At 43.9% G+C, this 256289-nt stretch overlaps 16 protein-coding genes and 1 long non-coding RNA gene across 20 annotated transcripts; 13 read left to right on the top strand and 4 right to left on the bottom strand.

Annotated features, from left to right (window-relative positions):
* The first annotated feature begins 11360 nt into the window (after window positions 1-11360).
* Window positions 11361-20235, top strand: atp1b1b (ATPase Na+/K+ transporting subunit beta 1b). The gene is made up of 6 exons (XM_061032951.1): window positions 11361-11603; window positions 14583-14711; window positions 16992-17147; window positions 17260-17444; window positions 18405-18488; window positions 18579-20235. Exons 1-6 carry the CDS (start codon window positions 11513-11515, stop codon window positions 18837-18839), a joined length of 906 nt encoding a protein of 301 aa, XP_060888934.1. The 5' UTR covers window positions 11361-11512; the 3' UTR covers window positions 18840-20235.
* Window positions 20236-29519: 9284 nt separating this feature from the next.
* LOC132959832 (cyclic nucleotide-gated channel cone photoreceptor subunit alpha-like) lies at window positions 29520-39816 on the top strand. Its single transcript, XM_061033059.1, has 8 exons — window positions 29520-29835; window positions 34036-34089; window positions 34224-34307; window positions 36977-37033; window positions 37401-37619; window positions 37910-38011; window positions 38100-38206; window positions 38289-39816. The coding sequence occupies exons 2-8, from the start codon at window positions 34040-34042 to the stop codon at window positions 39647-39649; spliced, it is 1980 nt and encodes a 659-aa protein (XP_060889042.1). The 5' UTR covers window positions 29520-29835; window positions 34036-34039; the 3' UTR covers window positions 39650-39816.
* An 835-nt stretch (window positions 39817-40651) lies between these two features.
* On the bottom strand, window positions 40652-52696 carry LOC132959831 (ubiquitin-protein ligase E3A-like). Its single transcript, XM_061033057.1, has 11 exons — window positions 52387-52696; window positions 51705-51749; window positions 49593-49900; window positions 47579-48831; window positions 47344-47488; window positions 46169-46374; window positions 45920-46084; window positions 45630-45785; window positions 45456-45529; window positions 45140-45283; window positions 40652-44916 (listed from the first exon to the last, which is right to left on the bottom strand). Exons 1-11 carry the CDS (start codon window positions 52461-52463, stop codon window positions 44796-44798), a joined length of 2694 nt encoding a protein of 897 aa, XP_060889040.1. The 5' UTR covers window positions 52464-52696; the 3' UTR covers window positions 40652-44795.
* Window positions 52697-54928: 2232 nt separating this feature from the next.
* LOC132959687 (uncharacterized) lies at window positions 54929-56982 on the top strand. The gene is made up of 5 exons (XR_009667067.1): window positions 54929-55056; window positions 55886-55917; window positions 56017-56065; window positions 56815-56847; window positions 56926-56982. It is a non-coding gene; the product is annotated as an uncharacterized LOC132959687 (long non-coding RNA).
* Window positions 56983-57218: 236 nt separating this feature from the next.
* On the top strand, window positions 57219-61589 carry ddx4 (DEAD (Asp-Glu-Ala-Asp) box polypeptide 4). The gene is made up of 19 exons (XM_061033133.1): window positions 57219-57228; window positions 57379-57432; window positions 57520-57582; window positions 57700-57744; window positions 57919-57945; window positions 58042-58104; window positions 58239-58280; window positions 58361-58396; window positions 58478-58520; window positions 58613-58748; window positions 59079-59231; window positions 59315-59469; window positions 59610-59739; window positions 59813-59979; window positions 60059-60204; window positions 60431-60530; window positions 60613-60883; window positions 60988-61083; window positions 61162-61589. Exons 1-19 carry the CDS (start codon window positions 57219-57221, stop codon window positions 61246-61248), a joined length of 1824 nt encoding a protein of 607 aa, XP_060889116.1. The 3' UTR covers window positions 61249-61589.
* Window positions 61590-62414: 825 nt separating this feature from the next.
* Window positions 62415-66160, top strand: ccdc14 (coiled-coil domain containing 14). The gene is made up of 11 exons (XM_061032869.1): window positions 62415-62549; window positions 63037-63092; window positions 63176-63251; window positions 63515-63587; window positions 63756-63860; window positions 63950-64426; window positions 64691-64835; window positions 64938-65023; window positions 65110-65253; window positions 65360-65462; window positions 65589-66160. Exons 1-11 carry the CDS (start codon window positions 62526-62528, stop codon window positions 66046-66048), a joined length of 1749 nt encoding a protein of 582 aa, XP_060888852.1. The 5' UTR covers window positions 62415-62525; the 3' UTR covers window positions 66049-66160.
* A 1078-nt stretch (window positions 66161-67238) lies between these two features.
* Window positions 67239-70922, top strand: LOC132959271 (DDRGK domain-containing protein 1-like). Its single transcript, XM_061032156.1, has 7 exons — window positions 67239-67590; window positions 68440-68678; window positions 68790-68891; window positions 69404-69526; window positions 69614-69652; window positions 69788-69893; window positions 70502-70922. Exons 1-7 carry the CDS (start codon window positions 67503-67505, stop codon window positions 70660-70662), a joined length of 858 nt encoding a protein of 285 aa, XP_060888139.1. The 5' UTR covers window positions 67239-67502; the 3' UTR covers window positions 70663-70922.
* A 2968-nt stretch (window positions 70923-73890) lies between these two features.
* LOC132959270 (DDRGK domain-containing protein 1-like) lies at window positions 73891-77860 on the top strand. Its single transcript, XM_061032155.1, has 8 exons — window positions 73891-74084; window positions 74934-75083; window positions 75188-75312; window positions 75424-75525; window positions 76346-76468; window positions 76556-76594; window positions 76710-76815; window positions 77440-77860. The coding sequence occupies exons 1-8, from the start codon at window positions 73997-73999 to the stop codon at window positions 77598-77600; spliced, it is 894 nt and encodes a 297-aa protein (XP_060888138.1). The 5' UTR covers window positions 73891-73996; the 3' UTR covers window positions 77601-77860.
* Window positions 77722-83335, bottom strand: cars2 (cysteinyl-tRNA synthetase 2, mitochondrial). Its single transcript, XM_061032157.1, has 15 exons — window positions 82988-83335; window positions 82255-82305; window positions 82009-82126; window positions 81856-81927; window positions 81661-81766; window positions 80975-81055; window positions 80346-80475; window positions 80054-80187; window positions 79830-79897; window positions 79306-79372; window positions 79078-79216; window positions 78875-78998; window positions 78682-78780; window positions 78369-78584; window positions 77722-78292 (listed from the first exon to the last, which is right to left on the bottom strand). The coding sequence occupies exons 1-15, from the start codon at window positions 83203-83205 to the stop codon at window positions 78215-78217; spliced, it is 1701 nt and encodes a 566-aa protein (XP_060888140.1). The 5' UTR covers window positions 83206-83335; the 3' UTR covers window positions 77722-78214.
* A 261-nt stretch (window positions 83336-83596) lies between these two features.
* On the top strand, window positions 83597-90981 carry atg3 (autophagy related 3). The gene is made up of 12 exons (XM_061032154.1): window positions 83597-83791; window positions 85069-85110; window positions 85697-85746; window positions 86015-86085; window positions 86197-86304; window positions 86547-86599; window positions 86717-86804; window positions 86892-86926; window positions 87009-87161; window positions 87572-87699; window positions 88483-88551; window positions 88909-90981. The coding sequence occupies exons 1-12, from the start codon at window positions 83720-83722 to the stop codon at window positions 88988-88990; spliced, it is 951 nt and encodes a 316-aa protein (XP_060888137.1). The 5' UTR covers window positions 83597-83719; the 3' UTR covers window positions 88991-90981.
* A 959-nt stretch (window positions 90982-91940) lies between these two features.
* slc19a2 (solute carrier family 19 member 2) lies at window positions 91941-96929 on the top strand. Its single transcript, XM_061032690.1, has 6 exons — window positions 91941-92155; window positions 93377-93934; window positions 94063-94309; window positions 94420-94612; window positions 94756-94897; window positions 94987-96929. Exons 1-6 carry the CDS (start codon window positions 92033-92035, stop codon window positions 95140-95142), a joined length of 1419 nt encoding a protein of 472 aa, XP_060888673.1. The 5' UTR covers window positions 91941-92032; the 3' UTR covers window positions 95143-96929.
* Window positions 96930-97584: 655 nt separating this feature from the next.
* arl6ip6 (ADP-ribosylation factor-like 6 interacting protein 6) lies at window positions 97585-99858 on the bottom strand. Its single transcript, XM_061032904.1, has 4 exons — window positions 99443-99858; window positions 98162-98215; window positions 97886-98018; window positions 97585-97749 (listed from the first exon to the last, which is right to left on the bottom strand). The coding sequence occupies exons 1-4, from the start codon at window positions 99672-99674 to the stop codon at window positions 97656-97658; spliced, it is 513 nt and encodes a 170-aa protein (XP_060888887.1). The 5' UTR covers window positions 99675-99858; the 3' UTR covers window positions 97585-97655.
* Window positions 99859-101551: 1693 nt separating this feature from the next.
* arhgap1 (Rho GTPase activating protein 1) lies at window positions 101552-116753 on the top strand. Of its 2 annotated transcripts, none has more exons than XM_061032147.1 (13): window positions 101552-101652; window positions 107181-107386; window positions 108421-108519; window positions 108803-108890; window positions 109010-109141; window positions 109874-109960; window positions 110687-110785; window positions 111315-111422; window positions 111798-111874; window positions 111974-112051; window positions 112377-112505; window positions 112646-112749; window positions 112878-116753. In XM_061032147.1, the coding sequence occupies exons 2-13, from the start codon at window positions 107263-107265 to the stop codon at window positions 113043-113045; spliced, it is 1293 nt and encodes a 430-aa protein (XP_060888130.1). In that variant the 5' UTR covers window positions 101552-101652; window positions 107181-107262; the 3' UTR covers window positions 113046-116753. The 2 variants fall into 2 exon arrangements, with proteins under 2 accessions (XP_060888130.1, XP_060888129.1); XM_061032146.1 differs by having other exon boundaries at window positions 107198-107386.
* Window positions 116754-124283: 7530 nt separating this feature from the next.
* Window positions 124284-140463, top strand: anos1a (anosmin 1a). The gene is made up of 14 exons (XM_061032145.1): window positions 124284-124776; window positions 127316-127363; window positions 134303-134368; window positions 134733-134955; window positions 136130-136314; window positions 136483-136612; window positions 136856-137061; window positions 137703-137829; window positions 138113-138220; window positions 138351-138439; window positions 138523-138694; window positions 138803-139041; window positions 139812-139953; window positions 140107-140463. The coding sequence occupies exons 1-14, from the start codon at window positions 124594-124596 to the stop codon at window positions 140157-140159; spliced, it is 1971 nt and encodes a 656-aa protein (XP_060888128.1). The 5' UTR covers window positions 124284-124593; the 3' UTR covers window positions 140160-140463.
* A 14458-nt stretch (window positions 140464-154921) lies between these two features.
* Window positions 154922-161176, top strand: sts (steroid sulfatase (microsomal), isozyme S). 2 transcript variants are annotated; one of them, XM_061032752.1, is made up of 11 exons: window positions 154934-155044; window positions 156032-156069; window positions 156223-156410; window positions 156649-156770; window positions 156993-157115; window positions 157190-157601; window positions 157681-157817; window positions 158723-158860; window positions 159071-159230; window positions 159463-159584; window positions 160211-161176. In XM_061032752.1, exons 3-11 carry the CDS (start codon window positions 156241-156243, stop codon window positions 160960-160962), a joined length of 2136 nt encoding a protein of 711 aa, XP_060888735.1. In that variant the 5' UTR covers window positions 154934-155044; window positions 156032-156069; window positions 156223-156240; the 3' UTR covers window positions 160963-161176. The 2 variants fall into 2 exon arrangements, with proteins under 2 accessions (XP_060888736.1, XP_060888735.1); XM_061032753.1 differs by lacking the exon at window positions 156032-156069 and having other exon boundaries at window positions 154922-155044.
* A 2100-nt stretch (window positions 161177-163276) lies between these two features.
* Window positions 163277-166117, bottom strand: pnpla4 (patatin-like phospholipase domain containing 4). Its single transcript, XM_061032870.1, has 6 exons — window positions 165904-166117; window positions 165241-165335; window positions 164747-164882; window positions 164024-164089; window positions 163768-163920; window positions 163277-163507 (listed from the first exon to the last, which is right to left on the bottom strand). The coding sequence occupies exons 1-6, from the start codon at window positions 166114-166116 to the stop codon at window positions 163376-163378; spliced, it is 795 nt and encodes a 264-aa protein (XP_060888853.1). The 5' UTR covers window position 166117; the 3' UTR covers window positions 163277-163375.
* A 34719-nt stretch (window positions 166118-200836) lies between these two features.
* On the top strand, window positions 200837-227895 carry pudp (pseudouridine 5'-phosphatase). Of its 2 annotated transcripts, none has more exons than XM_061032789.1 (4): window positions 200837-200938; window positions 209633-209851; window positions 210513-210742; window positions 227564-227895. In XM_061032789.1, the coding sequence occupies exons 1-4, from the start codon at window positions 200866-200868 to the stop codon at window positions 227738-227740; spliced, it is 699 nt and encodes a 232-aa protein (XP_060888772.1). In that variant the 5' UTR covers window positions 200837-200865; the 3' UTR covers window positions 227741-227895. The 2 variants fall into 2 exon arrangements, with proteins under 2 accessions (XP_060888772.1, XP_060888773.1); XM_061032790.1 differs by lacking the exon at window positions 200837-200938 and adding an exon at window positions 208712-208810.
* Window positions 227896-256289: the final 28394 nt, after the last annotated feature.

Below are 256289 nucleotides of genomic sequence, written 5' to 3' on the forward strand. Positions count from 1 at the left end.
ACAGTTTGAGACTTTGTTTTCGCATCTGCACTCCTGAATATATCGAGATAATTTCAGGGGGATTCAGGGGGATTCTGCTGATGCTGTTGTTCACACATGCACCTCACTGGGGGAGACTTTCCCTGTTAGACTGGAGGGGGGGCGGAGGGTCTCCTGAGGTAAGGTGGAGCAACAGAGTCCGCTATAATGAGAATATCTCTCTTTAAATCAATGCTACGTGTAGTTCAACAGAATTACAATCTGAACTCAAGAGTGGAGAAGAACACACTGGAGAACAGAAAACATGACTACGGGTAAAGAACGGGTGGGTGGGGTCCAACAAATTTCCCAACAAGATGTCACAACTCAAAATGTGTGCTCAAAGAGAAAACACAGCGACAGGATTGGGAAACAGCAGAGGTCAAACCCAGCAACAACAACAGGAGGAGGACGACCTTTTTGAAGATATAGGTCATCAAATAGCTCGCATGCTAACTGCGGCTGAATCAACTCCCGTGGAGGAACAGTTTCACTTTAAAACACAGGAGATTTAACGGTTTCATAACATCTTTAGCGAGTCGCTGAAACGCTAAATTGCTCCGGTTCAAAGAGCCGTCGTCTAATTCTGCAAAGCGGGTTATCTATGTGGTTCAAATATTAACCATCACATGAATTATTGGACGGAATGACAGCTAAACTTTGTACTGGGTTAAGCAGCGGCTAAATATGAGTGAGATGGGGATTAATTTGTAACTAGCGTGAAGTTTCGCAAGACGCTGACGCTGTCTGCAGAGAGGTGAGACAGGTATGGAGCGCAGAGAGAAGGAAAACAATGAAAGTTTAATAGGCAGAGTGTTAATGACACGGCAGCTCAGGGAGAGGAAATAAAAATATCTACACTAAAACCTTTCTTCAAAACGTTCTTTGAGGCTCATTTCAAATTCAATAATCACAAAAAGAAAACGTCCTGGGCACGCACTTCCTTGTATTCTTCTACATTCGTTTCCAAATATGCGTATCAATCTGAGTAAAGGAGCCATGAAATGTAAGCAGCCCTATCAGTTTCCCGCTTTCGCTCCGTGGTGACATCATGTCCCGCCCCCGGGGGGATTGGGTAACCGAGTCCTGCAGAGAAAAAACATTCATTCATTCTGAGTGGATCTGAAAACAGAGCGACAAATAAAAAGCAGGAAAACAACAAACACAGACAGAGGTCACTCTTTGAGGAAAGCTCAAAAGCACCAATCAGCACAGTCATGGTTAGTATGAGGAGTAGATGTTGTGGATTTTGCTGCAGTGTTGTTTTCTGTGTAGAGATGGAAAACGTACAGAGACGATTTTAAGGATTAATCTGGGGTTAGAAACAGGAGAGAGAAGACGCTCTGACTCCTGATGGTTGATCTGTAAAGGCAGATTACATAATAAATAAATAAAGGTGCTATCGGCTGATACATGATGGACATGCTGCGTTACCTGAAGAAGAATCTACCACAGCTAGTTTGTTTGTGCTCATAAACAATGGAGCTCTATGGCACACGGTGGGGTTAAATTAGTAGATTTATTCAGCGACAGTTTGGCTCAGTACGTCCAACTAGGATCGACGGCCGGCGATCTCCTTGGTGTGTCAGGGCCTTAACATAGGATTAAGTTGCAGCCATTATCGCCTGTTTCACAGCTGCAGGTTGAATAAATCTACTGGAGATTTTTCCAAATATTTGTTTTCCCTTTCAAGCAGTCATTCTGGGCGACCCGATATTTTGTAAAACTTGATCAAAGGTGCAAAAGCTGGACAAAGCCGAGATGAGCTAAGTCCATAAACACATTAGAGGTCTGTCATCTAAGATGTAAAACATACAGGGAGCTACACATTTGCACTTTGACCTCTGTTATCTCCGATTCTCTCGCTGCTGAGATTTCTCTGTTTTCTTTCAACGGTCACAAATTGCTTCTTCCATTTTTCTTCGCTTCACTTTTTGAGTTTCAAGGTTCGAGCAGTCGGGGAGGCGAGTTGAACCAGTTAAAAGTCACCACAGATTCTTTTCCCAGCTCTTACACATTAACCCGTGCCTGTGAGAGAGAGAGGACATTTAAACTTTCCATAATGATCTCTGTCAATTATTGACCTCGGGGGCTTTATGGTGCGGCCTTGGGTTGTGACAGACAAAAGGACTTCAGACATTTTATACGACGAAGTAGAAGAGATTCTGTCGACATGTTCCTGTGTTTATCTTAAAACCAGCAGTGGAAATATCACTACTGTTTCACTCCTGTATGTGTGTGTGTGTGTGTGTGTGTGTGTGTGTGTGTGTGTGTGTGTATGTGTGTGTGTGTGTGTGTGAGTGTGTGTGAGTGTGTGTGTGTGTGTGAGTGTGTGTGTGTGTGTGTGCCCTCGGTCTGAACTCACACTTCACACACAAAAGACACAAATAGAGTACACAGTTACAGAAGTTTGACTTTTCTGTTAAACCTTTACAACCCCATCCCCCCCCCTAAGTGTGTCACAAAAAGACAGGCCACAAAACCCCTCCAGACACTGACACACACACACACACACACACACACACACACACACACACACACACACACACACACACACACACACACACACACACACAATTAGATGGACTTCTTCATTTCCTGCCTGTCAGAGGTCAAAGCATGTAAAGGCTGAGAAGCGAGCCGTGGCCTTGTCTGTGTTGATGAAGATGATTAAGTCTTCATGACCGATGAGCCTGTTTCAATCTGTGCACATTTTAAATTTACATTGCAATATTCGCTGTGCACATGCAAAAACAAAATGCTGTTTGGACGCCCCTTTAAAAGATAAAACTTCATTGAGTGACCTCCAGAGTAGAACATTTCAAGGGCCCTCTAGGTTGCCATTCAAACGGTTTTAAAAAGGAGCTAATGGAAGATGCACTTTCAGTTTAGTTTAAACGTTTAATTAGGATTAGGATTCCCCCCCCCGAGTGGAGAAAACACAATGAACGTAGAATTTTTTAACGTAGAATGAATGTAGGATGCATCTAGGAGGCGTTTAGGGACACTAAGAAACACGATGAACTAAGTTTTCATCACACAGGTATAACAATGTTTTTATCCTGTCTTGGAATTTGATCATAGGAAAGATATAATAATTTAAGAAAAAAAGGTGCAGGGTAGTCTACATGTACATCTTCCAAATTTGCTGTTTCATATGTAACATCAAATACGGCATCTAGCCGACTTTTTCTGTGTTGTATGTCAGCTAAAAACAAACCACGATCAGGAAATCTTTCTCCATCCCTGAGCTCCACACGCTGCCTTTAACGCCGTGCACCGATATCCTGCAACAAAAAATGACATTCCTGTGAGTGTTTCAGGTGTAAACAGCAGCATAGTACACCTTCAGGGTCCATGATATGGGCAAGGTCAAAACTTAGTCTGCTGGCGCGGGTACAGGAATAAGCCTGAAACATGATTCTGTCTATGTTGTAAATTACGGCTGTCTAGTTGTTAGTTTTTACTACTTATAGTGTTCAATAGACAAGCATGCACATCGAGTTTTATAATCCACAGCTCTTGAATTAATTAGTTATTAACCTCTTCGACCCTGAAGATAAAGCTACAGGGTTGTTTTTTACAACCTGCTTTGAAGAGGACGACTCCTGCTCAAGCCAAACTATTTCTCATTTAAGAAGAGGTGGAAAAGTTTGAACATGGAGGTGGAAAATTCCAGGATTAAATGCACAGAATTGATGCGTGAAACATGTGAGATATTGCCACATGACTGATGTAACCGTGAAGCCAAAGAACTCGACACACGCAGCCAGAGTATGGTGGGCAAAAATGAAGATGAATTCAACCACTCTGGTCGAAAAATGTCCGTCGGATCCAGAGTTGATTCCATTTATGAGAAAGCAATAATGGTAGAATCCGCCACACTTAATTAGGATTATCTCCTTCTTTTTGTGCTCGGGGCAAAGGCCATCATAAAGCATTATGGGTTGGGTCTGCTTATCAGGTCTACAGAAGCTTCAGCAAAGACATCTGTCCTCCTTTACTGTCGACTCCGCCAGCAACAAGCTTTCACTTTACATTATCGTCCTTTTTTTTCTGAGCATTTTCCCTGAATTTGAATGTAGAAACCAAAACATACTGATGATTTTGTTCTCTTTAGTTATTTAACCAGAACGTACTCAATCGGCCTCTGGTGTTGAAAAAAAGAAGCCTATGCTGAAGTGCAAAAATCCTGCAGTTCCTCGAGTGACCACTAGAGGCTGGCTGCAGAAGCACAGGAAGTCACATACACACCCATTCTAAAAAGCCTGTTTTTACAGCAGAGATTGGAACAACACACAACACCCCCCTCTTAGTGTCTCGCGATCCCCCAGGGGATCCCGACCCCCACTTTGGGAACCACTGCTCTAGAAAACACCACTAAAAACGAATTTGTTCAAAACTGCAGGTTAAGACTAAACACGGGCAAAGCCAATGACATTCCCAACAACTTCAGCTTTTCTTTGCGTTTACAGCTAAAAGGAAATCAAGAAGAGCACGCTAATATTGCAAAGATTGTCTTCAACATTCATTTAAATCTGTGTCAGCAGGTTTGTCTTGAGCATGTTGGAAAAATGAGTCGCCTACTGGGAAAATTCACACAAACAACAACTTTGAGAAGCGTCGATTTGTCGGTACAAGGTTTACCGATTTTACATGATTTTTTTATTATTATTAAACAAAAACTATGTTTGACTGTCAGACTTTTGAAGTTGGTTGAAAAAGTTATTTTTTTCAGAATCAACTGTGACGCAGCTGAGGTAGAGAAATATTTGAGTGGTTTTAGGGAGTCTCTGGTTCAGCTAAATGTCAGGGGAAAAAACATGATTACTGCAAACAGCTGTTAGAGTGTTGCTTAAACATTATGAGCAATAAAATACAACACATGCTTTGTAATCCGTGTTGTTTCTAAATTGCAACATACAGCTCATGAACACTCAAGAACTTGCTAAAAAGATCTCTGCATTAGAGAAGCGGCAGCGTCCAAGGATGATGTAGACTTCTTTACGAAGTCATACTATGTAGACGTCAGGAGAAAGGGGGGTCGTTGTTCTTTGTTCTTCATAGACAAAAGTCTTGAAAGGGAACTCGGTTTCATCAAACCAACGTCCGTTACAAAGACCACTAAAGACCAGAGTGGGTGAAAATGTTGGTGAAAGCTGCTTGAGAAACTTGCTTTTGTGTAAACGTTAGCGTTCGACCTGTGCAGGCCTCACTTTCACCTTGAGTCCACCCTCCCCCACACACCTTTACAGTACACATGTTTATTGTGTAAATAAGCTAACAAAAGGCAGCACTTGTCTAGGCGTGGTCGCTGTCAGACAGAAGGCTGTATCATTTGGAAAAACGACAGGCTTTATCTCACCGGCTGGTCCGCTAAAAACCATGCCTCTGTGATGGTTACCTGCTCATTAGCTCAATCGTATAAACACAGGAAATGAGCATTGTAGTCGTGCAAATTATGACCAATCCGAGATCAGGATAAGTACAAGGTATCAGCGCGGTTCTCAGCTATTGTTGGAGCTTGTCTCATCATGTTTAGGAGGAAGATTGTAGGGACTTACCATTTTGACTTTGACTGCTGGAAACAGTGAGAAAGTACAAAAAAACCCAGCAAATTTCTCGAAATCTTTTGTAGCTACTTTAGGGAGATTTGATCCTTGTCGCATTAACTCAGAATTCTTGAACACATTTTTCTTCTAATTGCACCTGAGAAACATTTGCACAGAATTCTAGCAAGTGTAAAGTTTTGCACTTCCATCCATCCACTCTGCTTTTTCAGGGGTTGGATTTTCGTTCAAGCAGGTTAAGCGAGTTAAGTCCAGACGTCCCTCACCCCAGCTTCGTTTTTCCAGCTCCTCCTGGAGAAGCCCAATGTTCTCCCCAGGTCAGATTAGATGTTTATTCACACCGTTGAGTTCTGGTTTCTACCTTGGAGTCTTCATCCAGTTGGCGACTTCATCCAAAGAGCGGCACAAAAGAAGATCAGATGCTGAAAAAACCTCAACTGGATGCAAATGAGCATCAGCTTTAGTCTGAGATCCCTCCAGTTGTCTGAGCTCCTTAAAGATAGATTCTTGGATTAGACAAGACATCTGAAGAGAGAGTGGTGTAAACATGCACCAAATGGTCGCAGATTGGGAGCCGTACCAGAGACAAGTGCGTCGAGGGGATTGTAGCCCCTGTACATGGGACGTCTGCTCAATTTACTGAGCTACACTTGTGCACAAGCTTCTTCATTTTTAGATGCGATTTCGTCTTTGTTCAGATTCCTTTCCTTATATGCACATATTGCTTTGATAATAACAGGCGTAAGTAGCTTGACGTGACTTTCCTACACAGAACCGTTTTGCACAATCAAGTCGTGGTGCACATTTCTTTCATTGCCCGACACGATCCTGCTCAGCCTCTTTTGTGCACTTCTGTCACTCTGGATTAAATGCAGTCCTTGTGTTTTGCAAAACGCAATCTGACTTGCATGTAAACCATCTTCAGATGTAGTTTGCATCCAGTTTTGATCCAGTTTATTTGCTGTCCAAATCTGGAAACCATCTGTATATGACAAACACAGATTCCAGCGAGCACTGGCAGTTTGAAAACGTCCTTGATTGCTCATAAGCCCTTTTTTTTAAATCACAATGAGGTCTTTCAGGTGTTGAATTTCTTCTCCAAAGTGCTGACTCAGTCTTACTTGAAGGCTAATTTTTCTGGAAGTTCAACCACGTTCAGGGAGTTTCCTCTGGGATTCTTGAGTCTATTTAAAGTCTGAGCAGGTTTTTCATCATCTGCAGTGCCCCGCTGACCTGCTCCACCTCCTCCTCTGTGATCTCCTCTTCACCGAGTGCTCTGTGTAGTGGAGTCTTTTGTCATCTTCGATGTCTGTGTGATTTGCTTTCTCGTACGTCATGCTGCCTCTCGATAAAACACAGTAGTCTAGTCAGCATCCTGTTTCTTCTTCTTCTTCACGTGTTGGTTGGTGTCATCGATACCCTGAAACTGTCCATGCTGCTGCGTTTGGGTCAAAGCGTTTGGTCACTCACATGAAGCAGCACCACGTGTCAGAAATTCAGTGTAGAAGTTTGCAAAAAGAAAGATTGCCGCTCCTTCATGTCCTTTAAAAAAATCCTTAAAACTGGGAGTTCAAGGACAAATGTTGTGATACTCATTTGATGTCAAGGTGCTATTTCAAGGTCAAAAATGTGGCACTAATTGGCCAAAGCGGTCAGGTCGCCCACGCCATGAAGGCTGCAGTCCTCAAACCGAGCGGCGAGGGTTGGACTCGCGGCACCTTTCCTGCTACTCTCCTCCTGATTTCCTTCTCTATCAACTGTTCTGTCTCTAAAATAAAGGCATAAGAAGCCCCAAAATACATCTTTAAGTTTTAAAGTTCAGAAGGATTTGTCTTCGGTTCCTTTACTTAACAAAAGAAACGTTTGGTAACAGCTCATGTTCGTGGGTCAAAAAGTGTCAATACCAGGGATTTGCCCCCTCATGTCCTTGAGGTGACACTTTAAGGTCAAAACCCTGCATGTGTGTAACCCCTAGCAACGGACCGCACCTACACACTGGTGTTTACATTCAAACAGACTTACGCAGCTCATGGAGCCCACATGGCAGCACATTGCTGAGCAATTTCACACATGCATGCATGAACACACACATTACACACGGCTCGGACAAGAATGTGAAAGGTTGAAGGATGCACACACGTGGTCTGCGTAGTGTGTAGAGGTGTGTACTGGGGCAAGTTGGTTATAGATTTTAACGTGTATTTAAAGAGGGATTATGGTACTTCTTGAAACTCCTTTGACAGAGGTGACAGGAGTTGTTGGTCTATCTCTGTGTGTCATGCCTCCTACATGGCCATGTGATTTTTGCAATCTTTTAAGTTTATTACATTTGCACGACACAAATCTCATCATGTTGGTACGACATGCATGCAAAGTGTGCGGCGAGGTATCCTGTGAATCGTAGGCTGCACGCAGCGTCATTAAGAGTCATCAGTGTGCCTCAACCTGATCGAGCTGAAGTCGCCATGGCGGTCAGCAGAAAGCGAGCTCTTTCCACAGTGCAAAGAAAAAAAACAAAAAAGGATAGAAATACTTGGACACGGCCGTGTGGAAGTGTTGCAAAGAGAGCTTTAGACAAGTCACTTTAGCGCTATCGGTAGCTCTGGCGGCTGTCTGGTCGGGCTGATTAATGCGTCGTTTCATGCTGCATTTCTATTGGTTGTTCTTTGATGTATATCCTAGAAGCAATTATTCGGTAGTTCATCCTGAATTCTCAGATATTTGTCTGAGGCTGTCGGTCATCTTTGATCCTCTGCGATGTAGCAGCGCCGATTTGGTAGTCCCGATTGATCGTCTTTCATCCTTGACCACTCAAAACTGTGCAGTCTGTTCTTCAGGGAGTTGCTGGTATTGTGGGATCTTGGTGATTCAAAGTGTAAAGTCCTGTTGCTGGTGTATCACTGGAGTTTCTCGCTGCGACATGCATCTTCCTCTTTAACAAAAAGGCTTCTCTCTGTAGGGATCCTTTCTTATGCTGGTCGGATACTTTGAATAACAATCGGAGCTTTTCGGTGACAAAAATAACTTTTAGAGGACAAACATTTGTTGGGTGCGTTCGCCCCAAAGGAGACATTACAGCTGTTTTTCTTTCTCTGCTAAACAAATTTAATGCAGCGACTTTGGCGTTTTAACGTAAATAACACGAGGAATGTGTTCAAATACGTCCCAGATATTAAAATGCAGGTATAAAAAATATCTGGCCCCTGCATGCACTGACAGCAGGAATGCCTTTGGAGCTTTAGAGAGGAATTAAAGGATGTAGATTGGAGGATATATATACAGGTTTCAACTATGTGTATACTTGGCAAAGCTGTGTAACGAGAGCTTTTTATCCCCTGTGGTGTGAGGGGGGTCGCTTTTAAGGAGGGGTCCGCTGCACACAACAACGCAGGACACCCACTGAGTTTAACAGACAGCCAACAGGCTTCAGCTCCGCTCTGTCCGCGAAGCAGAGATGATCGTATTGTTTGTGTCGTAATGAGTGTTTTAGAGCGCCCGACGTTATTCAGAAATTACAGGTTGCTGCACTGTAATCTGGGCCTTGTTGTTGCTGTGGGCATGAAGTGACTTCAACTGAAGTGTCATGCTGAATTACAAGGCTTTTGAGCTACACATGGACGTCCATTAGGAGCCCGTTTGTGATTTATTTGTTGCTCCTCGATGCTCCGTCGAGCCAAACGAGGAGTAATTGATCACGTTTAAAGGCTGTTAACCTGGACGTTAATTTGTTTTTCTCTATAATTCAACTCATGAATCACAGCGACAGTGGCATCAGGGAAATTGGACATAAAGTTAAAGTGAATATTCCAAACTAAGCTAATCAGATTGTTGAGCACATTTTTTTTGTTTGTATGAAACCGTTATGGTTCAGGCGTCACAAGTGTTACAAGTTTGTGTGTCACAAGTTTAAGTGGAGATAAAAGGCGATCACACGTAGCTAACGAAGAGGAAAAAGTAGACACAACAACACACACAAAGTAGAAGTAGCATGTCAGCTGTGTTTGGATTTAGAAACCGTTGATTGAGCCCAGAGCTGCAGTGCAGAGTTAGGCGTAACTTGTGTGTCGTGTCGTGTGGTTTTAAAGTCGAGTCCTTACTGTTTCTCATCATGAAGATCATGAATGGTTGTTCTTAAAGGAACATGGGGTCTGGTTAATCGCCCCTGTCACGGTCTGTGACACTTTGCAAACCCATGAGATGGATGCATGTCCTGGAATATCTCCGGCCGGTGTTATTGTAGTCGACCGTGCTCTGTAGTCATGACAGGCGGCTGATGGATCACTCAGGTGGGGTCGCTGTTGGAGGAGAAGGGTAAAGAGGTGGTGAGAAAGAATTTAAAGGCCCAAACCGGATACATATTTATTATATATATTATATAAGTTTTTTAGCGTTTTTAGTTTTTAAGACGCCCCTCGGTTTGCCAGATATGAGAGCAGTTATCAGGTCAACAGGTGTTGCAGCGATGGAAGCGGTCAAGAGAAGTGGTTCAGATAGAAGTGATTGTACCCGACCTAAAAAGCCTCTGCATGTTTCTAATAAGCTCCACGAGCAGAAACGTGCTCAAACTAGGATCAATATTGGAGATGCTTTTGAAAAATGGAGAGAGGTTAGAACACAGAAAGGTTTACAGACCCATGCAGAGCTGGATAAACACTGAAGCTTCAGAGTCCACCACATGGTGACCTGTGTGAGCATGGACTCTAGAGAGGAGGGGGGGGGGAGAGACAGCTCTCTATGATGTTTAGAATACAGACTGCAGTACCCATTTTAAACACTAGGTCTCTGAGTCACACACTGCTCCTTTAAAATAATGACCAGTCAAATTAGTGCTGTCAGCATGAACTAGTTAATCAACATTAATCTCCTGCTATTTTGTCCCTTCAGGCTCTCCGTAGATAGTGGTCCTCAGTGTCTCCCTGTAGTCTCAGTGATGTAAAAGAAGGACACTGCTGCATCTTTGAATGTCTCATTTCACTTTAACAAACTCTCAGACAGCTCAGCGGACGAGTCCAAAGTAATATCCACCTTATGACATCACACATTGACCCTTTGTTACCGTTCCTTTGAGCTGTTTGACGTCACTTTGGGATCCCTAACCACTTTACTTCATGTCCTAACCTTCCCTCTACCAGAAGGGCCTCACTTTATTTCAAAATAAAAGTACACAGCAAGTAAAGAACTCTCAAAATAAAAGCCCAACAATTTTTATTTGTAAATGCGAAATAAAGGAATTTCAAACATGCAATTAAAATGCAATTAATATCGATTACCTACTTAAATTTTCTGATTAATCGCGATTCAAATGATCATCTAACAGCCCTATAAACTAAACCTGTTTCTTAATGTTGTCGCCTGGCTTCTTTACGTTTGATTTATATAATTTATGTACCTTTTTGTACATGCATTTAAATTGTAATTGTTTTAATATGTGTACATTTCTACCTTTAAATATAAGATAACTGAGAAATGCTAAATGTGTTGCAGCTGTGAAGTTTTTACAAACTGAATAAAAACTTTGTGTGACACACTGAGAAACACTTTGTTTTAGTGATGATGATTCTGACATAAGTTTGTATTCCTGGAGAGAATTAAAAACTCTCTACCTGCGCAGACATTTCTGCAGCGCGCAGCCGGTACATGTGTTTCTCTATAGGTCTGCAGGACGTCAGATTTACGCACAGAGTCTCCTCTACCTGATTGGCCGGCACTGCTCCGCCCTCCCGCTAGGTAACGGAGCGGAGAGTTTCGGGCGGAGTCGGAGAAGGAGGAACAGTTTATATTGGGGAGCCCTTGCAGCACACGGACCTGGGTTTCTCTGCCACGGGTCCGGCACTTGTTTGGTTTAAACACGGAGAGAGGGAGTCCGCCTAACCTGAACGGAAACACCTTTACCGGGAAATAAATAAACAAACAAAGAAGCAAACATGCCTTCTAACAAAGAAGACGGTGGATGGAAGCAGTTTGTGTGGAACTCGGAGAAAGGAGAGCTGCTTGGTCGTACTGGGAGCAGTTGGTGTGAGTATGGTTGCCCGGGGGTTCGTGGAGAAATGGTGTGCGCGCCTCGTGTTTCTTGCCACCTGTTTGATTTGCTGCATTCAGAGACAAATTGCAACATAGTCGCGGCATAAATCCAACACACTTCCAGCTGTTTTCTGGCTCTCTTATGTTGTGATCGTGTTTTACGCACAGTCCCGCTAATTGATTGTTTAAAATGCCGGTTTGAAAGAAATCATGTGCGGGGGTTGTAGGTCTGATTGTACATTCAAAGTGCGTGGACATTGCGGCACAAAGCCTGCCAATGATTGGACCCTCTGTCTCTTTGTTGTTAGGACGTCAACTTTTTTTTTTTTGTTGTTTGGCAGCGTTGCAAAGGGCGCTCTGAAAGGGTTAAAAATGCATCATGGTCCAAGGTGAGTCAAGGTGATAAGGCCTGCTCGGAAACGGAGGGCGAGGACTATCGATCCGTGTCGGGCTCCTGTGATCAGATGTCACTGTAATCTAACGAACAATACAACTGATTAACTCGCTCGACCTTTCTTCTCCCGTTTCACCGGCAGCTGCGTGCACTGCGCATGTCCTTGTTCCTCCTCCTCTCAATGTCACACACACATTCTCTCTCTCTCTCACACACACACACACACTCACAGCTTCTCTTCAGTGCAGTCCAGACTCTGACACCTGGGTAAAAATAATGTTTCACTGACATGATGTCTGCTGCAGGAGCCCCAGCTCATGTGTGTGTGTGAAACAGAGAGAGAGGGAGTGTGTGTTCTCATATTTGTCCTTCTGAGGTCATCTGAAAACGCTGATGCATTGGGAAAAGTTGCCATGCGCAGAGCTGTGATGAAGGTTGTGATGAAGAGGACATCCATCTTGATGTGGAACCACCTTCAACTTAAGTTTGCATGATCAGACACGCATGTTAACACTTCTGGAACATGAGTGGATTATTTCTCCTCGTGCCGCAGCTGAGGCTGAAAACTCCCAGAAAAAGTGTCTCCTTGTGTCTCCGTCGGTTGTGACCTTTTGTCATTGACTCATGCAGCAGAAACTCAGCCTGCATGAATATTTTGCCTGTTAGCGTTGCTTTTCAGTGCAGAGTTGAAACGGCATCTCGTGTGACTTGTGCACAGGCTTCACACTTGACTTCTTGTAAGTCTCTGCAGACAAAGCATGTCACTGTCTTATTGTTTGATTCATAAAGAATGCAGCCTTTGTGGCTCCTTGCATCCTCGTTGAGCTCCTCGCATGTCGCTGTCAGACGGACTGATGTTGGAGCGGCCTGAGAAAAGAGACGACGTCATGACTTTGGCTTTTTCTTTCAGGATGTGTTTGAGGTCAAAAAAGTTTCTCATCTTTGCGTCCTCCACCCCCGCTGAGGCTTTCAATCTGATAACATACACACGCTTAAAAAGGAATGTGTAGTTTTTGTCACAAGCAAAACTTTCTTCTAAACTTTTGATTAATTTGAATGTTCTCATCACCAGGATGAGATGAGTTACAGGAAACGAGGAGACACACAGCTGCACAATCCATGCAGAGAACATTAAGGTTGAACTTTTATAGTAGACAAGGTTCATTACTGTAAAATACAAGTTCCTTTAGTTTCATTTGGTTGTGGATGAATCCCCCTAAAAGGTTAATTTAATTCATGAGAGGCCGTGTTTGCAGCAGTTATAACCTTGAGTCTGTATCGGCCCGTGCTCGTCCTGCACGCTGCAGTTTGTCCTCCATTTTTCTGCAGGACTGTCCAACCTCAGTCCGGACTCTTTATCGGTCTTTGTGGGACATTTTGAAACTGTAAAACCCCCGAGTCAGCGACATCTCGCAGAAGGAATATAGAACATCTTAAGCCTTATTTAATCGAAGATAAGAATGTTTTATGAAGAGAATCATTCTCTGCTGTTAAGTTGCCTGAAAGTTTGACCTGCAGTATCGAACGTTTTCCTGCATTTTGGACTTGATAAGTTGTATTCTTCCTCCCTGAGCTGGACTTTGGTCGCCCCTGGAGTAACTTTACGGTTGAATCATTCCCTGTGTAGCAAGGCTTTGCTTACTTTCAGCCGCCTGGAGCTTTGTTCTTTTGCTGCATTTTTACCGTGTTTCTGACCCTCTGTCTTCGATTTCTGTCCCCCTTCCACCATGTCATGCTGGGGGTGTTGTGTGTCTCCTGATGTGTACAATAAATCAATTAAAGCTGCGCTCAGTGGCTAAAAAAAAAAGCTAGATTAAATTATTTATGGTCCCATGAGAGCGAGGGCTCCTGCACGCCTGCTGTCTGTCATGTGAGTGTGTTTGTGTACAGCAGCAGCAGCTCTCTGTCTGTGAGCAGCTGTGAGGGTGACATGACCAAGTTACACTTACTGTACACACACACACACACACACGCCCTTCAGCTGCTCGGCGTGTCAGTGTGCACACACATCTGGTGTTTCCTCTTAAACACACACACACTGTGAGGAGGACGGTTTTGTTAAATAAACAAAATGTTTTTGCAGAATCATGAAGTCATCCGTCACACCTTCATTACACACGGGTCACCTCCGGAAATATCTCACTGCACCATGCGTATTATACATGGGAGGTTAATCTGCTCCGATTTCAAAGCGAAATAAATGAACCCCAGCTATCTTAATGATCCATTAATCGGCTTAAGTTTGAGGACAAAGAGGTCAAAATTATCCAAAATCCCGCCGCCGCATTGTGAAGATTTTATTCACATCAACAAACTAAACAAACGAGATGCTTCAGGATCTCATCTTTGCTGAAAACTAAACATTAGTCCAGTAAACACCCGATGGATTAATTGGCATGAATAAAGTCTGAGGTGTTTTTGTGTTTGACTTAATTTGGAAAACATAATTATTTAGAGAATTTTAGACGATTTGAAGCTGATGTCTGCGGAGTTTCCTCGATCTTCTAACATAACGTCTGACTTTCTTTCTGTCTCTTCCCTAACATCCGTTCTGACATGTTCCTCCTCCTCCTCTGCAGTCAAGATCACCCTGTTCTACGTCATCTTTTACGGCTGCCTGGCGGGCGTCTTCATCGGAACCATCCAAGCCATGCTGCTCACGCTGAGCAACTACAAGCCCACCTGGCAGGACCGAGTCGCACCCCCAGGTAAGAAGAGTCACACACACACACGCACACACACACAGACACTCGCACACACCCTCACACACTCGTCTGAGTCTAAGCGTAGAGGTTGCCTGTATCAGTAACACACAAAGCGAACAGAGTCATTTTATGCCGAGTCATGAAACAAAAACACCAACATGTTCTGTTGAGGATGACTCGGTGTTATTTCAGACGGCGTTTTGTTCACTCGGTGGATCAGTCGCTGCGCCTCGCCGACCTCAGGCTGTTTCTTAATGACATTCTGAGGATGAACGCATTCTGTTTCGGCGAGTGTGAATTATGATGTTCAACCTTCAGCTCCTAACGAGATTAGAAAAACGATTGAGTAGCCCGAGAACAAAGAGGCTGTTATGCAGCTCACTCAGGTTTTAAAGCGGGAGCTGCAACTCTTAATTTAATTACAAAATCATTTATTATTCATTTAAAGGTAATCAAGAAGTCGACGTTCTTGGATTTGAATATTTTCTGGAACAAGATGTTTAATCTGAAGTCTGTTTTGGGGCTTTTAGAATCACTGACCGACATTTGTAAGAACATTTAGAGACGGGACAGAGGAGAGAGTCAGAAATCGTGGCGTGAGAGAGAGTGGGGAACATATTGGAAAAGGAGTCCAGACTCAAAGCGGGACCGCCCGCCTGGAGGACTACAGCCCCCCCACATGAGGCTCTCGCACTAACCACCAGGTTAGGTGGAAACATGAAGGAAACATTTCTTCTAACTCCAGTTTTGTTTTTGTTCACGCTTCATGTCCCTGGTCGATTTTATGATTTTTAACTTGAGCTGAACTCAAACAGGATTGTGCAAACGTAGATCTCCAGTAGCCCCTTAATCATTGAGGTCATATCTTAAAAAAATTCTACAAAGTCATGATGACATTGCTTATCATGCTCGTATTTCTTGTCTGCAGAGACGCTTATCAGAAGCACACATAGGATGTTTGCAAGTCTCGGTGCCACTGATTATTTGATAGCTCATGTGCAGATTTTCCAAAAACATAAACAGTGAATCAGATAAAAACATCAGCAACCAAAGCCTCACTGACACGCTTCCTTCAACAAACACAATCACAGCAAGCATGGCGGTGTAACGTTTTAGGACTGAATACATCGTCCCGTCATGGTTCCAGTGCAGCACCTGCCCCTCCTGTGTGTACATACACACACACACACACACACACACATCGCGGATTGGTTTCCATAGCAAGGCAGGACAGCTGAGGGTGCACTGAGCATGTGCAGGACAGTCTGTGCAGCGACTGTAGAGAGTACAGGATGAAGCTGCTGTTTGTTTGTTTCCACGGTGAAGGTTAATCGGGAGGCGTATCAGTGAGCAGCGTGTTCACTTGAGGTCATCCAAACAACGTTGTGTCAGAGCGAAATGTGCGATAGGCGTCCGGATCCACGGTCAGCTGATTAGGAGTGACACGGTGTTCAAAACTTGCAGCACAGACCAGTTAAAGCGACGTCGATCAGGAGTTAAAGTAACTAACCTCCATGTTCGCTGGAACCGGCTGCCATTTAAAGAAAATCGAGTCACATGAGGTCGATCAGTTTCAAGTCAGGACGTCTTTCTGCTAATTCAGCTCCTGTTAGCCGAGGAGGAAACTTAATCTGCGTGCAGACAGACAGACAGACGGACGGACGTGACACTCGATATCGAGCATCTTGCCTGACTGTAGGAAAATAAAAGTTTTTGATAAATTCTGCAGCTTCAGAGTTCCTGAAGGCATCACAGAAACTCGGAGACATCAAACCTCAAATTTCCAAAGTGTCCGGTCAAAGACGGCTGACAGGTTGTTACTCTAAGTGTGTGACATCATCACAGAAAGGATCCCTGCAGAGAGAGAACTTTTTGTTACAGAGGGAGATGATCTTTACGACCACAAGCAGACGTTACATCACGCTCTTCAAACAAACCACACTTCTCTCTGCAGATGCCTCCATCATTTGTGTTTTGTTATGTTGGATGACTTTGCTGCTTTTGATCGGGGTCATATTTGGGATGCAAAAAAACGTAACTGATCCAGGCGGAGAGAGAGAGAAGCATGGAGGGTTAAAAATGCAGGATTCATCCTTTAAACACAGGTTTACGTCCTACGTTTGGATCCATTTCCCAGAAAATAATTATGTTGCAGCGAATAAATCTGACTCAAGATCGCCGGGCTGACGCAATCCCAGAAACCGAACATATTTAGATATAGCTCCCAGGTTTAAAAACACTAGATGTTAGAGAACTGATTGTGCTGTTCTTGCCCCCCTGCAGGCCTTTCACACACCCCACGCTCAGAGAAATCTGAAGTGTCCTTTAGCCTCAACGACCCGGGGACCTACTTGCCTTACACCAAGGCCTTGAGGGACTTCTTAGCCAAGTATAATGATGAAACCCAGAATGACCAGATGAAGTTTGAAGAATGTGGCGGTACGTCCTGCAGATATTCCAGATTACCTGAGCTTTTATTTTATGGTGTCGTATTTGCGGCACATTCGGGATCTCTAAATCTGTGATCTTAACCCTTCACTCTCCCCGACAGATGAGCCTGCAGAGTACAAGAACCGCGGCGACCTGGAGAGCGACATGGGCACCAGGAGGGCCTGTCGCTTCCCCAGGTCCGTGCTGGGGCCCTGCTCCGGCATGGAGGACACAGACTTTGGCTTCAAAGAAGGAAAGCCATGCATAGTCGTGAAGCTCAACAGGATCGTTAACTTCCGTCCAAAGGTGATTTTAAATGATCTAAGCTGCACTGAGTTTGTGTTTTAGATTATGATCGACCAATCGCGTATTAGCAGAAGGAGCATTGGTCAACGTGGCCAAAGTGCAGCCCTCCATCCCAACTACCTGGGCGTACAAGTCGACCTCTCCCTTCAACTTTATTCCCGTTTCTCAGATTCATAATCCCACCACACCGTAAATAACCCGGACATCTGTTATCGGCTTAACCGAACCAGAAGATAAAATTCTTACCTCATTTAAAGGGAAACGTCCGAGACCACAAATGTAGACGTTTCTTCTTCTTCTTCTTCTTCTCCCGTCTGCAGGGTTGAAAATCTGATCCAAAAGTGCTGACACTGTGTGGAAATGGATCACAGTTGCACGCATTAAAATCAAAATAGATGCATATTTTTAAAAACAAGGAAGTCTTATTTGTGCATCATCAGCAAATTGTCATATTTTACATAAAGTGTCAGGAGTCTGCCTGCACACCGCCTGAATATGTCAGCCACATGTTGTGCAATTTAGACGGCGCTCTCTCTCTGATACTTTTGGAGAAGCTTTTAGCTAAAAACACGTCTTAAGATCTGGATTCTTCTCTAAAGCGTCACTGCTTCTTGACACAATCAACATTAAATAAAGGAGATTGTATCGTTCTGAAACATGTGGGATAGAAACATTTTAAATAATAGAACAAGTCGTTCCCTTTCTCATCACAGTAGCTCTACTCAGACCACCATATTTACACCCCTGTAATGTGTCTCCTTTAATCTGAATGTCTCTGAAGTGATCCCCCCCCCCCCCACTCGGTCCCGCCTTCAGAGGTAGTAACAGAGGAGAGACGGGATCAGCTGAGCCAGCGGATGTGTAGCTCACGCTTGACTGAGTGCAACGCGTCAAGTAGAAATGAGTCTGTGTTGAGTATAAATCTCTAAAGTCCTCCTGCTAACTTGTCGTCCTGTTCAGCCTCCTTCCTCCAACGAAAGCATCCCCGAAGAAGCCCAGCCCAAAGTGCAGCCCAACATCATCCCCATCTACTGCACCAACAAGGTAACGCGCTTATTCCTCCCCGTGTGTGCACATTTAAAAGATCCGCTACGTTATGAATTGAGACCATTTTTTAATGCATTTCTCTTGCAGAGAGAGGAGGACGCTGGTAAAATCGGTGACATCAAGTACTACGGCATCGGAGGCGGCTTCCCCCTGCAGTACTACCCGTACTACGGCAAGCTGCTGCACCCCCAGTACCTGCAGCCGCTGGTGGCGCTGCATTTCACCAACCTGACCCTGAACACTGAACTGCGCATCGAGTGCAAAGTGTACGGAGACAACATCCACTACAGCGACAAGGACCGCTACCAGGGACGCTTTGACATCAAGCTCCAGGTTAACAGTTTATGACCGACGCCAGGACCGTAGCACTTTTCTCCCCGACCGCCCCTCCCCCACACCGCCCCCTTTGTTCTTAATCTAACGTAGGAGATCATAATAATACGTGAGGGGGCAGGCTGTAGCGGTTAAGTCAATCACAACTAGTCTTGAACGAATAAATGAAAGAAAAAAAAAAACCCTGCTAGGGGACCGACGTGTAATCTGTCCGCTCTCATCACTAGCTTCCACACCTCCGTGTAGCGTTAGCGTGTATTTTAGAGGAAAAGTAGCGATAGGCCTAATAAAAAATATATTTATTCTGCTGTAAATGAGACTTTTCCACAAGCCATGGGACATTGTTCATCATCGATGACTGTAAAGCTGAATTATCTCGAGCCGTGTTCGTCCCCTCTGCTCATCGCTGCCTCGTGTGGTCACAGTAGGTACTTCTTGTCGCAAAACCCGGTCTTCCAAAACCACGTTCCCCCCCTCCCCCGTGAGCCAGCTTTAGCAGTTCTCCGCTCTCTCTGTCTTTGTCTGTGTGTGTGTGTGTCTGTGTGTGTGCGTGCGTGTGTCCGCCATGAACACACGCGCCCTCTTACTTAATGATTGAAATCGTTTGACATGGTACACTCTTCTGATCTGTGTAAGGAAAAGGCTGCACTCCAGGGAACTTCTTTCCTTTTTATTTGTCTTTTACATCTGATCACTTTTGACTTTATTCTCTTTTTGTTGCTCTGTTGAATCATTTAAATGTGTGGAGGGGTTTTATTACTTGGTTTCATGCCTTTTACTATTTGATTTTTTTGCCTTGAATGTAGAGTTGTGTGTCCAGCCTGTTAGACACTTCGGCCTGCTGCTGCGATGGCGACGGTGCTAACTCAACTTTTAACCAAGATTCTTTTTTTTTTTGTCTTATTTTTTTTGCTGGATCCATCACGTCATGGTGGTGTAACTCTCTCTGAATGTTTTAGCCATTAAACATGGTGGAAGAATTGTATATTTATGCAGTTGTACATTTTGTTTCTTTGCGGAATATTGTAATGCATAAATGAAAAAACCAAAGTTGGCGAGAGAGTCTTGATCAGAAGCAATGAAGTACTTTGTTTTGAGGATCTCATCGTGTGCTAAAGTCAATGTCTTGCCTTGCAAACCTCTCAGTGGTTACCTCTTGATTTGTGTCCTGGCCCTGATTGTAGTGTAGGTGTAAGCGAACAGGTGAGACGCCGCCTGACGTTCATGCATTCAAAAAAAAAGAAAGAAAAAAGATCTGAGTTCTTAAGAAGCTCCGTGGCTTTAGATTTTAACGATGTTGGCTTTTAAAAATCATCAAATCTCATGTTGATGTTCGACTTGAACTTCTCCATCAGTTCATCCACCTTTTGTCATTTAATCAACGATAGAAACAAATAAAATCATAATGGGACCTTTTGCTCTTGTGTTTTATTTCTCCTCCATATTGTCTGAAGCCTTCTCCCAGCATGCACTGGGCCCTCAGACTGACTACTTTATTAACTGCACAGTGCAAAGAAGTGGCCTTCATTTAGAATCAGAAGATATGAATCCCCAGGCATAAACAGCTGCAGGAATATAATAAGAAATGAAGGAGCAAACACAGCGTATTAAAGGAATGACGTGTGAAGTTTAAGAAATAAAGCGAGGTGTTTGAAATCGCAGTAGTTATAAGAAAAGAAAAGCAGGAGCGGCTGCTATCTATTTTTGTCTATTCGATTTATTTTGGAGCGAGCCTGCACATTTTTAGTTTAAGATAAAGGATATATAAAACAAGTAAGAGGAGAGGGCGCTTAGTGCACGCGTCATGTGTGGAGGTTTGAATCCGACCTTTCCTGCATGTCATTCCCCACTCTCTCTCCCTCCCCGATTACTGATTATCCACTATCCTGTCTCTTTAATAAAGGAATAAAAAGCCTGAGAATAAACCTTTAAAAAAAAAAAGAGTCAAACTTTGACACCATGGGGCAATCGACAGTGGGTGGATTACACTTCTCCACCGACATGACGGGTTAAAGAGAAGACGAAAACGTAAGTAAAAAGCATCCAGGGTTTGATAGATACAAACATAAATATGCTTTATTGATCCTAAACTGGGAGTTTCTGGTGTTATAGCTGCAGGTTATTCAGCAAATAAAGCACAAGAGGAATGCAGTGTGTCTAGCTCCAACTTTTAGGGTCTGATCGGTACGCTGAGCACCACAACAGAAGGGCAGCAAAAAGTAGGATGGTTTAGGTCGGTTATTTTGGTACCCTTTCCAACTTTTGACGGTGGAAATGTTTTTAAAGGCGTACCAAACTGAGCCGGACCGCTGAGTGGAAACTTGGTTTAAAGGGTTTGAATGAAAAAAGTCTGAAGCTGCTTAAAAAGAGGGTTGTTTTTAAATACAATACAGAGGAACTGCAAAAGTAGAGTTTTAAAAGGACAGCTGTAGAAATGTATCGAACTGAGGATCTGCGGGTCAATAAGAATACTGTATTCTCACAGGTAAAGGTGGAAACTCGCAGCAGAAAACATCACAGTACTTTCAGTAAATCAGAATATTTCTGGGTCCTGTGTGTGTTAAACTAGTTTGACTCTGAATGAATGAAGTGTTGTTTATCTGAGGAGAGGGAGGAGGGGGGGTGGGGGGGATCTGTTACCTCTCTGTCACCGAGCTCTCTGGGTGCAGGCTGAGCAGGCGGGTCGCTTTCAGGCGCACGTTTCTGTAATTACAGGAGGAGGCCGAGTGTGTGCGGGCGAACAGATGAGATGTTGTTTCAAGAACCAGAAGAGAGACGTATCGAGTCGCCAAACCTGCAGAAACCCGAGGAAGCCAAGGGAAGAAAATCAGCAGCTGCTTACAAAAAACATCTTTCTGTTTTATACGCCTGAGAACTTTCCTGCAGTTTTTTTTAGTCTTCTTTAAGTTTAAACAAACAAGAATAAACTGAGTTACACTTTTTTATGACCCAGATTAATAACAAGTATACCAGAGGTGATCTAATTTTATCTCATTAGCTCTAATTTTAGCTTTAAGTGCTTTACTAAATTTGTTTTTGAAAAGTTCAACTTAAAGGTCACATATTCTCCTCCTCTTCAAAAAGTGTAAATAAGTCGCAGAGCTCCCCTAAACATGTGTGTGAAGTTTCTTGTTCTTAATCCACTCGGATACTTCATGTCAGAACACAGAGTCTAAAGTAGAAACACTCTCAATCTGCAGAACATGTTTGTTGTTATGACATCAGTCAACACGGGGAATTGAATTAAAATAGATAATCTTTGTTTTCCCTGCAGCAGACTGAGATAAACTTTATCAGCGTGTTAAACCAGACGTCAGTGAGCAGAGACGCTGCTTTGTCAACAGGCGAGGCAGACAGCAGCTTGGGGCCAGCACAAGGCCCCTGAGTGGTTGACAAACTTTAAACCACAGCAGGGGCTGACAGTAGCATAAACCTCCCTAAGGGGGGCCCCATCTGACAGCACTCGCCCTCAAAGCGCTGATTAAGCCCAGTTTCCACCAAGCGGTCCGGTTCAGATCGGTACAGAATGCATTTATCTGCGTTTCCACTGTCAAAAGTTGGGAATGGTACCAAAATAACCGATCTGTCCGTCCTATTTTCCTGCTTTTTAACTCTTGTTAGTCCCTCAATTTAAGAAAACCGCTGGTTAGTTTTGATGTGTTTCTACTAAATGCTAACAGGTGATTTAGTCTTTCTTTGGCAAAACGTGAAGACCTCCCACACTCTGGGACTTTTATTATTCTTTCTAATAACTCGTCTTCTCACCTGTGGTCATGAGTTTGATACAAGCGGCCAAAATGAGGAGCTCAGACATTCGGGTGGAGCTCGGAGTAGAGCCGCTACTCCTTCAGATCGAATGGAGGTAGTTGAGGTGCTTCGGGCGTCTGTTAAGGATGCCACCTGGACGCCTCTCTTTGGAGGTTTTAAGGGCAAGCCCAACTGGGAGGACACCCCGGGATAGCTGGAAAACATTGCTGGGGAGAGGGAAGTCTGAGTTGACTTACTGCACCTGCTGCCAACTCGACGCGACCTCGACCAAGAGGAAGAAAATGGACAGATGGATGGATGGAACTCGTCTTCTTCTGCAGCAGATGTGTTGAGACTTCTGGCCCCCAAACTTTGCTGAGTCATGACTCAGAATGTGTTTGTATGAGAAGCAATGCTAGATGATGGGAAGCTGCAATATAGACATATATTGGATATGTGCAAGTGTCTGGTGTGCATATTACTGCATGTCATTATCAGTAAATCTTAGTTACTGGGGATCGGATTACCTCGGGATCGTTGGTGGGGACCGGCCTGCTGCTATGGACCCCCCCTCCTCTGTTTGTCCCTATCCTTCTTCCTGCACCTCCCTCTACCCTCTATCATTTCTCCAGCCCGGCCCAGATGGCTGTGCATCATGAGTCTGGTTCTGCTCGAGGTTGCTGCCTCTTGAAAGAAAGTTTTGTGTTGCCACGGTAACTTTGCTAAACGTGGCTTAGTGCTCGTGATGCATTAACCTCAAGTCTTTTACCTGCTCTTGGTAAAGTGTCTTGAGTTGGTGCTTAACAAATAAAGATTGATTGATTGATGAGTGTGTGCAAGTGTGAGCAGAGTATGTCTATAATCTAGCATTGCTTCTCATACAAACACATCCTGAGCCATGAGTCAGCGATGTTCGGGGGCCAGAAGTCTCAACACATCTGCTGCGGAAGAAGACAAGTTATTAGAAATAAAGATGTGCATATTTTTAGAAAGTGAATGTACTGAGCTGCTGTATCAGGAGATTAAACCCGCTCGACCTGAAACGGCGACGACGACGTCTTCTGGAAAAACAGAACACTTAGCCCCAAGAGAATCCTGTTTCTTCCATCCTTATCTTAAGCCACACAAAGAGACAGAAACACATTTAAATCTCTTATTCCATCCCAGAAGCATTATGTTTACCTTCACTGTAAAGCCTAATCCAACTCCCTTTTCCTCATTAATCCCATCAGAGTCGGAGTCTGAGTGCTTTAAACGAGGACGTTCATCTTTGTTTCTGTGATGTCTTCTGACTCCTTTGCTCTGTTTCATCCTTAAAGACAGACAGACACAGAGATAAGAGCAGTGAGGTTTCCTGCAGCTACAACAGAATATAAACCAGCTGCACACACACGAGATAGACCTGAGAGTCATGGTGCATGTCTACGTTTCCTGATATATTTTCTATAAGTCATTTGAAATCAAAAAGACTCTTTCTGTGTCACCAGCATTCACAAATATTTACAGAAAATTATTAAAAATAAGGAAATTAAAACACCCTCACACCAAACCTGTCTCTGCAGTTTGTTCTTAAATATTGTGTCAGGGATCCAGGATCTCGTGCATGATTCATCTTTTCTTTTCCAGGTTTCAGGTGAAGCAGGTTAGTGGTGTTTCTGCTGGAATTGAATCCTTCCTGAACAAAGGGACAGGAAGTGAAGAATTTCAGTGACTTTAATTCAACGTCAAACAAACGTCTCTTTGTTTTATTGCAAAGTGTCCAACACAAGTACGGCAGCAACCAAACAAGACCCAATGTTTCACTTTAGCGACGTCGTCAAATTCCTTTTTTTCTTCCAAATAAGAAGCACAACTCTTTATTTATTGACCTGTGTTGCTTTTCATTCCATAAGTTATCAAACAATCAAGATTTGGGACAGAAGGTGGAATGAGCCAAATGTGAAACTGCAGTGATTAATCTTGTGGAAATTAAACTATTTTGCAGCCATGCATATTTATTGAAGCCTTAAGGGGACAATCATCCATTCATATTTGGGCCTTTTGCCTTCATTAGATAGGACAGCTGGGAGGAGAGAGAGAGGGAGGACATGTAGCAAAGGTGATTGTGCTCTTCGGGCTTCTGTACTTATTAGAGCAAAAAGAGTCAATACAGGTTTTTAGTCCACACCTGAACCACGGAACTTCAGCTTCACCTGCACACTTTACCTCACACCTGTGCAGTAAACAACAAAATCGCCATGACAACAAGCCAGATCCACTAAAGGTGTTACCGCAGAAAATCATATGATGAAGCGCTGATTACAACTTAAATCAGACGATTATAAATAAGAAATAAAGTCAGGATCAGGAGGGAGGAGAAAATGTATATGATCTCACACTCTGGTGACCAGCACAAGGTCATCTTTATGATTACACCTGGTCATGTGACACGCACACAGTGCTGTGGGGGAGGGACAAGGGACGAGGGGGAGGAAATGTTCCTGAGTCATGGGCAGCCTCTTTCCTGTCAGACTCTGATTTCTGCACACGCTGCAGAAGAACTCTGTCCCCCTGTTTGTAACACTGAAAAGCTTCTTATTATTATTTTATGAACTTTTAAAGCAGCAGTGACACGCAGCCCTACGATTATCAAATAAACGTCCCTCACTCCATCTTAATTCAATTAGAAACATGCAGCCTTCAGTCATTATTAGTTAATTCAGCTGCTTTGTTTGCAGAAATTATAAACCTTATTCTTTTAATTTGGACAGACTAAGAGTACAAAATACACAATATTAATATTTATATATCACATACTTTAATTTATAATGTTGGAAGATAAGAAACAGAAAAATAATGTCTATTAAACATTTTAAAGCATGCTTTAAATTATTTATAAATAGCATAAATTAATGTTTTTTTGTTACTATTATTTTCCCTTAAAGTTGTTATTCCTCCTTACTTCATGTGATTTTTTATTTGTCCTATCTTGCAGGTTTATTGCTCTAAAATACATAAGTTCTTAACTCAATTGTTTTTGTCTTTTATTTTGAAACAGTCTCTTCCTGTCCTTTAAACGTCTTCTCTACATTATAAGACTTTTATGAGTGTGATGTTTCACTGACATCTAGTGGTGAGGACACGAACTGCAATTAACAAGTGGAGGGGAAAACGGTTTTTACTATACCAGTTTTTCTTCTTTAATTAATGTCATAATAATAATAATATTACATTAGACTAATACTGTGTTTTTTTAATACTGAAAGAAAACAAGGAATGTGGAAAGTGGATGCGATTGTGTCGCGTCTGAACACACCTGACCACCAGGGGGCAGCAGAGATTCATGAGTGTGATGTCAGTTTCTTCCTCTCAGGCTCTTGAGGATTTTCAAACCTGCGGAGAAAAGGACCTATCAGTAAATGTGACATCATGTCTGTTTACTGATAGGATAGATGCCATTTTATTATTATTATCTCAGGAATCACGTTTACAACTGTGCAGTAACTTTTACCATCATGAAATAATAAGCCCCAGAATCAGAGACATTAAATCCACCTCTACATTTTTTTGGTGAAATATATTTACCATTTCTTTAATAGTTTCAGACCTATATATATTTATATTTAAAAGTTTGGGAACCCATTTCACATTAGAGAGGAAAGTGACAGATTAAAAGAAGGCCTGCAATTATGACATCTACACTAATTTCAAAGTGTATTGATTTTGTTCAAAGGTATATATTTTTATTGTGACTTCAAATACTCTCTCATGTCTCCTCAATAATGAAGATTTTTCTACTCAATACACCCTTAATCTTCTGTGTCTGCAGACTCCCTTCTTTAAGTGGAACTTCTTTATGCTATGATAGGGTTTGAAGAAACATCCTGGTATACGTTCTGACACATAATCAGTGATGTATCCTGAGTTCATCGGGTGTTTAGGGTCTCACATCATCAGGCACCCTCCCTCAGGTGACCCAGCCAGGGTTGATCAGGCTTTTGCTCGTGTCCCAGCAGCTTTGGCCCACAGGTCGGACCTCTTCATCCTAACCACCCTATCTGCAGCCTCAATGGTGGTCTTGATGGCTCTCCTTTTTGCAGCTCCTTTGATGCCAAGCAGTGCCTCTGCATCCCACCTGGACGGGCTCGCGGCGACCGGCACTTCCCAGGGGACCGTCAGCTCTATTAGGAGCACCTGCTTGGAAGAGACAGATGTAAGCACCATGTCTGCCCTCAATGAAGGAGAGGTAACATAGTCTGGGAACTTGATCTGCCTGCCCAGGTCAACTCGTAGCTCCCAGTCAGAAGATATTTTTATTCTAATGTGTATTATCACACAGACTCCTTCATGTCTACTCTCTTATAATTCATATCTGCTGCATTTTGTCTCAAGAGATCAAATCTGAATGCATGATCGAAGGAAACTGGTCTGCAGATTCTTTCATCCCTTTTTTAATTAGAGTTAATTAGAGTTCAACTCCAGCTTCATAAACAGAAAATCAAAGTCAGTGCACACAGGCTGAATGTAGATTCAACTTCAACTTGTTGACAAGTGCAAACAGGAGAGAAATCCAAGAGTGTACTAAGAGTGCCATGCATTTAATTTACATGCTGATTAGGAGCACCTGAACGCACCATCAGGATGTGAACTGAGCATCCATCTGAGGAGGAGGTGTGGGATGCAGGAGTCTCCATGACACGGAGCTCCTGTGGGGGGTCGGGACGGATCACCGCTGAGGCTGTGATGAGTTTAATTAATTTAATTGGACGAGAGCGTCCTGTCAGCAGCTCGTTAACACGTCAGCAGCTCAGGGAGTTTTCACACGCTGAGTCAGTTTGATTTACTGACACAAACGTCCAGACAGTCCTGAAAGAAACACAGAAGACAAGAGAGACACGTGTACATTTCTAATCGAATATGGAAAAGGAGAATATCTTGAAACATCAGAGAGGGAAATGTGGAGAGGAGATGAGGTTCAGGGGAAACGATGTTCAGAGCATCCTTACGTCACCATGAACTCAGGGAGACTCTGGAGACAACAAGCTGAACACACAGATTAGAAACGCTCTGGAGACCACAGATTATCTGCAGGACACCTCCAGCGTCATGACAGGTAACAGAAATGATCTGCAAGGGAGCAAATGAGACCAAATTAATACATGCTGAGTTTTTTCTCTTGATAACAGCCTCAGTCCTCGAAACCCGAAAACACACTAAAAGGACCAACCAGTAAAATGTGTAGTGACTGAAATGATAAAGTGACCTTACTATATGATCAGTTTGCCAGATATAAGAGCAGTTATCAGGTCAACAGGTGTTGCAGCGATGGAAGCGGGTCAAGAGAAGTGGTTCAGATAGAAGTGATTGTACCCGACCTAAAAAGCCTCTGCATGTTTCTAATAATATTTAGGAGATTTAAATAAACGTTGTCAGAATAAAACAGTCTGTGACAGGATCCTTCTGATCTTCACTGTTCTCCGTCTGCTGAACAAGAAGCATCAGCAGATTAACTTTAATCTCATTAACACCTGATAATCTGACTCTGCTGCTGTGATGCTGCTCCTTCGCCTCACCTGCACATGTAAAAAAAACAACACAAACATACGAAGAATCTGAACGTGTTTCAGGTTTGTCTGTGAGAACGCTTCAATTTAAACACGTTCTGATTATTTCGGGGAACAAATGTCCTTAAATCAGGTAAATATACGACTGAATGTGTCATTTATGTCCGTGAACATTTCAACATGTAAGAAAAATAACATTTTAAGAAGCGTCAGCTCTCACAGCAGTGAGGTTTTACTATGAGCTGTCTCTGAGGTGGACATGCGAGTGTGCAGCTGTCTGAGGACATGAGGAGACAAGAAGATGGAGGAGGAGACTAGGAGAAGGAGGAGACATAGATGAGGAGAAGACAAGGAGCAGGAGGGGGGCGATGCTCGTTAACAGGCAAAGCAGGAAAGGGCTTGGGAGCCCAGACCAGTAGGGGGCCCTGTAGGGCTGACAAACTTCAAACCAAAGCAGCAGGCCAAAATGTGCAATTTTTTTAGCAGGGGGCTCCATCTGACAGCCCTCACTCTTATTGCCACGCTGATAGCTGGTTGGAGGGCCCCGCCGACAGACTCTAGGATAGGCACAGGGGCTGGAGGAGGAGGAGTCTGATGTCTCACTTTAGCTCCACTCTCTAAGAGGATCAGCTCAGAGGAGAAGAGATAAAAATAAAGAGAGAGAGAGAGAGAGCTCGGATCAGACATGTTTACCATCACAGAAATGTTCAAAACAATGACAATCAAATCAATCGGGTTTGATGAGGAAATAAAAACACCTTAAAAAACGAAAGTTATTCAAAAGTAATCATCAAAGGTCGAGGAGTCTGCTGTTCACGCCTCCCCAGTAAGGTGTTTGAAGCCCATTTCTCCCTCGTAAAAAACAGCACCTCACACAATTTCACAGTTACCTTGAATCATGCATGCACCCTGCTGTTAGAAAATCACTCACTAGCTAAAAGGACTCTATAAAAACATCCCAGAGGAAGCTTTCTTCAGAAATCTCCTCGTTGTGTTGCTCAAAGGAAGCAAATCATGTTTGCTAGAATTTTTTGGACCACAGAAACATTTTTATATAGTTCAAGGCACTGTTGGAACCCCTCTCCCTTTTTTTTTATTGATGCTGCACTGCAGGAAGTAAGAACTATTTTAGTTCCTAGAACCGCGTTGCGATGAACCTCTATGCATTCCCTATGGCCCACAGTAACCTGTGTTCACTATATTTTAATCTACAATATAATTATTATAAAGATCAATAAATGCAAATTTCAGGCGACCCCACGTGGAGTCGGGACCCGGCGGTTAGGAAAAAGAAGCTCAGAAATCACAAACATAAACAACACGGCAAAGAATAAGTGTGTGAAAACATAATCAGGGATATACACCTCGGTTTGTGTCATCACGTTTGTCTGAGATCTGTTTCCTCGAGTCTGCTCTGTTAGCTGATTCTAGAAACACTCCCCCCTTCCTCCTCCCGTTTCCTCCTCCTCCATCCTCTGTGGGAGGTGCTGCAGAGAGTAAGAACACAGAGAGTCAGAGTCTCGTCCGCGGTAAAACATGAGTGATGTGTGCACCTCTTTAAGAAGACTTTAACTTCTCTTCAGCTGGATCTTAACGTCTGATGAAGCTCGGGTCCGTCTGTTTTTGCTGTGGGGAAACAAGAACAAACAGATGAGTGAAATGGGATTCATTCAGACTCTTCCTCACTGACTTACCTCCTCATCTTCATAGCTCACATTCAGGTAAACTCAAACAGCAGACAGAAGATAAATATTTAAAGTATAGTGTGAACTTTACTCTGATATTCTGAGTTTTAAGAGTCACGGCGACGAGCAGGAAGTCTAATTTGAGCCTCTTTAATCTGCAGAGGATTTGAGTTAACGCTGCTGAGGAGAAACGTGCAGAGCTAATAGGACTGTTATAACTGTGTGTGTGCACAGTGTCCATGTACTGTATGTGAACCGGCCCGAGTCTCTCAAAGGGAATCAAAGATCAGAAAGAGTTATAACTAAAAACTTTACAAAAGAGCATATGGGATAATATGCAGGAAGGATTTCTTCTTTGGATTTCTCGCGTTCCTATTGTCCACACTACCTTTCTGCTGAGATGGACGCCGAAGCAGGCAATGCATGAATATGGACAACAGTGGTTGTGGGGTTGACACAATCAGATGGTGGTGGCTTTGCATCAGGCGGTGGTTGTGACACAGTCCGATGGTGGAGGCTGGGAAAAAGTTGCTGAGTGAGGGACGACACAGTCCAATGGTGGTGTCTAGGTGACAGTCGGTGGTGGTCAGGATGAAATGGTCCGATAATAGTGGATGGGTGTTGTTTTATTGTGAAGCACTTTGTGACGTCTGCTCTCGAAAGGTGCTATATAAATAAACTTTTACTTACTTTGTCGGATGGTGGTTGTGGGACGCCACAGTCGGATGGTGTTGGCTAGGCGTCGGGTGGTGGTTGTGGGACGAAACAGTCCAATGGTGGTTGCTGGGCGTCAGATGGCGGCGGTTGGGATGAAATGGTCTGATAGTGGTGGCTGGGCGTCAGGGGGTGGTTGTGGGAAGACACAGTCGGATGGTGGTGGCTGGGCGTCAGATGGCGGCGGTTGGGATGAAATGGTCCGATGGTGGTGGCTGGGCGTCAGATGGTTGTGGGAAGACACAGTCCAATGATAGTGGATGGGTGTCAGACGGCGGTGGTTGGGACGGTGATTAAGTGATGCGCTTTGTGACGTCTGCTCTCAAAAGGTGCTATATAAATAAACTTACTTCGTCGGATGGTGGTTGTGAAACGCCACAGTCAGATGGTGTTGTCTGGGCGTCGGGTGGAGGTTGTGGGATGACACAGTCCAATGGTGGTGGCTGGGCTTCAGACGGCGGTGGTTGGGATGAAATGATCCGATGCTGGTGGCTGGGCGTCAGACGGCGGTGGTTGGGATGAAATGGTCCGATGCTGGTGGCTGGGCGTCAGATGGTTGTGGGAAGACACAGTCCAATGGTGGTTGCTGGGCGTCAGATGGCGGAGGTTGGGATGAAATGGTCCGATGCTGGTGGCTGGCTTTCAGGGGGTGATTGTTGGAAGACACAGTCGGATGGTGGTGGCTGGGCGTCAGATGGCGGTGGTTGGGATGAAATGGTCCGATGGTGGTTGCTGGGCTTCAGACGGCGGTGGTTGGGATGAAATGGTCCGATGGTGGTTGATGGGCGTCAGACAGTGGTGGTTGGGATGGTGATTGTTATATCGTGATGCGCTTTGTGACGTCTGCTCTCAAAAGGTGCTACATAAATAAACTTACTTTGTCGGATGGTGGTTGTGAGACGCCACAGTCAGATGGTGGAGGCTGGACGTCAGATGGTTGTGGGAAGACACAGTCGGATGGTGGTTGCTGGGTGTCAGATGGCGGTGGTTGGGATGAAATGGTCCGATAGTGGTGGCTGGGCGTCAGGGGGTGGTTGTGGGACAACACAGTCCAATGGTGGCTGCTGGGCGTCAGATGGCGGCAGTTGGGATGAAATGGTCCGATAGTGGTGGCTGGGCGTCAGGGGGTGGTTGTGGGAAGACACAGTCAGATGGCGGTGGTTGGGATGAAATGGTCCGATGGTGGTGGCTGGGCGTCAGATGGTTTTGGGAAGACACAGTCGGATGGCGGTGGTTGGGATGAAATGGTCCGATGGTGGTTGCTGGGCGTCAGATGGAGGTGGTTGGGATGAAATGGTCCGATTGTGGTGGATAAGCATCAGGTGGTGGTTGTGGGAAGACACAGTCGGATGGTGGTTGCTGGGCGTCAGACAGCGGTGGTTGGGATGAAATGGTCCAATGCTGGTGGCTGGGCGTCAGGGGGTGATTGTGGGAAGACGCAGTCGGATGGTGGTGGCTTGGCATCAGATGGCGGTGGTTGGGATGAAATGGTCCGATGCTGGTGGCTGGGCGTCAGATGGTTGTGGGAAGACGCAGTCGGATGGTGGCTGCTGGGCGTCAGATGGCGGAGGTTGGGATGAAATGGTCCGATGCTGGTGGCTGGGCTTCAGACGGCGGTGGTTGGGACGGTGATTGTTATATCGTGATGCGCTTTGTGACGTCTGCTCTCAAAAGGTGCTATATAAATAAACTTACTTTGTCGGATGGTGGTTGTGAGACGCCACAGTCAGATGGTGGAGGCTGGGCGTCAGATGGATGTGGGAAGACACAGTCGGATGGTGGTTGCTGGGTGTCAGATGGCGGCAGTTAGGATGAAATGGTCCGATTGTGGTGGATAAGCGTCAGGTGGTGGTTGTGGGAAGACACAGTCGGATGGTGGTTGCTGGGCGTCAGACGGCGGTGGTTGGGATGAAATGGTCCGATTGTGGTGGATAAGCGTCAGGTGGTGGTTGTGGGACGAAACAGTCCAATGGTGACTGCTGGGCGTCAGATGGCGGCGGTTGGGATGAAATGGTCCGATGCTGGTGGCTGGCTTTCAGGGGGTGATTGTTGGAAGACACAGTCGGATGGTGGTGGCTTGGCATCAGATGGCGGTTGTTGCGATGAAATGGTCCGATAGTGGTGGCTGGGCGTCAGGGGGTGGTTGTGGGACGAAACAGTCCAATGGTGGTGGCTGGGCGTCAGATGGTTGTGGGAAGACACAGTCCAATGATAGTGGATGGGTGTCAGACGGCGGTGGTTGGGACGGTGATTGTTATATCGTGATGCGCTTTTTGACGTCTGCTCTCAAAAGGTGCTATATAAATAAACTTACTTCGTCGGATGGTGGTTGTGAGACGCCACAGTCAGATGATGTTGGCTGGGCGTCGGGTGGAGGTCGTGGGATGACACAGTCCAATGGTGGTGGCTAGGCTTCAGATGGCGGTGGTTGGGATGAAATGGTCCGATGGTGGTGGCTGGACGTCAGATGGTTGTGGGAAGACGCAGTCGGATGGTGGTGGCTGGACGTCAGATGGCGGCGGTTGGGATGAAATGGTCCGATTGTGGTGGATAAGCGTCAGGTGGTGGTTGTGGGACGACACAGTCCAATGGTGGCTGCTGGGCGTCAGATGGCGGCGGTTGGGATGAAATGGTCCGATGCTGGTGGCTGGGCGTCAGGGGGTGATTGTTGGAAGACGCAGTCGGATGGTGGTGGCTTGGCATCAGATGGCGGTTATTGCGATGAAATGGTCCGATAGTGGTGGCTGGGCGTCAGATGGTTTTGGGAAGACACAGTCAGACGGCGGTGGTTGGGATGAAATTGTCCGATGGTGGTGGCTGGGCGTCAGATGGTTTTGGGAAGACAGTCAGACGGCGGTGGTTGGGATGAAATGGTCGGATGGTGGTGGCTGGGCGTCAGATGGCGGTGGTTGTTATATTGCAAAGCGCTTTGTGACGTCTGCTCTCGAAAGGTGCTATATAAATAAACTTACTTCGTCGGATGGTGGTTGTGAGACGCCAGTCAGATGATGTTGGCTGGGCGTCGGGTGGAGGTTGTGGGATGACACAGTCCAATGGTGGTGGCTAGGCTTCAGATGGCGGTGGTTGGGATGAAATGGTCCGATGATAGTGGATGGGTGTCAGACGGCGGTGGTTGGGATGGTGATTGTTATATCGTGATGCGCTTTGTGACGTCTGCTCTCAAAAGGTGCTATATAAATAAACTTTTACTTACTTCGTCGGATGGTGGTTGTGAGACGACACGGTCATGGTGGAGGCTGGGCAGATCACTTCTTACTTTAGAGACAAAGAGAAAACTTACCTAGAAGAGTGAAAAATTAAAGATTTAAAGAAAAGAAGTCCAGAGATTCTCATCATAATCAGACGAATTTGATAAGATACGATACAATGCATGTGATGCGATACGATGTCATGTGATGCAACGCAATTATAGTGTTAAAAAGTGAACATCCTTCTTTTAATAATTCAACCACAGACCCAAACATAATGTTTTACTTATCAAGCTTGTCTCCACATCTGCAGGCTGATGGAGAGTCAGGATCAAACATCTTCTGTGGGGTCCGGTCTGCGCTCCAGGTGAGTCTGGATGAATGTATAGTCACATCATGACAGCAGATCCATCCTACAGGTGTTACACGTGTTCATCTTAACCTCCCCTCCCCATTTCACGTATATGCTGTAAAAGGTTGCTGTGATCTTTTTTTTCTCAGGCTGTCAAACATGATGACGTTTGGGAGGAGCAGCGTCGCTCCTGCTGGGTCTGAAAACGAGCAGACAACGAGGAACATGAGCAGGTGAGCTGCACACCTGCTGCAACCACATCATCACACCTCAGAGGAGAACGTTACTGCAGGACGTTATGATGCACGTCTGAAAGATGAAGGCTGTAAAACAAGCAATAAAAGCAATAAAAGCACATGCAACTAGACAGGAAATTAAATCTCCCTCAAATGTCAGGCATTCACAGCTATGAGTCAGTATTTGGTTACGGAGGGACATGCTAAATGATAAAACCTCAGTGTATGAGCAAGTTTAGAAGTAGCCTATAATTTGCAGGAAATATTATTGATTAATATTGACAATTAACAAATATAAACATGATTTAAACTCTTAAATAGTGATCACGGAGGCACTGAGAGACAGTGGCAGAGAGGTGAAAGTCTGTAAGTGAGTCGGGGTAAATTCAGCTGAACAGAGTGAAGCAGTAAACTTCTCTGTTTTTATTTAATTTTATCTATTTATGAGATTAAAAACCTAAAGGGATCAAAGGTGTTAATGGCTGTTTGAATCTCCAGAATGTGAGAATTGGCAAACACACAAGTGTTGCCATAATACACCTGGTAGTAATAAACCTGAAATCCCTGTATTACAGCTCAGCATGGGAGATGAGCTGGTAAGAGGTCGACTAAAATCTTGGAATTGAATGTAAAAAGTAATTAACTATTTAAATCTGATTAAGGTGCAGAGAGACCAAGTTAGCTTACTTAAACTCCATTGCATTTAGTTATAAACATAATGTAACCCGATATTCACATGAAAACCTTACCGTGCCACAGAGTTCAACATTTGTAACAAACAACTCATTTATTCACGAGAAAGGCATGGAAGGCGCAGTGGTGCAGTGGTGCAGTGGTTAGTGCGCACGGCCCGGGTTCACTTCCCACCTGTGGCTTCTTTCCCGCATGTCATTCCCCACTCTCTCTCCCTAATTTCCGGCTCTGTCCTATCTATCCATTAAAGGCACAAAAAGCCCAAAAATAAATCTTAAAAAAAAAAAAAAAAAAAGAAAGGCATGGGAAAGAAAACCTGTGATTTTATAAACTCAGTTTATTTGGTAAAAAAATAAAAATAAATAAATAAATAATAATAAATAAAATAAAATAAAATAAATAATAATAATAATAATAAATATAATAAATAAATAAAAAATGTTTTATTTGGTAAAACAATTTTTTATTTGGTAAAAAATAAAATAAATAATAAATAATAATAATAAAGAAATACATAAAGAAATAAAGAAATAAAAAATGTTTTATTTGGTAAAAAAATGTTGGCGCGCTAGTTGGAGTTCATAATAATCCTAATTTTAATGTTCGTCATTATCTTAATATTTACAGTCTAAGGTCAGTACTCACGGTTCCTTTGACCCATCTTTGTATTGCGTGGTGAGAAACCAGTCGGTCGTCCTCAGCAGTTCCGAGTCCTTCGGCTAAGGCTAAGACGAATGAACTTCTGCATATAAAAAAATAATAATAATAAATAAATAAACTCACACACTGTCCATACTTACTCAGAAACTCTGCGCTGAAAAATATTTTCTCCCGTAGACTACACACAATATTCTCCTAATTAGCTCACTCGACTGCGTTATTTAATTAGCATTATCTTGTAAATTGGTCACAGCTTACCATTACTTAGTGACTTTACCGACAGAAATTAATAGAAAACAGCTCAATTTTCAATAAAGTAAAAACATTTTTTGTCAAAAGACTTCAAAAACAACAAACTGTAACATACTGTACTGTATCTTCCTTTGTCCCTCCCCTCTCATTTCTCCCGCCTCACGTCTTCACACCTGATTGGTCAGAAAAACCGGCTCGCACCTAATGAGTGACAGCTGTCTAACCCAGTAAATAACTGTCAACAGTGCATGATGGGTTCAAGGACATCTCGGAATTTACATGTTTTACAATTATGATGTGGTAAAATCTCCAAACATATTTGAGCACACATTTTCTGAAAGGTGGAGCAGGCGAACAACTATGGAGGACTAAAAGTGCCAAAATGAAATATGTAATAAATATATAATTAATTAAATCATTAAATGTGTCATCAATTATTTAATATTGGAAATAAATCTACAAATATATAAATAAATATATAATTATTTAATTAATTAAATGCATGTGTTATTAAATCATTAAATATTTATTTAAATGTGTAATAAATTATTTAAAATTGGTAATATATAAATAAATAATTAAATAATTTATGAAATACATAAATAATTAAATAAATGTTTAAATCATTATTTAAAATGTTCATTCATTCTAGGTAAAAACACATCTATTTATTCCACTATTTATTTAATTATTTCATGTTTTCTGCTCCAGCAGTGCATCATGAAATAATTTTATCTGTCATCCTCTCCCATCAAACTCAGTGGGCGGGATTAACACTGATCGAGTCACAAACCATTGTTTTGGTCTGCAGGGTTGCCAGACTAGCCGCCAAACAAACAAACAAACAAACAAACACGGCAGCAATCACAGAGGATCATTATTGGGGGGTTTGTAGACAGGCTAGTCACATATTAGTGTCAGAAACATGGTAAAGTGGATTTAGCATAATAGGTGACCTTTAAAAAGCTATTATGTTTTACTTATATACGTACACTTAAATGCAAAATATGAAAAAATAAACAGAATGCGTATTTATTGTTTATATTTTTTTCCTCCTCCAGGGATGTCCAGTTGTCTCAGGCTGCACAAAACATGAACAACAGCAACAATAATGACGGGTGAGATGTGGATCCTCTCTGTCCTGAATCACACAACTTACATACATTTAAATATAGTGCAACACTTATATACTATATGTACATGATTATGAGTACTGTGTCCAATCACTTCCAGTCATTTTATACAGTTAACACTTATATAAGTATTTAATAAGTATTTTAAGGAATAAAATACATGTGCAATTTTGTATCTTACTTGTTTTATTTGGTTTGTTGTCAATTCACTTAATCTAAAAGCTGTAAAGTGATGATGCAGATACTTTGTTGTGTCACAGTGCCCCCTTCAGGCTGCATGGCATTACTGCATGACATCACAAGTAGATAAAACTTCAAGTATTCGTCTTGTGTTTTTTGGGGATGTTTATAGAAAGAAAGACGAGAAGAAGGATGAGAAGAAGGATGAGAAGAAAGATGAGAAGAAAGATGAGAAGAAGGATGAGAAGAAAGATGAGAAGAAAGATGAGAAGAAGGATGAGAAGAAGGATGAGAAAAAGGATGAGAAGAAAGATGAGAAGAAAGATGAGAAGAAGGATGAGAAGAAGGATGACAAAAAAGATGCCAAGAAGGATGATAAAAAGGAAGAACCGTGAGTACCACATAATGTTTTCCAAGTCATAAAATGTAAAACATTTATATTTTTGCATCATAAATTTAAACACACACACTCCAAATTCATGTTTCATGTTTTTATAAAAAACGGGGAGCATCAGGAATTAATATTTTCTAAAATAGAAGGTTGTTACGATTTGATTTGGACAAGCGCTGTTGCCAGTGTTGTACTTCCGTCCCATAGCTTGAACCAAAAACCTTCGTCAGGACCTTTTTATGTTTAGTGCCGACACGATTCTTACAAAAACAATTAATTTTCTCATTCAGAAAAGAAGTGTGGATCTTGGACCCCGCCACAGATACGTACTACTACTGGCTGTGCGTCATTTCCGTCCCGGTCTTCTACAACATGATGTTACTTGTAGCCAGGTGTGTTCCTCTATCATTTTGTCATGTCCTTTTTTTTTTATTTCAAGGTATTTTCAGATGTTTGTAACTTGTTATTTCGCCCCTGCAGGTCGTGTTTTAATGAACTGCAGTACAAAAACACACAAACATGGATGGCTTTGGACTACACAGCAGATTTCCTCTACTGCGTTGACACCTTTGTGAGATTGAGGACAGGTGAGTGACCGGACGTTCCTTTAAATCTCTGATTATATGTGTTCGTATGTGAATTCTGATCATATTTGTTGTGTCTTCACAGGTTTTCTTGAGCAAGGACTTCTTGTGAGAGATGAGAAAACCCTGAAAGAGAGATACATGAAGACACGTCAGTTTAAATTTGACGTCATATCAATAATTCCCACAGATATTATCTACCTCCAAATCGGAATTGACAACGCAGAGTGGAGGTTCAACCGTCTCTTCAGGTCCGCCCGTCTCTTTGAGTTCTTTGACCGGACTGAAACCAGAACCAATTTCCCCAACATCTTCCGAATTGGCAACCTCGTCCTGTACATCATCATCATCATCCACTGGAACGGTTGCCTCTACTTTGCCATCTCCAAGGTGCTCGGCTTCGGGACGGACACCTGGGTTTACCCGAGCATGAATAATCCTGACTATGCTCGCTTGGCGCGGCAGTACATCTACTGCTTCTACTGGTCCACTCTTACCCTGACCACTATCGGAGAAACGCCTCCCCCGGTCCGAGACGTCGAGTACTTCTTCGTGGTGGCAGACTTCCTCACTGGAGTTCTGATCTTTGCCACGATTGTCGGAAACGTCGGTGCCATGATTTCCAACATGGGCGCCGCACGTGTGGAGTTCCAGGCGAAGATCGACTCCATCAAGCAGTACATGCAGTTTCGAAAGGTCACCAAAGACCTGGAGGTGAGGGTGGTCAAGTGGTTCGACTACCTGTGGACGGAGGAGAAAACCTGCGACGAGAAGCTGGTGCTGAAGAATCTGCCGGACAAGCTAAAGGCTGAGATAGCCATTAACGTCCATCTGGAGACCCTGAGCAAAGTGCGGATCTTTCAGGACTGTGAGGCGGGTCTGCTTGTTGAGTTGGTCCTGAAGCTTCAGCCGCAGGTGTTCAGTCCTGGCGACTACATCTGTAAGAAAGGGGACATCGGGAGGGAAATGTACATCATCAAAGCAGGAAAGCTTGCTGTAGTTGCAGATGACGGGGTCACCCAGTTTGTGGTCCTTAGCGACGGCGCGTACTTTGGAGAAATCAGCATCCTAGGTATCAAGGGCAGCAAAGCGGGAAACCGGAGAACAGCAAACATCCGAAGCGTGGGCTACTCCGATCTGTTCGCCCTCTCCAAGGATGATCTCATGGAGGCACTCACCGAGTATCCAGACGCCAAAACGCTCCTGGAGGAGAAGGGAAAGGCCATCCTGATGAAAGACAACCTCATCGATATGTCGCTGGCCGCTCTAACGGACGCCAAAGACTTGGAGAACAAAGTCAACCAGATCGAAGCCAGTATGGACATCATGACGACCAAATTTAGAAAGATGTCGGAGCAGTACGAGTCCCACCAGCGTAAACTGAAGCAACGACTCAAAAACATGTCCAATGAGGTCCAAACCCTCAGATTTGATGAAGAGACCTGAATAGAGCTCACCGCAAAGTTTAGGGACGATTCAGCTTCATGAGTTTTATTCTTGGACAAACCTTGCTGGACAAATGCCGTCTCCTGAAAGTTGATCATTTGAATGTGGGACGTCTTAACACAAATATCAAAACTGTCTGATACACCAATAGGGTACAATAACTACAATTTAATCTTGTTTACTTGTTCTTGGATTTATACCGGTGATTTCACTATTTTGCACTGATATTTTTAGATGTGTGAAAATGTTAGCACTGGGAAAAAAGAGTCAGAAGGAAGGAAATCTTTTGTGGTAAATCGTGAATGCTTCATTTATTAAAAATAAAATCCTGGAGATGTTAGGTAAAGTTTGCCTAGAATTCTTTGTAAAATGAATCCCACTTATCATACCAGCCAGAAATAAATACTTCCATATGTGATCGTAAACAGAAGTATAATACTTTTGGACTTTCTTTCATGATATCTGAAGTATCTACCTTGGGAGTTTTTGTAATCTTTCTTAAGAGAGCCTTTACACCAAAGCATTAGCTCGTCTTTGGACTGCAGGATTCTTATCATTGTGGACAAAAAGTCATCTTAGCGTTAAGGTTTTGCATGAAGTTTCTAAGAGCTGGCTGAATCCTCAAAATGCTACAGCCAGAGGTGCTTTTATTTTAAATCGTGCATCTTGTTCAGCGTAGAAAACCTTTGACCTTTAAGGAAGGGAAACAAGTCTCTCCATTGACTTCTACTTCTTTATGTTAGTGGTTGGTTAAAGTTGGGTTTTTATCTTTAGCTCAGTCCTTTTAAATTCTGATCTCATGATGTGACCAAGTCAGGGCGAGGGAGAGTGCTGACGGAAAGACAAGGGTCATTTAACCTGAGTCCAGAATCGATGAGGTCAAAGGGCTCCAGCAACACGTAGTATGAAAAACATCTTTAACAAATAAGATCGACGAGAAAAAACATGACCAAAAAGGAACCTGCAGACAAAAAAAAAATCAGGACAATCAGGCAACACAAGTTGGAAAAAAGCAGTCATCTTTATTTAGCATGTTTCACAACACTGAGTACTTTAGCCGTTCATCAGTTTGTATCTTTGAGAATGTAACCGCGGAGTCAAACAAATCGATGAAAACTGCTTCCCTTTCCAAATCAGGTCGTTCACCGTTTACCTTCACTGGGCTCGGGAGCCCGTTCACATGTCCAGGTGAGCAGCAGCATCTTCAGCATTACAAAACACAGGTACAGAGAAAACAGCTGAAACCAGACCTCGGCTCAATAACAGTTGTCGGCGGTCCTTCGACTTTTGTTTCAACCTTCACAGAGTTCCCCAACAGTCCTTTGTTAGTCTGAATTTTCAGGCACTCTTTGCACTGTCCAAAGTGACCCCAATGGAGGCTAAAACAAGCAGCAAAAGGGGGTTCTCCAACATCATTTTGCCCAGGTCTGGCTGAAACCATGAAGATGAGAAAGTAAGGGTGATGGAACAGAAATAAAAACGGCTCAGGGTTGCTGTGTTACCGGGGGTCTGAGCACCGTCGTTATCATTAGTGGCATTTTTCAGACACCAACGGCCAAGCAGATTTTCCTCTTTTGACGCACCACTCGCTTAAACTCCCCTACAAGGATATATTCTGTGTCTGAGGGTCTTTGTTTAAGGAAACTGTTTTCTTTGATAATATATGTACTCGATTACTTCAACTGAATACCACATCTCTTGTTTTTATGTAGCAGCAGATTAAGTTTAAAAGCTGTTATCACATAACCATAAAGAAACGGACATCGCCTCCATGGATGCCAACGCAGGAGAGCCTGCATTCTTACTAATGGCCAGCAGGGGGACGGCTTAACTAGATTCGAATAGGAGTCAGATTGGATAGAAGTCTTTTAGAAAATGAGCCTGACGGAGGGTTGTGTTTAAAGTTACTCTACGGTTCATCTTGTTTCCTGATTTTTGCAGAATTTCACATCCTAGCAGTAAATTAGGGATGCATCATGCAAACCGAGATAGTGCTAGCCAATGACTTTGCATTTTTCTAAACCCCTACCTAATCCTCTAGTCCAAATTTGGTCTCTTTTGGCGCGAAAAAAACAATACGGCGATGGCCAGAAGCAAGCTGAAGGCGTTGACACTAAGCCAAAACCAATCGTTGACTTGATGGTTGCTACGGCATGTGATAACAGATAGTGTTCAAAGATGGTCTTTTGGTGTCAGATATGATTTGCACCTCCATATTCCAGGAGCGTCTATTTCTCCGTCCGCCCCCCCCCCCCTCCAGTTTTAAATAAGTGGTTAAAATAGTTTGGTCTGGTTTTAGGACCGATCAGGATGTTGGATGATTTCTGCTGCTCGCCCTAACGCGCTCAGTTGTCGGTGTAGACGTTTGAAGCAGCTGAGTTGGAAAATGAAAAAGAAATCATGGCTGAAACAAAAACAAAGAAGACCCAGGTAGGTTGTTTGAAATTTAAAAAAAAATCCTTTAAACCAGTGAATTGATTCTGTGCAAGAACGTCATGCAGATATCACTCCAGTCCTTTACAAGTACAGACGATTCTACTGAACAAAAAAAAAAAAATCGAAGAAAAAAAACCAAAAACATCTGCCTGTTCTGTGGAGACGCGATTTCACAGCCGATATTCAAATGTAAGTTGTTTAACAAAAAAAGTGCTATTAAACGCTAAAGTCAGACTTTTCCGTAGACAGTGGTTCCACCCGTTACAATTCAACGAACGAGACAGATTTAAGAATCTGCTCACAGTGATGATGTGTCCACAGTGTCCTCTCGCCCCCCACAGGATTATTGATCTCTGATACGATACGAGTAGTCCAGGAAGTTATTATCTTACCTGAGAGACGAGGCAGAGGGACACATCTTGAAAACCGCATTTTTATTTTATTTTTTTTTTTACACATTTTAGGGTCTAAATGTTGATTTCTTCCACCTGCAGCAGCGAAACAGGCTGTGATTGGCTGCAACACAATCCTGCAGCCAATCAAAGTGCATCCATCAGAAGTCGTTGTTTTTGTCCTTAACAGGCTCAGGTTGTTATTCTACGTGTGTGACATCATTACAGGAAGGAGCCCTGCAGAGAGAGACCAAACTCCATTGACAAAAACAGTAATTTTACTTTGCAGAACACAAGAGTTGCAGGTGCATCGCTGCCTCGATTAGCTCGATTATTAATGTTGAGTTTGATCCAATGTTACTCTTTAAATCATCAAAGTCACGAAATACAATTAAGTCAGATGTTAAGAAAGAGACAGAGCGTAAACTTTTGCGTTCTGCAAGATAAAATCAGCGTTTTCGTCAATGGAGTCTGGTGTCAGAAACATCTGTTACATCATTCTCTTCAAAGACTTGAAGTTTAACTTGCAAAGCTTTAGAGCTGCTGGTCTACATTGGTTTCAATCTGCTGGTTTGATTGTGCTAATGTGCGAAACAACAACAACATGTGAAGGTTGGTGAAGACCAGCACGTTAAATGACTGTTTTTGTCAACGGAGTCTGGAGGCTTTGAAGCGAAAACTGCAAATAGTTTCTTGTAGAATATCTTAAATAAAAGGTCTTATCTCTGCAGGGATCACGCATGTCATGTCGTCAACAATCAGGGCCTGTCAAGGACAAAAAGAAGAACATTAAGGATTGCATCTCAGATATAAATCGTGCATTTTGCAGCTGCAGACTGGAGCAAATGCAAAAGCACACATTTTCTGAAATGTGGAGCAGGGAAAAGACGGAGAGGATGGACTTTTCTCATCATTGGGGGGGTTTGTAGATAAACTAGAGACACATGTTAGCGTCAGGGTAAAATGGCAGAAGATGTGACCTTTAATCATTCAGATCCTAAAACGTGTAAACTATGACCCAGGTTGAAAAACGACCCTGAATAATGACGGGTGTAACAAAAAGCCAGATCAGGAATCTTTGTCAGCGGAAAAGAGTTAACGTTTGAGGAAACTTTCTTTTGGGCGTTCTCGATCTGTTCCATATAAACGACACTCTGCAGACAACACAAAGTGCTAACTCGGAGGGGGGGGGGGTTTCTCCTATCGACTGACAGTATTCGTTGGCACAAGAAGAGCTGTAAGTCTGTATCTGAGAACATCAGCAGTGACTGGTCTACCACTAGAGTACATCCTTTCGAAAAACGTTGCGCAACCCGGCGCCGCAGCTCCGACCGCACTGGTTATATAAATACTGTTTTTATTTGATAGAATCGTCAACACAGGAAGACATGGAAATAAAAAGGTTGCAAACAATCATGGCAAACCTGCGGCCAAAAAAACAAACATTCTGAAAATGTCTAAGTGCACTTACACAGCTCTGACATGGATTTGAGTCTAACCTGCAATGTGTGTGTGTGTGTGTGTGTGTGTGTGCGTGTGTCTCCTCCCAAAAGGAAAAAAGGCCTGAAGACAAAATAACCGTTCTTTGATAAAGGACCAAACGAGAGTTATTTCTGAATGCTTACCTTGATCATTAACAGTGGGGACATTAAGCGACGACTGTGAGTGGAATGGAGCTCTTTCTCTTTAGCGCGGGGGAGGGGGGGGGGGGGATTAAAAACGACTACTCTACGACTAGATTTTCTCCGTGAATAGTCAGTGATCGAGCGTTCAGGGCTACTTTAACACGTTATTGTTCAATAAACGGGATTATATCGACTTCTTCAATTCAGCTTCGTCCCAAATTTACAGTTTAATATCAACCCTCCCCCTTTTCCCCCTTAAGCGGGGAAGCTATCACAACAGGCAGGCATGAAAAATAACCCATTTTAACCTTACAATAAATAATAAGGAAAATGATCCTCTCTATACATAGAAGAACAAAAAGAAGACGGGGAGGCTGCGGCACATTCACGTTAAGTGGATGTGGGGGGTTTGATCAGGAGGTCTCTGTGCTTACACTGACTGATGCGGGATGATGCAGGCACAGTAGAAGAACTACTCGAGCGCTCTATTGGAAACTTTTCTCCTCTTTCCTCCTCTTTATTGAACTTTTTTTTTCCTGGAAACATACTCTGCTTTGTCACCTGTTAAGATTGTGTCTGATAAAGGAGGGGCGGCAGGGCGGGGCGGGGCAGGGGAGGGGGAGGGGGGTGGGTTCATGGGCTTTCTGAGAAGAAGGAGTCCGTTTGCTGTGTGTTCGGAGCGCTCAGTAGGGCTCAGAGCATGCCAAACCCTTTGGCATAGGTGATGGCTTTCAGCAGTCTCTCCCTCAGCTTCTCCTTGGTGCTGTACTCGGGCAGCAGCAGCACGTTAAAGCAGGTGTGAGACGTCGGTAACCTGCGGAGGAGAGAGACAGCACACACCTTTCACACACACGAGCATCAAACAGGAGGAACATGTTTTTGTTGACGTTCCTGTGAGAAACTGTGTGTGGATTTTGGCGCCCCCCTGTGGACATAATCGTGCCTCCTTTGCTTTTGGAGCTCATAAAAAGGCATCAGACTTAAACCAGAGAGCCAGTCTGCTTTAAGGTCACATGGAGAGTCTGTAGGCGTCTCACCTGTCTGTGTCAGGGCCGTTCTTGGCAATGATCATCTTCAGCTTGCCCAGCCCCCCCACAGGTGCTCGGTCAGTGCCAGTGGTGAACTGCAGGAAGAGCCGCTTCTGCTCCTCCCCGAACGAGTGCAACGTCTCCCAGAACTCCCTGCGAGGCGAGCACACGTCCACAAAAAAAAAACAGTTTAAAATACAAAAGATTCAGAACGATCAAAACAGTTTACACCTCTCTACATTATTCCAACCTGCGTCCTGAGTAAACCTGCAAGAAACAACAGTTTAACAGACGGAATAAATAAGTAAAAACCGTTCTCTCTTACTTGATAATTCGAGAGTCTCTGTTGTAACCTCCGTCGTATTCTGTCGTTTCTTCAAGTGCTAAAAAGTCCAAGTTCTGCAGGATGCGACAGAGACAGAGCATGCGTTTAAGATAAGATTGAAGCACAATGAAATGAATTATAAACATATTAAAATGTGCAGAAAAGAGGTCTGACCCTGCTCCCACAGATGAGGAGCTCGATCTCCTCCGGTCTGAAGAGATATTTGAGCGGCGACTCGTTGGTGACCATGTGGAAACCTCTCCTGAACGCTTTGAACTGTTTCTCCACACTTTTGTTCAGCATGTACTCCGCGTACTGGGCCACAAACTCCTGCACACACACACACACACACACATTTTGCAGAGAATCAGGAAAGTGCAGTAAGAAAGAGTGGAAACGGTTGAAGTCCCGCTAATGTGACATGAAAATGAGAGATAGGAACGTTTTAACGCCCTTTTTCTCACCTTTCTGTTCTCGTTTGTGACGGGAATCTTGTCCCCGTTTTCCCTTAAATCGTACATGAGAGGGTTCCCGAACAGATCCGTCTGTGAGATCTGAAACGTGATCATCATGTCCTCCTCCACGCTTCCCTCGTAGTCCATCAGCTCGTTCAGACTCTGGTGCAAAACCTTCCGGACACAGCGAGAAGTTAAAAATCATTCATTGCTCCCCTGTTGTTATGCAAACAGATAATAAAGTGTTTTCTCTCTCACCGGGTTAGCGTCAGCGAGGTCCCTGAAGGTTCCTTTCTTGCCCATGAGCTTCCTGTAGACGACCATGGGGAAGTGGACGTCCAGGATGCAGTTGTTGTAGATCGCCAGGCCGAGCACGATGCCGATCAGAGTGTACTGACCCTCGTTTTCAAACGATGACGCGTTGAACCAGAAGAGTTTGGTGCGCTCGTCGTATGTGAACATGCCTGCAGGAGGAAAATCAGGACAAAAAAGAAAGATTTTCATCAGGCTTTAGAAGGTTAACCCACCCGTTACATATGGCGAGCTCATTCTTCCGAGCGGTTTTCAAAGCGCTATTTCTGAGCAGCACTTAAAAATATGGATTCATAAAATGTCTTCGAGTGCTGAAACTGTGAGCGCTCAACGTCATACATTCATCTCAAACTGAAAGTGTATGTTCAAGGTTAGCATCCCCCGCCTGTAATCTATTAACTCCAGTTATAGACACACACACACACGCACGCATGCACGCACGCACGCACGCACGCACACACACACAGTAAAGACGCTTTTCATTAAAGCGGCCTTCAGTGCCACACACGTTCCGCTGAATAGAAAAAGTGTCCTCCCTGCCCCCGCGTCTCAGTAAATAAGCCGGTCGGTGAAACATTTTCATACCAACCACAAGTAAAAAACCATCCTGCAGATTCTTTGCAGCCCCGGTGATGTGGGATACAGGTATGTATGCTTTAAAACATCTGCAGCACGAGCGACGGTCGCTCACTGAGAAATACTTTCAGAAATCAATTTTACATAAAAAAATCTGTGGTGACTGAAGAGAAGCAGCCAGCAGACGTGTGTGTGTCCCACACTGACATAGTTAAAGGTAAAAGTGAGGATAATAGATCTCCTTTAAATAGCAGAGACACATACTGTTTGTTTGGCACTGACTCAACTTAGGGGCTAAAAACGAGCTGACAAACTCGACAAAAGAGTGAAATCTAAAGATGATGTTGGGCAGCTGTTGACACACCCCGACCCCGATTTTTTTCCTGCATCATCTCTCCTCAGATGCTAAATTTGGTTCTAAATGAGGAGGCAATGTGGAGACGCTGATAGTAACAACGTTATTCAGTCAGTATCATAAAAGTATGAAAGTCGATAATTCTTCTCAGACGAGTGGCAGCTGAAGATGCATGTGTGTGTTTTCTTACCGATATCCGGGTTGAAGATTTCCTCCACCACCAGCTGAAAGAACTCTTTGGAAACGCCTCCTTCATCGACACCTTGTTCTCCTTCAAACTCCACGTACAGCTGCTTCTTCAAGTCTGCAGGATTCTCCATCGCGATCATTTCCAGCTGGAGAGACGCACGACACAAACTCATCAGCGCCACAAACCAAACGCGTTCAAAAAAAGGGGGATCGAACAGCTGAAGGCAAACACTTACCCTGACCAGGGCGTCGTCGATGATGTGGTCTCGCCGCACTTTGAGCCTCAGGTACGGGTTGAGCTGCTGACCCTGCACCAGGCTGTAGAGCACGGTGATCCGCCGCTCGCTGTACATGCGGATGCGGTTGTCGTAGTACAGACCGAGGTTCTTTGTGACGGCGTTGAGGATAAAGGGGCAGGTCATGAAGGAGAACTTGTTTTCAGTCTCCACCTTAAAGAAAGTGTAGTCCTTGTCCATCTCCAGCACGTCGTTCAGCGGCTCGTTCACAAACTCCTCGAAGGGAATGAGCGGCCGCCGGCAGTCGTTGGTGCGGATCCCTAACTCCGTCTCCAGCGGGTCGACTCGGGGGCCCTTCTTGTTCCGCCGCTCCTCCCCCAGCAGCTCCTGTAGTGTGAGCTCGCTGGACTCCGGGATCGGCTCCTCGTCCTCTTCCTCGTTGTGCTCGACATCGAGGTCGCCGCCCAGCACGTTTGCATAGTAGACGATCTTCAAGCACTTCGTGGCCGCTACCACCGCGTCGTCGTCGTTGACCAGGTTGCGGCTGTTGAACTCGTTGCTGATGACCTTGTACGTGATGAGCTGCTGGAACGTCTCCACCATCCGCCGGATCTGCTCGGCGCCGTAGTGCGACCACAGGCGTGCCAGCTTGGCCAGAGCCGGCAGCGGGAGTTTGCTCATGGCCTTGCAGAACTGCGGCAGAGCGATCTCCAGGTACTCGGGGCTGTGCAGGTTGTTGTTCTCCATGACGATAACAAACAGGTTCAGGTAGTTCTGGTCTCGTGAATACACGTTGTGGTACGTCAGGTCGCACTCTACGTTAGGCGAGAGGTAGACCAGTGCATTCAGGAAGGCCGCTTCTATCTTCTCATTGGACAGCAGGCGCTCGTAGACCCGCCGCACGGCTTCGATGTCCACCGACACCTCGTCAGGAGCCAGCTTTTGGACATCGTTTTCCCCCGAGGAGCCCTCGCCGAGCCGTGACGATGAAGAGGAAGCGGGGGAGTCCTCCTCCATCGCTGTGGCTGAGCAGGCGGCGGCCTCCTTCTCGTCCTCGTCCTTGTCCTCGTCTTTACCCTGAAGGGACTTGAGCTCCTCCTTGGTGTGCGGTTTGGGCCTCCTGAAGCTCTGAACAAGACCCTCGGCGCTCGAGAACACCCGGCCGATCACCCGGATCAGAGGAGAGTAGTCCTCCTTCTCTCCGCAGATGTCCAGAATCTCGTACACTTTTTCCTCCGTCAGGTAATTCACATCTAAAAACACGATCAAACATCAAACTGTTAAGAATGTCAACACTGGATCCTGACAACATTAAAGTTCACAAAGAGGATAAATTTAAATGTATACATCAAACAGCCTTTCACACGGCAGATTTAGAAACCACAGCGAGTTTGTCTGCAGATTTTTTTTGCCCTTTGCTGCATGTCACCCCCCGCTCTCTCCTCAAATTTCATGTCTCTTTGGTGTCTTCATTATAGAGACAGGGTAGTAGACAGAGTAGGAAATCAGGGGGAGAGAGAGAGTAGGGGAGGAGCCACAGGTCGGATTTAAACACTTGAAGCACATGCTTATAAACTTTAATCTAAAGTGAAACTAAAAAAATAACAAATTCAAAAAACTTTATTTGTCCCTGGTGGGTCAATTCAAAGTCACACAGAGCAGTAAATTAACAACAGTGCAAGTAAGAAACATTTTAACCTAAATATAAAGTGTCAATTTAAATACAACTTAAAGCTTAAACTTAACTTAAAAATACTAAATTTAAAAGAGTAGATATAAGTGGACAGTGATCGGACTAACAGATGTAAACAGATGTAACCAGAACTATGTGCAGTAAACGAGAAATAAATATATATATACAGAGCTGTGTGCAAGTAGGCTAAATACTAAATGATAAGTTAATAAGGAATGGTGAATAATGGAACAACAGAACTAATATAAACAATATAACTGTAAAGGTAAAAATGAGATAAACATCTGCAGTAAAGATATTTGTATTGTTATAAACTCTCACCTTTAAAGTTGTCCCGTACAGAGTGGACGTCTTTATGGTTCATCTTACTGTTGCTGCAGGCGGAGTTACTGTGAGCGCCGCTGCTCTCCAGGTACGCCGAGGCGGTGCCTTTCTTTGACGGGTGGGGGTCGCATAGCTTAGCGTTCCCCTTGTACAGCTCCAGGGCTTTGACCGCCGCCGCATTGTTATCCATGCGGTTGAAGCCGACTGACGAGGCACACCAGGAGTTGGAGCATGACTCGGTCCCACAGCCCTCCGTTAACTGGTGGTAGTAGCGCTCTATCAGATGTTTGGCAGCTGCTCGCTTCCTGCGGTAAGAAGTAGATATATAGATACTTTATTGATCCCGAGGGGAATTCAAAGCATCCAGTAGCAGGTTACAAAGACGTACATGACATGAAACATTTGTTACAAATTAAGCCGCAAAAAAAGCAGCAAAACCGACGCCCCCCCTCCCATACATATATATTACCCGAAAAAAGATTTAAAGAATCCCTCTAGATGAAACAAACTTAAACTGTGCAATTAAAAATAGATTTATACAAGAAATGTACATAACCCGTGCAGGGATAAAAAATATATGTGAGATTTAAAGCAAAGAAAGTGAGACATGACAAGTTAGAGGTATGTTAGAATCCCATTTGATCATCATTCACAGCAGCTGGAGCACAACGGGATTAGCAGGGGTGATCAGATTGATTACCATGTTTACAATTTAGGAATTATTGAGCAGTTAATTCAGTGAAAACCAAACACTGCAGTGTTCATATTTAAGGGGATTTAAAATATTCGGCACTGAGAACATTGAGGTCGTAGCCATGTTGGTGCGAGAAAAACTATAAAAAAAGAACGAGGGAGAGAGCACCGTCTAAAATACGATGTCAAATAAGCAAATTGAAATGAATGTATGCATGTGTCTCTGATTGTGTGGCGTCTTCTTGGTTATGCCCATCTTTTCTAGAGCGCTTTAAGACTGCAGGTCACACCTACACACTCACACACTGATGGGAGAGGCTGCTGTATGCCGCCGACGAAGCAGCAGGAGCAACTTGGGGATAAGTGTCTTGCCCAAGGACACATCGACATGTAGCTTGGGATCGAACCCCGACCTTCCGGTCCCCAACTCTACCAACTGAGCCACAGCCGCTCATATGCTACTGCATGTTCCTTTATACCCAATAAAGAGGACTCATCATAATACCATTTATTATATTGCAATCGCAAATGGTCCACCAAATCGTGCAGCACTAGTTTCTACATATTTTGATCTTTATTATGACTTGTATCATTTCAAAGTTTAAAATTATTGTGTTGGGACGATCCTACTTCAAGAGAAATGAAATCCATGAGGCAGGAACAAAAGTAAAAGCAGACTAAAGTAGAAGTTGATAACGACGCTGTTCATGTCCTTACACTGGCTCCCAGTTACAGCTCGCATCAAATCTAAAACTCTGCTGCTCGCTTACAAAACAGAGACAGAAACGTCTCCTTACTTTAACTCTCTGATCCAGGTCTACACTCCCTCCCCCCCACTACGCTCTGCCAATGAAAGGCGTCTGATCCAACCTTCACAACAGGGTCCTAAGACGCTGACTAGACTCTTCTCCTCTGTCGCCCCCCGGTGGTGGAATGAACTTCCAAACTCCATTCGATCTGCAGAGTCCCTCTGCACCTTTAAGAAAAAGCTAAAGACCCAGCTCTTTCATGAATACCTACTAACTTAATGATGATGGTCTCCATATTATTGATGATGATGATGGTAATGACAATGGTTTTTGTTTGATAACGACAACTTATAAGATGGTTTCTATACTGATTAGAGCTCTCAAGAACTGCCCTCAATGTTGTGCTTTGCCTCTGGTCACTTCCTGTCAGCACCTGTGTGTCCAATCAGACTCAAAGCTGATCGTTTGCTCTTACTGACATTGTTCCCTTTTTTCTAGATCCTTGCTTGTGTTGTTCTTACTCTCTGATGTACGTCGCTTTGGATAAAAGCGTCTGCTAAGTGAATTGTAGAAGTGACCTGAGCGACTGCGGTAAAGGGTTAGTCATAAATACAAACTCACAGATTCTCACACGTGTGTCATAAAATAAAAAAAGAGTTTGACTTACATTCGGCTTGCTTCTGGGTTTTCTATTTCAGGCTCCTCGTATTCTCTAATTCAACAACAAAAACAGCAATTAGAAACACATCAGAGGTCACAATGTGCTGCACTGACAGGTGCATCACAACTATCCCACTGACTCTCTGTTGGTTGCATTTGGGGAATTTAAGCAGAAATTGCACATTTTTTTAAATTGCATTTTGACACAAGGAGGATAAAGATGACATGCTGCAGAAAAAGCAACATTACAATAAATTTCTTGCAGCAGTCAGATGAGCTTTGCAGAGATTGGGGTCACAGTCAGGTTATGTTATCTTCCTAAATGTGCAGTCATGTTTATTAAAAATACATTGCAAAGGATTGGAAATACAAAATCTAATAAAAGTCCATAATTACAGGGGGGGAAAGAGGAGGAGAAATGTCAGAGCTGCACAATCTGACGCTGACTTAGCAAGCTAATATAGCAAGTGCTATCTTACTAGCCTTGGCCTTCATATTTATACAAATATTTATTTATTAAATGACGTTTACAGAGTGATAACAATCTTAAATATATTATCTGATCATTTAAGCGTTCGTTTTGCCTAGAAATATTTTAAAAACAGCGAATCGGTGGAAGCCACACAGTTAGCATTCACAGCTAGTTAGCTCTGGTAGCATCCCCGGTTCTTTCCTGATGCCGTGCCCACCTTTGTGATGCTTCCGCGGGGCTGCTCTCGGCCTGTGGTGGCGCACACTCACGGTCCTCCTTCTCGTCGGGATTCATACGAGACTTTATCCTCAGTTTGTTTGTAATCCTGTTGCTGTTTGTGAACGTATCGAGTCCTCCGCGGGTTGATAATAACTCGAACAGCTGGATGATTTAAGTGTAGACGAGCGGCGATGAAGGATTTATTAAACCGAACTTCATTCACGGCCTTCCCGCTGCGGGCTCTCTCCTCTGCCGGAGTTTCTCTGCCATCTTGACTTCACCATTAGCCCAGACATCCCACAATGCATTGCGACCTGGCTACATGAGCTGCTGGAGTGGATCATCACCAAACGCTCCGAGGAGCCGGACTCATCATTTTCAGCATTAGAATAGAATAGATGTTTATTTCCATTTACACAGGTATATACAGGACAGTACAGGTACATTGGAATTCTTGTGCGTTTCTCCCTGAGTCAGCTTCTACAAAAAAAGTTAAAATTATATATAAAATAGAATAGCATTATAAGAAAAAAAGAGTAGAAAAGTACAAAATAAAAGTAAAAGTAAAAATAAATAAGTTGTAGTAACAGCTAAGTGATTTAAAATAAACTGTACAGAAGTTATACACTGTATTAAAGCAAATATATAATACAAAAAAAATAACAAGTGGAACACTGTACAATGAAATTAAAATATAAATACGTTTTCTTATTGCACTTATTATCTCTTATTGCACCTGAGGTTATTGCACACATATTTTTCACATTATATAATTGCACTGTTTTTTGTTTTTAAGGTTAATATTGCACACTTGTATTGCACTGTGAGGTGGTCAACTGTCCATTTAGTCTGTGAGGTGTGGGGTGAAGTACTTCCTTCCCATCTTAATGTCCTGTGCTACAAGTCTCATGGCAGCAGGGAAAAAGCTGTTGTGGTAGCGGGCCTTGTGGGTGGAGATGCTCTCTGGCCTGTGATGTCGCATTACACCAAAGCTTAGTGATTAAAAAATAATAATAATTATATTGATTATGTGGACATCTGAATTTCATGCATATTAATGCATTTTAATGTACAGTTGATGTACGTTTGTCTCCGTCCCACGGTGCAATACAACCAAAATAAGGTAAAATAAGATAAAATAAAATAAGATAAAATGGCTAAAATAAAATAAGGTAAAATAAGATAAATAATATTAATATTTAAATAATATTTACAGTAATAAAGTAATTCATAATTCATCATATTTGGTTTATTGATCTTTTCTACGGAGCCCTTGTATATGGAGGACGAGATCTGACAGAAGTATAAATAAATAAATAAATAAATGTATAAATAAATACTGGAATAAATAAATAAAAGAATGAATAAATAAATAATTAAATGCATAAATAAATAAATAAAAACTGGTAAATAAATGGGACATAAATAATTAAATGTCTTAAATTTATTTCTACATTTATTTATTTATTTATACTTCTGTCAGATCTCGTCCTCCATACCTGAAGACCCAAAAGTTAAAAATAAATACAATTCTGTACGCACTTGTGCACACAAGATATCATATTGTGTGCATAAGATAAAAAAAAAAAATAAAGATTGATTGATTGTTCTGAGCTATGGTAATCTGCAGTAAGCATATTTTACATTTCAAAGATGAACTATTAATTGTGAAATTAACTGGCAGAATTATCGATTATCTTTTTTGCAGCCCTTATTTGGAACAAAATAATAATAATAATAATAATAATAATAACTTTATTTATAGAGCACCTTTTAAAAACACAGGTTTACAGTGCTTCGACAAACAAGACAAACTAAAAAAAACAAAAAACTAAACCAAACACAGAAGAACATAAACAACAGCAAGAACATAACAAATGCAAAATACTAAAAATAATTAAATACAATTCAACAGAAAAGAACCCATAGTGCACGATACCCAACAGACATATATAACCGCGACCATCACAAGAACCATCACAAGAACCATCATAAGAACCCAACAACACAAGAACCCAACAACAGGAGCTGAGACCAAGAGGAACCAAAGATTTAAAAAGATGCAAGAAACTAAAAGAGATAAAAGTAAATAAAAAGATAACAGCAATAAGAAGGTAAGAGCAGAAAAAGAAATATAAACAAGTGGTTAAAGGATAAAAAAAAACTATAATACTAATAAAAATAAAAAGTAAATATAAAAAATAAATAGACAAAGTAAGTAAGATAAGAAATTACCAAATTAAAACATAAGATAAGTTAAGATAAGAGCATAAATAAAAGAACAGTAAGAAGTAAAAGAAGATAAAAATAGTAAAACCCCCCGAAAATACTAAATTAAAAATTACATTTTAATAATATTTTCACAATAATACGAATCAATTGATTGAGGTTTATTACATACGTAATAAAATAACTGAAAAGTTGATTTCAGAAGGCATAAACTTAATCTTTACACACCTAATCTTTATTCACATTAATTTTAATTTAGAAATATTTTAAAAGTAGCCGTGTTGGGCGGGAAAGTCGCTGAACGGGCTGAACTGGCAACCCGTGCTAGCTGTACGACGCATGCGCAGTGCAGAGTGCGCACTAGCCCTTGACCACGAGCAGCGGAGGGAGAGCAGCAGCGTCAAGAGGAAGAAAACTAGCAACTTCTACGTTTACTAAAGTATGTTTTTATCGTGTTAGTTAGTAGATTTGAGCAACTGTATAATTTCTTTAACCACTTTGAGAAAATAGTAACTATATCAAGCTGTTATTTCACGTTTTATCCTTAAGCTAATTTATGCTAGTTAGCATTTGCATCGTGGGCTGCCTCTAGAATGAACAGGTGTCATTTATCGTTTCAAAAAATCTTTTTTAACTTCCTTTTTTAATGTAGTTACAAATGAATCAACTGTTTAAGTTTGTGTTGCAAATTGGGGGCAATTAAAATAAGAGTAAAATCTATTTTATCGGTTTTTTAGACTTCACTGGTTTAGCCGGTTTCTGTGTGGTCCGTAAGTACCGAATATCGCAGGTCTACGCATGCGCAGCGCCGCTTCTACACGGGTAGCAGTTTTTGTTAGAACACCTGCCAGAGCGTTAAGTAGCCACGGCATGGTCCAAAAATCGATATTCGCAAAAAGAAAATTACCTTAAGAATACTTTTAAACTGTCGCATCTTTTTAAATCGATGTAGTAATTGTTACGTCTTGTATTAGGTTGGATTTGGAGCGTTTTTTGGTTGCTTTTTGTAAAGCTTTACCCGGAGGTTAGCTCGTTTGGTAAAAGAACACGAGGTCACATGTCCGTCTGAAAACCAGCTTTGCCAATTTATTTTTGAGGGTAAACTTATTTTTTATTTGGCAAAAGAAAGAAAATGGACATAATTCAACAAAGACGCAGCTTTTTACACACATTTGTACTTTAATTTGCATTTTAGACGTGTGGAGACATTTAGTTAATGCAGCTTTTACACATTTATTAATTCAATTCTCTAAATGTTTTTCTTTTAGACTGAGCAAAAATGGACGACTGGCATGAAGAGGTAAGCTGGTTTGATTGCAAAGCATCGACATAATTTATTTTTTGTAATTACATTCTTGTATTAGAGTTTAATGATTAACACCTGATATTAATTTTACAGGGACCTTCCACTAGCACTGCTGTACAGTCCAGCCACACTTCAAGTGAAGGTATAATCTGCTTCCACATGTAAAGTTTTAAAGCACAAAATTGCAGATTACATGTTTGTGATATCCAATTTCATGCACGATATCTGTTTAGATTTAAGGCTCATATAGTGTTTCCCATATAATGATTATAATATGGGGGTTAACCTTTGTTTCCAATCCAACTTTAAAACAACCAAAGTGCTGTACAGAAGAATAAATAAAATAACAGCTCACGAGATAAAATAAAACTACATGTGAAATACAGAATCAAGTTAAAAGACATGAAACATAAGTAAAATGAATAGGCAAGCAAAAAAAAAATTAAATAAGTCAATGTCTTAGTTTTACTACTTTAAGTTAAATTGTAATATTAGGTTTTTATATCTATTAATTGTGCTTTATTCTCTGTAACTTAATCTGCTCATGCTGCTTCTGTACTCTTCCGTTATCTTAAAACTTGAATTAATTGCCTAGGCTTTTATTATTATTATCTTTAGTCTAATGTCTAACTGCCTTTATTTGGGACTGATGTCAATAAATCACTTTAAAACAAAACGTGTGCACATCAAACATGGGAAGGACTATTAAACTGTAAATCGTCTATGTGTGGGAAACGCTGTCCAGAGATGTTTGCAATGTAAACTTGATCATCCTGCCTCTTCATCATCCACTTCCTGTAGCCGAGGACACAAAGAGTTGTGGTGGTAAGAATTAGTGGACGAATGTGTCAGTAATGTTGATGCATAATGAGTTGAACACTTTGCTTTTAGGCACACAAGGAAGCTCCTGGAACTCAGGTGGAGGTAATTATAGAAAATTATGAGTAATTTTGCTCTTTGACCCGAGAGGACATTCATGAAGCATCGTTTTGTTTTCTCCAGGTTTCGGAGGACGAGGCCGCGGCAGAGGGGGAGGATTTAAAAGCTTCTCCTCAGGTGCCTGTTCATGTTGTAAAATCAAGTTAAAGTGACAGAACATTTAGAAAGTGTATCATTTTAGAATATGGACTTGTATTAACTTGGGTTATGCTGCAAAATTGAATTGATTAGTCGTTTAATCTTGAATGGATGAAGTTTAATTTATAATATTTTGAGGAATGTGTAAAGTCATTCTCTGATTTCAGCGTCTTGTCTGTGAATATTTCCATCCTCACGTTAAACATTTGAACCAGACTATGGGATCAAGTGTGCTCAGATCCGGGTCACAAGTGTTTAACCACCCTTACTTTTACTAACTGAACTTCAACACTGAAGAATCAGTCTCGTTTCCAGCCGATTAAAACAAGCTCAGTTGCGTTCGGTCCAAAGAAGTTAATTGTGGTTTGATTTGTGAAGAAGGAATCTTAATATTTGTGTTTTGTTTCATAGGTGGTGAGGAGAACGGACATGGTAAGCATTGGTAATATTCAGTGAACGTGGGTCTTATTGAATAATGAATTCCTCGTCAAATGAACTCAAACATTTTGTTCTTTACAGATGGAGACAGCTGGAAAAACTCATGTGGAGACAGAGGAGGATTCAGAGGTAGAGGAGGCAGAGGTGAGACTTTAAGGATCCTGAGTAAGACGGGAGAGCAGCTCATTACTTTGAGATGTTTAAAACAAATAATGTTAATGTGGCTGTTCATGAGATCTAAAAGGATGCTTGCTCTCTCAGGGCACGGCAGAGGATTCAGTGGAACAGAACGCAATGACTTCAACGGTAATATTTAAATACACAAAGTGCACTACACCACTGCCTCTCCGGCTCTCCATAGGAAGTGAATAGAAAGAGTTAAGACGCTATCAGATGTCGGAACCAGTGGAGCCGTACTCTTAAGAGTGTTAAACCACCCAAATGCATTTAAATGATCTTTGCATGAATTATACTTTGCAGGAGACGATGAAGAAGCGCGTGAAAACGGTGAGTGTATGCTTTCTGCTACAAATGCAAAACAAACCAAATTAGGAAACACGATTATCCTGCTGTACGTGAATGTTTGTATTTTTTTCTGAGCAGGGTTTAGAGGAGGAAGCCGAGGAGGAAGAGGTGGCAGAGGAGGGAGAGGAGGATTCAGACAAGGTACTCACCCGTCATACTGACGCAGGAAAGCTCAATGCCTTAATTGTGTTCTCAAATATGTTTAAAACTTAAGTCATCCATTCTGGATTTAAAATATGAAGAGCAGGTTATTAATAAGCGATGTTGTGTTGAAGATGGAGAATCGGGAGGCAGAGGAGGCTTTGGAGGAGGAGGAGGTAAACTAAACATAATTTCACCTTTTTGGAAAAGGAATTACTTCAATTTATCAAACTTCGAATGATATTTGTCTTTGCAGGTTACCGCGGCAGAGACGAGGAGACCTTCGATAAAGGTCGTCATATTTTCTAATTTTTTCTCTGAATGATTTGAAATGTTTGACTGATAGTTGTTTTTTTATTCCCATCGTGAACAGGGGATGACAAAGAGAATAAAGATGGCAACGAAGAAGAACGCAAGTTAAACAAACAAAATTAGACTTTGTGTATTAATCCAGCAGCTTGATCAGGCTGAGTCCTCTCACTTTGTTCTTCTGACGTGCAGGGCCAAGGGTGACATATGTTCCCCCAACGCTACCTGATGATGAAGACTCAATTTTCGCCCACTACGAGAAGGGCATTAACTTTGACAAGTACGATGACATCATGGTGGACGTCAGTGGGTCAAACCCACCTCAGGCGATCATGGTAAGGGGAACACGACATAATCTGTGTTGTTTTAACGATTGATGGTATCGAGGCGTACCGGAGCTTTAAAAAACTAGATGCTCAGTCTGCTGAAAAACGTTCTGTGTGACAGGTGCGTCGGAGGAGGGTAACATTCCATGACGAGGAGACCTTTTCGATGTCCATGAAACTGTTTTATACAATTTACTGCTTCAAAATAATGTTAGAAGGATTAGACTTCTAAAGTTCTCCTCCAGGCTGCAGGATCGACAGGTCTTCTCCAACGGAAAAATGCTTTTCTTCGTTGTGTGAATGTTTATTCTAGTATTTGAACAATTTTTCCTCTCTTAGACTTTTGAGGAGGCAGCGCTGTGCGAGTCCCTGAAAAATAATGTCAACAAATCTGGGTATGTGAAGCCGACTCCAGTGCAGAAACACGGCATCCCGATCATCTCTGCAGGCAGAGACCTCATGGCCTGTGCTCAGACTGGATCCGGCAAAACGGTAAGGCGACAGGGGGGAGAATAACAAACTCTGACGTGAATGTTTTGCGTAATGGCAGGGTTTAATTTGTATCTTCCCTCCAGGCGGCGTTCTTGCTCCCAATTCTGCAGCATCTGATGGCAGACGGCGTTGCAGCGAGTCAGTTCAGTGAGGTTCAGGAGCCCGAGGCCATCATCGTGGCCCCGACGAGGGAGCTCATCAACCAGATTTACCTGGAGGCCAGGAAGTTTGCTCATGGGTATGTTCAGACTCAAGCTGCAACCTCTGGTGTTAGAAAATATGAAGATGAAAGTTAGAGATGTGATACGCCTTTGTTCTTCCCTGCAAAGTTGCGCATCCTCTTGGCTTTTAATGCACGTCTCCTCTGTCTGTTTTCAGGACGTGTGTGCGCCCAGTTGTGGTTTATGGTGGCGTCAGCACCGGACATCAAATCCGAGATATCTGCAGGGGATGCAACGTGCTTTGCGGAACCCCGGGGAGACTTCTGGACGTGATCGGAAGAGGAAAGGTGATCTGAGAATCAGTCCTTAAAAGGTTAACGTTTTTTAAATACAGGAAACTTAATGTTTTACTACCTTCAGATTGGGTTGAGCAAGCTGCGGTACCTGGTGCTGGATGAGGCCGACCGCATGTTGGATATGGGCTTTGAGCCTGACATGCGCCGCCTGGTAGGCTCTCCTGGGATGGTGGACAAAGAGAGTCGTCAGACCCTGATGTTCAGCGCCACCTACCCCGAGGACATCCAGAGGTCTGCTCATCCATCAAACACTTCTTACTCCTCCTGGACGTGAGCTTCGCATGTGTGAATTTTATTTTTTTAATTACAGGATGGCGGCTGATTTCCTAAGGACGGACTATCTGTTCCTGGCTGTTGGCGTAGTGGGCGGAGCCTGCAGCGATGTGGAGCAGACGTTTGTTCAAGTCACCAAGTTCTCCAAGAGGGAGCAGCTCCTTGACATCCTGAAGACGACAGGTAAGCTGAAGTGTTGATCAAAAATGTAGTTTATCAGGCCATCTGAAGTAGTTCACGGTTTGATCCAGCAGAGGGCGCTGTTGGCTTAACTTGACCATTGCCTGCAATCTTGACCTAATGTGGCAAATGCAACAGGGAGATGCAAACCCTAACCCACAGTGCTCTTCTCTCTTCAGGACTGGATTAAAGCTCTGAATAATTAATTTCACTGGCTGATTCTTTGCAGGAACGGAGCGCACCATGGTGTTTGTAGAGACCAAGAGACAAGCAGATTTTATCGCCACTTACCTGTGCCAGGAGAAGGTTGCGACCACCAGCATTCACGGGTGAGTGACCTGTCCATGAATCTGTTGACTCCTTCTTTCTTTTTTTAAACATGGATTTATAAAATGTGGTGTTTCCTCTCAGTGATCGGGAGCAGCGGGAGCGAGAGCTGGCTCTGTCGGACTTCCGCTCCGGTAAATGCCCGGTCTTAGTGGCGACCTCAGTAGCCGCCCGTGGTTTGGATATTCCAGATGTGCAGCATGTGGTGAATTTTGACCTCCCCAACAACATCGATGAGTACGTCCACCGCATCGGCAGAACTGGCCGCTGCGGTAACACTGGGAAGGCGGTGTCTTTCTTTGACACGGATAAAGACGGCCAATTGGCTCGCTCGCTGGTCACAATCCTGTCCAAGGTAAGAGCTTCTTTTTTTTTAACCACCCAAAGGCTCAGACTGTTATTCTTAAGCCCAATACATCAGGATGAATCTTTATTTCTTCGCATATCTTTGATTGACAGGCTCAGCAGGAAGTCCCCTCATGGTTGGAGGAGTCTGCATTCAGCGGCGGAGGTCCCGCTGGTTTCAAGAACTTTAGCTCCACGGACTCCAGGAAGGTAACCTCATTATTTCTAGTTTTTAACGTATGATATTGTTTTTTATACGTCTTCACTGTGTCCTCACTTCGTCCTCAGGGTCAACATGGAGGATCTTTCCAGGACAACAACATGCAGAGTCAATCCGCCGTTCCTGCTGCTGCTGACGATGAAGAATGGGAATAATGAGAATATTGTATTAACACACCCACACAGCACTGTTCTGAGTTATTTTTTATTTTCTGATAGATGTTCAGCTTGTTTTAGTTGTGTCAGTGTTTTTGTTTGACTGTTTTAATTTTGTCTTGAGACAAAATAATGCTTAACAAGTGTGACAATCCTGTCTGACTGCACATATTGGAAGTTTGTTTTATTTTTTAATCACCTCTTTGATTAAAAAAGAAAAAAAAGGTTACTAAGGAAAACAAAGTGTCTGACCATAAAGTCAAATTTGAGAATGTCATATTCCAAATATAATTTGTTTCCTCCTCGGATAAAGAGAACTAATAAATTAATATTTGTTCAAAGCAGTCTACTTTTATTTTGAAGTGTTTGGACAGCTCTATGTATAACAATTCATTTAAATAGAGTGAAATTTCTTTAATTTTTATGGATAAAAATTCAACATGCATTATGAATTCTGTTAAGATAATTTAATAAAAGTGGTAATATTTGGTTTGAATTCTTAAGGTGAATAAACTGGTAAAAACAGTTTCAAAATAATATTGAAGATGGGAAAATGTTACTGAAAGACCTTTATAAATTTCAAACAATAATTAACAAATGCGAATCTGGGCTTTAAAATAGTTAAAAATTACCGTTTTACTTAAAACTACATATTTTCTCGCCCCTGAAGTATCTGTCTGCGTCACCATGGCAACAGTCAGTGGGAAAAGAGTTACGTTAGACGTAAAAAAAAACCTAAAGAAACGTAACTACTTGATTAAGGTGAATTATTATAAGCAGTTCTCGTGTTAATATAACTTTTTATTAACTTTAAATAAAATAAATTATTAAATATACAAATGGAGCTTCCTGTTTTGTTGACTTGGTTTCCGTGCTGATTGTCGATATAAACGTAAAATATAATTACTGGAACTTGAATGAATTAAGCTGTATGTTTGATAATTAATAAACTTAAACTTTAATTTAATTTTAAAAAAGTGAAGAAGCTCCAACGTAGTTTTGAGCTGCCAAACTCGATCAGTGATTGGTTAATAGCCGTTTCTCGTTGGTTTGGATTTAGCATTCGGAGGCCGACGCGCATTGCCTTGATAAGCCAATCAAAGGCAGAGGAGGGCGGGTCATGCCTTCTATTCGCCATTTGATTGGTCAGTTACATGTTTCCTGTTTCAAACTTGTGTTCAAACCGTAGCATGCAGCCGTAGACTCTAATAACTAAACACTGAAGTGGAAAAAGTCGTCTAAATATGCCAGATGTGTGATTAAAGCTGTTGTCAACCATGAAAGGAACGGCTAAAAGCAAGGTAAGACGAACACCAGTCATATATGAAACAATATTTAACTGTGATTAGATGTTTTCAGCAATAACAAAGTGTTTTGAGTGTGTTTACTGTTTACCTGCACAACTCCTAACACTTATATTGAATGCTTGATCTCACCTGACTCACTATGAATGTTACACTTGGTTTAAGAATATATTAAATTTGTTTATTGGCTGTCTAAGAAGGCAGGAAGCTCCCTAATTACCCCAATTAATCATCATACAAGCACAACAAACAAGTTGACAACAACTTTGAATTTAAATCATAGAAAGGGGGTAGAGGAAAGGAAGTACCAAGATCTTCACAATGTATATTCAGTCTGTTGGTAAGGTCTGTAAGGAGGTTAAATATGTTAGGAACAAGGACGTAAAAGCTCAAATCTGCCTGCAGCAGCCCAGAAATTCTGCAATTTTCTTGAAGTTCTGTGCATGCATGTACATAATGTTCTTGTAACTGTGATGTGCGTCAGGTGGTGACATCAGGGAGGCTGACGGGACGAGTCAAAGTGCAGCCGACGAGGAGACGGTGAAAATAGCCACTTTAATTCATCCTTCTTGTGCACGTAAATCTGCTGCACACCCCTGACCTTCCTCTGATTTTTTTTTTAGAGTTTCTCAAAGTCAAGCGCTGGCTTCACGCCCCGAGCCGGCCTTCTCTCTGTACTCCACAGACTCTGAAGACCAGGTAATGAGTGTAACTAAAGGGTTGTCTTGATTGCAGCAGTTCTCATAAAGAAAGAAAGCAACGTGTGAATCAAATGTGTCGTCATTTTTGATGTTGTGCTGCAGGTCGTGATGTGATTCTGAAAGCTCAGCCCTGATTTTAAAAGTGCAGGAAACTTTATTCACGATGTCTTACCCTCGTCTCATATTCGTTGAACACATGTGGATGTGATTAAAGTGTTGTGTTGTTGTCGCGATGCTCACAGCTGTTTCCTTTCCTCTCAGGTCACGACTCTCCACAACGGCCTGGACCGATGTGCTGCCTTGCTCAGTGGCATCCTTCAGGCTGATCAAACAGGTCATAAAACATCAGAGTTACAATCAGACCAGCAGGGAGTTTAAGCAACTGTTCCATCTTAAAACAGTTTCCAACAGGGAGAGTACCGCCTGCTTACAGCGCTCGGATGAAGCTGAGAAGAGAGAAAGAGAGAGAGTAAGTTGTGCTTGTTTGTGTTTATATTTCTAGAAGCCTCGCCAGATGTTCCCCAAGCGCTCAAAGCAGGAGCAGCCAAATCAAAACCATCGCCTTCACAGGGGAAGAAGACCATAAAGAAAGTCGCTCCACAGACAGGTAGGTGTGTGTTAATGTGTGTGTGGCAACACACTCCTCTGTCACACCTGTCTAATGTCACCACTCCTTCTCTTCGTCTCCACCTGCAGATCAGAGGATCTGTCGGTCGGTCCAGCGCGCAGCAGGCGGCAAAACTCCCAAAACGCCACATCTGTCTCCAGCTGCACACTCAGGAGTGAAGCTGCAGAAACATCCTCGCACACAAAACTACGCGCTGCAGCACCTCTCCTCTTCAACTCCTCACACCGCCACCCCTCCTCCCTCTAACCGTCCTCCCACGCCCAAGACCGACTGCTGCCCTGCTGCTGAAGCTCCAAACTCTCCCTGTAAGGATGGAGGCGAGGACGAGTTTGTCCCCGTGAGAGACGTCGATCCCCAAAGCTCCAGCACACACACAGCTGTCACAAACACACACACCTGCACCTTAAAGACACCCGACATGCAACTGGAGCGTGCACAGGGTGAAGGAGCCCCCCTGCAGGACTCGCACAGAAAACAGACGGAAGAGAAAGTGAGGACGGCTCAGGGTCTGCTGGGAGAACTCCGAGCTGTGATCGCAGGACAAGGTAAACTGCTCCCACTCAGAGAAGAAGAGTTTGCACTGATTACTGCTGTGTTTGTTTGTTGTTTCTTCTTAAATCCCAAAGTCAGCCATGGTAGTTTGTTGCCTGACACTTATGATGAGCAGACTTTGGAGCTGTGAGCGTCAGAGATGCTGAAAAACTTTCTTTTTGTGGTGGAAAATTTCTCATCTTCTTTGAATACAATGAATATATTATACTGTTTGTTTGTGTGTGTGTGTGTGTGTGTGTGTGTGTGTGTGTGTGCAGGCAGTGCTGCAGAGATCCTGCTCAGTCACCTGGAGCAGACTGTGTCCTCCTCCTCCTTGTCGTCACTGATGAAAGCTGCAGGTTCAGACGTTGAGACTGAGCCTGAGCTTTCATCTCTGCAGAGCCAGAACACACAGCTACGCAGGTAACACACACACACACATACACTTAAACACACACCAGAGGGGTCCACTATTAAAAATCATTCGTCATAGATGGATCTTGTATTGCTTGTTTGTCTTTGCAGGCGCGTGAGGACTCTGCAGCAGCAGTTGAAGCAGAGAGAAGAAGCGGAGAAGCGTCCGAGCGTGGAGACTCTGTGTACCTCAGAAGGTAACGACTGCTCATGTGTCCGTTCCTCTCTGTGAATCACTCAGGACTGAATGATCTGAACAGTTTGTTGTTGTTGTTCTGCAAAGTTTTGATTCTGCAGGACGAGCTCACGGTCGCTCAGTCTCAGCTGCAGGAACTCCAGAGTGACCTCACAGAAGTACGGGAAGCCCTGCAGGACACACAGAGCCGGCTGAGAGAGAGCGAGGCAAAGAATCAACTCGGTCTGACGGGTATGGAATCATTAACCGATCTTATAAACTTCACTGGGGGATTGTAACCCCTGTAACATTTTGCATATTGTATTGCACTGTCTGTAAGTGTGTTTGTGTTTTTAAGACTTGGAGGCCACGAGGAGCAGGCTGTTGGAGAGCGAGCGAGAGAAGAGCGAGTTGGCTTCAGTCGCTCAGAAAAGACAGGAGGAGATAGACAACCTGAACCGGTGTGTGTTTGTGTTCTTTTGCTTTAAGAGAGAGTCAAAGATTTGATGAGAGGAATTTAATAAAAGCTCCTGCACTTTGAAAACACTCATTAGAGACACACTATGAGCACGCTTTCTCTCTTTCAGGATTCTGCAGAGTCGTGATTCTTCAGTGTGTCCCCCAGTCGTCGACACTCAGACAACAAATCAACATTTTAACCAACTGCAGCTGAGACAGAACCCGGCAGCGCCCCCGTCAGACCGGATCACACAATACCTTCTGTCTATGGATCAGCTGGAGCGCACACACACCGAGCAGGAGCAGGTGTGTGTGTCTGCAGACAGAGACCTCGCATCCCGTCCTGACATCACACCCGCAGACTCCTCAGTCCGCTCCGACGTGCTGCAGCTGGAGATGCATCGACGACAACTGTTTAGCGGCGCCCCCTCCCTGTGTGACAGGGAATCGCTGAGCTCTGATTGGAGCGTGCGTTCAGGCTCGTCCTTTAACACCAGAGACGAGGTTGCGTTCAGAGACGGTCTGGCCGCTCTGGATGCGAGCATCGCCAGTCTGCAGAAGACGATTCAGCTGGACATTAGGAGATGATCAGCTCCGCTTTACAGCTTTGATTTCAAATATAACAACATCTGTATTTTATTTTGTATTTTAACCTGTTTAATAATTTATCAGATTTATGAATAAAGCTTTTTAAATTATGTTTCTTGCAGTCTGTTTGTCTGTTTGTCAGTTTGTCAGTTTGGTTTTATTTTCGGACTAATTTCAGTAAGAAAATCTATTTAGTAAAAACAGCAAATTGTTTCCCCTGAATTTAATCTCTTCCACTCTTATAGAGTTCACTATTAGGATGTCGTTATCGTTATATTATGTTATATTATTCTCCATCAAATAGGATGGTGTGTGTGTATTACAGCTATTCACTGTTCCTAAATTAAGTGAAAGTCTATATTCTTATTTTGGGGATACATTTGAATGTTAGATTATGTTCGGGGTATTTTGATTGTTATTGTTTACATTCATATGAGTTATTTCCATTTGTTTATTTTGCTACTTGGGGCGTAAGGGTGGAGTCTGTACATTTGTGTGTCTATATAGCCAGGTGAGACTCAGGTAGGCACCTAATGGGTTAATGGTTTTTTACCAGGAAGCCAGGACGCAATGGCAGGATGACAGGGCAAGAGAGACAGCAGCCTTTTTTGTTGTTTGTTGCCTGCTTGATGTCTCTGGATAAAATAAACCACCCTAAAACCTTCAATCATCATCTGGACAATGGACTTATTAAAATATTCTGCGTAAGATTCGCCCTCTAGGTGCCTCGGTGGCTTTATTATGAGTTTGTGTTAAGTTTTTAATTTGGAATTTTTGTTGTTTATAGACTATAGATATTGCCACTACAGTGTGCAAGAGAAGGAAGCTGGTGATACCAATAATCTATGGAGGACGAGATCTGAGAAATCTCCGAGAAATAAATAAATGTATAAATAAGTAAATATGGAAATAAATACATGTGGAAATAAATAAATGTGGAAATAAATAAATGTATAAATAAATATGGAAATAAATAAATGTAGAAATAAATACATGTATAAATAAATATGGAAATAAATAAATGTAGAAATAAATAAATGTAGAAATAAATAAATATGGAAATAAATACATGTATAAATAAATACATGTATAAATAAATAAATGTGGAAATAAATACATGTAGAAATAAATTTAAGACATTTAATTATTTCTGTCCCATTTATTTACCAGTTTTTATTTATTTATTCACGCATTTAATTATTTATTTATTCCAGTATTTATTTATACATTTATTTATTTATACTTTTGTCAGATCTCGTCCTCCATAATAACCAGGGTTTATTGGTTTATTGGTTTATTTATAAATGTTGTGGCGATGTATCCTCCGAAACAGCAGGTGGCGCTAAACACAGGCGAACAATAAACACACGAAGAAGAGAGACCTGTGTTGGAAATGAGCTAACACTGACGTGTCCAACAGGTTTCTTGTTTAAAGTGATATTTTCAGGACAGCTATGGACATCGCGCTGTATCTGATCGCTGCTGCGGTTCTCATCGTCCTCATCTTGTTCGCTGTGAAGATCCGGAGCAGAACACAGGAAGGTAAACACGTCATCAGGAGCTAATGCTAAGCTAACGGCTAACTGTTTGCAGAGCGTTTATCAGGATGTTGATGCTTTAAAATAAGATCGGGAACTTACTTTTGGAAAGAAAGGGTTTAAGTAACGTTATAAAAGCTAAACTGAATGGGTTTAAATGTTTGAGTTACGCGGATTTTAGGGAAATGTTGGTTAACAGCTGTCAATCACTTGTAACTACGGAAGCGGCCGAGGGACATTTCGCGTTAAAGCGAAAATACTGAAACGCAACTTCATATAAATCTCTAAATTTCAAGTTTAAAGTGTCATAAAGCTTTAATTTTAAACTCTAAACTTAGTTATGATCGTAGGTGGGGTTTCTCAAGCTGGTAAAATAATTAAATTTATATATTTTTTATATTTATATTGCTCTTGAAAGATGGTTTAGTGATGTAAGGATGGTTATTTAGACCAGGGGCCCCACATGCGGCCCTCGTCAACCATCAATGTGGCCCTCAGGTCAATCTTTATATATCAAAACATGACAAAATCTGCCATGAAATCATGAAAACCAGAAATATGTGCATAATAATATTTGATCACTGGTATATGTTGAGTTAAATTTGAGACTGTTATTGTTTTTGGATCCTACAATTTGGCCCCCTGGCGGTCAGAATTAAATGAATGTGGCCCCTTGCTGTTGCCCATCCCTGATTTAGCAAAATAAAACAAAGAGCATTAATAGAAGTCTGTTTCGTAACCAACCAAAAGCTCCTCAAAGTGGCTTTTGAGTTTCTTATATAATCGTTTTTGCAGTGATTACAAAGGTAATGTGAAGGACATATACAGTGTTGTGTTCCCTGTTATCTCTCAGCCGATGAGGAGCAACAGAGGGATGTTATCCGGGCGGCGGGGCCTCCTCAGCAGGCAGCGGGGCCTCCTCAGCAGACAGCGGGGGAGCGAGGAGCCGGGATGCCGCGCAGGAGGAGAAACCTCGCTGCAGTCATGGCGTACAGAGAGAAGGAGGGGGAAGAGATGGAGCAGCTGAAGAAAGTGGGCGCCAAGAAGCAGATGAAGCTGGAGGAGAAACAGGCCAAGAAAGCCCAGAGAGAGGTGAGAGGTTCGCCCTGTCAACTCAGGCTGCGAATGACCACCATTATTTATCCCAGTGAGTGTTTAGTTGTCTTTTCTGTCTGTTAATGTGTTTTTGTTTTCTCATTTCAGGCGGAGATGGAGGAGAGGGAGGAGAGGAAGAGGATGCAGGAGCTCAGAGAGCAGGAGAGGCAGCAGGAGGATGAGAGAGAACGACTGATGGAGCGGAAACAGGTCACTAATACACACACACACACACACACACACACACACACACTTCAGAGTCGAACACTGTCCCAAGGTATTTAATAGTGGACTCATAGAAATACCTTGGGACAGTGATCGACTCTGAATTTAAGTTCTCTGAAAACACAGAGTGAATCGTGAAAAGAGGCCAACAGAGAATTCATCTGACGCGGAGGCTGCACTCTTTTAGTGTTTCACAAAGCATCTTATGTAGCTTTTATCATTCTTTTATCAACATTTTCTTTTATCTGTCGGTTCAATGGGTTGACTGTGGAGGACAGGAACAGTTTGAACCACATCGTAAACGTCTGCTCTGAGATTATTGGAGTCCAGCTGAAAGACTTGAGCTCCCTGTGGAAGGAGCGTGAAGGAACCTGAACATGTTGTCTCATCTGAGTTTTCTTTGATGCCCTCTGGACGGCGCTCTCCTCAGCGGCGGCAGCTTCCTCCCTAAGCTTTAAACGAGGACGTGCTGAGACTCTGCGCTTGTGTTTATTCAGGAGGAGGAAGAGCGTCGTGCTGCAGAGGAGCAGGAGAGACGCGAGGAGGAGGAGTACTTAAAACTGAAAGCCTCCTTCGTCGTAGAGGAGCAGGGAGAGGAGGAGCAGCTCACCGAGGACCAGGTGCGATCTCTGCTCAAATCTCAGGTTTTACTCTTAACTGATGAGAAAATCTGTAATAATCAGAGTTTGTGTTGTTTTCCTCTGCAGTCACGTAACCTGCTGCAGGAGTTCATCCAGCACATCGAGGTGAGCACACACACACACACACACACACACACACACACACACACACACACACACACACACACACACACACACACACACACACACACACACACACAGGCAGCTTCTGATGAGTTGAGTCTCCTCTCTGTCCTGCAGAGCTCTAAGGTGGTTCTCCTCGAGGATTTGGCGTCTCACTTCGGGATGAGGACTCAGGACGCCATCAACAGACTGCAGGACCTGTTGGCTGAAGGATCCCTCAAAGGTCTGAGATCTGTGTTAAAACATTTTTACTGCCAAGACTTCTGTTAGAAACACTTGATTGAGGGGCGCTGGTGGAGCAGTGGTTAGTGCGCTCGCCCCCTGTACGGAGGCTGTGGTCTCAAGTGGACGGCCCGGGTTCACATCCCACCTGTGGTCTCCTTCCCGCATGTCGTTCCCCACTCTCTCTCTCTCTCCCTGATTTACGACTCTGTCCACTGTCCTATCGCTCCATTAAAGGCACAAAAATAAATCTTAAAAAAAAAAAAAAAAGAAACGATTGATTGTTTTTGATTGATTAAATTTATTTCAGACATCTCAAATAAAAAAATACAAAACAAAATGAAAAGCACTTCAAATTATTTCACAAAAAAAGAAAAAGCAAATTACATATATTCAATTGATATGCCTGAAGGAAGAAGTATAAAACCTATTTAATCCTACCCCTTTTCCACAGCTCAATAATTAATATTTATTAAATTAAATGAACTTCCTGTGTTCCTTATAATCTCTCTATAAATACAATCTGTCTATATTACTATATTTATGATACTATATTTGATATTTACAACCCACTTCTACATTTATGTGACACTCTTGTGCATTCTGCAGGAGTGATTGACGACAGAGGGAAGTTTATCTCCATCACCCCGGAGGAGCTGGACTCTGTGGCTCGTTTCATCAGACAGAGAGGACGCGTGTCCATCACGGAGCTCGCTCAGGCCAGCAACTCTCTGATCAACCTGCAGCCCGAGAGCCGCAGCAGCGCCTAGACACGACAACCCGATGGGACTGTTCACCTCTGCTGCACATCTGGACGACTCCAACCTGTGTGAAGATTTAAACTGGACTCTCTGTCTGCTGTTAGCTGGTGTTTGCTATCAGCAGAGGACATAAAGGCGCTGTGCTATTTATTCAGACTCCATTCTTGATTGAGCTGCAGCCCCTTAATGAAAACACCAAACCCATCAACACGACTAGCAGCAGCTCCGCTCTCCTGTGGGGAGGAAATAAATGAACTTCTGTGAAATGACACGATTTTAGAGTCTTTCTTTTTGTCGCATCTTTTCAATACCAAGTGCACACAGCTACGCAGGTAACACACACACACACACTTAAACACACACCAGAGGGGTCCACTATTTAAAATCATTCGTCATAGATGGATCTTGTATTGCTTGTTTGTCTTTGCAGGCGCGTGAGGACTCTGCAGCAGCAGTTGAAGCAGAGAGAAGAAGCGGAGAAGCGTCCGAGCGTGGAGACTCTGTGTACCTCAGAAGGTAACGACTGCTCATGTGTCCGTTCCTCTCTGTGAATCACTCAGGACTGAATGATCTGAACAGTTTGTTGTTGTTGTTCTGCAAAGTTTTGATTCTGCAGGACGAGCTCACGGTCGCTCAGTCTCAGCTGCAGGAACTCCAGAGTGACCTCACAGAAGTACGGGAAGCCCTGCAGGACACACAGAGCCGGCTGAGAGAGAGCGAGGCAAAGAATCAACTCGTTCTGACAGGTATGGAATCATTAACCGATCTTATAAACTTCACTGGGGGATTGTAACCCCTGTAACAGTTTGCATATTGTATTGCACTGTCTGTAAGTGTGTTTGTGTTTTTAAGACTTGGAGGCCACGAGGAGCAGGCTGTTGGAGAGCGAGAGAAGAGCGAGTTGGCTTCAGTCGCTCAGAAAAGACAGGAGGAGATAGACAACCTGAACCGGTGTGTGTTTGTGTTCTTTTGCTTTAAGAGAGTGTCAAAGATTTGATGAGAGGAATTTAATAAAAGCTCCTGCACTTTGAAAACACTCATTAGAGACACACTATGAGCACGCTTTCTCTCTTTCAGGATTCTGCAGAGTCGTGATTCTTCAGTGTGTCCCCCAGTCGTCGACACTCAGACAACAAATCAACATTTTAACCAACTGCAGCTGAGACAGAACCCGGCAGCGCCCCCGTCAGACCGGATCACACAATACCTTCTGTCTATGGATCAGCTGGAGCGCACACACACCGAGCAGGAGCAGGTGTGTGTGTCTGCAGACAGAGACCTCGCATCCCGTCCTGACATCACACCCGCAGACTCCTCAGTCCGCTCCGACGTGCTGCAGCTGGAGATGCATCGAAGACAGCTGTTTAGCGGCGCCCCCTCCCTGCGTGACAGGGAATCGCTGAGCTCTGATTGGAGCGTGCGTTCAGGCTCGTCCTTTAACACCAGAGACGAGGTTGCGTTCAGAGACGGTCTGGCCGCTCTGGATGCGAGCATCGCCAGTCTGCAGAAGACGATTCAGCTGGACATTAGGAGATGATCAGCTCCGCTTTACAGCTTTGATTTCAAATATAACAACATCTGTATTTTATTTTGTATTTTAACCTGTTTAATAATTTATCAGATTTATGAATAAAGCTTTTTAAATTATGTTTCTTGCAGTCTGTTTGTCTGTTTGTCAGTTTGTCAGTTTGGTTTTTATACAAGTTTTATTTTCGGACTAATTTCAGTAAGAAAATCTATTTAGTAAAAACAGCAAATTGTTTCCCCTGAATTTAATCTCTTCCACTCTTATAGAGTTCACTATTAGGATGTCGTTATCGTTATATTATGTTATATTATTCTTCATCAAATAGGATGGTGTGTGTGTATTACAGCTATTCACTGTTCCTAAATTAAGTGAAAGTCTATATTCTTATTTTGGGGATACATTTGAATGTTAGATTATGTTCGGGGTATTTTGATTGTTATTGTTTACATTCATATGAGTTATTTCCATTTGTTTATTTTGCTACTTGGGGCGTAAGGGTGGAGTCTGTACATTTGTGTGTCTATATAGCCAGGTGAGACTCAGGTAGGCACCTAATGGGTTAATGGTTTTTTACCAGGAAGCCAGGACGCAATGGCAGGATGACAGGGCAAGAGAGACAGCAGCCTTTTTTGTTGTTTGTTGCCTGCTTGATGTCTCTGGATAAAATAAACCACCCTAAAACCTTCAATCATCATCTGGACAATGGACTTATTAAAATATTCTGCGGAAGATTCGCCCTCTAGGTGCCTCGGTGGCTTTATTATGAGTTTGTGTTAAGTTTTTAATTTGGAATTTTTGTTGTTTATAGACTATAGATATTGCCACTACAGTGTGCAAGAGAAGGAAGCTGGTGATACCAATAATCTATGGAGGACGAGATCTGAGAAATCTCCGATAAATAAATAAATGTATAAATAAGTAAATATGGAAATAAATACATGTGGAAATAAATAAATGTGGAAATAAATAAATGTATAAATAAATATGGAAATAAATAAATGTAGAAATAAATACATGTGGAAATAAATACATGTATAAATAAATATGGAAATAAATAAATGTAGAAATAAATAAATGTAGAAATAAATAAATTTAGAAATAAATAAATATGGAAATAAATAAATGTAGAAATAAATAAATGTGGAAATAAATACATGTATAAATAAATATGGAAATAAATACATGTAGAAATAAGTAAATATGGAATTAAATACATGTAGAAATAAATAAATGTGGAAATAAATAAATGTAGAAATAAATAAATGTAGAACTGAATGAATGTGGAAATAAATACATGTGGAAATAAATAAATGTGGAAATAAATAAATGTATAAATAAATATGGAAATAAATAAATGTAGAAATAAATAAATGTATAAATAAATAAATGTGGAAATAAATACATGTATAAATAAATATGGAAATAAATAAATGTAGAAATAAATAAATGTATAAATAAATAAATGTGGAAATAAATACATGTATAAATAAATTTAAGACATTTAATTCTTTCTGTCCCATTTATTGACCAGTTTTTATCTATTTATTCACGCATTTAATTATTTATTTATTCCAGTATTTATTTATACATTTATTTATTTATACTTTTGTCAGATCTCGTCCTCCATAATAACCAGGGTTTATTGGTTTATTGGTTTATTTATAAATGTTGTGGCGATGTATCCTCCGAAACAGCAGGTGGCGCTAAACACAGGCGAACAATAAACACACGAAGAAGAGAGACCTGTGTTGGAAATGAGCTAACACTGACGTGTCCAACAGATTTCTTGTTTAAAGTGATATTTTCAGGACAGCTATGGACATCGCGCTGTATCTGATCGCTGCTGCGGTTCTCATCGTCCTCATCTTGTTCGCTGTGAAGATCCGGAGCAGAACACAGGAAGGTAAACACGTCATCAGGAGCTAATGCTAAGCTAACGGCTAACTGTTTGCAGAGCGTTTATCAGGATGTTGATGCTTTAAAATAAGATCGGGAACTTACTTTTGGAAAGAAAGGGTTTAAGTAACGTTATAAAAGCTAAACTGAATGGGTTTAAATGTTTGAGTTACGCGGATTTTAGGAAAATGTTAATTAACAGCTGTCAATTAGTTGTAACTACGGAAGCGGCCGAGGGACATTTCGGGTTAAAGCGAAAATACTGAAACGCAACTTCATATAAATCTCTAAATTTCAAGTTTAAAGTGTCATAAAGCTTTAATTTTAAACTCTAAACTTAGTTATGATCGTAGGTGGGGTTTCTCAAGCTGGTAAAATAATTAAATTTATATATTTTTTATATTTATATTGCTCTTGAAAGATGGTTTAGTGATGTAAGGATGGTTATTTAGACCAGGGGCCCCACATGCGGCCCTCGTCAACCCTCAATGTGGCCCTCAGGTCAATCTTTATATATCAAAACATGACAAAATCTGCCATGAAATCATGAAAACCAGAAATATGTGCATAATAATATTTGATCACTGGTATATGTTGAGTTAAATTTGAGACTGTTATTGTTTTTGGATCCTACAATTTGGCCCCCTGGCAGTCAGAATTAAATGAATGTGGCCCCTTGCTGTTGCCCATCCCTGATTTAGCAAAATAAAACAAAGAGCATTAATAGAAGTCTGTTTCGTAACCAACCAAAAGCTCCTCAAAGTGGCTTTTGAGTTTCTTATATAATCGTTTTTGCAGTGATTACAAAGGTAATGTGAAGGACATATACAGTGTTGTGTTCCCTGTTATCTCTCAGCTGATGAGGAGCAACAGAGGGATGTTATCCGGGCAGCAGGGCCTCCTCAGCGGGCAGCGGAGGAGCGAGGAGCCGGGATGCCGCGCAGGAGGAGAAACCTCGCTGCAGTCATGGCGAACAGACGACCGCAGAGAGACGCTGTAGAGCAGGGTAAGAGGAAGTCGACGCTTTAGGTCGATTCATCGACATGCTGAACTTGTCTTGTGTGTGACGGCGGTCAGGCCCAGGGGTCACAAACGTGTTGTTTATTGCAGAGGAGGAGCGTGAGGAGGAGGAGGAGGAGGAGGAGGAGGGGGAAGAGATGGAGCAGCTGAAGAAAGTGGGCGCTAAGAAGCAGAAGAAGCTGGAGGAGAAACAGGCCAAGAAAGCCCAGAGAGAGGTGAGAGGTTCGCCCTGTCAACTCAGGCTGCGAATGACCACCATTATTTATCCCAGTGAGTGTTTAGTTGTCTTTTCTGTCTGTTAATGTGTTTTTGTTTTCTCATTTCAGGCGGAGATGGAGGAGAGGGAGGAGAGGAAGAGGATGCAGGAGCTCAGAGAGCAGGAGAGGCAGCAGGAGGATGAGAGAGAACGACTGATGGAGCGGAAACAGGTCACTAATACACACACACACACACACACACACTTCAGAGTCGAACACTGTCCCAAGGTATTTAATAGTGGACTCATAGAAATACCTTGGGACAGTGATCGACTCTGAATTTAAGTTCTCTGAAAACACAGAGTGAATCGTGAAAAGAGGCCAACAGAGAATTCATCTGACGCGGAGGCTGAACTCTTTTAGTGTTTCACAAAGCATCTTATGTAGCTTTTATCATTCTTTTATCAACATTTTCTTTTATCTGTCGGTTCAATGGGTTGTCTGTGAAGGACAAGAACAGTTTGAACCACATCGTAAACGTCTGCTCTGAGATTATTGGAGTCCAGCTGAAAGACTTGAGCTCCCTGTGGAAGGAGCGTGAAGGAACCTGAACATGTTGTCTCATCTGAGTTTTCTTTAACGCCCTCTGGACGGCGCTATCTTGCCCCTCCAAGGAGGACAAATAGATACTCCAACTCTTTTATCCCTTCAGCTATCAGGCTGTTGAAAGCTGAACAAGTCTGTCATCGTATTAGGAAATTGTAGATTGATAGCGCTGGCTTTCTCACTTGACGACCTGTTCGTCTGTTGAACTGTTGTTACTGACATGTGAATGTAACTGTTTGAATGCTGCGGTGATGTGTTTGTTTCCTTTTATGTTGTCTTTGCGTTTTTCAATGGCTCGGTAGGTTGTGAAACAGAATCGCCCTTCTGGGATAAATAAAGTTTTCTGAATCTGAATCTGAAACACACACTCCTCAGCGGCGGCGGCGGCTTCCTCCCTAAGCTTTAAACGAGGACGTGCTGAGACTCTGCGCTTGTGTTTATTCAGGAGGAGGAAGAGCGTCGTGCTGCAGAGGAGCAGGAGAGACGCGAGGAGGAGGAGTACTTAAAACTGAAAGCCTCCTTCGTCGTAGAGGAGCAGGGAGAGGAGGAGCAGCTCACCGAGGACCAGGTGCGATCTCTGCTCAAATCTCAGGTTTTACTCTTAACTGATGAGAAAATCTGTAATAATCAGAGTTTGTGTTGTTTTCCTCTGCAGTCACGTAACCTGCTGCAGGAGTTCATCCAGCACATCGAGGTGAGCACACACACACACACACACACACACACACACACACACACACACACACACACACACACACACACACACACAGGCAGCTTCTGATGAGTTGAGTCTCCTCTCTGTCCTGCAGAGCTCTAAGGTGGTTCTCCTCGAGGATTTGGCGTCTCACTTCGGGATGAGGACTCAGGACGCCATCAACAGACTGCAGGACCTGTTGGCTGAAGGATCCCTCACAGGTCTGAGATCTGTGTTAAAACATTTTTACTGCCAAGACTTCTGTTAGAAACACTTGATTGAGGGGCGCTGGTGGAGCAGTGGTTAGTGCGCTTGCCCCCTGTACGGAGGCCGTGGTCTCAAGTGGACGGCCCGGGTTCACATCCCACCTGTGGCCTCTTTCCCGCATGTCATTCCCCTCTCTCTCTCTCCGACTGATTTCCGACTCTGTCCACTGTCCTATCGCTCCATTAAAGGCACAAAAGGCCCAAAAATAAATCTTAAAAAAAAAAAAAAAGAAACACTTGATTGATTGTTTTTGATTTATTAAATTTATTTCAGACATATCAAATAAAAAAACATGAAAATGAACACACAAAATGAAAAGCACTTCAAATTATTTCACAAAAAAAGAAAAAGCAAATTACATATATTCAATTGATATGCCTGAAGGAAGTATAAAACCTATTTAATCCTACCCCTTTTCCACAGCTCAATAATTAATATTTATTAAATTAAATGAACTTCCTGTGTTCCTTATAATCTCTCTATAAATACAATCTGTCTATATTACTATATTTATGATACTATATTTGATATTTACAACCCACTTCTACATTTATGTGACACTCTTGTGCATTCTGCAGGAGTGATTGACGACAGAGGGAAGTTTATCTCCATCACCCCGGAGGAGCTGGACTCTGTGGCTCGTTTCATCAGACAGAGAGGACGCGTGTCCATCACGGAGCTCGCTCAGGCCAGCAACTCTCTGATCAACCTGCAGCCCGAGAGCCGCAGCAGCGCCTAGACACGACAACCCGATGGGACTGTTCACCTCTGCTGCACATCTGGACGACTCCAACCTGTGTGAAGATTTAAACTGGACTCTCTGTCTGCTGTTAGCTGGTGTTTGCTATCAGCAGAGGACATAAAGGCGCTGTGCTATTTATTCAGACTCCATTCTTGATTGATCTGCAGCACCTTAATGAAAACACCAAACCCATCAACACGACTAGCAGCAGCTCCGCTCTCCTGTGGGGAGGAAATAAATGAACTTCTGCGAAATGACACGATTTTAGAGTCTTTCTTTTTGTCGCATCTTTTCAATACCAAGTGCTCTAAAACAAAACAATCTGTTGTTTTTATGCTCGGAGGTATCGATTGAGGTTTGCATCAGCAGACCTGAGAGTGTGGGGGGGAGGAGGAAGTGACCAGAGGCAGAGTACAACATCGACAGCCGTTCATAAGGGCATCAAAACTGTCATAAATATTTTCATCAGCAGCAGAATGAGTAGAGATATAATCCATAATGTCACTTTTTAATTAAGTTTATTAGAGAATTGAGCATCAGGAGTCTTTACACCATGTTTCTGTGTTTTCATCGAGTCTGTAGAAAAGTGTTTTTGAGTTGAGAGGTGGATTTCAGCTGGACGCGTCGTGCTCGTCATCGTCTCTCTGTTTCCCCGTAGTGATCTCCCACGTTGATGTTGCTCCTCGGTCCTGAAACACATGAAAACGTTCCTCTTGTAAACTCATATTTGAAGTCAAAGTAAAGTTTTTTTAAATCGCAGCGTACCTTTATCAGCACGCCGAGGGGAGCCAGGTCGTTTCTGAGGGTGTCGCAGGATTTGAGGAGGGGGATTCTCTCCGGGTAAAGTCCTGGTTTTTTGGAGGATCCGACGGTCGGAGCGTCCTGACGCGTGAGGGCGAACGCTCGGACTTCACTCCTGAATCGAGTCAGCTGCTCCACGACGGCCTCCAGACTCCCGCCGCCGCTCGCCGAGTCCGACTCCTGGACGTGAAGGGAGCAGAGGGAGCGTTTTAGAATCTGAAAAACCTCCTCACGTCTGTTTTTTTTACTTCTCTCTCTCTCTCTCCAGAGTTCTGACCTTCCTGTGCTGCAGGTCGATCCCAAACACATCCAGCAGATCTCGGATGTAGCTGATCATGGCGGCGAAAACCGCAGGGCTCCGAACGACTCCATCAGACTGAACGGAGAAACGAAACAGACGCACAGGCGGATACGATCATTAATGAGGAACTGCAGGATGTTAAAACTTAATTTTTCTACCAATGACTCACCTTTGAAACCGGCTGCAGTTGGCGGTTCCCGTGATACACCAGATTCATCACGGCGCCGACGGCTCTCGGCGTGTCGAAGTCGTCCGCCAGAGATTTCAGCACGCTGGATTTAGTCTCAGCCAACCTGGAAAAAAAAAATCTAATCAACGGAAAACGTCTCAAGATGATGAAATCTTTTAACGGATGGATCAAACAGGAAGTACCTTTCCCACAGGGAGGCTTCCTGTACAGGTGAACACTGCAGCTGACCCTTCATGTAGGCCTGGGCGCCGTGGATGAACGTCGTGATGGTTTCCAGGGAGCTGCGAGCCTCCGACATGCTGCTGTCGCTGTAGTCGATGGCTGCAGAGACACCACATAGAATCATTAATACTCTCTTCATTTCTTCTTCTGATGCAAAACAAGATGCGCTTCAAAATAACGTCTCCAACCTGATCTGTATCTGGTCAGAAGACAAAGCATCCGGAACTCGTTGGCCGAGTACGACTGCAGGAAATCCTGACACGAGACAAAATAGGCAGAAGTTCAGATAGTTCTGATTGAATCTCTGTTTTTTAATCATCAATAGAAGCAAAAAAACTGCATATTTTGGTCCAAAAGCTGCAGCGAGAGAACAAAAACTGATGTTTCTCAAGTCCTTTTTAGCGTCTCACAAAGATTTCAAAGTGCCATTTATTTAGAACGCTGTCTGAATATCACAAATATGTCAATGTTGCCAATGTCTGTGTGAAAATATGACAGTGTGCAGGAGATTGTTTGCAATTTTTATTCATTGAGAAGAAGCAATGACCCATTATTTGGTGTTTTTGTAATCAGAACATGTTTGGATATCGTTTGATTTTAGTTTAAAGTGTGGTATCAGGACGTCCAATCAGAAGCAGGGTGATGATTTCACAGACTTCAGTAAAAAATATTCTACATTAAATATTGACTCAGTACTTGATGATGTCTTTACCTTGATGGTGACGTAGTTCTTTAAAGACTTAGACATTTTCTCTGCGCTGCCTTTCAGGTGTAAATGACCTGAAAACAACAACAGAAGATCAGGCGCTAAGGTTTTACAACGAGAAAAAGAACTGTGAATGAAACGAGACAGAACGCCGCAGGAAGTCCGGCGATCACAGAGTTGTCATCATGATTCATCAAGAAGTTTAGAAACTGGATTTTGTGTTTCTTTACCCGAGTGGAGGAAGTAGTTTGCCCACTGTTCACACTGATGATAGGCTTCGCTCTGAGCTACCTCGTTCTCGTGGTGAGGGAACGCCAGGTCGATGCCTCCGGAGTGGACGTCCAGCTGACTCCCAAACACTGAGCTGAAAACAGCGAGCAGACGACGAGACAGATGCTGATGTTTGTTTTGCAGACACATCAGGAGAAGAGTGTTTTTTTATGGATTAAATGTCCAGCACTGAGGAACCTGCATCCATAGAAACACCCTGAGAATGACTAACAGGTTGTTGTGAATCCAAACCTGGCGATGGTCGAGCACTCGATGTGCCAGCCCGGTCGACCTCGGCCCCACGGAGATTCCCAGAACGGCTCATGAGGTTTGGACGGCTTCCAAAGAGCGAAATCCCTCGAGTCTCGTTTGTTTGCGCTGCCTGGAGAAGCGTCTCTTTAGAGTTCTTATCAACAAGTAAAATGATATTTTACAGTGAGGTTGTCAACACGTTTGAGACTTACAGACTTTTAGATACGTGTTTTAAAACAGTCAATCTCTGTTATTCTAACAGTCGACAGTATCACAAAGTGCAGAAGCTTTAAAAAGACACGAGAAAAAGAGCAAGAGGTGGGCCAGCAAACTCCTGCACGCTCTCTGGATTGCACAAATGTGTTTTCAATGATTTGGAACAGAAACGCTGCAAACGTATTTGTGCAATTTAGACAGCGTGCAGGAGTTTGCTTTCAGTTTTTGGAGGTTAAAAACAAGAAATGATTTAATATTAAGTGTCTGGGACTTGTGTATTTTTTGGCTGTGGCATCAAACATCGATGGTATCGTTTGATTTGTACAAGAATAATATTAAAGGTAAAGATTCTGGTTTTGTGTTAACCGTCCTTTGAATTCTGGTTTTAGACGTTTTATCTACTTTACACTCACCAGCTTCTCCCTGAGACTCCACAGCTCCCACAAACTTTCCATAACGATCGCCGATGGACCGGATGTCGAAAAACACATCCCCTGCAGCGGAACAGAAACGTTAACCCCCGACACAGAAAACAGGAATCAGGACGTCTCAAATACTTGCCTTCTTTTGTTGAGTACGCATGTCCGTTTTCGATGATCTGCTCAATAAAGGCAACGATATTTTTTATTTTTTATTATTTTTTATTTATTTTTCATTTATTATTATTATTATTATTATTTTTTTTTATTTATTTATTTTTTTTATTAGGTGCAATAAAGTGACAAACTGGTGTTATACAAATGAGGCACACAAAAAAACAAACAAACAAGGTCAGGACGTCTCAAATACTCGCCTTCTTTTGTTGAGAACGTATGTCCGTTTTCGATGATCCGCTCAATAAAGGCAACGATATTTTTTATTTTTTATTTATTTTTCATTTATTATTATTATTTTTTATTATTTTTTATTTATTTTTAATTTATTATTATTTTTTTTTCATTTATTATTATTTTTTTTTATTTATTTATTTATTTTTCATTTATTATTATTATTATTATTATTATTTTTTTTTTATTAGGTGCAATAAAGTGACAAACTGGTGTTATACAAATGAGGCACACAAAAAAACAAACAAGGTCAGGACGTCTCAAATACTCGCCTTCTTTTGTGGTGTACGCATGTCCGTTTTCGATGATCCGCTCAATAAAGGCAACGATGTGGTGCACGTTCTCGGTGACTCTCAGGTACACTGCAGGAGGAATCACCTCCAAGACGACGACACAAAGACATGTTTATCTGATATTCAGTGACCAGGAGGACTTCTGATTTTCTCTGACATGTTGTCATTACTCACCTTTAACGACAGCATGTCCTTCTTGAATTCCTCCTCAAACATTGAGGAAATGACAGCTGATGAAACGTTCTCCTATAAAACGAGGGAAAGGAAAAGTCTCACCAAACATCCTTTAAACAAAACAAGAAGCATGTTTTTTTTCCCCCCACTCACCTCCCAGCTTCTCTTGATGATTTTGTCGTCTATGTCAGTGATGACCATGGCGTGGAGGACGGTGATTCCAAACAACCTGGACAGGATCCTCTGCAGGATGTCGAACCTGACGTAAGAGCTGAGACACAAACAAACACGGACACGTTTTGAAGATCTCTGATTCATTCAAGTATCAGGGTCGTTATGATGCAAGAAACTTTTATATCCTGATGGTTTTAAGACTCTTCACTGACTGACGGAGGTTACCATGCATGACCCAGGTGGGCGTGGTCGTATACAGTTGGTCCACAGCTGTACCTGAGAGACAACACATGGAGAAAAAGAGACTGAGATTATTATACAGGTATGACTCTCTGCTGGATATTACAGGTGTATTACAGGTGTTACAGGTATGAATCTCTTCTGTATATTACAGGTGTATTACAGGTGTTACAGGTATGACTCTCTGCTGGATATTACAGGTGTATTACAGGTGTTACAGGTATGAATCTCTTCTGTATATTACAGGTGTATTACAGGTGTTACAGGTATGAATCTCTTCTGTATATTACAGGTGTATTACAGGTGTTGCATGTATGAATCTCTTCTGTATATTACAGGTATATTACAGGTGTTACATGCATGAATATCTGTTGTATGTTACAGGTGTATTACAGGTGTTGCATGCATGAACATCTGTTGTATATTACAGGTGTATTACAGGTGTTACAGGTATGACTCTCTGTTATATTACAGGTGTATTACAGGTGTTACAGGTATGGCTCTCTGTTATATTACAGGTGTATTACAGGTGTTACATGCATGAACATCTGTTGTATATTACAGGTGTATTACAGGTGTTGCATGCATGAACATCTGTTGTATATTACAGGTGTATTACAGGTGTTACAGGTATGACTCTCTGTTATATTACAGGTGTATTACAGGTGTTACAGGTATGAATCTCTGTTATATTACAGGTGTATTACAGGTGTCATACCAGGTGGCGACTCCCTCTCGGGCCAGGATGAGAGGCTCCTTCTGTTTGGTCAGGCTGTTGTAGGTCTTCAAACCCGAGTCGAACCCTGCAGGTGTGATCCACTTCCTACCTGACCCACCGACACAGGAGGAGGAGCCGTGCTGTCTGGATGTGACCGACAGAGCTGCGCGGAGGACCTTTGATCTCCATAGCAACGACCTCACCGAGTAACTCCACATAGTGACACCTCAGTGACACCGAAGCACCGTTAGCTTCTCGACTGTCTGAGATGTGAAAACAGCGTCCTGTAGTTCATGTTATCATGTGTTTCATATCCTCTTCTTCTTCTGGTGTTATTCTTCTTCGTCTTTAATATTTAAGGTGGTTTGTGAACAGCGCTGCGGTGCATTACCGCCACCAACTGGTGAACCAATTTCGGATCACTTCGACAATCATCATAAAAAGATATTTACATTAACAAATTATCTTATATATTTTAATATAAATATGTAGTAATTCATATTTTAGAATCACTCATTATAATATGTATTTTGTATTTCCTTTCTATTTACAAAAGAAAACATACAAATCACGTTACTTCCCCTTATATCGCGAGAGTCTGATACCGGAAGTGTTGAGTCGTATCATGTGATTATCTCTTGCTGTGACTGTGCTGGAGGAGCTATGTGGGAATAGTTGTTGTTTTTGACAGCAGAAGAAGCTCCCGTTTTTGTCCCGGAGGTCGGTAACACGATGCAGAACGTGATAAACTCAGTGAAGGGCACCGCGCTCGGAGTGGCGGAGTTTCTCACACCTGTGTTAAAGGTAAACTCACAGCAGCTAGCTCGTTGAGAGGTGGTGGTGGCTAAACAGATCTGAGATTTCTTAAACAGATGATCAGATCTGTCATGTAGCTCACTGAACCACGAGAAACGACTTTTAATGAAAGTATTTATGATCCAAATCACCGATTATAAACAAGCTAATACATTTATACAGGTGTTATTTACATCATCATGTTAATGCTCCACCTTATTTTATTTTTATTTAAAAAAAAAAAATATTTTATTTTTTTATTTTGATTTATTTATTATTATTATTATTATTATTATATATCTTTTAAAAAATATATTATTTATTTATTTATTTATTATTATTATATATCTATTTGTTTTTATTATTATTATTATTTATTATTATTATTATTATTATTATTATTATTATATATCTATTTTTTAAATTATTATTTATTTATATTTATTTATTCATTTATTATTATTATTATATATCTATTTGTTTTTATTATTATTATTTATTTATTATTATTATTATTATATATCTATTTTTTAAATTATTATTTATTTATATTTATTTATTCATTTATTTATTATTATTATTATTATATATCTATTTGTTTTTATTATTATTTATTTATTTATTATTATTATTATTATTATATATCTATTTATTTTTATTATTATTATTATTATTTATTCATTTATTTGTATTTATTTATTATTATTATTATTATTATTTTTTCATTTATTATTATTATTTTTTTTATTAGGTGCAATAAAGTGACAAACTGTTGTTATACAAATGAGGCACCAAAAAAACCAAACAGACAAGGTCAGGACAACGACTCCAAAATACAGTAAATAATAAAATAAAACAAATAAAGACAGCAAAATACTAAGACATCAATAGACACACATCATACTACGAACAGAAAAACTACAAAACTATATGAAATACCTAAGAAAGGATACAAAAAGTGAAAGAAGCGATAGAGAGGGAGAGAAGCTGCTTAGTAAAGGGGACTTGAGAGGTAGAAGAGAGTTGAGGAGTTGTGTGTATGGTATGTGTTGAATATGTTAAACAATGTTGTGGTGTGAGAGGTGAGACTTTGTGTAATGATTATGTTTAGGGATAGTTGACTGCAGCCGGGGTTTTGGGTTTGGTTTGAGCGTTATTTGATTGGAGGGGAGGATGGAGGGAGAGGAAAAGCTTTTATTTTTCTTTTCTTTTCTTTGGCCGGGTCCTGCAGCTCCACCTTAAAAGTGCCTCTCTAAGGACACTTTCATTTCTGTTTTTAATCACAGGAATCTAAATTTAAAGAGACTGGAGTCATCACACCGGAGGAGGTGAGAATATGTGTCAGGTGTAAATAAAAACAGGATGTTGTGATTTGCACAAAACTCCATATTTAAAGCTTTGTTTATTTATTTATTTCCGTTGCATAACAATCATTTTACCTACTTGTTTATAACTCTGTTTACATTTATCTCCCATTGTTAGTCCGGTCACTGTCCCCTTATATCTTTAGTCTACTTGATCTATTTTGTATTTTAAGTCTATATTTTGCATTTTTTTATGCATCACAGAAAGATATGACATTGCAGTTTTAGTTTTCTTTCCAGTATAGGGCAGTCCTTATCTATTTGATAAGATACTGTGTGTGTGTGAGTTTCAAAACAATAAATTGCCCAATATTGGGAACTTCAAATTTACCAGAAACATCTGCTAAACATCTAAAAATCTGCTTTTATGACACCCAATAATACACCTCTCAAAACTTCCCAGTCTTACATACGGAGTTTCAATGTTGTGCAAATCGTCACATTCTGCTTGAATCATCATTTTGTTGAGGACATCGTTTAATATGATTTAATCTCATGATATAAATAATCCTAAATCCTTTCTATCGATTGTAAACTTGTTCTCATTCAGTTTGTTGCAGCTGGAGATCACCTGGTTCATCATTGTCCCACATGGAAATGGTGAGTGTGTTCACCTGCAGCTTTAGACATCAGGGTCGTCATGACGATAGAATGTTAAACGTTGATGTGAGAGTATTAATCACATGATATCGAAACCTGTTTGAACACCATGGCAGCTTCTTCTCCTCGCGAGTAGACAACATAAATTGAGTAATTTCTTGTTTTTAATCAACAAAATTTGCTGGCACATTTCTGCAGCATTTCAATACCAGAGCGCCAAAAACACGGCCTGGTTTGAAATAATGTTTTTGTTCCTCTCTCCGTTCAGGGCCTCTGGGGAAGAAGTGAAGGTGAAGCCATATTTGCCACAGGATAAACAGTTTCTCCTGACACGTAATGGTGAGAATATTTAAAGTGGAGACGGCTGTTCATGAAGTAAATCTTCATTGTTCTTCACTGAATCTGAACTCAAGCTGTCCTCACTCCTCCACTCCTGTGTTCTCTCTGCAGTCCCCTGCTACAAGCGATGTAAACAGATGGAGTACTCAGACGAGCTGGAGGCCATCATAGAGGAGGACGATGGAGACGGAGGCTGGGTGGACACGTACCACAACTCAGGTTAGAGACCCTCCTCTTCATAAAAAAACACTTTTCATTGCTAAAAACACATTTTCATAAATTCTGTCTGTCTGTGTGTTTACCTGTGATTGTGTTTGAATGCATGCTTGTTTGTGTGTTTTATGTTGGTCTCTATATATGAGTGTTTGTCTGTATGTTCTCAATCTGAAGCACTTTGTACCTGCATGTTTTAAAAAGTGGAAAGCTGATCTGAATTGTGTCTTTGTGTCGTGTTCCTGCAGCCTTGTTAGGAGTCACAGATGCTGTACGAGACATTTCCCTGGACAACAATAAGGTTTGCATCGTTCATATCTTATGTTTGTTCTGATTAAAATACAAAAAAAGGAAATCCTTAAATGATGTTTGTTATCATGCAGCTGTAAACTTGTCCTCTTAATTTAAACTCCTGCAGGACAAGAACATGAACGCCACATCTGCGGCGAATTGTGACGAGGGCGATGGTGAAGACGATGAAGACGAAGAAGCAGCAGATATGGAAGGTACTCCTCACATCCTGCCACAAGAGAAGCACGAAGCCGTTTAGTTTATTTCACCAGAGCTCATTTTTTTTTATGCTGTCTTTGCAGAATACGAAGAAAGCGGCCTGTTGGAAACGGACCAGGTAGACGGATCGGATCCATTCAGTATAAAAAGGTTATGAACGTTAATCCTCCTGTGACCTCTCACCTCTTCCATCTGTGCAGGCGACCCTGGAAACCACTAAGATGGTTGACACTAAAGCCAAGGCAGAGCTGGGGAGCGAAGACGCCATCCTGCAGACGAGAACATACGACCTGTACATCACATATGATAAATACTACCAGACCCCTCGACTCTGGCTGTTTGGATACGACGAAGTATGTTCACCTCTGCTCTTTGTTTTTAGAAACTCTGACATGTGATCATGTATACTTGATTGTTGCCATGTGGTGAGCTTCAGTGTTTATCCAGCTCTGCATGGGTCTGTAAACCTTTCTGTGTTCTAACCTCTCTCCATTTTTCAAAAGCATCTCCAATATTGATCCTAGTTTGAGCACGTTTCTGCTCGTGGAGCTTATTAGAAACATGCAGAGGCTTTTTAGGTCGGGTACAATCACTTCTATCTGAACCACTTCTCTTGCCCGCTTCCATCACTGCAACACCTGTTGACCTGATAACTGCTCTCATATCTGGCAAACCGAGGGGCGTCCAAAACGGCCGTGTGGGGGTGGACGCGCTTTGATCCATAGAATCCATGAGCTCATCCAGCTGTTGTCGTGTTCTCCAGGACAGACAACCACTGACTGTAGAGCAGATGTACGAGGACATCAGCCAGGACCACGTGAAGAAGACGGTCACCATCGAGAACCACCCGCACCTTCCTCCACCTGCCATGTGTTCTGTACACCCCTGCAGGTAAGGGTCATATATTAATACATGAATGAAACCTTTATTGCCCCTTGCACAGAGAGCATAAAAACACAATACAAACAAACATTTACAGGACAGCACATAAGAACACATAAAAACACACTAAAGCATCACATGATTCAATGAGGGATTTCAACAAGTTAAATAAAGTGCAGAGTGCCGAGTTCGTCCTGTATAATCAGTTCTTATTAAGCAGCTGAATACTGCGCGGTACAAAGGATGTAATGCCTCTTTTAATCCTCATCCTGGGCATTCTGTACCTGCGCCCTGAATTCAAGAGTTCATACTCTGACCAAAGGGGGTGCAGAGGGTCTGCTGTGATCTGACCGGTCTGTCAGGAAAGAAATGCTGTACATTTGATTCCCAGTTATCTCGCTGCCTAGTTTAACAACCTTGTCCAGTTTGTTCTTATTTTGTAAGGACAGTGCTCCTCCCCAACACTGAATACAAAAGGTCAGCACACTTTCAATAAAAGGTTTCAGCATAGTGCTGTCAACATTAAAATTTCTTAGTTTCCTCAAAAAATAGAGGCGCTGTTGAGCCTTTGCATACCTTGCCTTTGTGTTGGTGTTCCATGTCAGTTTGTTGTCAATTATTGTGTCAAGATACTTAAACTCTCAGGCGTATAGAGACGTATATTATTACAGGAATTGTACGGGTTGGGTGGGTGGGCGTTATCATCGTGTGACTGTGTGTTAAAAATCATATTTAAGTCGGGATTTTCACATGTGGAGAAGAACTTTTGGCTGATCTGATGTTTACTTTCAGACACGCTGAAGTGATGAAGAAGATCATCGAGACCGTGGCAGAAGGAGGAGGCGAGCTGGGAGTGCACATGTATCCTTTCATGGCCACAAATTGACTTTTTAAAAATGTCAAATGAAATGCAAAGAAGGTTCAAGCAGCCTGTCGCAACACAGCCTACATATGTTGTTAAGCTGGCTACAGACTAGACGATTTTGGACACAATAAACCCCCCAATGATCAGGGGGCGTGGCCTGATTCGAGACTTGTTGCAACCAATTATTTGTCCAGGTAATCCTCACTCGGGTTATTTTACTGCTCCTGATCGAGTCCGAGCCTCCCCGATCTGGAATCATAAATATCAAACATGTTTGATCTCGTGTGTAGCTGCAGCGTCATTACTGTGTTACTGTGGTTGACTCTCTCCTGTTTCCTTAACTCTACTTCCAGGTATCTTCTCATTTTCCTCAAGTTCGTCCAGGCCGTCATTCCCACAATAGAATACGACTACACGCGAAACTTCACCATGTAGCTCCGTGAATATCTCCTCCGTACACACGAGAAGGATCGGCTCTCTTCTGCCTCTCTGTGAGATTTGATCTGCTATGTGTGACTCTGCAGGACACGAGGAATGTCAAAGGAGCAGTCTGATGTTTTCATGCAGGCCGGCGTCGCACGAGTCAGATGAGATTCAGAGTTAGAATCACGACCGAGTGTGAGAGCCACACTAAAGAAACAACATCAGGAGATTACAGCATTAGAGGTCAAATAATCAGAATAAAGTCGCAATCTTTTGAGAAAACTGGAGTCTGTGGTGAACTTAAAGTTATTCAAAGGAGTGTGTATTCAGTTCCATCTTCAGTCCTGTTAAATTACATTATCTTTATATTTATTTTTGAAATAATTACGACTTTTGTCCTGAATTTTCCTGATTTAATTCTCAAAACTTTTCACAACAACAAAAACTTCACACACATTTTGAGGAGATCTGAGATTTATTTAAACTGGTTGAAGAGGAGGAGGAGATGTGACCTTTAATGTGGCCCTAATACTCGGTCGTACAGAACACAGACGGATGTTTTCTGTCTTTCTAGCTACTGTCTTATTTACTCATTACATATTTGAGTTTCTCCTGTGGAAAACAGAAAATGTCAGTTTGCAGTGATCGACTAAGCAGGTTCTAAGTTTCCAAAATCTTCCAGTCATCTCTCTGAACTCAATCAGAAAAACAAACAAACAAACCCTGATTTCTCGTCTGACTCGGGCGGCAGCCGGCTGAATGCTGAACGTCAGACTCCTCCTCTCATGTCTCTCTGCAGCTTTTTAAAGTTGTGACATCGGCCTCACTAAGCTCCTGTTATGACGATTTCATTTCTGTAACAAAACAAAAAACTCACCTCATTCCACTCTGCATCTAAACGAGTAATCAGCTCTGATTCTGCAAAACACAACAGCCTCCACGTAGTGAGAATTAAACGTGTTATAGAAAACATGTCGGGATTAATAACAGTCATTTATCACAAGAACAGACACAGATGTTAAAGTTGTATATGTTTTTCTTTTGGCCACTAGGGGGCAGCAAACACAGCCGTAAACAAAATTTGCATCTCTTTCTTTTTTTTTTTTAATGAATGTAAGTCTGATGTTTTTCTTTCTTGGGTGAGAGGCGGGGTTACCCGTCAATCACAGACCACCAGCCTCCACACTGACGGTTAATTTAGAGTCCACAGTTCACCTAGCGAGCAAAAAATGAAATGAAAGAAAAATGAAAACAGCAAAGATTTGGGCCATCAAACCAAAATAATGATCATGCCCAACCCTGCACTCTTTTAGTTTCCTGTTCAGCACATCCACGTCTCGTAGAAACCTTTCAATAATCATCAGAATAAGATCTCAAATCTGAACAGTTTTTGATGTGTTCACGATGAAGAGTCTCAGTCTATAGAAGCTTCTTGATTATTAATATTGCTGCTCTGCTTCACTGTGGTGATTTTCATTGATGCACTTTGCAGGCTGAGCCTCGTTGTTGATGAAGCTCCTCATGCCGGTTTGTCTTAATGCTTTCTTCTCTGAATGTTCTGATGTGCGCCCCGTTTATTCGTCCACTCATGTTTACAGGCTTTTTGTGATTTTATTTTACTTCAGTTTTTTTTTTCTTTCCTCTGCAGCTTCTGTCACAACCTTGAGCTTTTATTTGTCTTTGCCTCTGCAGCGTGACGCATCTCCTCCTGTTGTGTCTAAGAGCTCTGTGTGAAGGTCGGCTGTGAGCTTGATTGTGCAGCAAAAACAAACTTCTGTTATCGTCACGAACCTCTCAATAAATCCTTCAGTGAATATCTGGACTGTGTCTTTTGGATGGTGTTTCTGTTTGGCTCAGCAACATGTTTAAACTTCATAATATACCTGCTACAGTGATACTCGCTTTGTTTTCCTGAATAAAATACTCACTCAACGACCTGCTCTGATGTTGGCTGATGCCACTTTGACATTTTAAAGATTCATAAATAAAAAGTGTTGCATCAGTGTTGTTTCCTGTTTTATTTTGGCACTTCCTCTGGAGATTTCACCTGACCGCCAGCTGTTGCTCTACTTTCTGACAAGCAGAGAACCATTTTTAGTATTTATTTAAATTTATTCATCACTTTATTGTATTTAAATGTTTTAATTACTTTTTAATTTAATGAAAGTATTACTGTTACATATTTTTATTCAGTACTATTGTTTTATTTGTTTTATTACTGTTTTTTTTATTTTTTAGAATTTATTTAATTACTATTAATTTTATTTTATTTATTACTATTTTTTATTTTTTAGAATGTATTTTATTTTAATGCATTTTTTTTACTATTTATTTTATTTTCATCTATTATTTACTATTTATTGTATTCATCACTTTTTATTTTATTTTTTAGAATGTATTTATTATTTCTTCGCCTTTCTACTTTCTGACAAGCAGAGAACCATTTTTAAATTAAAATTTTATTTTAAATTAGTCATCACTTTATTGTATTTAAATGTTTTAATTACTTTTTATTTAATTGAATGTTTTATGTATTTTATTCATTACTATTTATTTTATTTTATTTATTACTATTTTTTTTTTTAAATTTAGAATTTATTTTATTACTATTACTTTTATTTAATTTATTACAATTTATTGATTTTTTAGAATTTATTTAATTTTAATTTATTCATCAATTTGTATTTATTTTTCTAGAATGTATTTCTATTTATTCATTAATATCTATTTTATTTTATTTATTATCATTTTTTTTATTTTATTCGTTACTGTATATTTTATTTTAATTTATTTTTACTATTTATTTCATTTTAATCTATTATTTACTATTTATTTTATTTTCATCTATTATTTACTATTTATTTTATTCATCACTTTTTATTTTACTTTTTCTTACACTTTTTTTATATTTATTAATTTTGATTCTGACAAGCAGGTGGCGGCAGAGAACCTACAACCTGCTATGACATCAGGGTAAACGGCACCACCGAAGAAGAGTGAGCAGTATGCTGTCAGTGTGTGGAGGTCACGTTGCTGCCGTGCTGTGGACCCATCATGTCCGTGTTTTTCCCCACTCTCCTGCTCTGTGTTTACGGTTTCTTCTCCAACCTGCGGCCGTCGGAACCTTTCCTCGCCGCCTTCCTGATGGGACCGGACAAGAACCTGACGGAGACCCAGGTGAGTGAAGCTAACTCGGCTAAAGCTAATAAACAGCGAGGACTACAACTTGCGTCACTTTTTAACGGACTTTATTTCAGCTGTTTTATTTCCTGACAGAAACATTAAACCACGTTATTTGTCTTATTCTTCAATTATTTAACATGTCTGATTTTACCGTGATATCGATTTTAATTGAATTTAATTTCCAAGTTATAAAACGTGTTTTTAAGCTGAAATACCTCAGGAGACGTCACCTTTGTTACAATAAGTATTAAAAACACAATTGATTTAAAATGAATCCTTAAAAACTCTGTCAGGTGCGGATTTAGGGATCAGGTCTCCAGGTATTTGATTGGTGGCTCTGGTCTTTATTTGGCATTTTTAATCAACAAACAGGTATTTTAACTGTTCACAAATTACTCCAATGTCATTAATGTGACAAAATAAAAATATGACAACCAAACTGACCAGAAAACATCAAATATCCTACAAAAATAATTACAAATTAATTAAACTGAAGTAACACTTGAGAGGCTTATGGCACTTGTTTTTTCTCCAACTGTTTCAGAGCAGAGAGAGCTTTCACACACATTTCTCATGCAGAACATTTCCTCATGATCAGGCTGTGTGTCTTCATTTTCTGTGTCTCCATTTCCTCAACCAGCTGAACAAACACACACACGTTTCCTTAAGCATTCTTCGACCTTCATGCTCACTGTTAAACACGCACAGGGCCGTGCAGAGTCTCACAGGCGCTCTGTGTGGGACGATGACGCCGTGTAAACCAGTCTGACATTGAACAAATAATGCAAACAGTTCCAGAAGAAGCTCCGTGTTTCTGTATCAGAGAACTTCTGATCTGTTGAGGATTGTTTCATAACAAAGGGCCGGATGTCTTCCGACCGCTCGTTCTTTGAATTTTCTTAAGCTCGCTCCGACCGCAGGCCAGGACGGAATAATCCTCTGGAATTTTTGGTTAATCCTAAAATAATTACCTCCATCGATCTGTGAGCTGGCAGAGATTCATCTTCAGGGACGTTTCCATCCTTAAGTGGTTCATAAGCAGAAACGCCTCGCTTTAAGTCACAGCATAAACAACTTCTCTTAATAAACATCAGCAGGTAGACCGGAGGCGGAGCCTGTGGTCAGCGGGCTGGCAGGACCTCCTGAGCGGATTAAAAAGAGAAATAAACTTCACTGACTGGACTTTAAATCTGAGCGTTTCTCTCTTCTCTGCAGGTTGTGAACGAGATCTTTCCCATCTGGACGTACTCGTACCTGGCGTTGCTGTTTCCCATCTTCCTGGCCACAGACTACCTCTGTTATAAACCTATCCTGGTGCTGCAGGCCTCCAGTTTAGTCGTCACCTATGTGATGCTGCTGAAGGCGCAGGGCATGCTCGCCATGCAGCTGATGGAGTTCTTCTACGGCCTGGCCACGGCGTCGGAGGTGGCCTACTACGCGTACATCTACAGCGTGGTGAAGCCGGCTCACTACCAGAGAGTGACCGGCCTCTGCCGCTCCATCACTCTGTTCGGATCGGCCGCGGGATCTCTGACCGGTCAGCTGCTGCTCTCCGTGGCCAAAGTTCAGCTGCTGCACCTCGTCATCGTCACGCTGACGGCGGCCGCCTTGGCCTTCGTCGCTCCCTGGTTTCTGCCCATGCCCAAGAGGAGTCTGTTCTTCCACAAGAGTCCAGGATCAGCGGAGGACGGACAGAAGAGGGGCAGCGCCGCCCTGCTGGAGAAGGCTGAAGATGCAGAGAGTAAAGTGCCTCTAAACATGCAGTACGCCACGGTGAGAGACCGGCTGCTTTACGACGTTCAGATTCAAGTTTTCAAAATGACCTTCTTGATTCTATCTCTGCAGGAGTTTGCAGATTTAAAATGCAAACATCCGCTCTCTCTCTCTCTCTCTCTCTCCAGATATCCAGCTCCTCTGAGACCGAGCGTCCTCGGAGGGGTCTCCTGGACGTGCTGCGGATGCTGTTTGATGACTTCCTGCAGTGCTACAGGTGTCGCCCCCTGCTGGCCTGGTCGCTGTGGTGGGCTCTGTCCACCTGCGGATACTTCCAGATCCTCAACTACGCTCAGCCGCTGTGGGAGAAAGTTCGTCCGTCGCACGATTACGAGATCTACAACGGATACGTGGAGACCGCGTCCACGCTGCTGGGTGCGTTTTGTCAAATTGAAGAATTATCCGGAGCATGTTAGGTTGAAATGTCTCTTTTTCCTAACTGTCGATTTTGATGGATTGAGATAAATGTCTGTGCGCGTCCTCAGGTGCTCTGGCGGCGCTCCTGGTGGGCTACCTGCCCGTGAGCTGGTCTCTGTGGGGCGAGCTGGCTCTGTGTGTCATGTCCCTGCTCATGGCCGTGTGCGTCTTCGTCATGGACATGCTGAAGAACATCTGGCTGTGTTACGCCGCCTACATCGTCTTCAGAGCTGCGTACATGCTGCTCATCACCGTGGCAACGTGAGTACAAAGTCAGTGATCTGAGCACGGGCAGGTCTGCATTTTCCCCCAAATGAGCTCAGGCGTTTTTGGAGTTATTACTGCGCTACAGATCTAAACCTTCCCGACATGTTTGACTGATTCTCTGCCCTCTGATTGGTCAGGTTTCAGATCGCAGCCAATCTCAACATGCAGCGTTACGCCTTAGTGTTCGGGGTGAACACCTTCATGGCCCTGCTGCTGCAGACTCTGCTCACGCTGGTCGTCGTGGACTCCGTCGGCTTCGGCCTCGACGTCTACACTCAGGTGAGGAGGAGCGACGTCTTCTCGTCTCTCCCCTGCGCCTCCTTCACTTAAAGTCTGATTGACGGCTGACCCTTTCCTTCTTCCCGCAGTTCTTCATCTACGGCGGATACTTCACTCTCATCTCGGCGGTGTTCCTCCTCGCCGGGTTGTGCAAACTGGTCTCCAGGAGGCGCTCTGAGGAGGAGGTCTTAGCCAACGGCTCGGCAGAAATCGGATCAGACTCTCCTCCAATCAGTGACGCCTGATTGCAATCACGATATGTATTAAAGTTTGAACCTTTCAGCTTGGAGAGCAGCAGAGGTGAGTGAGCAGAGTAGAAAATGACACTTTACTTAGTGAAACCTAAAACTTTAAAGGAGCTTTTAGACCGTCGTTTTAGACTTCAAATGTCCGATATATTCCGTTATATGTTCATGACGCGATGAAAGAAATGTGCAGAATGAAATTTGCCCCTTTTTGCCTTAAGGCTCGATGAGCAGCACTTTATATCAGCGAGCACTTCTCCACGTTTACTTTGACACCAGCCAAAAAAAGAGAAGAGTTTATTTGAATATTTATTGTTTCCTCCTGTCGTCGTGTGTGAGACGTTTCGGTACTCGTGAGGAGAATCAGTGTTGGGATGTTAAATCTCTGTTTTTTGTGAAATGTCACCTGTAGCTCATGTGAGACTTCAGGATATCGCTCTGAGATAATCTGTTACTTCATACTTGATGTTTTAAAAAGTGCCTCGAACGTTCAAAAACGCTGCTTCTGCACTGAGACATTCCTGAATTCTTCCAGGGATTTAAAGAGTTTTTCATTGTCAACAGATCTGATGAACGGACAAAAACCAGCAATGATTGAGTCCGCTTTGTTCAGACTTCCTGTCTTTAGCTCTCAGCCCCGAGCTCATTGGTTCCCTCTGACGGTTATGTATACGTCTGAGAAGTGAATTTCTTAAAACATCTGTTCTCTGCAGATGAAGAAAACCTCACAGAGAGCATGCAGAGTCTACAAACCAATCAGTACTGCACAGAGATGAGCACTGGCGCCCTCTTGTGGTCCCTTTGTGTAATGACACGAGGAGGCCAGGCAAGATCGTAAAGCACAGTTTAAGGACAACAGTAATAAATAAATAAGTCAATAAACACCTAACCAAGACATTATGGGATGCATGGCACATCTGCACATTGTAAGACTACATTCAAGGAGTGTAAGTACAAGCCACTGACGCAGGAACGCCATGTGGTCAATCATCACACTACACCCCTTTTTTTTAATATCTTTAAATATTTATTTGGAGAGTAACGTCTCAGAAAAATAAACACTAAGGATAAATGTATTGTTGGTTTCTCTCAGTTTATGGGATGTGTTGACAGCTGCACATGTTGACGAGGTTTGAACCAAATGATTGTGGGACGTCATCAAACTTTTGGAAGACTTCAAAAATAAAAGAGCCAAACAGAACGTAGAAATGCCTGCAGACAATACGGCTCGTCCTGTAGGTCGTCTGTGTGAATGTGTGTGTGTCAGAGTGTTGAGCACTTAAAGTGATGTGTGTTTATTTTCATACTGGTCGACTGTTACTGGAAGCACAAACATAGCTGCAGGACGGAGCGTCCAAAACTGACTGGTTTGTGTTTGTTTTCACTTTTTAACATCCTTTTTTTGTGTCATAAAGTTCAGATCATGTGTCTAACGACGCTGTAACTTCAGCTCTCATTAACTTTATTCACTGTAATAAAAACTTTATTAGTCGAGCTGCACAATCACAGACACAAGTGCAAACACTGGGAGTCATTCTCCAAAACAAGCATGATTGTGAAAGTAGCATTCCCTCAGTGATCTGGAGAAAATCACCCACCCTGCCTTTCAGTCTTCTGAGGATGTTTTAATGACTGATTTCTAGTGTTTCTATTTTTTGTTACATTTTGTTGCCTTTTTTTTTTTTTTTAGACTGTACTGTAAAAGAACTCCACCATGTGTCTTTATTTTTGTTAACTGTCAGAACTGTGAAGGCGTGTTGGGATGTTTCTATAAAGATGTGGACTCATTCTTTTGCATTGTTTGATTTCTTGCCGTGTGACTCATTATCTTACACAAAGCGATGCTGCAGAGGATTATGGGTCGGACATTTTGCACAAACTGGCCCGGGGGTTTTTACATCAGACTTTTTGGGAAACAGAAACCTCACATTGCCGTCATGATTAAATTGCTTTAAGCAGTTTGTGGGATTTTGTGCCATCTAGTGGCGAGGCTGCACATTTCACCCGCATCATATTTCCTTAACAAGCAGCAACCTCCAGTGTTTAAAAATGAAGCCAATGCTGAAGTGTAACATCCTGCAGTTCCTGGAGTGTCCACTAGAGGCTGGCTGCAGAAGCACAGGAAGTCACATACACACCCATTCTAAAAAGTCTGTTTTTACAGCAGAGATTAACATGTTTACAGCCTGGTTCAAAAAACCAAATAGGTGTGATTAGCTCATGTCTGGATGGACACACACTGTACGGGGGGTGAATGTTTTGATGACTCATCAGTTTTGATTTGATGAAGGATAAGAGTTATTCACAATAAGGCGTGTAGCTGACCTGATTGACAGGTGGGCGCGGTGTAATGGTTTGTCAGGAGGTTTAAAACCCGCCTCAGCTCCAGTTCTTCAAACATTTACAGTCGATGAGTTAAAAAATAATTGCAATCAAAGTCTGTTCTGGTGGTAAATTCTGTTTATTTCTACATAAAACATACAGGTCAAAGTGTGTGTGTGTGTGTGTGTGTGTCAGGTGAGGCTCCAGATGACAGTGAGCATCCCCATGATGCCGTTTAGAACCGCAACCCCGTAGCCCATGAAGAAACTCTGTCCCGAAACATCTCTGGAACAAAAACAAACAAACATCATGTCGACAGCATCGCCTGCAGGAAGAACATCAGCAGCTCGGCCCGACGATCTACTGGCTTGAATCTGAGAACCTTCAGGCTTGTGTGCAGTACGTTACACAGGTGTGTTACCTAAAGTCCGCAGGCGTGTGCAGCGTTGTTAACTCTCTGCGCGGCCGCTGCGAGTCCATGTAGGTGAGAGTCCAGGAGAAGACGCAGCAGATACATCCTACTAATACTGACAGCACCAGGATACTCCAGAAACCTGCACACACACACACACGCACACACACTAAACTTAATATTTAGGTTATCTGGACGAGGCTGCACAGGAGGAAGGAGTTCACTAAAGTCCGATTAGTACATAAAAATGATATTTTTTTAAATGATGTTGCTGTTTGTACTCACCTAACATCCTCTGCTCAGTCCCGTCCTCTCCTCTCACTCTCTCTCCCCGCAGCTCTGCAACAGTCACAAAGAAACAAAGCATGAAGTCTTTTTTACAAGACAATGAAGTTGTTTTTTGTTTTTTTCTTGAGCTAATGCAAAAATGTCAATCAATAAAGTTTATCTTTAAGTCGTCAACATCAGATAAAGTGAGCTGCAGATTATCTCGACTCGCTCTGTGCATGCTGTTTACATTATTTTGAAGGCTACACTCTCATGTTTCTACACTTGAACAGAAGCCCAGAGGAGATTCTTTATCTGTTTTTCTCCCATGAGAGGGAACGTCATCGTGTAATCTGCATCAAATAAGATGACCTTTATCAAATGCGCTCCACAGTAAGCGCTCCCTGGAGGTCACAGTTTATCACCCAGAGAGCCTGTAAACATGGAGAGGCACCGTGGAGGTGATTTTCCACCTGAAGCATTGTTTATCTTGTTTTCTCCACTGGCAGAACACCTGATCATAATCTTTAGGAGCCTTGAAAACACTTAAGCATGTTTTATCCAGCGTACAGGCATCTATGAGGGCACCTCTGTTGGGTTTTATCAGATGCTGTGTGTGTGACACCTACATCACACCCAGGACGCAGCGGGTTTGCCCTCCGACAATCTACAATCTGGAAAGAGGTATGGCACCATTAAAACCCGAACTAACACTCTGAGGAAAAGCTTCTTTCCCAGGTTCAGGGTTCGATCCCCAGATCCTGCAGCCACATGTCTTAATGTGTCATCGGGCAAGACACTTAACCCCAAGTTGCTCCCACTGCTTTGTTGTGGAGTGTTAATGTGTATGAATGGACACTTTGTACAGCAGCCTGGAGCCTCAGTGTGTGTGAGTGTGTGTGTGTGTGTGTGTGTGTGTGTGTGTGTGTGTGTGTGTGTGAGAGTGTGTGTGTGTGTGTAGGTGTGTGTGTGTGAGTGTGTGTGTGTGTGAGTGTGTGTGTGTGTGTGTGTGTGTGTGTGTAGGTGTGAGTGTGTGTGTGTGTGTGAGAGTGTGTAGGTGTGTGTGTGTGTGTGTGAGTGTGTAGGTGTGTGTGTGAGTGTGTAGGTGTGTGTGTGAGTGTGTGTGTGTGTGTCTGTGTGCCCTGCAGAGTAGTCAGAAGATTAAAACTGAGCGGTGCAGGTCAGACTGCGTGCAGGAGTTTGTTGCACTTGTGTTGATATCAGGTATCGATATCGTCTCATTTGGATTGAATCGTGACAGATCTGTGCAGTGTGTGCAGTGTGTACAGTGTGTGTTACCTCTGAGTATCGGGTAGATGAGGGCGCAAACACACCCAACAGCAGCCACAGCAGCAGCCGAGCCCAGCACCGACAGCACCGTGAACCACCACCGTTTGAGCCCGGTCCCGGTGCCGTGGACCGGCCGTCCCGGTGCCACACTCCCTCCGTGTCTCACAGGTGAAGAGCTCAGCAGATCATCGCAGGAAAACGACCGACTCAAACTTTCTCTGTCCGCTGCACTCCTCGGCATCCTGCTGCACTTTTAAACAGCGACCTTTGACCTCCTGGGAACAATTTCCTGTTTACAAACCTTATTAATAATTCATCTTTAATCCCGCTTTGAATAAACTATTCGTTTTAACGCGCTGACAGGACCTGTAACTATGCTGACATTTCCTCCTTCGCCTTTTTTTTTTTTCAAGGAGCACTTCCGCACACAAAGTTGTCCCTCGGGCGCTTCCGTAGGTGGAGTTTTATTTTCCGCTATTTTGAAGTCAAATGTCCGAAACTTTCATTAACATTAAATTAATTAAATAATAATTTAGACTAGAATTTGAAATAACGATGACCTTAAAACATGTGTATTAATTACTTTATTTATTATTTATATATATTATATTATTTTTTATTTCTTTGATCATTGTTTTGTCCGGGAAATATTTTCAAACTGTTAATTAAATAAAACTATTATTATTGTTGATGTTTTATCAAATGTTTGCTTTTTGTGCCTGTGTGAAGCACATTAAATTTTTGTTTAAAAAAATGTTTTTTAACAAATATAAAAGGTCGGTTTGATTATTGTTTGTGAGTGTGACTTCTGTTTTGTTTTTTGTTTGTTTCATTTGTTTTGTTTTGAAATAAATTCTTGTTCTGATATGTTTCGTTTTTGTAATCAAACTAGTAGTGTCTTAAATAATATGATTTGTAATAAGGGTAGGTGTAATAAGATAAAGCTTCAGCCTACACCTTTTCAGTCAAATGTTTTTGTTTTTTCTTGTGACTGAAATAAATGATTACTACTACTACTACTTTATATTATCTGAGAAGTGCTATTAACTTGCTTTGCCTTGATTTGCAGTTCAAGCGACTCTATCTCTTTCACTTATAACTAACTCTCTTCTCTGCTGTTTCTTTTTTTACATTACTTTCTGCTATTTATCATACCAAGTCACTTTAATCATCACTTGTCACTTTATCTTGTCATTCTCTGCAAATACTGTCTCAATTCCCTGTATAGTTAACTTGTTAAACCCCCTGTTTTTATTTTTATTTATCTTATCTATTCTGTTTAATGTGTATTTTGAGCGACTTGTCTGCTGCTGCCAGAATTTCCCCTCTGGGGATCAATAAAATATTATCCTATCCTATCCTATCTATTAGTCTGTTTTGGTCTTTTAAACTCCTCTGTGCTTCTGGGACTGATTCTGCTTTTGCATATCCCCCTCAGATTTCTGTAATGTTACTTATGAATAAAAATAATTCCGAAATGCTGCTTATTTATTTAGTTTAATTGGTGTAAAGGGACTAGGAATATTCCGACTACATTTTTGTCAAAACTGCAGCTCAGCTGATCTATTTTTTTAATTTTTAATTTTTTAAAATCTATTTTTAGTATCTATCTATTTTTTTGTACATTCTTATTTTTTTTTTTTAAATGTTTAATTTAAATTGTACTGTGTTCACTTTCTGTTTGCAATCTTTGCTCTTTGCTGCTGTAACACTGTAAATTTCCCCGTTGTGGGATAAATAAAGGATTATCTTAATAACACAACATTGATTCTATTTCTTTTCTATTTCTTCTTTTCTTTTCTCTTCTCTGTTGTTTTACATTACTTGCTGTCTTCTCTGCGGTTTAATCATACTTGTCACTTTATCTTGTCATTCCCTGCAAATACTGTCTCAATTCCATGCATAGTTAACTTCATCATTCATTTTGTACTTGTTTTTTGCACTATTTTTATTTTTATTCATCTTATCTGTTTAATGTGTATTTTGAGCTTACTTGGATCAATAAAGTATTATCCTATTCTATCCTATTTCTTATATTGTAATATAATTGTAATATCACTTTCAGCCACTAGAGGGCGCCCAGCTCCAAGGAGCGCTCTTATTTTGACACGGCACAACCGGAAGAGGTGTTGACGCTGATTGTTGCTGTCAACTGTCAACTCTACGACGACTACGGAGGCAACAAAGCACATCGGGCGATTACAAAGCGACTAATTGCGGTATTTAAAACATTTAAATGTTACTTTTGTTTACTTACATGAAGCTTAACGTTCATTTTAGAGGCACGTAGCCTCGGAGGTCTCCTGCTTTAGGTCGTTTCAGTCTCACGGGGCTAATTTGTTTTGCTTACATTGATTTGCTTCACTTGTGTTTACCTAATTAAAGACTTTCTCTTAATAAATGAATACCTGCATAGTATATAAACTCCTTTTATTAAATGTTACCTTATCATTCTGAACATATTTTGCTAAATGAACCGTTACATCCCGATAATGCTGACTGCTAATATTAGCTTATCAAGTTAGCCTCTTTAAATTTGCTGTTTTAGAATAACGGATGTGATTGTTTTAGTGTTTTTTGTTTTTTTGGGGGGGTGTAAAGGTAATATAAGGCATCTACCTGACTTATCACTTGTTGCTTATATCAGCAAACACATCAGAAGAGACTCTGTTTAGCAGCCTCATGCTGTTTGGAGAGAGCGGCGCACCAAACCCCATTTAAAAATCAGCCAATTTAACATGCCCTTACTTTATCATCCTTAACATCTTTTTTTAAACTTAAAGTATTACATTTTCTGAATCAGAAGGTTCTACTGGAGATATCGGCGTTGATTAAATCTATCAGAAGCTGCCTTGTTTCCAGCAGCATCCTGTTTAGAGTGAGCCGTGCACCAAATCCCACTTAAAAATCCGCTTATTGAACATGCCCTTACTTTGTTGCCCTTATCGTCTGTTTTAAATCAGAAAATGTCACTTTTTCCCAAATCAGAAGGTTCTACTTGAGATATCGGCGTTGATTAAATCTATCAGAAGCTGCCTTGTTTCCAGCAGCATCCTGTTTAGTGTGACCCGTGCACCAAACCCCATTTAAAAATCTGCTAATTTAATGCGTCCTTGCTTTATCATCCCTAACATCTTTTTTTTAATCTTAAAGTATTACATTTTCTCAATCAGAAGGTTCCACTTAAATATTGCATATATTAAATCTACGATTACTTAATTCATTAGATCACATAAATGGTTATAAAAAGGCACTCAGAAGCTTTAATTTCTGCAGTAAGGTTTCTGTTGTGCTTCAGAAATGTTCTGCCCTTCAGGTTTTTTTTTTATTAGAGACAGATAAATTTGCTTTTTTTTGATACAGAGCTATTTAAAATGCAGAAATGTTAACTCTCACTTTTCTTGAATGCCATCACAGACGTATTATCTCGCATGACCAAGTTCTCACGCCTGTTTGAAGCAGCTTCTCTCAGATTAAGTGGAGCCAGTTTGGATGGTCTATCTGTTTTGGATTTTGCAGATACGTGTTGTGTTTATTATGAGGAACAGCAGACAGAGAGAGAGAGAGAGAGTTATATGCACTTCTCCATGTTGCTGCATTTGTCACATTATCTCAATTTTAAACATTGCACATCACATATCCTGTTTGTATATATTTGTCATGTTGTGCAGGCTCAGTCAGGACCTGGAGGTTATAGCAGCTGGCTTGTGTTGGCCGCTGTCCTTGAGCGAGGCCCTCAGTACTCAACGTCAAAGGGCCTCTTTTCATGTTGCATGTGCAGAGAGATCAGACTGTAGATGTGCTGTAGTCGGTAGATTCCAGATGTGATGGTGGAAAAAAAAAAGAGCAGTGCTTTTAGAAGTACTCTGGTTAAATCAAGGATTACAAAAAATAAATCCTTTGCTCTCCATCGTGCAAAACCATCTTCATGCTCTTCCTTGTGATAAGTTAAAATTAGACACACGGATATCTCTTAACAAATTTAAGAGTCTCATAAAAACGTGGCGACAGAGGCATGTGGATGTTTCATCTGAGTAAAGCACAGCGAGTGCACCAACTTCTCTTTCCAATCGGAAAGCTCTACACACGACGAGTGAATAATTACGGCTTGTTTACAACAAGTTCATCCTTATTAATTCTTATTTATTGCCATAAATTCAGACTTTTGTGTTTCAACAAGCAGTTAAATGTGTTTTCCCTCTTAATCAGGCGATCGTTTCTTGGTTGTTATTTTGTTAATCTAATTAGTCTCATAGCTGGTCCTTCCAGTTAACAAACTAATGCTTTAAGAGTGTTGCTCCAGAGTCCCGAGGATATTGGAAAAGAAAACAGGATTAAAACATAATATGGTCAAAGTGCTGCAGGCCCACCTCTCGTTAGAAGAGCTGCTGTGCTTCACAAATGATCTACAGTTTAGAGTCTAAGATGAGGCGTGATGGTGCCACTAAAATATCTGATTGGATGATAAAATAAATGGTGACATTTATTTAACCAAAAATGTCAACTTCACTGATGCATCATAACGTCCCAGTCTGAGGAGGAACAAACGAAGGGAATGTCCTTAAATCTGGCACGTCTTTTTCAGCTTTGGGGATTAACCGTCTCGATTTTGGTGGATAAAGGTCAAAGGTACCTCGCTGTTCTGGCATGCTTGTAAAACGTGATACGTCAGCCAAAACCTAGAGGGAATGGTCGTTATATCTTATTTTTTTTATGTCGGATTCCCAGACTAACATGTGACCTTCTTTTCACCTCGTGCTCGACTCTCATACCTGTGTTCGTTCTGCTGCTTGAAGGGTCCATAATCAATGTCGTGCTCCGCAGAGAAACAGAGAGAGCAGAAAGAATCACTCCCAAACCACCCAGCTCAAGTATCCATATCAGGATTTTTTACTACAGTTGTATCAAAGTTTAAAACTCTTGTATCGTGTTCTGTTACATCCCTGTCATCCGCTGTGTTTATGCCATTTAGGAAGTATTCAAACAGAACTGCTAGCAGCACTGCCTGTCTCCTGAAGCAGCTACGCCATAAAGAGCTGAAGGATGAGAGTGAACTAATGAGCAACAGCAGCAGCAGGCCTTTCCTCCTGCCTGTCTCTCTCTCTCTTTTTAAAGGACACAGAGATTCTGGAGGTTTTTCCTCTGCAGTGTCGTTGATTTTTCCCTTTTCTTTTCTTTTTTTTTTTGCTGGGGAACCAGTCCCCTGCACCCTGAGGGATGATTTGACTAAGCTGCTTTCCTCTGCAGCTCTGCAGAGATGTGATAGAGGAGGAGGGATGAAGGGGGCAGGGTGCTGCTGCTGCTGCTGCTGCTGCTGGAGCCCTTCTGCAAACTCGAACTTGAACATACAACGACTGTGTGTGTGCGTGTTTGAGGAAGGTTATACTGCAACATGATCCGCAAACATTGTCACCTGCAGACAGGTTTTGCACAGGATGGCGCACTGTTGAACTGACTGTTGAACTGGCTGACCCTGTGTTGTATTGTCTACAGGCATGTGGATGTTAAAGTGTTGATGTGTGCATTATTAGATTAGAACTGACGGGCTGACGGCGAGGAATCCTCTTGTTTGATTTTCATATATGCAGCAGCAGGATGTTGACTGACTGAACACGCTTTATGTGTGTGCATGAAAACACAGATTAAGTGTTTGTGTAGCTTTAAAATCTGCATTTTGGATGATCTTTAATGTAATCACAATTTTAATGACGCGGTTACTTTGTGGTCAGAGTTCCAGCTTCAGCGTCGTCACGTAACCTCCGATGGTTTCCACGTTAGAGCTGCAAAAATGAATCGATGGAAGGAAAATGAATCTCCAGATGTTTTCATAACTGATTGATTTTTAACAAGATATGACAAACCTTTAGTCTCTCAAGCTTCTTAAATGTTTTTGGCAGCCTTTGCAGATTTCTAACATTTCATAGACTGAGAGATTAAACGCTTAATCGTCAAAACAACGGGCAATTAATGAGTTTCACAGAAGCCTTAGCTGCAGCCTTTTATCCACATTAAGCTGGTTAAGATTACAAATGCATGTGTGCTGCTGTACAGACCAAAATAACAGAAAGCAGAGCCAGCACGCCGCTGTTCAACCTCCTTCATGCAGCCTAGAGTTTCAGTTTGAACAGGGACAACACAGCTTTTACAAAACGGCTTCTGCTCAGCGAGGCTCGGAGCAGGCCAGTGTGTGTGTGTGTGTGTGTGTGTGTGTGTTTAACCTCTCATTGTGTGGTCGCACTCACAGACACTCCTGTTGTGATGTGGCCAACTGGTCTGATGTGGATTCTGTCAGACGCAGTAACGTGATGATGATGAGGTGACGCTGTGACACATCAGACAGATTAGAGAGGATGTGGTTTGCGAGCTGTGAAGAGAAAAGAAAGACGCCACTGTCTCGATGAAATACTTCCTGGTCAAGTGTTTTTTTATAACTTATATAACTTTTATAGCTTTTAAAAATATAAGCACGTGATGTAGTCTCTGTTGTCCTCTATGTGGTTGTGATTTAGACCGTCCAAATGTCAAAGGGTCGTCCTGTGAGCCGGATTTTAAACTCTGATATTTTAGTAAAAAACAAAAGAAGATATCGTGACCTGTTTGAATGCCATGGCAACAAAAATAGAAGTCCTGCACACCCATTATTGGGTAGTTTCTTGTTTTCATGATCAGAAATTGCCAATATATTTGTGCTATTGAAACAGTGAGTGCTGGAGGCTGCCTGTATTTTCTGATGGATTCATTCCTCTCCTACTCGCCTAGTTTTTTCATCCCATCGATCATTGTTTGAATGATGGATGTGTTCATACATTCTCAGTTCCCTGTTGTTACCTCATGAACTCTAGGCTCCGCCCTCAGGGTGAAATAACCCCTCAACCATCTCCTCTCGCTGCTGTTGCGTGTTTCAGTTTGACCTCAGGCTAAGCTAATTTTTAATTCTGCATTCAGGAATACAAAGAGATAAAAAAAGAAAAAGAGGAACCGGTTAGTGTCTACATCATCTAAAATCCTTCTCGGAATCCTCCCTGTTGGAACCTCGGTTACAGGAAAACCAGCACACTGTGTGCTAACAGTTGATTTTTCTTTGTCAGCGTGTGTCGGTGGTCAGCATTTGTGTGCTGACCGTTTCTGTTGGTTAGGAGCAATATTTATTTAAAGCAACATGCTGTCAGCCAGCATAACATCACAGAGGAGAGAGAACGTGGGGGGTTGGGGGGCGAATGGGAGGGGGATGGTGGATAAACGAGGAAGTGTGAGTGTAGAAAAGGAGGAGAGAGTTAATGTGTGAGAAGAGGAAGAGACACGCGGTCATTAGTTTGAAGACGGGGTATTATGTGTTCAGCTCACTGAGCTGCTCAGTTTGTTGTGGAGAAGCTGCAGGCAGTGTGTGTGTGTGTGTGTGTGTGTGTAAACTACAGTCAGACATCAGAGATACAACACACACGGCTGTAGTATCATTCCTCTCTCTGATGGTCGTACTGAGCATGTGCAGTTTGACTCTGCTGCCGTCTAATACACGAGCTCTGAGTCTGAAGAAACAAAGATCATTCATAAAAAGATTCTGTGTTTTTTTACAGCTGAATAAGTCGGAAGAAAACCTTTTTTTATAACCCGACGATGCTGAATACTAACTTCCCGGTGCATACTGACATGACAGTGCAGAATCACTTAAGAGGCAACGTCTCTGAGCAGATAAGGTTTAAAAATGTCGTCATATCAAACTGATCTGAGGTGTATTTTTCTCTTTCAGGACTGCCGTTGCTTCAGTGGGGAAGTTGCTGCATTTGTGTTTGTGAGTGGGTGCGTGTAGTGCCTGTCCTGCAGCGCGTGTGATGTCTTCAGAGCTGCTGGTGGATCTGGGCGAAGACCCTGCGACCGCCCAGTTAGGACAGCTCAAGCTGGCCACCATAGAGGACCAGCAGTGGCCCGCCGACGAGTCGACTCTCAGCAAGTCAGGTGAGAGAGAGATTTAAACGCTGCACGCCTGAACATGTAGGAACGTGACTCCACCTCACCCTTAAGCTTTTTACTGACTTTCAAAATCCACCTTTAGGGGATAAATTTAACAAGGAATTCCAATATTTTAAAACCTGGGAATTACTTTTCCATATGTTGGGGTCTTAACGACTAAAAGGGAGCTAACCGTTTTGGATTTCCTCCCGTAATCCTCTGCAGAAACATGTGTCCTCTAAAAGTCGTTCTCTCTGTCGTTTGTTGTTCTTGTCACTTATTCTGAGTGTCTGACAACGTTACAGAGACGATCTCTGCAGAGACAGACCTTTTAGTTAAAGAGGAAGATGACTTATTTTAAACCACAACCAGCTGTTACATCACTCTCTACCAACACACCACAGTCCCTCGACAGAAACACTGATGTTATCTTACAGAACACAGGAGCTGCTCTACTGCTGCCGTAGACCAAACGTTTGTGTTGTTGTTGTGTTTTGATGTATTTTAAATGGTTAACTTGCATCAAACGCAACAAAAATTAAAACCACAATTATTCCAATCAGTGAAGGCATCCATCGTCCTGCTCGGTGAAATCACTGGAGATGTCTTTATTGGAGTGTTGTTGCTCTGAAGACAACGATGACGGCTGTTTTAGGTTAAACGTTTTTAATATTTACGCTTTCAAATCGGGCCGCACTGTTCGTCAGGGAGGGTCAAATCGCTATTCACACGCTCGCTCTCTCTCCCTGGATTCTGTCTCTTTCTAGTCCTATCTCCAAATAAAGGCATCAAAAGCTCCAAAAATAAACCTTTAAAAAAACAGAAAATACCAGAACTCTCGGACAAATAAAACTAGAATTCCAGGAGATATTTCAAGAACAAAAATGCATCCAGAGACATTTCCAGGAAAGAAGGAAACCTGCTGATACATTTAAAAAACACAGGATTAAAGGTGGACGCAGCAGGAAGACTTTCAAACATTCCTCTCAGTCTCTTCTGTGCGAGCTTTTTAAATGTTGGTGTGTGTGTGTGTGTTTCAGAGACCGACCTCTCCCAGCCCTTCGATGCCAGCTCTCCTCACCTGCCCTGGGACCACCCCTTCTATGACATCGCCCGGCACCAGATCATCGAAGTGGCCGGTCAGTCGTCCAATCACAATCCTCCATTTGTCCCGTCATGATTTAAACAGAGATGTTTGGCTTTTATTTTTTAATTCTTACGGCCACATTTTTCAGGTTAATCAGCAGAATTTAAAATGAGAACGCCTTCATGATCTGTGAAGGATCATTCCATGTTTTTGCAGCGACAGGAGGACAACATAATAGAGATAAATAAAGAAAGTATGGAGTGAATAGTAGAAGGATAACAAGGTTTCTACCATGTCAGTAACGTCTTCCTCCCTGTGTGTGTGTGTGTGTGCAGGTGATGATAACTTTGGCAGGAAGGTGATCGTGTTTAACGCCTGCAGGATGCCTCCACAGCACCAACTGGACCATCACAAACTGCTCATGTACGGACCGCTTCCTTCAGACGCCAAACGCCTCTCCTTTCTTCAGATAAAAAATAATCTAAATTTGCAATTTTAATACCATGTGCAGAGAGAAAACAGCATTTTTTTTAACGTTACAGGTACCTTAAAGGAACTCTGGACCAGTATGTTGAAAGTGACTACACTCTGATTTATTTCCACCACGGGCTGACCAGTGAAAACAAACCGTCCCTCGGCTGGTTACGAGAAGCGTACCGAGAGTTCGACAGAAAGTAAGATCAGAGACGTCACTGAGCATGTGCAGACACCTGTAGTTCTTCTTACCATGAGGACATGTGTCTATACTTCTTCATGTTGCCATGTGCGACATATCTTGACTATTCTGCAGCTTCTGATTCAGAACGTGTCCGTCCGCTGTGGTTAGACACGTGCACATGACGCCCTGCTGCAGCACAATAACCACACACACACACACACACACACACACACACACACACACACACACACACACACACACACACACACACACACACACACACACACACACACACACACACACACACACACACACACACACACACACACACACACACACACACACACGTCTGCACTCATCACACTTGTTGGTTTTTCTCCTGTCGTCAGATTACAGAAGCCCGTTAATCCCGTGCATCACAGCCTCGCTCCAACTGTTTGTGTTGAATTCCTGATTTGCATCACAAAGCGATAAAAAAAGATGTTATGTAACCAACTGCAGCATGAAATGCATCACAATTATGACACTTTAATAATCAAAACAACAACAAACACACACTGCCAGGGGTACTCGTGAGGTTTTAGACGTCGTCAGAAGCTGCTTGCATGCAGGACAAACGAGAGCTCTTTGAGAAGTATGAGCAGAAGTTGAGAGCTCATTTTAAAGTCAAAACAGCACGCAGCCTGTTATCTCATCTTTACTGCACGTTCTGTGTCATGGTCTGTATCTGTTTGTTTTTTGTTTTCAGGTATAAGAAGAACATCAAGGCTCTTTACATCGTCCACCCCACCATGTTCATCAAGACTCTGCTGATCCTCTTCAAACCCCTCATCAGGTCCTTCTCATTTTCTAAAATTATCTCCCTGTGTCTTTTTGACTCATGTTAGACATGATGCAGCTAAAAGTCTCTGATGGGGGGGAAAAGTAAGGAGCATGTAAACTGTTGCCACACACTGCAGCATTTAAAGCCTAAGCTCATTTGCAATGCCCATCTCTAGAATATTTAATGACAAATCCATCATCGTTTTATTCTTTGCCTGACTCTCTCTAGGATTTATAAAACAGATAAGAATAATAAGAATTCATATCATTCACATCTTCTACTTTATTATGATCATTTAATTCCTGTGTTTCCAGGAAATGAAGCCGTGTGCAATTATGTGAGGAGCAAACTGTGAAACAGAGCTCTGGTGACACCTGGTGGCAGCTTTGGGGAATTACAACATTTACAATTGTTTCCCTCTTTTTAAACACACGGCACAGTCCTTTAATGAACTCTTTTTCAGAGGTTAGAAAGAGTATATTCAACTTTTTAAAGACACAAACAAAGTTACTGGTACAAGATACATCTGCCCTAATCTTGTGTTTTCCTTCAAAGAATCCACGGTAACGGTGTTGGTGTTTAAATAAAGTGTTACCGAGCGTTCGATGGTATTTCTCTCTGTTTTCCAGTCAGAGCTAAAAAGTAAACAAACACTTCCAGCTCAGTGTGAATTAAATCCGTGATACGACATGTGATGCGGCGTTATTTTTCAGCTGTTTTTGTTTTCTCTCTTTACAGTTTTAAGTTCGGCAAGAAGATTAACTACGTGAGTTACCTGAGCGAGCTGGAGGACGTGGTGAAGTGCGAGCAGCTGCTCATCCCGGCTCGCGTCAAAGAGTAAGAGACGATTACACACTCCACACTCCTTCATCTCCAAACACTTCTCTTCTGATTCCTGATATAATCTCAACCCTGTCAACTTTTACTTCAAGCCGCTAGTTGGCTGGCTGGCGAGCCCCGTGATTGGATAGTCTGAGAGCCGCAGTGCATTGTGGGGCGGTTTATTATGACCTGTGTGCTCCTGTTTCATACTCATATTTCTGGCACACACAAAATATCAAACTATGGTTTCAGACCGTCCTACATCCTCAATGTGACGTCATGTTTGGTATGAACGTCTGTGGTTTCAGACACAGCCTTCCCTTTTGTCTCATTGCGTTCTTTGTCAGTGACATCACCAAGTACCGTTAGTCAGAGCGCCCTCTGCTGGTCGATCTCAGGGCTGCTTTTGTCTCTTCATGAAGGCATCTTTTTCTGCGTCATGTTGTTGATACTCTAGCATGGAAGCATTCCTCAAACACATTGTGCAAACCTTGATATTTACTTTAATGTTGGTGAATTAACTGAAAATGTATCCTGATTTCAGTTACGATAACAAGTTGCGGTCGTCTCTGAAACCGAGCGCCCAGCCGCCCATGTCTCCTCCTCGCAGCCCGCCCCTCCCCAACCAGGTGTTTGGAGTGCCGCTCACATTGTAAGTCTTTGAGTGTCTGCCGATCTGCAGGTGAAAGATTACAGTTTACTGGAACATATGCTGGTTTTAGTTGAGGTGTTTATCCTCTGTGTGTGTGTGTGTGTGTGTGTGTGTGTGTGTGTGTGTGTGTGTGTGTGTGTGTGTGTGTGTGTGTGTGTGTGTGTGTGTGTGTGTGTGTGTGTGTGTGTGTGTGTGTGTGTGTGTGTGTGTGTGTGTGTGTGTGTGTGTGTGTGTGTGTGTGTGTGTGTGTGTGTGTGTGTGTGTGTGTGTGTGTGTGTGTGTGTGTGTGTGTGTGTGTGTGTGTGTGTGTGTGTGTGTGTGTGTGTGTGTGTGTGTGTGTGTGTGTGTGTGTGTGTGTGTGTGTGTGTGTGTCAGGCTCAGACAGAGGAGTCCTGATGACGACTGTGTTCCCATGGTGATGAGAGACACCATCAGTTTCCTCTCAGAGCAAGGTAACTCTTCTCTTTCCCCCGTTTTTAAACACAAACATGACGCAGCGTCGGAGCTCTCACTTTGCACACAGCTCGCTCTTCATCGTGTCTTCTTCTCAGGTTTGGAGATCGAGGGGATCTTCAGACGCTCGGCTAACGTGACTCTGGTGAAGGACGTTCAGCTCAAGTACAACTCAGGTACTGACGGATCAACGGGCCGGTTTTAGAACTGGAGTGGGGGCAAGTTAGAGGTTTGTCCTGTTATCAGCTCACAGGTTTCCGGCTGTGCTGCAGACAGCTAACAGACTGTGATCCAAAGCAGCTCTTCTGATGGAGCATGTGTGGAATACTTCACTTCCTATAAGAGCAGATTGCATGTTTCAGTAACTACATTTTACTCTTTTGTAGTCTTTGAAAGAAGAATTAAATTAAACGAGTATCCTGGATTTTTTTTTTAGGCGCATGAAGGGAGAATTTAAAAGTCTTTTTCTTCAGGTTTGTTTGCTCCTCTCGTGTCTTTCAGGCGTGTCGGTGGATTTCCGAGAGATTGAAGACGTCCACTTGGCGGCTGTGATCCTGAAGACTTTCCTCAGAGAACTTCCTGAGCCTCTGCTCACCTACCAGCTCTACAACGACATCGTCAACTTTGCCTGTACGTCAAACAAACCTCTTATCTCTTTTATTCTCTGAGAAATGACGCTCACAGCCAACGTCTGCCCCCTAGTGGCTGTTTACTGTATAACCACGTGTTCTGATTGGTTCGTCTGTGATTTCTGTGTTTGTTGAGTTCAGCTGTGTCAGAGGACAGTCAGGTGATGGTCATGAAGACGCTGCTGGAGTCGCTGCCGGAGGAAAACTTTGCATCACTGCGATACCTCGTCATGTTCCTGGCACAGGTACACACACACACACACACACACACACACACACACACACACACACACACACACACACACACACACACACACACCTTTACGTCAGTGTGTGTGTGTAACAAACACTCACCTTGTTTCCGTGTGTTTAGGTATCGGCCAACAGTGAGGTGAACAAAATGACCAACAGTAACCTGGCCGTGGTGTTCGGTCCCAACCTGCTCTGGGGGCGGGACAACGCCATGTCACTCAGCGCCATCGGTCCAATCAACAACTTCACCAGAGCTCTTCTGGACCAACAGCACCTGGTCTTTACCTAAGCTCCGCCCACTTCACCCTGCGGTCTCTCTCTACAAGTCAGACACACAACAACCTACACGCCCCCCTCCCCTCTCTTCTTCTGCTCATTCAGTCTTTAGCATCCGACCAATCAGGTGCTTCTTCACTGACTGATAGATGTGTCTGCTGACCATTAAAAACCAACACGAACTGCAGCTTCAAACTCGTCCATGGCTCCACATACGCTTTAAAAAAAACGACCTGCATGTGTTCGTACCCGTGTCAAAGTTTCGATCTCTGCAGAGAGGTTGAAACCGCTCGTGGTCCTCAGGCTTTTCTCCGTGTGTCTGTGACGTGCTGTTGTCCGTCTGTCTCTCTGCTGTTTCCTGTTTTAGTGCCAAAAAAAAAAAAAGAGCCTCCAGCTTTGACAGAAAGACACAAAGAGCGAGAGAGAGCGAGCAGGGTGACGATGCAGAATAAAAACGACAGGAACCAAACTGAAGAGAGCAGGTGGAGGTGTGAGTCTCAGGTGAACTTACAGACGCTGAACTTGGTACCAAATCATGACAATCTTTAAAAAATACTGTAATTAAAGTAAAGAGAAGTAAAAACACAGCTGTGTAACTCTGCAGCCGGAGCACAGCGCTGCTGGAGCTGCTTTAAGGGAAAACACTGTCAGATATCCTCTTCATGGCTCCTTCTTTAGTTTATATACATGACTTTACTTTTATATTAGTAACTATATATCTGTTGTTTTCTCACCGTTGCTTTATTTTTTAATTTTTTTAAAGGTACGGGATCAACAGCTTACACATCTCCATGCAGTGAAGTTAATGATGCACACACGCAGACGCTCAGATCTGTAATTTAAGGTCCAATCAGTCAGATGTGTAGTGATTTAAATCATCAAATGACCTTACTATCTGATCATTAAGGAAACATGTTGAAGTGCTGGCTTCTCTGACAACAATGCAGCAGCCAGTATGTCCTCCTTCTAACTTTAGATTCTGCTCCTGAATGCTCTGGAACGAGCCACTTTCCCCAGAATCTCCTCCTCTCTGTCGCCCGTTTGTCTTCATATATCCACCACGTGAATCTGCGACAGCCGAGAAGCTGTTCTTGACAGTTTGGAGGTGTTTAAGCCGAGCCTTCGTTTCTCTCCCCCCGCCTGATTGATTTTATAATCGTTGTAAATACTTTGTGTCGTCACCAGAATCAGCCTGAGGCTTTGATAAAACATTCAGACACTAAGTCGATCCTTATCTTGAATATTCTCTTCCATACGTAGCAGCTCCTCTGAATTTCCAACTTCTGCGGTCAAATGGAATGCACCATATTTAAATCAGATATCAAAATGAACGTACTGTCACTTTAACCCGCCTGTTGGAGCTCCCTGTTTCACTCGACGTTGAAATCAAGCCGCCGTTTGCACAGACGACGGTCCACTGCTTCTGCATGTGAACAAAGATGGAGACCACGCTGAGGCTTTTTTTAACTTTCTAAAAGCCTGCGTGCAAATGTAGCTTAATGCAAAGATGACTAACGAGAGTAAGCACGACTTCCAGACGCGTTTGTGCTCTTAAAAAGATCTTCTCTTGATCTCGAGGACAGCCTGTTAGAGCTACGTTTTCCCAACGTGTCTGACTTTATATTTCATTTTTCTCGCATGCATCGACCTCTTTTCCCTCCAAGGCCAAATTGTATTTCTGCGCGTTTTCCTTTTTTGTACTCGGCGGTGCAGAGTCACTCTTTGTTTCATGTTCTGATTCCCGTCCCAGCGCCTTAATTTCAACGACTTCTTGTTACTGTGTCTGAATTGATCTGATCATTTTGGATATTACTTTACTCATTAGCTTCGTAGCTCGGTGTAGTTTTTTGAAACGTTACATGAGTCTGCAAGGAGGTCAGGAACTTCTCTATCTTTTTTTCTCGTTTCCGGCCAAACTTTAAATGCTGTAGATTTTTATTTTTATTTTGTAAACGGCCAAAACATTCTGAATATTAGTGTGGTAACAGTACGATGTGACTGAAGGCGCAGAAAGATCCGAGTTTAAGTTCAGACTGAAGCTTGAAAGCAAAAAAAAAAAAAAAAAAATAGTTTAAAAAAAATCTGATGTTTACCTGTTGTAACTCGTCGTCATGCCAACGCCGTGTCATTGGCATGCTTTAGTGTAAATATGAGTGTGTGTAGGTGTGTGTGTTTGTGGGTAAGTGCTGACTCAGCTGGACCCGGCACGTTTAGAGTCTGAACGCTGCCCGGGCTTAAATATATATACTTCAAAAAAATAGGGCTCCTGTCAGCTGAGAAGTGTGTGTGTGTGTGTGTGTGTGTGTTTATAGTATCGTTGTCCGATAAGCCGATAGTTATTATTCGACGTCATGAGATAAAAAATAATCTTTTTAGGTTGCCAAAGTTGCACAACCGCTTTCTCTAAAACAAACAGAACCTCATAGACAAAAAGTACAAAAATCAGATGAAACCACATGACTTCTTATCTTCGACGTTTGATTTGACGACCGCAGTTTATCTAAGTGTGTGTGTGTGTGTGAGAGCGCCTGTGTGTGTGTGTGTGTGTGTGTGTGTGTGTGTGTGTGTGTGAGTGTGAGTGTGCATGCTCGTGCCTTATTCGTTTCCCCTCAAGTGATCGTTTGATTAGCCATCAAAGTGCCGGTGTGCCCGTTCTGCCATAGATTAAAAACGACCCGAGGTGCGTTCAACAGAGCCGTGGTGTTCTGGTGCTAAAGGACCATTCTGATGTTTGTTTGTTTTTTTCAATCTGGGGACTTTTTTAGGATCAATAATAACAAACAGGAAGCAGAATATTGGCAGTTTGCTTCAGCCTGTTGGTGATCAAAGTGTGTAAACTAGAAGTCGTTGTTTTTTGTCCTTGACAGGCTCCAGTTGTTCGTCTCAGTGTGTGACATCGTTCACAGATCAGGGACAAAAACAACGACTTTGCTGCAGGATGACTGAATCCACTGGAGGCATTAAACAGTTTTAACCTTTATTTAAAACACGAGCCAATCAAACGAACAGAATGACCTTTAACCATCGAGCGCCGTCCACACTCGGCTTGTTGAGCGCAGCTCGTCTGTAATCGAGGATCGCAGGTTTGAGGAATAAAAACTCTGAAGAGGATTAAAGCCTCGTTAAAATGCGATTTCTTCTATTTTATCACTACATGAGATTCAGATCGTAACCCCGGACGTTAAATTCAAAAGATAGAAACGAGCATTCCCATCCTGACTTTTTGGGTTGACATTCTTTCATATCAGGACACTCGAGTTCATCTCACACGTTCATCATCTGAATCTTCTCTCTTCACCACATTCCCTGAGGAAACTCAATCTGAAATATTGACACTCTTTTTTTTATTTTTATTTTTTAAAGTTCAGCATCCAGTCGACCAAAAGAATCACAAATGCTTTTAAAAAGACAAACTTTCTTCCTGCTTCATAATCGTTCTGATGAACCGTGACATCGTTTCTCCCGACCTCTGCTGATCGATTACAGCCTCTCTAATCTATGGATCTCTGTACTGTAACTGTTGTCATGGTGACAGTGAACAATATTTCTCTTTGGGAGATGATGTATTGATACCGAGTGATCTTATTTTCTTAACTCTGTTTTCATCCTTTACTTTTTGATATGTCGTGGATCTTAGACTTCTATGTGTATCATATAATGAGTAATATAAATATACTGTAATATTATTGTGTGCAAACAATAAACTCATGGTGAACGAAAACACAGCGGCTTTGATTTTTTTATTTTTTTAAATCAAATATTAATTCACTGATTCAAGACTTTCATCCCAAACCTGGACCTGAGAAGTTTTCTCTGCTGAAGGATCAGGTCTTAGCTCTGCCGTGCTCCTGCTGCGCCTCTCGGGGCCCACCCAGGTGCATGCTGGTCCTCTACCTGCCTCTTACCTGTATAACCTCATGTGCACACAGTGTGACCCAAATACCCAACAAAAATACTAATCATGCAAAACTCGTGAAGTGATGAAACAGAGTTCAATAACAAAATTCCTGACTCAGGATGTCCACAGGATCCAGGAACACAACACTCCACGGTAACCTTTTTACAACTGCGGAAAAGTACAAAGTGATGCAACGCGGTGAAGCACGCCCCGACACAAAACGAAGAGAGGGGTTGTTTGTTCTGTATGAGGTCACTGACGGGAGTATAAAGGGAGTATGTGAGGACACTGGTGTTAAAGAGACTCTCTGATCCTTCAGGAAACTCAAACAGGTAACCACCTCATTCTTTAAAATATGTCAGCATTCACTTACTAAGGAATGATTTTCACCTGTTGGTTTGTGTCTTTAAAGGTCGTCCACCCTCCAGGATTAAGTCCAGAATGAAAAGCGTCCAGCTCGCCGTCCTCCTCCTGATCGGCTGCATCAGCTGTGGTCAGTCTGCCTCACACACTCACTTATTTGCTGAGGTTTAATTGGATCCTCAGACGCTGTTTGATACTTTCTGTGATTCATGAAGAGAGAGAATTCTTAAAGTGCTAAAATATCAGTTTTTTATTGAGGTGCAACCACTGTGTCCCGTACAGTGTCGGAGGAAGCTGCACCAACTCAGTGAAAGAGTGCAACCGAGGTGACTACGTCTGCATCTATGTTTACATACCCGGTAAGTGACTCTTAACGGGACATCCTCCATGTTTTAAAACCTGCCTCAGTGGTCGAAAAAGAAGTGTTCACTGTTTTTTTTTTCCTTCTTGTGTTCTCTGCAGGGCGCTCGTATTTCAAGAGGTGTTCAAAGAGAAGCGACGCCTTGATCATGAATGCCAGCCCCAACCTCAACGTCATCATTTGTGAAACCGACCGCTGCAACTGAGAGACGACGATCGAGCACTTTGTAATTTGCAAAAATAAAGCCATCAGGGAAAGTCAGTTTCTTTGTCGAGTCTTTTATTTCTTATACAAATCTGAAAACTCCCCAACATTTTTAGACTGAACTAAAGAGTGGAGAAGAACGTCCTGGAGAACAGGAAACATGCAGCAGCAGGTTGATTAGAGCACGGAGATGGTAGAGGTGGTGGTTTCTTCGGTCTTCTTAATAAATCTTATGTTCTTAAACTTAGTTCTTTCTTAACCACTCTATAGATGTGATCACATGACTACGGAAGTCTTACAGAATCACAACAAACCTTCAAAATAAAATAGGAATAACACACAAACATATCGTCTGCTATGATCTAGCAAATCATAATCCAAACAATAATAATCAAACTTATTAATGCAAAAATGGCGCTTACAGTAGAGGTGGCGTGCAGACAGTCTATGGTCGTGCAGCGATCACAGGGAATTAAGGTCACCACCCCCCCTCCCACTGGCCCCTCCCACTGGCCCCTCCCACTGGCTCCAGGTGAATTCTCCTGATTATATCCTGCTGTGTTCTCACATCAGCTGACTCTGACTTTCTGCAGAATAAACAGGAGGAGGCTGGAGGAGAAACATTCAGCTGTTTGTGTGATCACATGACGCTCACCTGGGAAATATCTGAGTTTTTCAGGAGTTTTTGGCAAGTATGAAAGCCCTATATTATTCATGTGAGTTTATAACAAGCGCTCTTTATTACCATGATTATTATAGAACATGCATCTGAGACCAGCAGTTGAAATCAGGAGGCCGGTCTGCAGTCAGGTGAGCCGTCAGTCAGACTTCAGTCTGTACTTCCCTCTTTTGGAAATGTCGGTTATGTCGCAGTTTGTCCCGGCCAATCACACGCAGGCAGTGCAGCTGATTTCACAACTGTCTGTGATAAAAGGGAAGAGCGGAGTTTACAGCCGGCACTCTTCAAACATCAGAGCTCAAGGTAAGAAGAATGTATTCTCCAGGGAGATGAACCATTCATGTGTTTCAGCTGCTTTCTCCTCTTGATTGTCTAAAGCTGAACACTTCATCTTTTTCTTTATGTGCTGTTCTCTCTAAAATCTGTTTAATGCTTCGACATAGACGGACAGAATCTATCGCTTTCTTGCATCACAGTGGTTCTTTCCTAACAGAGGACATCTTTGATTCCTGTTTTTAAACTTCCTGTTTCTGTCACACCTTGTTCAACAATCCTCTGTGGACAGCATGAACTGTATGCACAGATATGATGAGTGTTTTCATCTTTCATCGCAGAACAAAAATATGTTTTTTGAATTCCAGAGTTTGAAAAATGAAATCTGCAGCGTGCGTCGTTCTTCTCCTGCTCAGTCTGTATCAAGGTACGTTTGTTTTTACAGCACACCTCAAAAATGTCTTGAATAAACGGCAACCTCCAGTGTTAAAAAATGAAGCCGATGCTGAAAAGTGTAAACTCCTGCAGTTCCTGGAGTGTCCACTAGAGGCGGGCTGCAGAAGCACAGGAAGTCACATACACACCCATTCTAAAAAGTCTGTTTTTACAGCAGAGATTAACATGTTTACAGCCTGGTTCAAAAAACCAAATAGGTGTGATTAGCTCATGTCTGGATGGACACACACTGTACGGGGGGTGAATGTTTTGATGACTCATTGTTTTGATTTGATGAAGGATAAGAGTTATTCACAATAAGGCGTGTAGCTGACCTGATTGACAGGTGGGCGCGGTGTAACGGTTTGTCAGGAGGTTTAAAACCCGCCTCAGCTCCAGCTCTCAGCCTGTCGTTAGGTTGACTTCGGTTTCTTATTTACTTTTTGGTGAAGTTCTGTTTTTATCTTTGCTTAATATGTGTGTGTTGTTTGCAGCTGACGCTCTGAAGTGTAACTACTGTTTCGGGAAGGACAGCAGTCTCTGCAGCACGACCAGCACCCAGACCTGCTCCCTGACGATGGACGCCTGCGCTGACGTCGTCTTCCAGGCGCCCCTCAGTAAGTCCTGCAAACACATCCCACATTTGTCTGAAATCCTCTTTTTATTGCACGCTTCATGAAGGACTTCCTGTCACGCAAACTAAACCTGCAGCTCTTGAAAACAAACTGCAGACTTCCTCCTGACTCCTAAATAAACGTCTGCATTTGGCTGCATGGTCAGGGTGAACGCTGGCTTCTGATTGGCTGCAGAGTGATTAATCAGTGACGATGCTGACTTCTCTTCGTTTAGAGTCTTTTGTTCCATCTTTCCAGGTCGTTCATTCCGCTCCTGCATGAACATGGCGGTGTGTCAAGGCTACATCGAAACGCCCGGCATCTTCGCCTCCTGCTGCAGCACGGACCTCTGCAACTAACCCCCCCTCCCCCCCACAACCACCACCCCCTACCTCTCTGCAGCCAGGACCCCCTGATCTCTGCTGTGCAAACATCTCACTGTGTTACACTGCTGCAGCCAAATCAAAATCTGTTTGAGGACTTGAAATGAGGAGATATTAGTATGCAGCTTTAATCATTTGTTTTAAGGTCAGATTTAAATCAGAGAGGAGCAGTACTGCTTACCGACACTAGAGGGCAGTAGAGCGCTGTGCAGAGCCATGAGCAGCACCCTGTGTGTGTTTTTTAAAAAGACTAATAAAGAAATGGAGTCACATTTTGATACCTCCACATGATGAAGTGTTGAATCTAATCGTTTATTAACGCTGAGTCGTCTCACCTGAGATTTCATTATAAATCATCTATCGAGCAGAACTGATGAACATGTGATGCTTTTTTTTCAAACACGGGGAGCAGAAATAGAGATGTGTCCTCAGTTTGCACGCTTCATGAGCTGATGGCTCTGATGTCATTCGTGAGCATGACTTAGGATTCAAAGGCGTGCGGTCATTAATAGACACTTTCTGCACGCTGCACCTTGTTGGAGCGGAAGTAGAGAACGCCAGAGGAAGAGAAAGACAAAGACACTCATGGTTGTGGAAAGTTCAGTGACTGTTGCCTCATTGCTGTCAATCATGACTTTTCTTTATATCATCAAATAATTAATTAAACTTCTCAGAATAATTAACTCTTGGACATAAATCAGCATGACAGAAACCGAAATACATCTGCCATGCATTTTTGATTTCATAGTTGGTCCCATCTGTTAACATGGAGGAGGCGGAGCTTGTGACCTATACTGCAGCCAGTCAGTTAGGGGGAGCTCCAAATGTTTTTGGCTTCACTCTCAGGGAGCTGTCATTGCGTCCATCTTTTTTAAAACAAGCTGTGGAGCTCTTTCACTTTTCCAGAGTCTTAAAAAAAGATAACCCCGAGGCTGTTCAGCATTAAATAACCTCATCAGATGGAAGTGTGTTACTGGTGAGAAATCCTCCTCCTCCTCGCACACTCAGTAAAACCCCAGGCTGACGTGCAACCTCCTCCTTTACGAGGTGCATCCCATGACGCGGGGTTTCCTTCAGTAACAAGTGCCCCGGAGCAAAGTGGAAATACCATCCAGCTGCCCGCGTGGAGCCTGAAGGACCCCGCAATGAAAAAAAAAAAACTGGGATTCCACCAGGACACACGCAGAGAGGAAGACACGCTTACACACACGCACATGAGCTGAGGCAATAAAAACAAACACGTGATGAGAAATCTGTAGAAGAGTCAGAAACCTGCGTGCAGATATTTAACCTACGAGTCATTTTCAGGAACATTTACAGCAACATGACGTCTTTTTTTTTACGATGTTCTCCATCATTTCTGACAGCTGTGATAACGTTGTGCTCACTTACTCAACTTAATGAGCGAGATCTGGGTGACGGAGACAACAAACAGGAAGTGTGATGCTCACACAGGTTGTAAAAAGAAGCTGTGAAGCGTGACAGAAATGAAAAGATAATCTCATCAAAGTTACCCGTTCTGATCGTTTCACCGCCACCTTGAAATGTGTCGCCTTGTTTCAGGTAATTGTTAAATTCATGAACACAATTTCAGGGGTTAAACAAGATGCAAAGGAGTATTTATTCTGTGATTACACAAAGGGGACTTCACAGTGATGCAGTGGTTGGCGCTGTCGCCTCACAGCGAGGAGGTTCCTGGTTTGAATCCCCGTCTGACAGGAGCCTCTCTGTGTGGAGTTTGCATGTTCTCCTATATGACATCGTTTCCAGACTGCCAAATTCAACCCACAATGCACTGCTGTTTGCTTCACTTCCCTTCTTTGGTTCTGATGTGCACTTTGAAGCGACCCCCTGATTTCAAACGTAACCAGAGTTCGGTTGTTTGGCGCCTTCACACCTGAGCTGTTTGGTCCGTTTGAAGCGAACTCTTGTGCTCTTTGTCGGGTTGTTATTTTATCGTGTCGGGTTTAAGATGACAATTTAAAACAGCGTTCACAAACTGACAGAACATCAGCAGACTATCTTCTACCACAGGGACGGGCAACATACAAAAACGATTACAGTCAATTATGTCTCAAATTTAACTCAACATATACCAGTGATCAAATATTATTATGGACATATTTCTGGATTTCATGATTTCATGACAGATTTTGTTTTCTTCATGTTTTGATATATAAAAATTGACCTGAGGGACACACTGAGGGTTGACGAGGGCCGCATGTGGCCCCCGGGCCGCCAGTTGCCCACCCCTGTTCTACCAGGTTCTGCAGATGAAAAAAAACAGTTTTTCCCAAAGGGGTTTGGTTGAGGACTTTGCCGCCATCACAGCCTGTTTCACTGCTGCGGGCTGAAGGAATATTCTCCAGTGATTCAAACTTTTCCTATGAGACGCCAGAATATAGAAACAAAGATTTAAAAATAATCCTCTGGCTGTGTCTTTCCTGCTTGAACTGTATTTGACATTTGAAACCGAGAGGCCAATTTTAGCCCCAGAAAACTGGCAGAGCGGAGAAGCGCACACAATGAGACAATTAGCCTGTCATAGTGTGTTGTTTTTATTTGTGAAACAGTGAGTCAAACCCTCAGCGGGGCGCTCCCAGGGATTTTCTGCTTCCTGTTGTGGGTGGACCACCAGAGCATCAGACACTCACTTCATTAACGCCCAGTTTGAGGAAAAACCCCCGGAAGATGGAAAACTAAACCAAGAGCCCCTCGGGGATTTGGTTTAGGGCTCCGTGCAGGTACACAGAGGAGGACTCAATCAAACTAGGGTTTGGGCCTCTGTGAACACCTGGAGCTGAAAAACGAGGCAGATTCTCTGATTTCTGACTCTCAGCTGTTAGAGCTTCATGAGGTGAGGACACACGGCTGTAAAGAAAAGTGAAAACAACGTCGTATGAGTTTGTAAAACAAAAAAGGAAAATCTCAGCTTCTCGTTAACCCTGCAGGAGGCTCCAGCAGTGCGAGCGGGGCCCCTAGTGCCAGGCATGAGAGAACCGACAACCCGAGGAGGATCTCTTCAGAGTTTCCGACACGTCATGGTTGCTCCATGACCCCGGGCGAGGAAAGCAGCCCCCTTGATTACGAGCGATATGTTTGTGGTTACTTTAATAGAGGAGTCCATAAAAATGTTGTTGTTTAGCAGCTACCAGTGAGAATTACAGCTGGGATTCCCTGCAAAAACACAAAAACACACATCTGTGTGTGTGTGTGTGTGTGTGTGTGTGTGTGCGCGTCCCCGTCCCCCCCCGAACGAGGAAACACTCTCATGGAAAAAGTTCCACCTGCGGGTTTAAAAATCGCAGAAAATGTTTCCTCTTCGTTAAAGGAGAGGTGTGAGAAGGTTTGAGCTTCAACATCTGGAAAAGAAAACACTGGAAAGATCATCCTCTCGATATCGTCACTCCTGAGGTGACCTGGTACGGTGGCCCATGAGGGGCAAACATATACGCATCAGCTTTAGAAACGAGCGATTGAAGACATCAGGAATGTGCAGCAGACGAGGGAACATGATGCAGATTCAGAAGATGTTAAAGATGCACAGAAACGATTCTCTGGTTCTCCTCTCCTGTCTCCTCTTTTCACAATTTAATATCTTTAAACACAAACATCCCCGTGACCTTTAGGATGAAGTGAGTGGAATCTGGAGGTCAGAGGTCACTGTGACTTGACGTGAACGTGATATTTCAAAAATCTCTTCAGTAGAGTAGACTATCCTCCCTCGCTCCTTCTCTTTCTGTGCAGGCACAATCAGGGAAGAAGCCCCCGACCTTGGGGAATCGGCTTGTGACTCTGCTCTCACTGTGCAAGTGTGTGCAGTCGTACAACCCAAATCTGAAAGAAAATCATCCATCTGGTTGAACGCAGCTGATCGGGTCGTGATCGCCCGTCGTTCCTCAAATGATTGGCTTAATAATACTTGTTTGTGGTGTTTCATTTGGGCAAGGTGATTGTCTTCAAAACCTCAAGTTTATGCTTTGACAGGAAATCAGCAAAGACAAGAAGTTAGAAATGATGAGTTTCTGTTTTTAAATCTCAAAGACGGTTTGTTCTTCCTCTGACCTGTCTGTCACTCATTGCTCTCCTTAATAAGCTCTGTGTGTTCTCTTTGTGGCAGTAACTTCTGACTGTAAATCCCTTCAGATTCTTTGGCTCAGTGTGTGTGTGATGGTTCAGCTGTGCAGCCTCTCAGCATCCTGACCCTGCTGCCTGTGTCCGCCTTGGTCTCTTAGCTCCTCCCTTGGCTTTATAGTCCTGCTTCCACTGGACCTCCATCACACCACTCCCTGCTGCATCCTTTGTTTCACAGACCCAGAAGAAGAAGAAGGAGAAGAAGAAGAAGAAGAAGATGCTGTCCAGCCTGTCCCTGTGGATTATTTTCCTGCTCAGCTCCGGAGTGTGCGCCCGGAAGCAGCGCGACGAAGGGGATGATGAAGAGTCCTGGTCGGAGAGCGTGTCCAGGGCGAGGTGTGCGTCCCGGTGCCTCAGCCTGCACAGCGTGGAGGCGCTGTCCGTGTCCACACCGCTGCAGGTAAGGACGCGCACACGGGGTTTGAACCGCCGTGCGTAAAAACGTGCCAAACAGAAATTCTCCGTTTTTATCAGCGTTTAATCTGTGCTACTTTAACTTATTTTAGAGGCATATAAATGACACTTTTTAGGGACAACAAGAAGTTTATGAATGCATTTGATTACAGGCTAAAAACTCCAAATTCCAAACTCGTGACTTTTCTTTTGATTCCATCGCAAAAACACCGAAACACGTGCACCTTACAACACATTTGTACCATTTTGTCCGTATTGATTAGCTTTTTTATTTAGATGTTTGAGTTGAGCCTTTGAAAGAAAGAAGCGAGTTTGAATTTATCATCAAAAAGCGATTTTTGTCTAGGTGCAATAATTCCAAACGACTGTTTTCTGTCCGTTAAAAACGCTGTACGGAAGCCTGTTGGTGCAGAAAACAGATCAATGTCAAGTTAGAATAAAAAAGTGTATGGTTAGAAGGAGATATTTTTTATTTTGCTTCAGTACTGTGAACTTTGTGATCATTTGTGGCATCTTTATCTACTTTGGTTGTTTCATCAACAGAGCTGCCTCTCTGTACAAAGAATATTTTCCATCATGGTGTCACATATGATCTAAAGCTGATAAAAGCATTTTTGATTTGTCACATTCTGACACTGAAGAGACGCTCTCTGAGGTCTCATATTAGAGACAGAGACACTGATAAAGCTGATCGTTTGTGATTTCTTTAAGGTGTCTTTGTCGGCGAGTCACTCCTCCCTGCACCCTGAAGTTTAATAAATAAAAAGCATTCATTAGAATTTAAATATGTTGAGTTAAAAGACACTAATTACCCTTTAGATAAACATTAGATGCAGTTTTTCAATCTAAACCTCATCTTTGATCATGTTTCATATCAAGAACTTTTTGTCTGTCGGGGACCAGAGCCGAGCATACGGCTCGTTATCCCCATTATCTGACTCATCCAGATCCTTCCTCTGTCAGTAACTATCACTACACACGCACACACACACACACACACACACACATGGAGCAGTGTGTCCCCTCTGATGCAGACAGAAATCTCTGCTCTCCCACTTAGAGCGATGACTCTGCACACAGTGACGGTCCACTCCTTAAATCATCGGACTGGATCATGAAGCTTCACTGATTCTGTCTGAAACTCTTTTATTTTATCTGCACCCAAACAAGAACTTTTCTTACTTCTTGTGTTTCTTTTTTTTAAAATTCTTTCTGCACATCACATCTGATGCGTCTCTCTCAGCTGCGGTGCCGTGCACGATGTGAAGCGAGTCGATGATGCTTCTGTGCAGCTCTCATGTTCAATGATTGGCTGCTGGAGTGTGAAACACACTCGCACTGACCTCATGGATGAGTGTGGGATGGGTTTGGAGGAGGAGGAGGAGGAGGGAGAGAATCCATCCACAGGAACAAACCGCTGAATGTTAACCGCTCTGGACTGTTTTCCTGCAGCGACTAGAGTTTGACTCATCATTGGATCTTTCATTTACAGAGATCCTCGACACCTTACTTCATCAGATCATCACGTAGCTGAATGTGGTTTTGTTTGCAACAAAAAGCATGCAACAACACGTTTGCAAGATGGACTGTGATTTTGCAATGTTGCCATGTGGTGGACAGTGTAGCTTCAGTGTTTAGCCAGCTCTGCATCGCTCCTGAACTTCTGATTTGCTTAACGTTATTTGTGGTGATTTATTTACGAGATGTGAAATTTATCAAAAATGAAATTTGTCATGAAAACAAACTTTTGATGCATGCATTCATTAAAAAATACCTGCAGGATTTATTCCCATTAAAATGTTGGAATCACTCAGATTGAGTAGCACAGATATTTTGGTGTTTTGAATTGATCTTCACGATTATAGATGTTCGTCTAGAGTCAACACGGGGAGGATTTATTGACCTAACACGGCCTTTATTTTATTCATAAACCTCCTACCTTAAATCAAACTGAAGATGCCGTGCACAAAGTGGATTCATCCGCTGCTGAAAATAGTCCCTAACATGTTGACAACTCTGTTTCTGTTTGAGTGACATTTGCAAAAAGCTGCAGTAATAAACTGTGAGAGATAAATATGTATCTTTTTAAAAAATAGACACTTTGTTTGTGAGGCTGAATTGAGGCGGCAGAAAGCTTGTTTTAAAAAATATATTTTTCACACAGTTTCAGTTTGAAAGCACAAAAAGCTGGACGTTAATCAAACCCTTCAACAAACCCTACACATCACAGGCGTGTTTAGTCCAGTCCCGTTTGCCTCTCGAGCCTGAAAAGTAAATTCACTGTACGAGCGTCTCCTGTGACTCGACCAGTGATCCTGGATGTGGACTCATTATTTTTCTGCAAACAGCCCGAGGCGCACGCCGGGGAGCCGTGAAGGACAGCGAGAGCTCCACAAACTGGAGAGGGAACACACTGATCTGTCTTTGTACAGAGGAATAACTTGTTCTCTTTCAACACTGTTAGCTCTAATTATGGTATTTAAATGTTCTCCTGATTTCATTTGTGTTTCTGTCTTCCTCCTCAGAATAACGGATCCTTGGGCTGGTGTCTGAATCACAAACAGTGTGCTAAGGTAGGTCACTGTTTCCCACATTATATTAAACTAAACATCATTTTCAGGGAGGGGGAGGGTCTCCTGAGGTAAGACATGATGTTCCTGTTTCACTGCTGCAGACTGAAACCATCAACCGGAGCAAATTCAGACCCAAAAATCTGCAGAAAAAGGAGGTTTTAAAAATAGTGGACTGCGTGTCATCAGGAGTATTTCTTGAATGAAATGGTAGCTGCAGCTGATTGGGAACAAGATAGGAAGTACCGTGGGACAGCTGGTGTTTCCCAGCGTTATAAATCACTCCACCTTCGTGTGTGTGTGTGTGTGTGTGTGTGCTGTGTTGCATGTTTGCAGGCACATGTGCACCTACATACAGTATGTCTGCATTGTTGTGCAGCTATAAATCACCTGTGTGTGTGTGTGTGTGTGTGTGTGTGTGTGTGTGTGTGTGTGTGTGTGTGAGACCGTGCATTGATTCACCTCTCGTGTACTGTAGTGCTTATTACCCATTTCACAGCTCCACCATTCATCATCACACTGGTGTTTTTTCCCCTCTATTCTCTGACGTGCTATACATCACAGCAGCTGATACATCAACGCCCCGTGATGGATGAGAAACATTCCCCTCTCAGATATTACCTCCATATCATCAAACTTTTCTTCTCTAACTTCTTTCCAACGTCGCTCAGATGAGTTCATTTCACTTCCAGCTCTGCGACTCGGAGCCCTTTTGAGATATTTAACAGCTCCCGGGGGGGGGGACATCGTGTGGCTGCAGAGCGATGGAGATATTAACGCTCCTCAGCCAGCCTCTCACTTTGGTAACCGTTGCGATCCTAGTGACGGCTAATTGTGATGACACGTTGGGGCGCGTTAGACATCTCCCCAGCTGCATTATTAAGAGCGGTCAAAGTGAGACGTTCAGGCCCTTTATGAGTGATCACAGGGAGGAGATGTTTTCATGGCAGCATGGATTAGGTAATGAGACCAAGAGCTGCCTCGTCCTTAATTTCTTAAAGACGTGTTTTTTTATCATGACATGCTCCTTTGACTGGTTTCCTTACATGAGTATTTAAAATGTCAATACTTTAAGATATAAAGCCTTAAGTCTTAAACGTTGATTTCCTCTGATGTCCCACCCTACAAGTCCAGATGTTAGCTTTAATATTTCTACACTCTCATTTCTCTCAGCCGTCTTAAGGGAAAAGATGACTTTCTTTACTTATCTGTCATGATATTCAGCATTCATGCATCCATTAACATCCATATGGACATGTCTGTGAGCTATTTGGCGCCCGCCTGTCCAACAGGAAGTAGGCCAACTCCACGTCCACAAAAAAAGACAACACAAGGTTCACCCTCGTTTCAGAACGAGCTTTATCCGCTTGGTGTTTCACCTCACCTTGATTATATTTTCTCTTCTTTGCTGCTTCGTCCACGTCCGTCATATTCACTCCTGAACTCAGCTGCTGCGCTGTGATTGGCTGGAGGAAACACACCAGAAACGTCCAGAGTCGACCAGAACAAACCAAATCCAGAGTCTCTGCAGACACAGTCACCAGCACACATGTACGGAGGCCCAGAAGGGACGATGGAGCAGCTTCACTTTAGGAGAAGTCTGTCTTTTATTTTGAAGGAGAAGTCTGTCTTTTATTTTGAAGGAGCTGCTGACTCTCTGTAACGTGTTTAGTTTAAAAAGCCTTTCAGATGACTCTCCTGTTTGTTGCTCTTAAATAAGAGTCTCTGCTCGCTCCCCCGATCACTTCAGATTGTCGTCAGCGTGCAGCAGCAGAGATTTAAAAGACGATGTGGTCAAACGTGTCCGAGCCGCTCTGCAGTGACGGCTTCGCTCTGACCGTCTTGCATGTCGTCTGCAGCTTCTTCATCAAAGAACAGTTCTCTTGTTTTGTTTTAATTCGTGGAAGCTGCAGCTCGACTGCGTCAGGGCTGCGGTTTGTTTTCCTCCACATGCATTGTTTGTTAGCGAGCATTACAGTTGATCGTATTAGTCTGAATTGTCCTGATTTGTTGCATGCATGGGAGTCATAACTCCTTTTTATGATCTTTGATCTGGTGTCACTTTGAGGCAGGGCTGTGGTTCGGTGATGAAACGGCCAGTTCGACCGAGTTAGTGCAACATGCACGCTGCGCCCTCGTTATATAAGAGGCGATCGTGACTTCAGTTTTCACCTTGTGTGTTTCAAGTTTGAATATTTGGATTCTGAATCGCACAAAAACAATGTTGTGCAGTTGAGTCGGTGTGCAGGAGTTTGTCTGCAGTGTTTGATGGACTCATTCTTCTCCTGCCTCGTGAACAAGTTGAAGTATTTCTTTGAAAGTTTTCGTACTTTTTAGAAGAGCAAACTGTTTACAACGTCGAAACCACACAGCGCTGAGTGTCAGAGGCAGCGGGAGACGAGCAACTCCGAGGCCTTTTCATCGTGCAATGCTGCAACAGCTCCTCAAAGAAAAGCTCCTCTGTCATTACCCGTTAACACGTTCATATTGATCCTGCAGCATCGTAATATTGGTGCCCCAGTCTGTCAGATCACATCACATCCCGGTGTTGCAAAGAGAGAGAAATCCACACACACACATTCAAACACACAGGGCTGCACTCCTCCCGCTGGCTCAGCCGATCCCATCTCGCCTTATCATGGTTCTTAAGATGGTTCTTATCATGGTTCTTATGATGGTTCTTATCATGGTTCTTGTGATGGTTCTTATGATGGTTCTTATGATGGTTCTTGTGATGGTTCTTATGATGGTTCTTGTGATGGTTCTTATGATAGTTCTTATGTTGGTTCTTGTGATGGTTCTTATGATGGTTCTTGTGATGGTTCTTATGATGGTTCTTGTGATGGTTCTTATGATGGTTCTTAAGATGGTTCTTAAGATGGTTCTTGTGATGGTTCTTATGATGGTTCTTATGATAGTTCTTGTGATGGTTCTTATGATGGTTCTTATGATAGTTCTTATCATGGTTCTTGTGATGGTTCTTATGATAGTTCTTATCATGGTTCTTATGATGGTTCTTATGATAGTTCTTATCATGGTTCTTAAGATGGTTCTTGTGATGGTTCTTATGATGGTTCTTAAGATGGTTCTTAAGATGGTTCTTGTGATGGTTCTTATGATGGTTCTTATGATAGTTCTTGTGATGGTTCTTATGATGGTTCTTATGATAGTTCTTATGATGGTTCTTGTGATGGTTCTTATCATGGTTCTTGTGATGGTTCTTATGATAGTTCTTATCATGGTTCTTATGATGGTTCTTATGATAGTTCTTATCATGGTTCTTAAGATGGTTCTTATGATGGTTCTTATGATGGTTCTTATGATAGTTCTTATCATGGTTCTTAAGATGGTTCTTATGATGGTTCTTATGATGGTTCTTATCATGGTTCTTATGATGTTCTTATGATAGTTCTTATCATGGTTCTTATGATGGTTCTTATGATGGTTCTTATGATGGTTCTTATGATAGTTCTTATCATGGTTCTTAAGATGGTTCTTATGATGGTTCTTGTGATGGTTCTTATGATGGTTCTTGTGATGGTTCTTATGATGGTTCTTAAGATGGTTCTTATGATGGTTCTTGTGATGGTTCTTATGATGGTTCTTGTGATGGTTCTTATGATGGTTCTTATGATGGTTCTTGTGATGGTTCTTGTGATGGTTCTTATGATGGTTCTTATGATGGTTCTTGTGATGGTTCTTGTGATGGTTCTTAAGATGGTTCTTATGATGGTTCTTATGATGGTTCTTGTGATGGTTCTTATGATGGTTCTTATGATGGTTCTTGTGATGGTTCTTATGATGGTTCTTGTGATGGTTCTTATGATGGTTCTTGTGATGGTTCTTAAGATGGTTCTTATGATGGTTCTTATGATGGTTCTTGTGATGGTTCTTATGATGGTTCTTGTGTTGGTTCTTGTGATGGTTCTTGTGATGGTTCTTGTGATGGTTCTTATGATGGTTCTTATGATGGTTCTTATGATGGTTCTTGTGATGGTTCTTATGATGGTTCTTGTGATGGTTCTTATGATGGTTCTTATGATGGTTCTTGTGATGGTTCTTGTGATGGTTCTTGTGATGGTTCTTATGATAGTTCTTATCATGGTTCTTATGATGTTCTTATGATAGTTCTTATCATGGTTCTTATGATGGTTCTTATGATGGTTCTTATGATGGTTCTTATGATAGTTCTTATCATGGTTCTTAAGATGGTTCTTATGATGGTTCTTGTGATGGTTCTTATGATGGTTCTTGTGATGGTTCTTATGATGGTTCTTGTGATGGTTCTTGTGATGGTTCTTATGATGGTTCTTGTGATGGTTCTTATGATGGTTCTTGTGATGGTTCTTATGATGGTTCTTGTGATGGTTCTTGTGATGGTTCTTATGATGGTTCTTATGATGGTTCTTGTGATGGTTCTTGTGATGGTTCTTATGATGGTTCTTGTGATGGTTCTTATGATGGTTCTTATAATGGTTCTTAAGATGGTTCTTATGATGGTTCTTGTGATGGTTCTTATGATGGTTCTTATGATGGTTCTTGTGATGGTTCTTATGATGGTTCTTGTGATGGTTCTTATGATGGTTCTTGTGATGGTTCTTAAGATGGTTCTTATGATGGTTCTTATGATGGTTCTTGTGATGGTTCTTATGATGGTTCTTATGTTGGTTCTTGTGATGGTTCTTATGATGGTTCTTATGATGGTTCTTATGATGGTTCTTGTGATGGTTCTTGTGATGGTTCTTGTGATGGTTCTTATGATGGTTCTTGTGATGGTTCTTGTGATGGTTCTTGTGATGGTTCTTATGATGGTTCTTATGATGGTTCTTGTGATGGTTCTTGTGATGGTCGGGTTCTATATGTCTGTTGGGTATCGTGCACTTTGGGTTCTTTTCTGTTGAATTGTATTTAATTATTTTTAGTATTTTACATTTGTTATGTTCTTGCTGTTGTTTCTGTTCTTCTGTGTTTGGTTTAGTTTGTTCTTGTTTTTGTTGTTTGTCAAAGCACTTTGTAAACCTGAGTTTTTAAAAGGTGCTATATAAATAAAGTTATTATTATTATTATTATTATTATTAGTTACAGAGGGGGGAGGGGGGGTCACTTTGTCCCCTAAGTAGGAATCTGCATCATTCACACTGAAGGTGAACTGTCAGTATCACGCTTTTCTAACAGTTATGAAACAGCGAGGTGAGCACGGTTGTGTTTCCTGTTCAAACACACAGTACATTTAAAAATATCTCCCTTTTGGAGATGTTCCCTCCGCCTGATTTGAAGCCGTGTTGACACGTCTCTGTCCAGCTCTTCATCTCACAGCGTCCTGATGAGAGGCGGCCCGTCTCTTTGGCTCGTGAGGACCGTTTATGCCCCCTGGTCGTCCTGGTGGACCCGGGTGGTAATGAGTGCTTGTTAATCCTTCTGTCACTATCTCCTCCAGGCAGACGGCCATTTGCGAGTGCCAGAGTTGATTAGCAGCACTCTCTCCCACACAATCGAAACTCTCTCTCCGAGCAGAGCTGGAGATGTCACGGCTGTAGCATCGGAGGCGTCTCAGCTCACAACCTGGACGACCGGCGCTGAGCGCGTTGTAAGGAGAGTCTTTCTAGAGCACTTGGCAGCCGTTAGTGGACGCTCCCTGCAGCCTTGTTGTGATGTTTGACAGAGAGAGCCAGGCGTCCTCCTTCTTGTTTCAAAAAAGAAAAAAAACTACTTGTGAAATAATTTGCTTGCAGTCGGGCCTCCTCGGGAGATGCAGAGGTCTTGTCTGAGGATGTTTTGAAAGGTCTGGAGCGCTTTCAAAGAGCGCGCGAGCTGTTGGAACAGGAAGCCGGAGACAAACACGCGGGGCCTGTTTGCTCTCCGAGGGCTTCGTCTGGGCAGAGAATCAAACGGAGTCGAGCGCCGAGTGAACAGCATTTTGCACGGTCAGCAGAGAAGTTGTTCGCTCCATTATCTCCGTTTGGTCATGGAGGAGCTGCAGTGCCAAACACACACGCACGCACACACGCGCACACGCGCACACACACACACACACACACACACACACACACACACACACACACACACACACACACACACACACACACACACAGAATCACTTCCTGCGACCTGAGAGAACAGCTTGGATCTCAAACCAAATTCCAATTCGGTGCAAAAAATTCTGCAGCCGAGACAAATATATCTGCAGGGACTGAGGTGCTTTCTCAAATCTCTTCCTGCCACTTCTCAAAGTTCTGGTGGGTCAGCGTTATCTGGGGTGTAGTGGGGATGAAATGCTTGATTTGAGCTTGAAATGGAGCATAAAACTCACCAACGAGGGAGGGAGGGAGGGAGGGAGCGTCGGTCGGGATTAGCGGGACAGGTCGCTCGTAGAGAGCCGGAGAGCGGAGATGGGAGATGGCAGGCCTGGTTCAGAGATATCAGACATGCTCCATGGAGTCTTCATCACAGAGCCGGTTGAGTGTGATGTCGTCGTGTAAAGAGAACTTTTTTAATGCACATATTTGGAGATAAAAATGCAAATAACGCAGCAGTGACCATCCTAATTCACAAAAGCCGCAGTCATACGTAGACAAGTTATCCCAGAGTTTCCATCTCGTCGGTAACTTTCAGACTCGTCTCCTCGTCCTTGTGGAGCTGCTGTACGTCGCTCTCCTCCCCGCTGTTTCTCACCACAGCATGAAATTACAATCGGTGTGCAGCGGCTCCCCCGAGTCGCAGCTGCTTACTGGTGCAGGATTCAGCTCTCTGGTACACAGGACCAGGCTGTTAGTGAGGACGTGATCCAGAAAGAGCCTGAGAAGGACGACAGTCATCAGTGTTCTTATATATATATATATACACAGCAGCTCTGGTTGATTATTTCTACACTCTTAAATATTGATGACACAGCGGTAGAGATGTTGAGATGCTTGATTTAACGAGGTGTTTTCTCTTCCACAGTGCCTCGAGCCCTGCAAAGAATCCTGGGAGATGAAGAGGAAGAGCAACTGCAGAGATCTGTGTGAGGTAGGCTGACACACACGCCGCGGTCGCTCTGTGCTCGCTGTGACCTTTGAGCTTCAGTTTGAAGGCTGAAGGCTGCAGGTGGTCGAGCTCAAGTCGGACACTTTGCATTCACTTTACCTGACGTTTAGACCTCCATCCTCACTCTGCTGCTTTCTGCAAAGGCGCACAACCCGCCTGTGAGCGTCCTCTTCTGTAGGAAAGACGGCTGCAAATTCCTTTTCATATCACCAAAGATCAGATGAATGTAAACAGTATCAGCCGGCGAGTAAACTTGGCCTCAACCTCACCTGAGAGGAGAAGTAGTTGACATTAAAAGTGTAAACATTCAAAGGTTTAATCATCCATTCCCCTCCCTTCTATCCAGCGGGTGTTTCCTAAGAAGCACTGGGAGTGTGTGACCAGCTGTGAGTTCCTGCAGTCGGTGTTGGCGGTGAAGCAGGGCGGCTGTCCTCCTCCGGAGAGAGCCAGCGGCTTCGCTGCGGCCTGCGTGGAGAGCTGCGACCACGACCGAGACTGCTCCACCTTCAAGAAGTGCTGCTCCAACGGCTGCGGACACACCTGCCAGACCCCCAAAGACCTGTACAAAGGTGAGCTGAGTCCAGACAGAAGCGGTCTTTATTCTCCTCCTGACGCTCAGATCTGCTTCTCTGACGCAGTTTGAAGCTTTGCCACCGTCAACAATCCATTTTTCATCGTATTCTTTCATTTAAAGATGCTTTCATCATAAATAATTTCATGCTTTACCCGCTGTGACACACTTGCACTGTCATAAACTTCTTGTCAACCTGAAGAAGACGTCACCGCGCACTCCCCAGGGCCGTCTGTCACACAGACGAGGAACCTCCAGGTGGAGGATGTGTCGCGAACAAACAGAGAGTGAGAGTCAGGTGGAGTTTGTCCTACTTAGGCCTCCATTGTCGTCAGACGGATCAAAGCGAGCGGAGGAGAGTCAGATCCTGGGAGCCTGCAGCGGGATGTTCAGTTCACGACGCGCTGATGGAAACACTCAAAGTAGAAGCTGTAAATCTCTGCAGGTCGAGGAGACTCTGAGTGACCCGACTCACAAGTTTGTGTCCTCGCTGAGGGGACGCAGACGACGAGGATATCCTGGTGGAAGTTCAGCACAACCAGATCTAACACAGTCACATTAAGAAACTCTCTCTCCCTCTCTCTCTCTCTCTGTCTCTCTCTCTCTCTGTCTCTCTCTGTCTCTCTCTCTCTCTCTCTCTCTCTCTCTCTCTCCCTCTCTGTCTCTCTCTCTCTCTCTCTCTCTCTGTCTCTCTCTCTCTCTCTCTCTCCCTCTCTCTCTCTCTCTCTCCCTCTCTCTCTCTCTCTCTCTCTCTCCCTCTCTCTCTCTCTCTCTCTCCCTCTCTCTCTCTCTCTCTCTCTCTCTCTCTGTCTCTCTCTCTCTGTCTCTCTCTGTCTCTCTCTCTCTGTCTCTCTCTCTGTCTCTCTCTCTCTCTCTCTGTCTCTCTCTGTCTCTCTCTGTCTCTCTCTCTCTCTCTCTGTCTCTCTCTCTCTCTCTCTGTCTCTCTCTGTCTCTCTCTGTCTCTCTCTGTCTCTCTCTGTCTCTCTCTCTCTCTCTCTCTCTCTCTCTCTCTCTCTCTCTCTCTGTCTCTCTCTGTCTCTCTCTCTCTCTGTCTCTCTCTCTCTGTCTCTCTCTCTCTCTCTCTCTCTCCTCTCTCTCTCTCTCTCTCTCTCTGTCTCTCTCTCTCTCTCTCTCTCTCTCTCTCTCTCTCTCTCTCTCTCTCTCTCTCTCAGGCGCTCCCCTGAAGCCCAGGAAGGAGCTGACGTTCACTGAGCTCTCCTCGGGTCAGCTGGAGGTCCGGTGGTCGTCCCGCTTCAACATCTCTGCCGAGCCCGTCGTCTACGTCCTGCAGAGGAGGTGGAACTTTGGCATCCAGCCCAGCGAGGACAGCGCCACCCCCTGGCAGCTGGTGGCACAGGTGAACGATATTTACTAACTCACTCAACTGAGAAGTTAGAAGTAGAAAATATCGATATTTATGCAGATATTCCTGTCAGGTACAAAGAATCTCTGCGTCATCAGTGGCTTAAAGTTTTGTCTTTCTCTCTCTCTATCTCTCTCTCTCTCGCCCGCCGCTCGGTCTCAGACGACAGAGCAGGGAGCGAGGCTCTCCGACACCCGGCCTGGACGCTGGTATCAGTTCAGAGTGGCCGCTGTGAACACCCACGGAACCAGAGGTTTCACCACGCCGAGCAGACACGTCCACTCCAGCAGAGGTCAGACGCGTTTTGACTTTTTGATTTCTTATTGAGGGTGGTGCGGTGGTTAGCGCTGTCCCCTCACAGCGAGGAGGTTCCTGGTTTGAATCCCCGTCTGACAGGAGCCTCTATGTGTGGCATGTTCTCAAACATTTTGACCCTTGACCTCCAGGTTCAAGAACTTACAAGTCAAGCTTTTACTTTCAGCTTAAGTATCATGTGAGTGAATATTTAAAGTGTCCCCCTCTCTCTTTCTCTCAGATCCCTCCAACCCCCCCGCCCCCTCTGAGCTCAGGGTGTCCAACCTGACCTTCGGTCCGGGTCGGGCGGTGTCGGCTCGGCTGCAGTGGAGCGCGCCCGACGACCTGGACGTCCCCGTGCATCACTACAAAGTGAGCTGGAGCTGGACGGCGCCCGGACAGCCGAGCGCTTCATCGCTGACCAAGAGGAGGAAGACGGTCAGAGAGGTGAGACAGTGGACGGACACCGCGATGTGACAGAGTGCGTGCGGCAGAGTCTGCAGACTAGGATTAAAGACCTGAGAGTAAAACTCGAACCCCTGACCTTCCAGTTAGGAGACGACCAAGCACAAGAAATAAACATGTTTATTATTATAAGTAATAAAGAAGCTCAAGTCCGTTGAAGGTTTTTAAACATTCCAGTCGAGCTGTGTTTACTGACGCTGTGTGATCAGATCAACAGAAGGCAAAGCTTTTATCAAAGAGTCAAAACATCTCAGGTCTTAAAATGTCCAAACCCGTCTCCTCAGGAGGAACATTCATGACACGTTCCTCTTCACTCCGTCTGAGTCTCTGGGTGTTAAATGTGATCACATGTCAGTTCTGTCATTTCTCCACTTGATTCCTCTTGACGCTCGTCTCAGACTTTTAGATCTGACTCAAAGGAGCGGTGACGGACATGTCGGGAATGTAAACAGACAGGTCACGATTAGCGACCGCTTGATTGGCCGCTGCAAGAAAAAAAAAGCAAATTGCACGAGCTTAGGCGCGGCGTTTCTCGTCTAAACGACCCCGACTAAAAGATGAGGACGTTGTTAATAAAGTGACAGACGGACTGACTCTCTTCTTGTGTGTGTTCACGTCTGCAGAGCCAGGTGGAGCTGGACAGCATGCGGGCCAACAGGAGCTACAGCGTGGAGGTGCAGGCTGTTTCATTCTGGGGTCAAACTCAGATCAAAGGCCCCCGAGCCATCCTGCACTTCAGCACGCAGCGAGGTACGACGCCTTGCTTTAAAGACTTTATTCAAAACAGGAGAGCTGAATGTTTCCTCTCCTCCTGTGTGATCTCCTGTCGACGAGAGTTTTTTACGAAAAGTCTACCTTTTACATTTCAACACCTCCTGTTTGAAATCTTTGATCCTTCCAGAATCGACCTGAAACTCACAAACGTCTGAGCGTTAAGGAGCGGAGATTTATTCATCTTTTTAGAGATGTGTCATCAGTATTAACTCCCTGTTTATGACACTTGAAGTTTCATTGTTGTTTCTTTGTGTTGAAGCTTCCAGCGCCGCCCCGAGACCCCCAACAGGAGACATTTTGGACGTTGGGACGCCGTTTTTTCAGGACGGACAGCTCAGAGTTCATGTTTACTGGCAGAGCAGCACAGGTGTGAACACTCTTACCCTCTGACCTCATTATTTATTCCTCACCCTAATCCTCTCCTATAGACGGGTCTGAAAACAGCTTCCTCCTGGTTGTCACAGAGAGGCTCAGTTATCTCTTGTTGTGTTTTCCAGATCCTTCAGTTGAGTATTACAGAGTCCAGTGGAAACCAGAGCACTGTGCACACAACCAGAGCAGAGCGCCGGAGAAGATGAACACACGGGTAACCTCTTGAAACCACGCCCACATTAAAAACCTTTCAGTCAGCACACTTCCTGATCATATTTGTGTCTTTGTGCGACGCAGGAGAGCTTTGTGAGCCTGCAGGATCTCCTCTTCTCCTGCAAGTACAGAGTCGTCCTGCAGCCGCTCAGCAAGAAGACTCGACCCCCTGCAGAGAGCGCCGTCTTCTTCACCCCGTCCTGCGCCGCCATCCAGGCCAAGAGCCCCAAACCAATCACCTGTCACTCGGGGAAAGGTGAGAGAAAAGCAATCGCATGTGCAATGTTTTGAATCGTCTACAAAAAGAGCAGAAGGATTTGAAACATCCTGGTCCCCCCCCCCCCCCCCCCCCCCCCCCCCACAGCTCCCCCTCAGAAGGTCCTGATCAAACCGGCCAACCTGACGGCGGCCTTCGAGGTGCGAGGAGGAAACCTGACGGCCATCTTCAGCTGGGATTTGTCCCCGCCCCCGTCCTACCTGCAGCTGACGGGTTACCAGGTGACGTGGACGGCGGTCATCCCCACAAACCGACCGGACAACAACAACAACAACGACAACAAGCTGCCTCACAGCCTCATCTCGCAGTCTCAGATCCTGCCGCCGGTCAGTGCCGCTACAGATCCTCTGAGTGTTCAGTTTGAGTCTCTAAAGGTGACGCAGGAATTAGAGACATGCCTGTTAACTTCTACTGATGACACTGAAGTCAGAGTCTAGGACTTTAGTTGTTGTTGCCGTGGTAACACAAAGGTATTCAGGCATCATGACAACCCTATGTTACTCCTACAAATACTTCTACATCTTCTTCTTCCTCTCATGCGTCTTCTTCTTCTCCTCCTTCTTCTCCTTTGTTGACTTTCTCCCTCGTCATTTTGCCCCGTGCTCGATTGAGCTGAAGACATTTAAAAACATTAAAAGTGGAAAAACTGTGCAAATGCTCGAGCAGAAAGCTGACCCCAATCAGGCCGATGATCGGGTTGTAATTTATCTTGAATTAAATCTTTGAATGGCAGACACACCCACCCTGTGACTCAGAGGGCTTTGCAAACACACAGCCAACAGAACTTAAAAAATGAAGCTCCGACTTTGATCCTGCACCAAGATGTGTGCGACTTTACTTTCCTATAAATCCACAAAGTATCCCTTACCATTAGCTTTTGTTTGTTTGTCTCTTTCTTCCCGTTTAAGCAGTCAGATTTGGTGTTTTCCCTGCAGACAAATCTCAGGGTTCACTGAGCTGACAAACATTTCCAAAACCTTCAGATTGCTGCTTCTCTCCAATTTCACACACCTTGAGCACATTTTAAAATCTTTCACCCCTTCTTCTTCCTCTTCCCCCTCTCTCTCTGCTCGTCCTTCCTCTTCCTCTCCTGCAGGACGCCAACGTTCTGGTGGTGACGAGTTTGCATCCTGACAGTGTGTACAGGCTGGACGTCCAGGTCATCACCGCAGAGGGAGAAGGTCCGGTGACGTCCAGAACCTTCCAGACGCCTGGGAACCAAAGCACGCTGAGACACAGTAAGAGGAGACGAGAGCTCAGAGATAGAAAATAAAAGATACAGAGCTGTGTTTGCAGAAACAACAGGAGGATTCCTTCATTAAAAAGCCTTGAAGAACCACGTTCCTCAGGGTGTTATTACAGATACTGAATGCATATTTCTCCTCATTCAGGACCGAGGACGAGGAAGCTTCACCAAAACCTGCCAATCATCGAGAGGCACTGAACCCAGACAGCCAATCAGCATGCACGAGCCATCTCTCCCAAACTCAGGACGACCAAGACACCGCCGAACAACGAGCCTCTCATGAAGTTTGCAGTGATTTCAATCCCCTGACTGCAGTTTGATCCATTTCTGTTCAGAACGTCGACTTGGGACATCAATGAAACCATCGATTCACTGACCTCGACACGTGCAGCCAACAGGTCCGATTTAACTCATCCAAGCGGCCAATCATCAACCACCACCTCATTTACACTTTCATTACAGCTGATATGACATCAACATTTCATAAGAGAGAAGCCGAACATGCTCTGAGACCGCTTCTGAAGCAGCGGTAAAAAAAAAGATTATGCAACTTGCACCTGATAGAGAAGTTTATCTTCCCTTTGACTCCCAGCTGAGAGAAACATCTCAGCTGTAGTTGTGTGTGAAACGTGTGTGTGCATCATGTTAGCGTGTAGAAACAGTAGATTTACAGCGACATGTTACCTGCAGGGCTGGGTATGTGTTTTTTTTTTAAATGTAGTTCACTTAAAAAAAAAACAACAAATGACAAACCAAAAGCTGCTTCGTCTGACGGACAAAAACAACTTCCACATGTCGTAAAATCTTTTACAACCTGTGAAAACAGAATGAAATAAAACATGAAAACCCCGTTCATTTAATTTAGATTTTCATGATTTAGAGAATCGACCTGGCGCTATGCATGGTGGGAAACAGTATGCGAGGGAGACTGGTCTGATGCAGACTGTAGATTTTTCCAGAGTCACTACAACATCCTGGTAGTTTTGGAAAAATGCAGATCTCGCATTTGTTCTCATGCTGCATTTTGGACCAATCAGGAAGAACTACTAGGATACTAGGCGGTTTAGAAATCAGCATTTACTGATTTTTGCAATTCACCCCCTGGTGGAGATTAGGAAGAATGCAGCTTTAAAGAACCGAGGCTACGTCCACCTCGTATGACAGCTTAGACTCCTGATTAAAAAAACGTGATACCCAGCCCTTAACGTCTTGGAGACCTTTAGATGGAAATGCATGCAAAACATCCAAAATGTTAAAGTGTCATTGAGTGTTACCTGCACTATATCTGTACAGTCGTGTAGTTCCTGTTCTCTGTACATTCTGTATAAAACGTTAGTCTGTATTTATTATTTTGTGTGGTATTTGTATGTGTGCTCGGCCTTTTGTAAACCTCTAGAGATCCTGTACAAAGATGTTTTATAACTAAAGATGAATTCCTCTTCAATATGTGCACGGCTCTGTTTTTTTCCATTTCCGATTCATTTGATCTTTTTTCTTCTCGTCTTCCTCATCTGCATTCGTCTTCAGTACCCAGCAGTGACCTCTGTCCGCTCAGAGGATGTTTAATGACAGCGCGTCCGGGGTCGTATTCCTGCAGGGAGACGACAAAAAAACAAAAAACAAAGACGTGCACTCTTATTCTATCTCTGGTACTGCTGAGTGTGTGCACAAACAAAAGGTTTGAAGCAGCTCCGGGGGATACAGTGTGTTTAATAAAGGACACACAGAAACACACACACAGCGAGAAACTCTCTGGCTATGATTGCATTATTCCTCCTTTGTCATTTTCACACACCTTTCATGATGTGTGTGTGGACCAGCGGTGCAGGAGGGCATGTTAGCTCTCCATACACACTTTAAAGTTCATACTCTGTGTGATACAGGCTGGAATGAAGTGTAGGCCACACCTATACTTCACCAGAAACACAGAAATTCACCAAAATTGAAATGCCATTATTAAACCGCTAACAAAAGGAGAGATTTTTGTAAGAAACCTAATGTTTGCACGATTAGTGAAATGACTGAATGCTCTCAAAGATGTTTCCTATGATGACCTGGGTGCATTTTTAAACCTGCTGTGCATGTCTTACCTCATTAGCATGCAACTCAAAAGCAGCACCATCAAGGATTCTATATTCATTCATAGGGAATTCTTTTTTTTTAAATTAAATATTACACAGAGTCCCTAAATTCTGGGCCCCGTTCTTTTTTCTTCATGCCCCGTCTGGCGCATATAATCAGTCGTTTCGGTTACATGCCGCACTTTAACGCTCTTGAAGCACATGTGTGTATGTCTCCATTAAACCAAATGACTTCAGCAAGTTAGTCATCCAGGAAAACTGTCCGAGTGCTATCAAGAACTGGATGTGCTGTAATTCTCGTCAGCTTAATTTAAACAGAAAGAGAATGAAGTCTCTTTTTTAAGAACCGTTTAAACTGCATCCTGCAGAGGAGAGGTCAGTTATTCATTTTTAAGAAGTTACTTTGAACATATTTTGTGTTAAGCAATTTTTGAACGGGGAGTTGTGCTTCACCCTGACGCTAACACAAGCATCTGTGAAGTTCAAATAAGAAGTCAGATCATATAAATAAATAATAAAAAAAAAAGGTGAAGGCTGCAGGAGCGCTGTCCCCTAATAAGGTCTATTTTTAGTCGAACTGTTTGTAGTTTCTGCTGTCCTCTGCTCCACATATCAGAGTGTCAGCAGCAGCTGTGTTTAGCCTCCTAATGCTCTGTGTATGCTAATGAAGCTCAGGTGATGGAGCATCATCTGATCATGTGACAGAGGGTGGAGGAGGCTGCACACAGACGCACTGTGCAGGGAGTCCATTTAGATAAAGAATCGCTCAGCCTGCAGCGTAAAAACATCTTTACTGAGGATTTATGAGCATTTCAGGGATTTCACCCAACAGGCCGGAAATATGTTTACTAGGGAGGAGAGAGGAGGCTGCAGAGGAGAGCCGAAAAGATCTTCTTTATTACAGTTGCATCACTCTGAGGAGAGATTAGAACTGGAATGCAAATATCAGAAAATGTGTGTTTCTTTAGGGAGCAATTCACTTATTAAAATGTGAAAATAAGAGCACTGGTTTCTTTTTGTGTCTTGCAGGTAAAAACTCGCTTATTCAGTTTTTTCCGCCTGACTGACTATAAGGATTGTAAACCTTTATAAATCGACCTGAAGACAAACAACAGTAGAGAACTTGTGTGTAATTCTTGTGGGGTTTTTCACATTGTTTTCTGGGTCACCTACTCTGAAAATGTGCCTTTAATTTCCTGCACCGTGCAGATCCCACTGTGGTGTTTTCAAACATGACTCAACATCTCATGCGTGGTGTGAGAGTTCAGAAGTGCCCCCCCCCCCCCCCCCCCCCTCCCCAAACACTTAAAAACTTGGCCTAGGTTTAGATGGAAAAACAGAATTGGATTTTTGATGTGTTTAGCATCAAAGGGATGCATTTTCTCCCTGAAACAGACCGTGTGAAATGTGCATTTGAAAGGAATTTGAATGAGACGGCGACCTGCTGTGATGGGGTCACAGTGGGAAGCTCTCTGTGTCTGTGCGTCTGTCAGAAATGAATTCTTTGTTTATGATCCTGCTCTGTTCTCTGTCTCTAAAGCACTGCTTTGTGATCATGTCAACAACATAATAATATTAAAGGAGCATTTTTGTGATCAAACCTCAGGATTTTAGTGACCTTGGCGCTCACTCCCTGTTTCTGTCTAAACGTATTAAAGGTCACATCTCCTCCTCCTCTTCTTCAGTTTAAATAAGTCTCAGAGCTCCTCAAAACATGTGTGTGAAGTTTCTTGTTCTAAATCCACTCTGATCCTGTATTTGATCATGTCTATAAACCCCTCTATTTCAGCCCTGCTCAGAACAGGCTGTTTCTGTGTCTGTACCTTTAAATATATAAATGAGCTGTGTCTGACCACGCCCCCTCTCTGGAAGTGCTCAGGTGTCTCTGTCTTTCTCGCTCCATGTCCTATTGTTTACTGTGAGAAGGCAGACTCAGAGAGCAGAACAAACACCTAGCTGTGGGAGTGTCACACACCTGGGGGAGGGGCTACTGCCCTTTGTGATGTCATGAAGGGAAAATCTCCAAACGGCCTGTTTGAGCACACATTTTCTGAAAAGTGGAGCAGGGAGAAGACAGAGAGGATGGACTTTTCTCATCATTGGGGGGTTAGTAGACAGACTAGAGACACTTGTTTTAGAGGAACATGGATTGTTTATTAGAATAAGACTACATGTACATTTTCAATCCCCTCTTGTTGCTGCGGCTCAGCGTCACACACACACACACACACACACACACACACACACACACACACAGACTAAAGCTGTGCAGAGACACTAACTGAAGTAAAGGACGACACTCCATTCTTCATATCCCCGTCCTCCACACAGGCTGAAGCGTTAAGCAGATGGAGTGTGAAACACAGCTGAGAGGAGTGCATCGACATGCGTGTGCAAATCTGCAGGCCGCAAAAAGAAGTTGCATGCAGTAATCCAGAGCCGAACGATCGGGCTCTTTTGAAGAAGAAGAAGAAGAAGAAGAAGAAGTGCTGTCTGGTGGTTTTTCTTAATGCTGATTTGTGTTCCGTGTCTGATCCAACACGGCTTCAGGTCCTCGGGGATCCAAAGAATCACTACGGAGCGGTGAGAAGGAGACGCAGATCGATTCTTCTCAGGCGGATTTCAGGAGCAGTCGCTTCTCTTTGAAAACACTCCAAAGTACAAAGAGTTACAGGAGGAGAAGCGAGCCTTGTTCTTGGACACAAAAGCCTCTGATCTGAACCTCAATCCACCCTACAAAACAATCCATTCTGAAACACTGAGGACGAGGGAGAAAAACTCTAGTGCACCAATGTACACAATTTCAAAGCTGTCTCATTCTGTCCTCTTACTTTGGTGTTTGTTGTCACTTCCTAGTTTTATTTTGTAGTCTCTTCTCTGTCCTCTTGTTTCAGTGATTTACTTCCTGTCCTTGTGTTGCCCCGCCCTGATTGTCTTCACCTGAGCCTCATCAGCCTCCCCTTAGTCCCGCCCCTTTTGCCTTGTTCCTGCTTACAGTGTGACCTCCTAACCCGTGTGCAAAGAACTCGCCTCTGGCTGCAGAGAAGTTGTCTATAGCCGTCCATGATGTACCCCGTGTGTGGCCCAATGCATGCTGGGATGGACCGGCAGCTCCTGGAACCTACAGCCTGAAAGGTGAGTTCAGAAAACGACCTCAGAGTGGACACATGTATCAGACTTGCAGCTTTAAAAGTCTGCAGACTAGTGAGTTTTAGAGTTTGGATGATAAAGGTAAAAAACCCCAGAAATGCACGTCTTCAGATTTTTAAAGACTTTTTAAAAAATGTCCATTTTAAAAACCATGACGGGCTCTACGGTGGCTGACGAGGACGAACAATCAGCAACGAAATAATTAATTTACTCTTGGTAAAACATGAAGAACCTTCACGCAGATGTTGCTGCTTCTTGCAGCTCGTCAAGAAAATCCTTGCTTTTGTTGTTGTTGTGTGTTGTGTGTTGTTTTGAATTTGCATCGTTTCTGAATTTGTTGCACGATTTTTTGATATTTCTTATGACACATGAACATCTACTGCAAGAACACCAACATGAAAAACAACTCTGATCCATGAAACGTACACAAATGAACGTCAAATCACCACGTTTCAATCTCTAACGTAATAAAAACGAGCGTAGAATCAGGGCAAATATCAGACGTCATCATGATGAAACAGCGCCCTCTACTGGGCGGTAACAACCCGATCCTGTGTCCCATATTTGAGCGCAGAATAATTAAGTTTCATGTTCCTATAATGTGACGAGCAACATCCCTGTTTTTATAGATAATGAGTAATGGAGCAAATCAAATCAGCGAGAAATGAATCCATTCATGCAGAAGAAGCAGAAAGCTTTCCTGCTGTCACACTGCAGCTCCACGTGTCTGCACACACACACACACACACACACACACACACACACACACACACACACACACACAGCCGTGTTGTTTGTGAGTGTATCACACCTGTCAGGAGAGACGGCTGACCTCGTTTCAGACACACAGAGAACTTACACCGTGTTCTCCTGCAGGTCTGTGAATTAAAGAACGTCTGCTTCATGTAGCTGCTCTCGGGTCGTATCTGTGGATCGAATGCGTCACCGCCGAGCAGATTTCATCATCCCTCATCATGACTGAAATAATTCCCATCAAATGTAGAAAGTGCACGCATGCCAGGGCGTGTTATTGTCGTCTCTAAGTCACTGATTAAAAGCTCACATGCTGCTGATGGAGGAGTTATTGATGTTTGTGACTCACATGACAGAGACTCAGTGTTTCATGATCAGCTGCAGATTTGATTGGAAAACGCTGAACTCGTGCAGCGTGCAGATTGATGTTCCTTTAAAGCATTCAAGGTGATTAATACTTTCAGGGTTTGGCAGTAAATACAAAGATCGAGGTCCTTCAGTTTCACCAGCAGCGATGCTAGCAGCTCTTTCATTTTCAGCTTGTTTGAAACTGCACCTGGCACCGCCTCCGTCCTTTAACCACTGCAGTAAAACCCAGATCACCTTGATGCTTTTCATGGATTAAAATAAGATGGTTGAAAGTGTTATTGCTGACAGAAGGAACCTTTAAAGACTGCTCAGAAAACGACCCTGAAGGTGTTTTTTACTTTCCCGTTTTACTTTACAAGAGACATAGAAAAAGAAGAAGGCGGCTGACGCAGAATGAAGAGATCAAAACAAGAAAGATTTAAAGATTTAAATACCCATAACCCGTTTCCAACAAGCGGTCTGCTTTGGTTCAGTACAGTTAGGGACTGTAAACCCTGATCTTACTTCAATGTCGACAGTCACCCCGACCTTTACATGGCGCGTGGAGTGTAAGGATGCCTTTGCAGCGCGACACAGTGAGCCTGCAAATAAATAAAAAACAGTAGGGTACCAACCCAACTTGGAACCCTGCTGACCTGATCTGATCTTGCCTGTTTTCAGACGTTTGATTTCCTGCCCGCTCTGTGGACTCGCTGCCCTTCATTGGACGGATTTGCTGCCCTCTCTCACTCCTCTTTGTAGTGAAATCATTTGTGCTGCATCAGCTTTGTGCACTCTGCTTCCTCGCGTTGGGATTCCCCTGCAGGCACAAGATGCAATGTGTTTTTCCCTTAACCTATCCTCAATCACCACCCATGTGTTGCATGTGTTCCTCTGGCAGAATGTGCAGGATTGAGGAGAAATTAAGGGATGAGAAGGAGCTCAAATGTTGGAGAGTCTTCTGTAGAGGTGCAGAAGAGGGCTGGAGGATCAGACAAATCCTGCAGAGCGTTTGAAAAATCAAGGATGACAGAATGAATCTGGAACATGAGCTACACATGGGTTTGTTGTTTAGCTCTGTGGCCACTTTGTTTTAATCTGACACATTAGAAAAGCTATGACATGACAGACTGACTTTTGCAACCCAATCATGTCTTCTGAGTTTTAAATGCCGAAAAGATTTGAACATTTTTCCTCTCATGGCATTCCCCCCTCATCTCTGTCTGATAAGCAGCCATGGAAACATCCTCCTGAGACTGAGAGTGAATTTATGATCCCACTGGAGGCTGTTTACTCTCCGTGCACTGTTCACAGTTTACAGTAAAGGTGTTTGGGCAGACACCTCGTATCATTACATTTTAATGCAGCGCAGATGCAACATAAATTCTCTTCACACCTCCTGTCGGATCACCTGAAGCTCTCTGAGGCGCTGAAAGCTTGTCGTAAAGAAAAAAAATGTTGTTGTGAGAAGAATCGACGGTGTTAAGATCATGTTTACGTGCAGCATGAATTACTTACACTTTACATGAAGCATGAAGCTGCAGAAGCATCATTTCACGCCCTCCCCGCTCAGGGAAATGATGGAGTTATTTTTTTTTCCACCATTAGGTGTTAATATGTTCTGATCCTGTCCTCAGGCGGTGTGCTGCACACTGAACATGTCTTCACAGCAGCTGAATCACAGCTGAAGGAATTCTTCTCCGAGCATTAGCATCCATTTACACGTCCGTGCAGCCTGCGGGCGAGGGAGCCAACGGGAGATATTTTCCTCCGTCTTAAGGAGAGATTCAAGCTCATGATGCAGAAAAATGACACATCAGTGAGGTGTGAGATTTATTTTACATCTTATAAAAGCAAAGAGGTGAAGGAGTCCAGCAGGTAGAGCAGAATCTCAAAGGAAGGAAAATAGTTCATAAATACAATAAACACAGAAAGTCAGCAGCGACCTGAGCAGAATGATTTCCATAAACTGCAGTTCCTCCAGTGTCCACTAGAGTCTGTCTCCTGTAGTGAGTCAGTCTCCATAGAGCCCCATGTTAAAATGTCTAACTTTACAGCTGCAGTTCCTCCAGTGTCCACTAGAGTCTGTCTCCTGCAGTGAGTCAGTCCCCATAGAGCCCCATGTTAAAATGTCCAACTTTACAGCAGAAATAAACATGTTTACATCCTGGTATAGAAACAGTTTGGGTCTCATTTCACTCTTCTTGTTGACATTAAATTAAGGCTTAAAATGAGGTAGAATTAGAAAAACAACCCAGTGATTAAATCTCTACCAAGCCTTGAAAAACTCAAGAAATGCTGAATTCAAGAGATGCATGGAAACAATGAAAGTCTGTCCAAGTCTAAGGTGGAACTTTTGACCTTTTAGGAAATTGCATATTCATATAATTGCTTCCCTGCTGCATCATTTTCACCATTTTCTATCCTTGTATAAATAACAATCACTGCACGGCAATGACTGCATCACTTTTTTTTCTCTTCGAACATCTGTGCTCCTGCATCATAAATCTTTGCCCCTTCAGTTCCAGCCGATGTCTCCGAGTTAAAAAATGTCCCCCGGCTGCACAGTCGCTGCTGTGTTTCAGGATTTCCACTTTCACTGTAAAGCTCTGGGTTACACTTTGTGGAAATTGAGTGCAGACTTTTTTTTTTAACTCACATCAGAGTTGGACCGAGAGCGCAGCCTCCAAATGAACGCTGCTAACCTCTGCGCGTCCTCTGCACAGCTCAAAATCAAATCAACATGTGCAGCCGGTCAAAATGCCAGGAGTGAACATTCGTCTAATTAGTGCCACTCTGGCTGTGTGCTCTGATCTCTGCAATCAACAAATACATGCACATATTACGAGTGAATTAAATGCAAATAGAAGCACAATCAAAGGAGACAAACAGCTGTGAAGACTTCCTTTGGTTCTGAGTGAAAATAAAGATATTTTCAGATGCATTAGATCTTTTCTGTGCAGGAGTGTTTCTTTGTAAGACTCTCTGCATGAGGCCCTTCACTTCTGAATAAGTCTGTTTTATTTTCTTCTCTTACTGTGTTTGGTTTGTTGTGTTGCTGCAGTGCTGCATATTGACTCACGTGCACATTTGACTGCATCTCCCCGCTGTCACATGCACGCTCTGCCCTCATTCTGCTGTCAGAGGCGGGTACGCTCCCTAAACTGCTGCGGGCTGCAGACGCCTTTCACGGCTCTGACCCGGAGTGAGAGTGTGAGAGAGAAAAAAAAAGTGTGCAACCCCCCCCCCCCCCCCCTTTAAGCCTGTGATTTCACCCTGAAACTCACTGTGTACAGTATAAATGTACATATTGGTGCGAGTGGTGCCACAGTCTGATCTGAGCTGTCTCATAATCGCAGATGGATTTTTATTGAGTGTTTGATTTCGCTGTGAGGGAAATCAAAGGCATCAGCCATCTGCTGCTGTTCAGACTCCAAAACAACAAACCCATGCATCACGTTTGTCCCCTGGACTCCGCTGACACCGAAGGCAGAACTTTAATTTCAGTCATTTTGCATAACTGCTGTGTTGTTCCCCCCTTTAACCCCCTCATTTTGACTCTAAACCTCTCAGAACCCGTTTGGATTTATCGTTAAGGGTCAGAGAAAAAAGGTCAGAACGCGCCTTTAAAATGTGGTTTTCTGATCCAGCTGTGTTTCAATCAAACAAAGCGGATTATAATACATGTTATCATTACAATGTGTTGTAAAACAATGCAAATCTGCTGTAGTGGTGACAGTGGAGATCAGGTTTATGAATGGTTAATAGACCATCTCTTTGTTCACGTCACTCTTAACTTAAAGCTGCATGCATCTTTTACTAAAAAACAGATTGCACTTTGTTTGCATTTCTTCTTCAGTGCAGCTAAACTGCGTCCTGCATGCTGCTCTTAAAGCCCTCTGGGATTAACGTAACAACAGTGCACCCTGCTGGTCACTCTGCAGCACCCTCACATTTACCCCACAGAGGGACGTCATTGTTCTACTCTCAGAGAAATCAAAGAATAAAATGCATAAAATCCTGAAACAGTGAGCAGGTGTCTGACTCTGACTTTTACCTGCATGATTGTATCACACTGTTTTTTTAGTTTAAGACAGAAACCAGAAGAGTTAGGTATCTCATTCATTGAATTAATTTATATCAGAGACTTAAATGAAGAAGGTCTTGTTGAAGGTGTTTTATACCTGCAAAGCAAAATTTAAGAACCTTTTTAACAGTTAGAGTCGAAAAATCTGATGTTGTTTTTGAGTCCTTCAGTCAAAAACTTTGAATTTTACCTCCGTTAATACTGAATGTGTGATCGCTCCTAATCTGTGAAGAGCAAATTAAAGATAATAAAGACGCTTCATCAGTCCCTCAACTGATTAAAGTATCAGATCAATCCAGAGAGCAAGCAGGAGGGAAGTTAGAGGAGACATGTTTTCAAAAGATAGCATGATGCTTTTCTCCAGAGGCCTCATTACGGGCAGACCGAGACATCACTGTTATTGTTAAACAAAAAACAGTTTCCATGTGATTATATAATTCACTTGTGCTTATTCACTGATAAATCTGACTTTAATGAAAGTAAACGGAGTAGATCTGGGTTTCCAGGACACATGAGAGTATCCACGCCAGCTTTGTCCACTCTGTGATTCAGCAGTGAGTTTGACAGATCTTAAACTTCTGCAGAGTCTGAAGTGCAAATCCTCAAAAATTTATATACACTTCAAAACGATGCAGGCTGCAAGCTCTGTGATTGGTCCGCTGGGTTGCATCGTATTTCCTGCTTTGATCGCCACCATTGTTGAAAATCTGCAGAAGGAAGAACACCTCGAAGACGTTTGTATGCAGATTTTGCAGAACTAAGCAGTCTGATCGATCTGTTAACAAGGAGGAGGCGGGGCTTATGACCTGGACTGCAGCAAGACAACAGGGAGGAGCTTCAAATGTTTTGGCTTCACTTCTCTGCAGCTGTCGTGTCGTCCATCTCCTTATTCGGTGTGAGAGTTGAGAGAATGTGTAACAAAAGGATGGATATTTTGTCGAGGTGAGGTCGCTCCTCTCAGGTAAACTAAAACACTGTTTCCTGTCTCGTGGATGAATGTTTCCTACTTAGATTTGTCCTCCTTTTACCTTCACATTGTGAAGATCCAGCCTCAGCGTTCCCTCCTGGAGGAGTGTGTTTGAAGGTCAAAGTTCTCCTCAGGTGTTCGGGTACACGCTGAGCCTCAGACCTCGTGTTAAAGCACTGCAGCATTTGAAGCAGGTCAAGCAGAGCGGCTGTTCATGTCTCTGATTCACCTCAGGGTCTCCCCCCTTGTGTGTTTCTTGCTGTACGCGGTCAAACAAAGGCGCCCTAAGGATTCTGGGTAGCGGTGCTCCTAACAGGAGTTCATATCCAGGTATATCCTAACACTGCCGAGGAGCAGTTCAACAATAAGCTCTGAAGATTTCCTCGTTCTCTCGGTTCAGCAGCCGTGACCGAAGCTCGACCACAGGTGAGGCTCTGAAGGAAAACCAAGTGGTTAATGGAGAGAGCTTAAACCCAAGGCTCTCTCCTTATTTTCACCGCCACAGAGGACGGATACAAAAGGGACAAAAGAAAAGATGTTGTTCAGACTCATTCTTCTTCTTTAGTTTCTGCTTATAGAGAATTCACCGAGAGGAAATGTGAAGAAGCTTTTTTATTTGGATTCAAGCTTAAAAAAAAAGATGGACGGCATGACAGCTCCCTGACAGTGAAGCCAAAACATTTGAAGCTCCCCCTGCTGATTGGCTGCAGTGTAGGTATTAAGCTCCGCCCCCTTTAATGGGTCAAACTATCAAATCAAAATACACGTTAAAGAAATGATCCTCTAACATGTTTTTTAGTTCTTACGCTGATTTATGTCCAATTGTTTATTTTTTTGAGAAGTTTAGTCTTGATTATTTATTTGATGATATAAAATATATCAATATATATAGGCAATGATTGACAGCTCTGTTGACCAATGAGGCTCCTGCGCTGCTATGTGCAGCGGATTATCAGAGTAGAGGAGGAACAGTGAGGGGAAACTGACACAAGAATCTGTTATGCTGTGGACTGAACCCACCTGAGGGACATTTGACCTTTTACCAATTTCGGTGAGACGAAGGGGGCGGGACCTCGGCACTGCAGCTTCACCAGCCAATCTCTAATTCCCGGACTCCAGATGTGCAGTATGTCAGCGCCCGTTGATGGCTTCACGTTTGTACAACTGGATGTACAAACTGATGAATAAACTTCCCAATCATTTCAGAGTTTAATTCTTACACCACATGAAAACAAGGAGTGAGTGGACTTCAAATCTAGAACAGTTTCCTGGCATCACTTCATACGCCGTGTCCGCCTGCACGCCCTGCTGCCCGCGGTGCTGTTTGAATCAAAGTGCTGCACAACAAACCGCTCTGATTGCCGTGTTTCTGATGATAGACTCTTCTCTCAGGTCTCTTCTTGTGTTGAAGAAGCTGAAACCTGCAGGAGTCCTGCGTGCTGCAGCCTCTGTGTGAGCGTACACTAACAATGAAGAGCGTCTTTGAAGAGGCCTTGAAAGAAGAAAAATGCTTTAATGCATCAGAAATCAGGGGCCGGAGAGCGTGTTTGTGGGAGGCGTGCCCAGCGGGGGGGGTGACTGTGACTGGACTGCTCATGACACACTTCCTGTGTGATTTGTTGAGTCGAGTGTGGACGGTTTGTTGTCGGCCTCGTCTCAGAGAGCTTATTCAGGAAACAGATGCAGAGACAGCGTGCACGAGGTGATTACATCCTGTAGCTTCTCACTGACGCAAAACCTATATTTTCTTAATTTGGCTTCTTCTTTTTTGGGGGGCGGGGCTACCTCTGATTGACAAGTCAGATAAAACGCAGCCTTTCTCTCAGTCTGGTTTTTCCTCTATCAAAACTCACTTCCTAATTAAAGTCACCAGTTTGTTTAATTACTGATGCATCATGATGCCAGATGTGAAGCGCTTGTCCATCTGTCTGCTCGTCTACTTCAGCGCTTTGAATCCTAAATAAAACCGACTAAGCTGTGATTTTAATGCACAAAAAGGATGCAGATATAACTCCATTAAAAAGCAGATTTGTTGAAATAAAGAAACGAAGCTCGTTTTTTTTTAAATGTAGTTTGGTGTTGAAAAAATAAAAAAATGCAGAAGTGCAAAATCCTGCAGTTCCTCGTGTGTCCACTAGAGGCTGGCTCCAAGAGACCCGGAAGTCACATACACACCCATTCAAAAAAACCTTTTTTTACAGCAGATATTAACATGTTTACAGCCTGGTTCAAAAAAACAAATAGGTCTGATTAGTTATTGTCATCATGGGACTTTCAGTTTTCACGTTTTCTTGTTGTTTTAAAAACATTTTTTTATCATGAATGCTTTTAATAAATCGGTTTTTCTTTGGTTAGATTGAGTCCCAGGAGATGATTTTGTCCTGGAAAGTGAAATGCATCCTTCTTTCCTCATGATTGTTCAAATGATCAGACTGTTAAATCAATTCCTCACTGTCCCTGCAGGAGCCCCCTGCAGACCCTGAAGCCCCCCCAGACCCCTGCAGCCCCCTCAGACCCCTGAAGCCCCCCCAGACCCCTGCAGCCCCCTCAGACCCCTGCTCTAAATCCCGGCCTCAGGTGTGGATCGTGTAATGTTGGAGTGAAACAACAGATGCCAGTATTTCTCCACACCTCCTCCAGCTGCAGAAAGAAAGGCGTCTAAATGATTCTGAAAAGGGGCTTGAATAGCGAGGACGTTTCCATTCATGCAGACTGAAAACATGCCCAGGCTGTATGTGCCTGTGACCATGAATTAGAGAAATTACTTTCTGTACCTTTTATGAGAGCTGTGTGAGGGGTTGTGCAGAACTCTATCTCACCATAAAAGCCCAGGAGAAATGATTCTATAATCCTTTAATGATTCAAGTGAAAGCAAATCGAAGCCAAAACACATTTTAAAGTAACAACGCATGAAGTCTCCTTTTTTCTCCTCTTCAGTACATTTAGGACTGAAGTGGAGTAAACACAGAGAACGCTGCAGGAACACGATGTGCAAACAACAAGACCATTAACAGTAATGAGTTAAAGCACATATTTGTGTTACATATGGAACATTGCATGATAACATTTATATCAGGCTTTTTTTTTAAGATTTGTTTTTCGGCTTTAGGTGCTTTTATTGTAGAGATGGCCACAGGATTGAGTCTGAAATCAGGGAGAGAGAAAGAGAGTGGGGAAGGAGCAACAGGTCAGATTTGGACCCGGGTCGCCCGCCTGGAGGACTGAGGCCTCGATACAGGAGGCACGCTCTAACCACTAACCTGATGTATTATTAGGCTTATTTTTATCGTCAAACAATAAAAAAATGCACCAGCTTTCAGAACGAGTCGAAAAAGTCAGGAAAGAAAGAGAACAAGGAGATTTATACGCTCATCATTTTGAGAATATATCTTTTTTAACGTGCAATTCAACAAATGACGAGTTTAATTGCGTTTTTCTTCAGCAGGATGTTACAAGTTGAAGAGTCCTGATAGGAGAGTTTTTGGCTTCAGTCTTACACGGTTCATAATTTGCATTTAAAGGCTAAAATATTTTTCTGAGAGTGTTCGTCCCCTTTTGTTTTGAAACTCCGAACCGGAAGTGTTGCTGTGTCTTTTTGTTCCGTTAACTTCCGGCCCGGGCTCAGAGTCCGGACAGTTTTGAATGTTGATGTTTGGTCAGATGAGAAGCTGAAACTGAAGGTGAACACGTGAACAAGGTAAAAGTTATTTACTGTTTTTTAAAGACACATTCAGTCTGTGAAGGATCAAACTGCTGTTTGAATGTTAAAGATGGAGTTATGTCGCAGGTGTCACTCTGAACACCTGCATGACGGAAATACGTCACAAAGCATCTTCATCACGAATATACTCAGAATCATTCATTTAACTGCAGTGAAAGTTTGCAGAATTTCATCAAAAATATCAACATTATGATGTGAACATTTGACATTTCAGGTTTTAAATCTGCAACATGTTTACCAAAAATATTCCTGAAAGTTCATGTTGTGTATTCCAGTGTTTCTCAAACTTTTTAAACTACATACCACCTCTGAAAATATCTCCAAGTACATCCATTATGGTAGATGTTAAAATACACTGTAGGCCGATTTCTGCACACATTTCATGCAAGAGGCAAATAAATTAATAAAAAGAATCTTATATTATTGAGTGCTGGCAGCCACGCTGTAGGACTACTGAGGTCTAGTGATAGAACACACACACACACACACACACACACACACACAAGTGAAGAACAATAAAAATAACAACTTTATACCAACAACCTGTTTGAGAATATTTAGTCTGCAGTGTTTCCCACGTAAAGACGATACCTGAGCCCAGGTATATTTCTGATTTAAGTTCTGATTTAATTTTTAATTTATTCATAAAATTGCTGCGTGCCTGAGAGAGAGAGAGAGAGAGAGAGAGAGAGAGAGAGCAGGCTCAGTGCAACCGCTTTATTATAAGTCTCTGCGTTCAACATGACAAAACTACCTTTTTTAAAAAAAGAGCAGAATCCGCTTCAGAGCGAGAGGTCGAGGGAGGGGGGGCGTATATGCATCAAAAACTGAAGCTTCTCCTGGCTCCGTTTTTAAAATGTAGGCTACAGCTGCTGAACTCCAATAATTAACAGAATGTCTGTTCATTCTGTTAATGTAGGCGTACATTAACAGAATATATCTGTTAATTTGTCTCCTGTCCAGAGTTCAGAAACCTCTCCACAGTCTATAAAGTGTGTCAGGTAAAGTGTTCAAGCTGTAGGAGTGATGCAACTCCTCTGGTTTCTAATTGGCTGTACTCTTGCATCATAACCCGCCTACTTTTATCGGCGTCTTTTGGCTGCTGTGGGTGTTTCTACAACTGTATCAACCTGTGCTGTGATCTGTCCCTCCAGTGATCCGACCTCGACAACATGAAGTGGGCATGTTTGACGTCCTCCGCGCTGCTGCTGCTGCTGCTGCTGCTTCCCGTGGAGGGGAGCGTTGAGTCCCTGCACGAGAGCAGGAGGCCGAATTTTGTCCTCATGATGGTGGACGACCTCGGGATCGGAGACCTGGGCTGCTACGGAAATAAAACTCTGAGGTGAAAAAAGAAAATCAATGTTCTCTGTGTCGGGGTTGGCTGAGGTCAAAGTTTGAAATCTGTGAGTTTACCTGCACATGTCCCTTCAGGGGCTCCGTAGATAACTTACAATCTGATCATTTAAAAACATTTCTTGGACTTATTTCCCTTCTTTATTAAGTCGAACTCCAAGCAGCATAAAGAACGACTGAAAGGTTTCTACCCTTGTCCTGTGACTAATAATAAACTGTGATCCCAGGACCCCCCATATCGACCAGCTGGCGGAGGAAGGGGTGAAGCTGACTCATCACATCGCTGCAGCCAGCCTCTGCACCCCCAGCAGGGCCGCATTTCTCACCGGGCGCTACCCGATAAGATCAGGTCAGTCGGAGAGAGAGAGAAACCCCTGAGTGAGTGACGCGGTGCTGAATGTCGGTCTGCAGGCGGACAGCGCGTCACTTCAACACTGTAAACAGATCTGGACCTGCAGGGACGCCATCTGTCCACCGACTCTGAAACGTCCTGAAGAGACAGATCGTTACAGGTGCTTTTAGTTTGCCCTGACCTGCTCTGTGCTTCTTTATCTCCGTGCTTCTGTTCCAGGGATTTATGGGAGTGGGAGAAACCAGGTCTTCATACTGAACGCAGCGCCCGGAGGTCTCCCCAGCACAGAGGTCACCTTTGCAAAGATCGCTAAACAGCGCGGCTATGACACGGCGCTAATCGGTACGCTGCTGAAGTTTGCACAGCTCAAACTTTCCTCCTGTTGTGTTTCATCTTCTCTTTTTTTTTTTTTGCAGGAAAGTGGCACCTCGGACTGAACTGTAACAGCAGCGACGATCACTGCCACCACCCCAGCGTGCACGGCTTCAACTATTTCTTCGGCATCCCTTTGACCAACCTGCGGGACTGCCAGCCCGGACACGGCACCGTGTTCCAGTTCCACAAATATCTGCCCTACAGGACGCTGGTCGTCGTCTTACTCACCTCAGTTGTCCTCCAGTACTGCGGCCTCATCGCCGTCGGCAGAAGGCTGATCCTGGCTCTGCTGGTTCTGCTGCTGCTGGCTGCAGGACTGCTCGCAGCGTTCATCACGCTCATGCCGTACTTCAACTGCATCCTGATGAGGGAGCACAGAGTCATAGAGCAGCCGTTTGTGTCTGAAAACCTGACGCAGAGGATGACGCGCGAGGCCGTGGACTTCATGGAGAGGTACAGCTCTCTCTCACCGATGACGATTAGTCGACTTTGAGGAATCCTGAACTCGTGTTTGCTCTGTGTGTTTCTGCAGCAACGCTGAGACGCCGTTCCTGCTGTTCTTCTCTTTCATCCAAGTGCACACGGCCATGTTCGCTTCTGCACGCTTCAGAGGGAGCAGCCAACACGGCATCTACGGGGACGCCGTCCACGAGGTGGACTGGAGCGTCGGTCAGTCTGCGCACTTCAGTTTCAGGATCTTTTCTAGTTTTATAATGATGTGTCTCAACGCCAACGTTCTGATCGGCCAGCTCTCTGTAAGCCTTCAGTGGGGCAGAACGCTGCAGGGCTGCCAGAGGAGGTTTGACCGTCGAGCATTGTGACACTGATAAGGAAAGTTTCCTCTTCCTCTTTCCTCTTCCTGTCACTCAGACCGACGGACAAAAATCTGCTCCAGAAATCCAGATGCAAATCTTCTAGAAAAGAGTCATCGTCATGTTTCTTATGTAGGCTGTAATAACATCAGCTGGTCCTTCATTATGATGATGAGGTTCTGTTGAAATCATTTGAAATAGGTCTCTCTCTCTCTCCCCCTCGCTCGCTCTCTCTCTCTCTCTCTAATTGCTGTTCAGTCTCAAGGACAGCCTGCAAACAACACGAGCCCTCAATGGGCTTATTTTCCTAATGAACGTGTAATTACTCCAATTATTTCAGCTTGAGGACGATTGTAAGAGCACAAAGGAGGAGGGGAATAATCGCATTTCCTTTTGTCTCTCCCAATGTTTCCGTCTTTCCTCCCGTTCGCTCACTCGCTCTCTTTTTGTTTTTACCTGACGCTCTCGGTCTGCAGCTGCAGCGACGTGTGCAGATGATTATGTATGCTAACGTTTCACTGACCTGCGTCCGCTTGAAAAGTTCAAGCAGCGTCAGGTGCATGTGAGGAAAGCAGCGTGCTTGTTCAAAGATACTTTTTACTCGTCTCACAGCAGCTGGATTATCCTTTTCCAGTCCAAAGAGCTGCACAGTGGGAACATTTCTGTTGTCTCTTAAAAGTGGAAAACCAAATAAAAGCATTTGTTTGTTTTTTGCAGAGATGAAACTTTGCACTGTGCTTCTGTCTTTGTGTGTTATATCAGGCGAGCTCATGCAGACTCTGGACAGACTCAAACTGAGAGAACACACTCTGGTGTACCTGACCTCCGATCAGGGAGCTCACCTGGAGGAGATCTCTGCACGAGGAGAGGTGCACCGAGGCTGGAACGGGATTTACAAAGGTACAGCGCGGTGGTGAAACTGATGTTTACAGGATGCTCGCTCTCTCCAAAAGTACTCCGAGTCGATGTAGATGAAATGTGGCTGCTTCTGTTTGGTCCTGATTCAAAGAGCACTCTGAGTTTTGAACAGATGACTGACAGCTCTGCTCTTTTATCTCGGCGAGCGGCCCGTCTGTTCTGAGACTCTCTTCTTCTCTTCCCGCCGAGCAGCGGGGAAGTCCACCAACTGGGAGGGAGGCATCCGGGTGCCGGGGATCGTGCGTTGGCCGGGGATGATCCCGGGCGGCAGGGTGGTAGACGAGCCCACCAGCAACATGGACGTGTTTCCGACGGTGGTGCGGCTGAGCGGCGCGTCGGTCCCCGAGGACAGGTGAGGACGCGGCGCGGTGCGGCGCGGCGAGACAGCGCTCCTTCAACACGTCAGTCAAAACGAGTGAAGTCTGAAATCTGGGTCACATTTTAAAAAAAGAGAGCTGGAGTGACTCTCAGAGCGACTCAGAGCCGCAGGAAACGTGTTTGAAAATGAAGAAAAGTGAGGTTTAAAGAGATGATGAAAATGTTTTGAGTCTCACTGTCGCTTCTTGTCCTCGGCTCGTGTGCAGGGAGGTCGACGGTCGTGACCTCATGGCGTTGCTGCAGGGGAAGACGGACAGATCAGACCACGAGTTTCTGTTCCATTACTGCAGCAGATACCTGAACGCAGTCAGATGGCATCCTCAAAACAGTGAGTCCAACTTTTGGGACAAACGTCCACTTAAAGTTGTTGTTTTTGTCCCTGACAGGCTCAGGTAGTTCTTAGAGTGTAACAACGTTCAGACTGTCCACAAATACATCATTTGACCTTGCAGAAAAGGGGAGTGGCTGAATTACGCTGTATGCTGACATGGACGGAGAAAAAGCCAGAACAAACAACGCTCCCCCTGCTGGCTGGCTGCAGTATAGGTCATAAACCCCGCCTCCTCAATGATAACAGACGGGACATGGGGTCGGACCAGGATGTTAAAATACACGTCAAATAATTAATACTCTGTCGTCATGGTTACCTGTCATTCTGAATGAAGTGTTCAGTGTTTTAAGTTGATTAGTGTAAAAAAAAAAAAAGAGACGGGATGTAACGTCATGATTGACAGCTCTGTTGACGAATGAGGGTCCTTGAATCGTCTCAGCTAGATTATTGGAATAACAGTGATGAAGACTAACAACAGTCCCTGTGGACTGGACCCACTTCAGTGACCTTTGACCTTTTAGCACGATTTAATGCATGTTTTTGTTAGCAGAAGTAGCACCCAGATGTTGCAGCCATTACAGCCTGTTTTCGACCGACTGCTCCGTGCTTTGTTTTCTCTGCAGGTAGCTCAGTGTGGAAAGCCTTTTTCTTCACACCAAACTTCTACCCTGAGAACGAGACGGCGTGCCACCACACACACCTCTGCTTCTGCGAGCCGGACTACGTGACCTACCACGATCCCCCGCTGCTCTTCGATCTCTCCAGGGACCCGTCGGAGACCACGCCGCTGACTCCCGACGCCGAGCCCGCCTTCAGCTCCGTCCTGGCTGTGATGAACGAGGCCGCAGAGGCGCATCGGAGGTCGGTGACGCCCGGGGAGAACCAGGTGTCTGCAGAGGGCCTGCTGTGGAGACCCTGGATGCAGCCCTGCTGCTCCACGCTCTCTCAGCTCTGTCAGTGTCAGGAGGAGGAGGAGGGGGAGGGGGAGGAGGAGGAGGAGGAGGAAGAGGAGGAGGAGGAGGGGGAGGGGGAGGAGGAGGGGGAAGAGGAGGAGGAGGAGGAAGAGGAGGGGGAGGGGGAGGGGGAGGAGGAGGGGGAAGAGGAGGAGGAGGAGGAAGAGGAGGGGGAGGGGGAGGAGGGGGGGGAAGAGGAGGAGGAGGAGGAGGAAGAGGAGGAAGAGGAGGGGGAGGAGGAGGGGGAAGAGGAAGAGGAGGAGGAGGAAGAGGAGGAAGAGGAGGGGGAGGAGGAGGGGGAGGAGGAGCAGGAGGAAGAGGAGCTGGAGGAAGAGGAGCAGGAGGAAGAGGAGGAGGATGGAGCTCTCGGTGGTAAAACAAAAAACACTCGTCTTGTGACTAATGAGACTTTCACACTCTGATTCGGAGAAGAAATGCTGCGCCTGGTTTTCAACTGCAGGAAAAATCTTCAGAGCTAATTTTACAATCGTGTCATTACAGTCAGAAATCAGACGCCGTATCCACGAGATTATCAAAGCCAGAATCAGGAGCATGGGAGCTGGTTTATGAGCAGGTTTAGACCTCCTGAGTTTAGACTCCACATTAGTTTGTGACGCTCAATAAAACCCAAGACGAGATGATTGTTCTCTTTTTGTGTCCATGTAGGACTTGTGATCAAACTGAAACACATCAGTGTGCTCATCGGAGGCGTCACACTCTGCAGGTGTGTGTGTGTGTGTGTGTGTGTGTGTGTGTGTGTGTGTGTGTGTGTGTGTGTGTGTGTGTGTGTGTGTGTGTGTGTGTGTGTGTGTGTGTGTGTGTGTGTGTGTGTGTGTGTGTGTGTGTGTGTGTGTGTGTGTGTGTGTGTGTGTGTGTGTGTGTGTGTGTGTGTGTGTGTGTGTGTGTGTGTGTGTGTGTATTGAACGTCTAAGCAGCTGAATAATTGCTGTAATAAAGCTGCCCGGCCAGGGCAGAATATTTTCCGACGAGACGCGCCGAAACTAAGCGAGTAATAAACAAAAGCAGGGGAATCTCTCGCCCCGGGTGCAAACAGTAATTTAAAGGGAAGCCTTAATTGAGCCTCATTAGCAGAAGCAGCAGGTGGGATTACATAACGGCAGCTGGGGGGGGGAACGCTGCAGGAGACATCTGCGTGTGTTTGTGCTTTTACATCGGAGAGCTGGTTTAGAGGTTTACAGTGCTAATGTGATGTTAGGATGAAGTATCTATCAGAACACTTCTTATCCCTCGTTATGTGACCTCACATCCTCTCTGCTTAACAGAAAGAGTTAATGCACGATGTGGAAGAAGAAAAAAAAACATGCTCGTTACACACATTCTGCACAAAGCTGTCCAGAGCACACCTACACATTCACACCCTGATGGTAGAGGCTGCTGAGTAAAGAGTCCATCAGTATTAACTCATCCATTCACACACCGCCGACAAAGCAGTGGGAGCAACTTTAGGTTAAGTGTCTTACCCGATGACACATCGGACATGTGTCTGCAGGAGCTGGGGATCGAACCCCCGACCTTCCAGTTAATACACGGCCGACTCTACCAACTGAACAACAGCTGTAAGTCTGCTGCCCTTTGTGATGTCATGCAGGGAAAATCTCCAAATGGCCTGTTTGAGCACACATTTTCCCGAGAAGAGAGGATGTGTTTCTTGGATTCTGATTGTATCGCAAAAAATCTTTTGCGTAGAAAATGTGAATTAAAGAAAAAAAAAAAAATCTGCAGATTGACCTCCAGTTCTTACATGAATGAATCTGTGCTGCTGTGGGATACATTTCTTTTTGGAGATACATGACCAAACGTAGAGTTTTAATGATCAGCAGTGGCAGCACGTTTGAGACATTCCTCTAAATTTAAACCTCTAAACGGTGAGCTGACATTTCCTCCCACAAACTATATATACAGTAAAAACATTCAGATGTGTTTTTTTTAAAGATTGTCTTTAGTAACCCTCCTAACATTCATGTTGTCTTTAGTTTTGATGCTGGTGGGAAACGCGCCCTGATCCAAGACTGATTGTTCGCTCGTCTTAGCCGGAGAAGCTTCTGGGAAATGAGGCCTGATCAGATTTTGGAGGCATGCGGACTCATTTAGAGCTGCAGAAAGTAAAAGTCTTCCCTGTGTAGTAAAGAGAACAAAGGTCTTCTTTTGGTTCCTTAAGAGCATTCATACGCAGACGGTGTAGATACTAGAATGTAATCAATTACCCGCCTCTCTCCCTCCCCGGAGCAGCAGCAGCTCAGAGAGTCTCCTTCAACATGTGAGCGTGGTGAGGGAGGAGCCGCTCGCTCGCACACAACCAGCTGATGGAGAACCTGCTCACGTCTCCCGTCGCTGGAGGGAATCAAACAGAAACCCTGCGGAAAAACGTACGGCACTTCAAAGAGGACGCTCCATCGTCCAGTCCTGAGGGAGCGCCGACATCCATGACGTCCTCTGAAGTGCTGCACCGCCCAATGATTCTTCACTCTCTCTCTCTCTCGCTCTCTCGTCACTTCCAGCTGGGGGGGAAATTAAAAGTCTCCTTGGAAAATGGATGAGGAGTCCATGTTCTCATGAGCGCTCTTCATCATGTTGCTGCTGTCACATGGAGCCGAGTGAAAACGTTTATCTGACTGGAGCTCGCAGCGCTGCACGCACGCTTTCATGCTCGGCTTTGTGAATAAAAAGTGTGAAGCCTTGATCCAGGAGAAGAAAGGATCCAAACAAGGCGACACGGGTGAAGCTGCATCGACCACTCTGACTTTATTAAGAACACTTCAAATCACGCGGCAGAATAAAACTCTTAAAACGTCTTTAAAAAGTCTTCTCTCAGCGTCAGCTCATCCAGGCCTCTCTCTTCATGAACCTCACAGCGTCACTGAAACCTTCCTCGTAGTAAGACGTCATGCCGCTGCTGGACGGAGGGAACAGAGCCTGGTTCAGACGTTTGATGTTTTCCATGGAGAACTGAGGAAGTGCAAGACAAAAAAAAACAATATTTATGTTGAAAATTGAAAGAAAAAGCAGCACAGGAAATGATCTGTGCGTTTCAGGAGCAACAGAGGACGCCTCTGTACGACTTCAGCTTGAACTAGAAACTAGAAATGTCTTAAAAGTTGCAGCATTCAGAAGGAAATAAATCTGAAATCCTACATTTACGATGTCACTGCATGCTCTTATAATATTTTAATACATCGATATGGGGAAAATGTAGATCCAGTTCCTACCATTACGTTCATGTTGGCCAGTCTGAGGTGATGGTTGTAGCGCCCCCTGTGAACAGGACACACATCCTGCAGTCCAGCAAAAGGAGACACGGTGACGGTTCGTCCCACGGGCAGGATGGGCAGACTGTCGGTGAATCCTCCATCGATCCATTTCTGATCAAACAAATCAACAATCTTAACTCCAGAGACCCCCCCCCCCCCCCCCCCCCCCCCCCCCCCTCTTATACCGGGTCCCTCCTAAGTCATGAATCTTTACCTCTCCTTTGAACTCCACAGGTCTGAGTCCGGCATAGACGGGCACAAAGCTGCTGGCCAGAAGAGCCTGGAGGAGAAGTGAAGACCTTTTAGAGTCACATGACACCACGAGGCTGCAGCAGGAGGAACCCCGGACGTGCACGAGGCCAACATGTGTGAGGAACTTCTAAAAAAAAACCCCCATCTTTTATAATAATTAGCTCGTTTCTCTTGACTTAAATGACCTAGTTGGAGATAAGAAGGCCTTTAGAGCAGTCATCGAGCGCAGTGATGATGCTTTACCCTCAGGCAGACTGTGAACCAAAGACGCAGCCTTGAATAGAGAGAGAGAGTTTGTGTTACTGATCGTCAGGGTGTTGACGCTGTCGCTCTGTTTTAACCACCTCTTGAAGCAAAGACTCCGCCCCTCGTCATGATGATGTCAAACGTTGACTCTCTCTCTCTCTCTCTCGTGAGCCATGAATAATTAAAAATACATCAATGTGCCATCAGAAGCTTTATTAACTAGTTTCTTTATCTGCTCTGTTGACGCTCCTGATGCCATCTCTGCATCTGCATCTTCATTTCTACTTAAATGAACCTTCAGGGGCTCAGTAGTTTGGGGGGATTTTGGGGAAACGATTAAATCAAATTAGATTTAAAGGTGCAGTACGTAGTCTGAAAACAAAACCCATCGAAGATTCCCTGAGGAAGCTCTAAACGTAAAGACGAGGGAGGCGTGTACCTGTATGAGCTCCTCCCTGCAGGTAAACCTGGACACCACGTGGTTCCTCCCGCTCTTGGAGTGTGTGATGGAGACGTGGAGGCGGTCCGAGGCCAGGCTGTGAGCGTCGGCGGGCAGAATCTCTTCAATCCCCTCCCTGGAGACGGGTCACACAGAGACGCTCGTTTTGTCAGCTTTCTTAAACTACGAACAGATTTCCTTTCAGGATTGACACATTCCTGTCTCTCTTCTTTTACGCCTCTGTACATGGGGCGCACAAACTGACCACTAGGCCACCGGCGCCGCCTAATTTCTTGATTTAAATCACCAGTAATTGCAAACTCCTGCACACGGTGTAAACTGCACAAATAGAACGCCACATAAAGTCCCAGTTTCACTCTTTTTTTTTTACGCAGATGTCGGTGTTGTTGCACCAAAAATAAATCCAAGTCTCTGCTTCAGTTCAGATCAAATCCAGATGTTTCCACATCAGTCCTGTCTGCTGAGGCTCTTACCGCAGCGTGAGCATGAAGTCGTATCCCGGGGTGACGGCTCCAAACCTCTGACGCCGCACGCTCTCTGCAAACCTGAACGTGAAATCTTTACAGTGCTGCAAAAGAAGGAAGCAAACACCGTCACCTTATTGATCTTTATGAATATCCATTTTCCAACCAGACATTTTGATGCAAATGTTGAAATAAAAAGAGCAAAACGGAAACTACAAAGTCACTAAACCTGCTCAGTGCTGCTAAAAAAAAGGTTTAAAACCTTCAATATGAGACCTTTCACCTCCTGAAAATACCTCCCGGCTCTCTTTGTTTGAAATCTAAATGTAGGGATCGGCGTATCCTTCTGCTTTTTGTGATCTTCAGATGTTACTTCATGCATTTTGAAGAGCCGGTGTGTGTTTAAATATTAACAGGACAGACAGCTCTCCTGCTTGATGTCAAATCTTTTGATGCTGAGTATCTGAGAAAAGCTCTCCACCCTGACAGAGTCTTTAATCCAACACTCTCCATCTGTAATCTGTCAGAATGAACCGTCAGTCAAAGCTTTGCAAATGTGAGTGTTTATTCTAAATAACTTCATTTCTTCTTCTGTCGTCCTGCGGGAGCTCTGAAAACCTCGAAATGACCCGGGAAGGTTTCCTCTCTGTGTCTGTGAGGAGGAATCTCTACCTCTAATTTATCAGGCGCTGTGACCATCAAGGCTGCCACCAGCGCCCCGGCCGAAGCCCCCGCACACGCCCTGAGGGACCCCACCAGCCGGCCGCCGTGACGGAGAAAGGCCCCCACGGCCCCCAGGTGGTAGATCCCCAAGAACCCACACGCAGCAAAGGACAGGTTCAGGACGGCCATCGCAAAGACCTGCAGAGACACGACCACAATCATCAACCAGGTAAGAACAGAAGGAACAACTTCACTTCATTTGTAGTTTGATTTTTATCCACCGGTTACGACCGCGACCTTCTCGGTTTTACAGTCTAAGTGAGGGAAACGCCCGCTGCACACAGGACGATGATTTTTCTGTCATGTTTATGCTCTTGGTCTCGCCCTGCCCTGATCTTGGACTTGACCTCTAAATGTCTTGGTGGTCAGGTGTCTCGGTCTCGGTTAGTGTGGTCTCAACTACAACACCAACGTTGCAAGAAAAAGTATGTGAACCCTTTGTCATTTCTTAGTTTTCTGCATAAATTGGTCATAAAACGTGTTCTGATCTTCATCTAAGTCACAACAATAGACAAACACAGTCTGCTTAAACTAATACAACACAAACAATGATATGTTTTCATGTTTTTATTGAACACAACATGTAAACATTCACAGTGCAGGGTGTGAACTCTTGGATTTAATAAGTGGTTGACCCTCCTTTGGCAGCAATAACCTCAACCAAACGTTTCCTGTAGTTACAGATCAGACCTGCACAACGGTCAGGAGGAATGTTGGACCATTCCTCTTTACAAAACTGTTTCAGTTCAGCAATATTCTCGGGATGTCTGGTGTGAATCGCTCTCTTGAGGTCATGCCACAGCATCTCTATCGGGTTGAGGTCAGGACTCCAGAAGGCGTATTTTCTTCTGTTGTTGATTTACTTCTGTGCTTTGGGGGTCGTTGTCCTGTTGCATCACCCATCTTCTGTTGAGCTTCAATTGGTGGACGGATGGCCTTAAGTTTTCCTGCAAAATGACTTGAGAAACTTGGGAATTAATTTTTCCGTCGATGACAGCGATCTGTCCAGACCCTGATGCAGCGAAGCAGCCCCAAACCATGAAGCCCCCTCCACCATACTTCACAGTTGGGATGAGGTTTTGATGTTGGTGTGCTGTGTGTTCCTTCCAAACAACTCACCTTTGGTTTCATCTGTCCACAGGATGTTTTGCCAGTTGTGCTGTGGAACATCCAGCTCCTCTTCTGCAAACTTCAAACATGCAGCAATGTTTTTCTTGGACAGCAGTGGCTTTTCTCCGTGGTGTCCTCCCATGAACTCCATTCTTGTTTAATGTTTTACGTATCGTAGATTCGTCAGCATGTGCCAGAGATTTGTGTAAGTCTTTAGCTGACACTCTAGGATTCTTCTTCACCTCGTTGAGCATTCTGCGCTGTGCTCTTGCAGTCATCTTTACAGGACGGCCACTTCTAGGGAGAGTAGTGCTGAACAGTGCTGAACTTTCTCTATTTATTTGTCTTACTGTGGACTGATGAACATCAAGAGATTCTTATGTAACCCTTTCCAGATTTATGCAAGTCAACAATTCTTAATGGTAGGTCTTCTGAGAGCTCTTTGGTTCACATCAGGCAATGCTTCTTGAGAGTAGCAAACTCAAACCTGGAGTGTGTTTTTTATAGGGCAGGGCAGCTTTAACCAACACCTCCAATCTCGTCTCATTGATTGGACTCCAGGTTGGCTGAGTCCTGACTCCAATTCGCTCTGTGAGAAGTCATTAGCCTCGGGGCTCACATACTTTTTTCCACCCTGCACTGTGAATGTTTACATGTTGTGTTCAACAAAAACATGAAAACATATCATTGTTTGTGTGGTATTAGTTTAAGCAGACTGTGTTTGTCTATTCTGCCCTACAAAGGCAAAAGGCAGTAACTTCAATTTTTTTCGAAAATGTGTTTTTGTCATTTTTGGAACATTACAGATGTGCTTTATCATGTGGACAGATATCTTGAGTCAATTGTGTTTTTTTTTTTTTTGAGAAAATAGTAGGTTGTATTTGCCTTAACTTCCAAAAGCCCTTGAGAAACCAAGGCAGAGTAACTTCACTCATCAGGGTCTTTGAACTGCAGCGTTCAGGAATACTCAAACTGAGTTAAGGTCTTCTGCCTTTGTTTTACTGCAGTGGAGTTAAGGTGTTATGCTTTTGTTTTACTATCTGTCATCAAGCACTTAATTGTGCCATGATCACTAGATTTCATGTGTATGTTATCATTATTTATCATATACTGATTTAATATAGTGATCAGCAACCAAGGGAGCTAACAAATGGAAGTTAATGCCTTTTGCCTCGGCATGACCCCGTTATTATTGTACAGGCAACGCAACGGCAGAGTACCTTAACTTCCAAATAAGCGTCAAAGGTCATGTTTGAGCTAAAGATTTTTATGAACATTAATAACCTGATTAAAAAGACAAAGAATTGCCACATTTCCAATATTCTGCCTGCAACTCATTTGGCTGGACAACAAAAAGACTTTAAAGTCACTTATCTCAGTTCTACACTCTGGAGAGTTAAGGTCTTCTGCCTTTGTAGGGCAGTATTGTTGAGACTTAGATGAAGATCAGAACACGTTTTATGACCAATTTATGCAGAAAACTAAGAAATTCCAAAGGGTTCACATACTTCTTCTTCCCAAATAAAAGCAGGGTCATTTCTTTGACTGAAGATAATAAAATCCCGGGGTTTAGTAATATCAGTTTCAGTATCTGAAATATAAAATAAAGTATTTTTTTCTGGGTTAGTTAGTTATTTTAACATGACAGAAAAAAGATAGTGACTTATAAAATGTGTTTTAACGACACACCTACAGTGCACCATATCCCTGTTTACATGATCCATAATAAAAAGTATAATTTCGCGCATGCGCTCTCTGCACATCAACATGTCAGCCTCTACTCTGCATGTTTCAGATTTCGGTACATAATGAAACATCGTCAGGGTCAGGTTGAGCTTAATAAAGAGTCAGATTAATGATAATAAGAGTCAGATTAATGATAATAAGAGTCAGATAAAGCATAATAAAGTACAAACCTTTAGTTAGGAGAAGAAGAAGAAGAAGAAGAGTCAACGTGTTAACCGTCTCATCGGGAACTTTTAACGTTTAATTTAATATTCCTGTTTTAAAATAACTCGTTACAGTCCAACAGAAGTTCACACGTTACCCTTCAATCTGTCGTTATTAAACTACACTCCTGTTTATTACCACAGACTGTAAACATGAAGGTTATTACTCTGTTATGTCTACTGTAGCTTAGAGCTGCGGCTAGCGGCGGAAGGTAAACAAAGACACTTCCGCTCCGGATTTTCAGAGTAAAACTTCCGAAATGCACTTCAACCGATATCCATGCTTACAGGTAATTCTTTTTCCGAATTAAGAATGTTGAAGCCTAATAATTAATAATTAATAATTATGATGAATATAATTAAAATACAACAATATAAATATTAATAATTATGATAGTATTAACAATATTGGTAATAGAATAACAACAAAAACAAAAGGGGGACTCTAGGTACGTCCTTTATGTGTAGATCTAACAAAGTGTCTGATCAAAGAGCACACCAAGATACTTAACTCTGTCTCCTTGCAATGAATAACACAATCATCCAGAGACAGAGTAGCTCGTAACAACAGCAAGACAGGACAGATTAAAAAAACAATAGTTAGTGTTTCCATGGAATTACATCAAAGAGCAGTGTCATTAAAAGAAGACACTGAAAAAAGGGGGTAACATACAGTATGAGGTAGGTGAATAAATACAGATTGGATCAAACACAGGTGTTGAATTCAGCTTACCTTTAAATATTATTAAAAATCTAAATTTCCTGCGCCGTAACAGAAAATATGAACTCTTACTGAGTGGTTCACGTCCAATTTTAAGGTTTTACAAGTTGAAAATGAATATCCACAAAATTTCCTGTGGCAGAGCAGCAGGGGGCGAATCCACTTTATGCAAAAAGTAGTCACACTCTCAGTTTCTGCTGACACAACGCCCCCCCCCCCCCCCCCCCCCCCAGTCAGACTAACCACCAGTCCTGGGTGGACAGATCCTTCTCCATCGCCACTCCCACCCTCATTCTCATTCCCCAAATCCACTGGAGACCCCCCCCCCTCACAAGTCTTCTTCAAAACAGCATGATGTTCATTTAGAAATCATGCTCCCATTTAGAGTCACAGAGACCAGAAAGAAGGGGGGAGGAGTCCGGGCGGGGCTACCTGTGAAGTTTCTCTCACGGTGTATTTTTGTCCACTTCTTAGTCGAGATGCGTTACATCTTGTTCAGTCTGGAGCTGCAGCTGCATGACAACCACGCAGAATCACAAGAGCCCAATTAAAAGTCTGATGCTGCTGCTGTGTCGGTGTGCAAGGTTAAGACTCAAGGTCTGTTTGAAACACGGCTCACATCTGCAGCTGCCTCCAAACATAATAAAGATCTGTTCTCCCCCCCTGTGTGGAAATATCTGCTCCAGGATGAAATATATCCCACATTCCTGATGTAGTTTGCCCAAAGAAGTTGCATTAAAACTCGCCCCACAGGATGTTTAATAGTCAATCATATAGTAACCTAAATAATAAACCAGAGTGCTCTTTTATTACGAGCCCTACTTTGAGGTTTTCCCGCCTGAAGCAGCTTCCCTGGAGTGCACTCCTCTTCCTCCTCTTCCTCTTCAGTCAGCGTTTATTTCCCCTGGACTCTGCCATCATCTGAATTCTCCTCATGGTTTCGTTTTTTTTTTGTTGTTGCTCTCGTCCTGCTTTCCCCGCACGTCAGCACAAATTTCCCCGCTCCTTACGCGTTGCTTCTGATTATGTATAGCCTGAAGTGGATTATGGGTTCCAACACAGTGGAGGAGAGGCAGAGCTGAACTCCGTCGGAGGAGGTGATGGTGTTAGTGGAGGGAGGATAATGTGTTTTTTGTTTTGGTGGAGGAGTAGCAGACATGATGATGATGATGGTTTTGAGGCGTGAGTCACGACACGATGAGCTTTGGTTGATGCTGAGTTTATGATGATGATCCGACTGGAGGGAAATCCTTAAAAACAATGTTCGCTCTTCTTTCTTCTGAAGCACTTAAAGCCCTCAGGGTAACAAAGAACTTTTATTGAACAGTAAAAACAAGAGTTTAGTTCCCTTTAGTATCAGAGAAGACAGAACATGTTGAAAATGAAACAAGGTGCCTCCTTTATGGTTCTGTGTCATCATATTTAAAGGGCCAGTTCAGCCACATGTACACACTAACACTTGCAAAATGCATGCTGGTGCATTCAATGTCTGCAGGAAAAAACAGTCGTGGAAGGATCTTATACTTAGCAAAAAATAGAATGACCTTAAAGGAAGAATGTGCAACATTTCACTCATACATAAAGCAGAAATCAAGTACAGTGTGTCCTATGTAGGGGTGCTGGGGAGGCTGCGGTCCTCCAAGCGAGTCTTGACATCTTCTCCGTGAACACAGAACAAAGATGACCTGATGAGATATTTAGCGTCTGGTCCTCAGAGCAGAGAGTTTGTGAAGCCGCCTCGGTCTGCCTCCAGGAGCTGCTGACTCACCTCCAACACTTTGATTATTCTGAGAGGAGAGGAACGTTTCTCTCAGAGTCTCCACGGTGCTCCAAACCAGCAACAAGCTGCAGGAGAGAGTGAAAACTACAAACCACGTTCATCTGTAGGCGTGAAAACAGAGCGTTTATACACACAGGAAACATGCAAACACAAAGACAGAAACGCCGTAAAGGGGACGTGTTATGAAAAATCCACTTTGCATAAGTCTTCCAACACAGAGGAAAATGCTCCGTTTCAAATGTGCTCCCCTTGTGATGTCACAGTGGGATTCTGTCTTTGTCTGTTTTTGTGGATTTTCAATCAGAATTAAGAGTGATGCTTTATTAGCCCGACTCCTTCAGCATTGTTCTTGTACCAGCAGAGGTCATGACGCTTTAGCACTGAGCTGTGATTGAATTATTCTCTCAGATAAAGGAGCTGCGAGATGTTCCGTTTTTAAAAAGGCCGGGGGCAACGAGAGCGAGGGAGAGGGAGAGTGCGTGAAAAAAATCAGGGATGAAAAGGAAAGGAAGAAGTCCAATTTCAGCTATCAGACTCATTATCCAGAGCAAAGTTATAATTAAGAGACACTTTCAGAAGAGCGCTGGAGGGAACATTATCAGAGTCCTGTTCTGTGAGGAGTGGGCTGCAGGTTTCTGTGTTTCCGAGGTAATTACACTTCTCAGGCCGGGTGATAAAGTCCTTTACAGACAGATTGAGGCTGAAGCTGACCCTCCCTCCTGCTGAAAAGACATCGCAAGGTCAGGGAGATAGAATAAATCTGCGAAAAGATCAAATGGAATCTGCAGATCGAGCAGAGGCAGAAATCAAAGTGAAATTGAAAGCAGAGCGGGGAGGCTGCGGTGGAGGGATGAAAAATAAAAACAGGAAGTGACAGATGAGAGGGGAGAGGTGACGGCTGGCTGAGAGGCCATTAGAACAATCACCTCAGCGAAACATATACCTATCTTACCTGTGCAGATGGAGTGTGAGTATTGAGGATTATTCACCTCATTTAGACATGATTCATTATTATAACAGCTCAGGCTCCTCACTGCACAGCCCCAATCCTCTGGGACTAATTAAAGATTAGTTACTGACTGAGAAGAGAGACAGTTTCTTTCCTGCACAAACACAACACAAGCGGCTTTGATTGAATCACATCCAAACACAGATTGAGATCCAGGCGAGCTGTGTGAAGACGTTAAGCATTCAGAGGGCAGAAGATGTGTAAAAAAAAAAAAACAACACATTGCATCGATGACAGCAACGAGCAGGAGCAATTTCTGAAATCTCTCCACGACTCCTCAGGAAAATAGAGGACAAACTATGTAAGGAAGGGAAAATTGGATATCCTTCAGGAGAGAGAGGAGGATGAAAAACAGTGATTGTGATTCCTGTAACGGATGCTCAAGCCGGGGAGGAAAGGAGAGAGAGAGAGAGAGAAAAAAGGAAAAGCTGTTTGGTATCACATTTAGGCTCAGTGGAAACTCAATCGCCTCCTGTGATGGGACGAGTTTACTGGAGAGAAAAGGGCTAAAAGTTTCAGGGTGACGGTGTAATTGGACAAGTTCACATCCAACTACAGGAGAGCAGCATCCCCGATCTAAGCTCCCATTTGGACGAGTCAAAGAAAATGACCAAAACAAAGCCCCGGGTTTGTTTGTAAGAACGACAGCAGCAGCATCCCGGAGTGATAATTCAGACTCTAATCCACACCCAGATAACATCTATCAGAAAACTTAACATTACACCTTGCTGTTAAAAAACACATCTCGTTATCTGTGTTCTGCAAAACATGATGTGAACATGCAGATAAGATCAGAGAGCCTGCAGAGTAATAACAGAACGTGGAGCGTCTCAGGTCAGAGAAAGCCGAGCAGGATACTCTGAAGGGACTTCCGCACAGACTGTGTGTGCGCATGACTTTGAAGTATCTGGGATATGTGCCGTGCATGCAAACAGCGAGTGGGTTTAGAAAAGAAAATGTGGGTATGCTACCTGTAGTGCTCCAAGAGAAACAAAAGAGCAGAGTGTCTGGAAGTGAATAATTCAGTTTTTCATAATTAGCATAGATAAAGATCCGTCCTGTGGCCAGGAAGAGACAGAGTGAGCTACCTCACCTGACAGACAGAGCTGCATAACCATAACGAGTGCTCACATACCTGGAACGCGCTCCAGAGCCTGTGGGAGACGAGGTGGGACGACGCAAATTAATTTGAATTTATTTATTTAATAGGGACAATGCAATTTAACATAATTTCAATACAAAGCATGAAACTGATGTGCTGCATAAAGAGTTTATAGATATTGCTAATTTCCAACTCGTGTCCCCAGTCGGGCCTTTGTGTAAACAAACAGATTAAAATGTACATAAAACCCCCTAAAACTTTATGAGGATACATTAAAATACACGTACAACAATACAAATGTTATAAACCAGTTTAAAATAAAGTTTGAAGATACTATTTAAAAGTGTGTACCGCTCTGGTTTGCTTTCAGCATTTCACCTGTTTTGTAAAAGAAGTCGGAGATTAATTTTATTTCAGGTGTTTAATGTGTTCCAGAGTTTACAGCGTTTGATGGAGAAGGCTGATTGACCAAACGTAGATCTGCGATGTTGTATGCTACAGTTTCCACTCACAGTGCTTCTCGTTACCCTGTTTCCATCCTGTCTTTGAACGCATCTGGAGAGAGGTTCAGATTGTTGATACATTTAAAATCAAGTTTGAGGAAACATAAATGCATAAAGCTCTCAAAACTGAGTAGATCGTGTTTCTTCAGTATGTGACATCATCTAAATGTCCACTCTCGTACAGGAAGCAAAACCACGCAGCAGTTCCCTCTCCTGCAGCCACCTGAGCCTCCTCCGCCCGTTTCCACACCTGCACTGTGTTCCCTCATCAGTCTAAATCCTGTAGAAACCTGATCATGTCACACTGTTAATTTGTCTTTTTGTCAAGCCGTTAACTTCTTCTTCTCCTTGTTTACCAGCCTCTTCCGACCTGCTGACTGATCGTCGCTATTCCTTCCTGAACCGTCTTGGATCTGAGTTCTTCGTTGGACTGATCTCTTGGGAATGACCTCCTGCGTCACCATCCTGTAAGTCCTGGATACAGTCTTTTCTTAATGCATGCATTAGCCCTCCCACCAGCGTTCAGCAGGGCATTAGGGAGGTTTCCTACTGTCACTCCAAAATGTGCACATTTTGGGTTTGTCAGCCCTCTGGGGCCCCCCCCCCCCTACTCGTCTGGGGCCCTGAGCAGTTGCCTGCCTTGCCAGTTGACCAGCAGCGCCTCTGAGTAGTTTCTTGCATTTGGACGCTTGTTAGCACCCATTGCGTTGATGACACAGTCTGGGATGGACTCGGTGTTTTATTGTAATATTTATTTTTTGCAGAAAATAGGTTTTTTTTTTCCTGATAAAAATGACAAACATCAAACAGACCCCATCATCAATTATTGCTTCTTGCCAAACCTCGAAGCTACTGACGACGGCGCGTCCTCACTCTGTGGGTTTTTTTTTCACTCTGATTAAATATTTATCTTTTGTTCCAAAAATAAGCTGAAAATCCATCTGTGGATTGGGAGGAGCAGCGACGGCGGAGCTTTTGTGTCATCATTAGCCCCCGAAACACATTCTCCTCTTTGTCTTTGTTCCGCGTCCGAGTGCCGTTCCACTACAGCAGCGCAGACTTCAGGCTCCGCTTACAGATCCCATCAATAAGTAACCTCCAGATAGATGTGAGCAGATTCAAGTTTTATTTTACACCCTGTGTTTCAAAAAATACACAAATAAAGTGGTGATACCACAGCAGAGAGGGAGAGGACTGACCTTTATTTACATCCATCTCCTTTAAATGATTCTCAGATTTTACTCTCTTAAAGGTAGAGTCAGCAGCTTCCTCCTTCAAAATAAAATACAGACTTATACTGAAGTAAAGCTGCTCCTTTGTCCCTTCTGGGCCTCCGTACATGTGTGCTGGTGACTGTGTCTGCAGAGACTCTGTCCTCTGACTGGATTTTACTGCATGTTGTACTTTAGTGGAACTGTCCCTTTAACCACAACTTTTCCTCGGGGATGCATGGCGAGCTCCTGCTTGTTTCTGCATTCATATATTATGTTTACATGCTGCAGGATTTCCCCCATTCTCTGATTCAAACACAAACGTTGATCCCTGAAATCCAGCAGTCATTTCAGGGATGAGAGGTTTATCTCCTGTAAATCTCGCCGCGTTGTCATTTTGAAGATTGCTTGGCTACAGGTGAGGTTTGAACAATTGCACAGTGGCTTTATTTGTTTTCTGTCAGTGTGCGAGCGGCTGTGTGATGCGAGATGAATCTTATTTAAAACAAACCAGGGGGAGCAGACATGTTTTTTTTTTTTTTGTTTCCAATCTGTCACATTTGTGCGTTGCGTGTAATTTCCATCGGGGATCCCTCTCCTCTGCAGCACACATAAGCACACATAACAACGTTTCACGCTTTGTACGCTGCAGGGCAGGCGAGTCTCTAAGGAGACAGACGCCATGTCCTGACTAATTTGAACAACATACAAACTGATTATAAACAGGAGGCCGCCGGGCGTTCTCTCTTTTCAATTTCAATGCTGCATCACAGCGTGGGAGCACGTCGCAGTCGCCCCAGAGCGCCCTGCGTGCGTGTGTGTGCGTGTGTGTGCGTGTGTGTGCGTGTGTGTGCGTGTGTGTGTGCGTGTGTGTGCGTGTGTGTGTGTGTGTGTGTGTGTGTGTGTGTGTGTGTGTGAGAGAGGAATGATCAATACACACTGACACATCCACAGACTGACGTTAGCCGCCGTTAGCTCTCGGTGTGTTGTTTGGGCCCCCGGTCAGAGCAGGACGGATCATTTTCATTGATCACGCTCGGTCTGGAAGTGCTGAGCAGGGCGGCCTGAATAATTAGTTAAAAGAGTCGTTAGAGGAGAAGCACAACGAGCACATTACACACTGTGGAGCTTACGGGAATGCAAACATTCACAAAGATCATTACACGCTGTGTTCTTTGTTCAGTGTGCAGCTCTGCTCAGTGTTTGTTAGCGCTGATAATAAGAACCTTTACATGCATGCTAAAGCTGTTCAAGTGCTGCAGAAGTTGAGAAAGCAGCTCACTAATAAAGAACAAGTTGTTTCTTGTTCTAAATCCACTCTGATCCTGTATTTGATCATGTCTATAAACCCCTCTATTTCAGCCCTGCTCAGAACAGGCTGTTTCTGTGTCTGTACCTTTAAATATGTAAATGAGCTGTGTCTGACCACGCCCCCTCTCTGGAAGTGCTCAGGTGTCTCTGTCTTTCTCGCTCCATGTCCTATTGTTTATGGTGAGAAGGCAGACTCAGAGGGCAGAACAAACACCTAGCTGTGGGAGTGTCACCCACCTGGGGGAGGGGCTACTGCCCTTTGTGATGTCATGAAGGGAAAATCTCCAAACGGCCTGTTTGAGCACACATTTTCTGAAAAGTGGAGCAGGGAGAAGACGGAGATGATGCACTTTTCTCATCATTAGGGGGTTTGAAGACGGATTAGAGACACATATTAGAGTTAGAGGAACATGGTGAAGTGGATTTTACAGGATATGGGATATGGGGTGAACATTACGTTTGCATGCTATGAAATGTATAGAAAAGCACAAATACAGAAAGTTTTCATGGATCCTTTGAAAAACATTTCAGGATGCTCTGTAAGTCAGACACTCTGTGAAAGGCTCGTGTTGGAGTGAAAAAAAGAAACATTCTTCTTTCCGCACGTCTGAATTTAAGAATTGGATGTGCAGCGGGACTTTAACTGATCCCCGTACGGCGTGCCCGTGGCAGCTGCAGCCTCAGTAATCAGTGTGACAAAATGTTTGTACCAGGAGTCAAGTAAGAGCGTGAAAGACTCGTGTTTTTATCTCTGATCTAATGAGAGTATTTTTAGTCGAGGTTCAGGATCCGTCTCTGAGTTTTGACATTATTCTGTCACAGCAGAGCAGAGCAACACACACACACACACACACACACACACACACACACACACACACACACACACACACACACACTCCGAGCAGAATGCAGATAACCTTTCTCTCACTTCTTTATATTCCCTCGACGATCTGACCTCCGAAGGGTAGGGCGCCATTCTGTAAAGTCAAGCCGCTGCTCACTGTTGTAGTTTTCTTTAAAAAAATGACATTTGGCCTGACGCCTTTTTTTCCCCCCTCTGGCAGTTTGTAGACTGTGTGTGTGTGTGTGTGTGTGTGTGTGTGTGTGTGTGTGTGTGTGTATGTAAAGCAGAGTTTCTCCTTGTTAAACACTTTTCTGCAGAGGTTAATTTTCTCTCTAATTAGCTGTGACGTCACCCTGTTCAGACTCTGTTCAGACACATCATCATCATCTTTATCAGGATATTAGCCCTCACTAGTTACACATCACAGAGGTCTGACTTGATCCTCACTCAGCATGTTTACATTTGACCTGCTACACACACCCGGCTCTGGGTCGATCTCTTATCTACGCAGTCAGATGAAGCTAAAGCTATCCGCTAATTCAAGCTGGTCCAGTGCTGAGTGAATGGAATTGAAACACATTAAAATGGACTTTAAAACCTTGTTAAAATCAGAAAATCAAAACTGCAGTAATCTAAAAAATAACTTGCCATATTTATGTTTCCAGTTTTCGCAGCTGTATGCATGTTAGAAAGCTTTAAATCACACGTGCATGCTGTGACATCATCGTCTACTGAGGCAGCCACAGTTTGCAGAGAAGCTCTGTTGCGTCTTTTTTTCAAGGACGAAGCAACAATGACGATTGGAAACGTGCAGAAAAAGCTGCTTGTAAAACGTTAGACCTCGTTTTAGTATCATCCTTTTCTTCTTCTCTTTGTGACCGTTTCCTTTTTTTTAAAAACCTTCCTGTGGATGTGAGTATCATGCATGCATTAGTCTGTGTGGGGGAGTGTTTGCAGCTTTCTCCCTCGCAGTGTGAGAGTGCAGAGTAAGTGTGAATATGCTGAATTACATCTGATGCGTAGGTGTGTCCTCTGAGGGCAGGGAGACATGCAGTACCGCCTGCTGCCATGTGGGGGAGCTCTGCTGCTTCTACTCCTGTCCTTCCTTTTTTTTTTTTTTTTTCTCTTCTCTCCACAGAAGAACCTTGCTCTGAAATAGATGTGCTTTAGTCCCGTCAAGCACTGTAATACAATCACTTACCAAAGAGGTGTTACTGATAGCCTTCCACGATGAGGAGGATGCAGCGTGACATAAAGCATCCTTGTTGCTATAGCGATGCTCCTCATCTCAAGACGGACCTTGCGTCCACCGAGAGCTCACTCCATGTCAAGGTGGATGGATTTGCAAACAGCAGAATGAATGATGTGGATGTGAGAGGGCGGTGATGTCACAGCAGGTGGAGGTGGACGGAGGGGGGAGAGAGGGGGGGGTTATCACACTGCTGCTGCTGCTGCTGTAAAAGATCCATCAAAGGAGGTCATCCATCTTTTTTTTTTGTCTCTATTTTCATCCTTTTCCCTCTTTTTTTTTTGTAACACCCAGGGATTATGCAGCAACTTGATCCATTATTCATGACTCAGCAGAAGTAATAACACGTCCTCTTTCTGAGGGTGTTTTTTTATTCCCACAGGAGCCTGTTGGGAGTTCTGAACTGTAATGTACTGTACAGAGTAAAGGTGGGACGTGTGTGTGTGATGAAGTGTGAGTTCTGCTGCTGTGGAGCGGTGAGCGCTTGCGAGCACTCGTTGCCTATTTGTGGTGCAGTGTGGTGTGAAACAGGCTTTTACACTCCGAGGACGGACGCTCCTCTTCATTTTTAAATGATCTTTTATTGGAGGCCGAAAGAAATCTCAAAGACACCGACGAGGGAGAATGTGACCCTCAGAAACGTTTTTTAATCACACTAGAATGATTTATGAGGCTGCAGTGATGTGTTTCTTTGCATATTTATCGGAGGAAATTTGCCATGGTACTAAAATGCAACACGGGTGTGACACAGTGGCGATTCTAGAGTCTGTTGGGGCCCTTAGAAAAATTCACTAGGGCATTTATCGCCATTATGTAAAAAAAATAAATAAATCTGACACCAACGTCAAGTGACACGTTTATGTTGTCTCAGGAATATTGGAAAGCTTAGCGGTGCAACATCGGACCCCCTCAGGGAGGTTTCCTACTGTCATTGTAAAATTCTGAGTCACTGCTACACATAAAGTTTGTCAGTCCTCGGTCGGGCCCCCTACTGGCCAAGGGCCCCCAGCAGTTGCCTGTTAACAAGCAGCTCCTCTGGGTGAACATTTACTGATGTGAAGGTGCAGAAGTTTTTGGAGGTTTTCCAACATGCAGCAGTGAAACATCGTCCAATCAAAGTGCACCGTGTTACAGAGGGTTGAGTTATGAACGACAGTTTGTTCAGAGCATACAGGTGTTGTATTCAACATGTTATTCAGATGGATGCTCCCGCTGCCTGTCCTGAGAATCAGCAGCTGTCAGCACTCTTGTCTGCACACACTGTTTTTTTTTTTTTTTTTTTTTTTTTTTATCTCCTCACCTCCTCACAATCGATAGTTTCTGCTCGGCGCGCTCAAAGAAACACAGACGCGCCGTGTCAACTAAATAAGAAAAACACAGGATTTACAGGAGAAGAGCCTCCAGGCTGCACAAATAACAGGGTGAGTTCTGGATGTACAGACACTTCGCAGCCTCACTGTCACTCCAGGATGCTTCCTACATAGCGTGTATATTTATATTTCAGAGTTCTGTCACTGCAGTGGCTTCCTGTTTTTTTGTGCATCGTTTGTTTGCATCCACATGTTTGTTTCAGCCGCTTTAAACTGATCTACACTTAATTTATGTTCACTGTATTTTTACCCGCGCTCGGGTAAATCCGCTAACAGGACCCAGCTGATGTTTTGCTGTCTGTGGAGGAAAATCCCCAAACAAATTTGATCAAATACCAAAGAGCCCGGGGGTCTGCTGCTCGCTCTGCTCCGATGGTAATCCCGCCCTGCAGAGCGACTCGGAGAGAAACTCTGGGATTTACTCAACATTCATTTACTGTAGGTAATTGTGAGGCTGTTGCATGAATTTTAAAGATCCCCCCTCTGTTTGGGAGTTATTTTGTGATTTTTAAATTTAGCTCGTCCAAAAGAAGTCGTTTTAGGACGTCAAGTCGGATTCTTGCAAAGTCATGATATGTCATTTTTGGATCTTTCTTCTGTCTTCTCTGTAACCTGTGTTTTGTTTCTTCTGCAGGCCGACCACAGGAACATCTGAGCTGTTGTTCGGCACGACTGGAGCGATGTGGGCGGAGGAGGTGATGAGTAAACACTCTGCTCCGTCAGCAGCTCCTGACTGATGCTCTTAAAGTCGCTCCCAGGTGTTGATGCTCAGGATAAACAAACACACACACACACACACACACACACACACACACACACACACACACCTCTGTCTGACGAGGACGTGGAGATGTGCCGCGGGGCTGCTGTGAGGTGGGGAGCAGCTGAAGGTGTCCTCCATCTTTTCTTCCTGCAGCTGAACGCCGTGCCGTGGGAGTAATGAGCCACATTAAGAGCAGCTGCAGATAAAAACGCCTTTTAGATTTTATCTGAGTGAGGAGCTGCTGATCGGAGATGCAAAATAAATAACCCCCCCCCGGCTCTCTGATCCTGTGTGTGTGTGTGTGTGTGTGTGTGTCGGTGAGGTGAGGCCAGTCTCCTCTAATCTCTGATTAAGTTAGATCATCTCTGCAGACAGGCTGGACCATTAAAGCAGCTCTGACTGATACTACAGCACAGATCGCCTCTTCAGGTGGAAAATCTTCCATATTGACAAAAGGATTTAAAACAATCTACTTTTTTTAAGTGAAGACAGGAAATGTAACTCTTAGCTTCCCTGAGGTGTTTTAAAGCACCAAAACAGTCTGGGTAGAAAATAACACAAACAAACACATCTCCCACGTGTGTGTTTGAGATTTTATCTGTCCTTTTTAAAAAACTTTACCTCCTATTTACAGCATGTCCTGCCTCCTGAGACCCCCCCCCCCCCCCCTCCTGTGAGTGAAGGTCATCTCAGGATCAGTATGGAGGAGGCGTGGCCAAACAGCAGTTTGTTTTGCTTTAGTGCTGGAGCTCAAGTGCGACATCTACTGGATCAGAAAGTCACTCACTCTTCCTTTCAGTACAACATTAACCAACTCTTTTGTTGCAGGATTCTGCATGTTCCAAGAGATCGGTCGCTCGCCCTAGTTTTTGCGGTGTGTCCGGCTCGGTCGCTACCAGTCGGTCTTTTTTTTGGATGATTCGACATGTTGAATCAGCGTCTGCGGTCAGTCAATGCCAGTGCCGTTTTCATCTTACCTATAATACGAATGGTGCTTGAAAATGGTCTTCTCATATCATAACACTAGCGACTAGCGCCCCCTGCTGGCATGGAGAGTTATTTACTACAATTCTACAATTCACAATACATCAGAGAGTAAGAACAACACAAGCAAGGATCTAGAAAAAAGGGAACAATGTCAGTAAGAGCAAACGATCAGCTTTGAGTCTGATTGGACACACAGGTGCTGACAGGAAGTGACCAGAGGCAAAGCACAACATTGAGGGCAGTTCTTGAGAGCTCTAATCAGTATAGAAACCATCTTATAAGTCGTCGTTATCAAACAAAAACCATCGTCATTACCATCATCATCATCAATAATATGGAGACCATCATCATTAAGTTAGTAGGTATTCATGAAAGAGCTGGGTCTTTAGCTTTTTCTTAAAGGTGCAGAGGGACTCTGCAGATCACATGGAGTTTGGAAGTTCATTCCACCACCGGGGGGCGACAGAGGAGAAGAGTCTATTCAGAGACTTAGGTAGTGGTTAGCGGTCGGCTGCAGTCTTTGCGGTGTGTTCAAGTGCAACTTTTTGGCCGGGACAAAAGCCGGCCTTAGTAGCCACTAGTTCTCTGCCGTCTGCTCGGTGTGTCGGGGCCTTTAGGGCGGCTGTAGCTCAATCTGAAGGGACTCGGGTTAGATACTGGAGGGGCCCCTGGTGGCTGGAGAGGTTCACTTCCTGAGTACTGTGCGTGCATGTGTGTGTTTCCATTGAGTTTATGTATATCTCACAGATCTCAGAATAAAAAGCTTTGGTTAAGTGCCTGAATACATATTTACACGTTAACTTTATTCAATTAACTCCCCACTAGACTCTCTGACCGGTGGACGGGGTCACAGCCCGAGCAGCATATGGCTCCTCTGTGATCTCCATAACGACGCGTTAACGAGCTCGGTCACGGCTTTAATCAGCCGCGCGCTCTGATGATATATAATTATGTAAAGACTCTTCTTCAGCTCAGATCTGGAGCTGTTTTTTTATTTTTTTAATTTTAATAACGATGTTTAATGCTCTCATTAGCAGAGAGGGAGAGCTCCACACACCCACACGCACACGCTCAGTATGCACACAGTCGCCGCATCGAGCCGGAGAAAAGGTGACACCGGCATGCTAATTAACGAGAGCAAAGTGCTCTTTAAACTGTTATTGATGTTTTAGTAATCGTTGCTGTGCTTTGATTTAGTCAAAAAAAAAAAAAAAAAAAAGCGCTGAGGACGTTTCTTTCTACACAAACAAACCCGGCTGAGCGATGATCCTAGCGCTAAATTATGCAAACTACGACCCCCCCCCTCCCCCCCCCCCCCCTCCATTACCTCAGTGGACTTGTGTTTGCTTTGTTATCATTTTCTGCTCTTTCTTACTCTTACATGTGTGTGTGTGTGTGTGTGTGTGTGTGTGATATTTCAGCTGTGTGATGCTTGTGTTTCCCCTTCAGGCCTCGTGTCCCCGGAGTTCAACAGAAAAAGAATATCTGACAGGGAGGAATGGCGGGGCGGGGTGAGCAGAGGGCCTGCGGGGCGTTCTGCGTATCAATAATGAGCGATGAGATGCGGCTCTTGTCGGGGGGGGATTGCACGTCTCCTGCAGATGTTTGACAAACCAAAATAATCACACAGTACGTCACAGGCCGTCGAGGTCAATCATCCGGTTCAGAAGATTTGAAAGTTTTTCATGCACAGACGTCAGTGAGTCCCAGCCAGGACAAACACCTCAACTATCATCACTTTGATTTCTGCTCTTTCTCAACACTTAGCGCCACCTACACTTCTGGAGAGATTTTGCAGGAATACCTTATTTTTTCTGTTGCATTATTTCTTCGTTTTTTGCATCGATTGTGTCCGTGCAGCTCGTTGCTGTTAATGCTTTTGTTTCTGTCTTTCTGCAGCGTCTTCTGTGTGTGTTTGGACTTCACTTTGCATCGCTTCTATCTTCATTTGCAGCCTGTTTCTTCTCATTGCCACCGTTGCGATACGTTTCCTCTTGTAGTGCCGTCGTATCTCGAATCTCCAAAACAAAAGCCTTCAGAATAAAATCTTCAATCTACAATCAAAACGTGACAAAGCCACGCAGCACACGTTCACATTTGAGATGTTGAAACCAGCACACGTTGAACATTCCTCGTCCATTTCTACATTACAGGACGATCAAATGAGTGACTGATCTTTTCGGAGCTGGCCTTGTTCCCTTTATATTTGAATGGGTGCTTATGAAACAGCCTCGTGAACACTGAAGTGTGTCTCTACAAAAGCAAAGCAGACCTTCAGTAAAAAGACTTTCTTTACAGTTCTTCTTAATGTCGCTCACGACGACATGAGTCAACCTTGGTCACTCGTCGAGCGGAGCTGCGGGATGTGAAAGGATTCTAAACAAACGCGTTTTCACTCAGTGTGATCTTTATGCATGTTTTCAAGTAGCACAAATTCAAGAGTCACTAACACATCTTCAAATACGCTACCAAAGATTTGAACCTCCTTGTTCTGCTTTTTGTCCTGGTCCACCAAAGAGTGAACGCTGATTTAGTTCAAGGAGAAAACTCATAATACTGATGCTCTCTGCATGCAGTAGAAACATTGCGTTTGCACCCCTCTTCTTTTTGTTTTAAAGGTCACATGTTATTTAAAATCCTCTTCACCGTATTTTTCTAACTCTAATGTGTGTCTCTAGTCTGAAAAAGTCCATCCTCTCCGTCTTCTGCCTGCTCCACTTTTCAGAAAATGTGTGCTCAAACAGGCCGTTTGGAGGTTTTCCCTTCATGACATCACAAAGGGCAGTAGCCCCTCCCCCAGGTGGGTGACACATAAGTTCAGTTTTGCATCTGAGTGTTTTGGATTTGCACAGTCCAGCGTGTAAATACTTTTTTTTTTGTGATTTCCTCCTGAGGGACATTCAATCGTCTTATAACTCGTCTTTATCGAGAATATTCCTCTTTGTTTTGTCTTTAAGATGCAGCTCCATCAGTGTCCCAGCAGCGTCTGAGATTAAAGTGTGAGGGAGGGACAAACAGACGGAGAAGATTCACAGCTTTACAGTCATGGTGGTGAGCGGCCGACAGCAGGTCAGTGTGTTACAATCACAGAAAATCTGATCTTCTGAATGTTTCACACAGATAAACAAATCACAGCAATCATCTAAGCTTTGGGTTTTATTTACCCCACACTTCCTGTCTCGTCTTGGATGTTGAATCCTGTCTCCTCTGTCTTCGACAAACTGATGCCATCATATTTACACACACACACACACACACACACACACACACACACACACACACACACACACACACACACACACACAGGCCATGTTTTCTGTCTCAGCTCAGTGTGTGTTTGTCCAGAAGCAGAGCTGCAGCAGAGTGAACCTGTCAGCTGCTCAGAGAGACAAACAGCCCACAGACACGGAGACACACAGCTGACTCCTTCCCCTTCTTCACCTGAGCTCAGGTGAACATCACGACTCGACGAGCAACGGGGGGTAAAACACGACGGTGAGCCCGGGGGTCTTCTTCCCTAAACTTAAAGTGTACGGCATTTCTCTTCAGCGCTGATGATTGAATACCAAATCCATCTTCAGAATGTCCCTGATTTGACAAACGACCTGGAGAGCTAATGATGCTCTCTTTGTTAGCCAGCGATAGCCGTGAACGATTATTCCTCCTGACTTCTTTGAAGCTAAAGGATGAATGTTAGTTCTTTCAGAGAGCCGTCTCGTACCAAATACAGCGTAAATAAAGTTATTAATGGTTTCTCCATCCTGCAGCGGAGTGAGAGGGCGTGCCCACAGAATACCTGAGCTCTCCAGGAAATAGCCTTTTGAATCTCTGTTTCCGTCTGGAGAGGCGTTTAGGGTAGGACGGCCAGAAGTAACCCTGTTTGCTTGGATCCTACTTAGTGTTTTACATATGAAGCCATGTTCATTGCATGTGTCGATGTTAAATAAACGAGTGAAGGTCAAAGAGGAGGCGGTCCCTCAAATGTTTTCGGGTTGCTCAGAGAAAGAAATAGGTGTTGCATCATAGACTGAAGTTCAGCAGCATCCATTGTGATTGTTGTCATAACGCTGCGTGATAGATGAGTCCGGTAAACTTGATGATGAACATTACCGCAGCTCATCAGTCTCAGCCCGCTGCGGCTGCAGATAACAGCCGGTGACGTGCTGCCACTTGAAGACGGTGAAACAATCCGAGAGTCAGACCGTCAACGTAGGAAGAAACAGGAGATGATGTTTTCCTTCTTCTCTCCAAACTGTGGATCTACTCAGCTGTGGTTAAACCTCCCTGCAGGCTCTCCCACAGAGCGCTGCATATTTAATCAGAGCTCCTCCTCCTTCTGTACATTTGAGAGCATGCAGCAGAAACTTGTTCAACCTCCGACTTCTCGTACTAAACGTCATATCAGTTTGGGCCTTCTGTAAAATGACTTTTGGCATCAGCAGCAGAAATGTTCTATCGAGAGCGTCAGCCATTGTGTTTCATAATTCATTCATAAATAGACTTCCTGTGTTCATGCCGAGTCGTCCTCCCGCTCCCTGCGTATCTGAACTCTCCATGAAAATGAGAATTCTGCAGATATGGATTCCATGATTTAGCTTCTGCTGTTAATTAGAATGTGTGTAATGACTTCCTGCAGCTTCTCTCTCTGCAGAGCGGGTGCAGCAAGGCGCTGTTCTAGATTCACACCACGGTCCAGAGCTGTCGAGGTTGACCTGTCGATGCACCAGCAGGGGGCGCTAAATATAAAATATAAAGAGAATAATAACTTCAACTTTGCATCAAGTATCTTTTTTAACACCTCTGTTACCGGATGAACATGACATCCTAGTTCCATAATCCTGATTAAATCGAAGGCTTCCGCATTTCAAACGATGAGGTCACTTGTACTGCATGTCTTTATTTCTGCAGCATCCAGGAAGTGATTTATATCTGGAAGTTGATGAGCTAGTTGGAGAGCAACTTGTTTTACAAAATAGGTGTTGGCCAAAACGGACGATCACACTGCATTGAGCCAGACAAACAGCAGGGACGCTATGATTGGCTGTTTGCCTTGTCAGGGGCGGGACTTTTGTTCAACTCAACTATTTAGGTTGCTTGAAGCTTCCTTTGCATTTCAGTGTCGCCCTTTTCATCTGGTTAGTATTTAAATGGTGATTTTGGACAGGTGCATCTGTAAAAAAAGAAGGTATCATATAGTCTAATAAAGAAAGGGTTAGTTAATGCTTTTCAAGAAGTCAGGCCCCGGTTCAGTCGACCCCAGTCAAATAAATCTGACAAACAAGCTGCAAATACAGAAACGATGCAAAGTCAAAAACGTGCAAAAAGAAAAAAGCTGGAAGTGTGAAGTTCTCCAGGCCGCAGCTTTTATGATAAGTCCAGAAACCCACCTCAGAAAGATTTATTCCACGGGTGTAATTATGAATGGTGGTGGTTGTGTATGGCAGGTCATTGCTGAACTGCTGAAGGAGCTCTTACCTCTGGTGTTCACATCGTTCATGCCGCCCGGGAACAGTCCGCTCCGTGCTCAACATCCTGAAGCAGCAGCAGCTAATTCCAAGCGCCGCGCTAGAAATCACCGCGCTGGAGACAGGTCATTCCATCTGCAGCGCTCCATCACTCAAATTGGTTCAGCCGAGGGTGAGAGGCATTCTCCAAAAAAGACCCGGGCCGCTCGAATGAAACGAGAACCCCGGTGTCAGGTTTAAGTGGGCCAGTTTAAAGTTAAGGTCGATGCAGCACATTGCAGAATTACCTCCACTCTGCACGGACAGCACACACCTCGCCTGTGTCACTTACAAGTTAGCAGGAGCAGAAGGAGCCCGGAGATCTGCCCGGCCCGGGGTAATAAAGGGTCGTGACATTCAGCACTCAGGCCAGGAGCGCGAAACAGCGCTCGCACTTAAAGTGGAAGACAGATTGAACGCCCGGACAGCCACGGGGAGAGATAGAGAGACGAGTCAGTCATGGAGGACTCATGGGAGAGAAGGAAGTATTGATTTCAGCTTCCCTCCCACGTGGCTGCAACAAACCGCAGAGACAACAGTAGTACGGCGGTGCATGAGCGCCAGGATTATAAATAATGTCGGTGCAGGGAGCAGGAGGTCAGACCTTTAAAACGAGGAGGAGACCTGCAGCCTTTAATTAACGTCTGCATGTTCATGAAGAAACTCCAAACCTTCTTCTGCCTCTCTCTGCTTCTACATGTGGAGGTCTATGAGTCTCAATGACAGTTTATTTAGCATCCAATGTGGTTAAAGTTATCTTGTAAAGGGCAGGGACCACGAGGGGACGGCCTCCTCTACTGCTGCATACGGGCGCATAGCTTTTGCCTTGGTAGATCATAGTGAACAACGCCGACACACCGCCCTCTGATCCACAGGAAAGTCAACATTTTCCCACGCAGCAGATTTGAAATGTGTCTGCTTGTTCTTCCTCTCCTGTGTGTCGTCTGTGTTTACCCCTCAGCCTTCTTCCTCTTGTGTTTAGTGCGTCGTCTTCTTCGTGTGTTCTTTAATGGCGGGTGGAAAAGCGTCTATTGCCGACACCTACATTGGAGTGTATACTGCCACCTGCAGGATCAATTAAGTATATCTTCTTCTTCTTCTTCTTAATAGAAGTGAAATAGTGCTGAAGTCTTTTCTCCTTGTGGTCGAGGTTTGATCAGGTCATGGCTCAAAAAGCTTTTATGTATCTGGATGTTGAAATGTCAATCTGTCATAACTGTGACCTATTTGTCCGTAACTATAACAACCGACACTTTTTCGTTCTCTTTCAACGACACACTCCGAATCACAGCCTTCGATCTGTAAATTAAGAACTCCTCACTCCTTCAGTCACTTGAGTGTAAACCTGCTGGATGTTCTTTTGTCTCTTCAAGCTGCGCTCACAAGAAGAGGAGGTCCTCGAAGACACTGCAGGAGGAGGAGGAGGAGGAGGAGGAGGAACCATTTCAGGAGGACAGAGGAGGTGAGGAGGACAGAGGAGGTGAGGAGGTGAGGAGGACAGAGGAGGTGAGGAAGATAGATGAGGACAGAGGAGGTGAGGAGATTGAGGAGGACAGAGGAGGTGAGGAGGTGAGGAGGACAGAGGAGGTGAGGAGGTGAGGAGGACAGAGGAGGTGAGGAGATGGAGGAGGTGAGGAGGACAGAGGAGGTGAGGAAGATAGATGAGGACAGAGGAGGTGAGGAGATTGAGGAGATGGAGGAGGTGAGGAGGTGTGGAGGACAGAGGAGGTGAGGAAGACAAGAGATGAGGAGGACAGAGGAGATGTAGGACAGAGGAGGTGAGGAGGACAGAGGAGACAGGAGGAGACAGAGGAGGTGAGGAGGACAGAGGAGGTGAGGAGGACAGAGGAGGACAGAGGAGGTGAGGAGGACAGAGGAGGACAGAGGAGGACAGAGGAGGACAGAGGAGGTGAGGAGGACAGAGGAGGACAGAGGAGGTGAGGAGGACAGAGGAGGTGAGGAGGTGAGGAGGACAGAGGAGGTGAGGAGATGGAGGAGGTGAGGAGGACAGAGGAGGTGAGGAAGATAGATGAGGACAGAGGAGGTGAGGAGATTGAGGAGATGGAGGAGGTGAGGAGGTGTGGAGGACAGAGGAGGTGAGGAAGACAAGAGATGAGGAGGACAGAGGAGATGTAGGACAGAGGAGGTGAGGAGGACAGAGGAGACAGGAGGAGACAGAGGAGGTGAGGAGGACAGAGGAGGTGAGGAGGACAGAGGAGGACAGAGGAGGTGAGGAGGACAGAGGAGGACAGAGGAGGACAGAGGAGGTGAGGAGGACAGAGGAGGTGAGGAGGACAGAGGAGGTGAGGAGGTGAGGAGGACAGAGGAGGACAGAGGAGGACAGAGGAGGTGAGGAGGACAGAGGAGGACAGAGGAGGTGAGGAGGACAGAGGAGGACAGAGGAGGTAAGGAGGTATTGTTAGCTTTATAAAAATGACATCATCATAAACACTCTGGTGCAGCTGTGTTTGCTCGTCTCCCTCCAGCCTCCTCCTCCTCCTCCAGCCTCCTCCTCCTCCTCCTCCTCCAGCCTCCTCCTCCTCTTCCTCCTCCTCCTCCTCCAGCCTCCTCCTCCTCTTCCTCCTCCTCCTCCTCCTCCTCCTCCTCCAGCCTCCTCCTCCTCTTCCTCCTCTTCCTCCTCCAGCCTCTTCCTCCTCCTACTCCTCCAGCCTCTTCCTCCTCCTCCTCCTCCTCCTCCAGCCTCTTCCTCCTCCTCCTCCTCCTCCTCCTCCAGCCTCTTCCTCATCCTCCTCCAGCCTCTTCCTCATCCTCCTCCAGCCTCCTCTTCCTCCTCCAGCCTCCTCCTCCTCCTCCTCCAGCCTCCTCCTCCTCCTCTTCCTCCTCCTCCTCTTCCTCCTCCTCCTCCTCCAGCCTCTTCCTCCTCTTCCTCCTCCTCCTTTAAACACATTATTCTTTTTTTTTTTTTTTTTACTGTTGATCGTCTTCTGCGTGTAAATGTACTCTATAAATTGCTTCCCCTGCTTGTGGAACAAATGGAGTCTGACCACACAGTTTAGGAAGAGTTCATGCTGAATTGAGCGGGCGTTAGATTAACGTCATCAGAACTCTTTATGAACACGTTTAACTGAAGGCAGACAGAAGGCGCTCCGCTTCAAAATGTCAACGTGAGATAAAGAAAATTGGAAACCGAAGTTTGAACAAGTGAAATTATGTGATACAAGTGGAAATGTTTTTGTATTTGGTGAGCAGTTTAAAATGTCAGTGAAACTTAAAATAGGCTGAATGTTGATGCTGCACAAACCTGCAGCATTGACTGTTGAATACCTGCAACAGCCAATGAGAGCGGGGGGACTGGGAAGCGTCTCCAACCGGGAGTCGTGTACTTTTACAATTCACCTCCAGCTCGTGCTGCAGAGTTTATCCAGCTGTACCTTTAATGACTCCTTAGTCATTCTCGTTTTTTTATTTTCACTGCTAAACAGAACGCAGGCCAGAACAGCCAGCTGACGACGTCCATCGTCCTCCATGTTTGTTTTTTTTTTACTCCTGTAGTCCCGTTTGATCACGTGAGATTCTGTGAGATCTCGTCTGAAATCGTTAAATACAGCACGTCTGCAAAATCTCCCTTTAAACTCATTTCTCAAAAACAAACACTTTTGTATTTCCTTCTTCCAACGCTGATTATACCAAGATGGCGCCGCGGTACTGCGCTCTCTCGTACTTGTTGCTGAATTTGAATAATTTCCATCTTTTGTTGTGTGTTTGAGTCCTCTGGGTGGGAGTGAAAGATATTCATCAAACTCTGGTTATGTTCTGGAAAATAGCAAAAGGAGGAGACGAAGAGGGAAAGGTGTGAATCTCAGTGAGTCAGTTGATCTCTGACGTTCAGCTGAGCATCATGACACGATTTCCAACGTCTTTAGAACGCGCCTTTCCTTTCAGAACGACACGCTTTGATTCCAGTCGATCATAATACATCTCTGAGCCGGATTTCAAACGTCTCTTATTTACTGAGAGGACTGTTGTGAAAGCTCTGCTCCCTCTGGACCGCCTCAGTTTTTCCGGGCGTTGATGGATCGTGTATCGAGGAGCGAGCGGCTCGTTGAAAATCAGATTTATCAGAAGTAAACGCGTCGCAGAAAGCTTGTATTGTGCTGAATTATTCCTGGAGGGATAAGCACTGTAATCACAGAGCGCGTGATCCTCGCTCCAGTGGGCAACGCTCCCAGCACTTCATGCATTCCAATTTCTGCAGAATACATTAATATTGTCCTCTAGTTCTCCCACAGTGACAGTACAAATTATGCATTTTTATGAGCAGATCACAGGAGAAGCAGAGCGTGGAACATGCAGTATTACAGCGCCATGAGTCTTCACACCACTCAGGATTAAAAGTTAATGGTAAGAGCTGCAGATGGGACGTGACGAGGCCGCGCTCGTCCGCAGACCCCTCCCACCGCAGAGGATGTTCTGCCTTTGCTTTTCAAATCTGTGACTTCTTCATACGTCTTTAATCCTGCAGCAGACTCAGACCCTGACAGCCAATCGTAGAGGAGCAAACGTGCACGGCTAAACACTCAGTTTTTTATTATCTCCAGACACCGTTCTCAAAATCTTTTACAATATTCCTTTTAAATATTTCAGTTAATGTTTGGAGATCATCACTAAATGATGCCCTCCTCTGCACATTTCTGACTAAAACATCTGAGCTCCAAGGTTAATTATCAACCTTTAAACGGCAGATTCTGAGAAACAAAGAAGGTTCATAGATTCACCTTTTTATCAAACTGTCTTTTGCAAACCGATTGGTGTAGTTGCCATGGGGATAGTTCAAGTGTCATTAAGTCACCGAAGTGAGGAGCTTCATTTGCAAGTTTCTTTTTGTGAGATAAATTCAAAGACGTGTTTTCCAGCATGCAGGCAATTTGCACATTCCCTCTGATGATGATGATGCATCCATTAGATCTGAGTTAGAGAAAGATAGATAGATACCTGTGCATTAATACTGCATACTGCATGCTTAAAGGGATGTAGAATTAGGGGGCGTGGCCTCTTTGAGTGACAGGTGGGAGCTGCTAGCTGTCTGCTAGGTGTCACATCTGGGCCGTGTTTGTTCTGTTGGAGCCTTTACAGACCGTCCAACAAGTCTGAGCTCCACTTTTTACAACCAGTCACATGTAGACTGGCTTTGAGAACCTAGCATTTGCCATTTTCCCCCAAAAACAACAACATTATGAGGCGCAAATTGACAAACTAGAGGTGACGATGGCTGCATCTTTGATGAAAAAAGTCTCTTACATCACATTTTAGACTTGCAGACACATCTTACAATGTCGTCTGGTGATGAGCCCAGAAACAGCGTGCAAGTAAAGCTCCTGTTTACTCCAAATGTCCCAATTGATTTGATTTTTGTTACTCAGAATAAAAACCTGAGTGTGCCTGAGAACAGAGGCAGGTTGTTCAGCTTGTTCTGCTACACTCACCGTTCTCAAACTTATTCTGAACCTCACTCATGAATATTAAATCTGATGTAATTTCCAGTCTCACAGTCGTGCACTTAGCAACTTAAAAAGATCAAAATAGTGAACTCCTTCACATCCACTCTCTTCCTGTAATCAACCTGCTAATTGAAAATGAAGATGCTTCCAAATGAGCGCTGTAATTATCATTATCATCAGTGAGAGGAAGACACTTCACAAACACTTCAGCCTGCAGAGCTCACAGCCTCTCGGAGGACTTCAGTCCCAGCGTTAAAGCAGGGCGGAGGGAGTTTACTTTATGACTCACCACCTCCATCAACTTTCTGTTTATACCTTTATATACGACACATTGAAACTCCTCACCCTGCTAGAGCCTGATGAAGAGAACAGCACAGCCTCACACTAAATGTTTGCAGCTTTAGGGTTTACAGTAATGTCTCTAAATAAACCCTCCCATCTTTCAACAGAAATCCTTTAAAGCTGCCATATTGTCCTCGTGTTCACCTTTCATGTTGTCAGTCTGTGAAACCTATAAACTCACTTTACATGACCTTATTTATGTAATACTGGGATTTCAGCCTCTGCATGAAAAGGTACGTTTGTGTTCATACTGATAAAATGAACCAGACTTTGGGGTTAAGCGTTCTCTGATCCGGGTCTGGGTCGCTAGTGTGTAACACCCTCAGTCTCTGTTTTCCTGTCCTCCTTTGTAGGTACCCTTTAGGTCTGCATTTCTCCGTCTGGACACATGAGTATTTATGTTTTAAGTTGCCCTATTCTTCTGTTTTTAGGTACCCTAAGTGTATGTAGCAAGGCTTCTTTAAATCTCCTGTTTTAAGTACCCTTTAAAAGTCTGATTTAAGGTCTTTAAGTAGTTTTAAGTACACTTTAAAAGTCTGATTTAAGGTCTTTTAAGTACCCTTTAAAAGTCTGATTTAAGGTCTTTAAATAGTTTTAAGTACCCTTTAAAAGTCTGATTTAAGGTCTTTTAAGTAGTTTTAAGTACCCTTTAAAAGTCTGATTTAAGGTCTTTAAGTAGTTTTAAGTACCCTTTAAAAGTCTGATTTAAGGTCTTTTAAGTACCCTTTAAAAGTCTGATTTAAGGTCTTTAAGTAGTTTTAAGTACCCTTTAAAAGTCTGATTTAAGGTCTTTAAATAGTTTTAAGTACCCTTTAAAAGTCTGATTTAAGGTCTTTTAAATAGTTTTAAGTACCCTTTAAAAGTCTGATTTAAGGTCTTTTAGTAGTTTTAAGTACCCTTTAAAAGTCTGATTTAAGGTCTTTTAGTAGTTTTAAGTACCCTTTAAAAGTCTGATTTAAGGTCTTTTAAATAGTTTTAAGTACCCTTTAAAAGTCTGATTTAAGGTCTTTTAGTAGTTTTAAGTACCCTTTAAAAGTCTGATTTAAGGTATTTTAAGTAGTTTTAAGTACCCTTTAAAAGTCTGATTTAAGGTCTTTAAGTAGTTTTAAGTACCCTTTAAAAGTCTGATTTAAGGTCTTTAAATAGTTTTAAGTACCCTTTAAAAGTCTGATTTAAGGTCTTTTAAATAGTTTTAAGTACCCTTTAAAAGTCTGATTTAAGGTCTTTTAGTAGTTTTAAGTACCCTTTAAAAGTCTGATTTAAGGTCTTTTAAATAGTTTTAAGTACCCTTTAAAAGTCTGATTTAAGGTCTTTTAGTAGTTTTAAGTACCCTTTAAAAGTCTGATTTAAGGTATTTTAAGTAGTTTTAAGTACCCTTTAAAAGTCTGATTTAAGGTCTTTAAGTAGTTTTAAGTACCCTTTAAAAGTCTGATTTAAGGTCTTTTAAGTAGTTTTAAGTACCCTTTAAAAGTCTGATTTAAGGTCTTTTAAGTAGTTTTAAGTACCCTTTAAAAGTCTGATTTAAGGTCTTTAAGTAGTTTTAAGTACCCTTTAAAAGTCTGATTTAAGGTCTTTTAAGTACCCTTTAAAAGTCTGATTTAAGGTCTTTAAGTAGTTTTAAGTACCCTTTAAAAGTCTGATTTAAGGTCTTTAAGTAGTTTTAAGTACCCTTTAAAAGTCTGATTTAAGGTCTTTAAATAGTTTTAAGTACCCTTTAAAAGTCTGATTTAAGGTCTTTAAGTAGTTTTAAGTACCCTTTAAAAGTCTGATTTAAGGTCTTTAAATAGTTTTAAGTACCCTTTAAAAGTCTGATTTAAGGTCTTTAAGTAGTTTTAAGTAGCTCTCTAACGTCAGCTGTGAGGTCTGTTTTCTGAGAGGTGATTTGTCATTTTTAAAGGTCATGTTTGGCTTCTGTTTGAAGGGACTCCTGAGCTGCTGTTTTCTTTGCTTATAAAACATTCTCGTATGAAGCAGTCTGCGCTTATAAAAGCACAGAAAGGAGTTGGTTAACGTTAGGAAATAAATCATACCACGAGGAAGATATTGTGACTCTCCACTGACTGTTTTCACTCTGATGTTCTGTTAGAGTCGTGCATTTATTGACTTATTCCCTCCATCTTTCAGGTTGTATGACGACAGCCTGGCGTCGTTGAGCTCTGTGTAAACACAGTCTTAACGCTGGTCACTAACTGAAACTCAGTTCGGTGAAAGTTCTGCTTGTTTCTGAGTTTTCTAGATAAATGTCACGTCTCTCACGGAGGGCTCAAGGGCAGCAGCGGCCTGTACCTGTTACCCGGCTTTGCTTTATTCCCCTGGGCGTGCTGTATTGATCTTAGCCGCTGAATTAGCATTTCATATCACCTTCCCTCATTTAAAATGGTGATTGCTGATATCTCACCCAGGACAAATGGCTGGCGGGGGAATTGCAGCTGAGGGCGATAGCGATCAGCCACAGAGAGTTAACGAGCTTATCATCACAATGTAAATAGCTCTCTGTGAGTGTGTACGTGCGCGTGAGTGTGTGTGTGTGTTGATTGCTTTAGGGCCGCCCCCCCCCCTGTGGAAGTGTCATGGTTAGTAATCAGAGGATAAACTGGAGGAGAATTACAAATGACTGTATCATGTGTTGATGTGACAGTGTGGGCTGTGAACGATGATCCTCCCCGGCTCGCCGTCGTGCGGGAAGAAGTCTGAATTTATAAACGGGGCGTCTGCGTGCAGTAATAACACAGAATACACTCATCGATCCCTCCACAACAAATCAAAGTGAGTGAATTTACTGAGCAGCTCTGCATCCTCACAGAAAGCGACGAGAACAGCGGCTTCATGAAAGGATAGAATTAGTAACCGTTAAAGGTCATGGAAGGGACCGATACTTTGTGAGGACGCCATCGATAGACAATATCTGACTCTGATGTGACAGCCTGTTCCTTAAAGGCTTTAAAATAAAAAGCAAACAAACATTTGTGATGTCCAAAAAAACCCTTCAAACTGTGTGATGAATCAGAAAGATAAAAGCAGTTCAAAGTGAGGTTTGTTTTTCTTACTTTTGCTCATTAAAGCGTGAGTGAAGAATGAACACCTCACAGTAATCACATCTCATAAATCACTCATTTATCATCCTGGGTTCACCTGTCCGTCATTATTAGGTTTCATGACAGGTGAGGTCCCGTTACATTCTGCTCCAATCAAAATCAAAACCTCTTCTTTCTCTGTGACGGCCGAGACGATCAATAATCACATCAGGGTCAGAGCGGAGTGGCACGATCGCCCGTCAATCAACGCGGCCTGATCCTCGGGATAAGACCCCGAAAGGTTGACTGTTTTCATCTCACAGGAAGTTTAATTACTCAGGTGGTGGGATTGATATTTGGAGTTTAAACACGTCTCCTCTCGTCCTGGAACAATATCATTTTTTTTTCTCCACATGTCGGGATGCAGGGTGGTGCAGTGGTTAGCTCTGTCGTCTGCAGCAACGAGGTTTGAACCCCCGGATGGACCGGGCATGTTCTCCCTGTTCCCTTTAGGCTCCTCCCACAGTCCAAAGACATGCTCGTTCGGTTCATTGGAGATGACAAAAAATGACTGTAGATAGAGATGCTGCTTGTCAACAGGCAAGGCGTGTGGAAATGTGCAAATTTTGCATTGACGGTAGGAAACCTCCCTAAGGGGGCCCCATCTGACAGAACTCACTCCTGTTGTCCTGGTCTGCTAGTTGGAGGGCCTTGTGGATTTTGCCTCCTAGGGCCCCAACAGACTCTATAACCTGTGTGAGGATGTGATTGACCTGGCGACCTGTAACCCCGCCTCTCGGCCTACGACAGCTGGGATAGGCCCCGCCCCCCTGCGACCCTGAAAAGCATTTCTCTCTCAGGTGTCTTTTTTTGTTCTTCCGCTTCCTGCAGCGTGAAGACATTGGAAGCTTGCAAAGCCACAGTTCTTTAACTCGTGTCTGACACAAATACCTTTTTAAAGGTCGGCGTTGTTCCATCTTTAGGGGGGCGATGATGCATTCCAACAATAAATGCCATTAGCGACTTGAATTATCGAGGAGATTCAGCATCCACGGTTTAAGCAGCTATGTGTTTTGAAGCCAAAGTAAATGTATCTGCTGCCCTTTTCCGAGCACAGTTTGCTGAGTGTGGAGTTTTTTTTTTTTCTCCGGGGAAACAGAAACTTCAGATAATCTGTTATTCTGAACGGCTACGTTTAGGTCAAAGCTTTCTGTGAATGTGTGCTTTAGATATTAATAATGTGGTTAAACTGAGAGAGATCTGAATTTATGAGAAAAACAGGAACACTAGCTTAACATGCTGGGAAAAGTCACCACTGATGGGAATAATGTTCAGTCACAAAAACAAAAAACCAGCTTGAGCAAGAATTCTCCTGAAAGCTATTTATTAAAGGGTTGTTAAGGCTGCGTTAGACTTCACCTGCTCTGCATGGTTTGAACCGACGCCACAGCGCGCAGCCGGAGTCGTGTTTTCAGTTGGAGTTTGTTTATTTCACACACGACATAAAGCCACAAAAAGTGTTGATAAATGAGGCCCATTATCTGCGCTCCTGTTGTGTGTTTGTGTGCCGGCAGCAGAGAGGGTCACCGCTGCCCCGCATTAACAGTCTGCTGCACGTCAGGAACGTCTTCCTGTTTGATGCGCCTCGTGATTTATGTGCCTGTCGTGGCTGACGTGCGCTGACCCCTGAGCAGCGCAATAAAATATTCATATCAGCGCGGGACACGCCGCCACAAACCGCAAAACCTCCTCATCACCCCCCCCCCCCCCCCCCCCCCCCCTGATATTCACAGAAAAAGCACTTCTTCTTCACGGCTTCTGAGTAAATGTTAGGTTAGAAATCTGCACAGCCGCTGAGGTTTTCGGACAAACTGGAATCATTTGTGTAAATTGAACCCAGTGGAAAGCTGGAAATAATGTGTGTCTAATTGGGTGTGACTAACAAGGCCTCAAGGCAGAGCTGTGCATCGTGTTTACAGCCGGAGGAAGCCCTCAAAAAGTCAACGCGGTCCACCGGGGACTGAGAGGGGAATGTGTTATCAGAGGAATCCTCCGCCGTAAATCAGAACGCTGACCATGTTTCAACACTGTTTCCATTAATGAGAGAAAGTCTGAGCGGTGGAAGAGACGACGTGGTCGAAGGGAGGGATGAACCTGAGATGAGCTCACATGTAAATGACCACAGAGGGTTGGAGGAGAACAGCTGGACAGATGTGGCAGCCTGAGAGGAAGCTATGTAGAGAACCAAATCAGAGCTCCCCAACCACACTTCATCTCCTTCATATTATAAATAATCCGACCTGCCAGATCGTCTATAGTGGTTATTTTTCATGCCCTTTGTACATTAGCTGTCGTCCTAGGGTTCGTATCCGACCTTTGACCTTTGCTGCATGTCATGCCCTCACTCTCTCCTCCCAGCGTTTCCCGTCTCTCTCTCTTCAGCTGACCCAAAAACAAACACCATAACGTAAGGGAAGTTATATTTTTCAAGGGTCTCTCCCCCACATTCAGAGCTGGACTAGCAACATTCAGTCATTTAATATTCGACCACTGAGTGGGGCCCATTAAGGGAGGTTTCCAACTGTCATTGCAAGCTTTGTGCATTTTGAGCCACTGCGGTGGTTCAAAGTTTATCAGCCCTCGTGGGGGCCCACGGTCCTGGAGCCCCAAGCCAATTTCCTGCCTTACCTTTTGACAAGCAGCTCCTCTGTTTGGGACTCGTTCCATAAACAGCAGGCTTAGATCGTACTCTTGTTACAACATGAGTCAACATGAATCCAGAACGAGAACGAAGACTTTGGCAACATTAACGAGACAATCTCGGTAGAAAACCTTGAGCGGGATTTATTGGTTAACAGACATCTGCTGCACTCGGGTCAAGATTAAGAGGGAGTCTACCTGGCGCTCCAGCATCCCAGCAGCTACTCGAGAGCCTCTTTATTTGGTTTGAAAAAGCGAAAGACAAGAACAATGCAGGCGCTCGCTCGTCTTCATCCCCCCTGAGGGTTTCAGCGGGGGAAAGACGGAGCTGACCTCGCTGTGTGAGTGTCTCCGTGGGGGGAATCCTTGGACATACCGAGCGCGCAGGCTTTATGAACTGGGGAATGAGATGCTGGGGAAGATGGTAAGCTCTCTCTCTCTCTCTCTCTGCCGCATTTTTCCAACCTAATAGCTCGGGGAATAAGTGAGTCCAGGCTATTAGTGTCGTCCCTTGTTGCTAACCTGGCTTCACTTGCATCACAAAGATGGTAAAAAAAAACGCCATTATACTCGGCTGCTACTCAGGCCTCCATTGAACACCTTTCCTGTTTCACTGCTGCTGGTTAAAGTAACCTGCTGGAGAAATAATTGTTATTTAGACCCCAAAAATGATAATAAAATTCCTCTTAAACCCACAAACGTGACATTTATATTGATGTAACGTCTCCCTCTGAGAAAGACAGCAGCTGAGCATCATCCCCCTAAATGCTGAACTATTCCTTTTAATCCTTGTTTCTATAAAGACAGCCGTCCTGGAGCCGCTCCATTACGACAAATGTTGAACTTATTCTTTAAACTCTGGGTGTTTTGTCTGGAGTTATCTGACTGCGCTCGGTGGCATTGTGGTTGTGAAGCAGAGAAACGTGCACATATCCCAGAAAATCACCTTGGATACCGAGCGTGCCAGCTCCTTCGTTGGCAGGGTTTCAGCTCCACAAAGTGTTGCTTGGTGGCACCGCTCCGTCTTGGCTCTCTTACTTTGTGCCTCGGAGGAGACTTGTTGATATTCGCAAATTACATTCTCCTGCGTGTGAATTGCGTTTTAGCGATAACAGAGTGTTATGTAAAGCAATCTATTCACACGTTGCCAGACAAAGAGAGCACTTTGGGCGGACTATTCTCCGCTTGCCAGTTTGTTCCTGATCAGAAAAAGGATACTGTTTATCTGCAGGCGTGTTAGTGATGATGATGAGGGGCTGGTTTTGTCGTCTTTGATTCCCTCAGCTTACGAGGATCTGCCGAGTGATTAACAGTAAAGTCGGCCTGATGCACGGCTGCCTCGTCGGGCCTCCCACAGAGACAAATGGATCAGACGTCTAATACCACTTCACATATTTACACACCAGTAATTAGAAATAACAAAGTCAGACGTGCATCGCTGCTTCTTTTGTCAGAGATTAATTGTGTTGTCAGCAGTGTGTCATTTCATTGGCTTCGAGGAGGGTAAATATACGAGGCAAAACAATTACTCCATTGTCGTCTGTGCTCTGAGAAACACTGAATCAAAGATATTTCATATTAATATAGTTTAAATAATAATTATCTTCTGATAGTGGGCACTTAAGTTTCTGCTCGGTTCCAGCAGAGAGACTCGTCTGGTCTGGTTTTAAATGGAGCTGCGGATGTGTTGTGACAGGAGGTAGACGGTTTGAGGTCAGGTCGTGGCTCTGAACGTGAGCTAATATTATCCTCTGTTTCTAAAGGAGCAGACACAGCCTCCCCACATTGTGCACACACCAACCACTAGGCAATTTAGGTTTGCTTCTTGGTGGGTGAAAGGGGAACTTTATATCGTCTTCATTGTAATTTATTTGTTCTCCATCTTCCCAATGAGAGAATATGCTTTCAGTTATTGCACTTTACAGAAAACATGTTTGAAAATGTTGATTCTGTGTTGCAGGGCTGCTGAAAGAAGTCTGGTCGATGCAGATCTCCCGTCCCTCATCAGAGCGTGAAGATATTCCGCCTCGTGTTGAATGTGACCCCGGACACCGAGGTATAATGTGAGGTCATTAAATGTAAAGTATTAATGCTGCTGCTTTGATTATACACTGCGGATACTAAAGGCTCAGCTGATGTGTTGATGAGCGATCAGAGCTCACATGATGAACATAGAAATATAAAGTTAGATTATGAGAGCGGCTGCTGACCTCATGAGGGAATAAACTTCATCTCATCTTTATTTTCTGTTTCTGCAGAATAGAATGTTCTTATCCATTATCATTTAGGTAATGCAGTGTGTTTGTATTTGTAGGAAAATAACTGCTGCAAATGATCAAACCGTTAAAACCAGAGCACACATGTCAGCAGTGCTCAGAGCCTCAAACACAAACACGTCCACAGTTCAATCATTTTATAATCCTAATCAGTCTGTCGGGCAAAGAAAGTTGATACTAAAACAGCAAAGTAGGAAACACTTCACGGTTTGTCTTGCATTGTTTAACACCAAAAAAATATTTTTATATTTAATAACAACTGGCTCATATTGCAGAGAAAAACAAAATCCAGCATCAACATTATGCAGATGACACTCCGATTTATGTCCCAGAAGAAAACACTTGAAAGTACTTGATATCATAAAATGCTTTCAGCTAAACAAAAAACAAATCTAAGATAATTTCCCTCAGTGCCTCAAGTCCACACCAATTTCACAGAAACATCTGGCTTCCATTTGTTTTTTTTTAACCATCATGCAGCGGGAAACTTTGGTACGATGATTTGGAGTGACCTTCAGTTTGCTGGTTTCAAACTTCCAATCACGTTCTGATGAATTCTGGCTTTATCAAGGCTTTAAAGTTCAAGTTCAATTAAAGGAGTTCATTGGAGAGTTCAAAGTGTTCTAAATGTTCCTGATACTAAAGGGTGAAGTTTCGGTGATGCACAGCTTACACTGTAAGTTTTACAGATGGTTATATTGGGTGTCAGTCTGTGTTTAACATCCAGAGTGAGGCGGCTAATACATGAGGGAAATCTGTCTCCCTACATAACAGCAGATGGTGAAGTCGTTGCAGGACTCCCAATACTGCAAATGTGGCTGCACACGGTATTTAGTGTTTCTAAACTGTGATCATCTGCTTCAGATGTAAACAAACATCAGGACTCTATGCAACACGAGTGAGTCCCTGAAGGAAGGTCTGCCGACACATAAAGAGCCCATGAAGCCCACACAGGCGACAGTCTGTAACTGTGTCATGGTCAATGTCATGGCAGAGAGACTAGTAAAATGTTTATACTGACAGTTTATTCCTGCAGCCTGCAGGGGCATCGACCCGGGCTGAGTACACAGGGCCTTCATGTGAAATGGCCCCGAGAAGTTACAGTAATGAGCGGCTGTAAATGTGAATTTTTGTGAGTTCTCATGCAGCAGAATATGCATTTGGTAAGAGACAGTGAGGTTTAGTGTTGATGAAACTGTGAAGGAGGGGTTTTGAGTTCAGTTCATTGAGGCTTTAAAGTCTCACCCAGGGGAACATTTAAAGAATTAATCTCAAACAGCAGATCTCTACACTCTCACATATCGCCATTAAAAGCTCAGACGATTCTGCTTCTCTCAAAGCTTTAGAGTTCATGAAAAATTCCATCAGGTGCCTTAAAAAAAAAATGGGGACGGAAGAAAACATCCTCGTATCTGCGTCTTTGCGAGGTTCACACAGAATCTGAGATCAGGAGAAGCAGACAAGATTTTTACACCCGAGGCAAAAATCGAAGCATAAATGTATTTTCAGAGGGATGCAGCCACCGAGACCGCAGGTGAAAGATGTGTTCGGGATGTTTTTGTAATAGACCTGAGTGAGAGAAGTGAGAGCCTCCAGCGTGGGCTGAATCCGATTTCTATCTCGCTCTTTTTTTTTATTCGTCTGTGATCAAGTTTTGATCTCTGAGACCTTTCAGTGTTATTCTCCTGCAATGTAAATATATTTAACATGCTGCTGCGGTCTCTACACCGCTAAAGCCAGACAATTTAATGCACCTTCTTTTGTCTGAGTTTGTACATGGAGCTCAGAGTGACTATATGTATTTCTCATTTTGGGGTCCAATTGACGATTAGGTGCAGCTAGCAGGAGGGGGCAGGCTGTAATGGCTGAAACATGTAATGAACAAAAACATCCTGAAAGCAGGGAGAGGGTTTTTAGAGCCAAACAAACTTCAGTCTGTGACAAAGCGTTGCATCATATCCACTGCAGTTGGAACGTTGTAATGATCTTCAGAGTGTTAGCTTGCAAAGGAGACCTTATTGGTGCTTGTAGCATGAACGTTTGTCACCATGAATCTTTATGCTGATTTGACAGGATGCGCTGATCTTTAACTACTTAATGTCGTCACAGTCATAACATCCTGTTTCAGCAGGAATCCCAAAATGTTTGTCCCTATTTGTTATGTAAGTTTTGTAAAGGAAATGGAGCCCAGCATGAAAAAAGCACGACATTTCCTGTTTAGTTAAACGCTTCGTCTTCTTGTCAATCTGTGACGCTTTCCGTGGTGATATAAGAAGGAGAAACAAACCGTCAGTGAAGCTGTCAATGTGCAGCTCTCTGCATGGCAGCGGTGTGTTGTTGGTCCCTCCCTCCTCCCCCTCAGCTGGTCGGCTTCCAGCCTCAGCAGCTGTCAGTCATGTTGATGAGCCGTCTAACAGCCTGTGGCTCAGGTAAGAGGCTCTGCGGGCCCGGAGGAGGCCGCTGATTGCAGCCAGTCAGCTATAAATAAAGCTGTGTGCTTCGTGTTAGTGCCATTAGAGCGGCTTTAGTCCTCCATTTCTGCGTCAAGGTTTGTGCTGCTGTTGCTGCCTCACGAATCTAATCGCTCTCACTTGTGCCACACGCGCTGAAAAGATGGAAGATGTGATTAAAAACACAAGGTCGTGAATGTCTGAAAGAAGACATCAGATTACCCTTAAAGAGGAATCGAATTCTTATCATGGCCGTGTTTTAAGAACACTCAGGCCGTGACCTCTCTGAATACTTTCTGCATGTTGAGGAGGGATTCTCAGTTCATGTGTAAGAATGAGTGTTTTGAGAACTGTAAGAGCTTTCCTTAAGGGGGGAAGAATCTCTTTCTGGGGACTGAATCACTGCCGGAGACAGACTCTAGTGGACACTGGAGGAACTGCAGTTTAAGCCTTTTGTCTTGTTTACCTGCTTGCTCTTGTTTTTAGACGTTAACCTAAGTCTTTATCGACACCCCTGCAGGAAAAGATTATTTTAAAAAGACCTCTGCAAGTTGTATGTCTTCCACATGCACTCACCAGGTGTAGCCGGGCGGCTGCAACCTTTGAAATGAAAAGCCTCGGGGTCCCCTAACACTAGAAATGTTTTAAATCCCCTCTCTATGCATGAAGATGCTTCAGATAAAGATGGTCTGCCCACAAGTTTCTAGAAGAAAATGAAAGAGTGGATGGAGGGAAAACTAGAACATGAACCCGTTTTTATTCCAATCCTCACATGTAGAGAGAAAAAGTTCAGTTTTCTTCAGTGTAATGAGCGGCTGCAGTGGCTTTCTTTCTTTGCATTCCTTTTTGTTTCTGGAGCTTTAATTAAAACATTGATTCATTTCTTCTTTAGGGGTACTTAAAAAACCCTGAACTGCACAGATTCTATGCTGCAAACCTCCATCAGTAACAAGATCTTCAGTCTTCGTCTGCAGCCGTGTTTGCAGTATATTTCTCCATTATTGAACTTTCACTTGTCTTATGTGAACTTGATGGTATCGTGATTCATTTGGAGAGCTCCTCAAACGCAACCCGAGGAGACCCGGTGAGCAGCCGCCTCAGGTCTGCACAGATCCATTTAGAGACATACAGTATGCACAAAGGCTCTGCGTGTTTACTGCGGCCGCTTTGAAGCTGAGCCCTGACAGGTTTGTTGTTCCACCGCTGAGCACTTAAAAGGAGAAAATATATCCCAGCTTTTGCTTCACTTCACCTCCCCACAACGTGACTTTTGTCTTGTTTTTGTGTGTGTGTGTGTGTGTGTGTGTGTGTGTGTGTGTGTGTGTGTGTGTGTGTGTGTGTTGATACCCCGCTTTAAATCTGCAATTTCACTTCTGCAGCCGAGCTCCTCCCATTAAAATAACAACGTGCTAACACAGCTCCTCGTCCATTATGCAGGCTGTGTTCACACTTTAATCCTTGTGCTACCTGAGATTCACCTTTAGCGGGTACACGTGTGCAACATTTAGAAACAGTCTTTAAAACACCCAGTGAGTCAAAAAAAGTGCTAAAAAAACTTGTTTAGTTTTATTCAGAAGATCTCCTCGTGTTATTTCTTTACAGTTTCCAACATAGGAAACACATTTGAAACATATTAAATATTTGTGATGACCTGGAGTTTGATTAGATTGAAAAATGATTCTTGTTTTAATTTCTAAATTTAGTGTAATCTTCAAAAAGTGGTCTGGAGACGAGGCCGATTTCAAGTGTGGTATCATGATTTCAGGTCCAATTTTTTTGACATCCGAGCAGACAAAGCCACATCCCCAGCCGCCCGCTCATGCTGAATCTTTCCCAGAATCTTTCCTGCTGCGTTCACTCATCCGCTCATCATCCCGACATCACACAGAGAGAGAGGGAAGTAGAAATGGAAAAAGTCTCGGTAAAGTCGTGGCCCGAGAAATGCAGCTGTTTGCGTTCACACATGCAGCTCCTCAGGACTATTTCAGGACGTTTTCAGGGAGTTTTGTGCATGTGAAGAAAACAGCCTCTAGTGTCTGACAACATTACAGACAGGAGCGACATGCTTGGGGAGTTGCTGCTCCACAACTCGCTCAATTATGAATATTTTTGTGTGATTTTCTGCTGCACAAATATTCTGTTGGGTACAAACTAACCATGTGAAACTCCAAAGATGACAAACAAAGTCATTAAATGAGGCCAACAGCAGAACACATCCCCGGTGTGTTGGGAGGTAAAGTGACTGTTTTTGTCAATGGAGTCAGAGGGGATTGTTAACAGCAGCCTGTTCTCACCCCTGAATATGTAAAAGTAGAGCGCAGGTTTAAAAATACAAGGTTTCCCCGTTAACAAGCACCCTGCCAATCATTTTCCTCGGTGCCCCTGAGGTCATGTGCAGAATACAGAGAGCTAAACAAGCGGGAGATAAAGGGTTGTTTAAGGTATATGAGGTAGGAATGAGGGTAAAGCAATCAAACGTGTGACGGAGTAAACTGTGATTTATCCATCACATCAAAGCTGGACCACTCTGACGGGTAACGAGCAGCCGGGTGAAGGTTTATTTATGGATCTCGGCGTGATAATTAGGCAGCATAGCAACCGTGCAGCTTTTGAAAAGGGAGCATCTCTCAGTGTACGCATAGCAGTGTGTGTGTGTGTGTGTGTGTGTGTGTGTGTGTGTGTGTGCAGCAGTAGTCCCACTCCAGAGGGAGAAGTGAAAACTAACTAACAGTGTTTGTGCCTGTGATTTCCACCACTCCACTATTTATATCTACAGACACGTCGTTTCAGTCAGACAGCAAAGTGTCGCTCTGGGCTAGCTTCATAGCGATCTCCTGCTACTTCTTCCAGACTGTCATCTCTTTTGTTGTCGCGCTGATTTGTGGGATTGGAAGCATCAACGGGTTTATACTCTTTGCTGCTGCTGTTTCCTTTTGTCGCTGGAGCGATATAATAATATTTTTCTCTCTTGTCAGGGTTGTTAAACTCCCACACAACAAGGAAGGACACATATTTCATCATGGCGTTGTGTTTTACTTGTCGAGAAACAGAAGGTTCCTGCTCCTTCTCAGTGAGCAAGTCTCTAAACTCCACAATTTGACACAAAGCACACTCGCCTGGACTCAAAGCTTCCCGTTTCACTCCCTCCATCCTCCAATTAGACCTGAAATCCACAGGCTCATTACAACATCCAGGTTACAGGGATCTCTAAGCCCCCCCCCCCCGACGTCTCTTCCACACTAACAAGACGAACACTGTTAACATGGAGCTTCCAATTATTCAGAGAAATGTGGCAGCGGCGGCGGTATCAGCCTTTTGTCACTAATTTGCAGGAGCACGTCTCTGTGACACACTCTGGAGGATGGAGACGTTCGACGCTGAATCTTAACTTATATTTGTTTTTCAGCATGTTGAAGACGAGCACCTATAGGCCTGCTCTGGGGATGAGTGTGTGTTTATTGTGCTGTTAGTGCGAGCTTTGACAAGTTGTTGATTTTCTCTTTAACACATAAAGGTCAGATTGAGAGTCATGTGAAGAAAAACAACAGTTAGGTACTGCGTCTGCTTGTCTGCTGTGTCTCTGGAGCATTTTTACATTGTTTGTCCAGCAACTCTTCACTTTTGAAGTTTTTCTATCATGCAAGTCGCCGCCGTCAGCCTGCTGGTGTCTGTTTCTTTCTGCAAGATTACAGAGAAAAACTAAAAACATTGGCGAGCACAGGCATGAGGGCAGTTTCAACCCTTTTTTTTAAACATTAATAATCCTCCAAACGCACACTCCTGACGATTACTAGATGATTCAGCGATGTGCAAATCTTCAGTGGAAGGATGATGATCTGTGGGACCGGGAAGAACTCATCACATTTAACAGAAGATCAAAAACAAGGGATAAGACTCACAAGCATGCAATCATTGATCAAACTGTGTTGCAACACTAACCCTGCAACACTAACACTGGACCAACCTACTCACAGAACACATTGTAATAGAAAGAATCGCAGCCTGCAAGAATAACAATATATCAGCCTTTAATAACACCTGGAATCCATTCATAATTCACCTAAATCTCAGAAAAATCATACCTCAAACTGAAATTAAAATTTAAAATTGTATTCTTTCCTGTAATGTTGACACATATATATATGTTTTTCTCCCCTCTTTTCTCTTCCTCTCAATTATCTTCAATTTTGTTTCTGTTTATTTTTCTTGTTACTTCCCACTCAGCCACTCACTTTAATGCATCACACTGCCACACACACATTCACACATTTCTTATACACTACTTCAACTTACTACTTGGATTTTATTATATCTACTTCAATTGTATTTGTCTTTGCTAATGTTTGTGTATTTTGATTTTGTTTTGTTTATTTCTGTTTTGTCTATGTGCACATTTTTGTTCTGTACTTGTTCACCTTATCACAATAAAAAAAATAAAATAAAAATAATAAGAAACTGTATTGCAACAGGTTTTGAAATAAAGTTAGACATACAGTGGTTGGACTTAGCAGACTTCTCTCTTGACCTTTGACCTTGCCTGAGCTCTGAGTTCTCCTCTAGTTTGTGTTTACATCCTGCAAAATGTGCACACGATGGGTCATGCATACATGAATATTTTTAACACTCAACACTCAGGAGTCGTGCTACAATATGTGTGTAACACCAACTTTGTGTACATATACTCCACTAACTCTTTCTCCTTTGCAACATTTTTTTAAAAAGCATTTCTTTCCATGTTTCTGTGACTCACATACAACTTTCAAATGTTTATTATCTTTTGGTCACCCTCTGTTAATGTTTTGTGAAAACATTAAACTGACAGATAAAAAATTAACTTGATTGAAATTGAACTTTGGAATCCGATTTTGGACTTCGTTTCCCAGCCGCCTTTGCGCTGGGACGACCAAAAAACGATCCCGGGAATAATCTGAAGCTTCTTTCAGGTCATTTTTTACAATTTTTACATTTAAAACACAATAATGTCTCCTAAATATGTGTAAAGTTATAATTCGTGAGCTGTCTGCAACATGAAATGCATTTAGTGACTTTTATATGCCAGGAGATTATTCTCCGTGTTAGTTTTTGCTTGTCCGTTGACGTCACGTACGCAACACGGAAGCAAAACTCCTGAAAGAAACATGCCAAGCAGCAGCTGCACACCTGTGAGCCATGTCTTATTCGACATGGATGGATTATTATTAGGTCCTGACACGTATTTAATGCTTTTGTTCAACACTTAACACGAGGCTATAACGATGCTAAAGCTGCATCAATGCAGAAAGTCATTTAGTCCGTATTGGATATTTTCACTGCCGAACTCCGTAGGAAATAGATGAAGTTAATTATTTTGTGTATATTGATAAAATAACGTTATTGATCGAGCACTTCTTAGTAATAATTTTTACACTGAAGAGTCTAATGTTGAATTCGGCATACATTTGAAAAGCCATTTGTGCTACAAACCTCCATTTTTCCCACATTAATTATTGCCTAACGTGGTTGATGTATGTTAAGCGAAGCCCCCAAATGTTCACCCTCTAGCTGCAGTTTTGACAGTTACGCGGTCCAGAAAGTTAAGGTTTTACTGACAATTTAAAGTATTTTTTACTTTAACAACTGTGCCGAATTGAAGAGACTGATCACCTTATTATATTAAAAAAAGGAAATGACATGTTTGACAAATGTCTGTCCAACTGTAAACCCTACCATTACAAATTACCACGTTTTTTAAATGATGTTCAATTGAATACTAAAGCACTGTTTCTGGACTCTTAGCTCTTAAAGTGAGTCCCCTTGGACTTTAATTTAATGCATATTAACCCTAACCATATGTTTTTTTTAATATTGTAGTAGTTTATATGTGTAATTATGTAACAAAAATAATGTTAAAGTTTGATGTAAGAGCCACATATTATTTCTTCTTTTCATTTTCAGTTGAAATTGTCATGTGGTAGATCATATTCCGCTCTAAATGACAGGATTTTAAAAAGCTATTCATTTCTCATTTTGTGATTGTCATTGCAGACACAGAGCGGCTGTACACTGTGTCCTTCCAGGAAGTGTGCGACCGCTTTGGAAAGCAGTACACCTGGGACGTGAAGTCGTCAGTGATGGGGAAAAAGGCTCTGGACGCTGCTCAATTTATTCGGGACACGCTGGAGCTTCCCATGACAGCCGAGGAGCTGCTGGCTGAAACCAGACAGATTCAAGAACGGATCTTTCCCTCTGCCAAACTCATGCCAGGTACGCCTGATTCACCACGCCGTTTAACAGGAAGAATACACAAATATGAAACAGTGAAATGCAGATGATGTGTTCCCAGCTGAGGAGTGAACTATCATTAGCTCGTGTGTGGGCTGATGTCCTCTTTATTCTTCACGTGGGAGGGCTGCTTCCTCTGTTTGTGTGTACATGTGTGCACACTCTGTAATATCATGATCTAATAATCAATGGTGGAGCTAAATTTATCCTTAATTCTGATGTTTTTGTGCGTGAAAAACCTCAAATATTCTGACAAAAATGAATAGAAACAGCATTTTTATAACAGATTCATGTTATATAAGAATGATGAGTCGTGCTATCATGTCGCCTTGATGATGAAACATGTCAGTTTAATGATGGTACTGACCTGTTGTTCAGTAGAGATGGTTTTAAAAACATGTCTAATAAGTGTGTGTTATATAAGGGCGGTCGATGATTCAGCTCCTGCAGCGGTGTCTCATCATTTAATTCCTCGATTGAAATGTCACATCATTGAGTTATAATGGAGAGCGTGAAACCTGTGCTACTCATGCTGTTTTAAAAAGAACACATGCAATACATCCCGCTACATCCTGGTACTTCTCATCACTCTCTCTGAAACTGTTTTTTTGTGTCTTCCTTTTATTCACTTCTGCCCCTTCAGGTGTGGAGAAACTGATAAACCACCTGAAGAAGAACAACGTCCCCATCGCCGTGGCAACCAGCTCAGCAGGGGTGACGTTCGAGTTAAAGACGAGGAACCACAAAGATTTCTTCGCTCTGTTCGACCACATCGTCGTGGGAGACGACCCCGACGTGAAGAACAGCAAACCGCAGCCCGACTCCTTCCTGGTCTGCGCCAAGAGATTCAACCCTCCAGCTCCTCCAGAGAAGGTCAGTACAGACGATTACAGGTAGCTCCTCTAGAGAAGGTCAGTACAGACGATTACAGGCAGCTCCTCCAGAGAAGGTCAGTACAGACGATTACAGGCAGCTCCTCTAGAGAAGGTCAGTACAGACGATTACAGACAGCTCCTCTAGAGAAGGTCAGTACAGACGATTACAGGTAGCTCCTCTAGAGAAGGTCAGTACAGACGATTACAGGTAGCTCCTCTAGAGAAGGTCAGTACAGACGATTACAGGCAGCTCCTCTAGAGAAGGTCAGTACAGACGATTACAGGTAGCTCCTCTAGAGAAGGTCAGTACAGACGGTTACAGGTAGCTCCTCTAGAGAAGGTCAGTACAGACGATTACAGGTAGCTCCTCTAGAGAAGGTCAGTACAGACGGTTACAGGTAGCTCCTCTAGAGAAGGTCAGTACAGACGATTACAGGTAGCTCCTCCAGAGAAGGTCAGTACAGACGATTACAGGCAGCTCCTCTAGAGAAGGTCAGTACAGACGATTACAGACAGCTCCTCTAGAGAAGGTCAGTACAGACGATTACAGGTAGCTCCTCTAGAGAAGGTCAGTACAGACGATTACAGGTAGCTCCTCTAGAGAAGGTCAGTACAGACGATTACAGGCAGCTCCTCTAGAGAAGGTCAGTACAGACGATTACAGGTAGCTCCTCTAGAGAAGGTCAGTACAGACGGTTACAGGTAGCTCCTCTAGAGAAGGTCAGTACAGACGATTACAGGTAGCTCCTCTAGAGAAGGTCAGTACAGACGGTTACAGGTAGCTCCTCTAGAGAAGGTCAGTACAGACGATTACAGGTAGCTCCTCCAGAGAAGGTCAGTACAGACGATTACAGGTAGCTCCTCCAGAGAAGGTCAGTACAGACGATTACAGGTAGCTCCTCTAGAGAAGGTCAGTACAGACGATTACAGGTAGCTCCTCTAGAGAAGGTCAGTACAGACGATTACAGGTAGCTCCTCTAGAGAAGGTCAGTACAGACGATTACAGGTAGCTCCTCTAGAGAAGGTCAGTACAGACGGTTACAGGTAGCTCCTCTAGAGAAGGTCAGTACAGACGATTACAGGTAGCTCCTCTAGAGAAGGTCAGTACAGACGATTACAGGCAGCTCCTCCAGAGAAGGTCAGTACAGACGATTACAGGCAGCTCCTCTAGAGAAGGTCAGTACAGACGATTACAGGCAGCTCCTCCAGAGAAGGTCAGTACAGACGATTACAGGTAGCTCCTCCAGAGAAGGTCAGTACAGACGATTACAGGCAGCTCCTCCAGAGAAGGTCAGTACAGACGATTACAGGCAGCTCCTCCAGAGAAGGTCAGTACAGACGATTACAGGCAGCTCCTCTAGAGAAGGTCAGTACAGACGATTACAGGTAGCTCCTCCAGAGAAGGTCAGTACAGACGATTACAGGCAGCTCCTCTAGAGAAGGTCAGTACAGACGATTACAGGTAGCTCCTCCAGAGAAGGTCAGTACAGACGATTACAGGTAGTTCCTCTAGAGAAGGTCAGTACAGACGATTACAGGTAGTTCCTCTAGAGAAGGTCAGTACAGACGATTACAGGTAGCTCCTCCAGACGATTACAGGTAGCTCCTCTAGAGAAGGTCAGTACAGACGATTACAGGTAGTTCCTCTAGAGAAGGTCAGTACAGACGATTACAGGTAGCTCCTCCAGACGATTACAGGCAGCTCCTCTAGAGAATCAAGGGATCGATTTACTCCGACATGTTTACACCTCAATCAGACCCAAACTGGTTCAGACCTTCTACGCACGCTCCACAGTCCCCCACGCCGGGTTTTGACTTGTTATTATTGAACATATATCAGTCGGTTAGCATTTTAGTTATCTGCATTTAATGTTCTTCTAAATGTCACTGCTTTCATAAACGAGCATCAGAGTGACTAATGCTCTGAATAAACCTGGTGACGAGCTCTCAGCTGAACTCAGAGCTGTCAATCATCTCCACCTGCAGCCCGACTCCTCCACCCAACTCACAGCTGCACGCTCATTTCTCACCGCTGTCACCTCTCTCTCTCTCTCTCTCTCTCTCTCTCTCTCTCTTTGTCTTTGTCTTTGTATATGTTCATAACTATAATCTCTGCAGAACTCAATGAACAGGTTCATATTCACAACATCATTCTTTATTCAACCAAATCTTTGAGCGTATTTTTTATTGGTGAAGTTCTCTGAGCTTCACGTTCAAATCCGCAGCACATAGAGCCGCCTGTACGTCGAACACTTCTATATCTGCTCGTATTTCGCTTCCTGTGTGTCAGCAGATTACTTCTCCTTCACAGTAAGTGTTTTGCCGTTCGCCGTGATGCAGCAGGTCCCGATGTCAGCCGCTCTCTGCCCCGCGTATTTCCAGCAGCACGCTTTGATCAGAAGTGGAGAGCTGTCAGGGTTCACGGGCTGTTTAAGAGATATTTTCAGACACTCTGGAAGTCTCCCTCCGAGTTGAGTCGGTCTAAAATAGCTGCCAAATATCTCGGTAAAAGACGGCGAGTGACAGTGTGAGGGCTGACCTACTTTCATAGAGACACTCTCACTCTGAGGACCACACAGAAAAAAAACATGGAGGACACATTTACTGCGGCTCATTCAAGCTCTATAAACTACATTTACTCATAAACAGATTTAATGATTCTACTTTATTCTATAACAATCAAAAAAATCCCACAAACATGGTTGAACTGAAAAGACGACCATGTTGAAATCAGCCAGAATAGTTGATTTGTACTTATGTCCCGCCTTTGATTAGGGAAATAGCCAATCGTAGATTTGTATTTTGGGGTGGCACCTGGGGTGACGAATCAGGCTTTAAGGGGGGGCCCATGCCGCCCCTCTGGCCACGCCCCTGCCTGCCGAGCTTTATTTAGAGATGTATTCTTCTTCTCTGACTGTGAACACAACAAACTGTCCCACATGTGGAACTAAAAAGGATATTTATTTCTAATGAACATTAGCGCTAACCTTACAAACACAGACGCACAAAGTCTCCGCAGCGAGCCTCTCAAAGCTGTAAATGTGTTTCTAGTGATTATAAATACAAGGCTGGACTTCATTTGTTTCCAGTGATACTAAGTGGAGCTCTAACGGGTTCATGCAGATGTTTTCTTTTTCCCCGTTCAATGAGCAGTGAAAGCAAAAGGACGACTATTCATGTCATTTTCAAAGCATCGCCTTCGACTCTGACATCCTCTTCATTCACGACAGACGAGCACAAAGAATGAGCTGGCAGTGCGCCCTCGCATCGTGGACCCTGTGAAAAAAAATAAATTAATTAAATTCTCCTGAAAGTGTTAAAGTTATTTTTCATGAACAGCCGCCCACACACATTACTCATGGCATTCAGCGTTATTGCAAACAGGTCTGAGGTCAATCATCTCAAGGTTTACAGGATAATGATTAGACACAGCTCCTGACATTCTGTTTCTACATGAGAACTGCTGTAGAGAAGAACGATATGACGAACATAGAAAAGAACATGTTACAGTGAGTAAACAGATGTGAAGTGACTCAAACTATATTCTATAACTGTCTGACAGAAACGCCTTAAAGGGGGATTCCTTTGGGTTTTAATGTTCGTACATTTTTATTTATTTTAGAAATAATTTATTTATTAAAATTTGGTGCAAACATTTTCAAATTGCCCCGGTGGATTGCTTCATCCTGCAGCTGTGAAACAGGCTGTAATTGCTGCAGTGATATCTCTCAGGGCAAAGTGGAGATCGAGGTGCATTAACAATATCCACATCATGATTGAAATGTTGACCTCTGACCTGTTTCAACACCGCAGAAAAACTAGCTCGCTAGCCGTTTATCGACAAGCCTCTGAGTGTTGTGAACAGCTTGTCATAAGAAGCACCACACTTCAGTTTGTCCACCTTCAAAATAAAAGCACCACATGTTAAAATGTTAACGAGAAAATAGAATTCACAGAGGAGAGGATGAAGTATTGAACGGATGCAGTGTGGACAGCGTTGTCAGAATTGTAGAAGCTGCACACCCTATGAAGCTGGTCTAAAAATAGATATCAAACATTGTGAATTATTACTCTGTGTGGTTGGATTTTTAGATCTTTGAAGGATTCATATTTGTTTCTAAAAACCTCTGCTTTAACATTCACGTCACCTTTACATGGTCAGCATCAGGTCGGGGTTCTGAAGCATTGAAAAAGTGTTCCAACAAAGATGGACTCACGTCGTCCGGCAGCCTCCGTATCTCAGCTCTCATCTCACCTCCGCCTGGCTTTCTGCCACTGCAGAGCTCTTTAACTTCCTCTCTGACCTCTGTGAGAAAAAGAACAACGTATCCCCTGAGTCTTCACCTCGGCTTCCTTTACTGAGGATGTCAATAGGAACAGAGTGTATATAGTCAGCAAGGCACATTGCTTTTAAACACCTGTGAATCCTTATTAGAGTGCAGTGTGAGATCAGAATGTACACAGGTAGACTTAACAATCCAGAGACGCCATTTCAAGAACTAAGAGCTCTATAGTTGGTTAGTTAGATACGTAGATAGTTAGGTGGTTTGTTGGTAATTTGGTTGGTTGGTTGGTTGGTTTGTTGGTTATTTGGTTGGTTGGTTGGTTGGTTGGTTTGTTGGTTATTTGGTTTGTTGGTTATTTGGTTTGTTGGTTGGTTGGTTGGTTTGTTGGTTATTTGGTTGGTTGGTTATTTGGTTGGTTGGTTGGTTGGTTATTTGGTTTGTTGGTTATTTGGTTGGTTGGTTTGTTGGTTATTTGGTTGGTTGGTTATTTGGTTGGTTGATTGGTTGGTTGGTTGGTTATTTGGTTTGTTGGTTATTTGGTTGGTTGGTTGGTTGGTTTGTTGGTTATTTGGTTGGTTGGTTATTTGGTTGGTTGGTTGGTTGGTTTGTTGGTTATTTGGTTGGTTGGTTATTTGGTTGGTTGGTTGGTTGGTTGGTTGGTTGGTTGGTTATTTGGTTGGTTGGTTGGTTTGTTGGTTATTTGGTTGGTTGGTTATTTGATTTGTTGGTTATTTGGTTGGTTGGTTGGTTGGTTTGTTGGTTATTTGTTTGTTGGTTATTTGGTTGGTTATTTGGTTGGTTGGTTGGTTGTTTATTTGGTTGGTTGGTTGGTTTGCTGGTTGTTTATTTGGTTGGTTGGTTGGTTAGTTGGATGGTTGGTTATTTGGTTGGTTGGTTGGTTGGTTGGTTGGTTGGTTAGTTGGATGGTTGGTTGTTTATTTGGTTGGTTATTTGGTTGGTTGGTTGGTTGGTTGGTTGGTTTGTTGGTTATTTGGTTGGTTGGTTATTTGGTTGGTTATTTGGTTGGTTGGTTGGTTTGTTGGTTATTTGGTTGGTTGGTTGGTTATTTGGTTGGTTGGTTATTTGATTTGTTGGTTGGTTGGTTTGTTGGTTATTTGTTTGTTGGTTATTTGGTTGGTTATTTGGTTGGTTGGTTGGTTGTTTATTTGGTTGGTTGGTTAGTTTGCTGGTTGTTTATTTGGTTGGTTGGTTGGTTAGTTGGATGGTTGGTTATTTGGTTGGTTGGTTGGTTGGTTGGTTGGTTATTTGGATGGTTGGTTGTTTATTTGGTTGGTTATTTGGTTGGTTGGTTGGTTGGTTATTTGGTTGGTTGGTTGGTTGGTTATTTGGTTGGTTAGTTGGATGGTTGGTTATTTGGTTGGTTGGTTGGTTGGTTGGTTGGTTGGTTAGTTGGATGGTTGGTTGTTTATTTGGTTGGTTATTTGGTTGGTTGGTTATTTGGTTGGTTGGTTATTTGGTTGGTTGGTTGGTTGGTTATTTGGTTGGTTGGTTGGTTGGTTATTTGGTTGGTTGGTTGGTTAGTTGGATGGTTGGTTATTTGGTTGGTTATTTGGTTGGTTGGTTGGTTTGCTGGTTGTTTATTTGGTTGGTTGGTTGGTTAGTTGGATGGTTGGTTATTTGGTTGGTTGGTTGGTTGGTTAGTTGGATGGTTGGTTGTTTATTTGGTTGGTTATTTGGTTGGTTGGTTGGTTGGTTGTTTAGTTGGATGGTTGGTTGTTTATTTGGTTGGTTATTTGGTTACTTAGTTAGTTATTTGCTAGGTAACTCCTCCCCCTCTCTCTGGTCTCTCTGACTCTAAATGGGACCATCATTTACTAAATGAACATCATGCTGTGTTGAAGAAGACAGTCACTTGAATCTCAGAATGCAGGTCACTCTGGAGCCAAAAAGCTGTAAAAGTAAATTAAATGGAACAAAGGCTGGATTATTTTTAGATATTGGTTGAATTGGGCTGTATTTGATCAACCATGTGTGAACAGATTTTTGATAGTCAGGTGCCCCCTGTGGTCCGTCGTGCTTGTTTTTTTAGTAGCCCTGAGTTAGTACATCATTGTATTGATATATCTGTTGTAAACTGGTCTCTTCCCCTCTAAATATATAGTAACATCAGATCTTCATCATCCAGCAGCTCTGCCTTCACCGCTGTAATAATCCCTAACCTTAAAAATGATAAGCACCGTATTTCACAGTTTAACTACAAACCCCCCCGTCCTCAGACAGCTCCTGGATAATGTAAAAAACGAGGTGCACTCAAAAAGAAATCACTCAAAAAGTGAGCAATGATTGCATCTTCCTCATACTACATTTGGATATTTGCAGCCTAATTTAACAGGGAAATCTGATAGATATGTTCTCGCTCACCCTTCTGCTCTCACTTAAAAGGCTTTTTGCTGCAAATAGGTCCGCCTGTGGCACGGCACACCTGATTTTTTAATCTGGAGCCGGTCCCGGTTAGGGCGAGCATTTTTCTTGATGAGATATGAAACTGAGGCTCAGAGGGGGAATCGACAGAGTGTTCAGTGGAATAACGAATGATGATGCGTCACTCCCCGGCTCCCGCTCCGTGACAGAGGAGGGGGGGAGGACGAGAGGGGAGGCAGGGAGAAGGAGAGCAGACAGAGGCAAAGCTGGAGGGAGGAGGAGAGGGCGATGTAAACAGAAGAAACAGACGTACGGTGGTGACATACATCCAGTTGTCAGCTCTTCATGCCCTGATTTCAACTCTGATGCAAACTGCTTGTTTTAGTCACTAAGGGAGAGTTAAAAAAAAAAACGCAGAATGCAGGATGAAGCACAAACACTTAGTCTTTAAAATCATGTCTGTAAAACTCACTGACGAGGATTCAATCTGTCATTTAATGCAGAATCACAAACTACAAAAATGTTACTGAAACATGATATTGAGAGGAATGCAATGCTAAAATCAAACATGCTAGACTTTGTGTCGAGAGGTCAAGAGGTCGTGAGGCATCCCAGATGTGATGTGGCCTTTATTGTAGTTCACTATGACACGGGATGAAACGATTGATTTTTGGGGCTGACGGATCCCGGCACCCCACGTCTGCTGGATCGGGCTATGATCGTGTTTATTAAGTGTAAAGGTGCATTAAGGATATTGTTCTAAGAGGACAGATTTTGTAATGAGCGTTGGGTTAAATTGTGATTTTCTCGCTCCTGACAGACGAGTGTCGGCGGGTTTCTTTACACACGACTGCTGAAGTGTTAGAAAAGTGTCCGATTCAGAGGGACTTTATGAAAATGTCCCCCGCAGCAAAGCAAATACGTTAGCTGATGTGATTTAATGCGATGCTGAGAGAGCCTGGAGGTGGAGCACGGAGAGAACAGTGCAGCTCCGCGGCCCTCACAGGTGAGTAATGTGGTGTCGGCGCCGCTGTCTGAGCTGACCCAAAGTGAAAGAAAAAGCGCTGCTCTCTTTTCCCTCGGAGGGAGCCGAGACATTTTTCAGGAGTCCAAAGTAACACTGTTGATGAGACGGGAGATTTTTAGCGACGGTGTGCTCAGCGGCCTGAGGAAGATTAATGAAACATGAAAGTGAGCGAGTTCATGATGTGGAGGCGGGAGGGCAGAGGCGACCGCTTCTTCCTCTGTCGTTAATCATACGAGGCATTACACCTGGGGAAGCCTTTTATAATCCACAAATTCAAATCAGGTACAATTAAGACATGAGCAGTCCTTTTCTGTGCCATTAGCGCTCTGACAGAGCTGACCACGTTCTAGCCTTTTCCTCCCTCAGACGCACACGAGGACACGAGGCCCAGAGTTAAGGCTTGAATATGGAAATGTTAAATGTAATGTAGGGAAGAGGGTCAGGTCACTCTTGAAATGCAAAGTGATCTTAAGTTGTTTCTTCACTGCACATTGTGGAGCTCAGACTTCATCCTTACATTTACGACTCGGCTGCTGCTGAACATGAGATCCTTCTAGTCGAGCAGAAGTCGATTCCACCCATTCTCACAAATTCTGTGCAGGTTTGACCAATCACCACAGCCCCCACACCCTCCCAGTAAACCAGTAAATACATGAACCTACATCTGATGAGTCAGCGGATCTCAAACTTTTTCTTTCATCCTCGATTGAGGAAACATTTTCAGCGTTGTGAACATTACATTACATCACATGAATCATTTTCAAGCTTCATCTTAGAGGAGCAGTGAGTGAAGAGAGAGAGAGAGAGAGCAAGAAAAAGGTTTCTCACACGGGGCGGATGCAGTCTGTGAATTCCCTTTTGGTTCACAGGATCAGATCATGATACTGCAACAACACGGCAACTATATGATTGAGGGTCGGCCCCGCCCTCAGGGCTTTTACAAGGATTCACAAAAGACCCAATCAGCTCTGAGTTTCCAACCCTGCACACTTCATTCATCACTGTCGTCTGTTCGTGTCTCTGCAGTCAGACGGCCGGGGGGGTCGCCGCGTCTGTTGTGCTTCAAAATTGATGCAAAGTTTCTAAAAACAGTCCTGAAAGGTTTCAAAGCAGCTCGGACCAAGAGGCTCACTTCATGTTTCCTCTTCCCGCTCTCTGAAAAATTCATCACCTTAAGCTTTTCCGGTCTAAACGGACTAAATATTACGGGTCGGTGGATGGTTTAAAGTGCAGCGATGGCCAAGTTGATTTCAAACCACTTAGCCGGCACTCTGCAGCCCTCTGCATTTCTCTTATCTAGTGTAGCGTATGACTCGCTGAAACTAGCATCAGTCCCTCCGCCCTGTTTGTGTTTTTCCCCGGCTGGATACTTTTATCAGCACACACTTGGAGATGTGTGGGCTCTAAGCCGGCTGCAGGCTCCTCCTCACATCACAGGCAGAGCTCAGGAGGCCAGGGTGGCGCTGAGATTTGCAGACTCTCGTTTTAGCTCAGTGGTGGTATTTTTTTTTTGATGAAGTCTTCAGGCCGTCCACGAGCTCGTCTTTCAGCGTATTGCAATCTCTTTACGGGCAGCGCAGTGGCACGTTATCTCATAATGGAACAGTTGTGAGGAAAAAAAAAAAGGCTGACTCTGTTGCGGGCGCTTTGTTTCAGGCGGTAAACGTCCCAGGCGGTAAACGTCCCAGGCGGTAAACGTCCCAGGCCGACGAGATCCCTCCAAACAACATAAATAATGGAAGCCGGTGTCTGGTATTGTTTAACCTGTCTCCTCTTTATCGTAACCTGAAGTGTAGAAAGAGTTGTGGACTTGCTCCGGGTGACTGCTTCGTCCTGCAGCAGTGAAGCAGCCGGTAACATTCTCTGTTTTCACTAATCCTCCTAATCAAAGTGTCCGTTACAAGCTCGTGTTTTCGCAAATGGTCGACTCAAGTGTACATCTCACTGGCCCTGAAGTTGTCACATTTAAAAGCAATGATTGCACAAATACTGTAATAATCCACACTCAGCGTCGGTGGGAAGCCAAAAAGTGCTGCAGGACGGACTAATGCGCGGCTGGTTTGTTCTTTTTACGGGACGTTGAGGCGGTAAGGAGAAGTAGAATAAATACATATTTATCCTTTAATAGCAGAACATGAACTCGCCCCAGGTTTCCCTGTTTTTTAACTATTGTGAGAGTACAACACAGTCTCGTTAACGGTGTCTCTGTCAGTGTTATTATGGAGGAGAATGTCAGTGCCCATGATATTAAGAACATTTGCATATTAATAAGAAAACTGGTTTTCTATAAACTCCTTTAACTGCTGAATGCTGTGAGCTCAAATGATTAAAACAAGTGTAAAAACATCAGCCGGCTAAAGGATCACTGTTTGCCTTTATTCACCTCGTGTGTGACATCATCACAGAAAGGATTCCTTGCAGAGAGAGAGCGTTCTGAAAACCTCAAACAGGAAGTCCAGTGTTCAGCAAGGTGAAAATAACACTGTTTGTCATTTAATCCTTTCAGATATAGACCTTTTTGTTTTAATGAAACTCCGCCTCCTAAATGTCACCAGACGTCATGGACAAATCAACAATTTCACCTCGCTCAACTCAGGAGTCGATGACGTATTTCTGATTCTGATTTCTGATGGAGCACATTTTCCTTTGCAGCCATGACATTCTGTTCAACTGTTGCAGGAGAAGGTCCAAACGTTTTGTATCTTTCGGTTATTTAGACGTCAGAATATGTAAAAAAAAAAAAAAAACGGGCCGATGTTTAAATGAGTGAAGAACGTGGCAACACTACAGTCCAGGATTTGATACCAGACGTTCTCCTGAACATCTCTTCTTATGTAACCCGTCCTTTAAAGCTCTCCTTGGGGACTCAGATGCCTCATCATCACACTTGAACTCTTAAAGTCTGTTTGTGCAGCCTCGTATACGCGCTGCTCTCGTACTCCATCATCAGCCTCTGCTCTCGTCAACGCTGGCTTTTATTTTCTGCTCTCTGCGACGCAGAGGATGAAATGTTACACATCCTGCGCTGGAGCTGCTCGGGGGCTCCACCATCATTTAGAAGATGTGGTCGGCAATCTGTCACTGTCGCTTATTCACTCCCCACTGCTCCCAGGACACAAATACATGTATGACACACACACACACACACACACACACACACACACACACACACACACACACACACACACACACAGATGTGGAGTGTGTCTGACACACACGTCGGTGCGTCAGCTTGTTAAAGTCCCGCATCGGGCAGCAGCCATGCATCATAGCTGTAAATAACAGCCGGGGTTTTGTTGCTACATTAACGTGATACGTCTTCTTTTCACGGCTCTGCTGCGTCTCCGAGTTAACACACGAGTCTTTTTCACATCATGTGCAGCTCAGGTCGGAGAGACGTACTGGATGATGTATTGTGAGGAACATTTCTCACTGAGACGAGTAATAACTCCTCTTATTTGTGCATGAAACACAAAGACCTGGTCTGCTCAGGATGACGGACAATATAAACATCCATTGATTGATTGTTTGAGCAGGTTTAAATCTATCTACAGTGCAACCACACTATGAATTGAAATGGGTTTTGCATAAACCCTTCAGGGTTCTAAAAGAGGTTTTAAGTATTCTTTTAATACCCTCGGTCCCCGAGAGCCCGGGTCCCCTGCAGAACTCTGCGTCTTAACACCAGATCAGTCGCTAGGAGAGCAGCCTCTAGAAATATAACGAGAGTGATTCCTACTGTTTCCTGTTTCTAAGTTTACCAAGCTGCCTTCATCCAGCCTGCAGGAACCATGACGAGTAACCACGTTTTGGTCGCTCACCTTCTCATCTTGACCTCGTGATATTTGAATCGTTTAGAGGCAAACACGGAGGACGCAGTTCATCTGACTGTTCCACCACATCCTGCATCTTTAAGTAAATAAATGAAGCACTGCAATGCTCAATATTTTAGCCAAATGTTCCAAGTTCCAGCCCAGGAGCGGTGGTCTCCGCTGGGTGTTAACGGGCAGATGTCAAAAAGATGAAAACATGGCGGCCGCTTCAAACAGCCGTGCTCTTCTTGAACTGAGTCCCAGCCCTCATCGACTGGTTATCAGAGCTGAAGCTGGGAGCCAAGCATGGAAGTACAAAACCTGCTGAAAAGTTAAAAACACACCCGACCACTGCCAAATGAAAAGCCAAAGAGTGGCCACGGGGGAACGCTGCAGAAACACCTCCTTTCTTTCCATCTGTGCTTCCAGAGAGCAGGATGAACGTTTACACTGCAGAGGAGAGCGATTCAACGGGTTTGTGTGGCGAGCGTCTCCTCGCTGACAGATTCATTCCTCAGCCATGTTACATGTCACACAGACACGCTGCCACACATGCAGCTGACACGTCGGCTTCAAGCTGCGAGTCGTACTGGGCCACATCGCTCCGTGGAGGCCGCAAGATAAAGGGAACATCTCATCTTCTAAGCGTAATCCGTCAAGGACTCCATATAATGTAGGTCCAAAGTCTCAATTTAAAGTATTTAAAAGATGGTAAACAAACATCTGCACACTGCCTGATGGTACAGCCTGAATAGTGGGGAAGGCAAATAGCCAATCATAGTTAAGGATTCTTTGTGTGGCACATGGGGTGGCCAATGAGATTTCAAGGGGGGCCCATGCCACCCCTCTGGACACGCCCCTGGTAGAAAATAAAATGCAGATATCTCTTGCAGGAGTTAGTTTGTGTTAAGTCAGGACCGTCCTTTAAAAAACATTATGGAGAAGGAGAAGCGAGACATTTCAACAAGTGGCCCAAAAATGAGATTTTAAGCCACGACGACTTGGATAACTTGATATATAACTTAATATCTGTGTCGACCTCGCTGTACTCCCCTGCAGTATGTTTGAGTCCCGCTGCATCTTCTCTAATTTCACTTTAATGCAATCAATGAATTGCTGTGAAAATGTATCATTTTGCCAGCGGCTCCCCGTCCTGCACTTTGCATCTCATCAGAGCAGATTAGTGATCCTCGCAGAGCGTTGAATCCTGCGCCCGGTGCTCTCCTGCAGCTCTGAAGTGATGTGTGATTTCTGAGGGACCGCCAACAAAGGTTCATGTAGAAACTGAGAGGCTGTGATTGTCTTCTTTCATCGTCATTGTTGGCTCGTCTCTTTTGCGTCGAACATCGATGGAGTGAATGCAGAGAAGGCGGCGGCGGTGCAGCCCCCTCAGGGTGAAAGCACAGAACGTCTGACGTGTGCCTGCAAAAGAAACGATCGTGTGATTATGAAGCAGGAAGCCGCTCTCCGCCAGGTTTCTCTCATGCCGAGGCCTTTTTTATCGAACCGCTGTCCGCAGCCAAACGAGATCTGGATCGTCTCCAAATCACATCACAGGGGCATCGGCTGCTGTCATCTCGCCACAAGTCGCTGCTCTAAAAGGCTTTACTGTACGCCCCTGTGTGTGTGTGTGTGTGTGTGTGTGTGATGGGGGGGATTGTGCTGGAGACAGTAGGTAAGGTGTGTGTATGTGTGTGCACACCTTTGTCTCGCTGACTCAGGTTGATTCTGTTGGCTCTGATGAATCTTGCATGTGTCTGTGTGCAGGCCGGAGGACGGGCTGTAAATCTTAAAGAGAGAGAGGGGGGAGGACGAGGGGGAGGACGAGGGGGGTGCTCACAGTTTCACCCGCAGGGAAAACCTGTCAGGAGAGCAGCTGGCATCGCTAAGAAGCAACCCTGAGAGCTGAATGAATGTGGGACCTGATGCATACAGTAGATCTCTTTAGAGTAGAGCCCTGATGAGTCTGCAAACAAACTGTGGCCAAACAACCTCCCCTGCAGAGCGCCGTGTCCGCTCCAAACACTCAAGTAGAAGAGTTGTTCTTTATTAAACGTATATGAGGGTCTAAGAGATGGAAGGAGAAGGAAGGGGAGCTTCTGAGGAGCTTTGTTCTGGTCTGGGCGACTTGTAAAGTTATTTGTGCTTCTTAGAGAGAAGGATGCAATAACGATGAACCGTCAGCTGTGTCTGAGCTTTTCGGTCCTAAAAGATGAAGGCGTAGTAGAAGCATTCATTCTCGTAGAGTGGTTCTGTAGATTGTTTTTATGAGAGTCTCTCTTTTCAGTGTTGTAAAGTCCTCCTCCGGCCGAGCCATCGATCCTCTGTGAGCGGCTCCATATCTTTGTCTCTTCTCATGCGTTTCACTGCAGCACATTGGAGGCAGATTAAAGGGTCATTTTTTCCGGCTCTCGGGGTAATTAGTGGTTTTAATTGCTCCCAATCAGGGGAATTAGCAAGCGGGGGCCCTCCGTTGTGTACTCTGTGTTTCCGCCGCCATTGTTCCCCTCATCCTCCAGTTTTCAAGGCTTAGTGACATCACAGAAGTCAATTAGGTTTTGGAGGAGAGTGGAGGAGTTCTCTTTGTTCTACCTGAGTATTAGAGGCGACATGAACAAAGGTTCGTAAAGCGTCCGCTTTGCCTTCTGTGCAGCTCTCCACTCACTGAACGTCTGTTTGCTTTATTCTCACTGAAGTGCCGCTTCCCAGCACAAACTCCGAGCTGCGCTTTACTCCCTAATGAACTCACTCTGAGCTGCAGAAACAAAGAGCCATTTACTGTATATTCATGTTAAAGCTCAGAGAGTTCAGTCTTAAGGAGGAGCAGAGAATGCAATAAATGATATTAAAGAAGAAGAACATGCAAATAAAACATTGAAAGTTGTACAGATGATTGAAGATGGGACTCAGGATCAACTCCTTTGGATGATTTGTAAACGTGTGATTTGTCTCTGCAGTCCTTAAAAACCTTGAACATGAAATGACATCGCTATGATCCTTCAGTTTCCCTCCTCTTATCCGAGGTGTGAAGTAAGTCAGCCAAGACTTCCCTCTCCCCAGCAACATCTTCCAGCTCCTCCTGGGGGGGTTCAGAGGCCTTCCCAGGCCAGATATAATAATCCCTCCAGCGAGCTCTGGGTCTTCCCCGGGGGTCTCCTCCCAGTTGGGCGTCCAGGAGGATCCTGATCAGATACCTGAACCACCTCAACTGACTCCTGGTTCTCCTCCGCACTCCCTTCAAAGCTCCTCACCTTGCGTCACCGTGCATTACTGCCGACGCTCCATCTTACCCTCACTGTGAACGACACCTGAGATACTCAAACTCCTTCAGTCGAGCCTACGATTCACCAGCAGAATGTGCTGCAAATGAATATTCTAATATGAATCTCTTTTTTTGCAATATCTCATGAGACGATTATTAGATTGTGTGTCGTGCAATTAACCTGCAGCTCTGCCATGACCACGCAGCGCAGAGAGGCAGGGCAACCTCTGAAAATTAGCTGCAGCCGAACTCTCCTGGAGAGAAGTACTCATTATTTATTCATTATTATTTCCTATATTTTCAGATCAGAATCATTTCAACAGTTTCTCTTTATTATGATGACGGTGATGGACGAGCTGCACAGGCCGATGTAGACGCAGAACGGGTCTCCTTCAGCTAATGTGCAGCCGCATTTTATATTTCATATCCTATCTCAAAGATCTCGTATCCTCTTCATGTTCACCTTTCATGATGTCAGTGTGTGAAAACTAAAGAGCAGCTTTGCAAGATGTGCAACCTCCTTATTTATCTTTTATGCCGCCGTCAGAAAAAAACCCCCTCTCATTTCAGCCTCTGCAGGAAACGGACAGATTTGTAGAGATGAGAGAGAAATGTGGACTTTCATCCTCACACATTCAGGTTATCTGTCATTGATTTGGACTCCCACACAGTTCAGTATATCTGTACCAGTAAATATTCATCTGTGTTGTTGATCAGTCTCCTCATCTTCTTCCTCTCTCTCTCTCTCTCTCTCTCTCTCTCTCTCTCTCTTATTGGATACTGAAAAATGATTAACCTCCCGCTGAAGGTTCAGATGTGTTAATTTACTGCAGCTGTTCGTATGTCCTCTTTCCAACACGTGCAGTAATAAGCGTTTCACCAGTTAGCCATATTTCCATAATTTGTCTCAGTGAGACGAGTTTCAGTCTCAGAGTTCGGCCCCGTTAGTTTTGCAAAGACTGTTAATAGTCCGGATTCTCTGCAGCAGGAACGAGTCAGAGGAAGAGTTTTCTCTGACTTCTCAGACGATAATGTTTCCTCCCTGCTGTGAGAGTCTCATACTGGGTATTCAGCCAGTAATCCTCATTGTGTTAGATCATCCAGTTTGGAGCTTCTGTGACTCCAGTCAGACGAGCAGGGACGACTGAGTCTCATTAATGAGTCTCATTAATCTGCAACTGCATCCCTCAGTGTTTAAGGTCAAAAGAACACCTGTATGAAGAATCCCTGAAGACAGCCTGAGAGGAGTCTGCTCCAATCGCTTGTCTACTCAGAGGAAGTGGGACGGATAGAGTAAAGTGTACGCTTAGTGAAGAAAACAAAATGAGAGCGAGCAGTGTTTCATATCATAAATATGCAGGGTTGAACCTGCTGCAGTGGACACAGGAGGGGGCTGCGAGCCGAGCTGCAGCTAACATAAGCACAGCTTCTTTCTAGCCGAGGGGCTGCGAGCTTGGGGCCTGTGAGCCAGGGGGCTGGGAGCCGAGGGGCTGCGAGCCAGGGGACTGGGAGCCGAGCTGCAGCTAACGTTAACACTTCTTTCTAGCCCCTCGGCTGGGAGATGAGGGGCCTGCGAGCCAGGGGGCTGGGAGCAGAGGGGCTGGGAGCCGAGCTGCAACTAACGTTAGCACAGCTTCTTTGTAGGTGCTTAGCTTGTTTTCAGACTGGATGAAATATCTGGAGGGAAAATAAGAACAACCCAAACAGAGAAAATTTCAGTTAGGTCTAAACTGTTGATATTGATATTTTGCATGCAGGTGTTTTTGATGCTTCCAGCCTCGAGATTTAAAGATAACTTTGATGGAATCGTGTAAAAAGCAAAGTCTCAACGCCTCAAACACAAACAAAGCGGATGAAAAGGGGGTGAAAACTGTAGATGAAATGGATCTTTAATGTGTCGGAGTGAGACTCCTCGGAGGAATATCAAACTCATCAGACTGAAAAGGGAAAAGTGTGTTTGTTTGAGGTGTCAGCTCTGTGAAAGCCTCGGCACCTAATAGGCTTAAAGGATAATATCGCTCTGTGTTTCCTCTCCTCTGTCCTTGCTCAGTGTCTGGTGTTTGAAGACGCTCCCAACGGCGTGAAGGCGGGGCTGGCGGCGGGGATGCAGGTGGTGATGATCCCCGATGACAACATGAACCGGAGCCTGACCCGGGAGGCCACGCTGACACTCCGCAGCATGGAGGAGTTCCAGCCGCAGCTCTTTGGACTCCCACAGTTTGACTGAACCGGAAGAACCAAAATGAACGAGTCGTCGCGTCAAATTCTAGCTCCTCAAATCGTCTTCTCTGCTTTATCTGACTTTCTTTTGATGGGGGGGCGTTTGTCTTTGAATCAGCCTGTAACGCCTGCAGCAGGTACTTTGTGCCTCTTTTGTTTTTACTTTCTGGTAAAAGTCCCCAAAGAGGATCCGCCTGGGTCAGCACTTATGGGGGGTCTTATTGAAATGCCAAAGACGCCCCTCCTCTCCTCGCTGTAATCCAGTAAAGAGGCTGCAGAGGCTGCGAGTCGACTCCCCCCCCTTCACAGTCTGCCCATCATGCATGCTTTCCTTGTAGGGGGGGGGGGTTTCTGCAGGATCCTGGCATCTCAGCTGCTCAAATAGGATTTCACTGCACTCACATTCACGTTCAATCCTCGTCTCTGCGGCCTTTTATCCACAAGAAGAAGACAGTCTGAAGGCGTTCTGATCTTCGTCCTGCTCACAAACTCATCACTGAGAGGGGGGGTCATGTGACGTACCTGCTTTGAATCGCCTAAAACGTCCAGAAAAACAAAAACCTATAACTCGTTCAGCACTTTCAAAATCAAATAAAGGAATGCATAACACAAATCCAAAGCCTGGTCGTTGGTTTTTTAATGTCTTTCTAATTCTCTTTGATATCAGTTTTAATGAGGCTCTGAGTTATTGTTGCATTTTATTTTAAAGACCATCAGCTGTTCAGAGAATCGTTCAAGTCATATCGCTGCAGGGATCGTGTCGTCCTCAGTTAGCTTTGCACACAAACAGCGGCTAGAATCGTCCTTCAGAGGGACGCTTTTTACTCTGACACGGCATAAAACGGGACCAATCAGTGCTCCTACTGCTGCCGGAGTATCTTTACTTCTCAGGTTAAAGATAAGCATACTTTTGCCACCTCTTGTTCCCATTCAGAGCCCTTTGTAGAAGAAAAATCAAGTTTGTTTCTTCCCCAAATATTCTGAGATCAATGCTGCGCTGCTACAAAAAGCCAAACTGTTTCTTCCTAAACGCCTCTCTCTCTCGCTCTCTCTCTCTCTGTGATTTAAAGGCAGAACAAAGGGGCGGAGAGCTGCTGTGAAGCTTGCAAGTCGACCCTCGGAGAAAGCGTTGGCTGAATGTGACTTTCATCTGGTGATTCTTCGGCTTTTCGACGCTGTTTGAGACTCGCAGTGATTTGAATGTGCTCTCGGTTGTGACTCCTGTTTGCGGGCGTCTGATTGTGTTCCGATTGATTGAGAAAATGTGTGTCTGCAACCGTTCATCGAGGCCTTTATACGTTTTTAAACTACAAAAAGCAGCTGCTGCAGAGCGGCCATCTCTCCTCTCATTTCAGCATGACCCATTTCACCATAATGGTTTCCTGCAGAGAGCTAAAATCATTTTCCAGCACAGCTTTCTGTCACACTACCATATCGATAAATAGACGGCTATATTTAGGCCTTTTGGCAAGGTGGGTCAGACATCCTAATGCCCCCCCCCCCTCCTCCTGACTGTTCTAAAATCCATAAGAGCGCTCGAGGCAGCAGCCTAAAAAAAAACGTCCTTCTCCTGCGAAAATAAATCAGCATTCTGCCCCGTCTCTGTCAATCACGCTCGTCTTTTATCCTCGCCGCAAACCTTTTCAACTTTAATTCTGCCTGCGAGTGTAGAGGGCAGAAGAGAGGAGGGGAGGAGGAGGAGGAGGGGGGCAGCAGAGATAGCTCCCTAACATGTTTCTCAGCCCCCCCCTCGCGTCCCTGTCTGTGCTGCAGACTGATAGGAGCGAGTGGCTGTGGGACACATTCATCTTCAACGTCAGGGTTGATATCTGGATTTTATCAGTCGCTCCTCTAACGGCAAAGTCAAAAAAAACACCGGACGGTGGGGAGAGAAACATGTACGACGACCTCATTTTGAAGTGTTTCTTTTTCTCTCTTAAGAGGGGGAGGGAGGGTGGGGGGGGGCAAAACAGTCTGAACGCAAGAAGAGCAATGCATCAGATAACACCACCTCTGTACATTTCTTTGAGCCTTGTCTCAGACGTGTGGAATATAAAACAGATCTCTGCAGCTGCTGGACCCTCTAATAAAACACAAAACAAACCGTGTGAGAGCACATTTTAAAGATGTGCTGCAGACACATGATGCATGCATGCAGGATAAAGACAATTCTAACAATAAATACAATTCACTTTTAGTTGTATAGTAGGAAAGTTTTATTTAAATCAACAACAAAGAAAACATTAAAGGAGCAGTATGTAACTCTGACCCCTAGTGGTTAAAATGGGTACTGCAGTCTGTATTCTAAACATCATAGAGAGCTGTCTCCCCCCCCCCCCCCCCCCCCCCTCCTCTCTAGAGTCCATGCTCACTCAGGTCACCATGTGGTGGACTCTGAAGCTTCAGTGTCCAGCTCTGCATGGGTCTGTAAACCTTTCTGTGTTCTAACCTCTCTCCATTTTTCAAAAGCATCTCCAATATTGATCCTAGTTTGAGCACGTTTCTGCTCGTGGAGCTTATTAGAAACATGCAGAGGCTTTTTAGGTCGGGTACAATCACTTCTATCTGAACCACTTCTCTTGCCCGCTTCCATCGCTGCAACACCTGTTGACCTGATAACTGCTCTCATATCTGACAAACTGAGGGGCGTCCAAAACGGCCGTGTGGGGGGGTGTCTTAAAACCGCCTTCCTTCTACCACGGCACTATGACATAATTGTTCCTTTGTGTGAAACTCTCACATAGAAAACAAAGAATGAAGTGTTGAATTCCTCCGAGTGTTATTGCACGACGTGTTAATGTGAGATTGTTTGGCCCTAATCGCGCCTCAAACTCGTCTTAGTGAAGATAAACGTGCCTCCCAGCCTCCGTCCTCTCCGTCACCTGCTCCTGTCTCAATCTCATTTATTCTCTCATCACCGGCCGCTGAATTAAACATGAGCTCCGTTTGCATCACTGGGTGCAGAAAGCCGAGCGACTGCATGATCTCTCCGAGCAGACAAAAGTGCTTCTCGTGGTCAGAAGCTCTCCATGATATCTTCATCTCCATAAAATCCCTCCTGGTTCAAGCCGAGGTTGCACTCTCTGGCAGCGGAATAGAAAATGGTTTCCAGCAGAAGCGCTTCGATTCAGCCCCGGCCTGGTCTTTGGAGATATGCAGAGCGGAGATATGCTTCTCCCTGGTGTCGAGAAAAGACGACTCCGTTCTGAAAGTGTTGCCACCTCGCACACAGAGGGGTTATTTGTTTGGTCTTTAAAAGAAAAGGAGGATTTACTTAAGACGAGAAGCTCAAACACTGAACTGCTGAGGAGCGTTTAGATAAGAACTTTTGGATTAGGATGCTTTCTCACTGACAAATCTATTAAAACCTTTTCTTTTTCTCGAGTTCTTGGACATGAGGATCTCTCTTTTCCTTCAGTTTCATTTCATGAATATTAGGTTGAATCTACAAAAGACAGGAAGAATGGATGCATGGACACGGGGCCTTAGACGGTACAAAATTTCAAAATAAAAGCCCAACAGTTTTTATTTTGAAATGCAAAGTTGCACAGCCTTTCCCAAAGAGCTCTAATGTGCAGAACTAGTGATACATGTTTATGCTCTTGGCCGATGACCACGCCGCCATATTAGACGACTTCTCTGATTCTCTTAATGCTTTTAATTCCAGCCTTCAAATATTAATCGTGTGGTTCCATTCTGAATATTAACTCCACCTTTCTGTCCACCTGTGTGACGGAGCGAGCGTTAAACTGGCGAGGGGAATCTCCCTTTAGGAACGCTCCGCCCGTGGAGGCTTTCAGTGAGAGTCTATAGTGACCTAATGCATGCAGGGAAATGTAAGTAAAAAGGAGCGCATGAATACTTTACAAAGGCCTTTTCCTGCCGAGGAGAGCAGCTCGTCTGCACACTTTGTCTGTCTCCTTTATTCCTCTGTTAAAATCCTCGCCACCTTTTTGAAGACGTGTCGAAGGAGCACAAACAGGTGTACTCAAAGCACCGCTTTCCTCTCCATCCGTGCACATGAGCTGAGCACGCTCCGCTTCACTTCACAGCAAAGCAAATGAAATATAAATGTATGCAGAGAATCCTGCAGCTTAAACGAAACAAATGATGCAGTAAAAAGGTGCTCGGGGTTCAATAAAAAAAAAGTGGCCCGGGGGCTGCGTGGTTACACCCTCAGGAGAGCTGCTCGACCTTGATTTCCTGAATTATGGATGTGGGCAACAGTTGGAGGTGATGGAGCAACATTTCCATCCTCCAGAAGTTGCACACCAGAAAGCAGGCCAGCGTGTGTGTAGCCCGGGATACACTGAATCTGACTTCACTCCATCTGAAAGTAGAAATAAATATGTGAGATTTCAACTGTTTATTATTTTACAGAAATACAGAAGACAACAGCTCTCTCTCTCTCTCTCTCTCTCTCTCTCTCTCTCTCTCTCTCTCTCTCTCTCTCTCTCTCTCTCTGATCACATGGGGTGGCACGTCGGCGCTGTGGGGGCCGGCCCGGGTCGATGGAAGTGTTCTCCCTCCAGACGGTCACCTGTGAGGACGTCAATAACCCTCAAACACGACAACACAACGCTGCATTAAATTCCTGCAGCTGTTTGCACCAAACACTTCCTCTTAACGGCTTTAAAGTATTCTTCTTTTAGTCACACTTCTTACAGACCAAAGAACAAAGATTCACATTTTGAACTGAAGGTGCATTCACTCTTCTTCACACTCATCACTCAGTCTCTGCAGGATTTTGCAGACTCACCTCAAATGCCTGATTTACCTGATCAGTAACATCCCGTCCCGTTGTCATAACAACAAACATACAAGACTCTCCACTTTGGAATTTAACTAAGTGGATCCTGATTGACTTCTCCCACAGGTGCTTTTTAAACTGCTGTCACCTGACTGCATTCCTCGTCTCCTATTGGCCGGCTCTGATCACATGGCAGAGTTTAAAAAGTGAGAGAGGCCATTTTTTTTTTTGAGTTTCTTTGTGTGCTCGGTGAGGTGCTTGTACAGCTTTGTTTGTTTTTCGCCCTTCGAGTCGAGGAGAAGCTTCATCTTTCACGTTTGATGTGTGAGATATTCTGCGACACATTAAGAGCCGTGAACGTCTTCTTCATGGGTTTAATGAGCGATGAGAAATGATCCGTCCTCAGTGTGTCCTGATGACCTCAGAAGAAGGAGAAAAGTGTTCTGACTTGAGATGTGCTGCAAAGGTTTTGTTCTCACCTGATCGCAGACAATCTGACTTCTCTATGTAACCAGTGTTGTCGCCCCCTGCTGGACATTTCAGGTAAAGCAGGTTTTAAGACGCTTCTGAATGAAGAATTGAGACAGAGGTCAGATGTGATGTTTTTTAACCCCTTCAGCTTTGATCAATTACTTTATATTAATCAGAGCAGATCAGCTGTGTGTGTGTGTGTGTGTGTGCACTTTGCAGAAGTTAACACACTTTGTACAACTGCAGGATAAACATGATTGTGATGAGCACACACACACACACACACACACACAAACACACACACACAGGTAAACAAACAGAAATGGAGTCAGCGACCTTCTCTGCTTGTTAAAATTCACATTTGACAAAATCTAAAAGCTGTCCTCTCACTGTTGACCCGGCTGTTTGTCCACTCTGGAGAGCACACTCATCTGAAGAGGTGTGTGTTTGTGTGTGTGTGCACGCTGTGTGTGTGTGCACGCTGTGTGTGTGTGCACGCTGTGTGTGTGTGTGGAAAGAGAGAGAGTGTGTGTGTGAGACTGGAGAGTGTGTGTTAACAGACGGTCAGAGAAGTCATGACTCTGCACAAAAACGCTCATGACAAATTTACTGATACGGAGGACGTAGCTGAGTGTGTGTGTGTGTGTGTGTGTGTGTGTGTGTGTGTGCAGTGTAAGCTGTGTTTGCTTCAGTACCGCAGCCCTTGAATTATGAATCACTACAGAGATGAATGATTCATGTCTCCTGTGTGTGCGGCGGATGCATTGATTATAGGTCAGTAATGGAGGAGGGAGCGGAGACGTCACATTAAAGCTTCATTTATCCATCTGATGATTTCACTGCTGTTGCTTTAACTTCTGCACTCACTGCTGATTGACCCGCTCCTTTCTGTGACGCACAGATAGAAACGATACCATGCAACAATATCAGGCGTTGAAGTAAACTAATCCTGGTTAATTTGCATGAAACATTTAGCATTTCTAAAACCCTCCTCATGTCAGGATGTTCTCTGCTTTTAATTTGTTGTGAACTTTTCCAGATGCTGCAAAACCTTCTCACGCATATTTCATTTTTATTACAGGCGAATTCAAGATGTGCTCGCAGTCGGAGCCCTTTGGTGACGAGTGGGACGCTGGAGGGAGAGGCGCCCAATGAGAGCGCGATGAGACACCTGGGACCGCTGAGGTAGGAGGCTGCAAGAACACACACACGCACACACGCGGGGTTGCTCCAGTTGTTAAAGTTCCCGGGGCTGAAATAATCTTGTTGTCTGAAAACCTCAGAAGTGTGAGAACAACATGTTTATCTGCAGGAAGTCTGAAGCGTGGTGCATGTTTCCTTAATGCCTGATCATATAGTAAGGTCACTTTATCATTTCACTCACTACATCTCACTGACTGCTCCTTTAAGATTTAAAAATCTTGTATTTTGGATGAATCATGGATGTGTTCAGGTACATTTGGATTCTTATTAAATCAATTCAACATTCATGAATAGAAATGGAATGAAAGCAGAAATCCACTCAGGGCTGTTCTGATTCATTGAAGGATTTATTCTGACTTTTCTGCCGTGCATGGTTAAATATAGCTCATTGGTTAAAATGAAAAGCCAATTACAAATCCCCCGTGTGCGCCCTGCTGAGGCTCAGCATGTGGCTGCTCCACAAAAAAAAAAGAATTATTCCAGGATCAAATGAAAAGTCAGAGCCCCAACAGGCTGACATTTGGTGGCTCCTGCAGGGGATCACAGTCCCACCAGGAGACCCCTCGTATATGTCAGGAACCGAATCACCCGGAGGAGGAAGTACAGCGAGGAAGAGGAGCGTCCACCATTTATTAAAATGAGAACAATTAGGGGCTGGTTAGATATCTGATTCCCTTGAATAGACAACATCTCTGTTCATCGTGTAGGATACATCTGTGGTGTTAAACTGGACCAGAGAAAGGAGCAGATTCCAACAAATCTTACTGTTCAAGGAGCACCTGAATGCAACGTATCGAACTGTCCAAGGAGCACATGAATGCAGCGTATCTAACTGTCCAAGGAGCACCTGAATGCAGCATATCTAACTGTCCAAGGGGCACCTGAATGCAGCATATCTAACTGTCCAAGGGGCACTTGAATGCAGCATATCTAACTGTCTGAGGAGCACCTGAATGCAGCATATCTAACTGTCCAAGGGGCACCTGAATGCAGCATATCTAACTGTCCGAGGGGCACCTGAATGCAGCATATCTAACTGTCCAAGGGGCACCTGAATGCAGCATGTCTAACTGTCCTAGGAGCACCTGAATGCAGCATATCTAACTGTCTGAGGAGCACCTGAATGCAACTTATCTAACTGTCCTAGGAGCACCTGAATGCAGCATATCTAACTGTCCAAGGCGCACCTGAATGCAGCATATCTAACTGTCCAAGGGGCACCTGAATGCAGCATATCTCACTGTCCTAGGAGCACCTGAATGCATCATATCTAACTGTCTGAGGAGCACCTGAATGCAACATATCTAACTGTCCTAGGAGCACCTGAATGCATCATATCTAACTGTCCTAGGAGCACATGAATGCAACGTATCTAACTGTCCAAGGAGCACATGAATGCAACATATCTAACTGTCTGAGGAGCACCTGAATGCATCATATCTAACTGTCCTAGGAGCACCTGAATGCATCATATCTCACTGTCCTAGGAGCACCTGAATGCAGCATATCTAACTGTCCAAGGGGCACCTGAATGCAGCATATTTAACTGTCCTAGGAGCACCTGAATGCATCGTATCTAACTGTCCTAGGAGCACCTGAATGCAGCATGTCTAACTGTCCTAGGAGCACCTGAATGCAGCATATCTAACTGTCCAAGGGGCACCTGAATGCAACGTATCTATCTGTCCTAGGAGCACCTGAATGCAACGTATCTATCTGTCCTAGGAGCACCTGAATGCAACATATCTAACTGTCCAAGGGGCACCTGAATGCAGCGTATCTAACTGTCCAAGGGGCACCTGAATGCAGCATATCTAACTGGCCTACGAGCACCTGAATGCAACATATCTAACTGTCCTAGGAGCACCTGAATGCATCATATCTAACTGTCCTAGGAGCACATGAATGCAACGTATCTAACTGTCCAATGAGCACATGAATGCAACATATCTAACTGTCTGAGGAGCACCTGAATGCATCATATCTAACTGTCCTAGGAGCACCTGAATGCATCATATCTAACTGTCCTAGGAGCACCTGAATGCATCATATCTAACTGTCCAAGGGGCACCTGAATGCAGCATATCTAACTGTCCTAGGAGCACCTGAATGCAGCATATCTAACTGTCCTAGGAGCACCTGAATGCAGCATATCTAACTGTCCTAGGAGCACCTGAATGCATCATATCTAACTGTCCTAGGAGCACCTGAATGCAGCATGTATTTAAATATGCAGAATAGTTCTGTTATAATAGAAAGTGGTTCACGTTATTGAAAATGTAGACCTCATTCTCTCTAAATTAAGATCTTATTTTCTCTTCAAATTGAATTTACCTTTTGCTGATATAAGAAACGTTTTCTTAATCGCTCTTCTTTCTCTTTTTTTTGGAGAGTTGATTTCCTGCAGACGTGGACTGGATGCAGCTCCAGCTTTTCTCCCGACTTGTTTAATTTCAAACCGCAGCACTGCTCATGTGTAACCGTCTCATTTCCAATCAGATTCGTGCATCAGAATGAACCAGATGTATCTGCTGAGGCAGCTGTCATGATAATTGGCCTTTTAGAACTTGTTGGCCCTTCAGCGGAGAGAGCTATCGATTTCATAATCACGCCTGTACCTCTCCCGCTGACCTCTACTGTACGAGGCGAAGGCCGAGCCACCGTGTTTCCAAGAGCATAATTAGAATGGATCTAATATCTTTTTTATATGCGCCCACGGCTCGGCTGTAGCGCTCCACAGCCCAGCCCCCCCTCCCCTGCCAGACCTTTATTTACCCGAGTAGGCCTGCTGCATTTTGATAAGAGCCTCTGTCTGCAAGAATGAATGTAATGCATACTAGAGGAGAGGGCTTTCAATTAGGGAGCAGGACGAGTCGGAGCAGGAGGAATTCAAGCAAAGTGCAGCGGCACTTTATCCCCAACACCAGGAGAATATAGACTCCTCCACACTTCTGCAAACTCCTGCTTCTTTCTGCCTCGGCGACTCAGAGCGTCTGTCTTCCTCTCTTAGCGTGATGGACTGTCAGGCGGCCGCTCGTTTGTGCACATTACACACTTCTTACAAAGTGTTGTCGAATGCAGAGCAGAGTCCACGCGAGCCAAACAAAACCAGTGATGCATCTGCAAAGGAGTCGTTCATTTTTCAGAGGAGGGGAAGTTTTTTTTTGTGCCGGTGTTTCTCCTGACGGATGTTTCCAGACTGACCTCATGAATTCTAAATCAGCCTTCGGCTAATTAATGTGGAAAGGGCAGACGTTTTGTGAAGTTTACAGACGAGGAGGCTGTCTGCAGCTTTTTCATGACAAAAGGAAACAAGAAACGATCTCTGGATGAGATAAGGTCAATGTCCCTTTAAATATATCCCTCCTCCTTTACACTTCTCTTTTCTTTATTCTCCTGTTTTATGACTTCTCCTCTTCTCCCCTTTGGAATCCTTTCTGAACCTCTCATCCGTCTCCTCCGATCTAATCACCCCTTCTTTCTTCTCCTTCGTCTCCTCAATCCATCTCTCCTCTTCACAGTACTTGTCCTGACCTTTCTCTTCTTCTTCTTCTTCCTCCTGAAGTTTCCTCCCTCCATCTTCTCGTCTTCTCCTCCCTGTTGTGCCCACCTTTCTGTTAACCTCCTTCTTTTTAAGCTCCGCCCCTGAATCTCTGTATGGTCTGTTGAAACTTCAAACTGAACTTAAATTAGCAGCCAACTCTCCTCTCCTCTCCTCTCCTCTCCTCTTGTCTCCTCTCCTCTCCTCCTCTCCCCTCTCCTCTCCTCTTCCCTTCTTCTCCCCTCCCGTCCTCTCCTCTCCTCTTCCTCCTCTCCGTCCTCTCCTCTTCCTCCCTCTCATCTCGTCTCCATCATAATCTGTCCTCTAATCCCCAAAACAGCTAAAGATGCACCAGCTGTAAGGATCGAGATAACCTTTACAAATGTATGAGAACGTATACAGAATAAAGTGTCAGCATGTCGGATTCATTTTGAGGATTTTGCACCAGGTGTCTCAGATTCTGTGTTTTCACTGACCTACTTTTGGATCTGACAAAAGGCCCAATCAGGAGAACCACATGAGTTGAACCCTCAACCTTTAGTGCTGATTTTCTTTATTTGTGTTTGTTTAACTCGACGCTTTAACGCTGCATCCAAACACGACCGACACTGTGGGTGAAGTCCTTTTTAACTCCACGGCTCTGACATCATCAGGATTCAAAGAAAGCCGTCCTAACCTACATACCAACAGCCTTTAAATAAATACGTCTTCATAAAAGCTGCTCTGAAGAATCTCATTCAAAGTGAACGCACGTCACACAAACATGACTCATAGAAATCTGCAGAAAACACATTCCTCTCTCTCACTCACGCTGCTTACATTTAATATAAATCTTAATATTTCAAGTCCACATTAAAGTTCTGCTGGATTTGTTCTGCAGCCGGTCGGTAGAAGTTTGCAGAGCGAGCAGAGAGGGCGGGAGGTCAAACTGTGTGTGACTGATAGAGATCACACACACACACACACACGGCTCACACACAGTCCGACCTGAGACACTGAGTCACTTATAGATCAGTGGTTCAACAGGTGGGTCGTGACCCAAGAGTGGGTCGTTGGGCCATTTTCAGTGAGTGGCCAATGTGAGTGTACTTTTTGTGCATGCTTTTTTTGTTCCATCTTTTTTTGTAGAGTCCAGTTAGCAACGTTAGCACCAGCGCTAGTTTGGTTACACACTAATCTCATGAAAACAAAAGTGACAGCGTGGCACGATGACGTCACACGGAGGAGAAACAGCGTGACGCTACAAGAACAGAAGACAACACAACCTGAACAAAGACTCTCCTCCTCCTCCTCAGAGGACTTGGAGCGGATCCTAATCGTTCCAATTAAACAGATCGCCGTGCGATGCCATTAAAGATAATTCTTAAATTATTGATGAAGGCACTTTCTGCCCAATGTGACGGAGCTGTTAGAGAGGAGCTCCTCTTCCTGCATCAATTAACCCTACACGCTTTCAGCATTAGCTCTCGTCATCAAACACAGAAACCTGCAGCGGATCGCTTCAGCGAGCAGATGAAGAAGCCGAGGCTTGTTCCACACGCGTCTCTGCTCAGACCCCGGATCGGGTTTAAATAACTTAACATGATCTCACTGCTGCGCATGTAGAAGCTCAAAGAACAGAGATTTATCTTGGAGGCCAGAAATGTTCACATTTATGAAACATCCAGAAATAAGAAACATGAACGAGCCGCCGCAGAAGAAGTGATCTGAATTCAGGAGGAATCAGAAATCTGCAAATATCACTTTCTAACCACAACGTGTGAAACTCCTCCTCTCAGGAGTGATGGTGGGATTTACTGCCTGCGAGGAAGCCGAGTATGAAAAGGGAGTCTTGAGAAATACTGAACACTGAGTTAAAGCACGGAGTTAAATGTAAGAAGAGCAAGTTATTGTAAATTATTGATGATGCAGTGTTCTGTTTAAAGTGGAGTTTCCTGACACGCTGTAACAGAATGTTAGCCGGGTGATTAATGGTTGGAAAAAAGAGTAAGGTCATCTTTAAGTCGTGTGTGTGTGTGTGTGTGTGTGTGTGCAGGAGAAGGAGTCCCTAAGCTGTGTTTCTGTATGAAGTGGGATTGAATTAGCCTCACTGTGGGGAGAGCTGACTTTCAAGAGGCTTTAACATGTAGAACAATGCTGCAGAAGCCCCACAGTGCTGGAATGTATTCATATGAGGAGAATCTAATGAATCATAATTAAAAAAAAAAAAAAAAAGTAGTCGAGCAGCTCTGTAATTGGATGGCACGGAGGGAAAGAGCTCCGAGGCCGCCGTCTTCAAAGCTCAACCAGCCGCTGGATGTCGTGTGAAATCGCTGGACTGAGACCGCGGCCGGAGGAGAGGAGAGCGCGCCGGGCCAGATGAACAAACTCTGAGCACGGTGACGGGGCGCCAGCTCACTGGTTATTATGTTCCTAATGGGTTTAATTTCGCACAAGTTTGGATGTGAACTTTGTGACACGTTTCAAGAACATCCATCCGTCCATTTTTCTTCCTCTTATCCGCGGTAGCAACGCTTTCCAGCTCCAGCTCAATTTTGCGGTTATCTATGGTGGTGGAGAGGGAGCCGAGCCTGAAGGCAAGGCCCCCTGTTTATTGGTCGATCTTGGTTCCAGCCCTCACCTGTGCTCATGAGTTCTGGGTAGTGACCGGAACAATGAGATCGTGCATACAAGCGTCTGAAATGAGCTTCCTGTGGAGGGAGTCTGAATTCAGCCTTAGAGAGAGGGTGTGGAGCTCGGACGTTCAGGGGGAGCTCGGGGGGGGGGCATCTGATCAGGATCCTCCTGGTCGCCTCACTTTGGAGGTTTTCATGGCACGCCCAACTGGGAGGAGACACCAGAGACCAGAGTTCACTGGAGGGATTATATATCCAGTCTGGGAATATCTACCTGAACTGAATTTAGATTAGCAGCCTCCTCTCCTCTCCTCTCCTCTCCTCTCGTCTCCTCTCCCCTCTCGTCTCGTCTCCTCTCCCCTCCTCTCCTCCTCTCCTCTCCTGTCCTCTCCTCCTCATGTCCTCTCCCCTCCTCTCCTCTCCTCTCCTGCTCTCCTCCTCATGTCCTCTCCTCTCCTCCTCATGTCCTCTACTCCCCTCCTCTCCTCTCTCCTCCTCTCCTCTCCTCTCCTCTCCTCTACTCCCCTCCTCTCTCCTCCTCTCCTCTCCTCTCCTCTACTCCCCTCCTCTCCTCTCCTCTCCTCTCCTCTCTCCTCCTCTCCCCTCCTCTCCTCCTCATGTCCTCTCCTCTCCTCTCTCCCCTCCTCTCCTCCTCATGTCCTCTCCTCTCCTCCTCTTCTCTCCTCTCCCCTCCTCTCCTCCTCATGTCCTCTCCTCTCCTCTCCTCCTCATGTCCTCTCCCCTCCTCTCCTCCTCACCTCTCCTCCTCATGTCCTCTCCTCTCCTCTCCTCTCCTCCTCATGTCCTCTCCTCTCCTCCCCTCCTCTCCTCTCCTCCTCATGTCCTCTCCTCTCCTCCCCTCCTCACCTCTCCTCCTCATGTCCTCTCCTCTCCTCTCCTCCTCATGTCCTCTCCTCTCCTCCCCTCCTCTCCTCTCCTCCTCATGTCCTTTCCCCTCCTCTCCTCCTCACCTCTCCTTTCCTCCTCATGTCCTTTCCCCTCCTCTCCTCTCCCCTCCTCTCCTCCTCATGTCCTCTCCTCTCCTCTCCTCTCCTCTCCTCTCCTCCTCATGGCCTCTCCTCTGCTCTCCTCTCTCCTCCTGGGAAAGAAACGCTGGAAGACGTTGCTGGGGAAGAGGGACGTCTGGGTTGACTTCCTGCCCGTGCTGCCACCGCGACCCGACCTCGACCGAGAGGAAGGAAAATGGATGGACGAGAGAGAGAGCGCTTCAGTCTGACCTCATTGTAACATGAGAGGCTGTATCTCAGGGTCAGGGTCAGAGATGACGCTGTCAGCCAGCCTGAGCATGTTTTATTATTTTTTTTATAGAGCTGTGATTCATGGAGTCTCTGGAGTGGTTAGATAACTGTTTGGTTGATGGCGTCTGGGGGCTTTTGAAGGAGCAGTTCCTCACTTATCATGTGTCACACACTGTTGTGTTAAAGCCGAACACACCAGAGTCACATGATCGGGAATCGAGGCAGCGGTAGAGCAGAATGACCCTAAAACTCATCTGTTGTGGTAAAACACCTCCAGCTGTTTGAGGGGTTGATGGAGTCAGAGCTGCGTTCTCCCTTCATTTGCACGTCACATCATCACCTCCTGGAATTGTTTTGACTCGTCGTCTCATTTGCCGTTGTTTCCTTTTTCATTACAGTCGTCAGGAGCCAAAGGGAGATTTTGCAAAAATGTGGCCGTGACATGCTGTGCGTGATTACCGCTCGGCTAAAGGGGGTTTGCCTGACATGTGCGCCGGCCCCCCTCGCCTCTGCACGCCTCTGCAGCGAGATAAGCCGCTGTCGCTTAAAGGTATGCTAATTAAAGGAGCTCCAGGTGAGACCCTCCTCGCTCTGAAGTCAAAAAACAGTCGCACTAATGACGGGGAAATGATTCACATTGCTCTCTGCAGCTGGTTGTGTTTCAGGGTATGTTTTTACAAATCTATTTATACTTCATTATTTGACATTTTCCTGCAGCCGAGGAGATACCTGCACATCTCTGACTTCTTAAATCCGTCCATCAGATCGCTCAGGCGTCCTATGAGAGAGCTTCTGTTAGTTTGATGAACACATGTCACACCAGAGAGAGAGACTCGTTTGTTCCCAGCGTGGCGGGACTCTTAATATGACGCTCTCATTATCCCCTCTGTGATGTGGATGGAGGTCCCGCGGCTCTCAACAGGAAGCCTCCTCATCACCGAGTGCCTCCATTCAGGTCAATTTCCCCCTCATTGTCTTCTCCTCCAGCGGCAACGTGTTGAATCAATCTCAGGGTCACATTTATACCGGGGTAATCGCACAGTAGCTAATTGGCCCCGCAGCTGAATCCTGTCAGTCACCGAGGAGGGGGGGGAGGAGGGGGGTGAGGAGATCACCGACACCAGCTGCTGCGTCCGCCGGCTGCCTGTGGCCGGATGTCAGAGGGTTTTTTTTTCATCGTAGCGGGGATCTTTTTGATGCCAAATCTGAGAGCTCCTTCGTTGATTTGACCCCCAGCAGGAGGCGCTGGTCTCTTGAACCTCACCCCCGGGTGCTGATGAGCTCACAGCGGGGGGGGGGGGGGGGGGGGCTGTGATGTGCAGAGGGCCTGAGGTGGATTGTTGCTTCAGATGCTTTAATGTAACGCTCCATATGTCGGGCCCGTCCGCTTCTATCAACACGGTGAGTTAAAGTCACACTCGGCTGTGGGGGGAATCATTTCCCCGCTGGTGGTTTTTACATTTTTTAATTTGGCAAACACAGAGCAGTGTGTTTGGAAAAGCTCACGTTACAAAGTTTTCCAGATAACAGAATCTGACATTTAGAAAAAACTTTTTTAAACCCTAAACATTGAGGTATTGTCATATTTGTGCTGATCTCTGCGCTGGATGTTGATCATTTTATTTAAAAGAACCTGTGCAGATAAAGTCGTTCAGATCGTGGCTGTGCTGTCAGAGAGAACGGATGGAATGAGCCCGAGGACGGTTCAATACTTCATTTAAACTCCCTCTGAGATGATGGAGCAATCAAACATGGCCATCGACTGGATTTACATTTTTAGGAGCAGCAGACGCTCCATTTGAGTGGTGATGTCATCCCTGGGATCCCTGGGACCCACCGGTGCTGGCTTGAGTGGATCCCATAGAAAGCCAACTGGTCCCAAATCATTTTCCTCTCCTTGAGATTTGAACATTTTTACGGCGCCCCTGGAGTCCTAAAAAGTCAAAAAAGAAAACTTGCATGCAAGGGGCCATGACAAATACAGGAATGTACACTTTAACAAAAAGCTGAGGAGGATTTGATAGAAAAATATAGAAAGCCGAGTGATATGAGAACGCAGCAGGAAGTGTGTTAGAGAAGATGTGTCGGCGTAAAGATGAAACACCTCTCCTCCTCTCCATTACTTCTTTGTTTACACTCTCCATTTTCTCTCATTACCCACAATGCAAGGGAGGGCCCTCGGTTCAGAGGGAATCTTCTCACTAATATCCGCAACGCAGGGACACAAATCAATTGCAGAGGGGCAAATAGCTTTTTGATTAAGATTCCCCGGGTGCCTAATGAAGAAAGCTCTCTGTATATATCCTGGTCCTCGTCCTGTGAGCGCTCGTTGGAGGGGGAGTTCGGATCTATTAGGATGGAGAGCTCTCGTCTGCTCGGTGGAAACACGCAGAGCTCTGTGCGTGAGCGAGGGAGCCGGGGAGGCATTACAGATGGATGGCGGGGCAGCGGGCGTATCGATCGCGGCCCAAAACTCATCAAGCCTTTCCGAGGAAAATGTCCAATGGATCCTTCTCCGGGCGGCTGACGACGACTCTGCAGCTGTGTGTCATAGAAACACACACGGCAGGCTGCAGCAGTCGACATCAGCTCCTGTTCCAAGAAGGGTTTTTCATTTCTCCCATTAAGACACGGGGAGCGAGGAGACGAGGGGCAGAGAGAGGAGACGAGGGGCAGAGAGAGGAGACGAGGGGCAGAGAGAGGAGACGAGGGGCAGAGAGAGGAGACGAGGGGCAGAGAGAGGAAACGCTCTATGTGCCATTTGTGCGTTTCCTTTTTCCGACTTCCTGTCCGGGTCGTTCTGTTGTGTTGAGTTTGACTTGTGCTTGAAGCGTGCTCCGTCGAAATTATAGTATTTGAAACGGAGCAGAGTGAAGTAGACTACGTCCAAAAAGGAGCATTTACTAGAGTGGCGGCCAACAACTTCGATGGTGGCGGCGTGGCGTCGGGCGGTGGTTGTCGGGACGACGCAACAGTTTTATTCTCGTGTTTTTAAATCGCTAAAGAATCGTCTTTTGCATTTTACAAACGTTCATTTTAGATGGAACGTTTTCGCTCAGAAAGGGGCGGGGCTTGCATCGTTTTTGGCCCTGGATAGGTTGCCGTCGTAAATTGCGGTGGACTTGAATTGAGCCGTCAACAGAACAGTCCGTCTTCAGGCGACTTCATCCGAACCTGTTGTGTGTTTTTGTGTTTCGTCTCCGTCTGATCTTTGATGCGCCGCGTTGCTGCTTTCAAATGGAATTTTCATTTTTTTTTTCCATCACTTTGATATGTCAGAATAGATCTTCCTCACATTGCATCACATCACTGGAGTTCACTAACAAACTAAAAAGTAATCATCTCTCTCTGAATTAGAGCGTCGGACTCATTACTGGATCAATGGCAGACGCTCGTATACAGAACAAAGCTCGCGCCTGTGGATCCTAACCTTAAAGCAAACCTCCGTTCATTGAAGTCTCATTGAGTTTTTCTGCTGTTAATTAGAACAGAAACACTCTCAGTTCAAGGCATGAGAGGGGGAAACAGGCAGGATTTATTTTCAACTTAGCATTACTAAAACAAAGTCCTACTCGCCGGGGATTAGTTTTACTTGGGAGCCTTTTGATAAATCTGGAATCATCCCCCGACATCAGTCATTGGACGCTTCAGATTGTGAACCTCCTCTTGACTTTCTTCTCGACCTTTTCTGGGAATGCAGCGGCTCGCAGTGACGGGAGCACTCAGTCACTAATCTTCTGGATGTCTCTTAAATTGAATAAAACGTAGAGGAATGCATTTGTCATTTTCCCGGAGATGTTGGTGGAGCTCTCCAGTGATCCCTGCACGACTCTGGCCCTCGCTCTGAGAGCCACTGGAGGATCCATCATCCTCTCCATGTGTCCAGCAGAGCCTCTCCTCTCTGCTTTCATAAGAGGCTTTCTGTGTCAGTGAATTTTCTGCACCCATGCCTCCCGTCCACACACTAACCCCAGGGGCGCTGCCTTGTTTTATGCATGTCCTCTTCCCGTTGCCAGGCCCATAAATGGTCTCTCAGCAGGGGGAAAGTGGGCCAGGGCTGCTGCCTGCCACTCACAGCTGAATGCCACTGATGGTCTGCCCTGAGTCTCTCTGACTGCGGCTGATTAACCCCCTCAGCCCCCCCCCCCCCTCCTCCTCCATGCACGACCCCTTCTTGAACACACTCTCAAACACACTGCTCGCTCGGACTCCAGGAAACTGACTGTAAAACTCTGATTGCATGGGTCATCTGCTCAGAAACCGCCTGGTTTGGAGGGCAGCAAACATCCCCCAATAAATACGTAATGGCTGCCTCTCGGCCTGAGGGGGAATTGAAGCGCAGGAGAAGAAGTTTGCAGGAGCTGGAGAATTCTGAAACTGGCAACCAAACTCCAGAAATGTTAGCTGTACTCCTACATTCCTATGAAGCGTGTCCAGTCCATCTCTCCTCCGCCACAGCAGCTACCGGCTATGAAGGAATACATTTTAAAAAAGTAGACGGGTGTTGTTTTTTTTTTTTCTTTATTTCTGCACCGGGATTGGGATGAAGAGATTTTGTTTTGTGGGTAGTGGGATGGGTTTGGGAGTGAAAACCTGCTCCAATGTCAGCCTCTATTGTACAGAGTGAGTGAGTGACATCACAAACCTTTAGTTTATCTCAACCTCTTTTAAAAACATGTTGACCCACAGACCACGCTGCTGTCTCTGACTTTGAGCGTGTTGAAAATGGACGTTGAAGAGGAGTGACGGCACATTAGGTGTAAATTGGAGCACATGAGATAAAGACATTGTAGCCCCCCCCCCCTTCTTCCTGATAATGAAACAATTGAATGGTTTGTGAGTTCGTGCGGCTCTGCAAGTCCCCGGACGCTCCGTGTGAAATGGTCTCCGGCAGACAAATTAGCTGCAGATTGCTTTGAGCAAACAGACCGACAGAAAGAGGAGAATGTTTCTCTGCGGAGATTTCAGGCTTAGTGAAACGCACGCCTTCATTTATATGCATTCACAGCGCAGACGTGGGATGTGCTCGGCATCTTAAGGACGAACACCTGAGAGCGAGCAGACGGAAACTTCAGATGTATAGAAACCTACCATGGACCCTGCAGGACCCCGTGAAGTGAGACATTTAGAGTAAGCTTTTTCTAAAGGTTATGATGAACATCATCATTTTAAGCATGTTTGTAGAAGTGTTGGAATACAAATGACTATGGTTGTCAACAGACTGTTGTCATGGAGACAGGACGGACGTGCAGCACTTTTCTTCTCAGAGAACAAACGCTTCACGCAAGCGCTGATGTAACAGTTTGAGTCTTTTATTTATTGAGTTCTCTGATATCCGTCTGAGTGAGACGTCTTTGTGTTTTGCTGCTGGCTCTCTAAAACGCTTGTGGTTTGGGAAGCTGCGTTGTGTTCAGGCGAAAACAAACAGAAAGAACACTTTTTAGCGAAGTCTCAACACGTGAGACTGCTTGCAGGTAGACGAGCGGAGCCGCTCCAACGTGAACTCTTTCAAGTTGAGCCTTTAAGGCAGCAGCTCTCTGCAGGGATACAAGCACTCACAGGCCTGCCTAAACTTTAGTGGACTAATAACCCTGCATGCAGCACAGCAGCAGGGAGCCGGCTGCAGGACTTTATATTCCTTCAAAAGTATGTGGGTGAAAACGATGCTGTTTAAAAATCTGTGCAGAGAGGGAATATTTGTGCCTGCCTCCGTGAATGCTGAACAGTCCATCTCCACTCTCTGCTTCCCCTTTTGTATCAGAAGTGATGGGGTCAGTGCAGACTGCTTTGAACCATAAGCACGGTGTCGATTTAACTGTCAGGTAAATCCCTCTGAGCCTCAGATCAAAGTGTCAGATGACGGCGCTCTCTTTTGGGGCCGCGCGGCGCAACAGAAAGGTTCAGTTTGTTCCCGAGCTCGCCGGATTTTCTGCTCGGTTAACACGAGAGATTAGCTAACATGCTTATACTTTATTTGGGCTGATTATGTAAAGGAAACCCCTTAATGATCTGCCGCACAAACAGGAAGCGATGCTCAGAGTAATCGTCGTTTTTTTTAAGTGTCTTAAGATTCCTTTTTTCAGGGTTTCATAAAGACGCCGTGTTCAGACATCAGATGAAGTTTCTCACGATCTATTTCCCGTTTGCAGGTTTGTGATTTATATCTGTTTCCATCAAGTCTGATTTTCCTCTCAAAAAGTGAGACGCAAAACTGTCAGCTGGTGTTCACTTTGACCAAGGACGCACTCCCACACGGCCTAGTTGTCCCCGTACCTTGCTGCAGGAAGGAACAAAAATGTTCTCATAATACGAGCAGGGTGTATATGAAGGTCCTTTCTCTCTCTCTCTCTCTCTCTCTCTCTCTCTGATATGGACTGATAATTCTGTTGTGTTGTTACATAAATTCACGGCAGGCGCTGAGAGCGAAGTCTCACCCACACTAATGGCACCAAACAACTCAATAGGGTGAACGAACAGCAGAGAGAGAGAGATGGGACTTTGTGTGTACTCTGCACTGCACTGCACTCTGTGTGTGTGTGTGTTTGTGTGTGTGTGTGTGTTTCCTGTTTAATGGAGGGCATCCATCATCGACTGAAATCTCAAAAAATCCTTTGCACAAGATGCAAAAGTCAAAGTGGCAAACTTTTCCATTTTCAGTTTTTGTTGCTGATAAAGAACAGAAAAGTGAAGTTATCCCTGATTGGTCGCTGTAGGGAGATTTGCTTTCTGCATCACACCCGTCCTGAGTTCAGTTTTTGGGAGCAGACGGGGATCTCTGTGAGACACCCGGAGGCGCTCGCCGTCTGACTCGGACAAAGAGGAAGATCTCGGAGATGTGTTCATCACTGATGCTCTTTTGAGCCTCCTGAGTGGGCGGGCTGCCGTTCACTTTGATTGACAGCTCAGCTTGAAGGATATGAGACAGAATACTAACTGTAGCTGACAGGATAAGGACTGTATCTGTTCTATCAGTGGTGCTGAAGAAGAATAAAAGGTCTATGCAAGCTCTTCAATGATACCTGAAAACAGAACTTTATGTTTGTAGATAAGAAAGACACTTTAACTAGAAAGTAGAGATGCAACCTACTGACTTTTTATGTCCTATATGCTAATATTTATCACCTCACTTTTGCTGATTGCCACATTTGTTTTACAACTACTTGCAAAAAGTCTTTCCTGTAGTGGAATTAAAACGATGCTTTTATTGTGAAGGCCTGCAGGTTGACGCGGACATTAAATGCTTTTCAAAGGAAGAATGTGCGACTTATTTGATCCAGTAGAGGTCTCCGGCATGAAACCAAAACAAACTGCTGTTTGGCCACGCCTCCTCCATACTGAAGCCTCCGCTCTCCTCCAGAGACACACCTCCAATCCCCCCCTCCCCTCGCGTTCACACAAGCGGTGGACAACATTGTAGATTGCATCTATTGTTCTGACATTAGATTGCGTTTCATGTCGAGAAATCAGAATCAGGATCGTCCATTCAGGTCTCATTTTTAATCGATGACGGACTGATGCAGATCCCGTGCATCTTCACCATTCACTCATTTAGTGTGATGGGATCAGCGGCAGGTGTTTGGCTGCAACAACGGAGAAAACGGACTGAATGACGTACACACATAGCCGGTTTCTGACCTCTGAATGTCTTCATTTCATGGCAAGAAAAACATTCAACCACTTCAGAGCTTCTTCTTAGGAATTAGTCAGAAGGACACCATTTCTTTCTCCATTTCCCGCCTTTTTTTTAGACATATAAGTTCTAGTGAATAACACAGTTCTTCCTTGAAAGCTTTGAAATGATTCCTAAATGATGCAGCAGTAAAATAGTGCATTACTCAGAGGAGTGATGTAGCAGAAAGAGAAACCTTGATGAATGCGAGACGCTCAGTTGCGCCTTCTTCTCTGAGTTCTGGAGCTCTGTCAGAGACGTGTGTGTGTGGATAAGTGTGTGTGTGTTCTGTCCCCACAGTGGAGGTCAGCAGAGCATCAGTGTAGACTCAGCACCATCCTCAAACAAAGCCCCGTCCCGCTTTCTTTAAAACCGCCTGAAAGCTCTCGTATCGGAGCAGCGGGGGTGGGAAACATTATTTGCATGAAGAGACAGTAAAAAAAAAAAAAAAAAATCAAATTCAAGGCCGACGGAAACAATCCGAAGGAGTCTCCATCACTCAAGCTAATGAGAAGGCACGGAGAGTGCAAACCTCTGTACGCGCTGAACTGTTCCTCAACTACATTTCCGCCCAGAAGCATCGTTGCGTTCTCTTAAGATTTCACTTAATTCGCCTTCTTGACCCTCAAAATAGCCCCGAGGATCCCGATTCTTCTGCCAGCTTCAAAGTCGAGGCTCGAATGAGATATTTTGGAAGAAATGTTGGAAAAGATAAGAACGTTACTCTCGGGTCGATCGTCTCTTAGTCAAATATCTGTCTGGTAAAATGTAAAAATATCCAGTATGTGTTTATTTGAACTGGTGTAACTAACAGAGATGTATAAAGCCTGACTTACAGCATGCTGCCATCGTCTTAGAAGTGATTCTCTGGAGGAGAATGTCCTCATGGGAATCCTGGGAAACCCTTTTTTATAGTTACAGGGCAGAGACTGATATAGATTTTGATAACTTGGCTACGAGGAGAAAGTTCCCTGCTGTTCTTAAAAAGCTCCAGAGTTCAGAGAGGAAGACACTCGTTGTGATGAATGCGTCTGCGCCCAGCCTCCACCATCGGACCGAGTCGTCTCCACAACCACCGCCGTCCTCCTTCATGCTGCGACCTCCACCTCAGCGGGGAGGAAGTGAAGACAGGAACGAGAGGAACACAAAGGAGAAATCCTTCCTGCATCTGATTTCAAGATGAAAAATGCTTATGAGGCATGACTCGAGTTACAATCAATCAATCAAAACTTTATTTATATAGCACCTTTCAGACAAATTAAATTGCAGTTCAAAGTGCTTAACAAGAGTGCAGAAAAGTTTTTGACAAAAAGTAGTTTATAAAATCATTGAGAGACTAATGCACACCAATAAGAATGAAAAAATATGTATGAAAAGAAAAGAAAAGAAAATACGACATAAAAGCAACAAGATATTAAAATAAATACATAAGAGGAAAATATTTAAAATTGTAGTAGGATAAAAAAGACAATCCAGTAATGTTAAGATTTGAATTGATATAAAGCACTTTCTAAAAGACTGAATAAACAGAGATATCGTCCAGGTGTCGGACACAAAGTGAATGGACGACTGAGGCAGAACAAACGGGAACAAAGTCGTTTTGTCGACACCTTTTTAAAGCGACACCCACCAATCACAACGGAGCCAGGTTGTAGCCAATCGGCAGCCACCGTGGATTACTTTCCTGCCAAACAAATAATCCATCTTAATCCAGCGTGGCAGCTGTGTGACGGTCGGCCTCCCTCCCTGCCACTTAGCGTCCAACAGATCGAGCTCTAATGCCGCCATAATGAACATTTGACACACTTTGTTTCCTCGCGCTGCTGACTCACACAAGCGTGATTACACAAACTAATGCACACTGCTTATGATTTTATGTGATTAAACAACAAAAAAAACTCAAAGCGTAGAGTGAGGGCGGCGGCATCGACGACGCCTGCCAACGACTAATGGGCTCTGAGCGACCACGGCCAGGCACGCTGGCTTTTACAGGTCAAGGTCACGGACTGCATTCTGGTCCCCGTTGCACAGCCGGGCTTTCACTGTTTGCTGTTGTCAGTGGTGAGCATTTTCAGATTTACCTGGGGGGGTTTTCTCTGACTGCTGCTCTCTAATCTCAGCAGGGGGGTTCACTTTCCAGGGAGGCTTATATTTCGGTCCCTTCTCGCTCTGAACGAGGCGCACATGGCGGCTTTGTCAGCTTGTCACTTTGACGTCTTGGTGCCTAACCAGCCGACAGCTCTCCATCTCCTTCTTGACTTCTCCATTAGACTGCTCTTGGTAGGTTGTGATGTCATCAACCAGATTTACATCCTCCACGTCGTTCATGTTTGAAGTTTAAGAGCAGCCTGAACCTGCCCCTCACATCACCACACAATCGGAGCCGCTTCATTGGTCCATGGGAGTCGATCTCTAGGCGGGCTGTTCAGATTGCAAACACCATTATTTCAAGTCAACACAGCGGCCTGCTGTCTGTCAGAGACTCTCAGATTAAAGCCTTTCTGGACATCCTGGGAGACTGTCAGGTGGATCTGATGCAACAGCACAAAAAGAAAAACAGACGGCACAAAAGAAGGAGTTAATGTGATGAGACAGAAAGTCGGTAATAACGGGGTTTCCTCGAGGACTGATTTCTGACTGACTCACTGCGACATCACTTCTGTCTGACTCAAATACACTAATTATGCTGAGAACTGATGATGCAATTTAGTCCAAATGTTCAACAAACAGCAGCAGTGAAACATGCTCCACCTCTCTGATATTTAGTTCACATTGTGCTCCGTAACAGCCCATCTGTCCGTCTGCCGTCACTATGGCAGCTGCCATTCACAATTTGGATCAAAGAGGGCCTCGTGGTCAGCGGGACTGCTGGGAGATTTAAGGTCGGAGAGAAACTGTGGGCAACGTCAATCCAAATTCACAAAGTCCCAGGAGTGACGTGGGACATCTGCAAGGTGCACGCCTCCGTTTGAGGAGTGAGGATCACTGACAGGTCAAGGAGAGAGGAGGGAGACGCCGCCGGCACTTCAAAATATAGAAGAGGAATAATGTGAACAAGGGTCAAAACTTCAAAAGGACGTCCTGCATGACAAACACATGGCTCAACATGAACTAACTCAGAGAACGGGGGTTACAAAAGTAACCTAAAGTTTGTTGGCTTGGAAGGTTTAATGAACAAATACCTTCAGTGATGTATTCCTTTAGGTGGTTTTGTTGAACTGGTGATTGGATGTAATGGTTATAAATATCCTAAAGCCCCCCCCCCACCCTTGATGCTGTTTACCTGGTCTGATCTGAGTCCATGCAGCATCCGAGCCAACAGCAGCCTTTGGTAATACTCAGAGCTCTTTCATTGTTTGAATACCTGCTGTCTGAATCTGGCAATAAAAACTGTGATTACACAAATGCTTTACTCTGTGCAGCATTATGGAATTAGTAGAACAGCAGGGTGAAACTGTAGAGGGATCTGTGGACCGCTTCCGTTCAAACATTTACACATTAATGGAAACAGAAATATGTATCTGAATGCCATCGAACAAGACATTCAATCATTTTTAATTTCCACAATGATCTGTTGTTAGACGCTCAAAGACTCGTCTGTAGAGGGGACTATTCATCAGAGACAGCCTCACTTAAGTGTGGTGTCCCACAAGGGTCGGTGTTGGGCCCAATCCTGTTCTCATTATATCTGCTATACCACTGGGATCAATTTTTGCAAAATACAATATATCTTTTTTGCTGACGATGTGCAGGTCTACATGCAAGGGTTCACCACAACCCTGACTCGACTGCCTTAAAGACATTGAAACCTGGATGACCCTAAACTTCCTCAAACTCAATCCCAATAAGACAGAGGTCATTGTGTTTGGAGAACCTGGTGCTGTAGAAACGTTTGGTCCTCTTGCTGTTAATATGAAAAAATCTGTAAAGAGTCTTAGTGTGCACTTTGATCATGTTTTTAAATTTGGCAAACAGATATCCACTGTTGTGAGATCTAGTTTTTACCAGCTCAGACTTACAGCCAAAATAAAATCAATTAATTTTTGCTTTTACGTGTCATAAATGTGCTATATAAATAAAGTTGACTTGACTTGTAGAGCCTCACTGGACTGGATTGAGCTCAGGTACGTGTTTACATGGACGGGACGGCCGGCTCCTCCCCTTGTGTTTTAGTCAAGGAGTAGAGAGAAGAAGAAGAACATACTCACTGATTATTTGGATGTCATGTAAGCGTTTTTCGATCACGTTCTGTGTCATATACATGCAATGTGAAGCTACGAGCTAACACATAGTCGGTTTGCAAAATCCGCCAAAAAGCAGTAAAAGAAGAAGAAGCGACCATGGCAACCGCTCGCTGGCTGAATCCATCCTGCTGACTGTGGATGTTTTTGTTATTTCTGAGACGCCGACCACGACCCTCTTCCTGCGTCCACATCAAGCAGCTCGGAGGAGGAAACGAGGTCGATGCTGCACCGGTTTGAAGTGACAGGAGCCGTTTAGTGTGACGTCATTTAGCGGTCCACTTCCTTGTTTGAGCACGGTTGTGTTCACATCTCTTCACGAAGACTCGGGCCTTTGGGGTCAAGCGTACTCGGATGCACGCCCGGGTCCCTGATGAGAACCCCCCCCCCCCCCGTGTACCTCTGCAGTGTGTCCAGGTTGTGACTGCGTCGTAAACACAGTCTGTCTCTGTGCGGCGAGCAGGAAGTCTCAGCAGCCCCGAGCACAGCGGCTGGCATCGATCACTGGCACCGCGTGGTTGTTCTGTGGGCAGACGCTGTAAAATGTTACTGATTGCTTCTTTAAAGATTATGGATACAACAGAAGCCATCTGCTTCAAATGTGTTTCGTCAACACAGAACTCTTCTGCACGTTGATGCTAAGTGTTTGCCTCGCTCTCGTCTTTCTCGTGTCAACAGCGGAGAGCCGGCTGCTCTTGAAGAATCCCATCGTCATGCCTCGCTGGTCCCTCTGCTGCCTTTATGTATCTCCTTGCTACCCTGAGGCGACAGGGATCGTCTGAGCTTAAACACAGAGGAGGAGAGGGAGTCCTCTTTGTCTCAGATCCTCCCCGTCTCTGTCTCTCTCTGCATGCGGTTACTGCCACTGTTTGTCTAAATCATCACAGGCCGGGCTTGTCCTCGGTGAAGTATTAAACGCCACACTTCCTGCCCTCATCTCTGTAAGTCTGCAGGTCTGACAGTCTCGTCATTCTGCAAGAGAGCACACGGCCGCGCGCTCCATCCATCCAGACACACTCCATCCACTGCCGCTGTACTCCCGGCTTTATCTTCTTCCCATACCGCGCGGATCTCATGGAGCTGCACGCGCTCACTGCTGCTCTCCGTTCTTTCTTTTAAAGCAGAGGTAGGATATGATGTCCTTTTGTGCAAATCTCAATAATCATACAGAAGTCATCAGGGTGATATATCAGTCTGAGTCTTTGGTGCTTTTATTCTGAAGGCGTAAGAGGATTTCCGGATCTTAACGAGTAAGGCTGCTCTCGGGGGTCATCAAAAACAGGGTCCATCCCAAAATCGAAGCAACAATCTCAACATTTTCACCCTAATACTCAACTTAACAAGTAACTTAAAGTACATGTTTCATTGCTAAATTTATGAGTGTTTTGAACTTCTCTGTTACGATACTGGATCGTTTTTTATCGTGCACAAAAGTTGGGCAGCTTAAAAAAAGAAAGTAGAAGAAAAAGAGGAACTTAACGTTTTAAGCCGACTTCAACTACCAGTCACAGCCAGAACGAGGAGGCGAGGGTCATCCAGGATGCTAATGCTGCTGATCGATCCCGAGTCATTTCTGTGGGCGGGCCTCATTGTCCTGACATCTTGACTCATCTATCTTGTTATGTAAGGATTCAGAACGCAGCTTTTCCCATGAAAAAGAGTGGATTTCTCCTCACAGGAATACCAGCGTGTAGGCTGAGAGCACACCTAGCCTACAGGTAGCTAACAGGACTACAAACTCCTCCTGATGTTTCTAAAAGAGCTGCACATCTGCAGAGACGATACACGCTGTGCAATGAAAATCATCACGCAGGACGACCACTGTTTTAATCAGACAGAAATTGAAGTGCAGCGTGTGTTATTGCATCATGAATATGGGATTCTGATTTTGGGAATACTTGTATTAAATCGCGCTCTGTAGCTGCAGCTTTGATGAATATCACATCTCCGTCTCCATGGTGCAGCGTGCACGCTCATAAACGAGCAGAAAGGTGAAAGGTCGCGTCTGTGCTGCCACAGGTTGCAGGTAGACGTGTAATCATGCCCAATGTTCGATTTGGACGACACAGGCAGCGTCCTCTGGTCAGTCTCATGAAAGTCTGTGAAGTTTCTTGAGGGTTTGATGCGGGGAGGGGGAATAAATGATGGCGATATCAAAGGGAGGCCCGGCGTCTCGTCCTTCGGGCTCGGCGGTCCGGATGTGGCTCTGTTTCCTCTGACATGATGAGGAGCAGCGTGCGGCTTTGAAATGAACTTGACCTTGATATCACGGGGAGGCCTGTTGACAGCCTTAACATCTGTCTCTTCCTTCTTTTTTTTATTCTTTTTTTTATCGTTATCTGAATTTAGACGTAGACGGCTGAAGGGAGAGATATGATCTGTTCACATCGTTGCTTCCTTGAGATCAAATGAAACGTGTGTGTGTGAGCTGCATCCATGAAGCCTTTATCTACAGATCCACATCTGAACGACGAGAAGTCTTTGAAAAGATGAAGACGACCAACAGGATGTGAGGAAGTGTTTCATTAATAACATTCAGAGCTGAGCAAAATAAGAATGTCCAAAGAGCGACAGTAAGCCTACTAATGACCTGGACCCCTGAACAGATGCTACTTTTTAAAAGGCCCGACTGATATGAGATTTCTGGGGCCGACACTTGTGGAAAAGATTTATAACGAGGAGAAGATGGTCACTCGACTGGAAAGTAACTGAGCATGTACATGCGTCACCGCTTGTTGTTTTAATCAATATAGCGCCCTCTGCTGGTGACAGAGAACTGCTGGTGTAATACAAGGAAACTGAAATTA

Source organism: Labrus mixtus, chromosome 24, assembly GCF_963584025.1.
Source record: "Labrus mixtus chromosome 24, fLabMix1.1, whole genome shotgun sequence".
In the NCBI taxonomy this organism is placed as follows: Eukaryota; Metazoa; Chordata; class Actinopteri; order Labriformes; family Labridae; genus Labrus; species Labrus mixtus.

Excerpts from the sequence above, each read along its gene's own strand:
- atp1b1b (XM_061032951.1), top strand. The coding sequence starts at position 11,513 with ATGCCTTCTAACAAAGAAGACGGTGGATGGAAGCAGTTTGTGTGGAAC. Across the intron at positions 17,148-17,259 it reads GAAGTTTGAAGAATGTGGCG|ATGAGCCTGCAGAGTACAAG; the intron begins GTACGTCCTGCA and ends TCTCCCCGACAG. Across the intron at positions 18,489-18,578 it reads CCATCTACTGCACCAACAAG|AGAGAGGAGGACGCTGGTAA; the intron begins GTAACGCGCTTA and ends TTTCTCTTGCAG.
- LOC132959832 (XM_061033059.1), top strand. The coding sequence starts at position 34,040 with ATGGAGAGTCAGGATCAAACATCTTCTGTGGGGTCCGGTCTGCGCTCC. Across the intron at positions 34,090-34,223 it reads GGGTCCGGTCTGCGCTCCAG|GCTGTCAAACATGATGACGT; the intron begins GTGAGTCTGGAT and ends TTTTTTTCTCAG. Across the intron at positions 37,620-37,909 it reads GATGATAAAAAGGAAGAACC|AAAAGAAGTGTGGATCTTGG; the intron begins GTGAGTACCACA and ends TTTCTCATTCAG.
- LOC132959831 (XM_061033057.1), bottom strand. The coding sequence starts at position 52,463 with ATGAATCCCGACGAGAAGGAGGACCGTGAGTGTGCGCCACCACAGGCC. Across the intron at positions 48,832-49,592 it reads TGTACGGGACAACTTTAAAG|ATGTGAATTACCTGACGGAG; the intron begins GTGAGAGTTTAT and ends TCGTGTTTTTAG. Across the intron at positions 44,917-45,139 it reads AACGGCCCTGACACAGACAG|GTTACCGACGTCTCACACCT; the intron begins GTGAGACGCCTA and ends TCTCCTCCGCAG.
- ddx4 (XM_061033133.1), top strand. Across the intron at positions 57,745-57,918 it reads AGAACGCAATGACTTCAACG|GAGACGATGAAGAAGCGCGT; the intron begins GTAATATTTAAA and ends TATACTTTGCAG. Across the intron at positions 60,884-60,987 it reads TGGTCACAATCCTGTCCAAG|GCTCAGCAGGAAGTCCCCTC; the intron begins GTAAGAGCTTCT and ends TTTGATTGACAG.
- ccdc14 (XM_061032869.1), top strand. The coding sequence starts at position 62,526 with ATGAAAGGAACGGCTAAAAGCAAG. Across the intron at positions 63,588-63,755 it reads CCTTCAGGCTGATCAAACAG|AAGCCTCGCCAGATGTTCCC; the intron begins GTCATAAAACAT and ends TTATATTTCTAG. Across the intron at positions 64,836-64,937 it reads CAGAACACACAGCTACGCAG|GCGCGTGAGGACTCTGCAGC; the intron begins GTAACACACACA and ends TTGTCTTTGCAG.
- LOC132959271 (XM_061032156.1), top strand. The coding sequence starts at position 67,503 with ATGGACATCGCGCTGTATCTGATCGCTGCTGCGGTTCTCATCGTCCTC. Across the intron at positions 68,679-68,789 it reads CCAAGAAAGCCCAGAGAGAG|GCGGAGATGGAGGAGAGGGA; the intron begins GTGAGAGGTTCG and ends TTCTCATTTCAG. Across the intron at positions 69,527-69,613 it reads AGCAGCTCACCGAGGACCAG|TCACGTAACCTGCTGCAGGA; the intron begins GTGCGATCTCTG and ends TTTCCTCTGCAG.
- LOC132959270 (XM_061032155.1), top strand. The coding sequence starts at position 73,997 with ATGGACATCGCGCTGTATCTGATCGCTGCTGCGGTTCTCATCGTCCTC. Across the intron at positions 75,084-75,187 it reads GAGAGACGCTGTAGAGCAGG|AGGAGGAGCGTGAGGAGGAG; the intron begins GTAAGAGGAAGT and ends TGTTTATTGCAG. Across the intron at positions 76,469-76,555 it reads AGCAGCTCACCGAGGACCAG|TCACGTAACCTGCTGCAGGA; the intron begins GTGCGATCTCTG and ends TTTCCTCTGCAG.
- cars2 (XM_061032157.1), bottom strand. The coding sequence starts at position 83,205 with ATGTGGAGTTACTCGGTGAGGTCGTTGCTATGGAGATCAAAGGTCCTC. Across the intron at positions 78,781-78,874 it reads AACTGCAGCCGGTTTCAAAG|TCTGATGGAGTCGTTCGGAG; the intron begins GTGAGTCATTGG and ends TTCTCCGTTCAG. Across the intron at positions 78,293-78,368 it reads CCCTCGGCGTGCTGATAAAG|GACCGAGGAGCAACATCAAC; the intron begins GTACGCTGCGAT and ends CATGTGTTTCAG.
- atg3 (XM_061032154.1), top strand. The coding sequence starts at position 83,720 with ATGCAGAACGTGATAAACTCAGTGAAGGGCACCGCGCTCGGAGTGGCG. Across the intron at positions 86,600-86,716 it reads TTTCCCTGGACAACAATAAG|GACAAGAACATGAACGCCAC; the intron begins GTTTGCATCGTT and ends AAACTCCTGCAG. Across the intron at positions 88,552-88,908 it reads GGCGAGCTGGGAGTGCACAT|GTATCTTCTCATTTTCCTCA; the intron begins GTATCCTTTCAT and ends CTCTACTTCCAG.
- slc19a2 (XM_061032690.1), top strand. The coding sequence starts at position 92,033 with ATGTCCGTGTTTTTCCCCACTCTCCTGCTCTGTGTTTACGGTTTCTTC. Across the intron at positions 94,310-94,419 it reads GACCGCGTCCACGCTGCTGG|GTGCTCTGGCGGCGCTCCTG; the intron begins GTGCGTTTTGTC and ends GCGCGTCCTCAG. Across the intron at positions 94,898-94,986 it reads GCCTCGACGTCTACACTCAG|TTCTTCATCTACGGCGGATA; the intron begins GTGAGGAGGAGC and ends TTCTTCCCGCAG.
- arl6ip6 (XM_061032904.1), bottom strand. The coding sequence starts at position 99,674 with ATGCCGAGGAGTGCAGCGGACAGAGAAAGTTTGAGTCGGTCGTTTTCC. Across the intron at positions 98,019-98,161 it reads GACTGAGCAGAGGATGTTAG|GTTTCTGGAGTATCCTGGTG; the intron begins GTGAGTACAAAC and ends GTGTGTGTGCAG. Across the intron at positions 97,750-97,885 it reads CACACGCCTGCGGACTTTAG|AGATGTTTCGGGACAGAGTT; the intron begins GTAACACACCTG and ends TTTTTGTTCCAG.
- arhgap1 (XM_061032147.1), top strand. The coding sequence starts at position 107,263 with ATGTCTTCAGAGCTGCTGGTGGATCTGGGCGAAGACCCTGCGACCGCC. Across the intron at positions 111,423-111,797 it reads TTTGGAGTGCCGCTCACATT|GCTCAGACAGAGGAGTCCTG; the intron begins GTAAGTCTTTGA and ends TGTGTGTGTCAG. Across the intron at positions 112,506-112,645 it reads CGACATCGTCAACTTTGCCT|CTGTGTCAGAGGACAGTCAG; the intron begins GTACGTCAAACA and ends TGTTGAGTTCAG.
- anos1a (XM_061032145.1), top strand. The coding sequence starts at position 124,594 with ATGCTGTCCAGCCTGTCCCTGTGGATTATTTTCCTGCTCAGCTCCGGA. Across the intron at positions 124,777-127,315 it reads CCGTGTCCACACCGCTGCAG|AATAACGGATCCTTGGGCTG; the intron begins GTAAGGACGCGC and ends CTTCCTCCTCAG. Across the intron at positions 127,364-134,302 it reads ATCACAAACAGTGTGCTAAG|TGCCTCGAGCCCTGCAAAGA; the intron begins GTAGGTCACTGT and ends TCTCTTCCACAG.
- sts (XM_061032753.1), top strand. The coding sequence starts at position 156,241 with ATGAAGTGGGCATGTTTGACGTCCTCCGCGCTGCTGCTGCTGCTGCTG. Across the intron at positions 156,411-156,648 it reads TACGGAAATAAAACTCTGAG|GACCCCCCATATCGACCAGC; the intron begins GTGAAAAAAGAA and ends CTGTGATCCCAG. Across the intron at positions 157,818-158,722 it reads CGAGGTGGACTGGAGCGTCG|GCGAGCTCATGCAGACTCTG; the intron begins GTCAGTCTGCGC and ends GTGTTATATCAG.
- pnpla4 (XM_061032870.1), bottom strand. The coding sequence starts at position 166,116 with ATGATTGTGGTCGTGTCTCTGCAGGTCTTTGCGATGGCCGTCCTGAAC. Across the intron at positions 164,883-165,240 it reads GACTTCATGCTCACGCTGCG|GGAGGGGATTGAAGAGATTC; the intron begins GTAAGAGCCTCA and ends ACCCGTCTCCAG. Across the intron at positions 164,090-164,746 it reads GCAGGGAGGAGCTCATACAG|GCTCTTCTGGCCAGCAGCTT; the intron begins GTACACGCCTCC and ends CTTCTCCTCCAG.
- pudp (XM_061032789.1), top strand. The coding sequence starts at position 200,866 with ATGCAGATCTCCCGTCCCTCATCAGAGCGTGAAGATATTCCGCCTCGT. Across the intron at positions 209,852-210,512 it reads CTCTGCCAAACTCATGCCAG|GTGTGGAGAAACTGATAAAC; the intron begins GTACGCCTGATT and ends CTGCCCCTTCAG. Across the intron at positions 210,743-227,563 it reads CTCCAGCTCCTCCAGAGAAG|TGTCTGGTGTTTGAAGACGC; the intron begins GTCAGTACAGAC and ends GTCCTTGCTCAG.